This window comes from Peromyscus maniculatus, chromosome 14 (assembly GCF_049852395.1).
Source record: "Peromyscus maniculatus bairdii isolate BWxNUB_F1_BW_parent chromosome 14, HU_Pman_BW_mat_3.1, whole genome shotgun sequence".
Lineage (NCBI taxonomy): Eukaryota > Metazoa > Chordata > Mammalia > Rodentia > Cricetidae > Peromyscus > Peromyscus maniculatus.
In genome coordinates, this window is record NC_134865.1 from 79,793,849 (window position 1) to 80,037,641 (window position 243,793).

Genomic DNA, 243,793 nt, shown 5'->3' on the forward strand with positions numbered 1-243,793 from the left:
ACCTCATGCATACGGAGCAAGTAGTCCACCGCTGAGCTACAGCAGCAGCCCTGTTGCATTTGATGAACTGCAGTGTTTTTGCTGATTATACAGTTTTCAGCACGTAACTGTTGTGCCCAGATCACAGGGACTCCCAAAAGGCCACCATGGAGACCGAATCCCGCATGTAAAAGCAAAGAGCCTTTATTTCAAGCTCCAGAGCTTGGTCCCTCTGTCTGTCCAACACAGCGATGAGAGCAAAAAGCCCTGAGCCCAGGCAGGGTGGGATTTTTATCATAGCAGAGTTGGGGTGAGGGGATTTCCAGGGTCCAGGGCCCTGATTGGCTGACAATTGTCTAGGGGTATCTGTAAAACAAAAAAAAAAAAAATAGGTGTGTGCTAGACTCAAGGACATCTGGCCACAAAATGGTTGGAATGTTAGGTATTTCCTCATCCCTGGGTGGTATCAGTTTGAGGCTTTTCCTGAATCTGGGTGTTGCCTGCCAGTAAGCCTGTCTCAGAAGCCATGTCTAGGCCCCTAAGCCTGTCATGGCTGCTGTGTGGTCAAGCTATTTTGGGGCCCCTTCACAATTACATCATGGTTAATTACAGAAAACGGTGTTTCTCTGCTGTTGTTCCTTGACACGTAGTTATCCAATTATTACTTCTTTGCACTGGACTATATATAATGTCCATTGTTATAATGTTTGGTTTTAAAAATTACCATTTGAGGCCAGGAATGATAGTTCGCACCTTTGATCCTAGTACTTGGGAGGCAGAGGCAGACGGATCTCTGTGAGTTCAAGGCCAGCCTGTTCTATCTAGAGAGTTCCAGGGCAGCCAGGGTTATGTCAAGAGACCTTGTCTCAAAAAAACAACAAAAAACAAAAATGGCTGTTTGAGTTGCTGACTTGAGTTTCATTCAAAAATATATCATTAAACGAATTTTGGCTTAGGATTAGAATAGAATTCCCAACAACTTCTAAAATGGTCCTAAACATTCTTTTCCTGTTGTATACTGTATTAATTACTGTTCTGTTGCTATGATAAAATGCCAGGACCAAAGTAATTTATATAAGAAAGTCTATTTGGGCTACAGTTTCAGGAAGATAAGAATCTATCACATAGGGAAGTGTAGCAGCAGGCAGCCAGCCTGGGGCAGGAACAGGGGCAGAGAGCAAACTGGAAATAGGCAAGATTTTTACTCTCAAAGCCCACCCCCAGTGATGTACTTCCTCCGGCAAACAGTGCCACCTACTGGGGCCTGAGTATTCACATGCCCAAGACTATGGGGAACATTTCTCCTTCAAACTACCACATATGCTATGCATTTATTCAAAGCAGCATTCTCACCGTTAACAATTATGAAATCAAACTATCAATCAACTCTGAAGATACTGGAGATTCTCTGCATCCCGCAAATGTCAAATATTCATTCAAGATTTAGTTCTCCATGTTAAAAAAAAAAAAAAAAATTAACAAGCACACCCATCTAATTAATATGCAAATTTGCCCTGATTTTTAACTAATGATAAAATGATATGTGTACTATAGAACCGTTTTAAATTAAATTCCTTTGTGGCTTATTACTGATAAATGTTTGGCTGGTATACCTATTTTAAACACCTACACATAGGGATTCACAATTTTAGAACTTCTTGGGTGAGGGCCAGTGAAATAGTGCAGTGGTAAAGGTGCTTGCCACCAAGCCTGACGACCTGAGTTCAGTCCCAGGAACCCCCACGATAGAAAGCGAGTACTGACTCCTGCAGGTCATTCTCTGACCTCCTCACATTCAGTGTAACACGTGTGCCCCACCCAAATAAAATAAATGTATTTTTCTTAATTTCTTGGATGAAAAGGATCACTAGTAGAAAAAAAAATATTGAGCAAGCCGATCTCTCCTGTTTCCCGTTTGTACAATGGGAGCTTTGAAGCCCCCTACCCGGGGACTCTGAGAACTGAAGCAAGGGATATGTCAGTGGGGGGGGGTTGCTTTTGACCATGTATTTTGGCTATGGGAAAAGATGGTAGAGGGGAAGAGAGCTCTCCTGCTGCTTTTGCAACTTGTGCCTCAATAGTTGTTTTAAAAAAATTTTTTTTAATCGTAAGCACACAGACACAAAAATCCGTCAGAAATACAGTGGTCCCTGTGGCTGGGGCAGATACTCTGTAAAATGGCCTCCACTATTCACTCTTGAAAGACTGAGCTTGCCAACAGACCTGTGGCCAGATTGTTTATTGGGTCCATAAAGACCCACCTGGATTAACTCAAATTTGTTTTGAAATACGTTGATAACTATATTTCAGTGTCATTAGCTTCCTTTCAATCTTTGAGCTTTGTCTCAGGGCCCCAGGAAAGCATTATTCTGAGAAGAGGGCCCCCAGCTGCCCCAGGTCCAGGGCACAAAGCCTTCGTCGACACTGCCCTGGGGCCCAGACAGTCTGCAAGCCACCTGCTTGGGTGAGGAGCTGAGGTCCAGACGGGGGGTTTGGTGAGAGCATGAGACCTCTGATTCCCAGCCCACTTAGAAGGACGGTAGCTCTTTCAGGAGAAGGAACTTCTCATGTCCCCCTGGCCCACGGCCACCCCAAGTGTGTGTTTACTCTGCCAGGTGGAGTCCACACCAGGTCCACTCTGGGGCTGCACGGTGGCCTTTGAGACCGAGAACAATGACACATTGTGGCCCTGCTACAGATAAAAGAGAAACTTGGCCCAACTGCCAAGAAAAAAGTGACTGTCCTTCGATATTAATGCCCAAGGTGTGTCTGCCCACACCCTGGCACTTTCGCCTTTCTGGCCGCTGCGTAGAAGGTGCTCCTGCTGCTGCTAATGGGGGTGCAAAGGCCAGCATGCCGGGCGGTACTTTATTGTCAGCTGCTGCAATAATCTTTAACCTTCGATGGCCAAAGGGCTGAAACCCAGAAAGACTAAACAAACATGGGTTGGGCCCAGAGGAGGGTGACTCAAGAAAGCCGAGCTGGGGGAGCCAGTAGGCACCCCATCTTCCCCAAGACCTGTTGATGCCTCAAAGCCCATCAAGGGGGTCTGAACACTTTGGGCAAGGACCAAAGACCCACTGTCCAGATGCCATCAGCATCTCTCTATTGGGGGTGGTGAGGTGCAGAACTCCTGGGTAATGGCTACTACCTTTATGCTGCAGGTTCAGAATGAGAGAGCTGATGCCGCGCTGGCCATATCCAGTCTTGGTCTAGAGTTGAGACTGGGCCCACTATGGGAGCAGTCCATCAAGGAGAGAAAATGGATGAATGAGGCATCAGATAAGCCCCGGGGCTAAGGCTGGCCCAGCCCCCACCATGCATCAACTGCCCTCTTGTAGCCTCAGTTTCCTCGCCTGGGCAATGGGTACACGGGTGGTTCCTCTCAGCATCAGGGCCAGCTACTGCCACTTGGGGAGCATTTGTTGTTAGCAAGGACATCCCTTGCTTCAGGTCTCTTCATACCTGGGTAGGGGGCTTCCCGGGCCCCATTTTGCAAACAGGGAACTGAGACACAGAGAGACGGGTTTGCCCGATGGCGATACCGAGTTCTGCAACCACGTCTCCGTGAAGCCCAAACCGCACTCTTCCCCCTCCACTGCACATGGAAGTACAAAGCCTGGCCATGATGACTCCAACGCCACACTTGGTAGATGGGAGTTCATATCCTCTGAAACTGTGGGAGACGGTCATCCATCCACGGGTGATTATTCATGGGGAGGGGGCAAAAGGTCAGCACCATCTATTTCCTCAATCTTCAACCACTCTCCATCATATGCTTTTTTTTGAAACAGGATCTCTCGCTGAACCTGGAGATCGCTGATTCGGCTGGAGTGGCTGTCCATCGAGCCCCGGAGACCCTCCTGTCCCTGCCTGCCCCAGCTCTGAGATTGAAGGCGCTTGCCACTTTTCCGTGGAGGCTGGGGATCCTCACTCGGGTCCTCACGCTTTCAAAGCAAGTACTTCACCCACTGAGCCACCTCCCAGCCTGCAGTCTCCCCATCATAAGAAGGTTTGATTAACCCAGCACCGGGATCCGGATCCATTTTAAGACAGAGACAGAAATTCAAGAGTCTCTCCGAGTCCCTAGTCAGGTGGAAGCTCACGTTCCCATCTCATGTCCTAACAAGAGTAGGTAGGCACTGTGCACACGAAAGAGATGAAGAACTAATCCAATCCCATCCCACTCCCCAGGGAACAAGAGCCCGTTGAGAGGGGTGAGGGGCACCAGAGGTTGACAGGGACATTTTCAGCCGAGAAGGAGTCCTTATAACCCCTTGTTGTAGTGATGGGCTTCTCATGTCCTCAGCCTTGCTAACACGATGTCCCCTCTCTGACCACCCAGGGCTGGGCCTGCCAAGCCTTCCCACCCCCGCTGATAAGGTCTCCTTCCACACCTGGGGCAGAAGGTCACAGAAAAAAAAAAATCCAGCAGCAGCTGAAGAAGGCTTATGGTCCTGGGGATCTGCAGAGGGTGAGGCCTGGGGAGGGAGAGATAAGAGTGGACAATAAAAGACAGAAAAGGGGGGCAGGCAGAGAGCGTGGCCATGCGGTGCCATCGCTTTATGACCATAAGGGACACGCTAACAGCCAGCCACACAAGCCTTATCTTCCCATCCTGATCTGTAAATGATCACCCAGAGCCCACCACTGGCCTCCAGAACGACAGCTGTACTGGCCACACAATGGAACGGAGCCATAGGGCACTGGGACTCCTGGGTCAGGGAGGCAGTGAGCTTGGCTTTCCTGCCAACTTCCCCCCGGGGCCTCTGCTCACAGGCCGGGAGGCTGCAATGCCTGCATGCAGCTGCTTGGTAGCAGGACCCTGAAGAGTCTTTGGAAAGCCAGCTGCCCCTGACCAGGAGCTGAGAGAACCCATGGCTCACTCCAGAGGGGGTTCCAGGAATATCACATTGTTATTCTTTATAGTTACTCTTTGTAAGGTTAACCATGGTCGAACCAGACTCTGGGCATCTGTATGGTCTTGGCAGCATCCAAACCAGCACAAAGCATGAAGAAGGGGAAGAGTGATGGGGAATGAGCCATAGTGATCCCAGCCACAGGCTGCCGAGGTATGCCTCGTATCTTGGCACCATGGGAATGCACCTCCAATTCTGAAAGTGGACCTGTACTTCCTGACCCCTGGTGGGCTCTGAAATCTGTCCAGAGTTCTTGACAGTCAAAAGCTCAGCAGGACAGGGACCTTGCTGCCACCTTGAGCCCTTCTCCAGAGTCCTTCTGAAATGCATGGAGATGTCATAGACATGAAGAGAGGCCTCTCTTCTGTGTGCATGTGTTCTTGTGTGTTTGCATGGGGGGGGGACCTACATGTGCATGTGTATGCATGTGAATGCCAGAGATCACATCCTCAATCCCTCTCCATCTTAGTTTCTGAGGCAGAGTCTCTTACTCATTAGGCTGGACTGGCTGGCCAGCAAACTTCCTCCTCCATGCCCCAGGACCCTCTGGTCTCTGCCTCCCTAGTGTTAGCATTCCAAGCACACACCACTACACCGGGCTTTTAAATGGATTCTGAAGGGCCTCGTGCTGAGCCATCCCTCCAGACTCTTGACACCCTAGAATCAGCAGCCTTGGCCAGAGCTCCCTTCCTGGGGCAGCTTCCACAGCCCTTTCTGCCTTCTGGTCCCCTCTCCTCTGTGTGACTCTGGAATCCAGAAGCCAGCCAGGGCTATACTGACTTAGCAGCTTGGTCTTACCACTGAGCCACCGGCAGGTCCCTGCAGATGGGAACAGGGGAAGCATCTGGTATTTCTTCTCTGCGCTCTTACGTGACCACCAAGGTGCTGGCTGCAAGCCATGTCCTTCTGTAACAACAGCTTCAACCAGGAGACTTCCTCCTCGACCCCACCTCATGCCCCTCCACCGAGGGAGGGCTCATAGCTCCAGCCACTTGGTACCGTGGCTCCTGTCTACAGAAGTATTCCTGGTGGCTCCTTCAACCCCACTCACGCCTCTGTAAGAATGCTCCAAGGGAATGCCCACATGTTTTTTTGGTGGAAATAAATTAGCATAGCTATTATGGAAAACAGTGTGATAGGTTCTCACTGTCATATGATTAGCAATTCCACTCCTAGGGGTACATTCAAAGCAAACAAAATCAGAATGAAAAAAAAAAGTCATCTGCATCCAAACTCAACACATTATTTGGGGTCCCTAATAGAGAAGCAACCCAGGTAACCATTGATAGATGCAATGCAGAAAAAAAAAAAAAAAGGTGTATGTGTGCAATGGAATATTATTCAACCAGAAAAAAAAAAGAATGGAAGCCTGTCTTGCAGCTACTTGAATGAAAATGGAGAATACTGTGTTAAGAGAAATAAGCCAGATCGAGAAATGCAGGCATTGCATGCTCTCACCTGTAAGTGGAAGGGAAATTTGACCCATAGAAGCAGAGAACGGTATGGTGATTACCAGAGGCCAGCAGGAGCAGGGAGGAGGAAGAGGAAGAAGATATTAAAGGGTGCAGAACTTCTTTGCATCTGCAGCACAGTAGGGCAACTCTGTCTGACAACTGGTTGTTTGTTTCTAATTAGCTACCTCAGAGATTTTAAAACATATTCCCAACACAAATAAATAATAAGTGGTTGAGGCGATGAACGAAAAGTTGACCCTTTTCTCATCTTTGTGTGATGCATGCACAATTGAAATGCCACCCTGCAGGGCTGGAAGGTAGCTCAGCAATTAAGAACTCACACTGCTTTTGCAGAGGACCTGAGTTCTGCTCCTAACACGCACATTGGACGGCTTATAACTGCCTGTAATTTAACTTCGGCTCTCTAGGATCCAAGGCCCTCTTTTGACCTCTGGGAGCACCTGCACTCATGTGCACGTACACACCCACAGAGACATGCACACAGACACATAATTTAAAAGAAAAAAAAACTTAAGAAAAAGATGCAATAGTGCATTTACTTTCACCTACCCACCCCCCCACCCCCGCCTCTCTCTCTCTCCTCTCTCTCTCTCTCTCTCTCTCTCTCTCTCTCTCTCTCTCTCTCTCTCTCTCTGTTTTTCAACACAGGGTTTCTCTATATAGCCCTGGCTGTCCTGGAACTCACTCTGTAGACCAGGCTGGCCTTGAACTCACAGAGATCCACCTACCTCTACCTCCCAAGTGCTGAGATTAAAGGTGTGCACCACCACCACCATCTTGCTCTTTTTTTAATCAGTGTAATTTTTTTTATTTTTATTTTTGGGTTTTTGAGACAGTATTTCTCTGTGTAGCTCTGTCTGTCCTGGAACTCACTCTGTAGACCAGGCTGGCCAAGAACTCACAGAGATCCGCCTGCCTCTGCCTCCCGAGTGCTGGGATTAAAGGCCTGCGCCACCGCTGCCCCGGGCTCTTAGTCAGTGTATTTTTAAGTTAAGTTGTTGTACTCCGTGCTTGCTTGGAATATTGCTTTACTGGGTAGACCTGACTGCTAGAACCCCCTCAGGGAGGTGGAGAGCTGAGAGCCCAGCACCCCAGCCCCACCCTCTTGGCCAGCAACGACATCCTGTCCCAAGCCAGCTCACAGAGGCTGAGCTATCTATCCCTCTCTGGCGAGTTACCTCTGTGGGTTTTCAGATCTGTCCCGGTCAGGTCTCTCCAGAGAGAGGCAGGAGAGTGAGAGAGGGTTGCAGACAATGGCAAAGGAGCCGTGGTGCTGATGGTGCTGAGCTCTGGGACCTGAGCACTCTAACTACGTCACTACTGAAGCAGCTGCCTGGGAGAGGGGGGAGGTGGGCAGGAGCCCTCTGTCCCAGTCAGGAAGCTCTGCTGGGGGGGGGGGGCTGGCTCCTGTGCTCACACCCCTCCCCATGAGGGCCGCGGAGGATGCCTGCTGCTCAGAGGCACATGGAGTCCTTGGTGAGACGGAGGGAGGTCTGGGTATGAGGGCAGGTGGTTAGCTGCCCTGGATTTTGCCCAAGAGACTGAAAGAGTTTTATGACTCAGAGGAAAGGAGAGATGTGACCCAGGGAAGGTAGAGTCAAAGTCATTTGGGTTTGAGCCCAGCCCAGACACGAAGGGTCAGTGAACCTATCACAGCCTAGAAAGCCCAGGTCCAAGTGTCTAGAGCAAGGTTTGAAAATCTGCGGGCACACGAACAACAAGCGACCTAGACACACCGCGGTGACCCACGCTGCCTCCTTCTGTGCCCTCTTTGGAGACACATTTGCATCCATTGTCCTGTGCTAATTAATTAATATGCAGATTCTAGAGAACTACAGTTATTACCAGGGCAACTAGAACAGGAGCGTAGCAGAGCCACCAAGACAAAGGGAAGAGGATGCCAGGCAGAGGTGCCTTGAAGTCTAAAGACAGGGAATTCGGCAGCCTCAACCCCCATTTAAACATTCAGTGTGCACCTACTGTGCGCCAAGTCCTCACAACAACTCCCACTGTCTCTTCTTATCCTCATCTTGAACTCGCCTCCCGCAACTCTGCGTCTCTCTGAATCCCGGGTTTCTTCTAAAATCTCCAGACTGAGGACAGAGAGCATCAGTATTCGGGATAGAATGGGTCGTCAAATTTGTATCTGGAAGCTGAGTGTAGAAGCACACACCTTTAATCCCAGCACTTCGGAGGCAGAGGCAGGCAGATTTCTGAGTTCGAGGCCAGCCTGGTCTACAAAGAGACATCCAGGACAGCCAGGGTTATACAGAGAAACCCTGCCTCAGAAAACAAACAAACAAACAAACAAACAAACAAACAACAACAACAACAAAGTGTCTGGCCACGTGTCACACACCACAGGAAGGCCTGAGTTCCTTCCAGGCTTCACAGACCAAGTTTGGATTAAGAGGAACCCCTGGGAAAGAACATTTCCTTGGTAATAAAGTTGTTTGGGTCTGGTTTTATAGTGGGGGAGGCTGTTTTTCTTCCCTCCCTCCCCCCTCCCCCTCCCCCCCTTTTCCTTCCTTTCTTTTTTCAGCAAAAGGCCTAGGCAGCATGCTAGTAAGTCTCATTTTGTGGAAAGCCAGTCGATGGGGATTTGTTATGGCACCACACGACAGTGGAAGTGAAGCCACGGGTGAACCCCTGAAGTCTGAAATCAGATGAGGCAAGTTACCCTGCAGTACCCCCATTGCAAAGTTCATCAAGACCTTCCCTCATCCCTGAGTGGGTGGAGCAGAGCCCATCACTTGCAAGTGAGTTCTTGCCACAAGGGGGCGCCACTGAAGCTTGTAAACTCCGGTCCTGGGCTTTGGTGGCGCAGCAGCCTCTGGTGTCCCTGGGCACAGAGCCATGGTGAAGAGAGCGGGTGATTGTCACAAGAGGACTGGGCTGAGCATGTGGGCCCTGAGAAGGGCTTCAGGGGGGCTCACCTGGCCAGCTGAACAGGATGGGCAAAGATGGCAATCAGTTACCTCAGGGTTTTCTGTGGCTTTTGGGGGACACAGGGGGCCCAATGGTGAGACCTCAGGACAGCTGAAGTGTTGCCTGCAGAGCTGTGCACAGAGAAGCACCCCTCCCACCCCTCCCACCCCGGGCCTAGAGGCTGCAGAGAGGTCAGCGCCTGGGCCAGCTCGCTGACCACACAGGCCATGGTCAGGGGCAGGCTCTTGTAGAAGTGAGAAAACAGCCCTGAGCTAAGCACAGCTGAGTTCTCACCTCCTCCCACCTATGTGGCTCTGCTTCCGGACCTGTTCTGTCCTAAGTCCTCCAAACCCTGACCTGTCATGTCAGTGTCCAAAGGAGGACAGCCTTGGCCTCTGACAGCCAGATAGCTGGTAGGCGATCCCTTCCAGAGACTTCCTGGTGGCTTTGCAAGGGTTCCACCCTGCCAGGGTTCATCCAGGAGTCAAAGTACAGGAATGCAAGCCCCTAGCCAGCCCTCAGTGAAGGTCCTTGAACTCTCTAGGACCCTCCCCTGCCAGATGCCAGAAGCCAGGGCACTTGCTCAAGAGGTACACCGGCCTGACCTCCTCTTCTAGAGAAAAGAGCCAAGCCAGGCGTAGTGGTGAATATACCGTTAATACCAGCATTTGGGGGGCAGAGGCAGGAGGATTTCTGTGAGCCCGAGGCCAGCTTGGTCTACAGAGAAAAGAGCCAGTGGACACTATTGTCAGCAGGTCAAGGACATCTGACCTGCCCAGTCAGTGTGGCTTTGATGGCCTCCTGCCAATCTTGCCTGCTTCTGGGTGTTCAGTGGGTTACCAGGCTCAAGCCCACCACCAAGCCCTGGGAACAGGGCTGGAAGCAGAATGGCACCTGCTGATTTGATGCCAGAGTTTGGGTATTCGTCTCCAGGATAGGCTGTGTTTGCCTACCAGCAGTCTGTATGTGGACACATACACAAGCACACACACACCTTTGCACACATGCTCACACACACTCACAAGCATGCCGAGAGGCCGAGGAAGATGGTCTGTGATGCTGCTGTGGCGATGTCTGGAACATGCTTCTCTGTCTCTCTCTAGCCAGACCCTGTCCACAGCGGTCACTGTCTTCCTCCTCAGTCCAGGACCTCCTCCTCAAGTCGAACCCCAGGGTGAGTCAACTACACTTTTCCCAAGCATCTCCCTTTTGTCAGCCTGCACAGGTGACCGAGGAAGCCCCCTCAGGAATCAAAGTAGCTTTATTGAACCATAGACCTGGATCCAATGTCTTACCTCACCTATTGACCCCGAGAAATCTGAACAAAACACACCTTGTGCTTCTGAGCTCCAAGTTCCTCTGTGTGTGCACATCTTAGATGCGCACACATGAGTGGAAATCCACCTCTGTCAACTCACCAATCTAACCAGATTCCAGCTGACCTCATCTGCCACTGCCTCCGAGAAGCCCTCCTTGATCACTCCGGGAAGCCGACGCTCGCTCCGTCTGCCCACATCCCCCTGTCTACCCCTCCCATCTGTCTCTGCTTCATTCCCCTGCCTCCCTGAGGGCAGGAGCTGGTGTGGACCGGCTGTCCATCACTGAAGCCTACCCAGAGCTGCATGCTAGAGACAGGCAGGTGCGGATGGAAGGGGAAGGATGCAGGAAGGGCAAGCTGCCTCCGAGCTTCCGCAACAAGAGCTGCATCTCCCGGCAACGGGAGAAGGATGCTGACTTCCCCATATGTTTACCGTTCTCCTCTTCTCCCTAGCCTTAGCCTAAGGAGCAAACTTGGGGGGTTGGCAGCGACCCCAGGACTCCGTGCTTCTGTGATCCTTCCAAGGCACCAGGAGGCATCTTCTTTCTTGGGGGAGTTTGCAACCCGATTGGGGAGCTGGTGGGGGTGGGGGGAAGGCCTGGGGACTCTTGTGAAGAGACAGTCTCCTCTCTGCACAGCCCCTCCCTCCAGACACACCTTGTCCTGACTCCAGTCCCCTGGGGGGCTGCGGGGAGAAGACAGCATTGGAAAGCAAGTCTGTGAGGGACCCACCACCCTGAGCCAAGGGCTTGTTCCCCCATCCTGGCCCAGTGAGCTGGTTCATCAGGTGGCACAGCTCTCCCAGTTTCATCTGCATGTCTGGTGTCCCCAGTCCACTTCCTGTCCCTTACCCTGCACTTGACCCTGGCCTCCTGACCTCTCCTGTGGCTCCTACACTACCTGTAACCCTCCAAGCTTCCTCCTGCTGAGGCTCTGATCCCTCCCAGGTGCCCGTGGACATTACTGGAATCCACATGTGTGGGCTGGCCAGACCCATCATACCTGGTGCTTCTGCCAAACTGGACACATGTCTGTCCACCAACGCTGACAGGTCGTCTGTAAAACCGTCTAAGTCAAGGCTAATCTCCAACCTTCTTGGACCACATAAGGACAGGGAGGTCACAGCTAGGGTTCAATGTCCTTGTTGGCAGAACAGATTGGTAGCCCTCACCCAGCAAGGTCTGCATTAACTTGGAGGCCACACACCCATTCCCATCACCCTAGTGGCCCAGCCTGAGCTGGGGAGGAAGAGGCTATCTACTGTGTGGGCGGGGGAGGTCCCAGTGCATCCGCCTCCACTACATTCAGCCCTGTCTCCAAACTAACACATTTCCAGGGCTCATGTTTAAGAACCCAGGCTTAGCTGGGCAGTGGTGGCGCACGCCTTTAATACCAGCACTCGGGAGGCAGAGGCAGGCGGATCTCTGTGAGTTCGAGGCCAGCCTGGTCTCCAAAGCGAGTTCCAGGAAAGGTGCAAAGCTACACAGAGAAACCCTGTCTTGGGGGAAAAAAAAAAAAAAAAAAAAAGAACTCAGGCTTGACCAGACCTTAATTTGAGTCCAAGCTCCCCTCATACTGTCTGTGACAAGTGATTTTACTCCTGAGTCTCAGCTCCAAAACCTGGAAAATGGGGGAAACAGTCAAGACTTTTGTTTCTCCCCTTGTTTGGTTATTTGGGGGGAGTCAGTTCTCTCCTGCCATCATGCAGGTCCAAGGACTGAACTCGGGTCATCGGGCTTGGCAGCAGACACCTTTATCCACTGAGCAATCTAGCCAGCCTGTTTTTGTTTTGGAGGCATGAGCCTGTGCAGTCCAGGCTGGCCTTGAGCTTCCAACACAGCTGAGGATGATCATGGTTTTCTGATTCTCTTACCTCCATGCCCGCGCCCCCAGGCTCGGCCACTATACCCAGCTTTACGCAGTGATGGGGTTCGAACCCAGGACTCCACGTGTGCTAGGGAAGCACTCTGCACACTGAGCTACCTCACTGGATTAGAGAAAGTAAAACCCACAGAGTGACTATCAGAAATGGTCTTAGCTGCTATTGCTGTTCGTGTCTAACTGGAAGTGGCGGAGCTGAGGTCTCATTTGTCTGAGGAACAGCGATGCCTCCTGGACCCTCAGGAAAGGGTGATTCTCTCATGGGACTGAACACAAGGACTGCAGGTCCTGAGAAGCGAGGCTGACACAGGAGGGTGGTAGGTCCCCTAACTCCTACTCCTAGTAAGGTAGGCAGAGCGGGACCCAGCAAGCCTTTCCCAATACTGGGAGCAGGGGGTAGAGCAGCAACCATTCTCGGACCCAATGGCATGTGTGGCCCAGGCTCCAGCAGCTGTGGAAGGCAGGCTGGCCAGGGCCAGGGAGGAACAGGGATTCTAGGAACCCCTCAGGGTCCTCTTGGGAGTGGGAACAGATGCCGTTTTGCCCTAAGCCAGAAAAGGGCCCAGTGGAGGTCCTTCATTTTCTGGAATGGGAAAGAAATTTCTTTTTCCCTTACTGAAAAAAAAAAAAATTGGGAAATTTGTCCTTAACTCCAGTGAAACCCCTCCAGCCTCCTTGTGGCATCTGCCTTCCAAAGGACACCACTGTGCCCTCTTCTTCAGTGTAGACTTGTGGGGAAGGATGTTTGTCCAATCAGCAAGTATTGATAAATGTATCATTTTAAGCCAGGCATTGTGGCTCATGCCTTTATTCCCAGCATTCAGGAGACTGAGGCAGGGGGATGTCAGCAGTTTGAGACCAATCTGGGTTATACAATGAGTTCCAGGCCAGCAATAGGGTGAGATCTAGTATCAAAAAAAAAAAGGTTATTTTTAACTGACAAGTAAAAATTATATATGTTTATAGGGTAGAACATGGCATACACACATGTGCACACATGCACACACACATTTGTGCACACAGACACACACACAAATGTGGTTTGATTCCCTCAGTACATCTTTACTCAGCACTGTCTGCACCTTGGGCGTCTCCTTCTTGAATGGTGGCCACACCTTGTCCCACTGCAGCTGGCCCATACCGCTGCCCAGAAACTCACAGAATAAAACTCAGAAGAGCACACGCAGGGCCTCACAGCTCAAATCACCTGTTCTCTGTCCTGGCCTCCACACTTCCCTCTGCAGACAGACAGAGGGAAGACTGATCCGATTGGTTCCCGGGAAGGTGACAAGGCACTCAAAGAAACAACGACCCTTTTCTGATACCTGAGGTGGGGCCACCTGGGTAAGGAAGAGCAGATGCCCCAGGAGAAGGAAGTCGTCACCATCTTAGATCTGGTGTCAGGTTGGGCTTCAAAGAGTTACTGTATATTACATGGTGTACCCCAAGGCATCACGGGTAGAATATGAAATGGCCCCATGGGCTCTGATTGAAGGCTCATTGAAGGTCTCCATCTGGTGAGGCTATTCTGGCAGGTGGTGGAAACTTTGGAAGGCAGGATGTTGCTGAAGGAAGTTAGGCCTTTGAAGGGCACATCCTTGGCCCTGCCTCTTCCTGTCTCTCTACTCTCTGGCCACCATGAAGTGGAGAAGCTCTTTCCCCGTGCACTCCTGCAGCCAGAATGTAGTTCCACCCCACCACTGGACCACAGCATCTCTAAAATGGAGCTAAACACTCAGATATTTGTCTCATCTGTGAGAAAGTAATGAATACACAAGGTTAATCCTGGTCTACAATATTAATTGGAAAATTCCCGAAATAACTCAAAAGTTTTAAATTGGCTTTTATTGTGTCATATTACTATAACTATCCTATTTTATTAGTTACTGCTCATCTCTTACTGTGTGTGCCTGATACATAAAGTACACAGTGTTATTAGTATGCCCATACAAGAAAAACATGGTTTACACAAGGCCTGGTACTCTCCCTGGCTTTAGGCATCTGAGGAATACCTTGAGATACGTCTCCCTGCAGGCTGTGCATCCCGCTGTGGGCAAGAGAGGAGTGATCTCTATAAAGACGGTCTTATGAGAATTCAAGAACAAAGCAAAGGGGCCCAGAGGTGGGTTCACAGAAATCTTACCAATGGCTTCCCTACCTCCCTCACCAAGGACACATCCCTTGTTTTCAAAAATATCATTTGTGCCACCTGAGAAGAAACAAGGAGTACTTCTTTTTTGCAAGACTTATTTATTTTTATTTTATGAGTGTGTTTGCCTGTGTGTGTGTATGTACACCTTGTGTGCGCAATGCTCATGGAGGCCAGAAAGGGCATTGGATCATGGGTGATTGTGAGTCACCATGTGGGTGATAGGAAACAACCCCTGGTCCTCTGTAAGAGCTATAAATGTTCTTAACCTCTCAGCTTGAAACAAAGAATACTCCTCCCTCCAGGAAGCTCATCTGCTTCCATCTATCCCCAGCTCCAAGGACCCTCTCAGCATCAGCATAGGCCGGTGACCAGCTCCTGAGAGAGGCCTGAGCTGGATCCCACCAGAACCTCCCCTGTCCAAACTGCACTTGGGTACCAGCCACAGGGAACGGCTTATGGCTACTAGAGGTGATAGGGATGGGAACTTCGATTCTGTGATCATACCATGGTATCAGTCAGGGCTCCAGGTGAAAACAGAAGCCATGGGTCACTAGTGCTCACAGCAGAAAGAGCTGGGTGAATCCTAAGACCCTCAGCCAACAGATCAAGCTAGACACCCTGCTGCAACCAGTTTGGGCTTCCAAGCAGCTCCAGAGCCACAAAAGGCCAAAATGCAGTTCAAAGGTCATCAGGCAAGCATCCTTGACTCTTTTTCTAAGGAGTCTTTTTCACCTGTGCAGGCCCTTAATGGGTTGGAGAAGGCCCACATGTGTGGAGAAGAACCAAATGCCTATGAAATGTTATCCTCACCCAGAGACGCTTGGGCACCCTGGGACAACCCAGCATCCAAGCAGACCACTGACCCTGACCTGCCAACTTTTCCTCGATGAATTGCATTGTGCCCAGCCTGCATGAGGTCCTTGGTATGTTCTCTGTGTGTTGAGGATGCTGGCACCACACACTGCCATCCTCTGCAGGTAAGGTGCCGCCTGTAGCAAGCGTCCAGTTCAATCTCAATTCCATACGAATCATAAACAAGACGCCAGCTCAAAGTCGTCTGTGTAGTCGCTGCGTACATTTAACTCAGCCCACCAGTGGTTTGATCTCATCTTCTTATTGCTGCTTTCCCTTCCAATTCCCTGGATTCCTCCAGATCTGGAGGGATGGGAAGAGACTAGTAACGGGGTCTGGCTTCCTGACACACTTCCTCTCTGCACAAATCCCTTGCATGTGTTCCGCTGTGAGTGCCAGCCTCAGGGGGCTTCCCAGCAGAACCTTCCCAAGGCAGAATGTCTCCACTTCATCCTCTTCCCTGGACTCACTCCCTTCGCTGTTCTTCCTGCTCTTCAGACAGGCCGAGTTAACTGAGCACGATCCAGCCATATCTTAGCCTGATGTTGGCTGCGTGTTTCCCCGACAAGTCTGGGATGCCCTGCCTTTCTCCTCTGTGTTTTCCATGTATCTCCCAGAAAAATATCTTGATCCAGGAGCACATAAACCTTCAGAGGATATGCCAATGTCATAAGCACCCAATAGGAAATATAGTTCTGGTTGGGAGCTGACAAGCCCCGAAGCCACTCAAAGCTACACCAGCCTAACCTGTGCCCCGAGTAGCTGTGAGAGGCAAGTGTCCTGGACACAAAGCAGGGCATGCTGTGCCATTGCCCATCTGCAAAAGGTTACTGTGAGACTCATATGCCCACTTCACCTTCAGGCTTCTTTCCACAATGGCCAGGGGCCCACCTGTCAATCTGAAGTTTAGTTTCCTCCCAGAACTAAGCAGATAATCTGGCTGGTGCCGTAGTGAGCAGGAGGGGCCCAGCTAGGATCCAATCCACCCCAGAAGAAACATTTGTCCTTTTGTTCAACAACAGCCAAGGTTTGCTCATGGAGGGAGCTGCGAACGACATCACCCACGCACTTGAAGCACTCACAAAAGCTGGGTTTTCAGGGATGCCAATTTAGCGGTGATCATACTATAAAGAGAGATTTGGTCTTCAAAGAGCAACCAGACAAACATACGAGATGGAGGCAAGCAACCGACTGATGGCCTGTGCTGTACTGGATGCAAAGCCACCCTTGCCAGACCAGCAGAGCACGCGTGTGTCTTCTGTTCTTTGCACCGGCTGTGAGGGCCAATGTCACCTCGGTGCTGAGGTTCTCCAGACTATGACAGGTTCCCCATACAGAGTGTATAAACTCCTCAGACATTCCCCAGTAGCAAGGAAATTAAACGAAGCCCTAAACTTCAAGTCCAGAATCATCGTGACAGGTCATCTAAGCCTGATACCTTTGTCCACGTTAACGTTTGAGGAAACTGAGGTCCATCAAGGAAAAATGACTTGTCAGAGACAGAGCCATGCTTGAACAGTGGAATCAGCCGGAGAACTTTGTGGGCCTGTCATGGGACCCCCACCACCGCCACCTTGGAAAGCGGCCAACACACTGCTTACAACCACGTGCAAAATGGGGTGGCCCAGGCAAAAGGGACATGACTGCATGTCTGTAGCCCCAATGCCACTTCTGCCCTGCTCTGGATCATGTTGGAGCTCTACCCAGCCAGGGAGGGCAGTGACGCCACACCAGTAGCTGTTCACCGAATGGCCCCAGGAAAACGGACACCGATTTCAAAGGGACCGCCCTTCCATTGTTGAGACCAAAACAGGGGGGTGGAGGGATCGTACTATGCTGAAGTTGAACACACGCAGAGCTGGCCTGGGCAGTGTCTGGAATCCAGGCTGCCCAGTTAAGCCCTCCGACAAGCTGCAACACGCTGCCGGCACCTCCCGGGTCTTCAGGCTGATCGAGGGCTGGTCCAAGGAGACAGAGGAGGTGGATTCCAGAAATTTGATCTTTCAGCACTCAAGAGATAGAGCCTGGGGAGGTGGGAGGGAAATTCCTTCCTGTCTCTTTGAGTGGCTTCATTTCTTGAGCAGAGCTAAGCAGGCCACCTGAATACTCAGTCTGATCTCACTCGCTCGTCAGGCGGCAAACAGGCTGTGGACACCTATGGTGGGCAGGCCAGCAGCCATGGGGGCACAGAACTGGATGGACACAAGCATGCATGCGTCCTGGTCCCCTTCTCTGCCAGGGACACCCCCACCTCTCTCTCAGAGATACCTGCCTTTGCTGTGCCCCCCCCCAACACACACACCATCTGCTGAGTGCTTGCAGAGAACAAGCCAGCCAGACTAGGATTCTCGAACGTAAACAAGGGAAGATGAGGTCATCAGGTCTCCTTAGGGTGGGCCTCATCCAACGCGACACGGTCCTTCCAAATGGGGACGTCTAGACACAGGCGGCCTGCAGGGAAGATGCCATGTCAAGACGAAACTGGAATGGAGTGAGGCACCTGCAAGCTGAGCTCTGAAGACGGGTAGCCAGAAGCCTCGCGCCGGACAGAGGCCCAAGCAGATCCTCCCAGAGATGCCTGGGAACCAAGCTAACCCTCAGGTCCTGACCCCAGAACCGTGAGAGCGTCTCTTGTCTAAGCTGCCTGGCATGTGGCATGGTGATAGAGCAGTCTTAGCAAATGACTCTGAGCTGAGGTAAGAGACTGGCAGCGATCGTGGAATATACACACAGCAAGAGACACCAGAAACTCGTCCCTCAAGAAGGAGAGCTCTGGTGTCAAGCACACACAACAGCAGCAGCACTTACTGGACACTGGGCATCATCGAGGCTTACGTACCTCATTGATATGCAGAGACACAGTGGGGTCAGAGAGCTGGCTGGTGTGGCATGTGACCTGAGCCCAGGACCTGGAACCTGTGTACCTGAGCTGCCAAGATCCCAGCTCCGCCTCTTATTAAGAATACCATTTGTGCAAATACCCCACCTCTCTGGACCTCAGTTTCCTCATCTGAAGAATGGAGCTGTTGGCACCTTCCTCTAGAAGTAATGGAGAAGCTGGAGGGCTGGGGAGGTTTCTCTATAGCGCTGGGGCACTCCAGCCTCTGTCACTGCCTCGCCTTCCAGCCCCAGAACCCTCCTGAGCAAAACCCATCCCTGGCTCCTACTGTCTGTGAGGAGACTCCATCTCCTACCACTGGCTTACCAGGTGCTCCCCAGGCCCCACCTGCTCCTTGGGCCTGGGCACACCTGGGTTTAGATTATATTCCCACCAACCATTGGCATGCCACACTGGGTCACTGGCCATTTATTTCCCCACCTATTCACAGGAAGAGAGAGGTTCAAGGGTCGTGGAACACTAAAGAAAGTTCCTCATAACTTATGAACGGCTTGCCACAAGACCACCACAGTGCTTGAAGAAAGTATCAAGTCCCCGCCATTGCAGAAAGACTGTTGGGAGCTGGAGAGGGTAGGCGCACATGCCCGAGGGCTGACCTGTACAACTAACTCACAGGCTTTTAGGTCACCAAGAAGGTGAACATGGAAGGCATATCTCCTTCCATGCCAGTACACGGCTCTCATAGCTCACACAGCGCTTCAGTCCTGAGGTAAGGCCACCTCTCAGTCTTGAGCCTCGAATACTTCGGACGGGGTGGGTAGGTGGTGGCGCCAGCTGATGTCAAGGTGGCAAAGCTTTTTCCTGCCTCTGGAGCTCCTGCAAACAGGACATATAGCATACGAGCTGTCAGGTCAACGCCGAAAACTTAGAAAATCAAATTCAAGAGGAGATGGAGCTACCGGGTTTCCATAGCACCCTAAAGAGCAAGAGGGGATCTGAGTGGCTCCACCTTCAGGACGGGCCCTGGTGGCTACTTATGTACTGAGACAGAGATGGTTGCCAGAGGGCAGTGGAGACGGATACACAGGCGTGGCCTCGGCTCCATCAGGGGTGCAGGGCTCCTGGAAGCAGTATGTGCTCCCTGGACAAGGAGTGGAGGAGCCACTCCTGCACCAGCCCCCAGCAAGGTAGAGAGAGACGAGGACAGGCCATCTTCATGCTTGAAGAGCCGGTAGGCAGCAGCTGAGGGATGGCAGGCCACAGAAGAAGGGCAGGAGGCTACCAGGACGGTTATTGGAAGTGAGGTAAAAAGAACTTCAGGACCTGCACACAAGTGACTTGGCCAGGCGGGAGCTCTGCAGAGAGGCAGAGTGGGTTGCCTGGCACTCGGAGCAGCCTTGCTTGAGTCAGGTGGGCTCCTGGCATGGAAACCCTTTCTGCTGGAGCCCCTGGCTCAGAGCACCCAGACGAGGAACCTCCCTCGCTCCCATCTAACAGTTTGCTTTCTGGGCAACCTTTACCAGCTTCGAGTTCCAGGCTCACAGGAGACTCAGGGTGTCGTGCTGACATTTCATCTTCTCCAAGCTGCTTGTCACCTCCATGTTTTATTTCTACGCGGCATGTTAGAGGGTGGTATCTGGCCAGCCACAGAGCCCACTGAGCAGGTCTGGCCTTTTCTTGGGGAACATTTGAAAGGTTCTTGGCAGGACCCCGAATACAAAGCTGGAAACGCTCCAGAAGGGGAAGGAAGAGAGCTGCAGAGAACACGGAGACATTCGGAGGCTCCGATTTAGGAGATCACCTGCTGGCAGACGCCACCAGACGACCCCAGGTGCATAAAGGCAGTAGGGCAGACGTGCCAAGACAGCCCCATAGGAATTTCACGATCAGAAGGAAGTGGCAGGACCTGGCTCTGGAAGAGCCAAGCTCTGGTCTCACCTCTACTGTTTCCATCTCTGTGAGATGTATGCCTGATGCTAAGCTCCTGAGATCCCATCGTGTCCTCTCCTAAAGTTAGGTCACAGGGTTCTCTGCTTTGTAAAAGACCCATGCTTGGTAGGCTAGGAAAATGCCACCTGGACAGGAGGGATTAATGTTGTCATTAAAACCAGACACTAGTCACCAGAAGCAGGCTGCCCACTGAGTGAGATAGTGCCCTGGCTGAGGACGCAGGCAGAGGAGTACACAGGCCACCTTCACTGAATGTGTGTCTGGAGACATCTGAGTTAGCAAAGGTCAAGCTATCTGGAACTCACACACATGCCTGTGTTCTGCATGCTTTGGCCCCAGGGGAGGAGGCATCGTTTAGTGTGAGTTGAGACTCAAAAGTGACAAGTGAGTTGGACAAGAAGCAGGTCAGCACACTGGGCGGTGGTGGCGCACGCCTTTAATCCCAGCACTCGGGAGGCAGAGCCAGGCGGATCTCTGTGAGTTCGAGGTCAGTCTGGGCTACAGAGCGAGATCCAGCACAGGCACCAAAACTACACAGAGAAACACTGTCTCGAAAAACCAAACCAAACCAAAGCAAACAAACAAAAGAAACAGGTCGGCTTTAAGAGCCTGAAGAAGGGTAAAAACTCAAGTCCAGCTGTAAAAGTAGGAGAAAGATGGAGGTTCAGGATGGGGGACGTGGGAACCAAGGAGAGTTAAGTTCCTCAGATACTTAAATATTAGTGGGAAGGAGCCAGACAGGAGAGGACAGGAGAACGGGAGGAGGGAAGTAACCGATGGTTTGTGTAAGGTCCTAAGGACAGGACCTCGGATGCCGCCTATGGTGAAGGAACCAACCCAGTGTAGAAGACAGCGGTGTCTGTGCAGGGCTGTGTGCCGACACACATATGCTTGTGTCTGGCACAGGGTGGACGTGTATGAGGGCATGCGCAACCCAGCAGCTCCAGGGATCCTCTCTCTCTCTCTCTCTCTCTCTCTCTCTCTCTCTCTCTCTCTCTCTCTCTCTCTCTCTCTCTTTCTCTCTGTCATACACACACACACCAGCACCAGGATTACAGATAGGTGCTGCTGCACCCAGCTTTTACATGGGTGTTGGAGATCTGAACTCGGGTCACATGCTTGTGAAGCAAATGCCTTGCTCAGTGAGCCGTCTCCACAGCCTGTTTTTGAGTAGCTTTAGGTCCTTTCTTTATTTTGGGGTTTTTTTTTTCGGGGGGAGGGGATGTGAGACAGGGTTTCTTTGTGTAGCCTTGGCTGTCCTGGAACTCACTCTGTAGACCAGGCTGGCCTGGAACTCATATGGATCCACCTGGCTCTGCCTCCCAAGGGCTGGGATTAAAGTCGTGCGCCGCCGCCGCTGCCGCCGCCGCCGCCGCCGCCGCCGCCGCCGCCGCCGCCACCACCACCACCACCACCTGTCTGGGATCCTGTTTTCTTTTTCCTTCCTTCCTTCCTTCCTTCCTTCCTTCCTTCCTTCCTTCCTTCCTTCCTTCTTTATTTCTTTCTTTCCTTTCTTTTTTTTTTTTGCTTTAGGTCTTTTCAATGCCTGAAAGAGTTATAATTTATGCAACAACATGGAGCTGAAAATCATATAGGTGTCTGTGCATGCATGCATGTGTGCATGCATGCATGCCTGTATGCTCAAATACATGTGTGTGGGTGCAGTGCAGCAGAGGAGGTCAGAGGTTAACTTTTGGGAATCAGTTCTCTCCTTTACAATGTGGTTTCCGGCTCTTCAACTTTCATTTCAAGTACCTTCTTTACACATTAAACCATCTTGCCAGCCCTTGTGAAAGTTTGTGGGCTAAAATTTCAGTGTTTGTATACTTGTGTCAATGGTTTTTACCAGCTGGAAGTTAGGAATCACATTCCCTTTGTAGCACTGTTGATATTTCTGGATTTTTTTTTTTCTGAGACAGTGTATCTCTGTGTAGCCCTGGCTGTTCTAGATCTCACTCTGTAGACCAGGATGGCCTCAAATTCAGAGATTTTGCTGCCTCTGCCTCCCGATTTTAACTGAAGTCACAAGCCAGATGTGGTGACACAGGCCCATGACCCTAACTAACACTTAGGAGGTGGAGGCAAGAGGGCCAAGTGTTCAAAGCCAGCATCGGCTGTATGATACCCACTCTCAGGAAAATGAAAACAAATAAATGCATTAACTAGAGTCGAGCTATTGACATTTCTTTAGCATTTGAATCAGTTCATATTTGTCAGCTGTCATCTGTCATGTCCAATTAGGCTTCGTTTTGTTAGCACATTTTCTCCTCCTCTTCTAAATTATTGAGTCAACCACTTAACTAATGCATGTCTTAGCATTCTTTTAATATAGGTATTTAATACTATGACTGCCTTGAGGAATAGCTCTCTTCTTACAATACTTAGCATTTTTATTTTACTTTACAAATTCTCAGTAAACTGCATTCTGTTCTAGGTTCCAATAGTCATTAATGGGAGTTTTGTAATTTAGTTACTTGTGATTTAATTTAATGAGAAAGTGTGACCTGTGAAATGTGGAATTTTATATATATGTATCAGTAGGATTTTTGAGACCTAATATCTCCTTGGTCCTGGTCAGTATCACTGATACTTAAAGATAAAGTGTGTCGTATTGATTGTTATTGCAATGGCTGCTGCTTTCTTATCAGCTGACTTCCTTTCACTGATGATCATTATTTAAAATAATGGATCCAAACTCCCACAAACTGTTGTCACTCCAAATATGTAGTTTTTGCCTTAGAACGTCTGAGTTTGTAGAGTGTTCTATTATATTAGTCTTTTCTGCTTTGTATTGGAATCTAGTTAAAGTACACTCAAAATTTCTTTCATTTGAACTTGCCCAATATGATTTCTTTAAACTTACTTCTTTTTAATTATGTGAGTCTCTGTGTGCCTGAGTGTGGGTATGTGCATATGAGTGCAGTGCCCAGAGAGGCCAGAAGAGGGCGTCAGGTTCCGAATTACAGGTGGTTATGAGCTACCCCATCAATGTGGGTGCTAGGAACTAAACTTGGGTCTTCTATAAAAGCAATAAGTGCTATTAACCATTGAGCCATCTCTCCAGGCCTCAGTACATATTTCTATCACACACACACACACACACACACACACACACACACACACACACACACACTCAAGGGAACCTGAGCAACGCTTATCTCCAGAGTCAGTTGCTCCACTCAGCTTGCAGTTAGTGGCTAAGGGAAGGGCCATCTCCTCCAGAAAGTGCTGCCCACACACACACACACAGCTCCCTGGCACTCCTTGCACCCTCTACAGTGTGTGTTCTTTGGAGGAAGTTTTTTTGTTTTGTTTTGTTTTGTTTTGTTTTGGCGAGGGTGGGGTTGCGGGGGGGGGGGGGGGGGCGGGGGTTGAGACAGGATTTCTTCGTGTAGTTTTGGTACCTGTCCTGGATCTTACTCTGTAGATCGGGCTGGCCTGGAACTCAGAGAGATCCGCCTGTCTGGGCCTCCAGAGTGCTTGGGATTAAAGGCGTGCGCCGCTGCCGCTGCTGCCGCCACCAACAGCTGGGTTTTGTTTTCTTTTTTTAAAAAAACAGATATTTTCCCTGTGGCTAATACAGTTTCTGGATTTCATCTCAGCATACAGATCTGCCCATAGCAAAGGTGCTTGAGGAGGGAGGAAGGGTGTGATGACCTTGGACAATTAGGGTGGGGAGAGTCTTTGCTGTGTGGTTCACAAAAAGAAGCAAGGCAAGGCTAGGCAGACCTTCGTTGCTGGCTCCCTGGGCAAGCCATGCCCTGTCCAGGTCCTCATGCTTGTGGCGCTAGAGTCTCCTGTGCCCCATTGCACTGGGGGGGGGGGTGCTGTTCTCCCTGTCCTCTCAGAACCCCATGCCCCTGTCACTCTGGGAAAGGCCCCTTAATCCAGCTTTGAGTCTCTGCCACTGCCAGTAACCACTTCTCTCTCCTCTGGAAGGCAGATGGAATTAACAGATTGTAGCCACACAGGGATCTGCATGTGCCTCAGAGAAGACAGGTTCTCCAGCTGCCGCTGGGGAGGGAACTTTGAAGCCTGCAATGCCCGCCTTGTTTAGAAATCTGCTTGCTGGGGTCAGTGGGTAAAGACGCTTGCTGTCAAGCCTGATGACCAGAGTTCAGTCCCCAGAACCCCATATTAAAAGAAGGGAAAAACTCCCATAAGTTGTTGACCTTTGACTTCCACACGTGTGCGCGCGCGTGCGCGCACGCGCGCACACACACACACACACGCATGCACATGCATGCACATACACGCGCACACACACACACACAATAAATAGTTTTTAAAAAGTCCTTAATCAAGCAGCCTGCATGATGCATCAAGATAGGATGGAGACCAACTACACATGACTGAATTCCCAAAGTCACACGCCTCAGATCGGAAGGAAATACTTAACTCTTGCACAAGACATAGATAGGGAAGTATTAAACACAGGACTTCAATATGAAGGACATGGGGGCCCTTAAGAACGTGGGCTCTTTCTATCTTATTCAGCCACCATCGTAAAGGCATGGCTCTTGAGCCCTAAAAAGATTCTGCTTGAGTTCCAGCCGTCACATCCACCCTCCAAGAAGCAGAGAGAGAGAAGGTTAAAAGTGGCCCTGATTTTTTACAAAGGACTTCCTGGAAATACCACAGGACATTTCTGCCTATATTTCTTTGGCTGCAAAGGAAATATGTGTGATAGCTCCATGTGAGGTCAGTTGGCAAGAGATGTCCCCAGGGACTTCTAATGGGAGAACATGATGAAGAATAGCAGGTCTTGATTGGCCTGATTCAGCCACTCTGGTAAAAAGGGACATCTATGGCTAGAGACATGGCTTAGTGGTTAAGAGCACATACTGCTCTTCCAGAGGATCTAAGTTCGATTCCAGCACCCACATCAGGTGGCTCACAACCATCTGTAACTCCAGCTCCAGGGAATCCAATGCCTCTGGTCTCTGCAGGCACTGCACTCACATGCACAGATACACACATATCCATAATTAAAAAATAATTTTTAAAAATAAAACATTAAGAAAATAAAAATCTAGAAAGAAGTACCAGCGATTGAGCTATAGGACCATCTTTCTGAAATGGCTGCCACACAGACCTCAAATATCGGGGAATAGTATTTTAAGGTGTGTTACTTTTGTTTATGTTGCATTTGTTTAACTCTGTGAAGATGTGTGACTTTACCTGTGTAAAACACTTGATGGTCTAATAAAGAGCCGAACGACCAATAGCAGGGCAGGAGAAAGGATAGGCAGGGCTGACAGGCAGAGAGAATAAATAGAAGGAGAAATTTTGGAGGAGAGGTAGGAGGGAGAAGGAGCAAGAGAAGGAGGAGGACATCAGGGCCCAGCCACCCAGCCACCCAGCCACCCAGCCACCCAGCCACCCAGCCACCCAGCCACCAAGCCACCCAGCCACCCAGCCACCAAGCCACCCAGCCACCCAGCTACATAGCACAAGCCACAGAGCAAGAGTAAAAGTAAGGTTACAGAAGTAAGAAAAGGAAAAGCCCAGGGACAAAAGGCAGACGGGTTAACTTAAAGTAGAGAAAAGCTGACAAGAAACAAGCCAAGCTAAGGATGGGCATTTATAAGTAAGAATAAGCCTCCGTGTGTGATTTATTTGGGAGCTGGGTGGTGGGCCCCCCAAAGAGTAAAGAGCCAAAAAGCAACCCAACCTCGGGGAGCATGTCTGAGGCCCCTCCGGTGGGGATGAGAATCCAGGGCCTTGGTGGAGTCCACTCCTGAATAACAGAAACTTTAGGGAGGGAAGAACATGTTACTCTGGGAACCCCAGGAAAGAGGAAATTTGACCTTGATTGATTTAAACACTCAAAGAGATGTGTGTCCAGTATATGACCTGACTGGCTGGGAAAGAAAGCGACAGCTGTGTATGTGAATGTTGAACTCGGTCTGTGTGGCCTGAACTCCTTTCTGCTGGGGAATCCCAAGCAGAATGTGTAGAGCAGGAACAACAGCATGCCTGTGGCATGAATTCTTCCTCTCTGGCCTTACACATCTACCTGAGACACAGAAAGAGATAGTGCTCTAAGGTGGGGAGAGCCTAGGACCCTTCGAGGCCCATCGTGTGCACAAGGCACACACCCAGAGCCACCTTTCTTTGCAGAGGAGAGGTAAGGCCATAGGGCCTCCATGAAGGCAAACCCACCCTGAGTGACAGGTGGGGGGCAGACTTCCACTGTGGTTGACCAGGAAGACCCATCCCCAAGGAGGCAGGACCCACGAAGAGAACCTCAATGGCTGTCACCCCAGGCCTACCTAAACCTGGAGTTCCTCAAATTAGCCAAGGGGAAGTTGCAGGAATACAGGCAGGACCAGCCACTCCCCAAGCACGGGAATGGGATGAAATCTGACCTGGTGTGATTCAAGGTAACCCCATTTCTCAGAAAAGTATCCGTGTGTTCTGATGTCCTCCATGTCTGCTCAGGAGGCCAGTGATGGAGCTAGACACATGTGGATCCATGGGAGGAATCCAACAGTGGTACTCAAGGACTGGACCCTGGACCCCAGATAAGTTTTGGGCTATCTAGTGTCTGGAGAATCTATCCTCATCTACTTGTGGGCTAGCTGGTTCCTGGGAGTAGCCCCATGTAAATGTCCTGCTCTGACAAGCTAATGGGGACGTGGAAAGGGAGTGGGACAGAGATAGAGAAAGCATGTGAAATGTGTTATAATGTGTAAGCTGTGTCCCAGCCTCCAAGCAGCTGTCTCCTCCTGGACCTGTGTTTCCTCATCAGCAAAGTAAAGGCGTGGAAGCTGCCTTTGGCTTCCCTTGGTGTGACTTCAAGCTTCCAACCACAACACCCTGCAAAGTGCTGGACCCGGAACCCTGGGCACAAGTGGCCAATTGGTTGCATTGTTATTTTTAGGTAACTGCATAGCAGACTCCTGGGATCTGGGCTAGCCCACTGAAGGATGCTCCTTGCAGCTCAGGCATCCCTGTGAGCCTGTTGTGATGTCATAGAGGTTGGCAGAGCGGGAACCTGCATTCCAGAGTGCCTGATTGTGGAACCTGCCCTGGGCACAGGGACACAGAAGTCTCCAGCGCTTCCTCTCTAACTCCATGGTGGTACTAGGACTATGAGGAGGAGGAGATTGCAGCCTTGTGGTGTCTGGAGTAAAAGTAATTACTCCAGGGTTAGCGGCTGCATGTGTTTGATCTGACTCCGAGTCTAATGAAGGAATATCCCCAAGCAGGCATCTGCCCAGCTTGCCTTGGCTTTGGTGCATTTGTGTATAAAACTCAGCTTGCTTGAATTGCAACCCATTTTAGGTGGTGAGAAGAAGCCTTCTGCCCACTTTGACTCCATCACCCCCTTTAACTGGTGATTATACTTCAATTCACCCTGAGCATTGTTTTCTGGGGTGCGAGATGGAGCAAGACTCTGTAGAACTCAATGGAGTTTCATGGGGCCTTGCAACATTTGGGATGGTAGTGTGGCTTTCAGTGGGGACCACCATGGTTTCCTCATCATGGAATGGATATTCCATGTGACCAGGGTGGCTCTGTAGCTATGGAAGTGTGAGGTCACGCCTGGGAGCAGAGGGAAAGGGATGCTGGCACTCAGCTGGATTTCTCCTTTTCCCTTTTTATTTAGTCCAGGCCCCCAGCCCATGGGATAGCACTGGCCACATTCAGGGTGGGTCAGTTGATCCTTTCCACAAATGCCCTCGAAGACACCCCAAAGGTGTGCCTCATCAACGCTCCAGGTGTTTTGTAATCTAATCAAGCTGGCAATGGACATTTACCTAGACATTTGTGTCACCCAGCTATAGCTCAGCCCATAGCACAGCCGTCTACGGCATGCCTGGGAACACTTCTCTTTTGACCCAGGACTTTCTTTCTCTTTTATGCAAATGAGAAAGGCAGCCTTATGTTAGTTCACTCAGACAGAGGGACAGAGCCCGCCATACCCACTGAGGTAGCTGTGCTACAGTTGAAGCTTCCGTTGATAAACATTTCTTATCAAGTAAATATTTTTGGCTTTCTGGGTCTCAAGTCTCTGTCACAGCTACTCAACGCTGGCGTTGTAGTGTGACGGCAGCCGTGGACAACATGTGGGTACAGGGACATGTGCTCATTCCAGTAGAGCTTGATCTACAGAGGCATGAGTGGGCTGGGTGTGGCTCACTGACCCTTGGTTTAGGGTCACACCAGTTGTTGCTATAATCAAAATGGAATCTGTGTAGCTAGATGAGAAGACTGTGTGTGTGTGTGTGTGTGTGTGTGTGTGTGTGTGTGTGTGTGTGTGTGTGTGTACAGATATGGAAGCCAGAAGTTGATGTCAGATGTCTTCTCTTGCTCTCCATTTTGTTGTTTGGGGTTCATGTGTTTGTTTGTTGAGACAGACTCTCACTTAACCTGGAGCTCTACAATCCAGCTAGTCCAGCTGGCCAGCAAGCCCCAGGAACTGCCTGTCTCTGCCTCTCCAGCACATGTTTGGAGATGCCCACGGCTGCATGTGCTGGGGGATCCAAACTCAGATCCTCACCCTACACAGCCAACACTTTCCTTACTAAACCATCCCCTCACTCCTCAGCAGCTGTTTCTGGCCAGTGGAAGCTCTCCCCAAAGTTTGAATTCGGGCCCAAGACCCCTGCCACCCTAGGGCCCCAGACCACACAGGGAGGCTGCATTTGTTGCTATCTAGCACCCCCCCCCCAAAAAAAAGGGCAGAGAATCAGGAGCTGCCTTTTAGTTCTTTGCCTGGAAATGTCCTGGGTTTCTTCCTGGACCTCCCTGAGGAGAAGCAGTCATGGCCACACAGATGCAGACGGACCCAGGAGGACCTCTTTCCACCATAGCTTGGGTAGTCACCTGACTGCCAGCGGAAGGAAAATCATAGTCTCCTCCTCTTACCCGTAGGTGACAAATTCCCAGACATCCCGCCTCCCCCAACCAGGGAATACAGAGGTACCAAACACCATAAACACCAGGGTATCCCAATACACACCTATGGTAAAGGTGAACTCATAAATCAGGCACAATAATACATTAATACAGTAGCTACTAATAAAATAGATCAATACAATACCATATTACAATAAGAGTTAGGAGAATGTAGCCTTTCACTCTCCAGATAGCTAACTGTACTGCCATTCCTGCCGTGATGTGATGGACCTGTGCCTGCACCATGAGCTGAGGTGATGTGGATGATGCAGGCCTTACAAATAAGCATGGACCACCACAGACAACCTGAAAATACATCAGAGGAAGAGCATCTGCTCCCTGTCAGTCTATTGTAGGTGGAGTTTTTCTGCGTTTCAGCAGCCACTTCCCAAAAAACCAACACAGAGGCTTAATATTAATTATAAATGCTCAGTCGATAGCTCGGGGTTGTTACTACCTAAGTCATATTTAAATCAACCCATATTTCTTATCTATGCTTTGGCTCATGGCTTGTTACCTCATTTTCTACATGTCCTGCTTCCTCGGCAGCTGGCTGGCATCTCCTCTGAATCTGCCCTTCTTCTCATCATTCTCCTAGTTTGATTGTCCCGCCTACAATTCCTGCCTGGCTACCTGCCAATCAGCTTGTTATTAAACCAATTAGAGTGACAAATCTTCACAGTATACAAAAGGATTATTCTGCAGCAATCCATGTTCATTCAGGAGTGATGCTGTTGGGTAGGTAGTGTACACTGTATGGATACACTGAATTCAGTGTCCCAGGTGGCTGGAACAGGTCCACCCACGTGTGGTGGACTGTGTGTACAAATAAGGATACAAGTATGGAGGCCAGAAGTTGGCCCTTAGAACAGTGCACCACGTGCATTGCTTATTTCTTCAGTTTCCCATCATATATTTCTGGGTAGTCATTGGGTATCTGAAATTCCATAAATCAAAACCTGGAATAGGGGCGGGCTACTGTACCAGATACTCCGATCAGGCATGGAAAGAAATACTCCTGCCTGGGAGGGGTCGCTGAGGTCGCTGGACTCCAAGAGGGCAGGGAGAGTATTCTGAAGAGGAACGAGGAGAGAGGGGTTCCCTAGGTTAAGGAGCCAAGCAGGAAGCAGGCAGACAGCCCCCAGCCGGGAAGGTTCGGTGAACAGTCGCCAAGCAAAGCCTTCATCTCTAGGACAAAGGACAGCCAGAGGGAGACATTATTAAATTTGTGCCTCAGGAAGACGAGTCTCGTGGCCATCTGCAGCATGGGTGAGAGGAGGCTGGAGACAAGAGAATCAAAGAGTCCTTTCAAGATCTTGGCAAGCAGCGGTGGGGGCGGGGGCACACCAGAGGGAAGATTCTGGATCACTCCAGGAGGTAAAGGCAGGCAGTTCAGGGGGACTGGAGACGCACAGGCTCTGAGATGGACGACTGAGGTGGATACTGGGGACCATCTTAGGAAGCACAGAGGAGCAGGCGTAGGAATGGAAATAACTTTTCTGATGTGGTAAATCCGAGGTGTCTAGGAAACCCTGGGGTGGCAGAGGATGCCTGGAAGCCAGGGAGTGGGCAGCTGAGGTCACAGGACTCACTCGGCCCTCAGGACTTACATTCACCCCGTCCACTGCTCTGCTTGCACAGTGAGGCCGTCTGGAGGAAAGCCAGGTCATGGCACAGCAACAGGACCGGACGTGTCACAACTTATACCCAGGAATATTAATTTCCAACAGGTGGGAAGTACAGGCCAGGGAGAGTAGACAGGAAGAGACCTGGGCACCCATTTATCAGGGTTTCAGATCAACCAGACCAGATGTTCTACACACAAAAAAAGAAAAAAATGCAAAGAATTCCATAATTTATTCCGCAGACAAGGAGTAGAGAAGGTCAGGGCAGGCAGCCTGGGGTTTCAGGTCAGACAGGAACTCTGGGGCTACTTCCCCTAGCGGAGGACAGGCAGTGCCAGACACATCCCGCCATGCCTCTTTGGAGGGCAGGAGCAACATTGCCGTGGAAGAGCAATAGCACCTGTCTCCTAAGGTCCTCCATCTATCCTCAGGAGGGAGCCCGGTGACCCAGACACTCACCATCCCCTCTCTGGGGTGCTTATGACCTGGGAAACTGTGGGCCAAGACAGGCTAGCCCACATTCTCTGGCCAGCTCTGCCAGCCTCCTTGTGGACCTGGCCATGTGGTCTCGCTCTCCCAAGCTCAGGGAGAGAAGCCTGGGAAGAGGTGAAGAGTGGGCCAGACCCCAGGCTGTGTACAACAGAACCCAGAATGGCACCTCAACCCAAGCATTGGCTGAAGAACTGGCATTTAAAAAGCCATGGTGGGGCTGGAGAGGTGGCTCAGAGGTTAAGAGCACTGGCTGCTCTTCCAGGGGTCCAGAGTTCAATTCCCAGCAACCACATGGTGACCCACAACCATCTAGAATGAGACTAGTGCCCTCTTCTGGTGTGTAGGGATACATGCAGGCAGAACACTGTATACATAATAAATAAATAAATCTTTAAAAAGCCATGGTGAAGCCAGGTGGCTGTGGCGCACGCCTTTAATACCAGCACTTGGGAGGCAGAGCCAGGCAGATCTCTGTGAGTTCGAGGCCAGCCTGGTCTACAGAGCGAGATCCAGGACAGGCACCAAAACTACATGGAGAAACCCTGTCTCGAATTACCAAAATAAATAAATAAATAAAATAAATAAAAATAAAAGGCTATGGTGTCTGGCCAGTGAGATGGTAAAAACACTTGCCACACAGGCCCGATGGCCTAAGTCCTAATCCCCAGAATGGCGAGAATTGGTGCCATAAAGCTGTCCTCTAATCCACACTGTGAGGTTCCAACGTGGGTGCCGGTGATCAAACCTGAGTCTTTTGTAAGAACAGTGCATGCTCTTAACAGTTCAACTCTTTCTCCACCCCCAGCAAATAATTTTTAAATTTTAAATAAGTACATAGTAGTCCTGGTTTCTGTCTCTGTTTCATTTCTATTGCCATTGCTATAATAAAACACCCTGGCAAAATGCAACCCAGAGAGAAAGGTCTGATTTTATCTCACAGCTCCAGGCCATCGTCCACCAGAGCAAGGAAGTAAAGGCAGGAACTTGAAGCAGGTAGCCACACCACAGCCACAGTCAAGAGCAAAGAGAGGGATGTGTGCATGCTGCTACTCAGTTCACATCCTCCATGTTTATATAACCCCGGGACCCAAACCAAAGGAATGGTACTGCCCAATTTTAGACATCAATTAATGAAAACAAGATGATCCCTCACAGAGACACCACAGGCCAACCTCCAGTCCCTCATGAGACTCTCTTCCTGAGTGGCTCTAGAATGTGTCAAGTTAACAATTAAAATTGTCAACCATCAGCTTCCACACATCCATAAAGTACAAAAGTCTGATAAACTAGAGCCCAGGTGGGTCCTCGGAAGCTCACACTGACCTCCTCAGGCTGGACTGACCCCAGAGTCTGTGCCTCAGTTGGTGAGAGGGGCTGCCTGACTGACAGTATTTTATTCCATCAGACGGAAGCCAGGGTTAGGGCTTTTGTGGCTACAGGAGAGCCTTGTGTCCTGAAAAGATGGGACCACTCGGCTTATCAGGCATGAATTCAAACTGAACTTGGGACATATGTGAAGGGAGTCCGGGGAGCGTGGGTCGAAAATCTAAACAGTCCTCGTTACTCCTTTAAAAAAGGACATCTTTCAGGATGGGGAGATGGCCCAGTGCGCAAAACACTTCCCTCACAAGCATGAGGACCCCAGCTTGATCCACAAAACCCACATGAAAATGTCTATAGCAGTGGTACGTACTTGTAACCTCAGCATTGGGGAAGCTGAGACAGGGGGATTTCTGGATCTCACCAGCCAACCACTCTAACATAAATAGTGACCTTTAAGGCCCACCAGAGATGATGTTTCTAAAGAGTAATGCCCACCAAGGTTGTCTTTTGGCCTCCACACGTGTGCACACGTGTGTATGTACCTGTGCACGCTCACTATAAACACACACAGAAATAAAGGGACATCATTTAGAAATCGCCAGCCCACCATAGTGACTCCTCCCTCACCAACTGCATGCCCAGGGAACACTCGGGCATAGCCAGTACCTTAGAGTAGGCATCTGCCAGCCACAAGCCCAGCAGGGACAGACTGTAAGGTACAGGACATGACCACAGCACTGGGTCTATACCGTAGGCTCCAAGAGTAGCAATGTAGAGAGCCAGCAGGACCAGGCAGGGCACAAGTGACTGGCACAAGGTCACCACTGTTGGACTCCAGCTCCCGGAAGGAGCAGCTCAGCCTATCAGGGCTTGCCAGTTAGGGACCTACTAGGTGCATGCTAAAGGATGTGGGGGAGGATTGTTGGAAGCAGTGTGTAGAAGGAAGAGAGAAAGAGGTCTCACAGTAAGCCACTCAGCTTGTCTCAGGGGTCCCTAGAGGGGAAAAGCCCTAGCCTCCATTCTGTAGCGAGCCTGACCTTGCTCTCCTTAGGCCTCGAACCCCCTCATCGGTAACACTGACCTCATGGCACTACCTTCTTGCTAATTTGCAGACTCCCTGATCAGGCTCAGTCTCTGTGGCGAAAGTGTCGTCCCCAACCCAGGGCACACGGGGACTCTCAGGGACCATTTGTTGAGGGAAGAATAAAAAAAATGAGTAGGTTATTCAGGATTTCAGAACTGGCATGTTGGGGAGAGGGGGGGTGAGGCTGGATGGAGGGGGTAGAAGTGAAGCTTCCTCCTCCTCTGCTCCCCCCCCCCACGGGCCCCCTCGTCCTGAGTGGCTGGGCCCCAGTGAGGGAGCCAGCAGACCAGCAGCGTCCCGGCTGCCGGGAGCAGTGACTCAGCCGCCATCTGTTATCTAATGAGAAGATGACAAGCCAATTGGCGAGCGTCCCCCCCTTCTCTTTAATATGGCAAATCGAAAAATGTGACTTCTCTTGATCTGTATTTCTGACTTGCTCACTCTTACTTCTTTTCATTCCACAGTGAACAGAGCCCAGGGTTTGCCAGGCGGCCCTCCGGAGACTCCTCGGTGCGGAGCGTTATCTTTTGCTAAAGGTGAGGAGGGTCCTGCCCAAGTCCCAGCCTCCCCGGCACTGCCATGGAACTGGGTCAGCTCAAACCTGGTGTCCGTCGAGAACGTCAAATCCATAGCCCACTTCAGAGAGGCTACGCTGCCGTGGTCAGTGACAAGCTGGCCGTGCAGGACGGGCCAAGTTGGAGGCTGCACCTTGGGTAGGGGCAGAAGGTGGGAAGGACCTTCGCTCCAGGCCAGTCCCATAGCTGACCCTATGCGTGCTTTTGGAAGTCCGTGTCTCTATCTGCAGGGAGGCATGGCTAAGCCCCAGTGTTCTGAAGGTATCCCTGAAGGTGAGGTCCTTCCTTTGGGACAAGGGTTCCAAGGCCTGGTAGGGCTCTGTACCCCTCTGGGCAGACTGGACATCCTCGTTTAAGAGGGATATGGTCCACTGTAGTCAAGTTCCCTGTGTGTTGAGTAAGCCTTGGGTCTAGGCATGTATGTTAGAAGGAAGGCGGAACCCCACAGGGGCAAGAACTATCTACCACAGAGTCCCAAAAGTGCCAGCCTTGAGCAGTGAAGGCCACCTCTTCCTACTCAGAGGTCAACAGTAAGTCATGTGCAGCTTAGCCATAGAAGGTATTGACTGACCCTATTGTTAGGAGGGTCCACTCTCTGTCTCTCTGGAGTTTCTCTCTCTCTCTCTCTCTCTCTCTCTCTCTCTCTCTCTCTCTCTCTCTCTCTCTCTCTCTCATTGTTTTGTTGTGTTTGAAACAGGGTCTCATGCAAACTGATCTCAAGCTCACTGTGTAGACAAAGATGGATTTGAACTCCTAAGGGTCCTGTTGAAGCCTCCCCAATGCTGGGATTACAGGTGTGTGGCACTGTGTACCTCAACTGTGTCTTCCTTGATCCTTACAGGCTCCCAGGATACAGGAGCCCTCTGGCCCCACAGATTATTTATTTTTTTATGATCATAGCTTCTAGCTCATGGGGCCACACAGTATGCCCATAAGAACGTACATTTAGGAATTGAACAAACCAGGGTCTGGTTCTGCTTGAATGAAGGAACCCCTTTGAGATTCAGTTTCAGAGACAGGTGGATCTCTGTGAGTTTGAGGTCAGCCTGGTCTGCAGAGTGAGTTCCAGAATGGCCAGGGCTACACAGAGAAACCCTGTCTCAACAAACAAACAAACAAACAAAAACAACAACATTGAAAAGGACAAGGAGGCTCAGTTTCCCCACCTGTTCAACAGTCTCAAATGCTCACCCCCAATGACCCAGTGAGACTGAGCAAATGGAGGGGTCCGGGCTCACTGTCGGAGCGACCACTGCTTTTCATCCTTGTATCAAGTCTCTTCATCCCTAAATCTGGCCACCAGCTCTCCTTCCTGCCCGGACAGAGGACCTGGGGGGCAGGAGGGGCTGAGACATGGCCACGTGCTCTGCCTCAGTCCAAAAGCCCTGCTCACGTGACCATCGACAGTGGATTGATGAAATTAAGCACAGATGGCTACTTTGTTGTTGTTCTGTGAACTGACAGCTGCTGGTATAAAAATAAATTAAATTAAATTTCACATAAGTCAGACTTTTTTTTTGTATTTTTTTTTTTCAAAATGATCTAAGTTTCTCTGTGTTGTTGTGGTTAGATTGTTTTCTTTCTTTTTAACATACGGAGGCAGAGAAAACTCCAGGGCACCAGAAACACGAAGGAGAGGCTCATCCCTCCCCTGCACAGCCACCTCCTTGACTTTCTGAAAGGCCGTGGAGCTAACGGTTAAATCTCAGCTGGGCTGAATTCAGAGCTTCGGGCTGGGAGGCCACAGAGGCCTGGTGTGAATCTGGGGCGGGCCACCCACCAGTCACGTGAACTTGGGCTCTTTACCTTTGCCTTCTTTCCCCGCGCTCCGGTTTACTGTTCCGTACAGGAGGTGAGAATAACGGCCCCTCAGGATGAGGCGTGGGGAAGCAGGCCTGGCCCCCGGAGCTCCATGGCTCCCAGGTAGCTGTCAGTAGCTGGGAAGCTGTGAGTACAGCATCTTTATACACAGAAGCATCACCATGGGGTGCATGGGGAGACACCCCTCATGCCTGCCTATTATCCAGAAGACTCTCAGAACGTCCTCCCTAAAACCAGTCCTCGCCCATCCACACTCACCTCGGCCTCTCTGAGCCTCCCTTCCGCCCTCAGGACCCCTGGATAGGAATCCACATATGCCTGCAGAGGAAGTGAGGACTTGGCCTGCTATTCGCTGGCCATCCTGTGACTGAAGCCCTCACTCACCCGCCGTACCTAGAAACTCCCTTCTCCTCTCCACAGCCGGGCCTGGAGCCACTTGTTTCTTAAATACACTGCCTCTGGCCTCTGGTGACAGACTTAATGGGGAGCATCCAGCCCAGGTGGCAGATCAAAGCCCCTTAGGAGCTGCACATGCCACATTGGCTGACACATGAAGAAAGTGGTCTGGAATGAGACAAGATAGTCAGCCAAGGAGGGGGGCGGGGGGGAGACAAAGGTGGGAGAAATGTCCCAAGGCACTCTCAACTCTTCCCACAGTCCAGCTGTCCACCCAGGCGGTGCCCTTCCCTTCTGCCTACGCCACCCCACTCACTGCCTGCCGCCGCCGTGACCAGATTGCTCTGTGAGTGGCTAGCTGACCATCCAGGGAGACGATGTCACTGCAGACACAGTGGCAGGCTGAGAGAGGAGGAGGACGCACACCCTGAATTCCCTGAGAGAGTGACAGGAGCTGAGGCATGAGGAGGCTGTGTGTCTGCGGATGTGAGGAAGGGGAGGGTCTCTGCACAGGTGCGGATGAAGGGGTGTGTGTTCAAGTGTGTTGAGGGGGTGGGGACAGCGAGGGAAAGGCCGTGGAGGCCGCGAGCCAGGCTGTGGAAGCCCCAGGGTTCCGCAGAGGACCAAAGGCTCATCTGTGGTCAGGGGGAGCCGGAGCTATGCGTTTCATCAACCCACGTGGCATGTCCAGCCTTGAATTCACTCCTGAGGATGAACACTTAGGCCTCCTCCTGCTCCGCCGTCAGTCCCGCTGCCCCAGGGAGCTGAGGTCCTGTGTAGGTTACAGCAGAGACATTTCTGGCTTCTGGGAAGGGGACAGGGGATGCGCTGGAAGACCAGACAGACAGGACGCTACTGCAATAAGCCAAAGGCAACCTAGGAATGAAGAGAACAAGATGGAAGGTGGAGGCAGAAGAGAGAATTTGGCACCCGGAGCTGCAAGAGGAGTTGGTTCTGGGCAGTTACTCTACATACGTCCCTAGCCAGATGGAGCCCCAAACCTCTCAGAAACATATTCTCACACCCTTTCTCATCTCGGGGCCCAGCACAGCCTGAGGAGGAAAGGATAGCTCACAGAGGGTATTAAGGGTGAGAGGGAAAGAGAATTTCCTTAAAACACCTTTCTGAGACCCCAGGGTGGGAGTAGAATGCTTCTCTGACCTTGGACAAGGGCCTGGCCATCACTGGGCCCCCTGGTGACATCACCCTAGGGGGTTCAGGGTGCAGTCAAAACACCCTAGATCGGATGGCTTACCAAGGTGTTCAGGGTGCGGTCAAAACACCCTAGATTGGGTGCCTTACCAGGGGGTTCAGGGTGTGGTCAAAACACCCTAGATCGGGTGGCTTACCAACAACAGGCCCTGACCCGCCTCAGCGGCAAAAGCTAGAAGCAGCCCAGGACCCAGGAGCCTGCAAAGTCAGAGCCTGGGGTGGGAAGGCTCTTAGTCACTCTGGTCTATTCTGGAGACACCGGCCATCCTAACCTTTATATGTATAAATCCATCTTTACTAAGACAAACTCTAGGTTTACATCCTTCCAGTTTTTTCTTTTATTTACTGGTTTTCTTTATTAATACCATGAGACATAACAGCATTAATAAATGAATGTACTATTAGAAAGAAAAGAAGGGAGGGTGGGAAAGGGAGGGAGGGAAGAAGGGAAGGAGGGAGGGAGGAAGCCGGATGAACCCACACACACACACAAGGGTGTTAATCCACACATGAGGACTCTACTCTCAGAATGGGTCACCTACCAAAAACAGTGTCTGCACATCCTCACCTGGGAAGAGAGAAGTCTACATGCAGGTTTATAGGGGACATGGACATTCAATTTAAGGCAGCATCCACGACACAAATGATATGGACAAGAGCCATAGCTTCCCAGTTTGTTTCAGAAGCAGCTGAGCCTCGCTGCGAGTCTACTACACCCACTACGTGTGTGGAAATGACAGTCTGTCCTGCTCCCGTGAGAGAATCCAGAACTCCCTATCCTGAGGGGGCGGAGCTGAGTCTGGCCCTCCTCCCCCACCTAGGCAACGCCATGGTGAACATTGTCAGCCTGGCTGCCTCGAGAACCACCCAGAAGGCAAAGCTCTAGGCTTGTCTGTGAGGAACTTTCTAGATCATATTAACTGAGGAAGAGCGGTCCACCCTAAATGGCATCATTTGGTAGTCTGGGCTCCTGGGCTGCATGAAAAGAAAGCTAGACCGAGGTAGTGGAGTACACCTGTCGTCCTAGAATTTATGAGGCAGAAGTAAGGAGATCTCTATGAGTTTGAGGCCAGTTTGGTCTACACAGAGAGTTCCAGGCCGGCTGAGGACCCTGTCTCCAAAAATATAAATAAATAAGTGATTTAAAAAACAAATTCAAGTGAGCTGAGGAGTCCGTCTCTATCTGCTTCCTGTTGCTGGGTGCTGTAGAGTCAGCTGCCTCAAGCTGTGTGCCGGAAGAAACTCCTCCTTCCTTGCCTTGCTTCTTGACAGGCTTTTGGTCGCAGCCACCCTCAGAGAGGGCAAATATGGTACATCAGGACTGCTGATTCCCAAGGGAGGAGTGCTGTGGGATGTCCTTCTGCGTCCCGTGAATGTGTGTGGCTCCCATTGGATAATAGATGAAGCTATTTTGGCCTATAGCAAGAAAGTTTACAGCCAGGCAGGAAATCCAAGTAGAGATACAGAGAGAAGGGCAGAGTTGAGAGAGAGAGAGAGAGAGAGAGAGAGAGAGAGAGAGAGAGAGAGAGAGAATTAATTTAAGCCTCTGAGTAATTATTTTATAAGCAGCTGTGGGACTGTGGGTGGGGGAGATTTGTCCCGACCACAAGGCCGGCAGGGACACAGAGAAACTTTCCTCTACAGAGGAGGAGTCCTAAGGTGAAGTAGCCCCAAAGGACACAAGGCCAGCAGGTCCTAAGTGTCCTAAGTGAGCATCCAGGGCTGTAGGTTCCTTGGATGGGGACCAGTGTGGAACTGAAACGCTAAGACACAAATCCGAGGTTCAGGAACCAGAAAAAAGCTCACTATCAACCAAACTTGGCCTGGGGAAGAGGAGTACAGGCCTCCCTCCTCCCTTGGGGCACCTGGAGCCGTCCAGGAGACCTAGGAAAGTACCCTGGACCAGCAGTCAGAGAATTATGGCAGCCTTACTTCCCACAGCATCTCCTGGCACACCTGACTGCATGGTCAAAAATACCCCACACTGTTGCTGGCTAAAACAGAAGCCACCGGCCACTACTGCCCACAGAACTCTTGAAATTGTAGCTAATACAAGGGAGGGACTGGAAAAAGCCCAAACTCACATTTTATTTCATTTAAATTAGCATTCATTTAAATAACTCCATGTGGCTAATAGCTTCCACACTGACTGCACAGTCTCAGACCGAGAGCTTCCATTTTCTAATCTATAAACCAGGAATCCCGACCTCTCAGGAAGTTGAAGGATAACATAATAGTGATGATGATCATTGGCCATAAAGAAACATCATGAAACAAACACTGTCTTTTGAGAAACAGAGAGTCATCCTGTCTTTCGTCAGGTCCCCGGGAAGTCCTGGTCTTCAGGCACAGAGCAGGGAGAAGCAGACCTTGTGTTCATGGAATCCACTGAAGACTTGGTCACCCCACAAACTGGCAGTCACCATGAGCTCAGCGAAGACAAAGGACAGCCAGTAAAGTGAGAGGCCATGCCATCCTAGATGGACTTTGTGGTCCGAACCTTCTCTTGCCCAAGAGATCGACTCTAGCCGAGAGCCTCCTAGATGTAGAGCTTCTGGAAGCCAAGTTGGGGAGTCCCTGCTGCTGACCAGTCTAGGTAGCCTGGACGGGAGACCCAGAGGACAAGCCAGGACTCAGCACACTTCTGCCTCGTGAATCCTGCCTCAAACAGAGCTGTCTATCCAGCGATGCTCTGACGCTGTCCGTGAAGAATGTAGACAGTCTGTGGCCTCAAAACAACACGGCTGCCTGAACAAGACCAGCACAGTGACAACGGAAGCTGACGCATCACTGCGGACCGGGAAAATTGTAATGGTTCCACCCCTGACGAAGAACTGTAGGCGCTCAATGCCTGCTGAGAGAGGGGGCATCCATTTCCTCTAGGGCTGAGCTTCCACATACATTGTCTAATCCCAAGTGGTCAGCCTTGGACACATAAACACAGGAACAAAGCTAAACTAACTCAGTAGGTTGTATATACACATGTATGTATGCATTTACATGTATGTATAACAATAATTAAATTGTTATAAATAATAATTAAAGAAGAGATTATGAACTTGGAAGAAGAGTGATAAAGATGTAAGGCTAATAATATATGAAATTCTCTGAAACATTCTTTTGTTTTAGTTTTGGGGTTTTTTGTTGTTGTTTCTATTTTTTGTTTTGGGATCTTTTAAGATAGGGTTTCTCTTTGCAGCCCTGGCCATCCTCGAACTCACTCTATAGTCCAGGCTGGTCTCAAACTCACAGAGATACATCAATAATGCAGCACTTGGGGGTCTACGTTAGGAAGATCTGGAGCTCAAGGTCATCCTCAGCTACATACTGAGTTGAATGTCAGCTTAGGCTACAGAAGATCTGGTTGTCCCCCGCCCCCCAACAATCTGTAGGGCAGGGCACAGGATGGAGGAAAGACGTCAGCTCTGTGGATGAACTCTGTCTGGTCTAAGATGTCCTGCTTGGCTTCCTATTGCTGTGATAAGACATCATGACCAAAAGTAATTTGGGGAGAAGAGGGTTTATTTCACCTTACAGCTTACAGTCCACCATGAAGGGAAGTCAGGGCAGGAACTCACAGTAGGAACTCGGAGGCAGGAACTGAAGCAGAGGCCCTGGGGGAACCACTGCTTACTTACTGGCTTGCTCCCCATAACTTGCTCAGCCTGATTTCTTATAGACCACAGGACCATCTGCCTGGGTGGTACCACCCACAGCGGTCTGGGCCCTCCTACATCGATCATTCATCAAGGAGTGCTCTACAGACTTGCCTATACAACCAGTCGGCTGGAGGCATTTTCTCAGCTCATGTTTCCTCTTCCCAGATATTCCTAGCCCATGTCAAGTTCACAAAACTCCTAACCATCACAGAGGTGAGCCAGAGCCCTCCATCTTCTGACCTAGGTTTTCCAGTTCAGTAAAAAAGATGCTGAAGCCACTGAACTTTTTTGGTCAGTAAGAGCTGTGGCTTTCTCGAGCCCTACAATGTCTGTCGATGAACGGTAATGTCCGCTCATGGCCAGACATGAAGCTAAGGTTGACATTTTTGTTGTAGCCTCCATTAGTGAAGGAGACTGTATGGTGTGTGGACTCCTGAGACAGGACAGAGACTGAGGCCTGGGTGGGGGGGTGAGACAGAGCCAGCCCGACTGCTCTGTGACACGTTATTTTGTGCTTGCCAGGCTGGGGCTCTCAGCTTTCTACTTAATGGCTTCTACATCAGAATTTCCTGTCCCTGTTGTGACTACAGTCCCAAACATCAGGCTGTAGGCCCCACGAGTTTGCTCACCCTCAGACAGGAGGTGTGAAGTGGACCCCCGAGGAGTGAGGAAATCATTAAAGGCCTTTGGTATTTATTTAAGGACATTTGCTATTGCTATTACCACAATACCACAGGCTGAGTAAGTTATGAAGGAAAGAGGTCCCTTCTGATTCATGGTTGTGGTTCAAGGTCAAGAGGGACCTCTGGCGAGGGATGCTTGCTGGAGGCAGCACAGAGTGTCACACAGGATGAGATACAGAGATGCTCAACTGTCTCCCAGTCTCTCCCTTGTTTCCTATTTTGTTCTGTTTGAGCCTGTAGTCCAGGCTGATCTTGAACTTGTAGCAGTCCTCCTGCCTCGGCTTCCCAAATTCTGGGCTTGCTGGTGTGAGAGGCTAAGTATGACTTCTTCTCTTCTCCTTATCAAGCTTCAGATCCAATCATAGGGTCCACCCGGATGACTTCAATCCTTTGCATCTCCCAAAGGCCTCACGGCTGAATGCCCTGTAAGGCACGTCAACTTCATGTCAGGGACTAAACGCAGTGCGTGTTTCAGGAAGCACAAACAGACTTTTGGCTGGTGAGGACAGACTCATCTGATGCAGACCTTCTCAGAGAAGGGCTCTAAAGTGTTTGCTTTGCCTGACTTCAACCCTCAGCACCCACATAAAAGAGCTGGGTGTGGCAGCAAGTGCCCCCGTAATCCCGACGCCGGGGAGGCAGAGACCGGAGGATCTCTGGGGATTCCTGGCCCATCGTTCTAGCTGAATCCGTGAGCTTCAAGTACAGTGAGAAACCCCATCTCAAAAAATAAAGAGAGCTGGCAAGCTAGCTCAGCGGGTAAGGATGCATACCAACATACCTGACAACCTGAATTCGAGCCCTGGGTCCCACGTGGTAGGAAAGAGCCAGCTCCCCGAAAGTTTCCTCTGGCCTTTGACCACTGTGGAACACACACACACACACACACACACACACACCAAACAAGGTAGAGCAGTGATTCTCAACCTGGGGGTCAAACAACCCTTTCACAGGGGGTCGCATATCAGATATCCTGCATATCAGATATTTACATTATGATTCCTAACAGTAGCAAAATTACAGTTGTGAAATAGCAATGAAAATAATTTTATGGCAGGGGGTCACCACAACCTGAGGAACTGTGTTAAAGGGTCACAGTGTTAGGAAAGGTGAGAACCACTGAGGCAGAGAGTGACTGAGGAAGACACAAGTCAACCTCTGTCCTCCACATGTGGGTACACATGCACACCTGCGTACACACACAAAGAAGCAAGGTCAGAGTTCAGGATGAGCTTCTGCCACTTCTGATGGACTCCACACTAGCCCAGGTAGAAGGAGCCTTTGGACCAGACACATCAATACACAGACATACAGACACACAGGCACATGGACACACAGAGTATCGTACCTGTGGGAGCAGGGTTGGCCCACATGCCTCAGCTCTCTGACACTATTTTCCCTCCCGAAAATAGGCTTGACAACTGTTCCCTCCTCATACAGGGGGGAAGCAGAGGGCCGGCTGGTACAGCAGATCAGCTCCAGGCACCACGCAAAGTACACAATCAAAGACCTTCAGTGGGTGAAGACTCAAGACCATGTGCCTTGGAGCCTCAGAAGTCCTTGGCATCACAGAGTCACGCTACTACCAGGAAGTCGGTCCCTCGGGAACAATATAGCGGCTTGGACTGGGACAGAGTTCTCCTCTACAGGGCCAGTCCTCAGGGCTGAGACCCCAGCCACGTGGCCAGAAGAGCCTGGCAGCTGCCCGGCCCAGTAGCACCAAGAAAAAAGAGGATTCCAAGTAAATTAAAAACAAGCATGTGTGTTTCTCTTTGGCCCATCTGTGGCAGTTTCTCGAAGCACCAGCTCTCGTGGGGGAAGGGGGCAAAGCGGAAGTAGAACGGCTTTTGGAGAAGCTGGAAAAATTAGCAATTAGGAGGGGAAATTGTAATGAGAAAATGATCCTTAATAGGGCAAACACAATACTGCCGTGGCTTTCTTTTCTTGCTCTCTCGCCACAAACAAGTGATGACTTCATATCTGGGTTTCTCTGCTTCCCTGTGGCAGAGCCAACTGGGAAAGAGCTGGAGAAAAATGTCTCCATTGTCCCTAGACAGTATCCCTGGCGTCTGGGAAGAGAAGTCCCCCGTAACTGTGATGAGCTGGGACTCCTGCTGGCCCTCCCGGATGACACGCAGATAGCCTCAGTCAGGATGGGCTGCATCATGCCGCAGTAACACACCCAAGCCCTCCGAGAGCATCTTTCCTACACAGCTTGTTGACAGCAGTTCAGCTCATCCCTGTCCTTCAGGGACCTGGGATGGTGTGGTGGTCGGTTTGGGGTGTCAATCTGACTGAACCAAGAGACAACTGAAACTTGCGGGGGCATGTCCAGAGAGGATAGACAGTGGGACAGCGGAGGGAGGGCATGGTGGGGGCAAGGCACCCAAGTGAAGAAGAAAAAGGCAGCCTAGGAAAACGCAGTCTGTGTATGCCTGTCTCCCTCTTGTCTGAGCAAGGACTGTTGCTGCTGCCTTGGTCCCTCCCCTGATGCCAGACTCCAGCTTCTTGGGCTGTTCTCATCACTAGCAACTCTTCAAGGAGCTCCCATATTATTGTGCCAGATGAGGACTGCTGGCATTCCTGGGCTGAGTGAGGACCTAGTTCATTGCCTCTCCAACATTGTATATGCCACTGTTGGATTGATTACCCAGCACCTACAGTATAAGCCATCACACATCACACACACACACACACACACACACACACACACACGCACACGCACACGCACACGCACACGCACACGCACACGCACGCACGCACGCACGCACGCACTCACTCACTCACTCACTCACTCACGCACTGTTCTGTTCTTCTAGAGAACCCTGCATCACACAGAGTCCATGTTGATTCATACCTCCACCACGGTCATAAAGGGGACCATGACGCTGAATCTCTTGCTGCCCATTAAAGCTCTCATCTAGAAGGGACACTCATTGCATACACCCATGTCTCATTAAACAAAGAAGTCACTTCGGCCATACTTTCTTCAAGGATAGCAACTGAGTTCCAAAGGAAGCTGAGAGGCATGTGCCAGCCCTCATGACTTCGCTCCCTAAGCACGGAAGATGGTGGTGATGACCCACACTCTCCTCACAGACCGGAAGAGAGTCTCCAACTTGTCCGTGTACTCATTGAGGTCTTCGTTCAGCCTTGTTCCCCTACACTTTTCATTCAGCAGTTGATGATATCATCATGCCTGATCTGTAATTCATTTAGCAGGCAGCCAACACTCCTTGAGGCCCAGCACCATGGATGAACGCAAAGTCCCACCTGCAATAGACAGATAAGGAAGGGAGGTTTAGCAAATCGGGAAAGGATAACCAGCCGCTGCACTCATGGGACTCAAAGACACCAGCAGAGAGGAAGCACAGTGGAATGAAAGGGGGGACCCAGGGAGGGAAGCCTAGAGCACCCAGCCCTGCACCCACCATGTATGGTGAAGAGCGGCCCTTCTCACACCTGCTCCATGCCGCAGGCCTGTTGGTTTCCCATCTGTGTTTTCCGTGCTGGACCAGCTAGTGAGGCCCCACAGCCATACCTGCTGTGGACAGATCACTTCTCTGTGGCAGAGAGTGACAAGCGCTATGCATTAGAGAAGTGGAATGTTTCACAGTCCCCCCCATGGCTAAGCCTGTCCCTCCCTGCCTGCCCCAGGAGAGGCCAGAGCAGAAGAAACAGCTGGGCTGCCTGCACAGTGTCAGATAATGGTGGTTGTAACTCCTCCAGCGCCTCCACGGAGGAGGGATGAACGATGCATCATTTATGGGGGTCCGGATCTGTGCAGCTGGGCACCCACCAGCAGCTAGATGTGTATGAGATGATGGGAAAGTACCCAGGGGTGGCCTGCCCAGAGCTGCAGCTCTGTGCTTCTGAAAATTGAACATCACAGGCTGGGAGAGAGAGGCCAGGAGCTAACATTGCCCTGGACTGCACTTACTTCAAGTGACAAGGTGGAGAGAGACAAACTGATTTATTATTTATTTGTGTTGGTTTTGAGAGCTGAGTCACCAGCCCAGAAGAGAAGGAGGTCTCTGGGACAGCCCTGGGATCCTCTCATTGCCTCTAACCCTGATTTCCCACCTGCATGTTTGATTATTGACACACACACACACACACACACACACACACACACACACACACACACCACTCCCTCACTACTGGAATCTCAGCTCCACAGGAACAGAGACCCTTGGGTGTTTCGTTATTACTCTGTACATGTAGACGTAAGATCTGTATGTGGCGCACATGTACGCCTATGCATGGGTTAGGAGGGGGGGCCTGCCTGCTAAGCTCCCCGAGTGGAGACCAAATACAACCTTGTGTTGGCTCCTCAACTTTCATCTTGTTCAAGGCAGCATTCCTTGCTCGTTCTCTGCTGCCTATGCCGGCCTACCCGACACACAAACTTTGGGCTCTCTCCTGTTCCTACCTCCCATCTTTCTGAGGAAACACCGGGGTTACAGACACACAGCTTTACATGGGTTCTAGGGAGCCGAACTTTGGTCCTCACGATTCTATGGCAGATGCTTTATCCGTCTGCCCAGATGTTTTGTTGACTGCTGTTTCCTCAACATCTAAAACAGGGCAGGGTCTGCAGTAGCTAAATCAATTCTGCTATTTGTTGACTGGCAGCTGGAGTTCAGGAGCTTAGTGGACAAGGTGTGGGAGAGTCGAGAGAGATTTGAATCCTAATTCTCTCTCGGACTAGCAGTGTGACGGCCAACCAGTATGTTCTTTGTGAATGCTCCAGGCTGTGTTTCCTTCTCTGTGATGAAGAAAGTCAGGTTGTTCTTTAGAGACCCTAGTAGGGGCATCGCTAGATAGATGGAGAAAAGGGAAAAGACTCACAGCTGCCACAAGCCCATCTTGGGAAGCAACACAAGACACAGAAATACATTCTGCATACTAGTATCTCATAGATGGAGGAAAATGTGTCCCCTCTACCCAGGGAACGTGAGCAGAGACCTTGAAGAGAAGCCACGGATACTCCTGAGTGTCCTGTAGGGCACAGGATGGCCCCCAGCAAAGGACTGCCAAGCTCTCTATATAAATGGGCCTGGCGTGTGGAAACTTTGTCCTGGACCAGAGAGGGCACCCTGGCCTCAGCTTTCCCATTAGTGAAGAGGAAGGGCCATGGGGAAGTCCCTCACAGACTTGAAGGCAATCCACAGCTGCCATACCCCAACCTCCCAGAGCTCAGGAGACAGCTGAGGAGCAGAAGAGTGAGCAGCAGCTTTCCTGGGCACAAGGTGTTCTCCTGAGTTCCAAGGGCAGCAGGTGATGCCAAGGGGGGAATCAGCTATCTGCACCCAGGTCAGAAAGGCAGGAGCAGTGATGGCCCCTGAGGGCAACTCAGCTGGTCACATGGTACAAAGAACCTCCCACCCTTTCTTTATGATCTGAACCTTCAAGGCCCCTGACCTCACTCTTCCCATCAGGCACTCTGTCCATCAACTGTGCTCTCCTGAATGGGCTCTGTATTAGTGACATTATTCATGGCGGTCAAAATACCTGATGAAGGACAACATAAGAAGGAAAGGTTCACTTAAGCTTGTGGTTTGAAGGGACACAGTCCTCCATGGTGAAGAGGGCCCCGTGGCGGGAGGGTGCAGTGTCTGGTCACAGCGCGTTCACAGTCAGGAAGCAGAGAGATGAACATGGGTGCCCACCTTGCTCTCTCCTTTCTCCTTTTCATACTCTCTGGGTCCACTCCATGAGATGGTTCCACATATTCAAGATGGGTCTCCCCTCCTTAGTGAGACCTTTCTGGTCCTCACAGACCTGCCTGGAGGTGTGTTTCCATGGTGACCCCATATCCAGTCAAGCTGACAATGAAATGAATCATCACAGGCTGTGTCCCGAAGAGACAGAGTGAGTTTTGTATGAGGTGTGTCCACTTTCCAGACTGGGAGGGCCCAGTTCTAGAACCATCTCCCTGAACCCATCAGGGTCCTCAAGCTGATGATCCTGGAATTCTAGACTACTCTCCAGCATTCTGTCCCCTGAGAGCCATCTCCTAGGGATCCATAGGGCAAAGCTTTAAGGGAAACTCATCCCCTGTTTTTGGAATTGTGGAATTTAGTACTTGACATCTTGCAGAGAATCAGGAGATATTCACAACCACTGAGAACCAGGGCTGTCAACCTGATGGGTCTGACCTGTTTGCAGTCACTTGGGTAACAGTAGTGCTAAAATCAGGGTGTTCTAAATCCCAGGCTTTCCTCCTGGAAGTGATGTCCCTACAGGGGTTGTCCATGACTACAAAAAGTTTTCACAGTCCCAGTATGCTCAAAATCGATTTGCTGGCACTTGGGGCCCCTACCAGTGGGGACACAGCTGGGCTATTTTGTCCAAGAGTCTGGCTGGAAAGGGGCCTTGTACTCAATAATGCATTCTCTAAATGAAGACATCCATCAGGGGGTGGAGACAGTAGAGCCCCCTCTTGGGTCAGGACAGGATACCACATCTGTCCCAGCCTGAGGCACTGGCTGCCTTTTTGAGCCTGCGGCTTCCCCAGCCCATGGGGCCATTTTGGGAGGGAAGAGCTCGCCAGTGCTGACAGGCCTGTTCCTCTGCCCAGCCGCCTGAATATTCCATGGGCTTGAATAATGCAAGCCCAATGGTTTCCTATTGATCCAAACCAACCGAGGCTGCAGAAGAACTGCAGAGAAAGGGTGGCCAGCTCCACGGCTTTCTCCGCCTGTGACTCTTTGAAGGAGAGGGGCAGAGTCCATTCCAGCTGAGCCGGGAGGATGGTTGATGGCAGCAATGGTTATTCCATCCATCCTCGGTAACATGGATCTAGTAGGGTGGAGAGATGGTGTACTGGTTAGTTCTCGTCAACGTGGTACAAGCTAGGGCCACATGGGAAGGGGAAACCTCCACGGGGAAAATGCCTCCATCAGATTGGCGTGTGGGCAAGTCTGTAGAGCACTCTCTTATTGATGATTGGTGGGGGAGGGACCAGCCCACTGTGGGTGGAGCCATCCCTGGGCAGGCGGTCCTGGGTTATATTGGAAAGCAGACTCCGCAAGCCACGAGGAGTAAGCCAGTAAGCAGCATTACTCCGTATCTTCTGTTTCGGTTCCTGCCTCCAGGTTCCTGCCTCCAGGTTCCTGCTCTGATGTCCCTCCGTGACCAACTATGATTGGGATGAGTAAGCTAAAATAAGACCTTTCCTCCCCAAGCTGCTTTTGCTCATAGTGTTTATCACAGTAACAGAAAGCACACTAAGACAGATCATCACCACCCCTACACACAACCTCTGTGATATGGGACTCTCCTGTACTGGAGAGGAAAAGGCAGGGTTGGGACTCAGAGAAATCCAGGTTCCAGTGCTAACCCCACAGCTTGACGGCGGTGGCCCCACACGAGCTTGCTCAGCCCAAGTTCTGGAATCTGTAAACTGAAGACATTGTCTGTCAGTAATATTACAGGCTGAGAGGAGAGGAGACGCACAGACTGCAAACGTCAACATGCACTGACCCCTCCCTGCCATCCTCCTCCTCCTCCTCTTCTTCCTTCATCCCCCAGTCTCACTACAGTGCTCTCATGAAGTCTTCAGTGCCCAGGCCTGAGGAGCAAAAAGCACTTTCCACCCTTGCTTCCTGTGTGTGTTCCCTGTCTGATTTCTTATACCCACCATGAGCCATCATTCTGTCCATTGCTGATGGGAATCTGTGCTTAGGAAAAAAAAAAAAAAAAAAAGGCGTGTGCAGGCAGGTCTTTGTGAGTTCGAGGCCAGCCTGGTCTACAGAGCGAGATCCAGGAAAGGCGCAAAGCTACACAGAGGGGGGGGGGGGGAATCAATTGACGCCATGCACTGAACACCCAGGGCCAGAGGCAGCTTCCACTATGCAGAGAGCCACCTCGTGACTCAGCCAAGTTCCCTTACACATTCTCTGGGCCATGTCACCACGCTAAGATTAACATTTTAACCCCCAACAAGCCTGTAACTTCCACACAGGCCCAATCAAAGCCCAACGGAGATTTTAAAGGATTTGACAAGCTTTTTGCAACATCCAGAAGGAAGAGAAAACTTTCAAGGCTGGCCAAGACAGCTTGGAACAAGAAAAAAACCAAAGGGGGGAAATTTGCCCGACAAGATGTCAAAGCATATTATAAAGTAATTTTAATAAATATAATGTGATATTAGCACACGAATAGATAAATATATCTCAGAACAAAAACAGATGATTAAAATAAAAAACCAGACACATGTATACACTAGAATCTACTTCGTGAATAGAGATGGCGTTTCAAAGCAGCGAGGAGAAAAGCAGATTATTCAACAAGGGCTGGAACAATTTATTACCTGGAAAACAATAAATTAAAATTCCCCCTTTCACATCATTAACAAAAATTAATGAAGGACTTTTTCTTTAATTGAAGGAATAGAAGACAGACTTAGACAAATACATCCATGACCTTGAAGAGGTTGAAATAGATTTATTGAGAGGCAAAATTCATAAATTTAGCTCCAGAATAGAAAAGTCTGTATGGATCCAGATGTGGGAGCATACACCTGTCACCTTAGCCCTTGGAAGGCTATATTCAGGAAGGCAAATGGGTCATGAGTTCAAGGCCAGCCTGGGCTACTTAGTGAAACTTTGTATGAAAGGGAACAAAAAAAAAAGAAAGGAAGGAAGGAAGGAAGAAGGAAAGGAGAAGGAAGGAAGAAGGAAAGAAGAAGGAAGGAAGGGAAGGAGGGAGGGAGGGAGGGAGGGAGGGAGGGAGGGAGGAAGGAAGGAAGGAAGGGAGGAAAGAAGACAAAATACTCAAGAAAGCTAAAAGAGAAATGAAAGACAGAAAAAAATAGAATTTACACACACATTACAACATAGTAAACACACGCCAACAGTACCCATAGGAAAGGAAGAATTGATAGTCACAGGGTATAATTTCTTCAACCAGAAAACAAGAATAGGCTCAGAAGGGAACCAGGAAGGGTTAATTCACATACTAAAAGATCCTCAATTTATTAGTAGAAAAGAAAGAAAATGCAAATTAATTTGACATTTCTTTCCATCAGATTGGCAAAAAAAATTCAAATGTGCCAACATCAAGTATTGGAAAGCATACAGGGAAATGGGTTCTCCCCTCCACCGTGGTGGGTTTATCGACATCAGTGAGGGCCGGCATGTCGCCATCACGCCTTTAAGGATTTTATAAGGGGAGCTTGGGCACAGCCGAGCTCGGCAGCTCATTAGAGAAGCCTTGGCCCTGGGAGTGCGTGCATCCCTTGACTCCTCCAGCAACTGGTCGAGCTGTGAGCGGTCAAATCTAGCACCAGCCTCCACTTGACAAGAACAAAGCGAACAGGCTCCGTGGTCTGCCGGAGTTTAGTTCCTGCAGCCCTGCCCTGAACCCTAGCTCACATCCTTTCCTTCTGGAGAGTTAACAGTCCCAACCCTGCCTCCTGCTTCCCAGAGCCCTCTGGTGTGGACAGACATACAACAGCCACAATGTAGTGGCAGATATATATGCCTCAGGGATCCAAGAAAGAGGTGGGGGTGAGGCAATATGCAAGCGGGCGAACTTTGCTGGACTTGAGGGCCCCCAAACCATGAAACTGACTTGGAGACAGCTTGTCTCTGCGATGCTCTGGTGCTGAGCCCCAAGCCAGGCACGCAGGCCGTCGATGGTCATGAGGAAGGACTCCTCCAGCTGCAGTTGCTCCAGTCTCTCCTCTATTATGTACATCACAGAACTGCCTTGTGCAGTGGGCTTTCTCTCCACCCCATTTTCTGGATAAAGACATCGGGATACAGGGATGCCCGCCTTGGGATATAGGGATCCTCATTCTCTTGCTCCAGTAATGATGATTTCCCCTCAGCCTCATGCACTAACCCTGAGGCTTCCAGCCACCGATGCTACTTTTTGTCGGTTTATTTATTCGTGTGCATGTGTAGAGAGAGGTCAGTGTGGAGGTCAGAGGACAACGTTTTGTAGCTGGTTCTCTTCCACCTTTATGTCAGCTCTGGGGATTGAACTCGGATCACCAAGGTTGGCAGCAGTCACCTTAACTTGCTGAGCCTTCTCACTGGCCCCTGCATGTCTATCTGGGGCAGATGTTGGATTTTTAGAAGTTAAAGCCTGTGTGGAGGTAATGGGTCACTGTGGGAAAGTCTTTGCAGGTATCCCATGGCCTGGCCCCTTTCCTTCCTTTCCTCCACCCCCCCCCCACTCTGTTTCCTGTATATTAAGAAACAAAGAAAAGCCTCCTCCACAGGCTCCTGCCACCATGAGGGTCTGCTCAAGTGGGCACGGTGAACCCTCTGAGACCGTGAGCCAGAAGAAATCTTTCCTCGGGTTGCTTCAGTCAGGGCACAAGAGTAAAACAAATGCAACAGGTGGTATCTCTCCGTCATCTGTGTTGCTTTCCCAGCAGATGAATGAATGAATGAATGAATGAATGAATGAATGAATGAGCAAGCCAGCATACAAGCCATGCACGTCTTCACCCTAGCCTTTCCTGAATCTGTTCTGTACCTGGCCAGCCTCTGCCCACCACAGCCTCCTGTGTATCCAAGAAGGTGCTGATGGGTACCCAGAGACTCATGTTAGCTTGCGAGAATTTACATTTTTTTTTTTTATTAAAAATGTCACAGGAAGTCCACTAGGAGCACATGAAACCACTGCCAAGAGTGTACACGCTTGATATTAATTAAAGCAAAAGATGACAGCCCCCAGGAAAAGGAGTAATTTTCTTCTCTTGGATGAATGACCTTTCCAGCAGACTCTGCTCCACAGCTCTGCCTGGTCATTATCAGAGATCAGAGTGTTTCCGTGAGGTGGGGCTTGCCAGCTCTGCTCACCTCTTTCTGCCTCTCAGGAAGCATGAGGACTTCATTCCTTGGGGACCTCTCCCTGTGGGTGACTCCTGGCAAGCCCACAGTGACGTCCCTGGCAGTGATGAGAGTCCCCTTCAAAAAGAGCTTTGAATGCACTGAGCTCTGCTCCCCGCAGCCACGCCTACGACAAGTGACAAGCGTCCCGTCAGCATGTAACTCCTCCCTCCCAGACACAACTTGACTGTGCCCTTGTTCCTGCAGCATGCCTCTCGCTGGCCACCTCCTCCAGGCCCCAGCGTTTCCCATTTCCAGCACCCTCACCTGAGACCTGAGGCCTCATGAAGACTGAGGCCTTGTCTATCAGTCTCTCTCCCAGCTCACAGATCCTCAGTGCCTCCCCTCCATCTGAGAGCCCTGACACACAGGCCCCCCCACAAGAATCCAAACCCCAAGCAATTAAACCTTATCTCCCCCCCCTACACACACACACACACACTGTAATCTCAGCACTTGGAGGCTGAGGCAGGGGGATTGCCACGAGTTCGAGACCAGACGCTCACAGTGGTCATTTGGTGTCACTGTATGTTCATGGTCACCTGCAGCCCCTCCCTGTCGGTGCTGTCTCAGCAGCCAGCACCCCCTTCCCTCTTCAGGCCCCTCCTGCTCCTCACCACATAATGAGTTCATCTGGTTGGTCCTGGACAAGGATGAGAGCTCCTTTTCCCCCTCCTCAAGCCCACCCACCTTCAGGGAAGCGCCACCCTCCTTCCTCCTCAGATGGTCCTGCAAGGCAATCGCTCCCACAGCACTCTCTGTGGCATGGTCACCACAGCCCCTGTCATGGATAGTCACCCCATCCCTGCCAGCCACACTCCCTCCTGGGGCTCCTCCCCACTCAGCCCTGAATGACAAGCAGATCTCCAGAGTCCTCCGTCATCACTCCTGCGGGAGGGTGACCCCGTGACACCTCCTGCTCGGCAGTGCCCTCCCCCATCCTCCTCAGTGTCTGCCTTGGGTTCGGGTTGAGGGATGGACCAGTCTGACTCTCTCAAATGATCCTGAGCAGCGAGGTACGGAACTGACCTACAAGCAGCAAGCTCATTGCCCCGTACTTGGAATTCTAACCATGGCAATGACATGGGGTAAGGGTGTCACGTGGACACTCGGGCTCCGCACAGGTTCCCTATCTACACAGCCAGTCAGGCGTCAAGCTCCATATCCATGACCAACTAGGATGGCTACTGAGTCTCATTCGCCTGCCTCTGCCCAGCACCCCAAAGAAGCAAGGTCAAGCCAGGCCTGGTGGGTCAACCTTGTAACCCCAGCACTTGGAGTCTAAAGCAAGAGGATTGCCATGAGTTCATAGTCAGCCTGGGCTACAAAATAAGACTCTTTAAAAACAAAAAAAAAAAGAAAAAAAAAAGGTGGCAGAGAGAAAGAGAAAGAAAGACCATCATATCAGGGGCCCTCAGGATCTCCTTAGCTCATGCCACATGGACCAGGTACTACATTTGACCACACTGTAAAACCAGATGGAGGGGGGTGACCCAGCCCGGCCACCAGCTCTGTGCTACTCCCATACCCTGTGGTCTGGACATCCAGCCCCACCATCAGATTACTGACTGACAGCCCCCCCCCACAGCCCTCCTCCAGCCCCCCCACAGCCCTCCTCCAGCCCCCCCCACAGCCCTCCTCCAGCCCCCCCACAGCCCTCCTCCAGCCCCCCCACAGCCCTCCTCCAGCCCCCCCACAGCCCTCCTCCAGCCCCCCCCACAGCCCTCCTCCAGCCCTCCCCCAGCCCTCCTCCAGCCCTCCTCCAGCCCTCCACAGCCCTCCTCCAGCCCCCCCACAGCCCTCCTCCAGCCCCCCCACAGCCCTCCTCCAGCCCCCCCCACAGCCCTCCTCCAGCCCTCCCCCAGCCCTCCTCCAGCCCTCCTCCAGCCCCCCACAGCCCTCCTCCAGCCCTCCTCCAGCCCTCCTCCAGCCCCCCATAGCCCTCCTCCTGCCCTCCCACAGCCCTCCTCCAGCCCTCCCACAGCCCTCCTCCTGCCCTCCCACAGCCCTCCTCCTGCCCTCCCACAGCCCTCCTCCAGCCCTCCTCCAGCCCTCCTCCAGCCCCCCACAGCCCTCCCACAGCCCTCCCACAGTCCTCCCACAGCCCTCCCACAGTCCTCCCACAGTCCTCCTCCAGCCCCCCATAGCCCTCCTCCTGCCCTCCCACAGTCCTCCTCCAGCCCTCCCACAGTCCTCCCACAGCCCTCCTCCAGCCCTCCCACAGTCCTCCCACAGCCCTCCCACAGTCCTCTCCCAGCCCTGCAGCCCTCCTCCAGCCCTGTGTCCTCTGTGGGTGCCAGTTTCAACCCACTCACTACCACTGACCCTGATCCCCATTCCTCATCCTGGTCTTTTCTTTGCCCAGCTCCTGCCAGAGCGGCTTCTCTGTAACTGAACGCATGCCACATCCCACCCCAAGAACCTACCTCAGGCATTCCTATTAGAGCTCACAGCTCAGCCCATTCACCTCTTCAGGCCACCTGAACTACCTACCACAGGGTTCTTCTCTCTCCAGCCACCCAGAAGGTGGCTCCCATCACCTGACTCCTTTTCTCCTGCTCTTTCTTCTCTAGGCTTAGAACCCCTGGAACTGTCTTACTATGTTGATTCTCACCCCCAGAAGGAGAGCACCACCCTCCAATGTGGGGGTCTTTGTAGGAGCAAGGGCTGCAGAACCCAGGCCAGAAGAAGCACAGAGTCTTCTGTTCAGGACTTTGTCTGCATGGTCTCTGTGTATTAGTTTCCACATCCACACGAGGGTGGCGCCACAATTCTGCAGTCTAGGGGCCAGGCTGAAGAGTTTGGAGGTCTGTGAAGCCAGCTTCTCACACTGGCACCTACCTACCTTACTGAGCCACAAGCTGGCCCAATGCCCTTCCTCAGGGTCTGTTTCTTCTCTGGCTAAGTTCATTCCTCCCACTGCCTGAGGATCCTTCTCTGATCCTGGACTTTATGGGCACACTACGGATGCAATCCGAGTGATAGGCTGAGCATCCTTTCTGACCTGGGAGGGAGCCTTTTCAGGGTTACCCTTCCCTTTTGCAGGAAAAGCAGTTAGTAGAAAAGGAAGGTCACACACTAGTGAAGGGAAGGGGGGTGTTTTCATGGTCTGATGCTGGGTGCTTAGCTAGGGTTTCTATTGCTATGAAGAGATACCATGAGGTCTCGTCCATTATTGTCATGTCAGGAAGCATGAAGGCGTGCAGGCAGACATGGTGCTGGAGAGGTAACTGAGACTTCTACATCCCAACAGGCAGCAGGAAGAGAGAGAGAGAGAGAGAGAGAGAGAGAGAGAGAGAGAGAGAGAGAGAGAGAGAGAGAGACTGGACCTGACTTGAGCATTTGAAACCTCGAAGCCCATTTCCAGTGACACACTTCCTTGACAAGGCCACACCTACTCCAGCCAGGCCACACATCCTAATAAGGTCACTCCCTATGAGCCCATGTGGGCCTTTTTCATTCAAACCATTACACTGGGTGTGGATTTGAAGGGGTTGTTTCAGAGGTGAGTCCATGTGCAGGCTTCTCCCGGCTGGTGAGTGCCAAGAGGAGGATGTGGGGAGATGTAGGCCAGGCTCCGGTCACAGACAACTTAGTCCTTAAGGGTGAGCAAGTCACTGCTGTACCTCATTTACTCACGCCAGAGGAGGGTCGGCGCTCATGGGGTCCACACCACTGACCTTTTCTACGGGGTACTGACGTCATCACTGGGCAAGTTTGAACTTTGAACATAACAAAGGTGACACACTTGGAAGGAACAAATATGGCCTCTGTGGGCTGCCGTCTTCCTCCTCGAGAAAGTGGGGTGTAAGATTGCCTTTTCAGGGCCTCAAGTGAGGGAAAGCCTTGCCATCTGATGGAGAAATAAGAAATGCTGGAGTGTGAGCAGATGTGTAGGGCCTTGGCAGTGTCCAGTGTGTGTTGGATAAGCACTGTGTCCCTGGCTCCCTGGGCAGGGGCATGAATGTAAACACATCTGCCCTTGAGGCAGTTTGGGGACAGAATAAGCACAGGAACAAAACCACTTAAGAGCCACTGGAAAGGGCACCAGGAGAGACGGAGGAAGGAGGTGCCATCGAGTCACATGGAGAAGAGGATCCCCACTTTCTGAAAGCTGCTGTTTTTGACTTCCAATGGGAGGAATAAACATTGCTCAGAGCCATCCAAGACGGAGCAGGTGCATGGGTGGGAACCAGGCTGCCTAGAGCAAGGAATGTGGCCTCTGTGGCTGTGTGCTTTTGGCTGGCCACAAGCTTATCCTTCTTCCTCTAGCAATGGGAAATCATGGACCCTCCCCATGTTGCTGTGAGAGACACCTTGAAGGCCCCGTTATACCTTAACATGTAAGTGCTCTGTCTCACTTGCTTCTGTAGACACACCTGCATGCATAAGCACACAGCCATGTTCTCATGTGCATGTTTTTACACAAGTGTCCACACACACACACACACACACACACACACACACTTGCACAACCACATACTGACCTTACTGGGCCCTCAGTTTCTTCACCCACCCACCAGAGCCCTAATGGTGCCTCAGAAGAGAGGCGCTCAATGTGTGGTAAGGACCCAACACACACAGCAGCTCTGAGAAATCCATTCCATCCTTCTTCCCGTCTCTGCCCACCCCCAAGGGCAGCATCAGAGGCAGACAGCATCTGAGCCAGATCAGGGTTAGAGTGGAGGCACAGTAAGCCCACATGGGTAAGGGCTCGTGCCCATGGTGTGGAGATAGTGCGGTAGAGGAGAGGTTTCCTCAGTGTGGTAGCAAGCAGAGGCAGGTAGGGTAGGAGAATGAGCAAGGCATGCTGGGTCAGTGGGCTGAGCTGGTCAACAGTGGCCAGCAGTGGGGAGCCAAATCATGCACAGAGCTGTGTTCAGCTCAGCTCAAGAACCCACACACACACCCTGCACCCCTTGACGGAGTGGCAGTAGCAGCCTGTGTTGCTATTGGCTGGGTTTTGTCACTCGCCTGAGAAGCCCTGTCCTTTTTCTCTTGTGTGATCTACCAGTCTCTCAGTGTTTCATCTGATAAACAAAAGCAACGCTTGGACCCTTCTGTGCTGCTACAGTTGGTCTTCGGTTCTTCTTGCACTTTTCAAAAAGAAATTTAGAAACGCCCTGTGCAGCCTGGCAGCTGGCTCCCCTCGCTCCACAGCAGACAGCCCCACAGCCCTGGGCTATGTCCAGAGCTCTGGCATTAGCCCTGTCTTGTCTAGCAAGTGACGGGGGTGGGGAGAGGGATGGCAGGGCAGGAATTCAATCCCAGGCTGGCCTGGCCAGGATGCAAGGTGTTGTTGGGTGTTGATTTTGAGCAAAGTTGACAGAAACACAATGGGGTCTGGTTCCTGACCCAGCCTCTCCCAGGGCAATCCCTTCTGTCCCCAGGCCATCAGTACACACAGGTGGCAGGAGGTGAGACTGTTCCCTGAGCTACAGACCCCAATCCTATTCAGACTACACCAGATTGTCCGTTAACACCTTTCCCCATTCAGAGTCCCATCTAGGGGCTCACCTTGCTTTGATGTCCCATCTCCCCGGTCCTCCATCATCTGACAGTTTCTCGGTCTCTGCTTTGGCTCCCAGATGCTGACATTCAAGAGTTATTATGTCTAGTGTCCCCTTGTGTTAGGCTGGTCTGATATATCCTCAAGGCCGAGCCCAACTTGGCCATCTTTGGCCAGAATCCCCAGAGGCAACACCACGTCCTTGACATCTCATGTCACCTCAAGGGTATCAATACCTCGTCACTGGAGACACCGGCCTTGATTCCTGGTGTCTGCCTGGCTTCCCCATGGTGAAGTGACCATCTCTCTTTTGTAATTACTTCAGGGAGAGGTCCCTGAGACCTTATGAGTCCCGTTTCTTTAGACGTTTTCCCACAAATACTGACAGCCCTCAGTGCATCTTAAAGGCAGCAATTGTCACCATGGCAATTCCCTAGTGACTTTCCTCCTTTCTCCTCCCTTTGATGGAACAATTAGAACCCACGGCAAGGGGCAGCCATCTCTCCTCCTCACTTACCAAACCGGTCTTTGACTTGTCCTGCTTCAGACCTGCTTTTATTTTCTCCTGGACACCACAATTCAAACTCTATTTATCGTCTCGGCTGTTGTGACTGTCTTCTTCATCTCAGCCCCCGAGTCTCCCCAGCCAGCCCACCGCTTGCTCCAGCACCTCCCATGGCCAGTCACCCCCAGATGGACCGTGTACAGTGTCACCACCTGCGTCTTGCAACAGTCTCCTCAGAGCACCTGTGCTGGAGGGTGAAGTTCAGAGGACAAAGGGCACCCAGTGCCCTGGGTGTCACTGACCCATCAGAGTCGGGAAGCACAGGAGGAACGGAAATCCTGGGAGTCACTTCTTCGTTTATCTGGAGGTAAAAACTGTCTGTGGAGATGACGCAGCAGGTAAGGGTGCTTGCCATCAAGTCTGACTGAAGGCCAGCGTCCCATCCACAGCTGAACTCCAGAGTACCTGAGTGTCACCTGGCCTGCTTGGAAAACCACAGTCAGCTAGACCAGCTCTCCTGCCTCTGGCTCTGGTAGTTCCTCCCTGGGTGCCCAGGCTAGCCCTAATCCTATTAACTACAGGGAACTCGGTTCCACATGGGCTCAGGACAAACATGGAAGATGCATCTATCAGAAAAGGGAGCCAGGGCTGGGCCGGTGCAGAACAGCACTGTGGAGATGAGGAGAGGGGGGCGGCCGGGACTAGAGGGAGACTACTTTGTGGTCAAAGCCAGGGAGCTGGGCACTAGGAGGCAGCAGGGAGGCATACTTGCATAGTGTGGGTGAGATCCCAGGCTGGTGCTGAAGGGAAACACGTCAGTCACTTTTCCCACTGTTCCCAGGCCAGACAGCCTGCTTTAACAGTGCACCCCGCAGTGGGTCCCAAGTATCAGGTGTGCTCAGATTTAACAATGTCTGCAGCCTGTGGGGGCTATTTCCGGCCCAGCAGATGCTGCTCGCACCCCCTCGCTCTTGCTCTCCTAAGAGTCCTGTGCAGGTGGCTTTTGCAGCATGTGGCACAGGTTCCTGAGGATTTTCTAACAGGACTTCTGTCAATTGAATCACGTCAGAGTCATCTGACTTCATATCTTTGATAATTTATCCTTCATTTTGCATACGTGGACAAGTGTATATGCTTGTACAGGCACATGCGTGTATATGGATCTGTACAAATGTATATGCATACATGTGGAGACCAGAGAACAACCTTGAGTGCTGTTCCTCAGGAGCCTTCACCCTTATTTTGAGACAGGGTCTCTCAGAGGGTGGAGCTCACCAATTAGGCTAGGCTGGGTGGTCAGTGAGCCCCAGGCATCCACCTGTGCTGGGGTAACAAGCATGCACTACCACGCCTGGATTTTCCCCCTTTTACTTTACTTACATGGAGTCAGGAGCACATGCCAAGGCATGCATGTGGAGGTCAGAGGACAACTCTCAGGGCAAGGGATTGAACTCGGATCACCAGGCAAGAGCCTTTACCCAATAAGCCAACTTGCCAGCTTCATGCCTGGCTTTTGAACACGGGTTCTGGGGATCAAACTCAGGTCCTCTCACTTGCAAAGCAAGCGCTTTATCCACTAAGCCATCTTCCCGGCTCTATAATTTATAGATCTCAAAAGTATGTAGTCATTGTGCTTCCATCCACCATGGCATCCGCACTCAATCCCAGGCAGAAGTTGGCAGAATTGTTAGAAATTAAGCATTATAGTCAAAGTCACCATTCTAACAATTTCCCAAATTGCACATTTTTAAAGGCTATTTTTTAAAATTCAGTAGACTCAAGCTCTTTTGGCTGAGTTAAATGAGTTGGATGTCTTGCTCAGCGTTTTCCGGTCATCTATTGTGTGGACAGAACAGTGGGGCCTGGGCTAGGCTAGCCACAGCCTAGGAGAGGCAGACCTGGAGAAGCTGGTGGGAAAGCAGAGGGGGCCCAGCAGGCACATGTACGAGCTCCCAGCTTAGCTTTGGTACTGTGTGGGTAACAGCTGGGGCACAAACTATTGTCTACTCAGCACAGAACACAACACTAATTGTTTTCCCAAAGCAGCAGCAGCTATGGCCTCCGCTCTCCCAGGAGGAGCCAAAGGCCCTCTCCTTAGGATTCTGGATGGGTGAGCAAGGTAGGTCTCAGGAGGTAGGAGATAAGGTTTCTCCTGGGTTTTCATAGGGCAACATGGCAGCTGTCCTCTTCTCCCAGCCAGCATTGCCACCAGGGGGCGCAAACAGAGAAGGGGAAACTGTCCAAGACGGGTTCCCACAGGTCCAAAGGGAAGGTGGCTGGGGACTGATCAGGGAGGTTGATATTGTTCAGGTGCCAGGAGAGGGCTCTGTGAACTGCCTTTTCCCAGCCACAGATCTTTTTCCTTATCCCTTCCGAGGTCCAACATGGGTTGATCATAGTGGGTATGTGATAGGATAGCTGGCCAGAACTGTGGGGTACCTTTGTCCTTAGCCTTCGGTCACTGTGGCTTGCTGTAGATCCTTGTCCTCCAGGAATGACATGACTACTGTCCTCTTGAACTGTTAAATAAGATTGGGCTAGTTAACTTTCTGCCATGGACAGGAGTGGCTCCTGAAGTCCCACCGATACTCCAGGTTTATCAGCAATTAATGGTTGCTGGTGGTGGGGCTCACAAGTCCACACCCCTCCCCAAGGATATATAGACTGTTAATGGTTGCTGGGAGAGATAATGGCATAGCTACCCATAAGCTACCCATGCTCCTGTGATTCCAACTAAACTCATTGGTTAAACCAGGCTAGACCTGAATTGGACAGTTTCTTTGGTCTCTAGTTGGTGCCCTATGGGGTGGATGAACATTGGCTCATCGCCCCAGGAAAAGCTCACACAACCTGGCTGCACTGCTACCGGCCCATCTGTGGCTCTGTGTGAGGGCTGCAGCCTGGTGGTGACATTTTGGTTCTTAACCCAACTTGTACTTCGTTGCTAGTCTGTAGAAATGACTTCTTTTAAAATGTGCAGATTCGATAGCTGAAGGCTGAAGTCTGTGTAATTGAATGGCTGGAACCCTGAGATGAGTTAACAAGCGCACATACATTATCCTATTCACAGCACACATTATTTGGGCTTAATTTTTCTATTTCCCAGGCTTGTAATCTACTTTCCCTCCCATCAGATACACAGCAATTCTATTCTTCCAGGGTCAGCTGCTTCATAATCATCACCCTGACAGCAGGACTACATCCTTGTTCACTTAATAACTATTTATCATCCGCTATCTTCCCACTTTCAAAAGGGAATAAGTTAAATGCTCCAGAAATTGGAAAAAATTGAAATTTGACCTTTATTAACTGGGTTAATTGTCAAAATCTCTGCTTGTAAAAAAAAAATTAATGACCAAAAAGTGTAACTTTTAGAGTTTCAAAGATTAGGTTAATGTCCAAGGAAGTATAAACTTTGACCTTTGTGACACATGTCATGAGCAACAGCCATTCTAATAAATTGCTACCTGTGAGCAATTATAAAGCTCCCCCTGTATCCAATCGGGCCATTTAATTGCTGCAGGAACCCCCGGCTTCCTCCCAGACAGGCTCAGAGCCATCAGATGCCTGTGGGAACTGGTTTTTATGTTTGTTGTGGGGAGGTATACTTCCTTGTTCAGTTGGATTTCTAGACTGGGAAATGGTCACCGGCAGATTTGAGCTGCAACTGACACAGGAAGTCACGACCATAGGCTCAGGGAGGGTCAGTCACTCACATGGAACTTTCCACTTGCTGAATTGCTCATTCAAGGTGTGCTGGTGTGGGCTGTGGTTTGACCATGTGCTAAGCGCCTCCGAGTTGGGCTGAGAGTTACCACAGGATGGACATCTGTGAGCTGGTGCTAGGGAACAAGCTGGGTCCCACAGATCAGTGACATGGGTTGCTTCGGTGTAGGCAAAGGGAATGTGCTTATTGGGTCACATCAGGCAGCTCACAATTATCTGTAACTCTAGCTCCAGGGGATCTGGACACCCTCATCTGGACTTTGAGGGCATCTGCACACACATGGGACACATAAACTCACTCAGGCATACACTTATCCACACAAAAAATAGGTAGGTGTAGTGATGTGTGCCTTTAATCCCAGCAGCTGGGAAGCAAACTCTGGTGGATCTCTATGGGTTTGAGGCCAGCCTTGTCTACAGAGTTACAGGCTAGGCAGGGCTGAATGGTAAGACCTGTCCTCCTCCCCTCACAAGCATATTTTAAAAGTTGTAGACAATATGTTTGTATAGAGGAAGGTAAAGTTAGGTTGAGAAAGAATACACAGAGACATGAGTGCGGTCTGGCAAGTTTCCCATTAGTGACTGAGGACTGGAATGGCCCTTAAAACCTAGTGCAGGTGGACTATCTCTAGCCTGGGGATGGATGGGGGGGGGGGGCATCCTTTTCTATCATCTTCCCTGGTTACGAGAAGGTCACATTGGCCCAGCACATATCAGACACCCTGGTGACTGCAGGATGATATCAATGTCACTGACTAAAGTGTATGAAAAAAAGCCTGGAATGAGACTATATACACAAATGGTCATCTTTCCATCGGCCCGCAGTGACGGGGCCTATACTTGCCACCTGTGAGGCAATGCCTTGACTACCGGCTCTAACACCTGTGAGTGGCAGGTCCTGAGAGCCACCAGATGCCCACTGGGATGCTGAGGGAGAAACCCCTGGGGGTTGTGTCCTCCAATGTCTAACTTGTAGCAGGATGAATGTTTTCTTTGGAATGTTGCCCCTTGTTACTCCTTGGCCCCCAGAATCCGAGTGCCTCCACCCTTGCCAACTTCAGGTTAAAGGCATGGAGTCCCCAAAGGAGGAATCCTGTTGTCTGCCATAAAGCAATCATGGAGAACTCAAGTTTCCTGGCTTTGGGAAATTGAGAACTTGACTTAGGTGACTTCTGCAGAGAGCATGCTGTTCCATGCTAATTGCCAATGCTGTTAGTATTTGAGTCACCGGCTCCCACAGCACCCAACACCTGTGGAGACTCACGGGCCCAGGCTGGACCCCACGCTCCTTCCCCTTGGAGCCCAGTCCTGCACAAACAACACACGGTGGCCTTTCGGTGAAGCTCCACCCACCTCTGCTAGCAGGGGCAACAGCTGCAGGGTTCTGCTTCACATCTGGCTTAAAGTGTGTGCGTGTGTGCAATAGAGAGACAGAGAGAGAGAGAGAGAGAGAGAGAGAGAGAGAGAGAGAGAGAGAGAGAGAGAGAGAGAGAGAGAGAGAGAAGGAGGAGGAGGAGGAGGAAGAGGAAAGGAAGAGGAGGAGGAGGGAAAGACGGCAGCGGCATCAATTAGATCCAAGAGCAGACCAGGAAATAAAGTCCCATTTCTGTTTTTTTTTTGTTTGTTTGTTTTTTGTTTTTTCCTGAAAGAATCTTTTAAAGACACCAGTTCCAGTCCTTTGAAAGTCCAAGAAGTGTTAGGACCAAATCCCTGGCTTTAATTGTCTTCCTGGTATCAGCACTGAAATCAGTGGATAACACACGCCCAACACTGGTTATTGCAACAAATACCAATGACTAGAAAGGAACAAACTTCATGACTGGGGGAGGGGGGTAACAGGAAGTTTCCATCATTTGCCTTTTAGGACTTGCTCGACAGGATGCTCTGGTCCCAGCTGTGGTATTATTTCCAGAACTGTACAACTGAGGTGCATGCGGCTCTGACTGCCATCTCTTGCTGTGACTTGAGTCAGCTGTCATTTCCATCAACATTTGGAGCTTATTTTGAGCTATCTGTAAGATGTGAAAACTGAGTTCACAGTGACATTAATATGTATAAAATAACGTTTTCAATGTACATGGGGGACATGACAGCAGCCTCCTGAGCTAAGGCCATGTGTTAGAATCCCAGGGAATTCTCCCCCCACCAGAGAGCCCTGCCCTTTCCCAGGGATGTGATTAGTGTCTTCAGCCTATGCCATGATTCCTTCAAGAGCCCAGGGAGCTGGCTACTGAATCTTACTACATCCCTGGCATTCTCCCAACAACCTCCCATGTCTATTCCACTCTGTAGTCAAGAATTCCAAGCCTCTTACCAAGGAGTAGGTGCATGCCTGTAATCTTAGCAATAAGGAGGCTGAGGCAGGAGGATCATGGCCTGAACAAAACCTTTTTGAAAAAAAAAAAAAAAGAGGGGGGGAGGAGGAAAAAGGGGAGAGGAGGAAAGGAGGGAGAGAAAACTATAATCCCACCCTGGGCATCAGTACACTTGTTCTGGGGCCCAGGCAGTGGTAAAGGCAGTGTGTCAGGATTTATCAGGTCCACCTGACTTCCTAGGCTATGGCCCTGCTAACAGACTCAAATGCAGACAGTCGGAAAGGTCCTAGCAGTCACTGACACTGTAGTAACAGTTTGTTTAATGCCACCCTGGAGAAGGGACTTTGCATGAGTGCAAGGTGGAGAGGGTTCAAGGGCAGAAAGAACGCTGACATTTCATGGGGAGTAAGGTCATTAGAGAGGCAGCTACTCTGGGGTGTCCTCTGGGTGCTTTGTGGAGATTTTAAGCAGATCTCAAGACACACCTTTATATCCACCTTTTCACATTGGTTCTAGTGATCCAAATTCAGATCCATATACTTTACAACAAATACTATCCACCTGGTCACCTCACCAGCGCCCCTGGCATTTTTATTTATTTTTAATTGGAGACAGAGTCTTATGCAGGCCAGAGATCTTCCTTTCTCTACCCTCTCAGTGCTGGGATTACAGATGTGTGCCACCATACCCCATTATGCAGTGCAAAGGATTGGACCCAGGGTTTTGTGCACACTAGGCAAGCACTCTGCCTACTGAGCCACATCCCCAGCCCAGTTTTCTCATTTTAAGTAAGTATTTAATTCAGCAACACTATATATAATGGGAGCCTGGAGATATTATTAACATATTGACCCATCTCTCTTTAAAACATGAAGTGCACCTTAGTGAACCTGTTTAGAAACTACTGGGAGAAAACAATCGATTGGCAGTGTGTAGGGGAAAGTAGGTGTTTTTTAGGCCAGTGAACCTCATGCTCTTACAGGCCATGTGGTGGTGGCAGCACTTCTAAGACTGTCCTCGCAGCCTCTTGTGCAACAGCTCTAGGGAGAAAGAAAACTTCAACATGATGTGAGAGGAAGATCCATTTTCATGACATATGGCAATGAGGGTTGGTTCTTCAATACCCTCCATTTCTGAATGGGGACACTGTGGCTTCTGGGGTCCCATGCAGTAGCACTCTGCCTGTGAACAGGCAGGAAACTAGCTGTGCTCCCCTCAAGAGTCCCTGGAGGGAAGCCTCTGCCTCTGGAAAGCAGCGCTGCTCTATAGCCACTCTGTCTTCGGACATCACACTCGCAGTCACTTGGTGGTCCAACGGCTCACAGACTTTGTGATGGAGAAGTGATGGGCAGAACAGACTGTGGGGCCCCAGGAATGGGTGTCACCATGTCTGTCAAAGGTGTTCTGGGACTGGGGCTGGAATCCTTTCTCTCTTCCCCAGAAAACAGTTTACAATCTACCCCGCGCTACAATGCTCTTTTCCCCCAGGACTGTACACGAGTATGCACAAGACATTTTTAGCATGAGGCCTGAAAGCTTTTAGTCTAGTAAAACACTATCTACAAGCAAATTAATACACAACTTCCTGTTTCAGCAGCATTCACTAGAAGATGCAAGGACACAGAGATCAGTATGCAAACTCCCCGTGGACAGTAAAGTGTCCCCAGTATAAGGCTGACAAGAGACTTGGCATGACGTCTTCTCACAACAGCAGCAGGTAGTGACAGATGGGCCCTGCGTCACACAAGCCTGTACTAGCAACCAGTGCAGCAGGTGAGCCTGTCCAGCTGAGATCTAAGGTCCTGCCCAGTGTACTGCCCACCTGAACCCAGAGCAGAGAGCCAAGCAAATCGTATCCATGTCTCCTGGGAGCAGGAACACGGATGCTACACTACCACCTGTATCTCTACAGCTCTTATCAAACCACAGTGGACCATTTTCACGGTAGTTTTCAAAAGGAGCTATCTTTGTCAGCTCAGAAGTCACTGATGACGTAAAAATGCATGGTCAAGGAAAACTGGACATGAATCAGTAACCTGAAAACTAGATGCTTTTGGTGACAGATCCCATCCACTCCTCCAGAGGGACACTGCCCCACCCTCCACATCCCCTGAAAGCCAACCTTCTCTTCTCTCTCTTCTTTCTGTGGCCTGGGACCCCACCGGCAGCTTAAGAAGGGACAGGCTGCCGCAGGCCTCTGGGCGTCCAGGCATGCTCCCATCAAGTCTCTGTGTCTGGGATGAACACAGCCGTGGCATGGCAAAAGTCCACAAGTGGTCAGAGAATATGTGGCATGACGGTCTGCATAAAAGCTTGACTCAAAGGGCCTGCCTACTTCCAAAGAAAGGAACAAACAAACAAACAAAAACACCAGTCATGTCTGTCTTTTAATAAGGGGTTTTACTCAAAAGGGTAGCTTTGAAAATCTCTAGCCTGTGAAAACTGGAAAAGCCAGGGAGCCACCTCATCCTGAATCCACTACATGAAGCTGTGGCGGCTGTGTCTGCGAGAGTCCACTGCCATCACGGGAAGAAGTCAGTGCACCTCTGAAATCAGAGTCAGCATTTAAAATTAAGGAAGAGGACACAAGTCCTACTTTGATTTCAGGAAAAGGACAAGTTTTTAATACAGCAAAACAGAACACAAAATGAAAACAAATCCTTAGAAATCACTAGATATATGTGTGTATTTATATAATTAAGATCATCATCAACATTTTAAGCCATTAAAAATCAGGCTGCCACCTTACCTTGTCTTTTGGTACTGGGGATATTATTTTTAAGGAGGAAAAACAAAAGATTTTCCCAGACCTCCCTTGGCTCTCTTTCCACTGTGCCTCATCCCCACGGTCTGCTGAACACCTAGAGTCCGACCTTGGCTCCTCAGCAGGAGGCAGAGCCAGCTTTCATTCTGGAGTAAGGATGGCAGGCCTGCAGAGCACAGCTGATGGAGGACCTCAACTCTTCCCCAGGAAGAGACTCAAGTGTCTACAACTGGTCTGCACAGTCTCCCAAAGGCACCTCCTCCTCATCCTCCCTCTGTCGCTGTTGACTAGCTCAGCCCAGAAGCAAGATGGCAATCTTAATCAAAAAGGGAAGCTAGATCTTTAAAATAACTTAAAAATCACTTTTATATAAAGCAGCAAAAACATATTTCCTCTCTGCGAAAAGAAAAATGTTAACAAGGAACACGGCGACGTAGTGGGCTGTCCACAACTTCTGCTGACTGGATTCCCAACCAGTGCGTCTCAGAGCCGCTCCTTTGCGTCTTCGCCCATGCTGCCTGAAGACTCTTTGGTCCCATTAGGGATCACGCTTTCCCCATTGACGAGCCCGTTCTCAGGAGCCTTGGCTTTGCTGCTGACAGTCTCCGTGAGGCCCAGAGACTCCTGCACACCTGCCTCCTCCTCCAGCTTTCTCAGGACCAGAGGGAGCCTCGAGTCCCCCACACCGCCCTCCAAGAGTCCCAGGTCACTCTCCTCATATCTGGGCAGCGGAGCCCTCTCCTCCATGTGTTTTCGGTAGTACTCCCGGTTCATGGCTGCACTCTTCACTGCTTTTTCCAAAATTTCCTTTTCACCCAAGCGCAATTTGATGGCCATTGTGGCACGGACAGACAGGTCAGGGTTTTTCAAGACGATCTTATCTTCCTGGGGGAGAGGGGTAACACCAAATTAATGACAAGAACTATAATCAGCCAAGCTGCCAAGGGCAGTAGGTCAGCCTGAGGGGGTTAAGGGTGCTAGAAGCTATTCAGATCAGTGGTAACTGGATGTACCCATCAAAACTAATTTGACTTGCGACTCTTAGATAGTAAGCTGTATCTCTCAAAACAAAGGCCAAGTCAAATGGAGCCAACACAAAATGGAGGGCGTTACTCACTTTAATCACCTTGACTGGAGCCTTCATGTTGGGCCCAAGGTGAAGGACATGAATTAAAGACTAAGAGAAAAATGAGCCTTCTAGGCAGGCCTGGTACACAGCCTATCATCCTAGCTAGTCAGGAGGCTGAGACAGGATGGTTCAACATTTAGGACTGGGTGGGCTACACAGTTCAGGGCCAGTCTTCGTGAGGCTCTGCCTTGAAAGTAGAGAAGTACTGGGGGTTTTTGTTGACATGCAAGGCCCTAGGTTCAATCCCCAGTAATGTACCATGATGGATCAAAGAAAGAAAAAGAGAAGGTGAGAGAGGGGTGGGGGTAGGAGGGTAATAAAGTTCTTTAAGCTAAATACAAATTCATGTCTGTGGCATCATATGAATTAAAAGCAGTTTTTAAAAGTACTAAGTTTGAGCCAGACAATGGTGGCACATGCCATCCCAGCACACAGTAGGCAGAGGCAAGCAGATTTCTGAGTTCAAAGCCAGCCTGGTCTACAGAGTGAGTTCCAGGACATCCAGGGCTACACAGAGAAACTCTGTCTCGAAAAACCAAAAAAAGTACTAAATTTGTAAAATTTGTCAACAAATCAGCAATGCTATTAAGTATAAACATGATAAACAGAAAAACACTGATACCGAATAAAGAATGTCAAATATACATTTTGCAAAGAATCAGAATACATTAAGGACTAGAAATACAACAAAACATGATCTTCATTCATTGATCTAATTACCTCAATTGTCGTTTTATATGTTTTTAAAAGAAGTGAGGCTCTATCTTCCAGAAATGTCCAAAGTTTGATCTCATTGTCCCAGCTGACAGGAAACTCGGAGTTCCCCAGAGTGAAGATCCTGTCAATGGCACTGTCCCCTAGCAAGTGCTCTTTCAATTCCTCTACAAGAAAGACACACAGCAGCCAGTCAGGAAGCATCAGCTTAGCCCTCACTTGAACAGGCCACCCTCTTGCTCTCCCACAGCACCAGCATATTCCAGCCTCTTTCAGACTCTCCAAGCAGAACCAAGCTGAGCTCCAGGCCAGGAGGTAAACGAGGCCTCCCTGAAAGCAGTGTATAGACTCGGCTACAAACGTGCCCCACCCACCACTCTCTCAAGAGGGACACTGAAGGCCTTCGGATGGGTTCACTCTTTCGGAAGACATTGTACGGCCACATCCCTCACTATCGTAGAACTGTTCTTTCTAGACCCTAAGCGACGACCTCAGTCCTGCCAACTGGGTCAAAAAGACACTGAGATGGAGCTGAAGGAGTGGGTCAGGGTTAAGAGCACTGGCTGCCCTTCCAGTGGTCCCAGGTTCAAGTCATAGCACCCACATGGCAGCCTACAACCATTTATAACAACAGTCCCAGGGTATTCAATACTGCCTTCTAGCCTTTGTGGGCACTGCACACACACGATACATTGTCATACATGCAAACAATCCATATACATAAATAAATTAAGATGAAAAGAAAAATGTCTTAAAGACACTGAGGAGAGTCACTATCACCCTGGGACCCTCCAATTGGGAATTATGTGCCCCATCTTGTAACAAATAGGCCAAAGACAGGAAGGAACAAATACATGGACTACAGAAATCTTAGTCAAGGAAAAATGAGCCTCTCTCTCACTTATCAGGAATTTAAATTACACATAAACACAACCTCTCAACCAACTTCAAAAATATATGTAAGAAGAAAGAATTTAGCAACGGCTCTGAGCAGTTTATCTCCTGCCCATCCTATTCAGTTCAACAAACACACCCATGCTTCTTATGTAACTGCGAGACAGTATCTCTTTCAGAGCAAAATGCCCTACAGCTGTCACTATTTACAATTCAAATTGAGGAGCTGAGCTGCCAGCAAACCAAACTTTTATTAGTATTAGTTGGAGTAATTCAAAGAATACATCAATTGTCTTGACATGACAAATTGTCTTCTGATGACTGAAAAGAAACTAAAGAACAGCAATAGACATAAAATGATTTTTAAAAAAATGCGTGTTATCTGATGCTTAAAAAAAAAGACTATCCAGTTCTATGGTAAAATTCAGGGTTTTAGATACTTCACTCGTCAGTTTATAACCTTTGTTTAGAGATGAAGATTTAAAAAGAAAAGAGACAAACCCGCTTCCTTAGAAGCAGAAACTCTTCCCAGAACTCCCAGTGCTAGCTAAGGCACTGCTGTCACTCTTCCTAGCCCGAGCTCACTGCAGTGGGAGGCAGAGGCTACTCTTCCTCTCCAGCAGATGTGCAGAGAGCTAGACGCAGCTCACGTGACAGGGACAAAACATACAAACAGCTGCTGGCCTGACCCTAGACCAAACCAGGCATCCCTTCCTCCGAGGTTCCCAAGTCACTCTCCTTCCCAAAGTGGCCTGAGTCTGGCCATCCTGAGGACACTCTAGAGAGTAAGTATCACACTGCTCTACCTTTCTCCCCTCCTTCCCCACATGCAAAGACACTGCCTCCAGCAAGAACTGCTCCTTGAATTCTATTACCTACACGTTAGCAGGGACATGGGGATGCCTGGTGTGTGGACTCGGGAAGTAATGCAGTTGGTTCTGAGTCAAGGTTGTTCAAGTCAAGCCCTTGCCTAAGCTCCCATATGGACTCTTTGAACTGGAGACTGCATCAATGCCACAGGAAAGAGCTCACAAGGCAGAGGAGATGAAAATACAGGAAGCACCATGTTGAGCATGAGGCACTGCACAAGCTGCAGGGGCTGCCATGATCAGCGTCTCCCGCTCTCTTGCTAAATACGGAAGAAAACCCCACAGCTCATCCTAGCTTGTGCTCACAAAAGCTCCTGCGTGAGTGGTGGTGAATCTCTGGAAGGTGTCTGCTCTCCAGGGACAGTTACCCTGTCTCGCTCTGGGTCTGCAAAAGCATCTATATTGCCTACCTGTATTCTAGGACCAAGTTCTTGCACATCCAGCTCCCTGTCAGCCCTGAACCCACAAGAGATGGAGGCAAGACAGTAAGGAACAGCCACTTCTCTGTGGCCACAATGGACTGCTCTAGCCGCATGCACTTTCCCTAATGCTCAGGCAGCTTTGTTCTAGAAAACCACTTCTCTGTTCAGTCAGTCACTCACTTATTGTCTAGTCCAGCCATTCTGCACAGGTAGCTTAAGACAGCAGGCCCCATCCCTTACAAACGGAGCAGTCTAGGATGGAGAACAAAAGCACAGCGAGCTCTGGTGACTTGTTCTAAGGCACTATGAAAATGGGTGAGCAGTCCATGGGTTGAATCCTTCCTGGGTCTGAAATAAGCAGCTAGCTGTGTCCAGGAACACTGTCTAATACAGCTGCTGTCTGCAGAATTCTTGACTCTCTCAGGATATCTGGACTCTGCCATCCCTGTGCACAACAGATTAGTTCTTTCTCCAATATTGCCAACTTCCCTCTACCAAAAAGTTCTTCCCATTTCAAGATTTTTATCTCTAATCTGACCCCCCCACACACACACAATGTTTTACATTTTCACAATTTAATAAGAAAAAAATCTTTTTTTCATCTGAAATGATTTTTACCTTCAGTCATGCAGAATACTCGGAGAAAAGCCAGAAGCTGGGCAGAGATGGGTGGCTCAGTAAAATGCAATGCAAAAACACTGGATCTGAAAAAACCAGAATCTGAGGTCAGCCCCACAGCTCTTCCAGAGGAAGGTGCACAGGTCCACACACAGCAGTGGTCCTCAAGGAGAGCCGAGCTGAGCCCCACTAAACGAAGTCATGCATTTGGAAAGCATGAAGCTGGTGGGTGGGGAGGCCCTGCCAGGCACTGGCCACCCCTCCCAGCATGCCTGCTGCCTCTCAGGCCACATGCTCATGGTGAGAGAATTAAACACACCCACAGTTCCTTAAGACACATTAACAATAATTCATGTTGAGTTCACACTTTATCATTAATCAAATATTGACAAGTTCAATAAAAAAAGTCCAGATAATCCATTTTCATTAAGAATGGTTCCTCTACTCCCTGGAGGACTAATAAATCATAATTCTCATCTTCTTTACCATTTCACACCTCAAATGCAAGAAAATTTTAAAGAATCTAGCCAGAAATTCGTGGAATCACTGAGGATCATGACTTCATTACAGAAACTAATGGTGGCAAAGAATTAAATAAAACAAATTGATCCAGGTCATTAGCCTTTTCAAGGTGAAAGACATTAATGATACCAGAGCACTTATTTAACTTAACGAGGACTGCAGGCCATATTCCCCGGAACTGGCTGTGAACGCTGCTAGCGACACAATTATGTCTATCTGGAAGCGCTGGTAAATCACCACACAGCTCCAAGGTCTAAATTTGCTGTGTAATGGGGATAAAGGGATTAAGACACAGTACTGTGGAGAAGTTTTATTAACACACCAATTAAACACTATGCAATGGAAATACTGCACGGACCACAGGAAGAGCCAACTCATGGTTTTTTCTACTTACGTTGGGATGCCGGCACGAGCCAAGACCTCGGCCTTCATGGCGTAGAGCCTGTCACTTTTACTCACTCCAAGCTTTATTTTCACTCTGTCGTGTGAATTATTGTCAAAGAAAAAACCACTGTGGATCACAAACTCTGCATTTGACCGAGTGCCATAAAAAATGTAAATCTGAGTAAATGCAGTAAAGAAAAAAAAATAGGACATAAAACAAACTTAGTGTGTATTCTTCACAGAGCAGAGCAAAGGCTTAGTTCTATATAGCAATGCTATTTTCCATCAGTAAACAGACTTTTCACCACACATCCATTTCATAGAGCATGATGTGTGGAACGTGAAAATGTGTAACCCTTCTAACTTCCCAAACTATCTAAGGAGAGGCAAGCCAAACATATGTCTACTACTAGGCAGTGGAGAGGGAGCACATGGAGATGCTGACCCAGGACTGCTGAGCCTCTCATCCAACCCCAGCCAGCCCCCTCTTAAACTGTTCTTTAGAATGCGCCATGTCTTCCTTTCCTTCTGAAACAAAGGGACATTCTAGAAGAGGCATTTAAATTTACTCCTGTCAGAAACCCACTTCCACAGCCCATGCAAGTTCACACGAACAGAGGGGTCTGAACTTTTCTCAAGAGCAGATTAAGTAGGAGGCAGTGTCTGTTCCTATATTGGTTTTCCATTGTGTGCTGGTTTGTGCAAATGATAAATGCAGAGATTTATAGATGCATATTTCAAAATTATTGGGAAACTTACCTGTGCCTCCGTCCAAATTATTAGATGAGAAAATGTACATATCACAGTGAAAAGTACATGAGGTTTTAGCTACCTAAGTCCCACCTCTTTATAAAGGAATGCAGCTTATGAAACCAAACATTTGCTTCAGTATTGTAAAAGAATATCTATTTGGGCTAACAGTGTCACATATAGTGGTGCAAGTGTAGAGGGAGCTGCACTGTTTTCCTTGTGAACACAGCGTAACTCAAAGCATCCTTCCGTCTCAAGATTTGGTCAGAAAACAATCCTAAGATGAGTGTCCCAGCTCCTCCCTATGCCCAATACCTTTTTTTTTTTTTTTTTTTTTTAGTTTTTTGAGACAGGGTTTCTCACCCAATACCTCTTAAGATGACCAAAGCCACCATTCCGTGTCCACAGGTTGGCTCACAGCTAGTGACAGAATGCTGAAACCCACCTGATCTCCAGCTTGAAAGTCCTGCAGGGCCACACACTCACAGCGGTCATCTTCCAGGTTATAGCCAGTCGTGATCTAGGCAGGAGAGAAAGACAGGGTGAGAAGGAAAGCACCCCTCAGAACAAAGGGGTCTAGAGGTGCTTACAGGGACAGCAGAGACTTTCTTTTTTTTCATTGTTCTTTATTAAGAAATTTTCTACTCATTCTACATACCATCCACAGATCCCATCTCCTCTCTCCTCCCACCCCCCAGCCCTCCCTCCCAAGCCACCCCACACCCCCAAATCAAGGTCTCCATGGGGAGTCAGCAGAGCCCGGCACACTGAGCCTAGGCAGGTCCAAGCCCCTCCCCACCGCACCAAGGCAGCAGAGACTTTCAGGGGCCCAGCAAAGAGCTGGTGAGGATGTCTCACTTCCATGGACACTCTAGAGACTGTAGGTCTGGACCACTGTGCACCACTTCTAGGCCTCCACCAAACACATTACTATAAAACCGCTGCCTCTGAGCCCTGAGAAAGGTCTCCACAGATGACAAAAGTCACAGGCTCACACACAGAGTAGGGAGGGGAGGTGCTCTGGGGTATGTGTATTTACTTAGAAGTGTTACTTTTATATAACTTGTAGTGAGACATCAATGTGGGGGCAGTCTAGTTCAGTGGTGGAGCACTGCATAAGGCCCTGGACACTTTCACCTGCTAAGAATGAAGAGGACAAGAAAGGGGGCTGCTTCTACATTACAGACACATTTTCCTCTGTAATTACAAAGTCACCCAAGACTTTCAGGTAAGCAAAGGCAAAGTAAAAAGTTATTATTTCCTCTCTTTCCGCTAAGAGATACAAATGTGAGCGTTTCTAAGCCCATAGGGTACAGACAGTACAGAAAAGTCTCTTCCAGGTACACCTGTCTTGCACTCTTAACTGCCCAGGAACTCTTAATCACCTTTTGAATCTTTTATTCAGTTTCCCCTGGTGACTACAGCTCTTACCCTTGCTTTATCAGCATCTGCAAAGCCCTTCTGACTAGTACAAGCTCCTGTACCATAGTTCTTCTGCTGACCACATAGTGACACTGAACAATGCCAAGTTCCCAGGAGGCCTCAGAACACAGTGTTCTCTACCATGTAGGCCACTGTACTGTTCCCTCTTGCGAGAAGATGCCTTTAACTCCTGCTCTGCTTTGAGACTGTGAAACCTGTCTTCTCTCTGGGGCACCTTCCCCATTTCACCTCCCTTCATCTCCCCTCTCCAGCTGCCACCACATGTATTACATACTTGCCTCCTCAGTCCTCCAGGAGACCAGGAGTGTTCTTCAAATCAGAGTCCCCAGTGCTTGATGGATAGTCCCTAATGCCTGATACTGCCTTTGAAAAGACTGCCTTGAGGGACAAGGCAGGGGAGGGACAAGGCCCCCAGTGTGGTAAACAGTGAATTTTGATGCCCCATCCCTGAACACTGCCAACCTCCTAGACTGGGTAAACTTGTCTGGTTCCTTTTGGTCCCGTTCACTCATCCTGGAGAATCAAAGACTCACCTATGTAGCATCAAAGGAGGAGGACTGTGACACGATTACTCACTTAAGCATACTGAGGACATGACCAGTTCAATCTTTCCTCAATTTCCCCCTACTGTGTATCTATTACTTGCATTGTTTATGAAGAAAGAATGAAGTAATGCATACTTGTTGATTCAACTTGGAAAAGACAGTGAAAAATTCAAACAGATCACAGCTGTGTCCGTGTGTCCTGCTGTTTTGTCCTAGGCCAGAGTGTGTATGCTGGTGAGTTCAAAGAACCAAATACTAGAATATGACAGACCTCCCCTCCAAAAGATGAAGAAATGAAAAAAGAAAAAAACAAAAACAAAAACAAAAACAAAAAACCCTGCCTTAATGGATCCCCCAAAAAATGGGTGGAGGCGGCCATAGAGCACCTGTGATTCCCTCAGACAAAGGAGCACAAGGTCATGGCCACACAGCAAGTTCAAGACTAGTTCAGGCTACAAAAGACTTTGTTTAAAAAAAAAAAAAAAAAAAAAAAAAAGATGGGACCGTAGTGCATGAGCAATGCAGGGAATGCACAGAGGACAAGAAGGGGGCTTATGTGACAAAGGTGATGTGTAGCTTACAAAGAATACTCAGGGTGGCCTCACTTGACAATAACTTTGAGTCTCATTAGCATCTGAAGAATGTTCTGGGCAGGAGCAGCAGCAAGCACGAAGGTTCTGAGGTGGGTTGTAATGGTGTTAGGGAACAGCAAGAAGCCAGAGGTAGTACAGATGAGACCTGTACATGGTTATGAAAACTGGGCTTCTGCTCTAAGTTTGGAATCTAAACATCTTCAACAGCTAAACAGAAGGGCCCTGAAAGATTTTTACCACACTGACCGACAGTCATATATGTACACTCACACACACCATGCCCTGCAAACACCACTTAGCAGAATCCTTCTCAGGTAAAGAGAACGGCTTCAAGAAAGGAATTCTGTCAATTCTGTTCATTTTAGACAGATCAGGCAAGATTTACAGATACGCATTTCCAAGATGAAGGAAACGGCTCAGTAGTTCAAACACTTGCTGTGCAAGCATAAGAAACTGGATCAGATCTCTAGCATCCACATTAACTTAAACAAATGAGCCCAAGCAGAGTGGTGTGCCACTTTAACATCACCACAGTGGGTGGGGGGTCAGGCAACTTCCTAGACAGCCTAGCTAAGGCAGCAAGTCCCAGGCTTAATGTGGGAGACCTTGTCTCAAAAATAAAAGGTGGAAAACACTAGAGGAAGCCCTGCAACCTTGACTTTTGGCCTCCATCCCCACATAGGACTTATTTTCTATAACTTAGGGCTGGGCCTTGTGGCCTCTTAAAACCTGCTTCTCCAGGTGGCAAAGGACTTCCTTCGCTCGCATTCTCCAAAATCCTAGGCAGCACTGTTCCTGCCTTCCCTAGGGTTCGGGACGTGTTCCAAGCAGACAGCACTGGTCAGTACACCTTTCTTTCCCCTGTGAGGCTGGCGTCCTAACAATACAAGGAGAATCAGTACAAATACAGGGGAACACAAGCTTGAATTTAAGCTTTTCACTTTAAAGAGCAGCTAACTGGTCACAGATGATACACAGTTTTACAGTTTGAAAACCCCATTCCCTAAATCCAGCCGCACTCAATGTCCCATGAAACCTTATGACAAAGGAAACAAATCAACCAAGGTGTTGAGTTAGGTGTGTGGGGCAAGGAACAAACCTCCCGAGGGTCAGCAGAGTGCCACGGTCAGTCACAACCACACAGTCCATTAGAGAAGAGATGCCAAGAGCCCTCTGTTCTCAAGAGTGCACAGCTTTATCATGCTGACAGGGAAAGAACACCAGCGCCCAAGTCAGCGCACCTACAACATGTCAAAGGACAGAGAGCGGAGCCCTGAGCTGTAGCCCTTCTGTGTAGCTAGTAAACCAGAGGAGACTGGGACCTGGGGGAAGAATGGCTTCCTTTACCAAAAACCTCTGTGTTGGGTAATTCTTTTTGATTTTTTAACATTGGAAGTGAAAATAAACTTTAATGATCAACAGAGTTTGGGGAAACAGTGATCCAGTCCATATAAAGAGGGAGAAAGAAAATACAAAGGTCAGATACTTAAAGCTACTTAAAATTTTGCTTAATTCCAAGCTTATCATCCATTTAAAAATATCTCTAAAGGAGAAAAAAAAGGACAAAGAATGTAAAATTATATTCATTAATGAAAACTGTAAAACATGCTATTTCTTAGTCCTGCTAATTAAATTAAGCATATCTAAATTAAGACAAAAATGTAATTATAAAAGTGTAATTCTTCTTCCTTGCTACAATTTAAATATTAAGATTTGAAAGACTACCAGAATTAGCAGGACAGTCTGTCTTGAGTGCTTGGTGCAGAGCGCATGTGCTCTGGCCGCTGTATAGATGTGAAATAATCATTTTCAGCATTTCTCTAATCTATTTATAATATGGCTAATAATAACAAAGCAAGCTGGCACTGAGAAGCAGGAATCAAACCCAACTCACCCTGCAGACTAGCAGTGTTGAGGACTTCAGAATGATCTGGGTTTTGTCACCCCCCACCTGTAAGGACCAGGAAGTCCTCAGCACAGGGAAAGCTTCAGCCTCACACTGCCTAGAACCCAAGGACGCAGAGGAGCAGGACCTGCCCCCTCCTCCACAGAATCAGCACAGGAAGATGCGTCCTGTCTTCGCTCTTGCAGCCCTGCACACGTGCCCAGAACCTAGCACACAAACCTCCCCACACATGGGCTCCTGAACAAAGCAGGTCAATCAGAGGGTGAGGAACAGAGGGGGGCAAGGGGAGTCAGCAGAGAACAAAAAGAAAGGGCCATAAGAGAGAAAGCCCAAAAGACGAAGTCTCCTTCAATAAACCCATACTTGTAAGGGACTAAAATAGCAGAGTGGTGCGTCCGTTCAGTCCATGGTCCAGTAAGACAAGAGAGTGAGCTAGGGCTGTGCCTCGGAGCACACAAGTGCAGCTGCTGCTGCTTCTCCAAGGCCTAAGCCTGGCCTCTTCAGTTTTCAGTGTGAAGAGGACACCCAGCTGCACTAGAGGAAGGCAGGAAGCAGCAGGGTTTGCTTCTGCTTTTCCGCCTGGTGGGAGCTGGCAAGGGGAAACAGGCAGCTGAGTAGAACATCCACCCAGAAGCTCAGCGGCCTCTCTAGACTCAACCCCAGGAGATCTTTACCAGGCCGTTGGTGTGATTGCACATGTCCCATAAAGGAATCAGGGCCAAGGTCACCCGGGAGCCGTCCTCTGTGGGAATTTGGTTTTGTCTCGTCATAACTGAAGAGACTGCCCACCTGTAACAGAAAGAAAGTAAGAGAATTAAGAGTGAGCCAACTAAAGTCACCTGCACGAGAATGCACGCAACCAGATAGTTGGGGTTATGGAATGGTTCACAGTTTTCAGTCTTTTGTGTACCATTTAGAACTAAATCCAGGATTGAGGGAAGGAGGGGCAGGAAATGAAGTCTATGCAAGGAAGAGTGCTACAAGGAAGCAGAAGCAGCAGAGGTCTCAGCCCTTAGCAGCAAGGTGATGAAAGGTCCCCATAGGCAGCTCCCCTTCTCACCCAAATGCTGACTCTACCATGTTTTAAGCCTCACTGTCAAGTGGATACTGTCTCTCCTCTCTAAGGTGTGTATGAGATGTAGGACATGACACTTTTATTACATTGTGTAGTGCATTAACTTTTTGTGCAAAAAGAATCCCCACTTCCCACTAACATGATCTATTCAAAAAGAGAGAAAACTCCTTTAGCAATACTTAACACTAATGTTAAGTTCAAACGCCCTGTGGCTACTTCCACCAAGCTACTAGCATTACAGGGTCACAGCAGTTTCTAAGTGGCTGTCAAAATGCTAGTGCTTCTCAAAGCTGCTCACTGTGGCTTCTGGGACCGCCCTATTTCAGCAAGGCACAGTCATGGTCGCAGCAGGTTGCTGGCTGATTAGCTTCCCTCACCTCCAGATCCTGCATTTCTCAGAAACCACCCTCAACACAGTGCCCCTTACACCAACCTGTAGTCCTCGTAAGTGAAAGAATCCTTCAAGGGCAGTTTGTTGGCATGAGGATGGGTCTGGGAACGAGTGGTTTTAGGAAGCAGAGGTGAGAAGAGAAAAAGGGAAAACAGAAATCAGTCAACAGAATCTCATTATTTAGCTGCTAACAGACCCTAACAAGAGCCAAAGGAAGCAGGAGGCGTCCAGCAGCGTGACTGAGGGATCAGCGTGCTATTGTGCCCTCATACATCACTGTCAACTTAATTTGTTGTGCCCAGCGGCCGCCATAAATCTGCTCCTTCATACTTCGATCCGGAACCCACAGACACCACACAAAACAGTTTAAGGTGGACTGCCTTCACAAAGCAGACACACCCACTGCTATGAGCACCAGCTCTGGAACGCCAGAGCCTGCAAAGCCAGGAGTGAGGGCTTGTCTATCTTGGGGTCTCACGCCCTATGACTAGATTTTAATCTCTTTGTATGTCACAAAAAGCAACATTTATAGGCCCTATAGTGTGCTGGAGTTTCTTTCACACTCTCTAACTTATATCACTTGATGACAATCGACTTAAGTGCAAATGAATTATTTACACAGTAAATGTGGATCAAACATAGGAAATCAAGCCAAGTCTCATGAGAATGAAGTGAATCGTACAAGTAAGATAAAGGTAAAACAGACCAGCATTATTTTAAATTATTCTTTTTCTAGACAAAAGAACATTTAATAAAATATCCAAAATGTCATACACAGGAGAAAATCTTGTAGTTTCAAATTCCTTCTTCACAAGTCCCTCCTCTTTAGACCTTTGAGCACTTAAAACTTTGTCTCAATTAAGAAATTAGAAGCTGTAGCAGCGTGGTTTAATCTTTACTTTCAATTACAGTCGGACAGACAGACTGCAGCAGTGCTCAGATGAACAAATGGTGGCTTCTGAGCTAGAGACAAGATTCTGCCGGAGCCGATCCTTCCGCCTGTTGATGTGGCTCTGTGTGGCACAAACTCCGACTCCAGGTACTGGCACCACAATTGCACTGTAATTCATCACCGCTCTCTGTAATGTGCTTGCTGGCACCGTGTGTAGGGCAGTAGGGGATGAGGTAAAAGTGGCTCAAACCGTAAATCAATTAGAAAACAAAAGCTTGTGCTCAGTGCACAATCTTAGGCAAATTATATATTACAAAAGGCGGCCAATTGGGTGTTAGCTCCCAGGTGCCTGCTTCTTCCCTCTTTGGAAGAAAAGTCAAATGTAAAAACCACCTTTAAGATGCACATTGAGTCAGGTGTAGCAGTCCACACCTGTAAACACCAGCACTTGAGAGGCTAAGGTGGAGAATCAAGAATGCGAGAGCTGCCTGTGCTACAGCTAGAACTCAACACAAATAAAACGAGACACAATGAAGATCTGTACTATCAATGTGGAATCAAATGAGACTTTAAGACAACACACAAAACAGTCTATCACATGGCATTTCCAGTCTGACTCAGGAAATGCTGACCCTGGGAAGGTCAGTAATAGGGCACGTCTGTTCCAGAGACAAGTAAGTGTTTGCTGTGCTCTGAGGGCATGGGCTATGTATGTCTTCCTCTTAATCATAAAATTTAGCCAAGACAGAGCCCAGGTTTTCCTTTAAACATACAAATCAGCATAAAACCCCCTCTACTCCCAAAACTAACCTAGTAAGAATTAACAGAAAAACTTCAAAATAGTAAAGAAAATAGATCTTATTGATAAATTTTCCTTTCTCTTGTAATAAAATGAAATTTCACAGTATTACTGAGAACTCTGCAAAGTCTAAAAGATGGGGACATGTTATTTTTAAAAAAATATTTTAATTCACTTCAACTATGGCATTTACTACAGCCTTTTTGAAGTTGGTAAATTCCTTTGTGAAATCTCTTAATACTCAAATTTTAACACTCTCCTCCTCAAAAGTCTGATATTAAGTAGGAAAAAAGATGACAATTTTCAGTTTTCCAAAGGACTTGAAGACTCTACCAACAGTTGAGTATCTTCAGACAGGCTTGGATTCCTCAGGAACATGAATGACCACTCCAGGGCCAAGAGGTGGACGGTTAGTGCTAACATGCTCCTTCTAACAGTTTACATATATCCCACATGACCTAACAGTCCTAATAGAAATCAGTACAAATAAAACCTCAATAAAAATGTGTAAGTACACTTTCAGATAGAAGTTGACTGTTCTTTTTCTCTGTGGTTATATAATATTTTCAGAAGCCATTAGAAATAGTTGTTCTCAAAAACCAGGGTATGTTAGCACACAAGATTCTAGTATAAAAGCCAGTCTGCACTGACACACGAACCTAACAGTTAGAGTGAAGCAAAATATGGCACTGAGGTGGCCAGTGGCTCCCTCCTCTGCAGGGCTCTCACTACTGTGACGCCAGCGCCATCTATTGGCGGCATGGAAGAGTGCGTGCAATCCCTACCAGCAACACTACAGCAACACTGTGGTAGCCCACAGGGGTTTCAGGTCATTTGAATAAAATCATGTTTCTAAAAAACCAAAATCAAAAACAAAACCCATACCTAATCATCTAATCATGTTTATACAGTACTCCTCAAGGATCTTTGGGTATTCAATATAAAAATAATTCAACTATGATTTTTTAATTTAATGTTTAATATTTAATGTTGAAAATAGCTTCCCTTATTTTGAAAAAAATGAACAAAGACAAATGTTGATTCCAAAAAATTTTCATCTAATACCTAGATTGAAGGTTTTTTTTAATAAATCACTTTCACTGTTGTCTAAAATTAATCTGAAGTGAACTGAAAGCTTTTAAAATGTTGTCCCATGAAAATATTCAACCTCCTAGTACATGGCAAGAATCCTCGGCTCCCTTCTGGGAGTAAACTACCACAAGCCTATCTTCACCCTGACAGCTTTCCCAGCATTTTAAAGATCCTCCAGCCAGTTGAAAGAGGAACCTCACTCTTGGTGGCCAATTGATTTTAGTGGCTCTAGTTTCCCAGATAAAGATCCATGTGAGATGGGGTACAGAGTATCCTCAAATGAACACAAGAACCACCAGGCCTCCAAGGCAGGGGCCCAACAGGAACCACCTGGATCCCTAATGACTCACTCACTGCTCCACCCCACACCCTAGTAAACAGCTTCTGAAACTAGACGTAGGTTTTCTTTCAAATCATATGTAATCAACGGTTTTTCGTTCTTGAGCATAATGAATACTTGAGGTTTGAGGAAATAAACAACCGGCACTGCTGTGATCAGACAGGGAGCGCCAGGCTCACTTTCTAAAGCCAGGGTTGGTGGTACATCCCTGTCGTCCCAATTACTTGGGAAACAGAGGCCAACCTGGACTATATATGAAACTCTACCTCTACCAAAAAAAAAAAAAAAAAAAAAAAAAAAAAAAAAAAAAAAAAGAAACAGTGAAAAATAAAATAATTCTAGAATCTGAATGCAAAGCCTGGTAGGTGACCCTCTAAAGCACTCACTCAACTCCCTTTTCTATCCAAAGGAGGCATCCTCCTTGAGAAACAGCAATATTGTGCCTAGTACAAAATAATCACTATGTTTGGGGAAGATTAATATCTAAAATTGTTTGTTTGGCCTCAATAAAAAGGAGCAATATTGCTAAATATGTAAGTATGACATTTTGAAGAATTTACCATATTGCATGGGTCTGGTAGTGATGCTTAAGGAAATTAAAAACCACTACAGTCAGCATAGTTGATCCTTATTAAAGTTCTGTCATGAACTATCACTCACATAAAACAAAAATAAACCAAGAAGAAATTTAAATAAAATCTATGGATTATAAGTGTTTGAAGATGGAAAAATGAATGATATTCTGGCTTTTAAAATTGATTTAGCATGCAGCTTCTCTTTATAGTCCCTTGATAAAAATGAAATCTCCCTAACAAACACTTAATAAAACCTGTCAATATCTCTGAAAAGAAAAATGACACAAATGCATTAAGTATTAAATACCCTTGGAAAAAGTCACATATTCCATGAATTTTTGATGTACTATCTTGACATTAATGTAAAACCTTGATATTTATAATTGACAGATATTTAATAAAGTATAAAAGAAGATGGCTGCTATGCAGCATGCAAATTCCTCAGGCTGATCAGAGAGGAGAGATCCAGGGTGCACTTACATTAAATAAACAGTTATCGTGCGTCACACAAATCAGCTGCAGTCTTATTTTAAGCTCTTACAACAAAGCTCTGTGAAGAACCAAAACAAGCATGCTCCATTATTATGTGGACCCTAATCCAGAACATTTGGTATTCGAAGTAGCTTCGAAACATTAATAGTTGTGCACAGGAACAAAATGCATTTGAATTAAGGGTGGTTTTGTGTTTAATGCTGGGAAATAGGCAATTGTAAACATTTTAAAATGCACTTGCATGACTATGGCTAGGTATTTCCTAAACCAATTCTCAAATGAAACAAATTTAACCTAAAGAAAGGCTGGAAACGCTGAGGAAAAAAAGAAAGATTCCAACACTAAAAAGAACAGAGCATGAATCTTCCCAAAATCCATCATCCCTTCGCTGGAGTTTCTCTTATGCCTGAACTGCTACGTTTCTGGGGGTGAACCTGAATACAGTCATTTCAGAGAGACATTCAAATATGCTAAAAGGGAAGTTGATCAGTCTATAAAAATGACTCCTAAATACCACATTTTAAAGAATTTACAACTGTTGCAATGCATAATCAATCCCAAAATAATACACCTGGCAGTCCAGCAACTGCTCTTCTCAACAGCTACCGGAATATATTTTATAAGTTGCACATAAGCTTGTTCTGATGAAAAGCCATAGTATTATGTAATTAAATTGATATGATAAAAATACATATATTTTGCATGACTTAAACATATATTAAAAGGGACAGTTGGTTTCATCTGCCAAAGACAGACATACTTAACTCTCAAGATGGTCCCATTTCTCTTACTGCTACTAGGATGAAAGCAGACACAGAACTTCACATCTGACCTTGGGGTAGATACAGTCATGTATGCTTCTCCACTGGATGTTTTGCAGGGCTTTCAATAGAACACCATCTGATGTAACATTGATAGGTACCTCAGCAAATCAAGCAAAAGAAAAGAGAAGCAACGGACAACCCTGTAGGTCAGCTCCCGTGGGCCTGGATGGAGCCCTTTTCTCTTCAAGACAATACCAAAGAAGGAAAAGAGATTTCCCTGGAAAGAGGCAGAATAAAGGAGAGATGCAAGATGGGAACAAAAGGGAGGCCAGACACTGGACATCACGTGATCAAGGCCAGCTGCAGAGAGCACACAGGCAGGCAGCACGTTTCTAGCAGTCAGTGAACCTTCCTCTTGTACTTGATTTTCTAAGTGGATACAGCACAGTTTAACAGGAGGACAAATTATAAAATATCTATTGAATCTACAACTTAGTTTTGATGGTCATAAATCAGAATCAAAGCATGGTTCATATATTCAGCTCTTGAAGGAAAAATCAATTTTTAAGACCTTTATTTTTAAACACAGATTACATTCAATTCTTCGGGGAATTTTTTCATCATAAAGTTCTTCAAACTCACTCAATATAATCAAATAAAAATTTAACTACATCGATACACATCTAATCAGGACCTCCTGCTTTTCACTCCTATATAGTTTTTTTTCTAGCCAATATATATCATCTTAAAATGAAATTAGAATAACACCATTGCTTGTTACAATTAAAAAATACTTTTTAGATGACTGGATCTATAATTTACATGCAATTTAAATTTAATTGCAGTTTGCTAAAATATTACAAAAATACCTCTCTGCAGTGTATATTAGTTAACATGTGTATATACCGAAGGACAATCAATCTACACCGAACTGGGCCCAAATCGACCAAATATGGACTGTCAATCACTTATTTACTAAAATATTTACTGACTCAAAAAGAAAAAACTTGAAGGTAAGTAAACAGTAGACAATTATTCATCACAGGGAACAATCTTAAAAAAGAAAGAGATTGATCCATCAACAAATTTTGAGCACCTCTGATGGTAGAGGAAGACACAGAATTAACAACCTCAGAGGGTTACTATCCAGCAAAGCCAGAGGAAGGTCAAGTAGACAACAGATGGTATGAGAGGTCACAGTTCACCCCCACTGCAGGGCCACCTTCGCAACCTCCCAGGTTCCCAGAGCCCTGTCACTCCAAGGCAGCTCCTTTCCCTACTGGTAAGTTAGTGAGGCAGAGATAGGTTTCTAGCCACCAGCAGCGAGGCCCCAGGGCCTTCACAGAGCCTCAAAGACATCTTTCCCTCCAAGAAGGAAAGCCTTCTTCCAAGTAAGGACAGCTGTGACATGGACACCTGAGAAATGTCAACCTGCACAGGCCTAAAAAGCAGGCAAGAACATGCCAAGTGACAACATTCCAAAACAACACCACTTCAAGGACCCAGAGGAGCACTCCCAGGCAGCCTGCTTTTACACACACACAGACTGACATGCACATATATACACACACACAGACACACACACACACACAGCAGGGCCTAGTTGAATGGATGGAAGCTTCCAGAAACACACCTTTCCCTCTCTCCTCTGTTCTGCTTTTCATCTCAGCAGTCTGTTCCTGAGCAGCAGAGAACCTTGTCCATCTTTTTCAGCTGTCTCTGAACATATCTCTATCTTAAGAATCTAGCAAGGGGCAAGATAAGACAAGCTCTCACCCCACCCTGTGCACACACCACTGCTCCCTCCAATCATGCAGTGCTCACCCTGGGAAGATTAGCTTTGGGAACTGCTGTGCCATCTCAGAGCCTCCACTCAGCCATGGGAAATCTCCTTCTTTCCGCTTACTTTTACACCCAGACATCTTTGCTGACTGACAGGAGGCCTCAAGCACAGTCAAGCCAGGTTCCTTGGCCTCCATCAAGGGCCAATGTTTACTCAGAAGCAGCATAGATTTCCAATCCCTCATTCTCAACATAAAAAAAATAAAATAAAATAACAAAACCCCCAAACAAAAGAGGAAATCAACAGAATAGCAAAGCAATTGTTTTATATGAACATATTTTCATCAAAAAGCAGTCTAACAGTACATGGTGGCAAATTTCTTTAATCCCAGCACTCAGGAGGTAGAGGCAGGTGTATCTCTGTAAGTTCAAAGCCAGCCTGCTTTACAGAGTGAGTTCTAAACCAGCCAGGGCTACTAAGTGAGATCCTGCCTCAAATAACAACAAACAAAAATTTTTCATTGTCTAAGCTGGTGGAACAGCATATGAAGAGAGTTGGGAGTGTGCACTTTGAGCCACTTCCTTTGCAGGGTGGCTGACATCCAGGGTGCACCTATAACTCTTGCCCTGGGAAAGGAATGTGAACATAACTAGACATAGGAAAGCACTGTCTCCAGGAGAACAGGAGTATGACAATGACTGCCAGCTCTGTATTCTGTGCAGTTGATAACAAGAACTTAACCTGTGTATATTTAATCACCAAAATTCTTCCAAAATAGTTATCATCATCAGCCTCATTCTAATGTTCAGGAAACTGAGGAACAGAGAATTTAAAAGAAGGCTCAGGCTAACCACTTAATAATGATGAGGCTGGATAACAACCCAGATGTCCCTATTCAGGAGTTTAAGGAAAAGGCTAGATGTCCTGCTCCTGTGAGTGAATTGCTGGAGTTCTGACATAGTCAATGTACACTTGCTTCACCACCGTGAGCTACAAACTGATGTGCATGGCCAAGTGTCCAGCTGTAACAACAAGACTAACAGTGTAGCTATTCAACTGGAAGGAAAGGCACACATGCAATACACCTCCTAGCCATATGGGGTCTAATTCCCCTCACAGCACATTAAGAAAAAACACTGGTTCTGACTACAGCTCATAAGCATGAAAGAGCCCCTGGCCTTGATTCTTAGCATACACACAAACACACACACCATCACCATCAGCCTTACCTAGAAAACATAAAAATACGGCCAGGCGGTGGTGGCGCACTCCTTTAATCCCAGCACTCGGGAGGCAGAGGCAGGCGGATCTTTGTAAGTTCGAGGCCAGCCTGGTCTACAGAGCGAGATCCAGGAAAGCCGCAAAGCTACACAGAGAAACCCTGTCTTGAAAACCAAAACCAAAACCAAAACAAACAAACAAACAAACAAAAAACAAAAAACAAAAAACAAAAACAAAAAAAACTTGTTGCCGGGCGTTGGTGGCGCACGCCTTTAATCCCAGCACTCGGGAGGCAGAGCCAGGTGGATCTCTGTGAGTTCGAGGCCAGCCTAGGCTACCAAGTGAGATCCAGGAAAGGCGCAAAGCTACACAGAGAAACCCTGTCTCGAAAAAAACCAAAAAAAAAAAAAAAAAAAAAAAAAAAAAAAAAAAAAAAAAAAAGAAAACATAAAAATATGTGTGGGTGTGCATACACACACACACACACACACACAAACACACATACACACAAACACACATACACACACACACACACACACACACACACACACACACACACACGGTCCACTTTTTTTTACATTTTCAAAACATAGAGACCATATACACACTTCATTTTCTGGTACTTTCCTACAGAATTATGCCACACTGGCATTCCAGCCAGTTCCAATATTCCATTATCAGAAATTCCTATCAGTTTCATGATAAGTCTCAACAGCTCCATAGACACCCCACAGTTTCATTAAATACTGAACCTGTCTACTTTCAAGCTTTACAGTGATGGCATCTTTTGGCTACTTTCAACTCTCCTAGTCATGTGGATAGCAAAATGGACTATGGACTCTTAAATGTTCATTCAGCCAGCAGTGGTTTGAATAATGGCCCCTATAGGCTCATATATTTGAATTCGTGTTTCCCAATTGGTGGAACTGTTTGGGAAGGATTAGGTGTTGATGCGGGCCACAAAAAAATATTATAGAGATTCAGTTGTATATACTAAAGCTAAACCTAGAAGGATTGAGGAATATTTCTAGAGGGAAGCCATTTGTCAGGGAATATTTGGTGTTATTCAGCTTTTAATATGTATCAGCTGTCTTCTGCTATGAAATTCTTGTGTGCTCATATACTACTAGGCCATATGGCAAACAGAATAAGCTTCTCAGACCTACTGCTGATCCACTAGGTAACACTCCTATAAAGCCTAGGAGACAGGGGGACTGTAGATGCATAGCTTTGTTTCTTGTGCAAATGAAGCTCAGACCATCCCTTTCCTTCAGGCCTAGTAGCACTGCAGAGCAAGTGACTCAAGACAATAGGGCTCTTTGCATATCCAGGTGCAAGTGAAGGGGAGGCAGAATTCCTGGTCACAGTCAAGTAGCCAGAGAAGAGAACAAGGCAGAGTTTCTGCAGATGGTAGGGCAGAGTCACATGGCCGGAGAGAAAGGAACAAGGCATATCTTTTGTAGAGAATAAGGATTGGGAAAGGTCAAGAGAGTAGGAAGAGAAGAAATGAGCATGGATGGAGAAACTGAAGACAAAGATGAGATCAAAAGCATAGGAGCTTACTAAAACTATGAGAGAACAGAAAAAGAAGGGACAGAGAGGAACTGAATGTCAGGATGGAACTGCAGCTGTGTAGACAGAAGTTTGTTACAGGAAATAAAGTAAACGGATGTAAGACACTAGTGTACATAGATTCTTTTCCCACAGATAACCCCACACCGGGACACAGTGTCTTCCCCAGGACTCTGGGAGGAATCTTCTCAGGACAGGCCCCTGGGAAAATTCCAATAAGGTGTGGCCTTGTTGGAGGAGATGTGTCACTGGAGGCAGACTTTGAGGTTTCACAAGCCCACAACATTTCCCAGTTAGCTCTCTTTGCCTCATACTTGCAGATAAGGATGTGAGTTCTCAGCTACTGTTCTAGCACCTTGCTGCTTGCTGCCATGCTCCCTGCCATGATAGTAATGGATTCTAACCCTCTGCAACTATAAGCTCAAAGAAAGTCTTTCTTCTGTAAGTTGCCTTGGTCATGGTTTCCTCACAGCAACAGAAAATTAACTGAGACATAGCCTTTAAGCCTAAAGGAAGTTAAGAAGCTGGGCATGGTGGCCCACACTTGTAAATCCAGTACATGCCCCTACCACAATGTGCTACCTCATTAGCAACCTCATAGAAGCCCAAAACAATAGGGTCCCTGATCCTGGATCAGAACTGTTAAAACTATGAACCAAAATAATTTTTTTCTCAGTTAATTAACTTAGGTGTTTCATTATGTTGACACAAAACCATGACATAGGCCTGGGGGTCAGGACATAGCAATAATGCTTGCCAGGCAAGTGTGAGGACTTGAGTTGGACCCCTAGAGCCCACATTAAAAGAGCAGGACACAGCCCTGTTTGTAATCCAAGGGCTGGGGAGACAGAGACAAGTGAATCCCTAGAAGAACACTGATCAGCCAAACTAGACTACATGGTAATTTTAAGGCCAATGAAAACCCCTGTTGCAAAAAACAAGGTGAATAGCTTCTAAGGAGCAACAGCTGAGGCTGTCTGCCTCTGCCCTCACCCCCCAGGCCCATAAACACATATACATTTATGGAAGAAAGCTACCTTGACACACATGGGACATAAGTCCCTGTCCTGGGGAAAGCTCCTCAGGAGCAGAGCACTTGCATCTGATGTATATGATGCCCTAGGTTCAATTGCCAGAACTGGAAGAAAAAGAATTCTCTCTTGATTCAGTATGAATACAAAATAGGAAGAAGCAACCTGTCAAACATTGGTCTTCGAAGAAAGGGAAGGGAGGACAAGCACCAGGATATCTTTGGCACTCATTTTGGCTATCACTCCATTAACATAAAAATATCTTGGGGAAAAAAGTCATGAAGAAAAATTCTTCTGAAACATGAGACTTCATCTTTAAACTGAACAGAGCACAACAACCAAAAGACAAAAAGGAGCATGGGGCCAACTGCAGGGGGCACACCACGCTGTGGGAATATGAAAGCTGACTGCTTCTTTTTCCATAAAAAGTTCACTTTACCTCATATTTTCCTAATCAAATGCTTCACTGGTCAACAGCTTTGAAATGGTTTTACTCCCCGCCCCCCCCAGGAAATACTATCTCACATTCTAAGAGTAATCCAATTTTGTTGGAAAAGTCAATTTCTAGAAACAATTTTTCCATGAAAGAACAGTTTAATCAGTGCCTATCTTTTAAGTATGATGTAGAAAATGGATAATTGTTAATTGTTCACTTGGAACAGAATGCTGGGAAGCCAATATATTGATTTGAGCTATCTTTCAAATGAACATGATATTTGACCATAGTCACAGATGAGAAAGATTTCAGAACTGGGTTTTGAAAAGTGGTCCAGCTGGCTCCTAACTCAGAGTCCACGGACTCTGGGAACACTATGCAGTGCAGCAATGGTGGCATCAGAGAAACCGTGGGAAGAAGCAACTTGTTTGGCAGAGTAAAGATCCTGGGCAGTGAACAGGTGCCCCTTAGAGACCTCCTGGGGGATTTCCCTGGCTTCGAGCAGGAACAGACCAGGGTGCAGGAGCTGAAGAATAAATGTTATGATTAAAGATCAGCAGATCGTTATTTCAGAGACATGAGGGAACAAAGCAAGGACAGAGAACAAAATGAAGGCAGATGAAGAGACAGCAACAAGAGCAATGTCCAGGCCCCTCACCTAGACCATGGGTTCTGCCTTAGCTCCCAAGGGAGGGTTCTGCCTCAGCAGGAGGAAAGTAAGAATACAAAGACAATTGAGAGGAAGACGGGACTTCTTGTTACATGACCCTATCTTTCTCCAAAGAACAAGAATGAAGGAAGCCAGAGACAGGGCTATGTGACTATGCCAATCTAAGAAAACAGTAGACTCCATCAACTCAGGGCCCAAGAACAGGAGGAGGTGGAAAGGAGGAAATATATGGATATCTCAATGGTTACATATGCAGCAAAGTCTAATGTGAAGCACCTGGGCTGTCCCCATGGACACAGAAGGTGCATATCAGCCCATGGGTAGCTCAGGGACCCCATCACAGTAAGCATGTTTGTACTCTAAAAACTCCCTACTCTTTTCAATTATATGGCTCCAAACAAAGAGGCAAAGCTTGAAACTATTTCCATGTGGATGATTTCTGCCACACTACACTACACCAGGTTTGTGGAGCTAACAAGTCTGCTACAGAATGAAAAATCAGCAGACGGCCTTTCCAGGATAACCAGCAGCAAGTGGTGTGAACACCTTGGTGTTTAGCTCTGTTGGGGCAGGAGCCATGGGGACTGGTGCATTCGAGGATAAAAAGCATGCACACGGAAAAAGGAGCTCCTGTCCAGCCCAGCAGAGCCTGGGATTGAAGTGCATCCCCACATCCAATCATCTTCAGTACAAGGGGGACACCAGATCCACACACACGAGTGACCTGGAGAAAATGTCTAGGCCTGACGCACTAGGAGGAGGATTCGTAGCCAAGAGTGAAAGCTCAATAAGTGTGAGCTGCTTCCATTCTTCAATCTCTACCATACTTGCTCTATGCATGTCAATGCATCATCGTCATCCAACCCAGTACAGGGTGTGAGGCAGGTGCTGTGCCTTGCACCTGGTGATGACCTCAGCCTCATAGTGGCATAAAGCAATCCAGCACAATTGGAGTTTAGTCTCAGCCTCAAACTACTCAGGCTGTTGGAGATGGTGCAGAAGAGAATCTCTTCCTAAACACTTAATGAATCTACTGCAAAAAGAAAAAAATCTGTTTCCCCATCTGCACTTCCAGACGCATATAATAAAGTGACATTTTCCAACATAGGTTTTTAGATCACTGGCTGTGTCATTTAGACTCTGCTATGCAGAATGACCGTTATTCTTTCTATTCACCTTTTAACCCCTGAAAAAGTTGCAGAATCTGGAAGTCATCTTAAGCCATTTATCATTTATCCCTCAGAAACCTTGACGTGGGAAACAGTCTTCCTGCCCATTTTCACACTTTCCAGATTGGAATAATTTCCCCCTCCCACTGATTCATTTAGCCAAATCCTACAACAAAGTTTAAGATTCATCTTCCTTTAAACTTTCCTGTGCCCTCCCGTGACCTCTGAATTTTTAGCACATGCAGCCTACAGAACACTACTGGCCTCTGACTTCACACACAATGAACTGTTATTGGGTTGCTGTGTGGCATCCATTCATTTATTCCTTCACCTGGGACATATCCATGCAGTCTGTCCAGAATAAAAGAGAAAATGAGGGCACAAGATAGATCTGGTTTCCTTCCCCTACTAAGCTTCCTGTCTGTAGAAGGCAGATGCTGAGCAAGTCACACAGAGGATAAGAGCTTTGAAGGGAAACAGAGCAGGAGGGGTGGGAGAAGGACCTGAGATCTCCTGTTGGACTGTAAACAGTTCAGGTGCTGTACTACAGATGGACCCCGTGGTCATAGCTGCCACTGTCTGGCTTCTCCACAAGTCATAACACAGTCTGAACAAAAAGTCAATGTCTACTCATCTTGTCATGCACACAGCCAATGTATGGGTTCCTTTTCAGTCCTTTAAAGACTTCATCTTTGTGACAAAAGAGAAAAGAAAAAGAAAAGAAGGGCATCCTCAAAGGTTTAGGGTAATTTCAATGAACACCAGGAAACCAGGGCAGGACAGGAGAGAGCCCTGAAGCACCTGAAGTTCAGCAATGCCCTGACCTCCTGTGCCTGCTCAGAGCCCTGCTCAGCAAGGTGGGCAGAGGTGCCACTTTCCTGTTCCTGCACTTGGTCTCCTCTCTCCGACCAACACAGGATGCTATCTGCCTCCAACAATGAATTCCATAGGAGCAGCAGGCAGAAGCTGTGAGAGTGATGTCAGCTGGACTAGGCCACATGGTTCTGAGGGAACCTGGTGGGTGGCAGGGAATGCCTGCAGTATTTCTAGTCAGGCTCTTATTACAACCTACATCGACAAACCTCTGGTTACAGACCACACAGCTTCTCCATTTGTTTCAGTGGAAATTTTCAGTAAAAGGCATTTACTAGTCATGAGAATAACCGTATCTTTCTATCTGCTATCTGTCTAAAATATATTCCTATTAAAAAAAAAAAAAAAAGCAGAACCTATGCCACCAGGTGTGGTGTATACCCAAATAACAGCACAGGAGAAAGGAGGAAAGATGATCTCTTGATGTTTTGGTCATTCCTGGCTATATATCAAGTTCAAAGGTAGCCTGGGCTACATGAGACACTGTTTGTTTTTTCTTTTCTTTTTTTAAAGCAAGCACTAATGAAACAAACGTGTTATTTTCTGTGAGGACTGTAGGATGAACTATATCAGCAACAACCAAAAAAAAAAAAAAAAAAAAAAGGAGGAAAAGGAACAGGTGTAAAATCTTTAAGAAAGGTTTTTATCAACCTCAGAAAAATAACGAAGTTAAAGTAACTAAATATTACTGCACAGAAAATAATAAAGGCCGAAGTCAGGTCACAACAGTGGCACACAACTTTACGCACCTAACAGGCACGTGCTGGAATGAGTAAGCACAGGCCACAGGCACTGTCAGCAGAGGCTCATCTTGCAGGTGGCAGCGGTGGGGCTCGAGAGAAGAAGGGCAAGCCTGGCGTCTGGGGCAGTAAGCACATGGCACAGCAAGAGTCGGAAGTGCCTGCTCAAGGACTGTGTTCAGGAGAGTGGGGGTAAAGGGCAAAGCTGGTGGCATCCAAACACACAAGGTCCCACAGTGGAGAAGTAGCCCAGGGGAGGGGCCCTAGGGACAGCTCTATCTGTGGGGCCCTGAGCAGCTCCACCTGGCTGATCTTAGTTTCTCATTTAGAAAACAAAGACAACGCCTACCACCCATTTGTTCTGGTATCTGAGAAACACCAATGAATTTTATCTTTCCAGAAAAAAAAAAAAAAAAAGATGCAGTAAACACTGGTAAGTAGAAGGGAAATAAAGAGGTTCTCCTCCAAGGAAGGCAATCTACTAAAGGATGAATCTAACAGACAGAATGAGAGGAGAAAGGTTGCATTAGTTACTTTTCTATTGCTGTGATAAAATAAAACGCTAAGACTAAGGCAACTTATAGAAGAAAGGGAGTTGTTTGGCTTATGGTTCCAGAAGGGTAAAAGTTTTCATGGCAGGGAAGCAGCAAGTATGGTAGTTAGAGCAGCAAGATGAGAGCTTACATCTGTGTGTGTGTGTGGGGGGGGGGGGGGTGTTCAAGATGAGAGCTTACATCTGTGTGTGTGTGTGGGGGGGGGGTGTTCAAGATAGGGTTTCTCTGTATAACAGTCCTGGCTGTTCTAGAACTCATTTTTGTAGACTAGGCTGGCCTTGAACTCATAGAGATCCACCTGCCTCTGCCTCCCAAGTGCTGGGATTAAAGGCATGTGCCACCATGTCCAACTGAGAGCTTTCACCTAAAACTACAAGCAGGAAGTAGAGAGTGAACTGGAAATGATGCAAGGCTTTAAAACAACTGGGGCCCAAGTATTCAAGTGCTTGAAACTATGGGAACATCTCATTCAAACCACCATAGAGGGTAACAAGGTTTGAGAATGTTAAAAATAATAATAATAATAATAATAATGATGATAATGATAATAATAATGGGCCTAATCAGACCCAGTGACATAGGCTTATAGTCCCAGCTTCCAAGGATTGGCTGATGCAGAAGGATCTTAAAATTCAAAGCCTTCTTAAGCTACAGATTGATTTCAAAGCCAGGCTGGGGAACTTTTCCATCTCAAAGGGAAAAGCTGTGGGCATGGCTCAATGATGGAGTGCAGGTCTAAAGTGTGCAAGGCCTTGAGTTCAACTCCAGTACCACCAACACCAACACTGAAAAATAAGGGCCTAATATGGCAATGAACTGAGAGTGGCCCCCAGCCAGCAACAAGAAGCCAAGGCCCTGAGGAGGTACATTCTACAGTCAGTCGTGGAAACAAACTTAGCAGCGGAACCCTCAGACAGAACTACACGTGTCTATGCCCCTGTGAGAGCCATGGAAGCAGGCACCCAGTCAGGCCAGACCTGCACTCCTGGCCTAGAGAGAATACAAGATAATGTTGATTTAAACCTCTAGAAAACATGAGATAATAAATGTGTTGTTTTAAGTCTGTAGAAAACAAATTTTTAAAAATTGTTAACTTCCAAGTACACATACCAAAGAAAATTCACACAAGCACATCACACGTTCTCAGTAAAGATGGTCTAGAATTTGCCACAGTAAAGTGAAATCTCAGAGCTGCCCAACAAGCGCACGATTGTTCCCACTCCTGTGTGTCTGCTGCAGGCTGGTGATGCCTTGGCTCTCTCATTCCAACAAGGCACTCCTTAGTCTTTCTGCCTCTAAGAAAGAGAACTGAACATGTTCACAGGAAAAAGGAAGAAGTTGTAAAGACAAGGGCATGCTCTGCTACCAGGAGAACGGAGAAAGATGAGGACAGGCAGAGACCCTGCTTCTCTTCAGCTAGAGGCAAGAGTCCAACTGGGGAGCTGGAGAAGAGTTCCATCTATTAGAATTGCTCTTAGCATAGGGACAGCTTCTTGCCCCTCCTGGCCCCATTTATGCTCTACTTTGACCTCAGAACAAATTCTCTATTTTAGTTCCAAATGTATGGCCCTTGGCACATGTAAGTCTTTTCAAACACATACTACGTACTCTAGCCAGTTACAATGTATCACACCGATGCATCTCTGCTGGATCTTAACCAGAACCAAATCCAATACAGGAACCCATCTGAACTGCTTCTATCTCCTAAGTTACAGGTGAAAATCAGGTCATTTGAAGACCCCCATAAGGCCTACCATGTATACTTAGGGTTTATTTTGGTCTCATTGATGCCATACACCTGCTTTCATTCCCTGAATCAGATGAAAGCTGTGAAGCAGAAGGAAACAGCATGAAGTCCTAGAGGAGTTCCAATGGCCGCAAGCAGCTTTCCAGGTAGCGGCCCAGCACACTGGCCTTTGGGTAAGCCTTCTGTATACACACCCCAGACGCAGGAAGGGAAGCCAGGCCACCAATACTCGATTGTATAGAATCCAGGGGCTGTGCTAGTTGCACCAGGGAGAATGTTAGACTGTGGCTGCCCAGATGACCCCTTCCACTACAGTCCAAGGGCACATTCTGCACCAAGGCTAGAGGAAGGAACCCCATGCTAAGGTTCTGGGATCTGCTCTCTTGAGGTCCTGGCTCACCAAAACTCTGTCAAATAGAACAAAACTCTGATCCACCTCCAATTTTATTTATTTATTATTACATGTACATGTGACTTAACCTTTTTTTTTTTTTAAGTTCCATTTAGAAATGGAGCTGTAGTTTGGAGGCAAAACACTTGCCTACAGCACATGAAGCAAGACTCTGGGCTTGATCCTGAGCAGCCCCCTCTCCACAAAAAAGTTTGATCTAAGAAGGGGTAGGGGGATGGTAAGATGACTCAGTGGGTAAAACTGCTTGCTGCCAAGCCTGGCGACCTGAATTCTACCCCCAAGAACACACACGGTGGAGGAAGGAACCATCTCCCACAAGTTGTCCTATGACCTCTACATTCATGTCAGGCTACGCACCTGTGTGTGGGTACGCACACATGCGCATACACACAATCTCTCTCTCTCTCTCTCTCTCTCTCTCTCTCTCTCTCTCTCTCTCTCTCTCTCTCTCTCTCTCTCTCCCTCCCTCCCTCCCTCCCTCCCTCCCTATCTATATCTGTATCAGAAGAGTATCAGAGACAGCAGCAGTACCCCCAAACCACAGCTTGTGTCTGTAAGTTTTAAAACAAAACCTTGACTCTAATAAACCCACATCAACTGGTTTATTAATTATTAAATCAATCTCCCAGGGGTCACCACCAGCAGAACAGTTTCCATCCTATAATACACACTGGACATGATGATTCTCCTCATCTGACCACCCTACAGTATTGATTCTAGTTTTAAAGTAAGGAGATTTTAACATTAAGAATCTTATGTATCAGGGGCTAGAGAGATGGCTCAGCAGTAAAGAGCACTGGCTGCTCTTCTAGAGGACCCCAGTTCAATTCCCAGCACCCACATGGCAGCTCACAGCTGTCTGTAACTCCAGTTCCAGGGGATCTGACACCTTCACATCAATGCACATAAAATAAATTTGAATAAATTAAAAAAATAACCCTACATATCTACTCAGGCTGTGAATTGAAGAAAAGTGTCTCCACGCCACTCCCCCACCGCCTGCTGAGCACCAGCTGCAAGTTCAGTGTACTTCTCTTCCCAGCTCTCCTAAGCGATCACATGGGTGGGTTACCATAATCCGTACACCTAAACAGACAATTGTATAACATACCTGACAGGTGGAAACACAACTGATCTACAATGCTAAAAATGAAAGGACAAATTCCTCCCCATCCAGCAAGCATCCAGTTACTCATCAAACTTGTGTGTCAAGAACCAGATGGCAATTCTAATAAGAGCACACTTCACAGTCAAGTTGTTTCCTGAATTGACTCTTTTGTTCAGGAAAGCAGTCAGGATTTCAGTTTTCATTACAGTTGTACCCTTAAAGTTAAGCAACAAGAGAAATTCTGAGTTCTTAAAGATTTATTTTTTATGTGTATGAGAGCTTTGCCTGCATGAAATCTCCTCCATGGTCAGACTGGAAAGGATAAAGTCTCAAGCTTCTGCCAAAGCCAGGTCATTTACCTCATGCTCAGATACTGCCTTTAAACCAAACACCTTAGTGCTAGCTGTCAACATGACCCATACAAAGCTCCCCATCATAAATAAAATGTTGTTTTAAACAAAAGGCTAGGGGCACACATGTTAGAAAGACCAAGATTTCTTCCCAGAGAGTACAACACTTCCAGAAGCAAAGACATAAATAAACACAGTATCACATCTCCCAGTAGGCCTGAGCCCCAACTTCAGTCTGTTGATATCTAATGCTAGATCATTCTTTGTTGCACTGTAAGATGTTTATAGGATCCATGATCCAGTTTTGACAGCCAAAATGGTCTCCACCTCCCAAGGAACAAATCCTCACAGCTGAGAACTTCTGGGCTGGACAAAACATTCTTGAGAAGAACACAAAAAGCACTATCTTTAAAATGAGACTGGTAACACAGACATTCATTGAAAAAAATATCATTTGGAAAGTGACTCCACAAGCCACAAACTAAAAGACAGTCACAAAACCCACAATTTATGAAGGACACATATCCAGAAGACAGGGTTAAACTAAAAGCAGCCAATGGCAAGGAGGGAGTTACTTCATGTTGAGACTTTCTGTTCCAAGTGGTGGAAAAGCTTGGGAAATACTTAGAAAAAAGGACCACACAGCATTATGAAAGTAAGTATTTATTGGTTACATGTATTTTACTACAATCATAAAAACTGATGTTATATAACCCAAGAAACAGACACAGGATCTCAACATTTTTTAAATTATGCCAAGTATTTAATAATTTTATACTGATTATGTATTTATAGGATGAACTTCAGATCTATGGGGTTGAATAAAACATATTTTTAAATGAGCTGAAGATTTGCATAGCTCTTCTGACAGAGGATGTCCATGGAGCTGGTAAGCAAACAGAAACATGCTTTCCATTTTCAGTCCTCAGTGGAAATCAAAACCACAAAAAGCTAAAGTGTACACCAACCCCAATGTCCCGGAGGACGAAGTGTTGGTAAAGGAATAGAACAACTAGAAATGATTGCTGGTGAGAGGGTAAATTGGCTCAGGCATGAGAGTAATTGTTTAGCAATGTCCACTGAGACCAAATGAGCAAATATTCAATACTCCAGCAATCCCTCTTCCAAGAGATACCCAGAAGAAAGGAACATGTATGTCCAAAGGAAGACACATATAACTACTTATAACTATGCCAGCAAGACAGCCCAGTGGGTAAAGATGCTTCTATGCAAGTGTGATGACCTGAGTTTGACCCCTGGAACCCATGTAAAGGTAGAAGGAAAGAACTGACTCCACCAAGTTGTTCTCTGACCTCCACATGCCCATTTTGACACATGTGCATATGCATGGGTGCACATGTACATATGTACAGTCATTCACATTCTCATGCTCTCTCATTCTCTCTCTCATTCATATTCTCTCTCTCTCTCTCTCTCTCTCTCTCTCTCTCTCTCTCTGTCTTGCTCTCCCATACCTGCCCATGGTGGTTAATTTCTCTGTCAACTTGACTGACTGAGAATCCCTCAGAAGAATCCCAGGCGATGTGGGCTAGAACCCTGGACTGAATAAAGAGAGAAGCTGAGCATCAAGGCTCCTCTGTGTGTCTTGACTGTGAATGCAATGTGGCCAGCTGCAGGGTACAGTCCCTGAGGAGCTTCATCCCTTAAGTTGCTTTCTGACTGTTATTTGTCACAGCAACAAGAAAAGAAACTAGCACACAGCCCAAGCCAGCAAACAACCAGTCTCCATGAGCAGAAGAAGCCAGGCATCACCTGTAATCCAGCAGCTTGGACTATAGTGCCAAGAGAACTGGCACTATAGTCAAGTAATATCCACAGGAAGACAGCTCTAAGACCACATAACAGAGCTGCACTGAGAATTACAGGCTAGCTTAGGCTACAGGGTAAGACCCTATCTCAAAAATAAGAAGGGAAGGAAGAAGGAAGGAAGGGAGGGAGGGAGGGAGGGAGGGAGGGAGGGAGGGAGGGAGGGAGAGAGGGAGGGGAGGAGGGAAGGAAGGAAGGAAGGAAGGAAGGAAGGAAGGAAGGAAGGAAGGAAGGAAGGAAGGAAGGAAGGAAAGAGACAAGGTAAATGTATCTAAGAAAGCTTAGAGAACAATGAAAAGGGGCTAACCTGTTACCATACCCAACAACATGGACAAACCTCACAAACATTACATGGGGCAAGATCAATAGATGCAAAAGAGCCTATGGGCTCACCTCCACTCACAGGAGGTTTGTAAGTTTTGGTGTCAGTTAAGATACCTTGAAAAGGGTGGGTGACTACTGACTGGGAAAGGACACTGGAGAACTGCCATATCCTAACCTTGACTGTGGGTACTATATACAATGCATGACAACTTTATATGGTGTAGCTTAAATTTCATTTAAAAAAAAAAAAAAAAAAAAGCTAAAAGCCAACAGGCAATCTCCCCAAACTGTTCACCTTTGCTGTCAGGGGTTATTAACTGTCCCTACACCCCTTTAAGTTACATACTATACTAGCATTGCTACTCTTAGAGTCAGTGGATTCTGCGCATTATTGGTAGGCATTTAGCAGCTAGCGTGCCTTCCTCTTTTCTGTTATTTGCCATCTACACTGCCTGAATACACTGTAAACACTTCTTCAACAAGCTGACACTTTAGACTGTGAGTGCTCAGCTCTACCTGGGACAACAAGCAGAAGAGGGACAGGAAGAATGAACAAGCTGGAGGACGGAGAGGGGTGTGTGAAAGGCTGCCTCAGGACAGGACATGGCTTGGGCCTCACCCCTAGGTGAAAAACTATTGACAGTTGACTGCTAGAGGAGAAGGCGTCATTTTTCTTTGGGATTGTAGCAACTGGTAGTTGTCTCTGCTCCGGGGACAGCCCACACCATGTGCAAATGGGCAGCACTAACTGGGCACAGCAGGATGAACCAGCACCCCACAGTGCAAGACAAAGTGAGCTTGGCACCTTGACAGAGAAGGTAGTTAGAAATGCCACTAAATACAGACAAATCAATTAGTAGGAATCAAAGTCCTCAAAGAGAGGACACTTTCACTGCAAGTTCCTTCCTTGCCAAGTGGGAGGAGTCTGCTGTGCTCTCACAGCTATACACAATGCAGATCTTGACACCTAGGAAAGTGTATGACCTTGCTGTTCCCTCTCTTCTACGTCACTCCTTTACCTCCTCTGCCCACTTCCCATCACATGACACCCTGGGCTGACCTATAGCAAGGAGCCCTACCTCTGTGTCTGATTCTTTACCTCTGCTGCTCCTCTCCCTGACTGTAGAGGGATCCACTCCTGCTTTGTACCGCTGGACTGGATTTAACAGACAGCTCCTTGTGGACTAAAGTACAGGGCCTCTCTGCAGAGCTAGCACTTGGCAAACCTCTTCATGTTTGAGTGACACTTGCAATGTGGCTAGGTGGGATAGGCCAAATCACAAAGGCCACTAGAGGGCAACCCATTCTGGTGATCCCTTCTCTGCCACAGGAACAATCACTGTCGCTCTACTTCTCAATAAAATTTTGTTTGCCTTCCCTTCACAAAAAGGAAGACAGAGGGGTCGGAGTCACTAGACATACAGAACTTTTATGTGATGAGGCACCTGCATGAGACAGACAGACAGACCTCTTCTCTATAGATCTTTTTCAGTTTGAGCCCCGCTCCTGACATTCCAATACTGAAAACAACACTCTGCCACTGTAGAACGAACCCACACACAAGAACTGACCAAGGGTCCATCTTTGGGTGCCAGTAATCACATCATACAGGTCACAGGAGACGTGGCCATTAATACAAAGCCAATGTCCTTTTGGTTCAGGGGCCAGGGCCTCTAATTCACTTGAAACTTACAAAAAGACAACATAAGAGCAAGAATTTCAAGAATAAGAACATCATGTCTGAAATAAATACTAACAAATAAAAAATGGCATATTAATTTTAAATGCCTTCACAGCATTTAAGAAAAAAAAACACAAGACTGACACAAAAATGTTAGAACTCATTAGAGTTGATCCTGAAGTCACTGGCATATAGAAAGTGAAATCTGTTCATTCTGACAGCTTTTCCTTCAGATACACTTGTGTGTCACCACGGTAAAGGCTGGGTGAGCACTTCCATTAAACCCTCACTTTCACAAACTTACAATTTAACAATAAAAATTTGCTCCAGACTTGATTTTTGCATAAAAAGGGCATCTGCTTAAAACAATGCATTCTAAATCCAAATAAAATCCACAGGCAAAGCCCCATAGGCTATTCGTGGTGCATCTTAGGCTTTCACAAATTAGAGTAGTTTGGGAATTTAATACCAACAATTTCCACTCTAGGCCTAGAAAGAACAAGACGACGAAAAACTTGAAAACAGCACATCCAGAAGCCCTAAGATCCTCTTTGATTCTCCCAAACTCATCATATTCAGTTTGTTACAAGAAACTGTCAGTTCTAACTGTAAACACCTCTAAGATTTACCAGGCAAACCGGTCTCCTGGCTGGGCTGGGCTTCACTCTCTCTAACCAAGTGCTCTGTGTGCAGAAGCTTATTACCCAACAGGCCCTGGCCAATGTGACTGGCAGAATGTGACCAGAGGGCAATGACTTCTCTCACTCAGCCCCAGGGAGAGAGGCTCCTGTCCATGACGCTCACATGACAGAAGACACAGGTAACAAGAACAAAAGCAACTCCAGGCAGTGGTAGGGCTATAAAGACGTAAGCAGCACACGCCATGGATGACAGGGAAGCAGCCTGTCAAGAAAATACACACTGAGAAAGAGTCTAAGCTAAAACCATCAAGTGAAGGAGTTTCTTTGGAAATGTGGGGGAGGCTCTTTCCTGCAGGTAGAAGGCTCACCAAGTCCTAGGGGAAGGCCAGAAGAAGGGGAGTGGTGAGAGGGGAGGGACCAACAAGCAATACTGAGCAGCCTTGCCTTTCTGTTTACTCCAAGTGTAAGGGGAGGCAGGAGAAGGAAAGAATGTCATTTACATTCCAAAAAGATTCCCTTTAGCTGCAGACATGCCTAGGCTGTAAGCATATCTAAAGTAAGTGAATCTAAAGAAATGATTGCTGTAGGATGTTAATGTATGTCCTGTGGGAGCCCTTCTTGGGTTCCTTGTGGTGTTACCCAGCAGGTTTGCATAGAGGATGATTAGGACCATTGGCCTGAGTGCAGGTGTCTGAGATGGTCTGCACTTGGCTGTACTGGGGGATGGTCTGTATGTCAAGTTGCTCTGATTGGTCAATAAATAAAACCTGATTGGTCGTGGCTAGGCAGGAAGTATAGGCGGGACTAACAGAGGAGAAATAAAAGAACAGGAAGGCAGAAGGAGACACTGCCAGCCACTGCCAGGACAAGCAGCATGTGAAGATGCTGGTAAGCCACGAGCCACGTGGCAAGGTATAGATTTGTAGAAATGCGTTACTTTAAGATATAAGAACAGTTAACAAGAAGCCTGCCACGGCCATACAGTTTGTAAGCAATATAAGTTTCTGTGTTTACTTGGTTGGGTCTGAGCGGCTGTGGGACTGGCGGGTGACAGAGATTTGTCCTGACTGTGGGCAAGGCCGGAAAACTCTAGCTACAAATGATAGCATTTCACAATCTACGTATAAAAGCCTGACCATGAATCTTGAGAGAGCTCATCCATATCATCATGGAATCATTACTGAGGATCTTCGACAAATCCTGGAAACTCCAAAATGTGAACACAAGATACAGGCAAACATCCCCATTTAAAAAGAACAGAATTAACAAGGCATGTTGTCAACATACCTGTAATCCCAGCAGCTGGGTGGCTGAGGCAGGAAGATAACAAATTTGAAGCTAGGAAAGGCTACATGGAAAGTCTGGGCCAGCTTGCACTATATAACAATCCCCTGTCTCAGAATAGGGTTGAGGGCTGAGGGTGTAGCTCAGCGGAAGAACACTGGACTGGCAAGAACACCAGTCTGCCCCTGACCCTTCACAGTCTGAAAGAGCCCACCACACAGATAACGTGAACAGTGGCTGTGGGACTTCTGAACTGAATTGGGAGGCCAGCAGATGACTAGAGTGCTGGCTCTGAAACCTCCAAACTGACTTTACAGTCAGAACAGGGCTTGTCTAGGGCTGCAGCTCAGTGGACAATGCTTGTCCAGCATCACTAGGATCCATCCCAATACTCAGTTCCTCAAAAATGTCGATGTAATCACTGTTCCAGTGGGCTGCAGAATGCAGTGTCCACCAGAGTTTTGTTTTACTTTGAATAGTAGTTGTTTGCTATTTCAGCTATGACTTTACTCAATAAAAAATAACCAAGCACTATTTCTGTGTCATCTCTAGCTATCCTTCTGAGAATGAAACAAGGTCCCTCACTTCAGTGAGTAGTAGCCTAGTTGAGACAGAAAGTAAGGAAACATGATATGCTATCAGATATTGATCTTTAGGACAGAAATCAAGGTCAGAGGGCATGGAACACTGGGACACACTCTAGGACACTGGAGCAGCAGTTAAAACTGAAATGCCAATAAGCATTATATTATTTTCCTCCCTCTCTCCTTTTTTGGAGAGGTATCAGGCCTGAGTCCTATTACCAGGGATTTGCATATGTACTGCATCCATACAGGTGCTTCTCTAACAGGTGAACATCTGGTACTCGGGGACAATATATGTGCATTACTTTGTTGGGTGTCCACTTTTAAGCTGAGTGATAAACGTTTGAATTCTAACTGGCCAGGCAGTCAGGGGCTAAGGAAGGAGAGGAAGGCCAAGGTTCAGCATGAGGGACCAGAGGGTAGGAGTGCTGTGGTGACAGGGAAAGCCGCACATGCTGGAGTCTCAATCTGAGGAGCTTCCATAGCAGGACAGGAGAATGGGCTGCAATATTCCAGGCTCATATGGGCACATCACTAAGTGTTGTCCAGTGCCCACTCTTAGCACCAACATGATACAAGGTACGGCTTTCTCCCAGACAGAACCATGAACACAGGAAGAAAAGTCTCCCAGAGGTCACTGAAAGTAAAGGCAGGAAAAAAAAAAGAGAGAAAACAAAGGGCACTAAATTCCCCAAAGACTCTAACGAAGACTCTACTTGAATTGCAATGGCATTATACGAAACAAGCAGGCATAGTGAGAAACTCAAATTAGATTTTAAAATGACACCTCCACAGCCTTTATTTATGAAAATGATGAACATCAGATACATGTTTAAATGAGTAATACACAAATGTGAGACCCTCAAAAAAAACAAAGACACTCTTATACACTGAATTAGAAATGATGAGAATGCCTATCAGAACAAGCAAGGATACACAGTCCAAGACATTTCAAGTTAGCCAGCAGCTCCAACCAAGACAGCAGGGGCACTGACCGCTCTCCACAGGACACACCAGCCTGGGCTCCTTCTTTTGTTTTTTTTTTTTGTTTTGTTTTTTTTTGTTTTTTTTTTTTGTTTGTTTGTTTCTCTGTGTAGCTTTGCGCCTTTCTGGAACTCTCTTTGGAGACCAGGCTGGCCTCGAACTCACAGAGATCCGCCTACCTCTGCCTCCCGAGTGCTGGGATTAAAGGCATGCGCCACCACCGCCCGACTGGGCTCCTTCTTAACTTCTGATTTATTTGCACTGTTTTGTACCATGAAAAGCTAGCTAGGTAAGGATAAGAATGAGGAGGGAACCTAGGGATAAATGTGAAGAATTTATGCCCTCCAAGGATACTTATCATCCAATTCTGGCACAGAGGTGGCCTAAGGAACTGAACATTTCATTAAGTATTGGGGGCTATGGGGATCCAGCCCTTCGATAGTCCCCTCCCAGGGTCCTGGAAGAATCTATACCCAGCTGATAACTTAATCTTTGATGACAGGAAATGAATCTACGTACACGAAACTCCTTAGTCCATACACTTTATTATTCTGTGTCAGTTCTCTCTCTGCACAGCTTCTATTCTGCTCTCGTGCCTAGCTCCTTTCTTGCCTGATTTCTCTGGACATTTATCTGCGTCCCCTCTATGTTCTATGTAATTCTCTCATATTAGTTCTGCCCTATCTAGGTTCTCATCCATCTAGTTCTTTCCCATCTCCTTCTCTCTCATCCTGCTCTTCCTCATCTTGTTCTTCCCCATCTGTCTCCTCCTCAGCTTCCATCTCATTCCTCTGGTCCTCTCTTCTAGCCCTTCAGTCTAGTTCTTCCCCATCTGAGTTCGTTCCTCTCCAGTTTTACCCAACTAGTTCTTCCATTCTCTTTTCTCTTCTTCATCTCATCCTCAAGTTCTATATATCAAATCCTCCTCTAAGTCTCTGTTCTCCGTCTTCAAGTTCTCTGGGGTATTCAGTTATAAACGCCAGCAATAGCAATCCTCTGGCAAAGCAAGGTCATCAGGCTTGAATTCTACAGGGTCATAAAGGCGGGTAAGAGTTTTCCTCAGGCAGTGACCACCAGGCTTTCTTTTACCACCCCATAGGGGAGTGGTAAAGGAGGAAATCAACTGAGAACTAATGATTGGTTAGTATATCAAAAAGGGAATTTATGTGCTCAATCTACATTCCTAGAAGTGGTTGGGTAAGAAATTAGGAGTCTATAATGTTAGTAAGGCTGTATAAGGAGGGTCTCACCTTAAACTGCACAAGAAATAAAGCTATCTGCTTGACCTAGTAAACAGGTGTCATTTCCACAAAGGTATTACCTTAGTCCAGGAGATCGTTTGGCCTTGGATGTTTGATAGGTTATTTTAGATAAATACACTATTAGGAGCTCTTGAAAGCATATAAGAAGATAATTTTAGGAACCAGCTAATATATATACAAAAGCTAAAATATCACCAAGACTTCTTAAGCCATAGTTTGACCTTCAGAAAAGGCCTTGAACTTTTTACTAGTAGCTTTTGTGATAGTAGATGGGTTCCATTACATTTTCCTGCAGCTTGCAGCAATTAAGGCGTTAAAAGAAATGTCCAGCAAGCTCAAAGATGGCCCTATAAGGACATTACCCTTCCAGTCAATAGGGTACACCCAACTTCCTATACACATAGTGCCCTGAAGGATTTTTATACCAGACGGCTCGTCCTTAAACTTCAACTTCTTGATCCTAAAATTAAAACCACAAGTAAGCTTAAAAACAAAGACTGGCCCATTGAGCTGTGGTTAGCAGTTCAAGTCCTGGGTCCCATAGAACTGCCCTAAACCCAATTTAAAAAATACAGACATCACAACACCCAGGAAGCAGGTACCACATCTTCCATTCCTCATGTGCACAATGAAGACACATCCCTCCCTCTGGATCATTGGCTTGATTCCAAGATCAAAGCACTTGGAAGAGAGCCAAGGAGGTCTGAGGCTGTAGTTATTGTAGAATGTTTATACCACATGTACGAGGCACTAAGCTCCACCCTCAGTGCACTTCTGAAAAACAAGTAACAGTCCTCTTACTGGGCTTCTCCTGCTCTCAGCAGCCACCAAGGCATGGTCAAAGCTCTGTCCCACAGGGACTACCATTTGTAGCCATGAGCTCCTGGTGATGTGCACCAAAGTTCTTCCTACCCACCCTCACCCCTGTACTTCTTCAGGACAGCCCCACAAGCATTCTGTTGCTGACCTGAACAGAAAAAGCTCCCAGTAAAGTCACAGAACACCGTGAAAGCAGAAATTGTTACTGCCCTTCGACACCTCATAACTTCCACTTGAGGCTCCAATAGCTACTGAACACAAGAACCCAATACCCACTCATCGCAGCACCTTCAGTCCACTAAACTGGCTTCTGTCACTTCCCTATGACCTCTGACTTTGTCCCTTCACCCTCACTTCTGTTGCTCACAGCCTCATTTAGTAGCTGTGGCATCACTATGAAGTGAGCTAAGAATAAAGCATTCCATTTGCCTCCAGGGAAATGTTTAAGTAAGGACAGGACAGAGAGTGGCACCAGAAAGCACTACCCACAGGTACTTTCCACTCTGATGCCAAGGGAACTCTGTGATATATGATGCAAGAATCAGTTATCCCAATGGATTTTTACCTGACACACTTCCATTCATTTTTCTTATGGTGAATGCTGCATAGGATGTTCTCCAAACTGAAGAAGAAACCAACTGTCAGATGCACAGCCATTTACAACACTGTGCATCAAATCAATAGTGAGAGCACTGGATCATATAACCTAACAAATTAAACAAGTATCTAGGAATCCTTGTTGACATGAACCACTGAATAAATCGATACATAGAGAAGTAGGGCCAGCTATTCTTCAAAGTAAAATTCCAGTACCTATAGAAGAAAAACAACAGAACACTTCCAGTTGGCACACACCACATACCTACTGCAGAGGGCAGTGATGGGCACAAAAACTAGTAAATGCGAATAAGGTATTTGCTTGCTGTCAAAGCATCCACTTTATTGGAACAAACATTGATAAAGCACATTAATTTATGTGTTCCCTGAGGAGGACACAACTTGACTTCTATGGTACTCTTGCCAAAAACATAATCTCAGTTTAATGTGAAAAAACGTCAGATAATGCCAGGCAGTGGCGGCGCACACCTTTAATCCCAGCACTCGGGAGGCAGAGGCAGGCGGATCTCTGTAAGTTCAAGGCCAGCCTGGTCTCCAAAGCGAGTTCTAGGAAAGGCGCAAAGCTACACAGAGAAACCCTGTCTTGAAAAACCAAAAAAAAAAAAAAAAAAAAAAAAAAGTCAGGTAAGTATTAAATGAAAGATGTCTATAAAGTGGCTGCCAGTGTACTCTTCAAAACAGTGCTGGGGTCTGAAGGGAACTGAGAAGATAGAGAAACTGTCAGCAAAGAGGGAGAAGCACAGCTGTGGGGAGATCTGTGCCACCACTGACCTGGATCACCTCTTACACTGCAGTTGCATAAGGCATTATGAGTGTGAGCTCTATATCTTATTTTTATAACTTGCCTATAAGCATAAAAGTATATTTCACACTAAAAGCTAAACAACTGAGCAGAGTATAAGTTGACTTCTATGCATTATTATGCATTATATGCATATTATATGCATAATCTCAACCTAACTTGAGAAATTACCAGATAAGTACAAATGAGTGATTTCTACCAAATACTCTCCAAAAGAATGCAAGGTCACAGAAAACCTTTGTGAAGTTGGGGTGTGGCCCAATGGCACTGGATTCAATCCCTAGCAACAGAGTTGGATAATACACACACACACCACACACACACACACACACACACACACACACACACACACACACACACACACGTTGGATACCACCTGCAGTTTCTGACCTCTAATCCTGGAAGGCATCTACAGACAGGGACACTACAAGCTGGTGGTCAGTCTTCCACATAATTTAAGTGCATGTTCCTAAAAGGCTTGTGTGTTACAGGATTTTCACATGTGACAGCAAGTGCACATCCTGTGCTGCTATGTGACAGACACAAGTAAAACCAAAGCAAACAGGACAAATAACTGTCTGTATTTAGCCACAACAGCCACGGCACACCAAGAACCAAAAGTGGCATCCCCTTCTGCTTCTTGGCAGGGTCCCATGTTCAGAACAGGCTGTAGCAGGTGCAGCAGTAACTCTAACTATGGTTGCTCATCTCTTCTGCCACCACAGCCCTGGGTAGCTGGAAGCTGCCTGCCCAGGAAAGATACTCAATTCAAGACCGCCATCCTCCACTCTGCAGCAAGAGGCAGGAAAAGTGGGAACTCGTTGTGAATGAAGTCTCTCACATTGAAACAAGATGCACAACTAATACACAAATCATTTTCTCCACAAGAAGAAATCCAGGTAACATGCAACACGTCACCTAAACTGGGAAATGAATGAATTTTCAATCCTGTTAAACCTGTATCAGATTTTAAAGTCTCAACCGAGGGAAATGTGTGTCTCTATGAAAATTCTTAACCTCAGCACGAGCTGATGCCCCGTGTCACCATCTGCCATGTTCTATGATAACAGTTACAGTGTCCGACAGCTTACCTGTTTCTTTCCACTGATCATTCAACATAATAAGAAGCGTGAAATCTGACTGGAGTTGAGTCACTTTCACACAAGTACATGCTTTTAAGTCTGGGTTTAAGCCAGATCCTACTTTTCCATGGATTTCTGTCACCAAACTGGTCACATGTTGCCATGTGCAAGTCTCACATGGAGCTGACGTGCGGTTGTGTCCTGATTTGCTAGGATCATTTTCTTTTTTTATTACTATTAAGCAATTTTCTATTCATTTTACATACCAACCACAGATTCCCCCTCTCCTCCCATGCCCCCAGTCTTCCTCTCTAAGCCTTCTCCTTCCCCAAACCCCCACCCCAGTTAGGATCATTTTCATAGCTATAAACCGCACACTGTAAAAGCCAGGTTCTGCCTTCCACCACCCGTCCTCTCTTCTCTGGCTCCTGTGCACAAACTGATCTATTGCAGGCTCTCAACCCTCAGAAGCCTTTTCTAGCATGTGGCTCAGTCAGTTTCTAAACTTAGCTCTTGGAGTGCTAAAATCAAACTGCAGTACAATGCTCCACCAGTAGGTGGAGCATCAACACCAGGTGGGCTCAGTGCCTGCCTGAGGCGCCTGTCATATGCTTATATCCTTGTAGGATACTGTGATTACTAAGCACCTAAGAATATAATCTTAGGCAACCTATTTTCAGGTTCCCCCTGCTGCAAGAGTTGTTACTCTACTTCCCAATAAAGCCTTGTTTGCCTGCCCTTTGTCAAAAAAAAAAAGAAAAAAGGAAAGAAAAGAAAAGACTACAGTGCAGGATCTGGAAGGATGCCTGGAAGACCAGACACCCAAGCCTCCAGTACACAGGGAGGAGGAGCAAAGACCTGGCAAAACTTCATTTTAAAACAAACTCTATAAAGCAAGCTAAAATCAATTCACTTGAACTAACAAAAGTGCCCACAAGAAGCCCTTGACCAAAGAAATATGCTGGGAAAAGAAAACATAGGAAGCACTCTGTCTAGGTTTTAGACAATCAAGAGATAAGAGAGACAAAAAAATAAAATAAAAAAAAATAAAAAGCCCCATTAAAATAAAAAAGCAATACAAAGGAATCTAAATCCTAAAGAAATTTACAATTACTAGAAGTTAGTCATGATGCATTTAGAATAAAACTCCAAACACTGGGGCACAGACCTGTCAAGGACCAGGGTCCCACCACAGACACACAGAGGTATGGAGCTCTTACTCTCAAGCCAGCAGTCAGATGAGAACAGTCTTTAGTGCTGAAGAGCTAAATACAGACACTCACAAAGAGGAACCTATGTGGCAATCATAATAACTAGAAATGAAATATGGATACCCCTTCCCTGTGACCTGGAAAGGTCCGTGACAGAGCTCACAAATATTTCTCTGGGGGAAGAGTTCTCATGTTCCTGGAAAAGATGAAGATCCTCGATGAAAAAACAAACAAACAAACCCAGACACCCCTGAGGGCAGACCATTTGGTGAAAATGTTAATAATGCTGTAACACAACACAGTGGTGCTCTCTTCCAGAGTGCTAAGACACTGATAATGCACTGACCTTCCCTGCTCCAGAAAAGGGAAGACAAGGATACAAACAGTATTACAGCAGACAATAATGACGTCTGTATTGACTGATTTACCATCCTAACACTTTTAGAAGTGATGAGACTATTCTAGAACAAGAAAAACAGCTGGACTCAAAAGATCATTTTCAATGAGTGTGATAGTTAACCTTGGTTGTCAACTTGACTGCATCTGGAATTGACAGAGACCCACGCTGTTGGACACTCCTATAAGAGATTTCTCTTCATTAGATTGAGGAAAGACGTACCCTAACCTGGGTGGCACCTTCTGGTAATAGTCCACCTAAAAAGACATGGAAGAAGGAAACTGTTTTTTTTTCCTGCTTGTCTTCACTCTTGCTGGCAAATAAATTCACTATCCTGTTGCTGCAGTCAGTATTAAATCCAACTTCCTCAAGGATTCTAACACAGACTAAAGACAGCAGCTCTCCAGGAACCCTCTAGAACTTCAGCACCAGATCCTTGTCTTTTCTGCAGTGAATCATATGTTGAACTCCTTGGATCACAGCCTGTTCCTTCTATCAGTTCTGTGCCTCTGGCTAAGGCAGAACAGCTGCTGCTCAAATCCACCACACCTGAGCTGCTGGGTTGAGGATCAACTTATGCCCCTGGTTCTATGCTGCCTAGAGTGCTTCTTCCAACAGGCACTTAATTAGAATGCCTGGTTCAGAAACTTTCTACAGGCCAGACATTATAGAGCATATCTTTAATCCTAGCACTTAGGAGGTGAGGAAAGCAAATCTCTGTGAGTTTGAAACCAACCTGATCTACGTAGCAAATTCCAGGTCAGTCGGGGTTACATAATGAGACCCTGTTTTAAAAAAAAAGAAAAGAAAAGAAGGGAGGGAGGGGAGGAGGAAGGAAAGAGAGCAAGCAAGCAAGCTGAGTGGTGGTGGTGCACACATTAAATCCTAGTACTCAGGAGGCAGAGGCAGGCAGATCTCTGAGTTCTGAGTTTAAGTCCAGCCTGGTCTACAGAGCAAGTTGCAGGACAGCTAGAGCTACACAGAAAAACCCTATCTTGTGGGGAAAAAAAAACACACAGAAAAGAAAAAGAAACTTTCTACAGAAGCTCATTAGGCATTTTCAACTTGAATGGTCACTCTGCTCCTTATTCTCATCCCTGTTCGTGATGGTCACGTTTTTCTCTGGGAAAAGTACAGCAGTTAGCTAGGCATGGTGTGCATCATGCTTGTAAGGCCCGCAGAGGCGAGAAGGTGACCACACTCTCGGCCATCCAAGTCCCCACAACAAATTCCAGGCCAGCCAGGACTATGTAACAAAATCCTGTCTCAAAAACAAACAAACAAAGAATGAGGAGGAGGACAAGGAGGACCAGAAGAACCATGGTGACACACTGCACTGACAGGTTAACAAACAGCGTGACACCCTGAGTTCCTAAGAGGGGAGTTGTTTTTCCACTGTGCAAACCTCACTTAGGAATAAGCCATTTAACACTATTTTAAACTACAGAAAACATTAAAACCTGTATGAACTTTCAAACACAAGTTTCCAAACCAACAACAGGACTGTGAAGACTGGACAGTTTTGAATTTGTGCCCAAGCTGTGGCCTTGGTCTCTAGGCTTTCAGGAGGCTCCTCATATCCTTGCCCACCTAGAAAATGCTGTGGGATGTCTTTCTGTATGCTGTGAATATGTGTTGCTCTGATTGGCTGATAAATAAAATGCTGATTGGCCAGTAGCCAGGCAGGAAGTATAGGTGGGGCAAGCAGACTAGGAGAATGCTGGGAAGAGGAAGGGCAGAGTCAGGAGTCGCCAGCCAGACACAGAGGAAGCAAGATGACAAGGCAAAACTGAGAAAAGGTACCAAGCCATGTGGCTAAACATAGATAAGAATTATGGGTTAATTTAAGTGTAAGAGCTAGTCAATAATAAGCCTGAGCAAATGGCCAAGCAGTTATAATTAATAAAAGTTCTGAGTGATTATTTTATAAGAAGGCCATGGGACTGTGGGGGGCCTAGTGGGACCAGAGAAACATCCAACTACAAGAAAAGGTTAAAAAGATCGATGTATCCTAGAACCAGGAAGAAGCAAGTGAAAACCATAAAAAAACTGTAACAACCAAGCAACATGGGCTGAAGGACTCAAACAATGACAATTACATAAAAGGAGTGTTTCTGCAGCAAGCACAAGGGCTTCACACAGGTCACCTCCTTCTGTCCACTTTCCCCCTAGAAGTTAGGGCTGTATCTTCCCACCTCCAGTCAAGGGAAGCACAGACACTGTCCACTGTGGCACAGTACAGTGCTAAGCAGTGACAAGGTAGTTAGGTAAGCCCTCACAAGTCAGCGTCAGAGCCCACCCTGGTTACTACATGGCACCAGCTGAGGAAAGCAACCGGTTCCAAATTCTATCTCAACAGCAAGTGAGATGGACCAGAGATTGGACTTATTACAAAGCCTGTGCTCTTCCCACCTGGCCACTGGGCTTCTACCTGGACAGATTCCCCTCTACTGTGTTGTGTGATATATCTTGTTTGTGTTCTGACAAACAAAGCTTGCCTGGAGATCAGAGGGCAGAACTAGCCACTAGTTAACCATAGAGGCCAACTTAAAACCCAGCACTTGGGAAGCTCTTGTCTTTGATCCCAGCACAATCGGGAGGTGGAGACAGGAATACAAGGCAGGTGGAGACAGGATCTCGGCCCCTTTTTAGTTTGAGGATCTAGAGAGGTAAGAAGTCACTAATAGCTGCTTCTTTGCTTCTCTGATTTTTCAGGTTATTACCCCAATATTTGACTCCTGGTTTTTGCTGATAAGACTAATTAGGTTCATGTTTCACTACTGCTTTGTGCTGCCTATACCACATTCAGGGTTCTCTAGTTTAGGAACCATCACTCAAATGTTCTTGCTAATGAGGCCTCCCAGCTAACCCACATAAGTGACTACACCCCATAACCTAAATTTCAGACACACACATACACACACACACACACACACACACACACACACACACACACACAGATACACAGAGGCATACACAATGCCAAGGTGATCGAATGAGAACTAAGAATAAAAGCATAACACTTTCAAGTGACAAAAAGCCACACCAAATGTTAGGTGTAGGACTCAAGGACATTGTAAATAAAGAGACCAAGTTTTTATTGTTTTTTGGTTTTGTTTTTTTTTTTGAGACAGGGTTTCTCTGTGTAGCTTTGCACCTTTCCTGGATCTCGCTCTGTAGACCAGGCTGGCCTCGAACTCACAAAGATCCACCTGCCTCTGCCTCCCGAGTGCTGGGATTAAAGGTGTGCGCTACCGCCACCTGGCAAGAGACCAAGTTTTAATATGACTTGACCAACAGTTTTTTAAATTAGGCAAACCTGAAAGAAAAACTATGTTTTATCATTCTTCATAATGCCCTAACTTTGAGATTGGAAAGGCAAAGCAATTTCTATGAGGCAAGGATCATGTGACTTTTGAAATAGCTAAAATATGTGGTAGGAGGGGAGATGTATCTCTGAGAGGAATATTCCTATACAGTAAGCATGCTGTAAAGCTAAAACAATGAATGGACACAGGCCCTAAGTTCCATCCACAGTATGTGTACATGGGCGCACAAATAAAAGTCATCTTTAAAATAAGTAAATAAATAAAAATAAAGTTATAAGTAAAACTATTCCATAAAGCAACAAATGACATTACCACATCTTGAAAGCATAACAAAACACTATGGGACAGATGATTTCTAAAAGAACTACACTGGCCCAATTCAGACTCCCAAACTGCCCAATGAAAGGGAGAGACAAGCAGTTACCATTCCTGTTCTCCAGCCAGGTGCAGCAGGACAGAGGTAGACCCAAGTACTGCAAAAGAGTCCCAAGGAAACAACCCTGCTCAGCTCAGGGGGTCCTGCAGCACTGGCTCTGCCTCTTTCTGAGGTAGAGTGATGGAACCCCCAAACACAGAAGGTCAAAATTAACCCTCCAGAGATCTGTGTATGACACTTTCACTTAGAACTACCTCAAATATAACACAAAGTACACTTTGAAAACATTAGCTTGCAGTTTACATAAATGTCAATTTTTCCAACTAATGAATATAGTAGAAATTGATTTTTTAACTTTTACCAATTTGTTTCCTAATTTTTTAAGTTTTTAACTTTTACTAAATTTATCCACTTTAATTTATGACTGTTTTGCCTAAATGCATGTCTGTGTATTGTATGAATGCTTTCTGCACAAGGAAGTCAGAAAAGAACATCGGATCCCCTGAACTGGAGTTGCAGATAGCTGTAAACCATCATGTATGTGCTGGGAATTGAAACCCACTCATATACAAGAGCAACAACAGCTCTTAGCCTGCGCCATCTCTCCAGCCCCTAAAAATCAATTTTAATTTTTCTAGAAACATTACACACAGGGAACCTTTTTATATTCCATAAAGTTCACAGCTTGTAAAATCTCTTTATAATCTCACTTTCAAAAAGCTCAGTGACTTTAGTCAGTGAGAAACAACTGCTGGTTGTATTGATCCTGGATGCTGATGAAACCAGATACATTTAAAACTATGTGGTAGTAGTTCTGCGAAAATGAAAATGATGAAAGAAAGGTACCTGAATACCCTTTAACTTAAAAGCAAAGTGCTTAGCAACCTGTAAGAAGATGTCAAATGGACACACCTGCAGCAGGTCCGTTCTTCCCCAGCCTGCTCACCTGGATGACTTTATAGAAATAGGCATACTGGCGTGCTGTGTTTTTATACTGGCTGAAGACATCATGGATGGCTTGTGTCGACTGAAGACATCGCACTTCCTCTTCTTCAAAGTAGAGAGGGGTGTCATATTCACTGGGGAGGGTCTGGATGTATGGCTGCCAGAAAGAGTTGGGGCTGGCTCGCTCACACAGCAGATGAAAGGCCAGTGCAATGTTTCCCATGGCTTGGAGAATTCGGTCTTGAGAATACAGGGGCCCTGAATCAATCCAGAAGTTAGCAGTGTAAGTGCCATGGACTCCTTTAAAAAGCCACCACTCAAACATGCTAAAATCACAACACAAAACTCCAAGGTCTTATCTTCATGTCACATGCATCCTTTAGACATAAAATGGAAAACACTGAATATGGATTTAAGGGACTATGTCATTAGTTGAAAAACAACCAAGCATTATCTTTTATTGTCTGAAATGAGATTTTATAGACTTTTATAGACTTGTATAACTTGTACATTGCCTTATTCTTACCCAATACTGAATTCTTAGCAGATTCAACAGTCATTAGTAACTTTCGTGGAACCCATAAGAACAATTCTTCTGCCTAGAGAAAAAGTAAGAAAACAGTAGAATCTCACAGCATGCTATAATAATTTCAGCCATATCTGTGTCAGAAAGCCACCCACAAGGAAATACAACACAGCTGCATATCAGCACTTCTAACGATCAGGGGTGTTTTAAATATTCACATGTGTACTATAGTTAAGTAGAAGAAGCTAATATAAAATCCTATTTCTGTGAGGAAAACTGGCACTATCTAGTCTTTATGCTGATGAAGCAAAACAAGACTTCCAGCTTTAATCGGACGAAGGTAAACTTCTGGAATAGAGCACAAAGGTGGGCCTTACTGCTTGTTGTACTTTGACTTTCACATTCTAAAAATGAAATTATCCCTACCTCTAACCCAAACCCTCATGTGTAAAAAGTAAAGTGCTGCTTCTGCTGAGGTCATGAACCAGAGCAGAATCCCTTCTGCACAGGGATTTAAACCATAACACCAGCTAAAGAAAGCACCAGCCCCCAAACATCCTTGACCTCACTAATCTTTTCCCAATGTACTAGCACATCTTTAGAATGATGACTGTGTATGTCTGTGTCTGCCTCTACTGCCTATCCCAGCCTACAGCTCTGTCATGGAGGACTGGGCCAGGTGAGAACTAGGAAGCAGGGCCTCAGCAGAACCCAATGCACAGCACCTTAACCTTGCACCTTCCAGCCTCCAGACTATGAGGACAAATGTTCCCAGGAAAGGCGCCAGTACTGGTATGAATGAGGCTTCTCACCTGATACGCGAGAAAAGCCTGTGACATCTGGCCTCTGTCAGTGTCTACTATTTGAATGCTTTTCTGTTTTGTCCCCTACTGTAGATTATAACTATCATACAGGAAGGAACTCCAGTTTTTTCTGTAAATCTGGCATAATAACAAATGAATATCCCTCACACAGTAGGTATCAACAGATACCTATTATGCCAGAGTTGTGAGGACAAATGGTTAATGCCAAAAAGCTGCTGGAGGTATGAGGAGACCAAAATAATAACATCCATTTCCTCTACCCAAGTTCTTCACCAACTGAAAGATATGAGACCATAATAAAGGGTCATTCAAAATATAACCTGCTGCATTCAAGAAGCAGGCAGAGGCTAACACCAGGTCACAGGCACACTGGCTCGCCACAGGCCCCTTGTGTGAGCTTGCCCTGTAAGGCACGGGGTGGAGAGCACAAAGCAACATGAACACCCTGAGCAACCAGCACCCCCAGGCTAAGCCCAGCTCCTTTTCCCCAACTGGCAAACAGACTATCACCCCTCCTCTTGAGGACAACAGGACTGAGGAGCAGACAGGCTGTCCGAAAAGCACCTCTCCAGATGTCTAACTCTCCTCTCCTCTCCCTCCTGCTTATGGTGCTGCCATTTCCATGAGTGGCACTTTCAGTTATCCAAAACAAGGGCCCACCTTCCACGCTGCCTCCCCCACCTCCATCCATCACAGGATTCCATGTGCTCTCTCTCCCACTGTAACTCCAGATCCTTTTCCTTAGTTAAGTCTCAAAATCCTATCAGGCATGTTCTACGGGATCCTCAGAGAGGCTTGTAAATGCCTTGCTCTAAGGCAGGGTTAATGACACATCTCCCCAAGAGAATGAGCTGCCAGGACTCTTAGAATGCTGTCAGACTGAGGCTCTTCATGGCCCGTATGGTCAGATAAAGAACTGCAGCCCACAAGGATGGGGAATGCTACCTATGTACCACAAAGCTTTAGATAAGCCTCAGATGTCTCTGTCCCACATCGTGAGCTCAATCTCAATACCACACAATGGTTCAAACACACTTAAACCCCCTTAGACCAACAGATAATAAACTCACCTTGATGTCTCTTGTTGCTCTCAAACCAAAGCCCTCTTCTTTGAAGTTAACCATTTCAAAACCATCGACCGAAGCCCCATTTTCAGAGGCCCATTTCATTAGATCAGGGAAGTAATCTTCTCTTTTTCCATCAAAAGTAACAGAGAGACCTATAATCCACGTTGGAAACAAGAGCTACTTTAGGACACATGTCATCACACAGCTCTAGAGCATACAGGCAGAGCACAGCTCATACTGGCTCTTGTCTTAATACCCATACCTTGAAATAATCTAAATTAACCACCAGGTAGTCATGGTACATACCTGAGCAAGCTCCAGCAAAGGTGAATTAAAATCCCAAACTCTCTGCTAGTCACAGAGAAGTACTGACACTATGTGACAAGAGCATTGAAGGTAAGGTGCCTCTACTAGACAGTATTAATAGCAAAGGGAGAGAAGACTTAGTTACCACAACTGTGGCTGGGATCTGCCACATAGTAGCTCTCTCAAGTCTGACATGCCATCTTGTCACAATGTCCTTAACACAAAACCCAATCAAATAATATCAGCAGCTAGTCTCTGTGCACTGATGCTTGTAGAGAGATGAGAATGCTTTGCAGGCCTGACATTAAGAACACAGAGCTGCAGGGCCAACACCAGCAACTAGAGTGTGAGCTGTAGGTGTCCACAGATAAAATACCAAGTGATACTACCTTTTTAAAACTCAAGCATGTGGCTGCAGAGACGGCTCAGCAATTAAGTTCACTGGCTGCTCTCGAAAAGGATCCAGGTTCGATTCCCAGCACCCACATGGTGGCTCATAACTCCAGTCCCAGAGGATATGATACCCTCCTCTTCTGGCCCCCACAGGCACCAGACATGCACATGATGCACTTTTACATATATGTAAGCAAAACACTCATTCACACAAAATAATGAAATATAACTAGAGAAAAAAAGTTACACTCAAGCATGACAGTACTTATGTAAGTTTATATATAACTGTGCTTGTATTTATGGTATATGGCGTTGATGGGGAGTGGAAAGTGTTCATAGTAAAGACAAATACCTTTGAAAGTAAGAGCAGTGTGGAACCACAGCTCTGTCTGGAATATTTCATTTCTTAAACCAAATACAAAAATCAAAGAAAGGTGGAGGTTGGAAGGAAGAACGGAAGACATGAATGAAAGTAAGTTCAGCCAGTGTTCTATCTGTGTAGGAGACTCTCAGCCACCTTCTTTTCTGGACTTGCCATCAAGTTTAAACTACTCAGGAAGGTGAGAGGTCATCCACTGGAATGGCCATCACATTCTGATGAAGTGGGGAACAAGAGGCATGCTATCAGCATGAGCACAGGCATAGAACCCAGCCCACTTCACCACCTGTAAAGTTTCCTGATGCACTTCTATGCCATGCAGGTATCACAGAAACTACACAAGACAAATGACCTGGATGAAGTTGAAAATGGAATTGTGTTCTCCTCCTTCTATAAGTTTAGTACAGCCTAGTGACACTATCTACTGAGAGAGAGACTCAGAAATGCAAAGACTCTTTTGGCTACTTGATAGGAGATGATTAACACCATCAAGTCCAAATAAACCAACTAGAAAGGACCTGCTCTCCACCTGGGAATCCAAGACCATCTAAGCTATAGATATAGACCACACTGTCACATGTTCATAGACAGAACAACAGTTGGTTACTTCAGACAAGTGGGAAACAACCACTTAGTTTTCAGACTCCAAAGAAGGTTCTCATCTTTTGCAGTGTGTGCTCCTTGCTGTTTTCTCTGCTGCCTTCCATGTGGGTATGCATTCCAATCTTTTTATGATTTACAGGGCAAGAACAACAGTTCTACTGAAAGAGCTTTTTCAAACTGACAGTCCCTTCGCCAACTTGACTAGGAATAATTAAGATGGCTACCAAATATGCCCTGTAAAAACACAGCTTTTTACAGGGTAGGGTGCAGAGGCTAGAGAGACTCAGTGACTCAGCAGTTAGGGGCCAGAGAACCCAGGTTCAATTAATTCCCAGCACCCACATGTGGAGTACAACCATTTCTAAGTCCAGTTCCTTGGGATCTGGCACCCTCTTCTGGTTTCCACAGGCACTGCACTAGTACATATACATGCAGGCAAAATATACACATAAAGTAAAAGCAAATCTTAAAAGAAAAAGAGGTACAGTTCAGTGGTAGAGGGTTTGCCTAGAATGCACCCTGGGTTCAATTTCCAGCAGCATACCACCACGACCCCAAAAACACCACAAAGCCACACAGCTTAAGAAATGCAACTGTCTCTTCATCCAGGTGGACTGGGCTGGAGGTGATGGTTCATGCCTATAACCCCTGCAACTAGAAGGCTGGCACAGAAGGACTGCCACGAGGGCCAGGCTAGTCAGGGTCACACAGCAAGACTATCCCAAAGAAACAAAAGACGGGCTCGAGTCAGTCATAAACACTTGGTAAGATACTAATCAAATCAACACCACTTGACATGTCAAAAGAAACAGTTAAAACAAGGCTCATGCACATGTCAGAAAATAAAAAAGAATAAAAGTCATGCCTTTTAGCCCACAGTCACAAATGTTTCCTCCTATAACTCAGCACTTGTGACCTTTACTCTCAAGTGTACAATAGTCTCTGGGGGCCTCTCTGGGTGGCTGCCTCATCTCTCTATAGACAGACACAAGGACCTGAGGTCTTACCACTGTGAAACAACTAACCTATGCCCAGCTTCCCCTCAAGAGCATCATTCCAACAACTTTACCTTTTTGCTTCTTTCTTATTTTCTCAACCAGAGACCGGATCTGCGTGTACTCTTCCCATTCTTTTCCTGGGCCGGGTGCAGGACTGCTGCATTCTGTAATGTGAAAGGCACCGAGTAAGACATTCCTCCTCTAATTTAATTCCAGGTAGCCTGCAGAAGGAGGTTTTCTCTTGTTCTTGGCTTACGTTCAAGGACAGAGCTACTCCAGCCTGGGTAATGTACATGTGGCATAGAGAGGGTGGGTATACTCTGTACACTTTTCAAAGCATACAAACGCCCTAATACCCAAGGATGCCCATTGCTAAACTTCAGCCCAGCAGCCTCACGTGAGTTCCCACTTCTTCTAGTAACTCTCTTCAGAACACATCTACAAACAGGTAAAATCTGAAAGCAAAGCTAAAATGTAAAACTCTTTCCCCTGATCTCTTCTAGATGGTCAAGGCGCCTTTCTGGCTGAGTCCCAGAGCAATGGCTCTCTAAGGAAACCAGCTACATTGGACCTAAGGACAGGTAGTTGACAAACATTTCACATCCATGTGGTATGGGCTTCATCACGCACTCTGGGGGACTACGAAAGAGATGGCACAGTCAAGTTAAAAAGATCGAAGAGTCTTCTGAAGAGGCTGAACTGCAGAGCCAACCCCGGCCAGTCCTGGAACACACTGGCAGCCAGCCTCCTGGCAGCACCACCTTATTAAATATTACACCAGCTTAAAGACAGTCTCCTTCCCACGCTCCTGCCAAACCCACTGCCCCCATCTCACTAAGGAAAGGACCATGTGGCAAATAATTCACATGATCTGCTTATGTGCTGACGTCTAACTTTTCAGTTAACCAGTCTGACTTCATTCTTCCCCCACCAAGTGCTGACTGAGGCCCTGAAGTGTAACAGCAAAGCAGGAGTCAGGGCTGAGAGCCACCTGTGTTCCAATGGGGGCGAGGGGAACAATGATGAGATACAGTGGAGCTCAAAGCACCCAGGGAGGGACCTGACAGGAGCCTGGCTACTATTTTTGAGGAAAAGCTCTATTTTTGAGATTTAGCTGTCAAATAATATAAACATAAAGGGAAAAGGTCAACACAAATATAGGGGCAAAAGATCATGGCTATGTCTGAGGTATTAGCAGCACCAGTTTTAACTTACAACTCAAGAATTATCGAAGTATTTTAGCATAAAAAAGCAAGTGTAGGCACTGATGTCACTTCATCTCAAACTACAAAGTCTCAGGCTTCATGTGAAAACCAGAAACACACTTATATAATTACTGAAAATAATGGTGAGCCATTCTAGAAGAATGGCTCCCTTTAAGGCAAGCTGAGCTTGCCTAGGGCTGACAGTCATGACACATCTTCACAAACCAAATCTCATGTGGTCCTTGTCAAGTGGCTGGAGACAGTGATCTGTATTTGCTGACAGACACGAAGCCTAGCAGTTTGTACAGGGCCAGTCTGCTGAAGAGCAATGGACCCTGCTCTTGCTGATGGGACTCTGAAGAGGACCACATCCCATGGCTGGGGTATAGAAGCTTCACATCTGGCAGTTACATGCCCTAACAGGCGCCCACATCTCAGTCTTTGCAGAGGGACTGAGGGGAGGGAAGCTCTGCAATGCCCAGGTCCACGGCTAAGAGCAGAGCACAAGCTGCTCTGATGAGCTCCTGTCTCAGGCAGAGGAGTGAAAAGACACGGCCACGTGGGGCAAGCACAGCTGGGGAGGGGCGGGTGGGATGAGGGGCAAGCACAGCTGGGGAGGGGAGGGTGGGATGAGGGGCAAGCACAGCTGGGGAGGGGAGGGTGGGATGAGGGGCAAGCACAGCTGGTGAGGGGAGGGTGGGATGAGGGGCAAGCACAGTTGGGGAGGGTAGGGTGGGGTGGGGGGCAAGCACAGTTGGGGAGGGGAGGGTGGGATGAGGGGCAAGCACAGCTGGGGAGGGGAGGGTGGGATGAGGGGCAAGCACAGTTGGGGAGGGGAGGGTGGGGTGGGGGGCAAGCACAGCTGGGGAGGGGAGGGTGGGATGAGGGGCAAGCACAGCTGGGGAGGGGAGGGTGGGGTGGGGGGCAAGCACAGCTGGGGAGGGGAGGGTGGGGTGGAGAAAGGGACACTTACTCTGCAACAGCTCACTTGTCAGATTCAAGATTTCCTTTGGTGACACGGTGGCTGTGGCCCCAGTACCTGATTTCTGAGTTTTCACTCGACTCTTCTTACCCATTTTCTGACTATAAAGAGGAGAGAAAAGACAAAGAAATGGAAGTTACATCATCAAAGAATAAAATCAAGAAATCAGATTGGCAGGGAAGCATCTAAGATCTTACCTCAATACACAGCTTGAATTTTCTTAAGGGTAAAAAAATGTGTAAGTAACCTGAAGCCTCTCAAACAGGAAAGAGAGTCATACAAGGCAGTCTCAGGAGTCAAAGTACACTCCTTCTCACCTATGAAACCACAGCAGAGGCAGCTACTACTCTACAAATTTTAGCTATCCAGACCTTCACATTGTACCCTGAAGCATTACTGCAGGACACCAAGGGGATACTGCTGATGCATATACCAGACACACACACACACACACACACACACACACACACACACACACACACACACACACAGTATGGTAGGGTCAGAAATACTAGATCCTTGGTCACTCTCCCTTAAAACAACCACTTCCCACAGTGACAGTTTAACCTGTCCAGACAAACACTGAAAAGAAACATTTCAGATAGCTAGTCTAATGCCCACATTCTGCTCCATGGAAAATCCAAAATGCTTCAGAAAGCAAGTGCAGGACTTAGATGAGCTTCACACAGACCCTGGCCTTCGATGGGCTTCCTGTCCCTGTCCAGTCTTGCACTTTAGCCACATGAACTTTGTGCCAGCAGACACATGAGTAATGACTAGGATATTCCACAGACAAACGAGATACTGGGACAAAGGACATAACAATGACTTCTGGGTAAAGACCTCAAGGAGCTGACATTACGTCTAAAGAAAGTAGGGCTCAGGCCATTCACAGGTGGGGCTAGGTGAAGCAAGGCAGCAAAGAGAGGAGGGCAGTAAGTTAACCATTGAGATGCTGGGACTCCTGAAGGAAGTGTGGACCAATCCTCTGGAAAGGAGCTCATTATAGTAGCACAGGCCACCTCAGTGACACCCCCCATTCATGAAGCTCCTGGATGATGACTGACACCATCTCAAGGGAGAGACAAATGCCTTCTGTGGTCGCTTATTATAATAAAGAAATGAATGGGTCCGGGTAGGAATGGGCATAGAGTTTAGTGGTGGAAAATGAAACATTTAATATGAAACATCAAAAAAGGAAAGAAAGAACTGCCTGATAGGGAGCACTGTGGTAGGACAAAGTTTATAAACATGTAAAATAGTTAGGAAACAAAAGTAAGTAGCCAGTTTAACATCAAAAGTGAGGCAGGGTGCAGAAAGAGGAAGAGCTTAAGCACCTCTTCCTCTGAGTCTCAGAAAGGAGGCAGATACTCCCTCTCCATCATCACTGGCACCCAACTAAGAAAAAGGACATAGGTTGGACAGAGCATCAAGCCTTTCTCTGAGAATCAAGCCCACCCAGGTCTATGAAGGCACCTCTGTGGAGCCACAGAACTCGGCCTACAAGAAATGAAAGCCACTGAGGTGCCTGGTAGTAATAACATTTTAATCATACTTCCAAATATAGCAGAGATCTGCTAGCTGGCAAGAAGAACTGCAGAACCACACTGTTGGTGGCATACGACTAGGCTCTAGCTCCAGTCTTATTGTCAAGACCTGCTGTCCTGTGACTCTCTAAATGACTCAAGATCAGCACTATCAGGAAGAGCTAATAGACCCTTCTCCTGCTCTAATGGGAAAGGCCTACAAAGGCATGCTGCTCCTCCCCAAGTGGTGTGATGATGTCAGGACTGTAAACAGGCCTTACTTACTAGGTCCTCTGTCCCTCAACTCTCCAGTTGTCCCTGGTGTTAGTCTACCTCCAAGGGCTCATTCAAGCAGCCACAGCAAACTCCCTATATTGAGTACTTGCCCTCTATCAGGCACCAGGTTAAGATCAGTTCCTTGGGTGATCACATCCTTTCTGTTCAAGGTCACCTATCAGGTAAGAGGCGTAAGCTAGAATCTGAACTGAGCACCACTCCCATACTGCTTCCATTTATATACAGACAGGAAGCACATGGTATTTCAGGGTCAAAGAGCTTGAAAGGTCTTCCAGACTAACAGTTAAATACTTGATGTGGCCGGGCGGTGGTGGCGCACGCCTTTAATCCCAGCACTCGGGAGGCAGAGGCAGGCGGATCTTTGTGAGTTCGAGGCCAGCCTGGGCTACCAAGTGAGTTCCAGGAAAGGCGCAAAGCTACACAGAGAAACCCTGTCTCGAAAAACAAAAACAAAAACAAAAACAAAAAAAAAATACTTGATGTGGCACACCACATCCCCTGCCAATGACTGCCCTGTTCACACTTGAGTATCTGAAGCAATCTCATTCTACATATCTCCTGCTTAGGCTCTGACAACAGTATCTCTCTCCCTGACCAAGTTCCTCTTTTGCTACTGTTTTAGTTAGGGTTTCTACTGCTGCAATGAAACACCATAACAAAAAAGCCAAGTGTGAGAGGAAAGCTTACACTTCCACATCACTGTTCATCACCAAAGAAGTCAGGACAGGAACTCAAACAGGGCAGGAACTTGGAGGCAGAAGCCAATGCAGAGGCTATGGAGGGGAGCTGCTTACTGGCTTGCTTCACATGGCTTGCTCAGCCTGCTTTCTTCTAGAACCCAGGACCACTAGCCCAGGGGTGGCACCACCCACAATGGGCTGGACCTTCACACATCAATCACTACTTGAGAAAATGCCTTTACAGCTGGATCTCATGGAGGCATTTCCTCAACAGAGGCTCTGTCCTCTCTGATGACTCTAGCTTGTGCCAAGTTGTAATACAAAACCAGCCAGCACAGCTACAAAACCAACCTTCCCTGCTACTACCCTATTCCACAGTACCTTACAGACCAGCAATCCCAGAGGCTCCGAATCCTAGTGCAAATGACCTGTACCCTGAATACATCTCTCCATTTCGTCCCTTCCAGTCCTCGTCCAACAGCACTTCAGTCACTTGTTCATTAGCTGCTTTTTCTTAAACTCATATGCAGGCATCCCCTGAAAGCCTTTCCAGTGTTCCCAGTCATAGTCTTCTGCCCTTCACACTCCTGCAATTTCTTAAATGTCCCTCAATTACTGTGGTACATGACTAATGCAAAGCCCACTTCTTTCTGTCTTGCCCCAGACATGAGGCTCCTTAAGGGAACACTCTGTATCTTATTTATATTCCTAACCTCAAACCCACAGTCAGACCTCTACACATAGCAGTTGTTCCGCAGAGGATACTACACTGAGCTCTCAAGGAAAATTCTCCCCATAGTTGTAATGGGGCAAAACCCTGTGTTCCTAATGCTGCTGGCCAAGTGTCTATCCCCTGGTGATATACAGAAAATGTCAAATGCTTGTTCCATGTGAGAGACCATTAACTATGTCACAGTGATGTGAAAGCACCATAGAGTTCTTTGGCAGTAACTGTTGTACAGTTAAGTACAATACAAACTGTTAAGTTAAAAAATGGCCAGCTTCTAGAAACAGTAACAGGTACAGAGATATAGAAGATAAACTTGGAAACTCCATCAGTAATTTAGCCTCTGGAAGAGCCTGTGTGTGTGTGTGTGTGCATGCATGCATGTGTACATGCATTCGTATGTCATCTTCAAAGTCCCATGGCTGTTCAGCCTCTCGGCAGCCACTCCCAGGCCAGGTTCTACTCTTCTCTCTCTGACGCAGTTCTCCTCCACCATTGTACACAGCTGGCCTTGATAAACTGAAGCACAGTGCACAGCTTCCCTGGCTTACCCATATGCCTGCCACACAGCCACCACTTCCAGTAAAGTAACAAGAGCATCCAGTGTACCCCACCCACCCACCAGGCACTTTCAATCTAGAGGCATCTCGAGAAGCAGCCACTATCTTGACTTCTATTACCCTTGATCAGCTTCCTCTTCTTTCAACTTCAGGTAGCAAATTTATACTCCACATGGGCTTCTTTTGCTCAACTTAATGTCTGTCCACAGCTCCAAGTTGACAGCTGCCCTCCCCAGCAAGGTCTTGGAAGGATGAACTGCCTCACCTCACTCTACCTGCTTGGCTTCATTCTATCTATCCTTTACACTACTTAGCTCCATGGGTTTGTTTGTGTACTGGAACACAGCCATGCCTTGTCTAGGCCTCTGTCTTCTGGTATAGTTTCCCACATACTTTAAGGCCCTGCAAAATTGTCCTCAGTGACCTTAGGGAAATTCTAAGCTCTTCTTTGCAGCTGTCACTCCTATGAAAGTCAGTGAGGAAGGCTCAAAGGCAAGGTCATTAACAGATGATAAAGGCTTGGTTTGTCTTGGGATTTGTCTCTTGTAAGTCTCTTTGGACTGCTTCCCTCCCACAGTCCTGTAGAATCTAAGAGAGAGAGGAAGCAGCCAGCCCTAGTCCACACAGAATCTCCACTTACAGAAGGGAAGGAGTAACTAACTGTCTGTGTCCTCACAGAGCACACCTCCCTAAAGTACAGGATTCTAAGTTGGCCCACCTCTTAATCTGTTCCACCCAAAAGATAGTTTCCAGGGCTCTCAGCTGTGGGGCTCCCAGAGTTCTCAGCCTGCACACCAAATCCACTGCTGAGCCCAGAACCCTTAGGCTCCATCACCTCTTGACAAACCTTCAATACAAGAGTAGTTTGCACTTCATACACAAACCATACAAGCAGTCAGAAGGAAACAATGACTGCATGTTTAACAAGCTCTACTGAAGAACGAGGACAACTCTCAAAGTAAAAATATACACTTACGTGGTGTCGGGGGAGACACAGCTTGACCGTGGTACCTTAAGAGGTTTATTCAGAAAACCACCACTTCATATACAGAAAGACTTCAGGACATTAAATAACAGAACTTCTGGAAATATGTTCACACTTCTTGTATATTTTTAGTCTCTTTGAAGGCAGTAAAGCAAGAAATTAGTTGTTTCTGGTACCAAGGGAAGAGCTATGGCCAAGCACAACTGGAAGTTCAGTGGGCACTTGCTACAAAGGCCACATGCATCTGTCCATGTGGCCAGCACAACCCAGTAAGGCCAGTGCTGAAGACTCCAGTTGTTAGAAAGCCTAGCAAGGGCTGTTACTTAGCCAAGAGACCACAGCCACCAAGCAGCAGACTCGAGCTTGAAGCCATGAACCAGTTGCAGCATCCAGGCTGACTCTACAAGCATAAGGGCACTTGAGTAAACAAGTTCTCCCCATCTCCCTGCTTAGGCAATGCTGACCAATGTGAAGGACAACAAAATTAGAGAAGGCCAGGCCTGTAGTTCTCAGAGTTGAGACCAGAAACTAAGACACATCCAAAGTAAAGCAACACAGGGAATTCCCCAAATGTCCAAGTAACTAAAGACAGAAAGGTAAGAAGGGAAGTACAGTTTAAGAAGGATGACTGAATCAGTTGGAAAAGTGGTTTCCTAATCCAATTCTCCCTTGCCAGTTTTCACTAACAAAAATGATCTATGCAATGTGATTTCCCTAACCTTGTGGATTTGAATTGATTACCCACCATTTATGCTTATGACTCAAAACTTTCCTACACACAATGGTTCACTTTCTTTGTGTTTTGGCTCACTTGGGTGTTAGTTTCAAACTTTTAACGAAAAAAAGATGTCAAAGAGATACCATGCATATCTTTAACACTCTGTGTATGGGGTGTGTGTGGGGGGGGGTAACTATTCACTCATCAGCTTCCTATAAAGACCAAATATTTATTGCCAATATTTACTCTACATATTTATGTAAACATATGCTAAATTAAACATCTATGCTCTCACTCTTTCTCTGTTCCTCTCCCCCTTGCTCTCATTAGAAATGTTAGCTGTATGGCACAAGGCTAAGTGAAAGATACTCTCCCCTGAAGTTTACACTGAAATCAGGTATGAACTATCTTGGGAGAAGCAGAAGAGCAGAAGTCCCTGCAACAATAAGTAATACATCAGATGAAGGGAGGAAGGGAGGGAGGGAGGGAGGGAGGGAGGGAGGGAGGGAGGGAGGGAGGGAGGGAGGGAGGGCTGCTGGGTGAGAACGTCACTCTCAAGAGGCACCTACAGAAGCAGAGCTTGCTACAAGTGCTCCCCACTTGTCTCCATTCATTACCCAGAAGTTTGTAAAAGGAACGGGATCCTAAAGTCTAGCCCTTTAAAGTAGTACAAACTACTTGTAAGCCCATCAGCAATCTCCCTACCTAATGGACAGGAAACAAATATCATAACTGTTAAATGGCTGACTGGCAAGCAGGGGCAACTATAACTAATAAATTCTGACTATTTTCACCACTGAATTATTTCCCATTCTAGTCTGTACAGGGAAATAAATAGACCACATTGTGGGGACCATGGCTAAAGAGGAGGAGGCAACAGGGTGGAGGTATTAAATACTTAGCTCATTTTTACACAGTACAGCTCATATATACTGATAGATGACATTCAGTTGCAAAAAATTAAGATTACCATTCATAATTGAAATGGAAAGGATATAAACTTGTACTTTAAGTTCTTCCTGAAAATGCTGCTTTGAACTAAATACAACTAGAATAAACACTTTTGATGGTACTTATTTGGCAATTTGCCCAGGAAACCTAGCTCAGCATTATCTGCTTTTCAATTTAGTTTGCAATGGCCCATCTTCACAGCTGGGCCTTCTGAAGGAGGTTCTGGTCATGTGCTTCCTCCTGCTCCAAGTTCCCAGCTGTAAAAATCACTTGAGGGGGTGAAGCCTGCCCAATATGTAGGAAGAACAGGAAGCATGCCTTTCCTCATCTCCCTAAACACTCTATAGGCCTTGGCTTCACATGGTGCCAGGTGAACTAGAACTGACAGTTATCAGAAGCACACTCTGGCTTGGTCCAGCATGCCATGCCACCATAACTTACACAGTGTGGCTAGTACCCACCAACCAGCACAGGACTCTTGAATCAATGGAAGTGCTGTGTGCCATAGACTCAAAGGAATCAAGAAGCCAAAGCAAGCTGTTAAGAGAGCTGAGTTTGACTCAGTGGCTACTTAAGTGCCAACACAAACACAGATTTAAATTTTAATCTCTATGGAATAATTTGGACTGTCATATGTATGCATGGTAACTTGGGAACTCCAAAAAAAGTTGCTTTCCATAAAAATATTGAGTATTTTCCTACAAATCTAAACTAATTCTAGGTAATTTTAAACCACTCTGGTTGTTTCTCAGCACAAATGGTTTTGAGCTGCTGTTAAATTAACTCCCGGCTTCTTGACAATGAGTGGTTGAACCCTAAACTCAAGCCTCCCCAGAAAGCAGCAGAAGCAGCACGTTCAGTCACTATCAGTGATTACTGAATCCCTACTGCAAGTATCAGAGGAGTGTTAGAATAGCCATCAGGACTGTGAGGGGACAAACTACATCTGCAGACTATAGCTCTAGTCATTGCCTCTCCAGGTCTAATGACTTTCATTTCAATGAGGAGGAGCACACTGAGAAACTGAGCACCTGAAGAAACAGAAGGTGTCCACACCTTCCTGCAGGTGTGTAGCCCGACCATGACAACTGGGCAAGGAGGCTGAACACAATGGACTGTGTGTTATACTTGGGGAAAGGCTGAATCTGTCTCAGCCGAAATGATATAAACTGGTCATTGACAAAAATGACCCTGACTGGTAAGACTTCACTGAAATCCACTACCTGAACAAGCAGGTGACATCTATGAAAGAACTAGGTGACCAGGTGGCCAACTTGTGCAAAGTGGAAGCCCCTGAGCCCAGCCTGGCAGGGTATCTCTTCGACAACCAAGCACGTCCTCAGAAGCAGCAACCAGAGCTAAGCCTTGGGCTGACATCCACTCTGCTTCCCTGCCACTGGGACGGTACCTGCATGTTGAGATTAGCTTTACCTTTTCTATAAACTGCATGAAACACCTACGTTCTGTTATCTACATCAGTCCTCCAAATAGAGAAATCTATTCAGTCCCCATGAGGCTCCTATTTAAAACAATTATCCAAAAATAATAATAATAAAGTAAGGAGTCAGGTATCATGAACAATCGCTTCTATTATATTTCTCTAAAACAAAGACAACAGTGTTGAATAGTGACAGGACAGCTGTAACCTGCTAAATCACCTTCAAGCCACTTACACTCCAAACATGGGATTCTGGATTCTAAAATTACAGAGCATCAGGATTGGAAGATACCTTTGAGATGATTATGTAAACCCTCAGGCACAATATTATGTCACCATTGACTGTCAATGCATCGCTATCCACCATCTGAGTCTAGGCGGAAAACATGTGGAACATCCAGGTGAGTTATGCTTGGCTGACAAATGCACAACCTGAAGCTAATCCTGGGGATCAGAATGGAAGCATCCCACTCAGTCCTGGGGTCCTCTGCTCAGTGACAAGCCACCAGTCCTACCTGAAGCAGGACTCCTACTTGTGAGCCACTCCTCTGTGACATTGTCCAAATTCTGTAAAGATGGCTTCCATGCCCTCCTCAAACTCTTCCTGTTCCAGGTTTATAGCATGCCCCCTTACACTTTCCAAATATGAACAACTTTGTACACTGCCCTCCAGAGAGCAAGGCAGCAAAAGCTTTCTGATGCACTCTGAGGGAGTCACACTTCAGTAGGACTCCTGCTCCTTGGACTCAACAACTCAAGATCTTATTAATTTTTGTAAGGCTGTTCCAGGTTGTTTATAAGCCAAGAGAATTCATTCCCTTGTCCCATGTCCATTTCTTGAGTGAATCATCTGAAAGGCAGAGATAAATGGGATACAACCCTATAGCCTTTAACATGAAAGGAGATAAAATAAAGCTATCTGTAATATAAACTGATCTACAACAAGACAGATGCGCTACACCAAACAATGAGTGTTCAAGTGAATGCAGTAATTCTGCTGTTACATTGTTTCAGAGTAGCATTTCAGGCTGCTGAAACCATTATCATTCCTGCCATGTACCATGGCAGTTTCCAACAGGAGGACTGTCCTCATCCCAGGTGCATGGTTTGAGCACACTCACGAACTTGGGTGAACATCTCACACATATCATATGTCCCCTTTACAGATGAGAAAGCTGCTGCTTAGAAAAGTTAGTTTATACAAGGTGATAAGCTCAGCTGGTGCCAGAGCTTCATGAGTACATCTCAACCATGGATTTTATTGATAACCAATCGTATGTTGAGGACTGGGCTCAAAACCAGCCATGGTTCACTGCTATCTCTGATGTTCAAAATAACATATTAAAGCAGTAGCAAAATATATGGGCATAAGATTTTTCTCTCAAGCTTTTTCCAAAGATAAGACTATTTCACTTGCTTTGTCCAAGCATGCAGGAATGGCCTCAGTTAAATCTGGGACATGAGCAAAACTTGTAAAGGAGCCCCCCACCCTCATCAGACAAATCCTACTTGCATCTCTGCAATTCACATTCTTGTTACAGAGCAAAAAAATGCAGAAGCCAATTAGATGACCATGACAATGCTAATTAACAAACTAAGAACTTCTTTAGTCACTAGTAAATACTTAACAGTAAAAGAAACTTTAATGAGGATTTTTCATCTCTAATTCTTACTTTTTCTTAGTTTTACTTAATAAAGAACTGCTGATATTAAAGTCAGGCCTATTTTCTAAAATTGAAATTGTTAAAATCTCTTAGTTGTATATGCTTTTAAGACCACATGATGTCTTAATGAATTGTAATTTTAAAAAATATAAAGTGATAATTGGGAGACTGAGAGAAGACAACAGCAAGCTTGAGGGACAGTATATGGGGTGGGGAGAGAGCTGAGTATGGTGGCACATGCCTGTCATCAATCTCCTTGGGAAGCTGAAGCAAGAGGACCAAAAGTTTAACCACAGCCAGGCAATGGTTGATCATACCTTTAATCCCAGCACTGGGGAAACAGAGGCAAGCAGACCTCTGATTTAAAACCTGCCTATTCTACCGAGAGACCAAAGACAGCAAGGCTATACAGAGAAAGCCTGTTTTGAAAAACAAACAAACAAAAACTTCAAGGACAACACTAGTCAACCTATGAAGACCTTACCGCAAAATAAAAAAAAAAAAAGTTTGTTTGTCTGTTTAAAGGCCTAGAGATGTATACCACTTGCCTGGGAGGCACTGGGCTCAACCCCAGTACGTCAAAAAGGAAGTGAAACTCAGAATCACAGACAATGATAACCCTAGAACACCAAGTATTACTGAGTACTAGGTATGTGCAAATTTTACTTGCTGATTAAAAAAAAAAGGTGTAGGAAAGCATTATTGTAGCCATCCAATCACTTGCATTCTCTAGACAACCTTTAGGCCTCCTTAAAGACTATTAAAACATTTCTTCTGGCTCTATCCATCTGCCCTCCTGTCCCCCAACCCCAACCCCAACCCCATTACTGAGGTGAAACCTGCCAAAGGTTAAACATTCACTTTGGTCAGGTAATCAGAAATTACTCAGTTTCCTTTCAAAGGCCTAACTAACTTCAGCAAAAATCTTGTCTCCACTGACAGGAGACTACTGGGAAAGTATTTTAAATGAGAAAAGAAAGAATTTCAAGTCTTTGATATTGAATTTTATGTATAATTATTTTATTCCATTTTCTTCACTTGAAACTTGTTGATAACTATGTTTGTGCCCCTAGTCTTAGGATGTATTTATTTCCAAAACTTAGAGGAGACTCCCAAGTGGAAATGAGGTCTATGAGATTCATCTCTGGCTGAAGTTACCAAGCAAACTTCACACACACACACACACACACACACACACACACACACACACTCATACACACACCAAAACAAAAACAAAAACAAATTAAAAAAAAACAGGACTTCTATTATTGCATAGTCTTCTAATTGAAGGTTCTTTTTTCATATGGTTATTAATATACCTAACTTTTTTTTGAAGTCTCAACTTCTTTTTTTTTTATTTTTGGTTTTTCCAAGACAGGGTTTCTCTGTGTAGATTTGGTTCCTGTCCTGGATCTTGCTCTGTAACCCAGGCTGGCTTTGAACTCACAGAAATCCGCCTGGCTCTGCCTCCCCGAGTGCTGAGATTAAAGGCATGGGCCACTACTGCCCGGCTAAGTCTCAACTCCTTAATAATTGAAAAATACATTAAATGTATCAATAGAGGCTAGAGAGGCAGCTACTTATTTAAGAGCATGTCATGTTTTTTCAGAAAAGCTGCATTTGGTTCCTGATACCCACATCTGGCAGCTCAAAGCCTTGTGATAAATCCAATTCTAGATAATCCTTTTCTGACCTTCATGGGCCCAGGCATGGTACATATACATATACTTTGGCATGTGCTCGTGTGAGCATACACACACTAAAGAAAAAATAATAAGTAAGTTTTTGCAATGTTATTTATTTATTTTTTTTGTTTCTGTTTTTTTAGACAGGGTTTCTCTGTGTAAGCCCTAGCTATCCTAAAATCTCACTCTGTAGATCAGACTGGCCTCAAACACAGAGAGTCACCTGCCTCTGCCTCCTAAATGCTGGGATTAAAGGTGTGTACCACCATGTCCGGCTTAAAAATAAAGAATCAGAAGGTTGTTAGAAGGGTTTAACCAAGCAAGAAATTACTGCAGAATTAATGATATTTTCATTTAAAAATTACAACTCAACATTTAGAACAAAAATGAAACCAATGTACAGAAATTTTACCAAATAAGGCAACAAAGGTGCAAACTAGAAAACCTAAAACACAAGATTACTATAATTAATAATCTCAAGAGTCTAAATACAAAAAAGGGGAATGAACTGGTCTCACTATAGCAGAAGGAAAAAGACACACAGCAATCCCAACATTCTTCACTAACAGAAAGTGAGTACAGATATAATAGTGAAAATTGTAAGCTAATAGAGAAAGCAAATACCTGACCACAGCAACTCCTAAAGAACATCAGAATAGTATAATCACTGTTTGGTTAAAGTAATCTAATTGTAATAAATGGCTACTCTGCTTCTTTAGAGCAACACAGCTTGCCTCCATTTCCAGGACTTTCGTTCGTCCAAAAGGAAGAAATACACTAAAATCTGTCTGTTCCAGGAAAATCATCATGCTCTGTAGCTAAGAGCAGGAAACCACTTTCTAAAGACGAGAGCCTCTATCAAACTAGACACAACAAAGACACAGTTACATTTCTAACAACCACTTCTATGAGTAAAAGGGAGACAAACTTTGTAACTAAAACAGTTCAGAAACTTGGAAAGCCTCATACAGCTTGCAGAAGCCATAGTATGTTTCACTCACATTTTTATCAAAATTCCATACATCATCAATTAGCTACTTTCCCTTATCTGATGTTCTATTGCAAATTCAACTACAGATGGAAATCTGCAAAGGGAGGGAAGTTCAACCTTAGTGAACATATACAAACCTCTTTTGGTGACTACTCCCTGAAGGATACAGTGTAGCAGCTACTGGAATAGCAGGGACATTGTAATAGGTATTGGAAGTAATGTACTGACAACTCCAACTGAGAGAAGTTAGTGTATAGGTTAGAAGCAAACACTACCGGCTGTATATAAGGTGCTGGAGCAGTTGAAGATGGGGTGAGGCAAACCCCTGTGGACACCGGGAATCTACTAGTTTTCCTACAAGCAAGCCTCCCCTGTGCCCCTGCTGCTGCCACTTTGCTGAGAACAGTCATCTTTGCCATTCTCTCTTGGGTATGATCAAGATTTCAGGGGGTTGCTGACTGTTATCACAGAGCTAAACACAAAACCAGTTTTCTAGTGGCTGGCCTACAGAACCTTCTCACTGTGGTTTAATCATCTTTTAAATTTGGCCTAAATATGCATCACATAGAAAAGATAGTCAATAACCTTTTTTTAAATGTGTGTAATACTGAAGATGAAACCCAAGTCTTCTCACACAGTAAGCAAGCACTCTACCACTGAGCTATATCCTCAGCGAGACAAGGTCCAGGCTGGCTTTGAACTTATGATCCTCCTGCCTCAGGCTGGGACTATTGTTAGCTACACCACAAGGCCCAGCTAACAGCATTTCCTTCTTAGCGAGACTCTCACTGAACACTTATAAACAGAAGAGGAACAAAACTCTCATTGCTAGAGCCCACATCAGCACAAACTTCTGAGTCTTCAAGCCCAGCATCACTCTGCAGAGGTGTTCATACAGTGAAAGAGGGGGGGAAAGCAGCAATCACTTCCCTCCCAGTGGACCTGAGTTCCAGATCCAAGTATTGGTAAGATCTCAAGCAAGACAAAGAAGTACAAAGAAGAAATAGGATAGAGACCAAGGTTATTTAGAGTCCCAGAAAGTTTCTCTGTAGCTTTTTCAGAACCTGACTTTGCAAACTATTTTTGGCTTGAGACAAAGAAAAACTCATTTCCAAATGACTGGAATTTCACCAAAATATCCATCACAGCGCCCCAGGGTCCAATCTATAAAATGAGCCTCTCCAGGTAGTAGCCCATATGTACACTGTATAGGTAACGGCTCTGACTGCAAGAAGTGTCTTTTTATACTGCTGTATTCTTAAGGCACATTCACTTAGCACTCCCCAAGACTGTCACTGTTTAAAACTCATCTTTAAAATATCCTCAGCATCACCTCTGAAAGGAAAAATGAGGATGGTATCATTTTACATATGAAAACCCACACTTTTCAGTGTCCAATTCAGGTTTTGTGTTTTCCAAAGGGTCTCCCTACGTAGCTCTGGCAGGCCTGGAACTCAGGACCCCCTGCCTCAGCCTTCTGGCTGCAGTTCTGTTACAACGGATCCATCACTAAAAAGTCAACTCTTCAGAGGGTCTGCAAGGCAAAATGACTGTCAACATCCTGTTCGAGTGGTTTTGCTTTGGCAACAACATCCTGCTCATTTAGAAATGGAATACAGCATGCCCCCAAGTCATCCTCAAAGCGTGCACACTTCTGAAACGCTTCAACGTCCTCTCCTGACTCGACGGGCGCGGGGGGGGGGGGGGGAAGGCCCCCCGCAGCCAGTGGCGCACGTCACTAATCAGCTCCTTCTCCAAGAGCGGCAACCAGGGAGAAGAGGCAGAGTCGCGTCCCCAGGCTGGAGCCGCAAGAAGGCAGAGTTGGAAACCGGAATGGCAAACTCCTAGAGCACTGAACGCTTCTCCCTCGCAGCGCGCTCGTCGCGTGTGGACCTCGGCCAGGGGCGCGTGGGAAGAAACATGACCTATTTTCTACGCCTGCCTTTGCAAGCGGCCAGTGGAGGACAAGGCGCGGGGAGCGGGCTCCCGGTGGGCAAGAGGGCTGCAGGGAGAGGCGCCTCGGCCCCACGTCGCGTGCGGCCGCCACCGGAGGAAGGAAACCAAGGCTGCAGCCCGCCGCACGCAGTCCCAGCGCCCCGCGCGCGTTCCGGGCCCCGGCCGCACCCGAGGGCGGCGCCCAGGCCGCGCCCAGGCCGCGCCCTGCACCTGCCGCCTGCCCACGTCCCAGCGGCAGAGGAGAGCGGCGGGAGAGCGCGAGTCCCCTCAGGGCACAGGCCGGCCAGGCCTCGGCGACCGCAGCCGCCCGGGCCCGAAGAGCTCGGCCGCAGCGGTCCGCCGGACCTCGGCGCCCGGCCGGCCGGCCGGCCTCACGGCGTCGGGAGCGGCAGAACCCTGTGCCCTCAGCCCGCGGGCCGCACGCGGGAGACTGCCGCCCGCACTCACCTGCCGGCTTCGCCTACGCGCAGCGGCGGCGCCACACTCCGGCCGGGACCCCACCGTCCGCCTCAACCAACCCCCAGGCGGCGGCGGCGGCGGCGGCGGTGGCGGCGGCGGCGGCCGGACGGGAGGGGCGGGACGGCGGCCAGAGACAGCCCCGCCGCCCAGGCCCTACCCGGCTCCGCCCGCCTCTGGGCCCCGCCCACAGGCCGCCGCCGCCGCCGTTTATTGGCCCGCACCTCACACGCCTCGGCGCGGCCCCGCCCCGCTGCCCAGCCGCCCTTCTGCGAGGGTACTGCTCAGCCATTGGACAGTAGCAACGAGGGCGGGGCCAGATTCAAGGACACAATTGGTTAGAATTCGCCCCTGGTGGCGCTGTGATTGAACGACGGGCGCCCTGGCCCCGCCTCCAAACCCAAGTTCCGTTAACAGGTTCGGTTGCTCCCGAACTCCCTTTCGCCATTTGGGCGGGGCGGATGGGAGGGCCAATTCGAGCGGTTCCCTTCCCCTTACGGGCGGCCGGCCACAGGGCCACAGGGTAGGCGGAGACGTGACGAAAGACTTGTTACTCTTTTTTTTTTTTTTAAGCTTTACTCTTTTCTAATTGGTTGATGCGCACCTGACTTTCGCCGCCCCTTTCCAGACGCTTATAACGTCACGAGACGCAGGGTGATGACGTATTCCCCGACATTCCACATCCAAGATGGCTGCTGTCAGGAAGGAGAGACGTTGCTAAGGGGTTGGCCTGAGGCGAGGGGTGAGTATCTAGCTGACAGCGGGCAGCGCCGCTCACCTTCCGCGCACCTGGTGGTCCGAGTAGGGCTTGTCCAATTTCCTGGGCTCTCTGGGGGAGTTCCACTTCCCGGATTCCGCCGCCCTCGAACCCCGATACACGTTGAAATGATCAGGCGACGCTGAGTGGAGGCGAGGGAGCTTCGGGAGAGGGTCTGCGGCTTGGGGTGCGACACTAATGCCAAGAACTTAGGTAGCCGACCTCCCAGAGGAAGGTGGTTGCGATTTGCAGGGTGGGTTCTAGCAGGTGAGGAAAAGGGGAGGGAGGCTTTCGCTGCCGCAGACTGACCGGTCATCCCTACTTTCTCGCAGCATGTGGATCCCTCTGTTACTTAGGCTTGGGACTTTGGAGAGCGTTCCGTGACTCTCGGACCGTGGAACAAGAGTAGGTCGAGGAATGAAGGAAAGGGGACTTCCTCAGTTAGACTTGTTCTTATTCCAAACACCATCCTCTCCTGGGTGATTGGTTCAGCTTGTTGTTAGGGAAATTGATCTTTAGTAAGTGTCGAAATACATCTGTATGTTTATCTGAAAGTTTTTCCACAGTTTAACGTGCATAACGTACTTGGTGGTGTTCTTAACTTTGGACTGCCGATAAAACGGACCTTTCCATAAGTCATCTGATGTAAGAAACAGCCTGAGCAGTTACTACAGACTGGCTTTTTTTTTTTTTTTTTTTTTTTTTTTTTTTTTTTTTTAAGACAATGTCTCCCTGTATAATCCTGGCTGGTGTGGAGCTCTCTTTGTAAACCAGGCTGGCCTCTAGGTCAAAGAGTGCTCTGCCTTCAGAGTGCTGGAGTTAAAAAGACTTGTGCCACGAGTCTGGGCTAAAGACTGGCTTTTTATGTTTTACATACTTGACCTTGGTGATATCTTGATATATATTGTTTTTTACAGAATAATTGGCCAACACCTTGTTATTGTGGACATGCATTACACATTTCTATGAATGATTCCATGAAAGTGTAGAGATTTCAAGTCCCAGTACCTAGACCATTATATGACACTTAGTAAACTGTATTTGCTGAGTGAATTAGAATAGATGGGTGATGGCCTTAGAAATGTTGGGAAACATTTTGATTAAAGTTGTCTGTGTTGCCAAGATCCTTGTTTGCTAAAGAATCGCCTGTGATGAGTAGAATTGGTTTTAGTGGTTTTCTCCTTTTGTCTGGTATTCACATATTTTGCTGTATTATTCGGGCATATTATTAGTTGATCATGATTTTGACATAAAGTGAGTGAGCTTGTTTTAGGAGATGGTGCCTGAATGCAGCAAATTCACTGAGTATATAAAAAGAAGAAAAGAGTTCTCTGCTTGTGTTCTTTAAACTTGGGTAAGGATAGTCACAGGGAATTAAATTGAAGAATTTTTAAACAATACCTAGTTGAGTTAAATGTAATTCGTATTCTTTAGATCAGATAAATTAGATAGCATTTACATTACAGAGTAATTTCAATGTTGTAACATTGTTCAGAGCTTTTGAGAATATCTACAGATACAGTTAATGGTGGAGAACTACAGTAGAGGCTGGTACTTCCGGAATTTTCTTAGAGTAAGATCAGCTATCTCTTTGATGTAAGAACTGATGAATGGTCAGACATCAGAAAGAAAAAATAGCCGGGCGGTGGTGGCGCACGCCTTTAATCCCAGCACTCGGGAGGCAGAGCCAGGCGGATCTCTGCAAGTTCGAGGCCAGCCTGGGCTACCAAGTGAGCTCCAGGAAAGGCACAAAGCTACGCAGAAAAACCCTGTCTCGAAAAACCAAAAAAAAAGAAAAGAAAAAATAGAAGTGATGCAGATTACATTTCTTTTTTTGTTAAAGGATGGAACTCGGGCTAAAGAGATGTCTTAGCAGTTAAGAGTACTTGCTGTTCTTTCAGAAGACTTGAGCATAGTTCCCAAACACCCATGACAGGTGGTTCCTGACAGCCTAGAATCTCAGCCACAGGGAATCCAGTGCCCTCTACTGGAACCTACACAGGCACACATGTACACATAAATGAAAAAATAAATCTTTCTAAAAATACATACCAAAAAAATGGGACTGGAGAGATGGCTCTGAGGGTAAAGTGCTTTCCATACAAGCACGAAAACCAGAGTTCAGACCCCTGGCACCCTAGAAAGCTAGACATCATGGTACACCTGTAACTCCAGTGTTAGAAACAGACTGGATCCTTCGGCCTCACTGGCTGGCCAGCCCATCTAGCTGAAACTTCTCCAGATTCAGTGAGAAACCCTGTCTCAAAAGTAAGATTGAAGAATACATCCTTCTGTCATCCTCTGATCTCTACATATGCCCACACAGGAGATCACATCCTCACACACATGGATGCACCCAGAGTTGGTTACACTGTGGTAAATAGTGGGTTGCTGGACATAAGTACATTTAGGTTTCATCTGAGGATAAAATAGTCTATATCTTAGTTGGCACAAGAAATACATATATCTTTAAGAAGATATATATATATATATCTTTAGGTTGATTTGTGGTCCTGTTACTAAACTAGACTTGTTGATTGGCAGGTTGATGTCGGCCTGAAGAAAGATCCTCAGAGGTAAGCTATGGGGCTCTAGTCTTGTTCTTACACAGATTAATATTTGAATCACAAAGTGTCTAAGAACCATGGTTCTCCCTGCTACAGCAATGGCTCAGAAGTTAAGACTGCAACCAGCAGCTGGAGAGATGGCTCGGTAGTACTAGCTGCTCTTTCAAAGGACCCAGGGTCAATTTTTAACACACATATGGTGGCTTACTGATGTCTGTAACTCTAATCCCAGGGAATCTGACACTGTCTTCTGACCTCCAAAGATACCAAGCATGTACTTGGTGCAGACGCACATGCAGATAAAACACCCATACACATAAAATTAAAAAAAAACAACCTTTTTTGTATGGAATGTAGGTATTGAAAGGAAAGAAGAAGAAAATGCATACTGCTCTTATAGAGGATTCCAAGTTTGGTTCCCAGCACCCAAGTCAGATGGCTCACAATGTCCTGTAACTCCAGCCTCTGACCTGTGCTGGTACGTGTATATACTTACACACAGACACATGTGCATGCACATAATTTAAAATCTTTTTTAAAAGAATTGTGCTTCTCAAATTAATAAATGCACACACAGACAATGTAGTAAAAATAAGTAGCATGTTAGGTGACATTGAGATGTTCTTTTTCTTTGCAGTGCTAAGTTGAGCCTAGGTCCTCAGCACACTAGACAAACATTCTACCATGGAGCTACATCCTTAGCTCCACCGTTTGTAAAAGCAAAGATAATAGACTCAAACTGACAAAGTGTAACCTACTAAAAATGGTTTAGTTTACAGAATCTCACCTGCTGTAAGAGGAAGCCCTGTCTTCATAAAAGTGATCTACGATGCAGTGTTGCATTTATAGAAACAAAGTAATGTGCAGATTGAGGAAATGCCACTCTTAGAGTCAGCAAATCAGGGCCTGCCTAATTTACTTGCTAACTCTACAATGCTGTTTGCTGTCTTTTTGGCTCCATTAACTTCAAATTCTCAGTGATAAATTCTGAGACTAAGAAAACATTGTGTGACATGGTAACTGAAAAATTTTTGAGCCGTGACTTACAGAGTATCTGCATTATACTTCATAGCCAACCAACTCAAACTCTCTCTCTCTTTCTCTCTCTCTCTCTCTCTCTCTCTCTCTCTCTCTCTCTCTCTCTCTCTCTCTCTCCACACACACACACACATCTCACACATAAATTTTTGAGATTAAATGTACAATAAAGTAACATAAGAGATTAAAAACAGGGCTGGAGAGATGGCTCAGCAGTTAAGAGCACTGGCTGTTTTCCAGAGGTCCTGAGTTCAATTCCCAGCAGCCACATGGTGGCTCACAACCATCTGTAATGAGATCTGGCGCCCTCTTCTGGCTTGCAGGCATACATGCGGGCAGAACATTGTATACATAATAAATAAATCTTTTAAAGAGAGAGAGATTAAAAACAAACAAAAAGGTGTAGAGATGCACACCTTTAATCCCAACACTTAGTAGGCAGAGACAGAAGGATCTCTGTGAGTTGGAGGCCAGCCTGGTCTACATAGTGAGTTCCAGGACAACCAGGGCTATGTAGACAGAGACCCTATCTCAAAGAAAAGAGAATGAAAGGAGGTGGGAGGGATTATACGAGGTATGGTAGTGCACACTTGTAATCCCAGATTGTGAATTCTCGGCCAGCCTGGGCTACATAGCTAGCTCCAGGCCAGAAGACTGTAAGAATTATGTGAACACCAATTTTTGACGCTCAGTAGTCTATGAACTGCTTTCTAAACTAAAGTCTCATTAATGAATGAAGGCTAGTGAATGCCCAGTTGGTGCTGTTATGTGCACTATTGGTGTGAAATGTGACCAGTGACATCAAGGTACTATAGACCTGAACAAGTTTTTCCACATGTGTTCTGAGATCTTTCTAGCCTCATCTGCTCACTGGGTTATTTCCCCTACCCAACTCTGCTCCAGCCTCTGAGATCCTCTCTCAGGAGCTACTTCCTCCCCCTAACATATCACCTGTCACATCTTCCTCCAACTTTTGTTTCCTCCTCAGGAAAGGGCTTCCTTTCTGTGTTGATTTTTCTCCTTTTTTTTTTAAACTCCTCAGCCTAGGTCCTTGGTTTTGCTGGGAGGCAAGAGGAATTTGGCTTTCTAAGTATTAGGTTTAAAGAACCTGAGATATTCATGGAAACTTCTACCTGAAAGTCAGCCTGCAGAAATATGGAAAAACAGTATCTTTGTAAAAACTCACTTATGTATGAATTAGCTATAAAGCCGTGGTGACAGACAGAGGAGTGGAGAGCAAATCAGTCCTTCCTATGGGGCTTTCTCCTGATTGCAAATATTCCTTTTTATGCTGGGAAGAAAAAACAATAACAAGATGTTTATAGCCATTTCATAGTTGGTTCATTCCTCAGTGCCCGCTTTAGGTTTCTTTTCCATATTTCCACTTTGTGTGTTTGAATCTACTTTATTGAGATATAACTCATGTCAAACAAAATTAAATATTTAAAATGTTCAAATAGGTAGTTCTTACAATATTCAAAGATGTGAGACCATCACCACAGAGTCCCTTTTGGTGTTCTTAACTCGCTGCCCATTTGAATACCTTGACTCTTTTTTTTAATGTATATGAGTGCTCTGTCTTCATGTACACCTGCAGATAGAGAGAAGAGGGCACAGATCCCATTATAGGTGGTTGTGAGCCACCCTGTAGGTGCTGGGAATTGAACTCAGGACCTCTAGAAGAAAAGCCAGTGCTCTTAGCTGCTGAGCCATCTCTCCAGCCCCTTGAATGCCTTGACGACTTTTAATCCTTTAATTTTCCTTCAATGTCTGCCACTCTTGATTGCTACCTCTGTTTTCAGTTTGCTTCCCCTTCATTTCTTGTGGGGTTAAAGATGAAAACTCTTAATTCTGCACCACTCCATCCCTTTCTTGCTTTCAGAGACTCTTCCTAAAGTCTATCAGAGTTCTCCCCTGGACCGTTCAAACAGATGCATTCTCCACCTGCTTAGTTCTTCCTGCTGGAGGAAAGACTAGATTCCTTGTAGAACAGCCCAGGTGCCAGGAGCAGAGTGCTCTGCCCTGCTGCTGTCAGCTCTCCCACCAGAAATGATACAGGCCCTGAAGAAGGCAGGCCTCTAGACGCAATGATGGGTCTCTGGCCTGAGTCTGAAACTGGGTTTTTTCTCACTTGACTGTCTGACTCCACCCCCTCGTTTGGAACTCTTTTGCTGCCAGGGTGAAAATGTTGCTTTTGAGCCACTTTGCAAGGCACTGACTTGTGGTGACCTTGAGTAAGTTCTTTGTTTCCACCTGCTGTCAACCTAGAACCTTTGGAGGGTCTGAGGGGGGTAGAAACTAGAAGAATCTAAAGGAGATGCTTCCTCATGGACCACCTCCTGCCCTTTTCCCACAGTACTATGCTTGGCTTAGAGACTTTGTGTGAGTTAAACCAATCCTATGACATTCATAAGAGCAATCAAGTAAAAACCAGGAAATCTGACTAATAGGTGCTAATTGTAGAGATGGGTAATATGGGAACATGAGCATAGGATGTTAGACAGGCCCAGGTTGTACTGAAGAATGGAATCTAAACCAGCAACAGAGACTATATGTCAGTGAAAAAAAAGGCAGGGAGAAAGCAGGGCATCCAGACTTGTGTTCAGCTTTAGAATTCAGGGTATAGAATGCTGTCCTAAACCACCATCAGTGCTGGATTCAGTTAGGGTGTGTGTTGAATTGGCTTTGGAGAGAGTACCCTGAACTTTGAACTAGCAATCAGTAGCACGTTGGGGATTGAGGGGTCTTGCCTCGGTCGTGTTGTGTGGTTATGCTTCCATCTGTAGCTCCTGTTCGTTTAGTCAGATTTTCTATTTCCAGCATTCCCTCAGTTTGTGTCTTTGCTATTGTCTCGATTTCAATTTTCAAATCTTGAACTGTTTCCTTCATCTGTTTAATTACTTTTTCTTGGCTTTCTTTGATTTCTTCCAATTTTTTGTTTGTTTTTTCTTTCATTTCTTTAAGGGAAGTCTTTATTTCCTCTTTAAGAGAGTTTTTCATTTCCTCTTTAAGGGCCTCTATCATCTTCTTAAAGTCATTTTTAGGATTGATTTCTTCTGCTTCTTCTGTGTTGGTATGTTCAGGTCTTGCAGGTATAGAATCGCTAGGTTCTGATGTTGTCATATAAGTCTTTATGTTGTTGCCTGTATTTTTGCACTGGCGTCTACTCATCTCTTCCTCTGCTTGGTGTAGGCAGTGTCTGTGTCTGAAGGTCCCTCTCTTGTACTAATTGTTAGTCTTGGTCCACTAGGAGTTCTTGGTCGAATCGGTGCTGTTGGGCTCTGTTTCTCCAGGAACAGCTTAGTCCAATCAGTTAGTGGGTTCTGTCTCAGGGAGCAGTTGTTCCCAATTGGTGCAGGGTGGGCTTATGGTTCTAGTGGTTGTTGGTGTCGCATGGGATGGTTTTCTTGGTGAGGGAGCAGGGAAAGGTAGCTGCCTGGCCCCTGGGACTCCGATGGGTAGGGCCTAGGGGCTAGAGACCTGGTCTGCCAGTCTGGAGATGGGGCCTTACCTGTTCCCAGTCGATGTAGGGTGGGCTTATGACTCTGGTGATCTGGTTCAGTGGCTGGACGGCTCCTTCTCTTGCGTTCTCGGGTCGCGTTTTGCTCACTCACCAACTCCTCAGCTGATCTTGTTTCCTCCTCAGACTGCAGGCTTCAGAAACCTCTCCTGAATGGATCTCAGCTGAACAGGTTGATCAGCAGGGCAATCTCACCAACACCTCCAAGTTGTTGGGCTTTGCAGGATCAGCAGCTGGGCCCCAGGTTGGCCTCAGGCAGAATGTTCGGGTCTTTATGGTCTCGTCCCACAGAAATGGCTCCTTCCCCGAGTGCTGGGATTAAAAGCATGCAATCAGTCCAAGCTGCTCCTCACCTACAGTGTTCTCCAGCTCCTCAGCTGATCCTTTGTTTGCTACGTTGTGTGATTATGGATTATTTATGATTGAAATTATTAATAGTGTGACATCCTTTTTGCATCTTTCCTTTCTCTTAGGATTATAACATTCCAGAGGCCCTTTTGGGAAGAACAAGGCTACTTCAATAAATGAAGGAGAACAAAGAAAATTCAAGCCCTTCAGTCACATCAGCAAACCTGGACCACACAAAACCATGCTGGTACTGGGATAAGAAGGACTTGGCGCATACACCCTCACAACTTGAAGGACTTGATCCAGCCACTGAGGCCCGGTACCGCCGAGAGGGGGCTCGCTTCATCTTTGATGTGGGCACACGTTTGGGGCTGTATCCTGAGTCTCTGGGATTTGTTGAGAATAAGCTCTCCACCACTAAGAACTAGATTAGCTGCCATAGACAAGCGTGCAGTCCTTTGGTGCACTAGCATGAGTCTTCGGTACCTTTGATGTCGAAGTTGTCTGACTGGCTGTTCAGGGATTCTGTCTCTGTCTTATCATTTAAATATGTAGGCTTAGCTGTTGAGCAAATGGCTACTTAGGAGAAAACCAGCCTTAGTAAGATCACATCTCAAATATTTCTTGTGGCTTGCTAAATTACAAATCTTGGCAGTACTCATTCTGACACTAGAATTCTGATAGCCTCTAATTCCCACCCATTTACTTGATGGTTGACTTTGTTGATATGGGCTGTTCTTGTTGCTTCCCTTAGTAGCTAAGAACATAACTTGTAGCCATTCCTAGACAAAGCCTTAACCAGAACAACAGACACTATGACACCCTGGCAACTGGAATCATTTACTTTCATCGATTCTATATGTTTCATTCCTTCAAGCAATTCCCACGATACGTAAGTGTAACTCTCAAGTGCTGCTATGTCTACTTACTGGCTAATGGCTCTTTTCATCTTATTTTCCAGAAAATGGTTGTTTTTATGGGTACATGCTATATATAAACAAATTCCATTTTGAATTTTGTTTTTTTCCAATTAACATTGTTGAAATCTTTTTTTGTTTGGGTCAGTATGGACCACAGTCTTACTATAATTTATATAACAGTTTACTTATTTGTTATCTTTCACAAGGTAAACTTGGGTTTAAGTAAGACCATAACTTAAGTGTATTGACAGGATGGTATTATTCAGGGGGATATTATATCTAGGAAGTAGACTGTGCAAGGGAGAGAGTACCATGAGAAAGCTAAGTTTTGAATATACCAGGGCTGGTATGGGCTAAGACAGCAGTCTAAAAGAAACAGCTTGAGAAGATGCAGAAGGAGGCATACAGTATGATGACCAGTCGTCAGTCAGGAACTCTATTTGGCTGGCTGGGAGTACATGCTGCTCTTACAGAAGATCCCATTTCAATCCCCAGCACCTATAATTCCAGTTTCAGGGGATATGACTCCCTCACCAGCATGCATCTTTTGCACATACAGACATGCAGGTAAAATCCTGATATACATAAAGTAAAAATCATTTGGGGGAAAAAAAGTGAGGTTACCCTTAGATGGGAAGGTAAGCTGAGTCAGCTCATAATAAGCCTTTAATACCTGTTTTCCTTGTTGGCTTGTGAGGTTCTTAAAGGAGGTAGTGTCGATGTCAGCTTCATCCACTGGCAGTGTCTAACATCCAGTGCAGTAGAATTGTAGGACAAGAAGAAGGGGCCCAGAAGCAACTGCGAGGCCTCTGTCTTGGGCCTTTGGGTTGCTGTAACAGAATACTTTCGACTAAGTACTTTATATCAGAAACATAATTCCTCTCAGTCCCGACAGTCAGAAGTTCAAGATCAAGATGCTGACAAATGGAGTGTTTGGTAAGAACTCATTCTTCAAAGAAAGTGTGCCTTCTTGCTATATCCTCAGGTAGTGGTAGAGAGGAGCAGACTGCTTCAGACCTCTTTCAGGAAGGTAGCAGTCCTAAGTACTACCACTCTAGGGGTTAGTTTCAACATGTAAGTTGGGGAGCAGAGCAGGTGCACACGTTAGATCACAGCAGGGAGGAAAGCAAGTGTGGCCTTGGTCTTGACAGACTGAGCTTGCTGTTTCCAGAGCAGGCTCTGCTCACTGAGCTGTTGTCCTTCCATTTAGAATAGGAAAGGAATTACCCGGGACTTTGTTCCCTCACTTATTCTCTTTGTGTCATGACAGTTACCTTCAAAAAATCATGTTCGCCGGGCGGTGGTAGCACACGCCTTTAATCCCAGCACTCAGGAGGCAGAGGCAGGTGGATCTCTCTGAGTTCAAGGCCAGCCTGGTCTCCAAAGTGAGTTCCAGGAAAGGTGCAAAACTACACAGAGAAACTCTGTCTCAAAAAAACCAAAAAAAAAAAAAATCATGTTTCTTTTTGTTGCAGACTGAGGGCTCATACCCAAGGTGCCATGCATCTTGGATACACACACACACACACACACACACACACACACACACACACACACACACCACAACCTGAAGACTGTAGATTTCAATTGGTTTATAAAGCCATAAAGCCACTTATTTTTAGGGTTCTTTAGCTTGTCCTTCCAGCTTTCAGAGGGTTGGGATATTTGCAATGAGCTGTGGATAGGAGACTGAGGACTGACTAACTGTAAGGTCAGAACATTCTCACGTTGTCTCATGGGATCTCTGCTAACCAGTCAGAATGTCTTTTCCTCTTTTAGGTAACAGGAGCTTGTTGTCTCTTTCTGGCTGGGAAAGTAGAGGAAACGCCAAAAAAGTGTAAAGATATCATCAAAACAGCTCGTAGTTTATTAAATGATGTGCAGTTTGGCCAGTTTGGAGATGACCCAAAGGTAAGAACCCAGACTTCCTGCCTTCAAATCTTGCTACCTGGAGCATTGGCAAGGGCTCTAAGCTACTTACTGTGCCTGCTAGTTCTTGGGTTCGTAAGAGGACCTTATGAAAAAGCCTTCCTGGTTTTGCAAGGGGAGGTCATGTGGCCGAGGCTTGACCAAGTACTCCTGATGTGCGGGACAGCACTTGAGAACTCTGAGAATGGCAGCATGTCCAGTAGATTCAGCAGACTCCCATTCCCAGCTGACTTGCTTCTGACTCAAGAAGACATGCGCTATTGTGATTGTTTCTTTATCACAGTTGTGTTTGAATGCCTGTGTATGTGTGTAATGAGTCTTTCTCTGTCCCATCAACCAGCTCCTAAGCTCAGCCTTAGCTTGGGCTTGTTTCTAACTAGTTCTTAAATTAGCCCATTTCTATTAATCTACGCGTTGCCACATGGCTCGAGGCTTTTACCTCTCCTCCTGTATGTCCTGCTTCCTCTGTGTCTGCTGGCAACTCCCTCTTTCTTCTTCCCAGAGCGCTCTCTGTCCAGAAGTCCCGCCTACACCTCCTGCCTCTCTATCGGCCATTTAGCTTTTTATTAAACCAATCACAGTGACGTATCTTTACACAGTGTAATCAAGTATCTCACACCTAGATGTGTGTGCACACACCTCTCGAAGTCAGAAAACAACTTGAGGGAGTTGGTTCTCTCTATCCATACTGGAGTACTGGGCATCAAACCCAGGTGGTCGGGCTTGGAAGCAGGCACCTTTACCCACTGAGCTGTCTCATCCGCCCGGTCTTCTCTTTCTTAACTATCTTGTACTATCTCATAACAACTATCTTCTCTTTTTCCAAAGCAACATTTGTATGTGTGTATAAAACATGCAGTCATTTTCCTTACAGCTTTGCAGAACTAACAAGGGTCCAGAATACTCATCTATATATTGTGGTTATGACTAACACTAATGGGTTGTAAGGGTTGTGACTGTGGATCGTTCTGACCTGAATTTAATTATATATTACCCTGTTTATAACCATTTGAACCTACTCAGAACTTAGGTTAGCAGTAACCAGAAGTGCAATGCAATTTTATTTTTTTTAAAATGTGCCCTCCAAGAATGTTTTCTCTGTCCGTGGACATCTGATTTCTACAGAGCAGTGAGATCTTATGTCATTGATTTGACTAGTCATGCTAGTCATGTGCTTCAGCCAAGCCTTGCCGCAGGGCAAGTGATCTTTGTAGCTAAGATGGGTTAGGTAAGATGTCACAGATCTGGGAGCACTGTAGGCCTAAGGTACCTGACAGCAGTACTGTGTACTGGTGGGTACTTTGGAGGACCCTCCTTTAACCTTCAGTGCTTCCTATCTTCCATGCACAGTCTCCCAGACATGATGTGGGAGCTAAGAGGCACTGGGAAGCACCCAGATAAGAAGATAAAGATGTCAAGGGAGACATTTTTCCCTAGGCAGAGGTGAAACGATTGTTTTGGCAGTGTAAGTATTCAGGAAAAATAAAGTGGTTAGCTGGAGGATTTTTTGTACTAGCTTTGCTTTAACTGTTTTTCCCAGCAATACTAATTTTTTACATATTCATTACGTAATTTTTTCAACCTCTATCTTAAAACTAGACATAAAACACCTGTTGCAAAACAGGGTGTTGTCTTTGCTTTAGTAGATCTTTTTGTTTTGGTTTGGTTTTTGGTTTTTTGAGACAGGGTTTCTCTATGTAGCTTTGCGCCTTTCCTGGAATTCACTTGGTAGCCCAGGCTGGCCTCGAAATCACAGAGATCCGCCTGGCTCTGCCTCCGAGTGCTGGGATTAAAGGCATTCGCCACCACTGCCCGGCCTGCTTTAGTAGATCTTACAATGGACTGGCAGGATAGATTTTAATCCCATAATCATTTACCTGATCGTTAGCTGTGGTACATGCTTTAAAAGATCATTTGAAGATGCTGTGAGAGCAATCTACCCAAAGGCTCAGACAAGGTGAGGCTGAATAAAGCATCCTGGAGAATGGTGTTTGCAGGGAGACTTGTAATTACCCCCATTAACTGAGTATCTGAAACTCACAGGGAAACTAGACCTGGGGCTGTCTTCATTAGACCTAAGGGCCACAGCCTGGAAGTCATTGGCATATTCAGTAAAGATGATTTCTACACTTAGAGGAAATGCTGGTGCCACTGGGAAGCAGGCACTGATGATGATAATAGGCAAGAAAAGGTGGTTTTACTACAGTGTGCAAGTTCCTAAAATCTTAGAAAGCTTTTATGAGAGAACACTAAGAAACTAGGGTAGAAAACTTCAAACTTGCCATATGATGGGAAATACTGAATGTTAAAGAATCTTCTACATTCTATGACATAATGCTCCAGGGTAAGAAACTCTTACCCGTCTCCTCTTCCCAGAACTCTTTGAGCAAGAGTTAGTGATGAGAGATTTTCCACTCTCCACAAAACCCTTTCTTTAGCCAAACAAATTTCCTCTCTAATTCCACAGTATCTATGAGTGCTAGGCATCATCGGGCTGTGTGATAGGCGACTTCTACAAGTACCTGTTTAAGGGCACTAGCTAAAGTAAAGTATGAAGAACAGAGAATCAATAGATAGCAGTAAAACTCTAAAGAATAAGCCTTGTATAAAACAGAACACTCTGAAACTGTTCAAAGCTAAAAAGATTGTTAGCGGGATAGGCATAGCTGATTCTATAAAGTTTGGAAAGTCTCCATTTTCCAAGTCACTATAAACTCAGTAAGTTCCCAGTCTCAATAGCAGAGGTATGCATGGCAAGAGATGTACAGAAGTCTGTAAAGAGCAAGAGTGAGCTCTGGGTTTTATGTGGCTAAGATTTGAGGTGGCATTTCAGATAGAATGATCTCTCTTCAGCATCTTTTATGAATGAGTGAAGCTCAGAAATGATCAAGCTTGTGTACATACGCTCTCTCCCTGTGCACACAGCTTCTGAATTGTGAAGCCACTTGTTTCCTCTGTCATGTCAGCATCCAGTAGAAGGTCCTGAGAGATTACATTTTTTAATGATCTATAAATAAAAGGTCAGACTGGCAGAATGGATCACACCTATAATTCCTGCATGTGGGAGACTGACAGAGAAAGTCACTGTGAGTTTGAGGCCACCCTCGGCTACATAGTGAATTCCAGGTCAGCCTGGGCTGGAGTGAGACCCTGCCTCAAAATGTCCAAAAGTGGAACCACTGAGATGGCTCAGTTGGGACTGTGCAGCCCTATGGACCTAAATTCAACCTCAAAACCTACGTAAAGATAGGTGGAGAAAACCAGAGCTACATAGTTGTTTTTTGTCCTACACATGTACACCATGGCATACATACCCCTTGTATGAGCATAAAAATTAGGTTTGTTTTTTTCCTTTAAATGCTTTATGAATTGTTCAATTGCATGCATGTGTGTGATAGATTCTGGCTACACTCTCCTTCCCTCCTCTCACTCCCACCAGCCCTTCTTCTCTTGAGTTGCCTTTCCACCACTTTGATATGTTGTTTTGTTTTTGTTTTGACTTTGTGGTCCGTTGGCTTTAACTGGGCCTTATATTAAGTGAGATAACCCAGGTCCAGAAAATCAAACCTATTTTTTTTAGATTACTTTTAAACTTTAGCCAACAAAGTCATGGATTTTATCATGGCATCTTCCTGACTATGTGTCATTATACCTTTTCATTCATTCCCCTCCCGCACTACTCCCCATGACTCCTCCCCCATTTCAGCTGGTTCTCTTCCTTCCTCTTGGTATCCCCTTCTGCTAGGCCCCTGGTGGAGCGCTGGAAGTCTAATTAGTGAGAAAGAGGAGGGTTTATATAAGCAAGAATTGTTGAAACCAAGGTTGGATAAAGCACAGGGACAAATAACCAAACGAATGGAAACACATGAACTATGAACCAAAGGCTGAGGGGCCCCCAACTGGATCAGGCCTTCTGAATAGGTGGAACAGTTGATCGGCTTGATCTGTTTGGGAGGCATCTAGGCAGTGGTACCAGGTCCTGGGCTTGTTGCATGAGTTAGCTGTTTGAAACCTGGGACTTATGCAGGGACGCTTGGCTCAATCTGGGAGGAGGGGACTGGACCTGCCTGGACTGAGTCTATCAGGTCGATCCCAGTCCTCGGGGGAGACCTTGATCTGGAAGAGGTGGGAATAGGGGGTGGGCTGGGGGGAAGGGGAGGGGGCAGGAAGGGAGAGAACAAGGGAATCTGTGGCTATTATGTAGAACTGAATAGTATTGTAAAATAAAATTTTAAAAAAAAATCAGGTTTTAAAGGCCTAGTTTTCAAAGGTGGCTTGTGTATTTGCCATAATAATGCCTCTAAAAGCTTTTGCTTCTTGCTTTTTTTTTTTTAAGGTTGTCTCTGGTTTGTTCGCCTGTTTGAGTTTTTAGATTATCACTGTGCACCCATGTTAAAAGGCTGAGTAGAAGTAGGAAGGAGCAAAGAACATCTGCTAAGATAGAGCTAAGAGCGCAGGCAGAGACCTGAGGTCATAATCAACTCTTCCAACATTTGTGCCGTAGGAAGAAGTCATGGTGCTGGAAAGGATCTTACTGCAGACCATAAAGTTTGATTTACAAGTGGAACATCCATACCAGTTCCTACTCAAATACGCAAAGCAGCTCAAAGGTAAGGAGACCAGGGGGTTTCGCTCTGTTGTTGTTGAATTGTTGGTTTTTTATAGTGCTGGGGATGGAACTAGGACTTTTGCATTTGTTAGGCAAGTGCTCTACCTCGGAACCATATCCCCAATTGTTTTTTTAAGAACTTTTCATTCTGAAATCAAGTCTTTTTAATTTGACAGTACTTAGATTGTGTTTCTCAAAAGAGAAAAACAGAAAGTTCCCTGTCAAGTGTACCCAGACCATGGCTCACTCAGACAGTGCAATAATGGAGCTGTTAATGCTTTTCCTTTATGCAGAAACAGGTTCTGTCATCCTGTTGCCAAGTGATAGGAGACAGGGAAATGAGTCAGGATTTTAAATAGACTAATAAAATTAGCCTTGGAGCCACATTTCCCATAAATGGTGATTCAGCGCAGGTCATGTCGAGAATATCAAGAGGTAGGATGTCAACCCATGTCATTTGTCATCATTTCTGTACAAAAGCTCTTTGCTGCGCTGACACACAAGAGATTTTAAGTAAATACTTGTGACTTCCTGTGAATTATCGTTTCTACTATTCCTATTAATTTAACTATTTTTTTTTGTTTGCATTTCTAGGTGATAAAAACAAAATTCAAAAGTTGGTTCAAATGGCATGGACATTTGTAAATGACAGGTATGCGTGTTCAGATGTTGATTGAATTCTTTTTTGTTGTTGTTGTTTTTCGAGACAGGGTTTCTCTGTGTAGCTTTGGTGCCTGTCCTGGATCTCACTCTGTAGATCAGGCTGGCATTGAACTCACAGAGATCACCTGGCTCTGTCTCCTGAGTGCTGGGATTAAAGGTGTGCACCACCGCCGAATTCATGTTTTAAAAGATGCAGAGGTGTATGGGCCAGTTAGTGCAAACCCATTATCTCCAAGTAGAAGAAAATTGACTTGCCCAGAGCTGACTCCAGGTCATGTGCTTCTCCACGCAGATTTCTTTCATCCTATTGCATTAGTGTGGTGTGAGGGGAAAGTAAAGACTATGTAATGAGAGTGCATGCTGGACTGCTTAGGGCCCATTTGGTTTCTCGTGATGATTTCAGAACTTTAAATGTCCCCAATGAGCCAGTGACTATAATTGTTGGCAGTTGCACTCTGTGGCCTGCAGAGAAACATCTGGAATCTGACTTACAGACTGTTTGAACCATGAGAGTTCCTTTGCAGACAGTACACTGTCTGGATTTTCAGCAGCTAGAAAGAAGACACAGCCTGATCTCATCTGTTACATTGTGCAGCAGTCTCAGAAATGTGCTATGGTTCATGTCTTTAAAAAGCAAGTTGGTAACCATGGTTTACAGCAGCTTATTTTGGCACTTAAAGACTTGCTTTTTTAATGGATAATACTTTTGGCTCTTGTAGATAAGTAAGCAGTCTGACTAGTTGCTAAATATGAAACTAATTTCTGTGTGTTGGTTTGGTCATGAATGTTAGCTATCACAATGCAAACCATGGTTTTCTTTCCTGTTGATCTAGTCTCTGCACCACCCTGTCACTGCAGTGGGAGCCAGAGATCATAGCTGTAGCAGTAATGTATCTTGCGGGACGCTTATGCAAATTTGAAATACAAGAATGGACCTCCAAGCCCATGTACAGGAGATGGTGGGAACAGTTTGTTCAAGATGTCCCTGTTGATGTTCTGGAAGGTACCTGGCATGCCTAGCTTCCTTTTAAGAATGTTGATGAATCTTCCTTGTGGGCCCCAAGTCCTAAGAGTGGACTTTCCCAGATCAGTAGCTATCCTGGTTTTTCAGTAGCATCTTTATATTATCTAATATGATTTTCCTTTGAATGTGCACAGAGCTTAATGAACTAAAAATAGAGCCCAGTTTTGTGCACAACAAAGATGGGTTGAGTTTAAAATGTGATTGCTACTTAGTAGTTCTTATAAGAATCAGAGGTGATTTTTTTTTTCTCCGCTAGGTAAAATTTGGTTTAAAATGTTGGTTTGTGGTAAATGTAATTGTTGCTGTCATTTAGACATCTGCCACCAAATCCTGGATCTTTACTCACAAGGGAAACAACAGATGCCTCATCACACCCCTCATCAGCTGCAGCAGCCCCCATCTCTTCAACCTACACCACAAGTGCCACAAGTACCGCAGTCACAGCCGTCTCAAGGCTCCGAAGCAGCACAGCCGCCGCCGCCGAAGGACTCACAGCAGTCCGCCCAGCAGCAGCAGCAGCAACAGCAGCAGCAGCAGCAGCAGCAAGCACAGCAGCCCAAGAAGCCGTCCCCACAACCTAGTCCTCCCCGACAGGCGAAGCGCACAGTGGTGAGTGGGCTTGCGGCTGCTGGCATCACACTCTGATGCCGGTCCATTTTTTAAGGGGTCCCATGAACACCCAAGGCAAGAGGTGAACCCACCAACATTTAGTCAGATTGTGCATCCAGAAGTCAGGAAGTTAATGGCCTCAGAGAGCTAAGGAGGAGAAGCTTCATTGCTTCTCTTACCCCAGTGGGCTCTGAAAGCTGTTGGGACCTGGTTCCAGTGTGTGACATGGAATGTTTACAAAGTTTGCTGGTGATGGAGCACCGTCTTCCCCATGGCAGCAGTCTGACCAGGGAAGGAAGCCATTTGTTCGACAGCTCCCACCAGAAGCCCCTAGGCTTTACATGCACTGAGGGCCTGAAGGCTTTATGGGGACAGGAGGAAGCAGAAATGACCTCCTAGATGCCAACAGTGTGCCCTGCAAGTTCAGGTCACAAATAATGTTTTGCCAGAGGCCTTCACCCAAACTAGGCTCAGTTCACAGTTGTGCTTCTTTTCATAACAGGTGGTTTCTCCCAAGGAAGAGACTAAAGCCGCAGGTAAGCAGGCCTCCAGTTTCGCCTTTCCTGCTGACTTTCAGGTGTACAGCAGCTTTAAGCTTAGAGCCCATGGCTGCCTTTGTCTACCAGCAAGAGTGCTGTCATCTCTGCTCATCACCAGACTGTTTTTAGATTGCACTTTGACTAAAGGTGTCATTAAGTTGAGACAGTACTGTCAGTAAAAAATTGTGCTTAGAAATACATATGAAGGTGTAGTCATGAATGAGTGACTTTTGCAGTGGTGTTTATTGTGAGAGATGAGTCCATCCTAGAAGACAGTGGAGGGCCAGAGAGCCTGTGGGCAGCCAGAGGACACAGGTGATCCCTGGACATATCCTAGCAGCTTAAGAAAGCCAAAGCACTTTGTAATGCTGTGGTTTTTGTTGTCTTTTTCACAAGTTACTTAATATGCTTTAACATGGGATAAGCAGAATCGGAAGGATTCAAGAGCAAAAAATTAGAGTCATTTGCCTGTGTCAGTCTCATTGCACTCTAAAAAGTCACAGTGTTGTGAGGTCTTCAAGTTAAAGCTGTATTTTCTCACCTCTCTGGGAGAATGATGAGTTCAGTACAGGTGAATGAATTTTAGCTCCCGTGACAGGCATTGAGAGTAAGAAACAGTGTGGGCTGTGATCCGTGTCGTGTAGGATGTACAGTCAAGGTAAGCAACTGTGGTTCTGTTAGAGAAACTGGCCCACCATGACCCTGGAGGGAGGGCCTACCTCTGAGCAGCCAGAGCACTGAGATGAAAGGATGCAGGAAGCAAAGAATTGAGAGAGTGAGGCCAGACAGGAGGAGTCTGATTAGTGTGAAGAACCCTTTGATAGGATTGAAAGCCTGGCCTTTCATTCCCAAGTTGGGTCAGAGACCAGATCACAGAGGCCACATGGAGAATCAGACTTTATATAGTTGTTGGGAGCTTTTAAAGATTTTCATGCGGGAGAATGGCAGGGTCGGCTCCTTTGAGATCACGTTCCTGACAGCATTAGTAGGATAATGAATAAGATAAATGGTTAAGTGTGGAAAGATACTGGCCACACCTTGACATTGGCCCTCAGGCCAAGAAGAGGGGATCTGGGGTGCACTTTGACATGGGAGTTCCCCATGCTGTACAGATTGTCAGCCACTGAGGCCAGGCCAGCCCTTGAAACATGGCCACGTCCTAGGGACTGTCAGCACAAATCACCAAATTTCCAAGGCTTTTTTTTGTTACTTGTAGTTTGTTTTTTGTTGTTTTGTTTTGCGACAGGGTCTCACTAGATAGCTCTGGCTGGCCTGGAACTCATTATGTAGACCAGGCTGGCCTAGATTTCAGAGATCACTTGCCTCTACCTCCTGAGTACAGTGTTATTTCAAGGCTGTGTAGAAAAAGAGAACATAAAAGTTATGAATAGGATTTTATATTGAGTACATGTCGAAATAAAGTGTTAGTGTGTCACGTTAAATGAAGTAATACAGCCTGTACTTTTTCACTTGGCTGTTAGAAAGGTGTGTGGCTTTCACACAGCTGTGCGGCAGCTTTACTTGTCCTGGCTGTGGGGAGAGGAAGATGGGAATGGTACCAATTAATTACAGAGAGAGAGGAGGTCAAGAAAGGTACTGATTGGGGGTCCAGGGATGCAGAGTGGAGTCAGGGCTGTGAGTCTGGATGAGAGGCAGGGCCTGGAAGTTCAGTTATTTGTGCAAGCTGAGCCTGTTATCCCAGCCCTCGGGAGGTGGAGGCTGAAGGACTCTGAGCTCAAGGCCATCCTGGGACTAAAGCCAAGGAAAGGGAGGGAAATGCACCTGAATCCAGCCAGTGTTGGTGACCTGAAACCATGAGAAAGTGGTTAGCAGTGTGGGAGAGAAACCAGTAGAGGGGCCAGAACTAAGCTGCTCTGGAGTTCCAGGACAAAAGCCTCCACAGAAACAAGCAGGATGGAACTCAAGATCAACCACGAGCTTTGTGCCTGCTTAAGGTTTAGGCTTCTGTAGCACGTTCTGGTGACCTCACATTTCCTCTGGGGACTGGTGGTGTGTGGCACCTGCCCTGAGCTATGCTGTTGCCTCTACCTGGATTGGTGCTATTGAACATGCACATTCTCTCTCCATCTACTCATCTGCTTCCGGATCTCCACTTTCCACAATTAATGCACAGCTGACAGTCTCCCAGCTGGAAATCAATATGAGAGTGAGAAAGTAGACTTGAAGGAGTGTCTCGTAAGCACCCAGGGGGCTTGGTGACATGATACTGCTATGCAGGGCTTGTCTGTATTCTGAGTGCTCACTGCCCCTTCAAGTTGTTGAAGGACTTGTGACGGAGAGGCCAGTGTGCTGACAGGGAGCAGTCAGCCCGTCCTGATGGTGAGGAGGTGTCTGAGCTGTGCTGTTAATTTTTAGCAGGGTTGATGGGTTCATGGTGGCTCTGCTGCTCTTCCTGCTCCTGGGATGCCTTGCTCATGCCTGTTCTTTTTTTCCAAAGAACTCTCTGCTTATGTGATTTAGTGACGTGAGAGAGTATAAGTGACTTTTTTAATCCCCTTTTTCTTTTTAGAACCACCACCACCACCTAAAATTCCCAAACTTGAGATCACTCACCCACCATTGCCTCCAGCACACCCACCTCCAGGTATGTGCCTGCCAATACCACTTGCCCAGCATCTTTGGGACCACTGGAGGGATGACCTGGAGGGTCCAGCAAAGATAGATGTGCACCAGGAAGGAGCTTTCAAAACTGCTGGTTTCACAAATAGGTATTTGTAGATGTTGCAGACTTGACATGTCACTGACCAGCCACCCCCAGAAATACTGAACTACATGAGGTAAATGAATTTTCGAGCAAACCCTAACAGCTGAGAACTGTCTATCCAGATCTGAACAGAGTTGCTCTCAGGCTGCAGTCTCTCACCTGCTTCCTCTTGACAAGATGTCTTCCTGGTGGGTCGTGAAGAGTGAGCGATGGTTGAGAGTCACTGGAGAGTAGCACTACATGGGGCTGGGAGGCTTCCCAGACAGCTTTCTTTACTTGTACCCTTCTCAAAAATGGGTGCAGGAGAGCTGGTGTGTTCCGGGACCCTGCACCTGGCAGTCGGCTGTTGTGACGGGTGGGGAGTGTGCGTAACTAGCCCCAGCTGTGGATTTCCTGCCTGCAGCCAGCAGCTGCCAGGTGGCTCTCTGTGTCCACATGCAGTCACAGGCTTCAGTGCCGTGAGAACAGAGGTGATGTGTGCTCTGGGAGCACAATCCCGGTCCCCATTTGAAAAGGCAGAGCATCTCAATGAGTGCTCGGCAGCACCATGCTTAGCTTGGGTGAGATGTGGCACATGTAGGGAGCCCAAGGTAGTCCAGCAAGTTGTTCCTGCCCTGCTCAAGGCAAAGAAAACAGCTACTATAGATGCCTCAGATCCTACCTCCTTTCCTGCAGAACACAGAAATTCCCGTTAAGTTGACTGCAGACCAGCCCAGAACATAGTACCTGGGAGCCAGGTCAGCTCCAGAAGGGCCTAGTTGGAGAAAGTGTTATCTGGCAACCATTGCTCTTCTGCTGGGAGATGTGGCAGCAAAGATGGATGAGTGGGCTAGGCTACAGGCACTCCCTCAGACAAGGTCCCTGGGATCCTGTGGTAGCTGTCTATGAAGAAGGATGGGAGGAGAAAGGTAGAACTCTAAACTGAAGAAATGCTAAGGTCATCAGCCAGGCTTAGAGGACATTTGGGGGCCTGTGTGGCTGCAGCTTGTGACACAGAAGTGAGACCTCTACCCCAGCACAGTACAGGGGGCAAATACTCTGGGTACTAGACAAGCCAGAGGTAAAGATTGTAGTCGTCAGTTTCTTTTTTCAGTTTTGGGGTTTGGTTTGGGTTGGGTTCATTTTTTGAGACTGGGTTTCTCTGTATAACACCTGAACTCACTCTGTAGAGCAGGCTTGCCTTGAATTCACAGAGACCTGCTTGCTTCTGCCTCCTGAGTTTGCTGAGATTAAAGGTGTGCACCACCAATGCCCAGCTTTTTTTTTTTTTTTTCTTAAATAAATAGGGTCTTTGTGTGTAGCCCAGGCCAGTCTTGAATCCCAACCCTTCTGTGTCTAGCCTAGCCTATACCTGACCCCATAAGTCATTTATTAAAGCTAGATATGGCTGGGCGGTGGTGGCGCCCGCCTTTAATCCCAGCACTCAGGAGGCAGAGCCAGGCGGATATTTGTGAGTTCGAGGCCAGCCTGGTCTACAGAGCGAGATCCAGGAAAGGCGCAAAGCTACAGAGAAACCCTGTCTTGAAAAACCAAAAAAAAAAGGCTAGATATGCATGTTCACAACCCAGGTGGTCATGGAATGACATAGGAGGAATTAAAGGGGTTGTACTTCAATGTACACATCACTTAGCTTTGGAACCAAGGGGCATTTGTCTGCCCCAGACTTTAAGCAGAATTTTTTTTTAATGCTTTTCGAGACAGGGTTTCCCTGTAGCTTTGGAGCCTGTCCTGAACTAGCTCTGTAGACCAAGCTGGCCTTGAACTCACGGAGATCCACCTGACTCTGCCTCCCGAGTGCTGGGATTAAAGGCGTGCGCCACCACCGCCCAGCCTAAGCAGATTTTTTACAGATACATCTGGCCATTTGCTGAGGGAGGAGGGTGGCTGCTGATCATCCCAGTCAAGGCCCTCTGACCTATCTGTTGCCAAGCCAGACTTCTGCTTGCCTTCACTTGGTGAGAATAGGGTAAAGCAGGTACCAGTTCTGGGCCATGTGACAAGCAGTGGTGTGGCTGTGCCCCCCCTCCCCCCCCATGCTTGGGCAGGCACCTTCACTATCCCATGTCCGCCTGCCCTGTTAGGACCCAGCATCTTTCACACAGGGCTTCTTGAGGAGCTCTTCACCTCACTTCCCTCTAGGTGGTCTCTGTAGCCAGCAGGTTTGCTCCTGTGCTTGTGTTCCTGAACGGCCCTGTGAAGGGACAAGTGATGTGTGTGTGTGTGTGTGGGGGGTGCTTTGCTTATGTGTACGTCTGTGCAGTGTGTTCTTGCCTGATCCCCGTAGAGGTTAGAGGGCATTGGATCCACTGGAACTGGAGTTACAGATGGTTGTGAGCTTCTGTGTGGGTGCTGGGAACTGAACCTGGATCCTCTGTGAGAGCAGCAAGTGCTCTTCACCCCTCAGCCATTTCTGCATCCCCAGAACACAGTTTTTGAGTGCATATGTGGTAGTGATGGGGGATTCCTGGCATCATTTTCCAGAGGCCCAGCCATGACTCAGGATTACAGGCCAAGCCAAAGCCTGCTGTGAGGCTTTGGAGGAGCAGAGCCTGTGGCCCGTCAGCTGTGGACAGGTCTGTGGTCTGTTCTCAAGAGTGCTGCTGCTGCTGCACGCCTGTCCGCATACCCATCCTTTGGATCTGAAACGGCAGTCAGCTTGATCTTTCTCCTTCTAGTAAAACAGACAGAAAGGCCACTCTTGTGCAGTGCTGGTTCCTGTCTGACTTTGTCATCTCTGTCATTGACAGGCTCAGGCTTTGGGAACAGACGGGCGGAAAGCCCCCACTGTTTGTGCTAGGAGAGGTGAATTAGGCTGAGCTTGTTTATGCTTTCTGTGCCTAGTAATTGGGGGGGACCCAGCATCGTGGAGGATGTTGTAGAAGACCCTGTGCGAAGGTGCAGGACCTCTAGACTTGTTGAACCACAGAGGTGGTACCACCCCTCGCTCTTCTGTAACCTAGTCCTGGGGGATGGCAGCACCTTACCAGTGCCCATAAATAGTTAGTCGGCCGGGGGTCCCTAAAAGCTGCTTGGCCCTCTTGCCCCAGGGCTGGGCCTTCCTACTGACATGTCTCTCTTCTACAGACCGGAAGCCTCCCCTCGCTCCTGCCTTAGGTGAGGCTGAAGCAACTGGTCCAGTGGAAGCAAGTGACCTCCCCAAAGTCCAGATTCCTCCTCCAGCCCACCCAGCTCCTGTGCACCAGCCCCCACCATTGCCACACCGGCCTCCACCCCCGCCGCCCTCCAGCTACATGACTGGGATGTCTACCACCAGCTCCTACATGTCAGGAGAGGGCTTCCAGAGCCTGCAATCCATGATGAAGACCGAGGGCCCCTCCTATGGTGCCCTTCCCCCAGCCTATGGCCCACCTGCTCACCTTCCCTACCACCCCCATGTCTACCCTCCCAATCCACCCCCACCTCCTGTTCCCCCACCTCCAGCTTCCTTCCCCCCACCCGCCATTCCTCCCCCTACCCCAGGCTACCCTCCACCTCCCCCTACCTACAACCCCAATTTCCCACCCCCACCTCCACGCCTGCCCCCCGCTCATGCAGTCCCTCCTCACCCTCCTCCAGGTTTGGGTTTGCCACCAGCCAGCTACCCACCTCCAGCTGTTCCCCCTGGGGGGCAGCCCCCAGTTCCCCCACCCATCCCCCCACCTGGCATGCCGCCTGTCGGGGGGCTAGGGCGGGCAGCTTGGATGAGATAACATGATGCCTTTTCCCTTGGGTTTTTTTTTTTTTTGCTGTTGTTTTTTTAAAGCAAGAGTTTTCCAACCAACTTGAAGAGTAGATTGGGTGGGTAGCAGCAGGGTACCTTGTATATGCCACATAGTTACAGTATGGGAGGCTGGGCCTGGGATGAGAACCGTGCACCTGATAGTACCTGATGTGGAGAGACCACATCCCCTTTCAGCTGCCGTCTGTCCTGCATGGGGTTACTTACACCAGTGAAGACGCTAGTAGCCACATTGGCTCAGTAAAGAGCTTCAGAAAGGAGGGACTTTCCCTGTAGAAATCAGTGCCTATTTTTCCTGGGAACTCAACTTTTGGTAGCTGTGTCCTCCTGTCTGCTGTTGTCCTTCCATTCAGTGCTTCTTCCTGTGGCCCCAGCAGGTCAGGTGGTCCCGCTTAGCTTGTAACTCTGTCCTCTGTCCTCTGGAGGGGCTGCCTTGCTGGATGGATGTCTCCTTTCCTCCAGGGAGAAAGGAGGTGTGGACTTGGAAAATAATGTATGTTTACATCTCTTTGCAAAGTCTTGTACATAGAGATATATTTTTTAAGTGTGAATGTAACAACATACTGTGAATCCATCTTGGTTACAAATGAGAATCCTTCAGTCAGTTACCCAAATAAAATGGTTTTGAAACTACTGTTTGTCTGTGTGGGACCTGAGTAAAGGATATGCAGTCCACTGCAGAAGCAGCAGCCTGCTTTGGAGGAAAAGGGATTCTAGGCTACACAAGCTTCTAGAGGGATCAGGCTTGGATACCCTCCCATTCCAGGTTTGGGAATAACCATAAGTGGTCTTCAGTGTGCACTGTAGGCCAGCCATCGGCCACAACAGACAAGCACTACACACCCAGCTCGCAGGCTCACAAAGAGGCCTTTATTATCTAGTTCAAATAGACACTGTCACATCTTATTTGTTACTCCTTTTACTAAAATAGTTCAAATCAATGCTTTTACCACACTATCAAAAGTTCTATTTTTTTCTCTCCACAAATTAAAGTGGTTCAATAGAAGGTAGAAACGGCCAAAGTCCACAGGCTCCAGCTCTGTACACAGCCAGGCAGGAGGGGGCAGCTGCAGATCTTACCACCACCAATTCCTATAGAAGACTGGCCCAGGGCCAGGAACCAGGCGTTCCAGTCCCTCCCAAAAGCAGCACACTCTCCCCCACAGTATGAAAATATACACCTCTGCCACTCTGCAGCCATGCATTTAGTTTGTTTCTTTAAAAAAAAAAAAAAATCAGTAGTATGTATCTCCCTCTCAAGTTTCAAGAAAGAAAAATGAAAGGTCACTTTATCTTTAAACACTGGCTTGTGGCTGTTTAACGTGAATGAAAATGTGCTCAGCAGATTCTGACTCCAGGGTAGGCGAGGCCACCTGGATGGGGCTGGGTGACCTCCGTCACAGTGGGAGGTGGAGCCAGTGCAAGCATCTTGTGAGCTTGAGATGGAGAGTCGGGATTGCAAAGGCTAAGGCTCCAGAAACGGGGGGGTCCCAGAAGACCACCTGCCCTCCCCAGCCCAGGGCTCACCGGTTTGCTGCTAGCCCCTCCTGGCTGTTAGGTCTGAGATATGACACGGACAGTCCTAGAGAGCTAGGCCAGTGCTGAAAGCTGGGGCATAGCTTTCACCACCCTGCGGAAAGACAGAGGGGTTCTCCAAGAAATGTTCTTTGGATTCCCATGATGCCTCTGCAGCATTAGGGATGGGGTCACACCTCTCCAGAAAGGAAAGGCGGCTTCTAGGCTTTTCTTTCTTGACCAGTCTTCAGATCCCAGGAGTCCTTACTTATTGCTTGTGTCAGTGGTGGTGGCTAAGCCATCCTGATACAAATGTGACTGCCTGGGACTCCCAGATGAGGCTCCCACCTGTGTGGACCCATACACCTCAGCGTTATTCTGGGATTCCTTGGCCTCAGAAAACCAGGAAGGCTCTTTCCTGGCCAGCAGCCCACTTAGCAGAAGTCACTGAGTACCGGGGCCAGCGGGTGGGGCACCAGCAAGTTAATCACTTGACCATACATCAGCTCTTCCAGAAAGAGCTTCCCGGTGTCCCATAGCCAGAGTGGTAGACCTGTTCCCCCACAGCCCCTGCACAGCACTCCCTGGGCACACCAAGAGCCATGGGCCTTTCCCCTGAGAGTGTGGGACCCAGGGGTGCGAGGGTGCGGGCAGCAGAGGTGGTGGGATCAGCCCAAGGTCACGGGGCCTTGGCTGCGAGGGGAGCAAGGGTGCCACCCGCCGCCTTGGCCTGTCCCCTTTGCTCCGCAGGGTGTGGGCAGGGCCTGAAGGAGGCCTGCCTGTGGTGAGAACAAGCTCTTTGGCCTCGAGTGCTTGCTGCATGGGACTCAGAGTACCATTGAGTGAGGAAGTCAAGACGTGACTCGGGTGATACCAGCAACGTGGCCTGGTCCTCCCCCAGGTGGAGATGTCGTCTGCACATGTCACTCAAGCACCCACCTCCTCGTTTTCCTCACACCAGGTTAGAAGACAGCCCTGTCAGTCATGTGTCACCATTTGGGGCATGGTCGTGCACACGGAAGCACTTACTTGAACGCCCCGGTCCCTACATACAGGGAGGAGAGGAGGCTCAGAGAGGTGACCCGTGAGGAGACAGCATGGCCAACAGGCCAGCCACTGTTCTGCCCCGCTAACATGTTCCCAGGAGGTCACCGTATGAGCTCATCAGCTGCGAGAGAGGACAGAGGCCCACCAGGGCGGGGTGGTTTCTAGAGTGAGCAGAGCGAGAAGGAACCTCAGCCCATCTTTTTCCTAGGGGCCCAGAGAAGCTGAAGACTTGCTGAAGGCCACGCCGCAAATTAAAGCCAGAACCAGGTCATGCCCCTTCCTTCCCAAGGAAAACTCATCAGGGGCGACTCCTGCTGCTCCATCCATGGTGACCCAGGATGCACCTGGGTTGAGGCTACACCGACAGTGACCATGGCCCAGTTCTTCCTGCCCAGAGAGAACGCCGAGCCCAGCCCAGACACTCTCTAGGACTTCCTATGTTGCTGTAAACCAGAAAAGGAAACTCGCAGGGGAGACCTAAGAGACGGCTCAGCCTGGCATGGGCAGGGAGACGTTGCCAGAGGGGTGAACGCCAAGCAGCAGCAGCGGGCACCAGGGTGGCTAGGTGCTGACCCCCAGGTAGCAGAGAACCCTGAGCTCCCAGCCAGCCATGGACACGCGGGAGCCAGTGCTCCACAACCCGGGGTCCCGGCTATGGCAGGGTAGCAGCGAAGAGCCCCCTGTGTCACAGTTCAGGCTCTGGTGGCTTCTGTCCAGTGTGAGGGACAGCCAGGGTGGAAGGCGTGATGAGGGACTTCCACCAAGCACAGGACAGTCCCAGAGAGTCCCTGGGCCTGGAGGAGTCTCAGAAGCTTCTTGCTATAGTGGAACATGGAGCTCAAAGAGGGGGCCAGGCTGCCCCGCCCCCCCCCCCCCGCCCCCCGCCACTCTGCTGCAGCGCACAGCCCATTGTTGATCGTCTTCCCAAGGATTGCTGGTGAGGGAGGCAGGAGGTGGAGGAGGCCTGGCTGTCAGTGTCACACCAGGGCAGGCCATGTCCTATGTACAATTCACCACGGAGAAAGACGGTGCTGGGCCAGAGTTTCTGCCACGTCTAGGGCCTCAGGACTCCAAGCAGGGCCAGTCCACATCCATGGAGGAACGGCCCTACAAAGGCCCCTTGAACTGGTTACCAGACAGGTGCTGCCGGATGGAGGGCTTGGTGCTGGCTGCGTCTCCCAGTTTCCTCCAGACCACCTGTGAGGAGGCACACGGTGTTAGGTGGAGGGCTCACCCAGCCCTACCCACTGGCCTCACATACCTACTGCCTTACCACCCTGCAAAATCACCCACGTCTGCAGAGCCATGGAGCTGGGAGAGAAAGCTGAGGCCGCAGGAAGGTGGAGGTGCTGAAACTCGGCCTTTGCCCACTGTCACAGTTATGCCTGATCCCCAAGCAGGCCACTGCTAGGTGTCAGCTCATCTCTGTAGATGTCCACTGGGATCCACAGACTCGGGAAACAATATGAGGTGCACCTCAGGGCGTCCCACCCCACCTAGACCCCAGGTTCAGAGCCTGGGAAACCCCTTTCCTGCTGGCTTCTGTGAGGGTACAATGGGGATGCAAGCGGTAGTTGGGAGTCGAAGATGAGGCTCTCCCACCGGGCAGTGTTCCACGTGCATGGCCAGGTAGGTCTGAGCACTAACTGCAAGGCCACCAGGGGGCACCAGTTGCCAAAGAAACCCAGGGCCCTACACTTGGGATGAAGCCTAGAGCTCAAGCTCTGTCTAGAGCCCCAGGTATGGCACTCCTGGGAAGGGACAGATCTGGTGAGAGAGGTCAGGGGCCTCTCTCCAGGGGAAGGCATGGTAAGTGGTAATAAGCCAGGATTCCCAGAGCCGGTCCTCTTTCCCCCAGTCATAGCTGAGCAAGTGAAAAGCAGGTGACCACACCCCCAGGGCCCAGGCCAAGCCCCAGCCCCAGGGAGTGCCTCACATTGCACATCTCTCGAACGATGGCCTTCTCCTTCTCACTCAGGTCCTCTTCACAGCTGTCTTGAAGCTGCCGGTCGAGGTTCTCATGTACTTCCAGAACCTGAAGAAACAGGTGTCAGGTGGATGCCGCCAGCAAAGAGCCACTAAGGAACCCAGGGGGGTTGGACAGGGACTTGGGGTGGACTTGCTCCAAGAGCCACAAAAGGACGTGACGACAGCCTGTACCCCTCCATGTGGGACGTGGCAGCCTCTGCTAGCAGCCACAAAGACTGAGAGTCCACGCAGATGATATGCATATAAAGGAAGCCAGGAGAGCCCTGGAGTGCTACTGGGTTCAGGTAGGCAAGCCCGCTCTGGACGGCACTCTCCTGAAGCCCGTCTGCTTGGACCCAGAGGCACAAGGCTAGCCTGGACCTTCAAGTCTAGCCTCACTCCCACCCCGGCTGGCACTCTCTTTGGCCTCCCATACCATGTGAGTTTCCCCAGCGGCAACACCTCAGGCAGGTGAGCAGACAACTGACACACTCAGGACCACATCCTGCCCAGGTCCCATGGTGCTCCAGGCAAGCGTGTGCCCCCAACCACCGAGCGACAGTCCCCCACCCGCCACTGTTCAAGTGCCCTGAGCTTGGAGACAGAGCACCTGTGGGGGCCATGGTCCCATGGTCCTGTGGTCCCACTGTGTGCTCGAGCGCATTTTACCTTCATGGCGTGCACAACAGCCTCGGGCTTCTGTCCCGCGGAACTGTAGACGGCGGAAGGGGGTGAAGGCAGCTCGGGGACAGGGCAGGCTGGGCCCTGTGGAGAGAATGGCACGTGTGAGCCCCCTGGCTGGGTCCCAGATGCCGGTCACTGGGGGGACGCCAGCCTGGGTTACATGGAGCTAATATCCAGACAAGAGGAAATGGGGGGGGGGCGTTGAGGGAGTTGGAGAAGAAGCATGGGTGAGAGCTGGGCATCCTGGGGCTCTCTCCACCTGGCTAGTCCCCATGCTTCTTGGTCACACCACCTCTTCTGTAGACTGCCTGGTGGCTCGCAGAGCCAAAGGTATGTGGAGGGAGGGGCTCTGTATGTGTGTGGGGGACTCTGTGAGGGGAAAGACCCTGTATGTGTGGGGGGTAGAAGACCCTGTATGGGGGTGGGGGAAGAAGACCCTGTATGTGTGTAGGGGGAGAAGACCCTGTATGGGGGGTGGGGAACCCTGTATACTGTTCTTCAGATGAAGCATGGGCATCTCAAGAGAGCCAGAGATTCGTGTTACTCAGCAGGCTGACGAAGGAAGGGCTGGACTCAAACCCCCCTATCCAAGTCCAAAGCGCACTCAACCCTCCCAAGTCCTGCTCTCACCCTTGCCCTGGCCACCTGGGTAGTGACCCAGCCACCAGCCACATGTTCAAAGGAAGGAGTAGAAGACAGACCAGGCTGGGCCAGGAGGGGACCCTGCCTGTCAGAAGCTGAAGGTCTGCTAGAGGACGGGACCCAGCCTCCCTCTGGCTTCCCTCCCTCCTGCTGGCCACTAGCAAGGGGAGGGCTCCTGCCTTGGGCTATAATTATGGACCACAGGGCAATAAGAAAACTCCAAGAAGTGCCCCAGGAGCAAGTGGTGAGGGAGTGTGTCCTGCAACCCGAGCACTAGATGGCTATACCCTGGCACCTGGGGATCAGCCTGAGGACACAGATATGCCCTCTGCAAGACATGGACCCTGAAAGCTCCTCCCAGCAATCAGGGAAGCTGAGCCAAGAGAGTTGGCTCCTGTCCAGCCGTGGCCATTCTATTAGACCATCACATAATCCCAGGAGGGGCCTTGTGGTTTTCCTCTTGCCCAGAGCCTTCCACTGACAGCCTGTCTGTCCACCAAGTCCACGTCTCTCTGGCCACCTGGCATGGATGATCCCCAGGACCTCATAGGCTGACCTGCTCCTGTTTTCACCAACCAGTGCCAGCACGGGCATGGGACTCTGCCCCAACGGGGCTTAGGATCTAGGAAAGCCAACATTGGCCATGGTCCCTTTAACTGGCACTTGATTCATGCCTTAGCCTGCTATGAGCCTCAGTTTCCTTCCTTGGATAAGAGAAAGGGTCTTATGTCCTAGGAAGCATGCAAAACCCTGGAGAATGCCCAGTGGGTGTGTCTTTAACTCTACCCAGGCTGTCTAACTGGTAAATAGGAAAACCGGATAGGGAAAGGGAGCGAGTGAGTGGTCGGGGCTATATTAACCCACAGGGCTGCAGCCCAAGATAGGATGGACTGGAGCAGAGGTCACACTTCCCTCACTGGCCAGTAGAGGGTGCCAGTCAAATGAATAAAGAGGTCCTAGCACCTCATCCTGGGTGAGCGGTGCCCACACCCCTCCCTGTGGGTACTGCCACCCTGTCCCAGGGAAGACCTTATATCCCAGTTCGGCCCGATGCCACCGGCCTACTTTCTCATCTGTACTGGTTTTTCTCACTGACTGCTGCGGGCCCCTCCAGGAAGCAGCAGCAAATGAAATGCAGAGGACGGATGGACAGACTGCTGTGCCGTCCAGCCCTCCTGGCTCAAGTCACCCAAGCCGTGGGTGTCAGGAGGGCAGGACCCGGGGCTCTGAAAAGGGTAACGGCCACTGCCCCACAGTTAATGACTGATCGAGCGTGACTGACTGATGCACTGGGTTCGCATCACTCGGGCCCTCACCAAGCACCTGCCCTGGGCACATCAATCCAGCGTGATTACATAAACCCATCTCACAGACGAGGACTGTGAGCTTGCCCGAGTCAGCTGGGGTACATAGGTCTAAACCTGGAGCTCGGGTCTCTGCCACCCCAGAGTTGATACCCAGAGCGTAGAGACCAGCTTTTCCCAAGATGCCTGTCCAAGCCTGAGTGCTCCTGTCAGGATGCTGGGATTACAAACCACTTCCTCCCTAGGCTGGCGGCAGGGAAGGGGGGGAAAGTCCCTCCCTTTTTATCTGGGGACTTTCCACATTTGACCTTGTCCTGTTGAGCCCTGTGCATCTCCCTCCTCACCCCACCCCCCCCCACCCCACCCCCACCCCACCCCCACCCCCCGCCCAGAGCTGAGGACCAAACCTAGGGCCTTGCACTTGCTAGGCAAGCACTCTACCACTGAGCTAAATCCCCAACCCCAAGCCCTGTGCATCTTAAGGAGGCTGGCCCCAGTATGGAGGAGGCAGTGACCTACCTGGCAGTACCAGTGCTGAGGGCCAAGGTGACCAGTCAGGTCCATAGCCTTGACCTTTGAGCCTTTACCCCTTGCCTTCAGTAGCTTCAGTAACTGCTCTGGCTGGCATCCATGGGGCATTCCACCCCAAAAGCTGTCTGTCACCTCAGCTCCCCCTGGCCCTCTGCCCCTTGGCTTACTATCTTAAACAGGGAAGGTGATTTGAAGGTCTTCAGTTCACAGAACTGAACACGGAACAGAAATATCCCCTGATCCACAACCCACATTGACCCCCTGACCTCCAGGCCCATATGGACACCAGTATGCCCTTGCCCATGCGGCCCTGTAATCTACGACAGCCCTGGAAGGACCACTTCCTCCTCCCCCAAAGCAGTGTGACAGCCCCTCTTGTGGGGTGAGACACAGGATCCCCTCCATGGCTTCCACCACGAAGCCTTCCAGAACCTTCCCCTCACTCCGCTAGCCTTCGGTCAGCACCGTTGGAGCCTGGGGCGTGTCCTCTAGAGGCTGTGAGTGACGCGCTGGCACCTGGCAGGCTGACCCAGAGCCAGAGCCAGCGCTACACCTCACGGGTGCAGGTGACTTCAAAGTCCTCCGTTCACACCATTCAGCATGCTGTTCTCCGGCACGGGAATGGAGGAAAGCAGGATGCAGGAGGGCCACAAGGAGGAACGCCTGAGGAGCCGGCCCCAGGGTGGCATCACTTAGTGCTCTGAGCCCTTCATCATGAAGCAATTAGAGCATCATTCGGCCACGGGGCTCCTGGATAAATATTTGAATTATGTGCAGTCTGTGGGCTTGCCTACCTGCACAGTGTCAACAGGTGGAGAAGGCAGCCAGGCTTCAGAAGAGAAACCACAGAGGATAGTTATGGGGGGGACAGGAGGGGGGGGCGTAGCACGAGTCCTCTTGTGCCAGTGCTGTGACCCACCGAGGCCACAGAGAAGCCAAGGTCAACCTTGTTGGTCATCATGGGGGGAAGACAGAGCCGGAGCTGGACCCACACACTGTCCAGGAAGTCCCTCCAGATGCCCATACTGGAAGAGGCTAGTATACAGGTGTCAAGTGTGTGACCAGCCACAGGGACTCCCCCGGCCGGGGGTGCTCCCTCGCTGTCCCATGCAGAGGGGAGAATGGCAAACTGCAAGGCATCCCACAATTCTCTCTCGAGTTGCACAGAGGTGACAGACATGCCTGCCCAGGGTGTGACCCAGAAATGGATGGTCACTTCCTGAGAGCTGGCTCCAAGCAGTCACCTGCTCCCCATCCAAGGCAGGGCGGAGCCCAGGTGAGCACATAGCGGATAACCCTGGAGGCCTGTGGCGGTCCCAGTACAGAGCCCATTAACTTAAGAGGCTTCATCCCTCAGCTCCAAAGCCTAGATATGCACCCCACCCCTAAATATCAGGCCAGCAGGATTCCTCTTTCTGCTACAGACGCAAGAACACTGCAGAATACGGTGGTCAGGCTGACAGCCCCCTGCATGGCCATCAGACGCCGCCCTTAAAGTCTAGCAACGTCACCTACCCAAGGCTTCACTTCTCACCTCCTCATTGGGTCCCCATGAGGCTCCAAGGATGTAGAGGCCCAGGGTCCCTTCCCCAGGAGGGTAGAGAGTAAGAAGGTCACTCGGGGGCTGGCAGCCCAAGCCCAGGCTTTTGCCCACAGCTGCCCTAGACACAACTGTGCCCTAGACCACCCACATCCCCTGGGCTGTGACCAGCCTGTCTCGGCTCTGCCTCCTCTGGAGCCCAGAGCAACAATTCTAAAGGAACACTGGGGACCTTTGGTGGGGACACTTACGTTCTGCAGGACTTCCTGGTAGGAGGGCGGCAGGGACGCGAGCTGGGATTCCGAGTGGTATGGAGAGAAGCCTTTCCGCAGTGTCCGGAACTCTCCAGGGCCTGCCTGCTGCAAGGGAAAGGAAGACAGAGTTAGGTCCAGGGATGGCTGATGGATCGAGGCCCCTCACGCCGAGACCTTGCCCTAACCCAGGCACCACTCTTAATAAGCATGCCGCCCTCTGCGCAGCAGCCTGCCTGCTCAAGCACACCCTCCTGGATACCTTATCACAGTTCACAGGTTGCCTCTGCCACCAGTCAGAGGAGCCCCCCACCCCCCCCCCACCCCCCCCACCCCCCACCCCACCCCCACCCCCGCCCCCCCACCCCACCCCACCCCCGCAAAGCAGGTCTGGGTGTTGGCCCTCTGACTCCACCTCAAAGGGCAATGGGAATAAGGAGGGAGGATAGGCAACGCGTGTGCTGGCCTAAGGTAGCTCCCCTAAGAGTAAAAAGAAAAGAAAAAAAAAAAATCTCTGTCAACCAGGCTAGTGACCCAAGACCCGCAGCCAGAGTCCCCAAGGGCCAGGGAAACCTCATGGAGGACAAGGCTTGGTGCAGCCCCTCAGAAGACAGCCTTCCTTCCTAAGCCACCCAGACTTCAAAGGGAAGGAGGGAGCCCCGCGGTAGATAACAACTGCAGAGGAATGTCCATAAATCAGCAGGCTGCTGAGTTCCCTGAATAAACCGGAGGGGAGGGGGCCAGGCTGGCTGAGAGGGAGGGGCAGGCTGTGCAGCAGCCCAGATATAAGGGGTCCCTCCTCCCACCCAGCAGCCTGCTCATCCAGCCTGGGAGGGAGCCCCACATTCCACTGCTGGCCTTCTGCCAGTCAGAGGGCCTAGCCCCCATTTCTCAGGCCTCCCACCACCCAACTACCAGAAGTGTCCAGACCACCAGGCACAAAGCGGGGATGGCCACTCCCCCACCATGACACCCCCAACCTGGAGAGCCGAGAGTCAAGTCGGAAAAGAAGTCTGCCAACGGGGCAATGAGGGGTGCACACGGATCTGTTGAGGGGCATTTGTCCAAAGGCCAGGGGGCAGGTGCAGAGGGTTGGGGGCCGTTTCCTCAGCCTTGGGTATGACCCAAACTCATGTGGGTACCCAGAAGCCTCCTGAGGTAACACCACATGGCTCTTACACTAGGCACGGCCCCAGCAGCACCATCTGTAGAGAGTGAAAGGTCAAGCGGAACCGTGGTGGATACCCTGACCATGGATTTGTGTAGGCCGCCCCAAGGCACTAAAGACCACCGAAAAGCAATCCTCCCTGACACGAAGGCCAGATCTAGTGGAGTGCCCTAAGACCAGGTCTCAAGAAAAGAGACCGTCTCCAACTATACCCAGCACTCCTTAGCCCCACCATGAGTGGCCCTTCCAGGGCCATCATACCTCCCTGAGGGTTCACCCCAGCTCCACTCAACACCCTAAACTAAACCACAGTTAGCTCTTCTCTATGACCATAAAACACTCTCCAGCAGAGAATACCTTCTGAGAATACATTCCTGAGCTCAGAGTGCCCACACATCAACCCACCCACGGTCCTCACGGGACCTTGCCCGCCAATGCTGTTCTGTGGAGACATAAAGACAACCCTGGCACCTTGACATGACCAGTGGACAAAATAAAGATACCAAGGGCAGGTTACCAGCCCAACAGAGAGCACACAGTGACATCCCACTTGGCCACAGAACCAGGAATGTCAACAGATTGTAGCCTGGGCTCTTTCCCGGCAGCCCAGGGCCAGGATGGCAGAGCCCATCCTGTCCTGTCCTGTCCTGTCCTGACCCACATACAAGATGATGTTTGGGCTGGGCCTCCCCTCCCACAGCTTCTCTGGCCCGCGGTCAGGCTCCTGAGCAGTCAAGTACTGTAACTGAAAACACTGTAGTGTACTAAGGCCTCCTTCCCACCAACCCCCATGCCCCAAGCCCCACAGCTTCCTGAGTGATTTCCTTGGGTGGGGTGGGGGTTTCCAATTAGCAGCATACAGCTCCCCACGCTTACTTGGGTGAGAATCTATAAATATTTGCATGTGCTCAGGACTTCATTAGCAAGCCACAGAGCCGGGCAGGGGAAAACGCGCACACACACAATCTCTCACTAAGGGGCAATGTGACTAATGACGTATCAAATGAGTAACCACTGCCGCACTTAAGTCCAAATTAAAAACACTGCTAGTTGCCGCCAGATCCCTGGGCAGAACGCAATTCACGTTTTCATCTCGGAGGGGAGGCAGAGGCTGCAGACCCCTTGAGGTGCAGAACGTTTGCCACGGTTGAGCTAAGGGCCTTCCAGGAAGTCCGCCTGCTCTGACATCCCAGATGGGGAGGTTGAGTCTCCCCGAGTCCTCTCCCGGCTGGAGCAAAGCTCACAAGTCCCTGCAGTTGTAGTGGCTAACTGTGCGTTCCTCCCCGTTTTCCGAGCACACAAGGCCGTCACACCCCTTTCTGCCCATTCCTAACACTTCTGAGGGGCGGCGCGAGGATTCTGACCTAGGAGTGAGGAGACCCCGGAAGCTGCAGGCTCCCTTTGCAATGAGACCCCAGAGTCAAGGACCATCACCTAATGCCACCCCTTCAGGCTCTGGTAAAGCCTTGGCATGTGACCTTTGGCTATCCCACTGGGCCCAGCTGGGCCTTGATACCGCCAGACTCCATTGCCTTCCGATCCCCAGGAATAGGAGCCTTGGGGGAAGGAGCCTCACTGGAACCATGCTGGAGAAACCCTGGGGCGGCGGGGTGGGGGATGTGGGAGGGTGTCACTGAACAGAAAAGGGAGGACAGATGCAGAGGAAAGGAGGCTGCCAACCCCACGGCCCATCCACCCGAGATTCCGTGCTGGGGAAGGTGAGTGGCCAGAGGCTGTGCCAGGGACCCCCGCCTGGGCCTAGCATGCTAGAGCGAGCATGGCTCCTGACTCCCTACTCCAGACTTTCGTTCCCTGAAGTGTGCCATCTTCAGGCAGCGCTCATGCATTCACAAGTGGGATTCTGTGTGCTAATAACCCAGGGGCCTGCCTGCAGGGGTCACCCAGACCTGAAGGTCCAGAGAGCCTCACGCCGACTCAGGAACAACCAGGAAAAGACCTCTGGGGACCACCAAGGACCCTAGAGCCTGGACTTGCCCTGCAACTGGTGGGGGGGGGGCTGGGCTTTTCACAGGGGGTGGGGTCCCCTGCAGACTCCAGAACACTGAACACATCCAGGAGAAGTTGAGCTCCTGCGGGACCACACGGGGAAGCATGGCCAGAGCCCGGGGTAGCTCAGCCCCCAGAGCTCCCTTGAAGGGGCCACTTTTCACTGCAGCTGAGAAAGAGCCTGCTTCTAGCCTGGAGGTGGGAGAACCTCACTGCTGTGGGTGTTGTCACTGCCCCTGCCGTGGATGTGCGCAGGTCCTCCAGGCTGGGGGTGGGGGTCCACAGGGAGCTCAGGCACCACTTTCTACCTCCCCTATTCCCGCCCACGGGCCTGCCTCCCGGGGCTGATGGCCTTCCTCTGTTGTCTTTGGCCATAAGGAGGAAGGGCTGTGGGACTGGGTCACCAGAGCGTAATTAGTGGTCTGGGTTAGTCTGAATAATACACTTGGAGCTTCGGCAGCCTGAAAGCGTCACTCCGCCCAGGAAAACAAACAGCTCGCCAGCTCACTGGCCAGGCTGGAAACCCAGGGAGGGCTGCAGAGGGAGGACTGCAGAGGGAGGACGACTGCGGAGGGAGGACTGCAGGGCAGGCAGAACACGGGCCTCTAGGAAGCTGTTCTTCTACCAGGGGCAGGCAGGGCCACAGACTAACCTGAGCTCGGTGGGCCTAATCCAGAGCAGAGCCCACAAGAATCCAGACTGTCACTTGTGTCGGGTGGAATTCCCAAAGTGGGAGCTCACGGGCAGAGGAAGGAAACAAGAGCAGCAGTCTCCAAAGACGACTGGCCTCTGCCAGCGCCTGCGGGCACTTCAGGCCACCCATTGCACCAGTCGGTGCGTTCAGACCACACAGACAGAGCAGGAGGGCTTGGGGGCGGGATACGCACGGCACTCCATTGCGCTGTCAGCCGATGTGGAAGCTGGGCACTTTGTAAGGACCTGGCTGGCATGGCCAGGCAGCCCCAGGCAGGCCCAGGGCCCAGCATGCAGGCATGCCGCTATTGATCAATGGTTCTCAACTGGTATGACGCTACCCCTGGGGACACCTGGAGATGTCTGAGATATCTTTGGTTGTCACAACTGTTGTGGTGAGCACCAGCCAAGGAGACTTCCAAACATCCAGCAATGAGCAGGACCGTCCCGTCAACAAAAAGCCACCAGGCCGGTGTGTCTACAGAACGGGAGCTTGGACCAGGGTGGTGAAAGGCCTCCAGGACAGGGGTTCTGGGACAGGCAGCTCAGAACTGAGGGGAGGAGATGGGGGCAGAGTCACTGAAGGCCTGAAAGCTTGGGGGGGGGGCATCTTCCAGGGAGCCTCCCACACAGCTGCCACACAGGCCCAAAGGACCGAGCATTCTGTGCAGTCCCCGCCCCATGCCCAGGGGCTGAGATTTGACCCTGTGACTCCTGGAAGCCGCAGCTGTGTCGGCCCCTCCTTGGCTCCACCACTTACAGGTGTAGCCTCCTCCAACCCTGCACTTCAAGTGTCTCGATGCAGAACTGGGGTGGTGGGGGGTGTTGGAAGAAGGATGAGGGGGGCGTTGGAAGAAGGCTATGACATTCCCACCAACACACAGGCTCGCCCGGGACATCCAATGGCAGGCCAGTGAGAAAGGCTGGCCAAGGAATACCACTGCAGGGCTCGCTCGCTGTGAGACTGCAAAGCAGGAATTAACGCCAGCATGGAAGGGGCAGGTCTCAAAGGGCACCTAAAGGCAGGACTAGCACATTCTGGAGGCGGGCAGCTCCCAGGACGGGAGAGGAGGAGGAAGAGGAGGAAGAGGAGGCACAGCAGACACAGCACACAGAGCGTAGCAGCCCTCCTGCCCCTCGGCGCCACTGCACACCCCTCTCCCCCAGCAGCTCTACCTGGAGCCGGCTTCTCTGGCGGCCGTAGGGGCGGGGCAGCTGGAAGGAAAGAAGACAGCATCACCCTGACAGCCTGTGCCATCGGCCCAGTCCCTTTCCTGGGACAGGGACCGGCTCGAGCCATGAGATCTCAGATGTGCCGGGCAGTTTTACCACACTCGGGGCCAGGATGGAGGATGCTGGGAAGCCACTCAATGTTTGAGACGACAGGGGTGGACTGAACACAGGGCCTCAGCCCAACGCTCAAATACCTTTCTAGGGAAAACAGCCTCCTGAAGGGCCTAGGGGCACCCCCAAGGCCCCAGCCAACTCCGAGAGGCCTGGGAGACACCCAGACATGCCAACTGGATCTGCTTTCCTTCTCTCCAGTCTTCAGAGAACTCGTTTGCAGGCCGTCAGGAACAAAGGGGCAGCCGCTTCGGCCGGGGGCCCTGAGACTTCTTTCCCTTAGCACTAGATCAGGTAGAAAAGTCACCGCAACCCAGCTGGCACCACCTCCCCTAACCCCCAGCCAGTTTCATACTTCACATCCCGCTGTCAAAGCTGGCAGAGGGATCACCGGGACCACGAGGCCTGGGACAGACAGAGTGGCTTACTCACGGGACAGCCAGATCCCCCTCGACACCGGGACTATCACACCCTTTCAGGTGAAAGGTTCAGGTGAACCTTTCACCTCTATTGGTTCACTGAATAAGAGAGAGATAGGCCAGAGGGGAGCCATCTGGAGGGATGCAGACTTACAGTATGAAAAGTCCACTGTAGACGGATAAGTCCGAACAGCTTACCAACTCCCTGGGCCTCTGCTTGCTAGACATACCCTGTAGTCAGTAGAAGTGGCTCCCAACATGGCCCTCACTACCAGCTGGCCCACATCTGTGTTTTCCACAGCTGCCTTTTAACTCTCTGAGTGGCATGTATGGCAGGTAAATTAGTGGTCTTGTTTTACAGATAAGCAAACTGAGGCAAAGGGAGGTCACAGCAGCTGCCCAGCGTCCTCCCGCAGATAGGTGGCGCTGGTGAGCCATCTTCAGGCTCTGCTCAGCATGGACTCCTGGTAGATGTTCCCGAAGCCTTCACTGCTGAAGCAGAGAGCAAGATGCTTAGACCCCCACCCGGGCACCTGGATTCCCTGCCCTTCTGCTGAGGCTGGACAACGGGGTCCCTGGCAAGGAGCAGCCAGAAAGACTCAGGTCCTTGCCAAACAGCACTTCAAGCCCTCCAGAGCCATGGCACGGTACTGCTCAGGCAGGGGGGCAAGGTGCCAGCCCAGACCCCGAGCTAGATGAGAAGTCAGTGCACCATGGCAGACACCAACCAGCTGTCACCATAAAAAGGCAGTGAGAAGTTGGTTAAATGCCTTTAACCCCAGCACTTGAGAGGCAGATGCAAGTGGATTTCTGTGAGTTCGAGGCCAGCCTGGTCTACAAAGCATGTTCCAGGACAGCTAGGGCTGTTACACATAGAAACCCTGCCTTGAAAAAACAAAAAATAAGTAAATAAAAAAGAGGCAGTGGGAGCAATGAGTTTAGAGGGACGGACACACGGATGGGGGCAGCCCCACCCTGCTCAGGAGTGTGAGAAACAAAAAAGGAGGCTTCAACAAAGGAACTTGGATGGTGGTCGATGGTTCCTAGCCAAAGGCCTGTTCCAAAATCAGAGTAACACTTCATGCAGGGACAGGGGGGCGAGGCTATCGGCCAAGACAGCACAGTTGGGGCACTTGGGACAATGAAAGACAGACAGACAGACAAGGACTGCCCACCCAGGAGTGCTGCCGGGGCCACACCAGGCACTCTGCTTGGTGACACCGCCATTCCTGACTTACAGGGAGGAAACTAAGGCACGAAAGGCAAAGAGCTTGGCCTGAAGCCACAGGTTAACCAGGGGACAGAAATGGCTGGAACTCAGACCCGCCCAGTGCCCAAACCCACTTCCTGGGGGTTCACAGGAGGCCAGTGCCACACTTGTATGCCAAACTGCCCCTCCACTCATGGTTAAGTCCTAACCCCCAGTCCTAGCCTTAGGATGATGGAGGCCGTCAAAGAGGTGAGTAAGTTCAAGTATGCTCACGAGGGTGGGCCCTCATCCAAGGTGACTGGCGTCCTTGTGAAAGAGACAAATTAGGTCCAAGACAGAAAAGTAGGGGGGAACACAGGGATGTGCCATCAACAAGTCAGGGGAGGTCTCAGGATAACCAGGCCTGTTAGCACCCCGATCTTCAGCTTTCAGCCTCTTGGGCAGAGACTAAGTTTGGTAGCCTGTGCTCTCCCCCAGCACCGGCTCTGGTGTGTGGAACTCAGCAGTCCACGTAAATTAATAGGGCCTCCATGCCAGGAGGCACTCCCCCATCCTGGCTTCAATTTCTCTACCTGCTTGTCTGGTGTAAATCACCGTGGTACCCGGCACCGTGTGGGAGAGCATGGGGGTTTCGGAACAGAGGAGGGCAGGGGTGATTCCCAGCCCTGCGGCTAGACTACAGCCTCCCTCCAGGGCCCCAGCCGCAGCTGCAGCCACAGCGGGTCCCGCTGGCCTCAGTGAGAGAGCACCAGGGTCGCTTGCTCTTTTGTGAGGCCGGCTTCAGGGCGGTTCTGGAGGCTTCATTTATCAGCCCAGCAGGGGGCTAACTGGAGGCCCCAGCGTCGATTACAGCGCCCCCACCCCGGGTCCCGGCTGGGCACAGAGAATCTGCAGGAAAAATAATGTGCGTGGAGTCCTGGGATGAATCATCTCGGAGGAAGCAGCTGTGTTGATGAAATTTTAAAGCCAACACGAGAAAGAAAATATGAACTGCACTACGGCAATTTAGCCTGTGAACACCCTGGCACATTTTTAATTAAAGCTATTTCGGAGTTAAATAGAGGCCGTGGGGGAGGGGGAGAGGGAGAAGTTGGGGGTAGGAGTCGGTGGAGACTCTCTGGCCGCCCACTCGAACCCCAAGGACACATCACCTTACAATATTGCTGACAATATTCCTCATTCCTGCTTTTCGCCAGTGGGCAATTTCTCTGCTTTGTGAGGAGCTGGGGGTTTCGGTTGCATATGATTTCCTGACAGAATCATGAAAATCCACTCACCAGAGCCCAGAGGCTGAGGAGTGAGGACAGGAACTGTCCTGCCATCGCCGCCAAGCCACCTCCTTCCTCAAGATCCCCAAACGTTCTCTCCCCACAGCTCCCCTCCCCGCCCACCAGAGCCACAGCACGGTGGCCTGTACAGACAGTGCTCCTGCTACCTGTCCGAGCAACCGCAACCGTGCTTAGTTAAGGCAACCTTCCGGCAGCACCTGGGTGAGAATCAGCTCCCTTCTAGGAGACTGGGTGGGGAGCGGCTGGGGGCTGCCCTGGCTCATGCACCCAGCTCAATCACGCGAGGTGTCAGAGGCGTGCGGATGAGGCCACTGAGGCTCGGCCAGCCACCCATTCCTCAAGCAGCTGGCAGTCAGATGAGAGGAAGGACAGGAATCCACAGGAAGGAACATGACAGGAGAGTATTTGCCAAAGACAGATGACAGCCCAGGGCCAAGGAGACTCGGAGCAAGTGCAGACACACCTCAGGGTGTGCACATGGGAGGGTCAGAATGTAGATCGAATCCCTACGGAGAGACATAGGGCTGGCCACTGCCAGGGAGGGAGGGGCTGCTACTCCTCGGTAGCATTCACCTGTAGTACAGGTCCATGGCCTGGTCCAACACTTGAACCTGGGGCATAGGTTCCCAGAGACAAAAGTTCAAGCACAGCCCCAATCTCTGCAGAAACAGGAGCATGAGTTGTCCTCTGATTAGGCCGTGGAGCACACTTCCTGTGGAAATGACAGCGGGAGCAGCATCCTGAACTTGAAAAAAGCGCTCCTCGCCTGCCTCTCCACAGGAACAAAGGCCAGCCTGAGGCTGACGCTGCCCACAAAACACAGGTTCCCTCAGCAAAGCAGCGGCCTGACCCACAGGAGGGAACAACTCCCTTCCCTCCGGGCTGGACGTGAACCTTCAGCAGGTGCTGCCCTTCACCCAGTACGGCTGGCACCACTCACTGCTCCCCTGGCCCCACTAGCAACCACATGCAGGGCGGGCTCCCAGGGGGTGCTGGGGTCCAGGGACATCCGCCCCACCAGGTGAGACCAGTCCAGACCAGTCCAGCGGGGCGGCCTATGGCGGTTACACTGTGGGACTAAATTCACTCCTGGGATATGAGCCTCCCAACAGCCACCAGTGGGCAGAGGAGGTCACGGTCTTCCTATGCAGGGCAGTGGGCATCAAGCCCAGCAGGTCACCTGGCAACAGAGCCAGGCATCTGAGCTATTTCTAAGGCTGTTTCAGCCGAGGAGAGTCACTTATGGAGCAGCAGGTCTCAGTAAGAGAGGAGGGAGAGGCTAAGATTGAGCCAGGGGTGAGTGGCATCGGCTGGAGGGACTGGAGGGACTTGCCAAGCTCGCTGGGCCCAGGCACTCTAATCAGAGCATACCATAACCTCTCATCACCATCCCCACCAAAGCAGACATGTCTGGCTCCTCCACGTCCAGTCACAGTCCACAAGAGGCTCGACACCCTTTCATCAGACACCTTTCCGTGGTCACCAAGTCCTGCTCCCGCCATCCTAACATTCTCCTGCACAGATCCACGACCCCAGTTGTCCATGGGAGCAAGGCTAGGCCTGGGAGGCAGGAAGGTAGACCTAGTGAGGAACTGGCTAGCAGGGGACGGGGGTGCCATATGGGTCTGTCGGAGGGATAAAATGGACCATTTTCTTCACCCGTTATGTGACCCTCATCTCTGTGGGCCCAGTGCCAGCCACGGGATGCCCGCACGCACACACACTGGGGCAGCAAGCAGCAGTCAGCATGGCTGGCGAGCCCTGGCCACCCAAGAGCCTGGATCAGAGCGAGGATCGAGCCTGTGACCAGGCTTTCTGGGGATACAGCTGGAGAGACCGAAGGGGTAGGGTGGAAGCTACGGGAGCCCCAGAGAAGCTGGAGGTGGGACAGCTTCCAAAACAGTGGCCACTGGGGCCCAGGAGCCAGTACCCCCATAATCCACTTACCTGTGGGGGGAGCTTGTCACCCTCCAATAGCTTCACCTTGGTCTCCAGGGGCCTGATGTAGGTGGATGAGGGATCTGAGGGACAGAGAGGAAGAAGAGGGTATGTTAGCCACCAGCAGACTCACCCCATGGGCAGACCCCACCCTACCCTGGCACTCCCTCCATGTGGTCCCTGAAATCTGGTTTCCAGAAAGATGATGATGTGATGTGTTCCCCGGCCTACATGTCCCGGGGGTGATCCCTTCTGCTTCCAAGAAGTTTCAGGTTCAAAAGTAGTTGGCATAATATCTACAAGTAGAGTCAGCCCACCCCAGGCCCAAAGTCCAGGAGGCCCCTCTCTACTATGTAGTGGGGAAACTGAGGACAATTAGCGTGGCAAATGTGGTCCTAAATCTGGACAGTCAGCTTCACGGGAGGGAGAGATGCCTAGGAGATGGGGGCTTGTCAATGTGGATGTTTCCAGAGATGACTGATGTATAAACAGGAACCCACCCTGAATGTGGGCAGCAGCACTGTCCAATGAGTTAAGGGCTCAGGGCTTCAAGCGAAACAAAAGTAGAAAAAAGAAGCCCACTACCATGGGTCTGTTCTCTCTCTCTCTCTCTCTCTCTCTCTCTCTCTCTCTCTCTCTCTCTCTCTCTCTCTCCCTCCCTCCCTCCCTCCCTCCCTCCCTCTCTCTCTCTCTCTCTCTCTCTCTCTCTCTCTCTCTCTCTCTCTCTCTCTCTCTCTCTCCTCTTCCCCACCCCACCCCACCCACAAGGAGGACACTTGTGAGGTTGTGAGGACTTCCTCAATCATCAATCATGGGACCCAGACAACTTATAACACATCCCTTACCACACTGCCCCTGCTTTTTTTTATCCCATCAGAAAAACAGACACAAATCTCACTGCACCCCACCCCACGCCCATTCTGCTGTTCCCATCTCTGATGACCCCACAGCCCCGGGTCGGCTTCCCCAGGGGAGCAGAGTGGCAGACCCACGGTCACCAGCCTAGGCTGCAGAGGAGGGCACCTGGCTTGGTGGAGTCAGGGAACAGAGTTAGGAAAGGAAATAGACAAACAGGAAACGGGGGCCGCAGGGTCTGTCTCAAGCACCCCGTAAAGCTGACGGGATGGGACCCCTCACAGCCACAGAGTCACCCACAAGACAGACTTGGTACCTCTTGTTCAAGGCCACGAGGCTAAGTAGCCAGCTGAGACTCTGTCCATCTGCTCAGTGAGTCACCACCTGTATCCCCAAAAGACGCAGGATCCCCCAGGTACTTCACACTCTAACCCTTAACCTCAGAAGGCACAGGGCAGCAGAATCTCTGACCAAAGCCGGCTATTGAATCCACCTCAGGGGACTTGGAGCTGGGGAATAAACTCCATGGGCTTCTATAATTCCTAGGTGGACGGAAGGAGCTTAGGATCTGCTGTGGACAGGGCAGGACAGGCACACCACCACATCAACCATGGGAACAATGAGCCATCTGTCCACTCCAGCCCAAGGCCAGCACGATGAGCCCACCTCTGATGTCCTCGTGTCTCACGTTGGTATCTTGACCCTCTCCTCCACCCCGAGCCACGGGCTCTAATGAGGAACAGATGTGGAGCCGATTGCTGCCCATCAGGAACTTAAGTCCCCAGGATGCCTAAGCCCACACAGGTGAACCCTGACATGCCTGCTGAGGGACACTCTGTTCCCCGGCGGGGCCTAAAGGACCCTCAGGAGCCCCTACCCACTCGGCCTGGGTCCACGTAGCCCAGCAGAGCATCTGGTACCGTCCAGGGTAGGGAAAGATGTGCGGACAGGGGTGCAGGGAGCAAGGCCCAGCCCACTCAGGGCTGGGGAACAAAAACATCAAGGGCTTCCCTCCCCCTCGCTCCCAACAGTCACCTCTTAGGAATGCAGAGCCCTTTATAGAGGAGGAGAGGAGGGCAGCTCTCGGCTAAGGCCTGGCCAGCCCATCCTCGGGAATGGCAACGGTACCGGGCACAGGGTGGCTCCGAGGGGGTAATTGCTGCCGCGGGACCCAGCCTCGTTACGCAGCGCCACACGAAAGCTAGAGCTCTGAGTTTCTAAGAAGTTGAGGCCTAGGTCCCTCACACACAGGAGATGTGGTGCAAATAACCCAAGACACCGGACCACACCAGTCTCTCCACTCCCGCCCTGATGTTCGTTAAAGCCCCGATGGGGACCCTGGCCAGCCACAGAGGCGGCAGCTGAAGACGTCCCAGTGTTCTCACCAGTCACTCAATGCCCAAGAGCAACACCTGCATTGACGCCACACACGGGCTTGAGGGGAAAGGGCTCCACCGTCACGGAATGCTGGGTCTAAGAGTGGAAAGGGAAACGGGGTACAAATGCAACTCCCCGGATCTTTGTGTCCTACATCCTGTCAAGGAGCAGTCTTTCTGGGACACCAGCGGTGCAGCCGTCAGTCAGGTACATTCCAAAGACCCCCCCAGGAGGACTGGGGACATGACTCACTCGGTAGAGTGCTTGCCTACCATGCATGAGGCCCTGGGTTCGATCCCCAGCACCGCACAGACCGTGTGTGTGTGTGTGTGTGTGTGTGTGTGTGTGTGTGTGTGTGTGTGTGTGTGTGTGTGTGTGGTGGCACACGCCTGTCATCCCAACTGATGGTGGGAGATCAAGAGAGCAAGGTCATTCTTGAATACACAGGGAGCTTGAAGCCAGCCTAAACTACAAGAAACTCTGAGTTTAAAAAAAAAAAAAAAAAAAATCAGCCTTTGGGACCACCCCGGGCAGAGCTTTGGAGAGGAGCTTGCTTACTCACAGAGAGGGACGAGCATTCCTACATACCTCTCTTCTGGATTCCCTGCTGCATAAAATTCCCTGGCATGGCTGCAAACACACACATGCAATCTCTCTCTCTCTCTCTCTCTCTCTCTCTCTCTCTCTCTCTCTCTCTCTCTCTCTCTCACACACACACACACACACACACACACACACACAGCTCCTAGGCGTGGTCCGCAGCCCAGAGGAAGATCTATCAAACAGCACCAGGTGAAGGTGTTAACTGGTGCATCATCCTTTACAGCCGCAGAACCATTCGGAAAGTAAGCATGTTGCCCATCCAGCTCCCGCCGTGGATTCCTGATGGGCAGGCAAGAAGCCTCCAGCATTCAGCATTTACACCCTTTCAGGCAGTGGTGTGGCTGGCATGAGGAACATGTGACTCTTTTCTTTTTTTTTAACTTATGCTATTTCCGGTCAATTTTCAAATAATTCTAGAACAAAAAGAGAGCTTCCTTTTAAATTAGAAGAGTAGATTAAATTCCCGACTCTTAGCCCCACCCCCTCACCCCCCCCACACACACACCCCCACACACACACACCAGTCACTCAACTTTGAGTTCCCTGTGACCCTGTTCCCACCCATTCCCCAAACTAGATTCCCTACATGCCAGGCTGGGTCCCTCGTGGGTCGCGGCAGAGAGGAAGGAGGAAAGGGGGTCCTTCCAGGCTGGGGCTGGAGGGCTGGACACCAGGTCCCTGAGAAGAGGCTCCTGTTTCTCACTGGCCCTAAAACACACTCATGAGCTCATCAGGTGCCTCCCAGGCTCCAGGAGATGAGCAAGTAATTAAATTAATCCCAAGGCCTGCAGTAATGAAGGCCAGGCCACGAGGGAAAGAACACACCACTTCCCAGCTAAGCTGCGTGTAGGCAGGATGAAGGAAGTGATCCCAGGAGAGGCCTGTGATGAGCTGGCTAAGGTATGCTCTGGGACCCACCCAAGCCTCTTGGCACCCATCAGTCCAGTTCTGGGAGGGTCATGGTCCAGCTCCTGTACAGCTCGATTCCCGGAAGCAGACACCAGCCCCTGCTTCTCCCTCCTCTGGCATCCTCTGCTCCCTAGGGAGCCTGTGGGAAGAGCCCCTGGTGGGCACTGTTCTGGCCCGGTCTGAAGAGCCCTGGGCTTGTCCTGCGGATGACCTTCAGGCCACAAAGCCCATGAGGAGAGGCTAGGTCACATGGTCCACTCATCTCCCTACACCTCCTCTGCAGCCTTCTCCTCCTGGCCCTGAGGCCATGGGCTCCCGCTGGCAGCAGCGGCAGCGGTGGCCACAGAGGGCTTCTCAGGAGCACTGGCCTCCAGAGGACCCAGCAGCTGGCACCTAAGGAAGGAGGACCCACGGCAGTGACTCCACGGGGCAGCAAAGGCTTCCCGCTACTGTCTACTCAGCTGAGTCTCCAAAGGAGTCCTCAAGGGAAGGAATGGGGTCCAGGGGGTTCGCTAGGGTTATCTACCCCAGGAAGCCTGGGGAGGGAAGGAGAGAAGCAAGAGACAGAAGAAGAAGCCAGTTAAAGGGCAGTGAAGTCAGTCAGCCCATGCACCAAGGGCTCTGAGGGGAAGGGAAGGAGCATCCACTCAGAGAGTGGATTGGGGGGGGGGGGGGAGCTCAGAAGCTATGAGGGCCTGAGGAGGTGGGCAGAAAGCCAGCAGGGCCTGCTGCAGCTGAAGAGAGGGTGGGAAGGAGGCCTCTCCGGAGCAGGTTCATTCACCCTTCCTTTCTCCCTCCCAGCCCTGGACTTGCCTGCGTAGGGGAAAGAGTCAGTCTCCACATAAATCTGGCAGGTTAACAAGTGTGCAACGGAAAGCCTGAAAAAAACCTGACAAATCGTTGCACTGGGACAAACCCCCACAACACACAGCCAGAGGGGGTCATGGAAAGTAACCGGGGCAGGGGGCAGGTCTAGGGGGGTGAACATCCCTAACCTGTTACCACAGAGCGACCACAGCTTCCCACTTCCTTTACGGGATGCTTGCTTCCTAGCGAGTGCAAATCCACCCTTGTCACAGGTTCCCTCAGACCTTACACTGCATAGGGAGGCGCCATCCCCTTTACAGGGTACAGCAACCAGGCACAGAAATAACCAGTCATGCAGGCAAGACAGGGCCAGTGAGGACAGGCCCCAGACCCTCCTCCCTCTTGGGGACCCCCAGCTACAGAAGCTCCAAGCGCCAGGGTCACCATCAGACGTGACCTTTCAGGCAAGCACCAGCAATGACCACATGGGCTTATGGAGTGCCAGCTATGTGCCTCGTAGTCACCCAGTCCCCACTCCTCATTGTTACACACCCCCAGCTTACAGGTAAAGGAACTGGGGCCCCGGGAGGTAGAGAGGTGGCCACGGGGCCTGCAAACACCAGGGTACAGCTGCAGCCCCCTCTTCCCTGGGCAGCCCTTCCTCATCCCGGGCTCCATATGGCAGCAAAGGCCACCCTGACCACACTTCCTGCGGTACTCATCCTACTCAACAGCAGATGGTCCTGGGCTGGCATTCCGGGTAGCTGATGCCCACATGCCAGGTCTGGGAAGCTACCTGCTCCTGAGTGTCCTGCTCTTCCGCTGCCGGAGCCCCTGCACATCTCCCTCGCCAGCCCCAGGCTGCTCCGCTTATACAAGCCCACTTAGAAGAACTACCAAGTTTCACAACAACTCAGGCTACTAGAGAGGGGACGAGCCCCCCATCACTAGGGGAGAGCAAGCAAATGCCGAACAGACTCTGTGGGGCAGAAGTCTTTGGAATGCAAAGTCTGAGAGGGTACAGCCATCAGGATTGCATGGAAGGCGCCTCCCTTCCTCAATGCCAGATGGGTTCATTCTGGCACCTCTGTCCCTCAGCAACCTTCCAGGGAGGTGGCAGAAAAAAACCCTGTCGTCCAGGGCAGACTGACTGTCGGAGAGTGCAGAGCCAGACACCCAGGGAACCAGGAAAGCACTGGGTCCCTGAGAGAAGGCAAAGTGGAGCGTGCCTCCTGGGAAGCCAGAGACGCCTTCCTGGAGGAAGTGAGGCCTGAGCTGAGCAGGACCCTGACAGCCAGACAACAAAAGGTAGAGTGTGCAGGAGGCCGGTGTGTACCGACAACACAGCCTGAGCAAAGGCAGGGAGGTGAGACCTGACGGGTACGGGAGCACCTGTGCCCGTGCCCGTGGGCATCGAAGCCTGTCAGTCCCCATTGCTTTCCGGCTACCATTGCAGCCCTGAGAGGCTGGAGCATTATTTATGGATAAGGCAAGAAGTCTGGGAGAGGTGTAACAGGAAGCACCCGCCAGGCAGCTCGGGAGGCCAGGGCACCTTCCCCTAAGTGCCCACAGCCTGCCCCTGAGTGTGCAGGATGGTACAGGCCACCACGGCTGCTACCACGTTCTGGTCCCGAGGGGCACTGAGAAGAGAAGCACTTTTCCCACCCACACCCCCAAGTTTCGGTGAGCACCCACTGTGTCCCAAGCTCTTCTGGGCCATCCACTGGGGCGGGAGAAGGGGTTTCCCAAAGTCACGCCTCCTTCCTTTCCTCTCCTCCCGTCTCACAGCAAAACTATCTTCACAATACAAGGAGACTTCCAAACTCTCATGGGGCCCCAGGCTCTGGGTGCCCTACACTGGGTCACATTAACCTGGGTCCTTCTCTCCACAGAGCACCATGTAACCACCCCCTTGAGGGGTGCAAGCTGTTCGTGGGTCCAGTCTGTCCTCCACACAGCTTTGCTATTTTCTCCTGCAGCGCAGTCCACTCAGGGCCCTTCAGGGGACCCCAGAGCCCCGCCACCAAGTCTTACTGCCCGGTTGGGCATGTTCTTGTCCTCGCGGCCTCAGTGAAGTCCTGTCTGTCCGTCAGGATCAGCCCGGAGCCTCACTTTATCTTGCTGCAGGGCATCTGACCCCCACCACCGCTGCTGTCTCAGGGCACGAGGTTCGGGCTGCCCCCCACCTCCCCCACGCTGGTTCAGCCAGCTGCACCTCGGGTTTTCTTTTTGGGTTTTCTTTTCTGAGCCTCTGTACACACTTTCAGAGAGGAAAAGTATTTCTGAATGAAGAAAACAACAACAAAAAGCCACAGACTGCCCAACTAACTGAATGAAAGTTAAAAACATACTTCACTAAAGTCAGAGCCAAGCGACCACATGGCTAAGGCTAAGCCCACTTCAGAGTGACCAGTATACACAGAGTCCCTCGACACCACAAAAACAGGACAGAGAGTCACCAAAGAAAAAACCGAGAGGCCAATAAGGTGAGAAGATGCCCAGCTGCACATCCGTGGAGGAGTCAGCCCGTGCTAGGGAGGTCACCTGTCAATCACGGACAGAGGTGGAAAGGACGATGCCAGCCATGACCTACAGGGGGTGGCAGGAGGGCTGCTGGCTGTCCAGCAGGACAGGGTCCCTGGCTGGCTTTCTGTGGCTGAGAGACTCGGCCCTTCCAGAAACTGAGACACAGGCGGGCACAGACACAGGAGGTACAGGACCTCTGCCAGCATGGCCTCCCCAGGGGGGGCCAGGCAAATAGTGGTCAAACAATGATAAAAATAGGCACGTTTGAGTCGCACATCTAACAAGGAGCCGTCTCAGGAACAAGACGGTGGTGGGGAGCCGGTCCCGGAAGGACACCGTTTACATACGGCTTTGGAACCCTGCGGAGCACGGCAATATTCTGTTTACAGACAAGCTGCCAGACAGGAAGACTGAAAAACCATCGACAAGAAGAAGAGTGTCAGACAGTGCTTCTTTGGGGGAAGAGGAGAGGATGGAAGAAGAGACAGAGGATGGGGCGGGCAGAAGACGCATAGGCCGCCCTCCACTCTGCCTGTGGAGCCTGCTTCCTAAAAACAAAAGGTCTGAGGCTAGCATGCCTTGCTGCTGACAGTGTAACGGGCTAGGGGTGCCTTGGGGGCAAATGCCCATCTTGTCCTCCAAGCTTACTACTTCATGTATTTGTTGATAATTTTTTAAAGGTAAAGAGTCTTGGCACCCAATAGGCCTCCAAACAACGACACAGGAAACTCCTGGTGCCCTTGCATCACACTCTCAGAGCCCATGCCTCCAGAGAGCCCTGAAGAGGTCCCTAACAAGGGCCTCCACGGGTGCCTCTGATGCTGGAGGGAGCCTGCAGGAGCGGGGGAAGCAGGTCTGCGTGTGAGAACGGGCCGGCCTGGGGGTAGGAAGTCCTCCTGACAGGTAGGGAAGCCACCTGCCGCGGCAGCTCTCTCTCGGCTCCACCTGCTTTGTGAGCTTGAACAAGCCCCTTCCTCTTCCCAATCCTCCACCCACTCCAAGAGATGAGGGCACGAGGCCAAGACCATCCAGAGGGCACGGCGGGGCTGGAACTCAGTCTCCCTGGAGACGGCATCCCTGTAATTAATTAAGCAGGACAGCGAAGATCTGCCCAGGGAGGACAGACGCAAGCACCATAAAACAGTGTCTAACCAAGAGCACGGTGGTGGAAAAGATTAGGGACAAGCCCAGCCTGAAAGAGCGGCCCTGGCCAAGTTTCCTGGGTGGGTGGGGCATTCTCCAGCCACTGACTGGGGGGTGGGGGGGGCAGCGGCAATAAACAAGGGTTGAGTAGAGGCCAACGTGCAGGAGAGCTGGGTCAGAAGGCGCAGTGTGGGGGCTGAGGAGAAGGCTCACTGGGTAGAGTGGCTGGCTGCTGGACAAGCAGGAGGACCTCAGTTCAGATCCCCAGAACCCAGGAAACAAGTCGGTCACAGTAGTGCGTGCCTTGGGGAATACAGACCAATACTGAAACTCCCTGGCCAGCCCAAGGGAGCTGAATCCATAAGCCTCAAGTTGAGGGAGAGACCCTGCCTCAAAAAACTAAAGCTGGAGAGTGATCAATCAAGAAAGACACGTACATGTGCACACACTCACACTAGCAAGCATATACACCCCCCCACACACACAACACGAGGATGAACAGTGTGGCCGAGGCCAAGGGCCCCAGCACTATCCTCCACGCACCCTCATGCCTCAGTTTCCCCCAGTGACAATGCAAGGGCCTTGCTCTGTATAAGGTCCTCAGCCTGGGTGGTGGACGGAAGTCAGCAGAATAGCATTACTCCCAAAGAGGTTCACATCCTAGTCCTGAGAACATGGGAACGCGCCTCCCGTGGCAAGGGGACTCAGCTGAGAGTGAGGTGGCAGCGGGGAGGCTAGCCTGGGGTATCCGGGGAATCTAACACCCTGGCATGAGTGCTAAAGAGCAGGGCCATTCCAGTGTCCCAGCTTCAGTCGCAGAACTGAAACTTGTGGAGGCCAGGAGAGGTGGAGAAGGGGGCTCTCTCTCAAAGCACCCGGGCTGACCTGGTCAGCATGTCTGACCTCAAGAGAGTCAGTGAACTTGAGATTGTTGGGGCCTTCGGAGTTGCAGTTAGTGGAGGCAGCCATGGGGAAATCGACACATAACTCGGAGTCGAGGCTGTGTGTCTTAAGTTACTCTCGCACACTCTCTGAGCCCCAGCTTCACTGACAACTGAGATAAAACGTCCCCCCTGAAAGGTGCTGTGGGGACTGAGAGGCCTCTGAGTTCCCTAGCACAGTGCTCCTCTGTGGGGAGGCTATGCAGGGCTAACCTCAACTCACCCGAACATCTGCCGCCACAAGGTCACTGTGGGGGGTGGGGGGGTCTGCTGAACAGAGTCCGCATGCCTATGTGTGCTAGACGGGGGCATGTCTCCAATGCCTCTCAGCATTGACCTGCGGGGACCTGCACCAGGCTCCCCAGCCTCTCTGAGACACGGGGTGGCGGCTGTATAAGGCCCGTTCAGGGAAGGGTAGCAGCCACTGCAGGTGGTGGCGCTGAGATGCAAAGGTGCCACCCAGCTCACTCGGTGACCCTTTGGCCGGGGGCCTCCTTCACCCAGAAATGTAGCTGGAGCCTTTGGACCCAAGGTTCTCCCCACAACAAGGAGAGGGAGTCACAAGTTCCCAGGCCTCAAAGGTCACCTTCTGGCTTTGAGCATGGCCTGGAAAACCCTCAGCTTCCTGAATGGCTTCTGCTACACTCTAGTCTCCGAAAAGCTTGTCCTGCTTCATAGGTAAATGACCTTGTGCCAGTGACTAGTCATTTCAGAATCCCTCGGGGTCATCATCTGTAAACAAGAAGCTGGTCTCCCCACATGGGGCTGCGGGAGGGTTGGGGGACAGATTGGAATATGGGGGGCTAGAGTCCTTCAGGAAGGGGTTATAATCTTCTCCCAGCTCCTCCAAGTCTCCCCCAGCACAAGCTATGAGTCTGACTCCCAGATGGACCACTTATTCCCCATGTGGTACTGACCTCAGCATGGCCTCCATAGATAGAGAGGGCCCTTCACAGAGGAGAGGAGCAATGTCAATCTGGACACTGGAAGGGTGACCTTCACTGATGCCCCAGGCTGTATACCAGCCCTATGGGAATGGGCAGGAAGGGGCAGGCCGGGCTGCGTCCCTACAGACAAGGCAGGGTCCTGGTATAAGGGGTCAGGGTCCAGCCAGGAGCAGCTTCCCCGGGCTGTGCCCCCCAGCCCATCCTCTCCTGGAGGCTGGCCAGGCTGGTGGGGCAGTGGGACCACAGTTCTGGCCTCCTCTAGTTTGGCACTCTGGATGAGTGTGGCTGACCAGAGGGTCCGGGCAGGTTCTTCAGACGACACCAACACACCAGGTCTGCTGCATGCAGATGGCACCCCCATATCTACTCCTGCGGGACAGTTACCAAACCGCCTCCTGGGATCTGCTCACCGCTTCCCCAGCAGCCCGGGCCCCAGACGCCTAAACCCCACTCCCAGAAGCACTAGCTCTCGCCCTCCACCATCACTTCTGTTACCAGAGAGGACCGTTCATCTCAGGACACGAGCTCCCGCAGAGCGGGCCACCTCCAGCCACAGCCACCGAATCTAAGGAGCCCGACCACCATCCCCTGCCTGCCCCAAAGGTGGCAGCCTTCTCCTGCTGCTGGCCTAGCCCGGCATGGAGTGTTTCTGACCAGGGAATGAACGTGCCTCATGTCAGGCTCCCCAGGCTGTGTCCACAACCAAATCCGGGCATCTGTGACAGAGAGGACAGGCGCCCCACCCCCACACCGCCACCCCCGCCGCCGCCGCCGCCTCGCTGCCGCCTCATTTTTCTGTGCTGCAAGCTTCTCTCACCCCATGAGGCCCACACAGGAGCAGAATGGGAGCCAGGAGTGCCCTGCTACCTAGTGAAGACCCCCATCAGCAGAAGGGACCACCTACTCTGCCTAACACCACCCCAGACTCAAAGCTCCTTGTCTCAGGATTCCAGCCTTTCCTAGGATCCAACATCCTTCACCTCAGGCTCTCAGCAAGGTGAGGGATGCCCCCGGGGTTCCATTATAAGGGGGCACCCAAGTACTTGCAGTCACAGAACAGAGTCCCTGTGCTGGGGGCCTGTGCTCAAGGCCTGGCCAAGCCACCATCTTGCTGTGTGCTTCTGGGCCCTTCTCTGCATCCCAGGACAGCCCTCCATCAGCAAGGGAGCGGACAGCTTCCAAAAGCCTTCCAGCATGGGTGGCCATCCGTGGGTGGGTACAGGTGGGTATGGTTCACCCTGGAAGTGTGCCACAACACCTGCCCACAATGCTGTGCTTCTTTAAGGGAGATATGAACCAGAACAGACTCAAAGGTTAGACAAGAACCCGTGCCAGGGTGAGGTCAATATTTGGTTACTATGGAGAGCAAATAGGCCTTGGTCCTCCAGGAGGGCCTAGCAGGAGGGGCAGGGTACGAGGGATCCGCCCTCTGTGTCACCACTCAAGTGACAAGTAACAACCACCTCCTAGTCCCAGCAGGGAAAATGTCACAAGGCCCTAAGAGGGGGGTCCCTCAGAGCCTGGGAGCTCAAAACAAAGGGCCTGATTGGCAGCTGACCCCTGCCAAAGGCAGCCACCAACTTGTCCAAGGTCACGGGGGCAAGTGAACGCTACGGCCAGGACAAGAGCAAGCGCCCCAGCACCCAGGCCCCATAACTGCCTCTGAGAACACACACCTGGACCTTAAGTTCCTCCTCCTCCCTGGTACATGGCCAGCCATTTGTCCCCACCCAAGGGACATGATATTGATAACGAGGGACAGGAATTACAATCTCACTGGGGAAAATAAAATCTTTATTCATTAAGAGTCCACACTGGCCGGGCGGTGGTGGCGCACGCCTTTAATCCCAGCACTCGGGAGGCAGAGGCAGGCGGATCTCTGTGAGTTCAAGGCCAGCCTGGTCTCCAAAGTGAGTCCTGGTAAAGGCACAAAGCTACACAAGAGAAACCCTGTCTCGAAAAACCAAAAAAAAAGAGTCCACACTGAGGAAGAAAGAAATGGGGGAGGGAGGAAGGGGAAGGAGGAGGGAGAGGGATTCCATTAACGGTGTGCACACGGTAAGTCAACCCCCTCTAAAGGATCACGTGTTGAGGGCTTGACCTCCCACTGTAAGCTCCAGTCACTTCAAACGCAACTGGATTGTAAGGGCTCTGTCATAATCAATGGATGAATCCACTGACAGACTTGCTGTCACTATCAGGAGGTTGTAGAATCTTCTGGAAAGAGGGACGTCTAGTTGGAGGCACATCACTGGGGGTATGTCCTTGGGAGATGGGTCCTGTCCTGAACCTCCCCCCAGTGACTCTCTCTGCTTCCTAGTGCCATGATACACGCAGCCTCCTCTACTGCACAATCCCACCGCCATGATGTGCCCCCTGCTTCAGACCTAAGGGGCCAAAATAAGCCCTCGCTCCCTGAGCTTGTCCGGTATTCCTGCACAGTGGTGGGAGGCTTACTAACCTGGGAACGGGTCACCTACTCCTAGGAGAATGCCAACAACGAAGCATGCAATTAGAAACTCATCTCTGCCACCACCAACACCCGTCAGCAGACATCAAAGCGTTCACGAGTGTCTGGTGGAGGCTGAGGTCATGTACAGAGGCCAGGCCGGGGCTCCGTGGCAGGGTGCTCGCTGGCATCTGCTGTTCTGCAGGAAATAAAATGAGACCAGTGCCCCTCCCCACCCTCCCAAAAAGTGGCTGTGTCCAGCTCTCCGCCATGCCCCTCTGGGGCTCAGCAGAAAGGCGGGGCTGAGCTAGGAGGTGCTGGCTCAGCCAGCCTTTCGTGTCCACGCTGACCACACACCAGTCACCAGAAGCTGACACACCCTTGCACTAGAGGCAAATAACAATCCTGAGGGACTCTTTCCAACGCGCCTGGGCTGTGTGAGTTGCGCTTTTTTTTTTTTTTTTTTTTTAAACTTTTCCCAAGTTTCTCTCGTGAACAACCACCCACTTTGAAACTCTTAAAAACCAGCTCTCTGCCTGGCACCTCTCCACCACCGAACACTCCGCGTGCTTCACTCACTTAGCCAGCTGCTGCCTCGGCTCGTGAGTCCCAATCTCCGGGCACAAGCACCCAAGCCTTCTCAGCCTAGAGCAGGTACCCAAAGGGGACACACCAAGGCCTGCCCTCTTGCCTTATGGTCAAGGCACACATCTAAAGAGCCACACGAAGGGAAGAAGGAGATCAGTCCACTACCTTGTTTTTTTCCAGGCATGTGTGTGGGCACACATGTGTGCGGGTGTTCATGAGTATGGGCACGCAGAGGCCGCAGGTTCCTGTTAGACGTCTTCCCTGCTCACTCTCCGAAGCTTACCTATGGAAACAGAGTCTCTCCTTTGAACCCAGAGTTTGCAGATTCAGCTGATCTAGCCAGGCAGCCGGCTTGCTCCAGGGGATCTGTCTCTCCCTCTGGAGCACTGTGCCACCATGGCCACACGGCATTTATGTGGGTGCTGGGGATTTGAACTCTGGTTCTCATGCTTACTCGGCAAGCCCTTTACCCACTGAGCCACCCCCCTAATCCCCATGCCTGGGAAGTTTCTGCTTTCAATTTTCCTATCTGTAAAAGAGTCAGAACTAGTCTTGTGGCCAGGAAGATGTCAGGTGTCAGGAGGCTGAGGCAGGAGGATCGCCTCAAGTACCATGCCAGCCTAGTCAAACAAAACCATACAGAACAGAACAAAAAAGATGGCTGGATGGAAAAGTGGTGGCATGACCACCTAGACCAAAACCACAGGGCGGGAAGGATGATCAACACATCACCTCATATGACTCCGTGGTGCCAGGAGACAGACATGGCCCTGCTCTGCTGCCCATCTGGATGATGGGGACGCCACCCCCCTCCCACCCCCCGGGGAGCAAAGGAGCTGAGTTTCAGAGATGCTTGGCAGGTGACTCTAAGCCATCAGTGAAGACCAAGAGGGGAAGGGTGCCCTCAGGGGGTATCAGTGGAACTCGGTGCACTCAAAACGGCCCCTGTGTCCTGAGAGGTCTCGAGGACGGGAAGTGAGCTGAGAAAGTGGCCGGATGCCAATCACAAAACCCCACCGAGCTTGCGACTTGATGGATCAACAACCTCGAGGCAGCTCTGATGGGACACCCAGCCCATGGGATCCTGGGGTGGAAACCTAAGTCGGGAGAAGGAACAGGGCTCCCTGGTGGACACAGGCAACCCCTGGCCAGGGGGAGAAGCCAGGCCTCCTTCCAGGGATGCCTACTGCCTATCACTGTGCACTGGGAAGACAGCTGTACTGAAGAGGCCAACGGCTCCCCTGGGCCTGGGGCCAACGCACGTACAGGGAGAGGGGGCATGGCCAGCTTTAGTCTGTCTCTGCTTGGTCAGAGCCTATCCTGCCAAGATACCACAGCACAGAACCTGCCAAAGACAGCTCATCACATCAGCTGGCAAAGCATCTGAAGCCAGCTCCTAAAGGAGCGGCAGCCCCTCTAGGCTAGACCAGGTGAGCCTGGCTGTGAGGCTTCAACCTATATATATACCGTGAGTGGGACCAACAACATCTCTACCCTGAGGCTGGAACAAAGCCTTACCAGAGTGAGGCTGACTAGCGGGCCTGAAGCCTAGGCCTGAATAAGGGACGGCATCTCTGCCCCTCCCTTTTGACCCTGGAGGAGGGGGAGCATTCACACAGGTGGGTGGGCCTCCTCTTTTTGTTTTCTCTGTGTGTGTGTGTGTGTGTGTGTGTATGGTGGAGGGGTGTTTGAGACAAGGTTTCTTTGTGTATCCCTGGCTGTCCTGGAACTCACTTGGTAGCCCAGGCTGGCCTCGAACTCACAAAGATCCACCTGGCTCTGCCTCCCGAGTGCTGGGATTAAAGGCGTGCGCCACCACCGCCCAAAAGCCACAGACAGCCAACCTCTCCACTCGATGTACCAAACGACAACGGCAACCTCAATCAAGACCCCTGATATAAGTGATTGGAAACAAGCAATTGCCAGGCAGCTCCTCTGGGACCCCCAGTACACCCCACATCTTTGGTCCTCTTACACCTGAGGCTGAAGAGCCTCGGGAAGAGCGGTATAAAGATCCCAATCTCCAGGCCCACGGGCCTTAGGGGCACCAGCTGCCACCTCATCTGTCCTTCCGGCAAAGTTAGCCCTGTTGTTATTGAAAGCAGATGGACCCACGACCATCGGGTGTTTCCAGTGTGCTGGGGCAGCAGACAAGGCTCTACCACTGCCCAAGCACCTGCAGTGGCCACAGAACACTCAGCCCACACCTCATTTCCCTTCACAGTACACTGGCTGGGCAGCCCCTTGCTCTCCTCGGGAAACCAGGGCGTGGGGCGACGAGACAGGACACCGTAAGCATCTCCCCATGTGACATTCCAGAAGCTCCTCATAACCATATCCCCGACTTTCTAGTTTGTAGCCCAGGAGCCAGGCATAACCCCAAATCCCTTGGACTCGGCTGGCCTCCCTGGTCAGTTATGCACATGAGCATAGCCAGACCTCAGGTCCTGTCTCCTCAGCCTCAGGGGGGCCTGCGGGGCTTACTCAGCCCCTCCTGAAGACTATCAAGTCTGACCCCATTATGTCTTTCTCAATTGGTCACTGTAAGACTCGGCCTATCTCACACTGCACGGAAGCCAGCAGGCAGGCAACTGCACACGATGTTGGATTCCCGGGGCTCCTCTTTGATACTGAGTGGCACATGACTGGACTGGAGTCAAGGAAGCTCACAGAAGAGGCAGCTGGAGAAAGGGCGCAAAATCACTACCCACAGCCCTGTGGGCACCCCAGTCTCCCCTGCTCTGGAATCTACAGGCTCCTGAGAACCCACCCTCATCACACCAGACCCACACAGAGGCTCTGGGAGATCTCGATTCCATCCCAATCTGTGACCTTCTCCCCCATTAGCCTGAGCCCCAACCACGCGCACAGGAGAGCAGCCAAGGCAGGACCAGCCCCTTCTCCAGGATCCAAGGACAGTGTGAGAGGAAGACAGACATCAGGCCTCCCTCCCAGAAAGATGTGCTGCACCAAGCCCCTACTGCTACCTCCACCTCAGGAGAGCCACAGGATCCCACAGGATGGGCAGATCCTGGCTAGGTCAACCTTGGGCCCCCCTCTCTCCTAGACCTAGAGTGTTTCTCTTTCACCCGTAGGGGGCAGAAGTGAGGCCTAATGCTACACAGACAGAAGTGTACATGGATCAAGATGGGGACTGTGTCCCAGACCTGCCCAGTGACCAACTCCAAACCCTGAAGTCATTCAAAACACAGGACTGCCGAAGGACAACCTTCCCACGGTCATTGCTGTCGTGATGGGCAGAATTAAGTATGTCTGGATCTAAGAGCTGGAATGGTGCAAGCTTGGGCAAGTTACCCTGGCAACCAAATAACTCTGGCAGGACTCCATTTAGGCGGCTTAAAAATACGCAGACATGCAGGGCTGGCAGGGACAGCAAAGAGGGAGTTCAAATCACAGAGCTCAGAGACCCACACCCATCCTGCGCAGGTGGGCCCAGGTACCCACATCCTCAGGAGCCTCTGTGCTTGGCCTTACAGTCACAGACACCAGGACCAAGAGATGCCTCGGTGCTCCAGCAGCCAGGAGGCACTAAGGCCCCACAAGGGTGACACACCTTCTGAGGACCTGCCGTGCCAGGCTGGACAAGACGCTCAGCCTAGTCACTTGCTTGGCCATCCTCCCCAAGTCATGGAACAATGTGGCTAGGCACAATAAAGGCTTACAACACTACCTCAGACCTTCCCGATTTTCAGAAGAAATTGCTGTGGTCCAGGATGGGGAAGGTGCTTGGCTGGTCACATAGGCATGGCCAGACTACAACCATCAGCTAGGCCAGGCAGCAGCCACTCAAACTGAAACACACACACACACACACACACACACACACACACACACACACACACATACACCAGCTAGCTCCAGGCACCATGCACAGCCCACATAGGACCAGAGTGATGGTTTGAATCAGGACTGCCCCGGGGACAAACAATATCCTAAACCTCCTGGAAGTCAGCCCAGTCTCAGGAGTGGAAGGTAAGTTTACACACAGCAAGCCCCTCGGCCTGAGAGGCATGTGTTCTGGAGTTCTACTACAAGCAAGACGCAGCAGAGGCAGCTTTGGCTCTTTCTCCTTTACACACCTTACACACACATGTGTATATACTAGTACATATGCACACATACCCATATGTGCACAGACATGCTCCCACAGACACCCCTATGCACACACATGCATCCATACATGCATCCATATGTACACACACAGGGTATGTGCACATGTGTGCATGCACAGTCAGGTATGCACGATCATGCATATACATATGTGCACACACAGGTCTGTACACACTGCTGAACCAGGGTCTTAGCACTGATGGAAAACAGTATCGCGTTGGGAAGCTGTCAAGGGGTCATTTATTTCAATTATTAAAACAGCAGCCACTTACTCTCTGAGCCTTCTATAATGCCACTTAATTACCTAGTACATAAAACTGCCCTTGAATCTTAGCAGAGTAATAAATCAGGTCAGAACCAAGTGGTCTAAAGAATTCTAGACGGACATTCTGGGGAAGGCGAGTCACCCCTCACCTCCTCACCCTCAGTCAAGAAGTAATAAGACACATGGAAAGTCTCAACTGTGGCGGGACAAAGGGCTGGCTCTGGAGGCAGAGTGCACCGGGACACCAAGCATCCCTCCACCCCACTCCTCTGTCCACTCCTTTGGCCTGGGTCCCTGCCCCTGCCCTGCTCAGACTCATCCTTTGTGTGGTCAACAATGGCCCCGCCAGATGGCGTGGCGTGGTGGGCAACCTCTGCGAACCAATCGCTCATGCTGTCGGCCCCTGCAGGGCTTTGGGCAGTAGGCCTGGGAACTGGCCCAAACCACACACACACACACACACACATCCTGCCGCTGCTGCCCTGTGGCCTCGGGTTCCCTGAACTCATGAGCATGGGCAAGCTTTAAGCATGGTGGTCCAAATGGAATACCTGGGGTAGGTACAGCCCCCGGAACTACTCGGTGACTGCCTGCTCGGTGCATCTGAGACTCCAGGAGGAAAGGGGGAGGGCGAGAGAGTGGGTAGGAAGACGCCAGGCACCGCACTTCCCACAATGCTGGCAGAAGGCAGCAGTACAGAACTCACCAGCCGGCAGACATAAATCACCCTCGCCCGCCCGCCCGTGGGCCGCGCTCGTCTCCATGTGCCAGCAACCCCGGTAGGCTTCTCCATGGATAGGGGTACCTACGAAATGGCACACTCCAAGCAGGTGGACTGAACTGATCCTGGGCCCCTGCAAAACCCATGCAGGGTGGACACCAGTCGTCTGTCTCCCAGCTTGATCATTTCAAGCCCTGCTTCCCCAGTGCAGCCTATGTGGGCGGCCATTCTGCACGGATAACAGTTTGCTTGCAGGATAAAGTGATCTTGCTATACTAAAGGGTCCACAAGTCTGCGGTTGTTCTAGAAGTTACCAAAATGCCCTCGGCAGACACTGTTCCCATTGGCCATGGAAGACAGCCTCTGTCTTCCCATGGGAGACTTCTGTGGAAAGCCAGAGAAGCCAGCAGGTCACAGAAGAGCCAGGACATGGCCACCCCCAGGATAGTCCCTGTCGATGCCTCTCCAGGATTTTGACACTGCAGCTGGGCATGCACAAGCAGGTCTTGCACTTGCACTTTTCTGCAGGCCTCTCCTCTGCAGAGTCCTGCAAGGCTGCCCCTGTGGGCTGCATGGCCCAAGTCTTCCCTCTACCCCGGCACGCTTTGACCATCTCACTTCCCAATCTTAGTGTCCCCAGGGACCGTGTGGCCTGTGCATATCTTCAAGGGTCTAGCGCACAGGGTCTTGGTGGCAGAAAGGGTCTATTTGGATGGGAGGGGGGGCAGCTGAGGTGTAGCAGATATTCCAGGGTCCCATCTTTGAACCCTAGGAACAAAGTTTGATCCACTAAGCCCCCTTGGTGCCCATGCAAATTAGATTTTCCTTACAGAATACAGATTGACTTCCACTTAAGAGGGACACTGGGCAGGACCGGGAGGTGCTTAGGGCATGACAGGAAGGACCACTGCGGGGCGAACAGGCCCTTGTACACAGAACTCTCTAGACCACTGAGCAATCAGTGCGATGGCAGCTGCCACTGGGGGCTACCAGCCACCTTGCAGGGAGCTGGGGAGACCGGCCCTCTCTGGGTGGCCTCTGGCCTCAGATCATGCAGTCAACCGGCTGCGCTCACAGTTTAGTCACAGGCCACTGAGCGCACTGTTCACAGCCGATTTTGCCAACGACAGCCAGTTAGAAGTAAAGCACGGGCATCTGGAACAATGGGGTCTAATCCTGTCCTTGGGGATCCCTGGTGCTCATATCCCTACTCCAGGTTACACACACACACACACACACACATACACACACACACACACACACACACACACACACACACACACACACACACACACACACACACGCTCAGGGCACTAGAAAGCAGCTATGACCACACAGCTGCTGTGCCGGCCACTTGAGCCCTGTTGAAACACAGCCCCAAAATGTCCTGGGTGCTGATGACTGTGAGGCCGGACATGGAAGTGTCACAAAGGAGCTAAAGGGGGTTCCATGCTTGCCCAGCTCGCATCCCGAAAGACTCTTTAACGGGAAATGGGTCTCTCTTGAGTGCTGACTCCACAAACGTCCCCTGCCAGGACCTACTTAGTATTCACCTTGTGCCACCAAAGTGTGCCGCAACCTGGATCATCTCAGACCTAAGTAGTAAATGCCACTGTGGCACCATTTTATAGAGGGAGAAACCAAGGCTCTGGACAGAAATGTCCCCGGCAGCCTAAGATTTTTTTTTTTTTTTAAATCCAAAGATGATCCAAGACTCAACAGTTCACACCCGACTCCTGCCCCCTACCTCCACTGCTGGAAGACAGGCTTTCTTGTTCTCCTTGACATGGAGAGGGGGCAAGTGACCAGGTCCTTACACTTCAATGTCCCTTCTCTCCACCTGGCTCTGGGAACTCTGCTGTAGACAAGCTGAGGAACCACACAGACTCAGGGTGTGGCCTGAGGCTTACAGCCTGCTGGGTACCTCCTGCTCCCAAAGGCACTTTTTCAAACCTGGCCAAGAGGACAGGCACCTGCCCAGCACCGCCTAGCTCCCCCACTTCCATGGGGGGCGGGGGCTGCCTCCTGAATGCAGTAGTGGTTTCTCAGGGAGATCTGGTCTCTTCACTCAGCCTCCACCAAAAAAGGAAGGGGCCCACCCAGATAGCTCCGAGCCTTGAGGGGACAGCAGCAGATGGGAGCAGACCATCCCAGGATGATCTGCAATACTAAGGACTTTCAAGATTGGCAGGCAGCCTCCAAGGTCAGTTGTCGGAAGATCAATACGCCGAGGATACGAAGGGCACCCAGAGACCTTGAGCCTTTCAGTCCTTCGGGGGTCAGCCCGAGAGCTGCCTTTTGTCCCCAAGCTCAGCACACCCTGCTTCCCCATCCATGAAACAGAGAAGACAAACCCCCCCCATCTGGGTCTGCAGGTGAGGTGAAGGAGGGGTGAATGTGTCTACAGGGGTCCCCCACAGTGTGTCCTGGCCCAGCACTGGGAGACAGCCTGTTTGTGGTGACAAGCCCGTGAGATAATTTCTGAGACAGTCGCACGCAGATGGACTTACGGGAGCGGAGAGGGTGCCACCGTGGAGAACAGAAGGAAAGGTGGGAAGGTTTCAGGTGGATGACGGGGTGTGGGGGGAACCTGTGCTCCCCAACCCCTGGGCCTTTGCCGACGAACAAGGACCACTGGAGCAGTCCGGCTCAAACTTGGACAGCCGAGCCAATCTTAGCCCCTTCTTTGGTGCCTAAGACTGGGACTCGGCCCGAGACTGGAATCCATTATCTTCTGCTAGGGACAGGGTTTATACACTTGAAGGCAACCTTCTGTACTCAGCACACCACAGAAAAGGGGCTCTAGCTTCCCTTCCGGGCTGTGCCAGCCTTCAGATTTGGGTCCCCAGCCTTAAGTGTGGCAGGTGACAGACAGGATGGCATATTTCTGAAAGGCCGGAGAGGCTGGGCTGAGTCCAAGCCCTCAGGACACTGCCCACCTCAGAGGGCTCTGGGCAAGCCCTGGTCATCGTCTATGAGCCCCTTGAGTGCTCTTGACTGGCTGGCAGAGGAGCCTGGGTAAAGACCTGAGGAGCATGATTAGAAAGAAATGCTCACTTGTGCCAAGGCTAGGGTCTGCAGAGGAGCTTGCAGAGGACATTGGGGGAGGGGGACTCCCCTGGGAACACTGAAGCGGGGCCTTCCTCAAGGCAGAAGGACAGGGCAGACCAGGCCACACATCCCACAATGTAAGCATTACTCTGAGTTGCGTTATTATTAGTGGTTTGGCCGGAAGCCAGACACAGACTGGGAGAAAAGGGCAGATAAAATGTGACTCCCGACAGGCTGCCAGCCGGCCCTCTGATCTCAGCAGAACTCACACGGTGGGGGCAGGGACCCTAACAGTCCGCTCTGCAGGATCTACATCCTCACCTCACCTGGAACCTGGGTCCTAGAGGCAAGGAAGGCCTCTCTTTCCCAGAGAATCTACCACCACCCTGTACAGCCCCTACACGCATGAACCTCGGAAATGCAAGGGGGCTAACAGAGGGTCCTTAGGGATGCATGGACCTCGGAAATACAAGGGGGCTGACCGAGGGTCCCTGGGGCTGGGCAGGGTTGGAGATGTCTGAACAGAAAGAAGCTACTAGAATTAGGCAGGTGCCAAAGCGGTTAGACTCCAGCTTCGCTCTGACTCTGTCCTCACTGTCTGTCCAGTCCTTATGCCTGGTGCCTTCCTAGCCTCTGCTATTCCAGGTAGCTGGAACTCCAGATGTTCACCCCCATGCCCAGCAAAGTAGGCAAGTAGCAAGGAATGAGGCTCCCATCCGTCCCGGATCTTTTTGTTTTTTTGTTTTTTTTGTTTTTCGAGACAGGGTTTCTCTGTGTAGCTTTGCGCCTTTCCTGGAACTCGCTTGGTAGTCCAGGCTGGCCTCGAACTCACAGAGATCCGCCTGGCTCTGCCTCCCGAGTGCTGGGATTAAAGGCGTGCGCCACCACCGCCCGGCCCCGTCCCGGATCTTTACTCCTAAAGATCCAACCTGTTATTCCTTAGGTGGTGCCACTGTAAGTCATTTCTGGAGATGGCACTACCCACAAGAGGGTGAAAACCAGAGCTAGCATCCTAGGGTGATGCTCTAAAAGTTCTGATGTCCCTGACATCAGCCAGGGGAGCCAGCAGGTGTTTGCTCAGCTACACCGGAAAATTCTAACATGGTTCCCGGGACACCTGGGCCTGCGTCCCCAAATGCCATGAGGACAGTTCTGTCACACTGCCGGAGGGTCTAAGCAATTACAGTCTGACCCTGGCACTGGGACAAAACCCACAGCCATGAAAATCAACCCCTACCCACCCAGGGAGACTCCATGAAGATACGGGACAGTGACTCAACAGCCCTGAGCCACAGAGCGGGGACACTCCAGAGCCAAGAGGTGACCCAGTTCAAAGTGGAAACCCTGTCACAGAAAGTGGGGATGTGTTACCTCACTTCTGTTTCATGTGCCTGCGGTGTGGTGGGCAGCGTGCGCTGTGATGAGACGCGGGTGACTGCCGTGAGTACGGCTGACTCCCAGGAGTCAGCTCAGAGAGCACCTGACTCCGGACAACTACAAATAGGACCTGGGGTCAGGGAGCCATCAAACGTGTGTGTGTGTGTGTGTGTGTGTGTGTGTGTGTGTGTGTGTGTGTGTGTGTCTGTGTCTGTGTGTCTGTGCGCGTATGTGTGTGTTGTGTGAGTGCGTGCGGTGTGTGTGTGTGTGTGTTGTGTGAATGCGTGCGGTGTGTGTGTGTGTGTTGTGTGAATGCGTGCGGTGTGTGTGTGTGTGTGTGTGTGTTGTGTGAATGCGTGCGGGGTGTGTGTGTTTGTTGTGTGAATGCGTGCAGTGTGTGTGTGTGTGTGTGTTGTGTGAATGCGTGCGGGGTGTGTGTGTGTGTGTCTGTGCGTGTGTGTGCATGTGTGTGTGTGTGTGTGTGTGTGTGTGTGTGTGTGTGTGTGTTCTCTCCTTTCACCACGCAGGTCCCAGGATCAAACTCAGGTCATCGGGCTTGGCTGCAGCTGCCTTTACCTGCTGAGCCATTTCTACAGCCCCAAAGTGGGCGTTTTTGATTCAGGACTCATGAAAGGACCTTTCTGGGACCAAATCCCTCCCTTGGGACGGTACATCGCCGTGACAGGCAGTCTTCAGTCAGTTCTGAGCATCTGTCCGCTCACCCCACAATCGCCTGCTGTAAGGAAAATGCTGGCATTTCTGCACTGTGCTGCTAAGAGAAAAAGGTAACAAGCCCAAGGCTCCCCGAAGTGGTGTCCTTGCTGGGCTCAGGCTCGGGACAGTGGCAAGCATCCTAGAACCCTGCAGGCTGGGGACCCTTTGTGGTGGGTGACCCTCTCGCGCGGGCCCCCTGTCAACTATTATAGGGATAAAGAACTATAGCAGAGAGCAGGAACAGGCACCTCCCAGGAAGCCCAGAGCAGCAGACCACAGCCAGGCCTAGGAGCTCCTTGTTGTGGACTAATCCCCACAAATGCTTGTGAGACTGGGGCGGTAACAACCAACAGGACAGAGTCAGTCATGTGACCAAGGCTGTAATCCACCAAGCCAGACAGAAGAGGTGAAGATACCCCAGGACCCAGGAGACAGCCAGTGGAGTGAGTACCTCCGTCTTCCAGTTGCCAAGGTCACCCTATCTAGATGCTAAACTTTTCAGGCGCTAGCCAAAATAGAACACTTAGTCCCGGAATTTGGAGGAAAGGGCAGAAAGCCCCAGAGCCTGCCACAAACACAGGGGCAGCTGAGCCCCAGATGGACAGGCCCAGAGGACAGTAAAGACTCCTTACCTTCCTGGGAGTGAGTCGCCTACCTCTCCCCTCCCAGTCCAACTGGGGCCAACACAAAGCTAGGCCCCACCCACAGGGTACAGGGACCTGCCTCTGCCCCGTTTGTGCTTATGGGGCCCACCTGCCAGGCCTCTCCCTCTAGACAACCCAGCCACCCAGCCAGGAGGCAGGAATGACCAATGAGAAAGGGAAGACCAAAGAAGCCCCATCTAGACTTCCTCTCACCCACACAAGGGTCAGCAGAGACCTGGTCATAGTCGAAGGGCTGGTAGCCACGAAAGCTCTGACCCTGCCAGATCTCTTCCTGAGCCAGGTCGCCCAGGTCTGCCAGAAGGACAGTCACGTGAGGACAGCAGCAATAAGGCCTGTGAACGCCCAGCTCCAACTGCTACAATGGCTGAGTGCCAGAACTGCAGAGGTGTCCCAGGGGCCTCACGGGAAAAACTCTTGAGAAGCAGCAAGACACGGGCAGAGACGGTGGCGACCGGGCACAGCGACCAGGAGGCTGAGCCCCGGCCAGCAGGCAGGGGTGCATGCCAGGCCTCCCCCGGCAGGAAGACCACCTGTGGCCGCGGGGATTAAGTGAGCTTTGAGGCACCTCCAGATCTGGTCTCCCCACCCCTTGAACAATGATTTACGATGCGGGAAGTCCTCGGAGGAAAAGCTGGATGGAAATTGAATCACACACAGGCTAACTGGGTCTGGTGAGAGATGACAGGAATGTTTCAAGCAAGCAGATGCGATTTAAAGTCGTCCGACCACCTCCGGAGCGTGCCATGCAAGCAGTGCCCTGGCTGGCCCTGTAACCCCAACCCTAACTCCAGCACAGCCCTTGGGGGGCAGTGGCAGGGCTCAGGAGTCCCCCAGTGCCCTCATAACCACAAGGTCTCACATTCATGGGGTGGAGGTACCTCCAAGGTTTGTGACAGGCCAGGCTGTGGTCCTCTCACGAACTGCTCTATGCCCAGCACACCAGTCGAGGCGCCTTCAGAAATGAACTGTTAGGGGCTGGTAAGACGGATCTGCGGGTAAAAGACACTGGCTGCCAAGGCTGCCAAACCGGAGCTCAATTCCTGGGACCCACAGGGTGGAAGGAGAGAATCAGCTCCCGCAAGCTGTCCCCCGATACGCACATGTACACAGATGACAAACAGTAAGTGGAAAACAAGGTTTAGTGAACTGTTTCTCCCTGTAGCATGTGAGTCCGAGGGCCAGGAAGGGAAGCAGTGCCTGTTTGTCGCAGTCATCTCCTCTCCACTCTTAGAGAGACTATCCCTAGTCTTCCCAAGGGCACCTCTCTGTCCTGCTCTTGGTTTCCCAGGTGCCAGGACACTATAAGGCTCCTGACTCAGCCCACAGGTCAGCAGCAGTCACGTGCTAACCACATCCTCCGCAAGGAACCAGAGGGCCTAACAGGAGACGCACGATGGGGCAGTTCCACCCCCAGCAGCTTTGAGACGCTCTTGCCTGTGGGCTAGGAGGGCCTGCATCCCATTCCTGCAAAGCCCCACCCTCCCACACCCCACTGGAAAAGCTCCAAGGACAGCTTCAGGTCTCCTCAGCCCCGTTCGCCTGGCTCCTCTTCCAAGACCACACCTGCTGCCCTCTGTTTTGGTTCTTCTGAACAGAAGGAATTCTTATCCAGAGCTGGTTGGGTGGTTGGGTGGTTTTCTCTCCCTCGTCTTCCCAAGGACGCCTCTCTCTGTCCTGCTCACCAGCCTAGAAGCATGGCCTGGCGCACAACAGGCACTCAGCGAATGCACTCAATACTATGCACGATGAGAAGTGCCTGGCTGTTAGGTTCTAATTCCTCCTTTGATTTGGAGATGACTGGGTCGGGGCCACCTGACCCTGGGGCCTCACCTCTGCAGCATGTAAGATGAGATGGACATCGACGGCAGGGGCATCCTGAGGACCGTGAGACACACCACAAGTCAGGGCCCAGGACAGAGCTGGGTGCCCAGTAAGAGAAGTGACAAGCAAAGTATCCAGCATACCCGGAAGCATTCGGGGACCCACCACAAACACCACAGCTCATGCCGCTGATTTCTCCTGCGGCCACGGAGTCTCCAGCCAGCCCCGCTGCCACCCAGCATGCCCCGAGCACAGCTTTCATTTGCAGGGAGCTTTTGGAAAGCTCTTGGAACCACTACACCACTGGACGGCCCTGTCACACGCTTAGATTTCTGAAAACATGAATGCTAAGTGCAAGTCTGCTGTGTGACCCCGAGTCTCTCCGAGCACAAGAGCCCAGCTTCAACAAGGGGCAGTGCTGGGGACAGCGTCCAGGTCCCCTTCCTAGACTTCTCCACTATGTCATCCTGGGGTAGGACAGCTGGAAGCAGTGTGGAACTCATGACCAGACAGCCTCAGTGACAGAAGGGTGTCGGGTACATGCAGGAGGATGATGCTAAGACCTCAGTGCCTGCACCCTGCCCTATCCTCCCGCTTCTGCGGCACCCACACTGCCTCTGCAATCGGGAAACTGAGCTGCCACCTGCCCCGTCAAGGGCAAACTGAAATTTCCACATCTACAAAATGGGACTAGCCGAGGTTCTCATCCCAGGGATGTGCCTGGAAAGGCGGTCGGAAGGATGCTGACCATTTATCTCATAGTCATCCTCATTTTTACAAACAGGAACCCGGAGAAGCAGGGACTCTCCAGGGTGTCGTCATTGACTCTCACAGATGCCATCATGGAAAGGCAACACTTCCTGGAGAGCGAAGGTGGCCTTTCCAGCCTCTTTTGGGGACACCAGGGCTGTACCTTCCTGCTTAACCAGTTCCACTCTGGGATCCTGCTCATTCCTTCCCCCGCTTTCCACAGGGCTGGAGCACTTCCCACCCTAACTCAGCAGTAGCGGGTGTCTTCAGTCAGCAGGGAATGCCATAGGGGCGCGTGGAGACCACCAGAGACTTGAAGAGGCACCAGGACTCCTGAGCACAGGACCCGTGCCTCTCAGTCACCTGCAGCACAAACTCTCCCTGCAGGGCCAGCAGCCTCTGTGTGACATTCAGGGCTCGGCTGTCACCAACACCCAGACTCTATCTAAGTGCTAAGTGAGCCTCAGCCTCTCCTATAACATGCTTCCAAGGGTGACAGAGAGACCTCAAGCTCCAGGCTCTACAAAACGTATGTAAACTGCCAAGGGGCCGGTGAGGTGGCTCAGTGGGTAAAGTCCTTGGCCTTGCAAGCTTGAGGACCTAGTTCGATCCCCAGAACCCACATGGAAAGCTAGCCTGGTGGCACACCTGTAACCCCCGCATGGGGAGCCAGCCTAGCTAACCCAGCAAGCTCCAGGCCTATGAGAGAGAGAGAGAGAGAGAGAGAGAGAGAGAGAGAGAGAGAGAGAGAGAGAGAGAGAGAGAGAGAGAGAGAGATCCTTTCCCAAAACCAAGGTGGGAGACTGGAGATATTTACGGCTCAGTGGGTGAGAACCCATATTGCTCTTGCAGAGGACCTGAGTTCAATTCCTGGAAACTACACTGGGCAGCCAACAATTGCTTGTAAGTCCAGCTTTAAGGGGACCAATGTTTTGACCTCCAAGGGCACCGACATTCACAGGTGCACATGAGTGACCCCAAAGCACCTGTAGCACTGGACGTCTCACCCCAGCATGGATAAGGACTTGTCCACAGCTGTGTAGATGAAGCCTCCCCTTCAGCGGCTCTTCCACAGTCTAGACGCTCTAGAAGCTCCTGAGACAACACAGCCATGCGCAGTTAGGGCAGAATCACATTCATATGGCTGGAAGTGGGGGAAGGAGCAGCCGGAATCTCATGAGGGTCCAGTGATGCCTCTCACGCCCCACTTTTATGAGGGAGCATCAACACCCAGTCAGCCCATCCTTGCAAGCTGTCACCGCTGTCCCGATGCTAGGCTCAGGGGACAGCATTCTGCAACAGGCTCCCATTTGTTTGTCTTATTTGGCCTCTGACGGCCAATGACTGCCCAGGAACTCAGGGCAAGGTGGAAAAACCTGGAGCAGTGTGACCTCAAGGCCCAGGGTCACTAGGAGTTGGCTGTAGGGCCCCATGTACAAAGGCTTGTCCCGCAGGGGAAGAATTCAAAGGTCCTGTGGCAGGTGTGGAGGAGGGGCACCTGCCTCACTGCGGCTGGTGTAGTGATGAACAGTGTTCTGTCCACAGATGTCTGAACCATTTCCTCTAGGGTTGGCACTTTGCATTGTGTATGCATGTGCACATATACATTCGAGTGTGCGTGCGTGCGTGCGTGCCATCCGAGATTTATATATATATATATATATATATATATATATATATATATAATTACTTTTTGTTTGTTTAAGATAGAGTCTCACCATGTAACTCTGGCTGGCCTGGAACTCACAGCGTAGACCTCATTCACACTCTGTAAATTAGCCCAATAAACTCATAGGTTCCCAAGCTGGACTTTGGTAGAATGTACTTTGGTTTGTGGTTGAAGCACTATAAAGAGAGGGTAGGCATTTGTTTACATCTCCTCCCACGGAAGAGGCACCAACAGACTGACCTCATAAAATGATCTTCTTCAGGAATGCTGGCTGGGGAGGAGACAGCAGGACTCTGAGTCGCCTCCCAGGCCAAAGCAGGTACCTACAGAAAGTGTCCCCCCTCTCCTTTTCAGAGCTCAAGCTGTGCCCGAAGACCCTGAGGAGAAGGAATGAGCTGCACCCATTCCCGACCGTACATCTGCAACAGTGATCCACACTGACTTCACATCTCCCTCTGTCCCCACAGAGTAACCTTAGTCCCACAGAGAGGACTACCAAAAAAAAAGCAGGCCACCCGGCTCACGGCTTCCTGTGACGCTCAGAACTGAGCTGTCCCAGGACCACATCAGCAGTGACACACTGACCTGTCATCCATGAACTTCCCATAAGCCACACCCGTGGCCTGCCTGTCTGGACCAGCAGCCTCACTACTGAGAGTTTAACAGCAGACACCAGTGAGCATCAGTGTCCCGGAGACTGGTCCCCAACACGCATTCTTCCCTCCCTGATCGGCCCTGCAGTGGCCTAGAGGACTTGAAGGCCGGAGCTGAGCCAAGGCCTGGCTCTGCTGTCCTTTGGTCTTGAGCGTACACCCTTCTCCTCATACAAACCACCACCACCACCACCACCACCACCACCACCACCACCGAAGCACTGACCACAGCCTCTGGCGCACAGCTCTGGGGGAGGAGGGTCAGATGAGGAACCTGAGTGAGGCTCGGGGCAAACTGGGTCTCCCAGGGGCACCCCCAAACCTACACTTCCTCCTCTACCGGCTGAGCGGATTCAACAGGCACACCATGTTGTGGATGCTACTACCATGGGGAAGGCGGCGGCCTCTCCACCACTCTCCATGGCCGGGCACCAACGACAAGGAAGAACCTCAGGCCAAGGAGTGAGCGCTTAAGGATGTACACTCGGGAGTCTCAGGGGACTGTCTACCAGAGGGAGGCACCCCTGGGCTTAGGTAGGGCTGTTCCCTCAGGGCCCCACGCCTCCGTTTCTTCATCTACTACGAGAGTTTCATAAGTAATGGAGAAGGTCTGTGGGTTCTAAGCACGGACCCTTGCGGGATGCACTGCTGGGGCACCTGGCCAGAGAGCACCTTCTCCACATACTCAGAGGGGCTATGGGTTGATGGGAGAACTCACTGAAGGAGCTAATAAGCACCCACGGGGTCACACACTGTAGCACCTGCTACACCAAGCCTGTGGCCCGGACACACCTCCTAGCCCATTAGTAAATGCTAACCCTGGGAAATGCTTAGAGAAGTCATTCATCTTAAAGGAAATAGAGTTGTCTTCTCTCCCAATTACATGAGGTAAACTCCCCACCCTGCCAATAGCCCAGCAGTCACGAGCGTTTATCAAAAGGTCAACAACAAAAAATAGAAGCCATGGGGAGGAATGATTTAGCCACTGCACATGACAAAGAGAGAGGTGCGCGCACGCATGCACGCACGCACACGCACATGCACACACTATGATCAGGGCAGGTGAAGGCACAAATGTGAATAGACTTCATATATACTCACACAGCAACAGAGGCAGGTGGAGCTAACGATATGCAGCTCAAGGGATTTCTGTGCACACTCACGCAGAGTCAAGGTGGGTGGAGGTGTGAACTGTGTGGCTATCAAGACTCTAATCCACACAGCAATCAGGCAGTTACAGGCATCGCTGTGCTGTGTAGGTGTCAGAACTACAACACACACACACACACACACACACACACACACACACACACACACACACACACACACCTTGCCTCTCCTCACAATCAAGCCCTGCAGTCTCCTGGCAGCCCACAGCCATACTCTCCATACTCTTCACTCCTGTTTCTGCCTTGTACTGAGCCAAGAGAAGCCCCAGGTCCCTAGCCAAAGGGACCTGCTGAGGCAATGTGTATGTTCACCGTGTCTACATCTGCAGCAAGTACGCTAGCCCTGACCCCACAGTTAGAAACTGGGGCAGGAACAGGGCAAAGGGAATCCCAAGTCTCGGCTCAGCCTTAAGCCCAGAGCACCCACCCAGCTTCCTGGGCAATCCCACCCCTTCCCCTTCTCAGAAGCCAGCCTCAACACACCTAGACAAGCAGCCCAGAGAGAAAGGCTGGGTTGGAAGGGAAGAGTTCATGTGAGGCCTGCTGCAGGCAGACCAGGGGAACAGGCTGCCTAGGAAAGCATGGGATGGCCCCGCTAGTTGTCCGGCATGCTGGTAGGTCTTCACAGGTCTGGAGACCCCCACAGCTGAGTCCAGAGTGGCTGAAGAGAGATCCCACATACCTGCTCCTGCCTGCCTCATACCTTGCTTCTCTGACGAAGGAGGAAACAGAGGTGCACAGACCAGTTAGGCTACTGACCTGGGCTGCTCTGAGACTAGACACCACCACCACCACTTCCCCCGGCCACACCCACACCCACGGTCCATCTGACCCAGTCCCTCCACACTGGAGATTCAGAAGGGAAGAATACATAGTGACCCTGGCCTTGGACTCACCCGAGCCTAGAGTCCCTACTGGCGACATACACACACACACACACACACACACACACACACACACATTTAGGCAGGGCTTGGTCCGTTAGTCTCAGTTGCACATTCCTGCTGGAGAGCAGAGAACTTCCAGGAACTCAGTCAGCAAAGTGGTCACAGCCCTGGAACAGGAAGTGCTCAGCCTGTCTCAGGGACCCAGGCGGAAGGAAAGCAGGAACAGCTTGGATTCAGCATCAAAGCTCAGGAGCCCAGCCACTCTCAGGGTCACCCCTGAGGACAGGGTGACAGACCAATTACAGGCTACACTGCCACCCTAGAAGTTCAAGACAGGGGCTTATGAAAACACAGCACAGCGGACCCTTGTCTCAAAAGAGGTCTGTGACGGGCACTGAGAGAGAGCAGGGCTTTGGGGACCCTGGGGGGGGGGGGTGGCTGGACAAGTGACAAGAGGCAAGCATGTTGGCCAAGGCTTAAAATCAAATAATTTGAACATGTGGTGCTCAGTAATTGGGAGGCAGAAGCAGGTGGATCTCTGTGAGTTTGAGGCCAGCCTGGGCTACAGAGTGAGTTCCAGGACAGGCACCAAAGCTACACAGAGAAACCCTGTCTCGAAAAACCAAAATAAATAAATAAAACAAAGTGATAATCTCTATGGAGGAAAGAGAACCAGAGGTAGAGAGATGGGGGGGGGGGGGGAGACACAGCTAGATGGTACTTAGTTTGCTGGCCTGGGGCCAGAGAAGAGGGAGGGAGAACAGGGAAGGAGTTGGGGGGGCGGAAGATGGCTCCAACTTTCTTCCTGGGTCTCTGAACCTGATGCTGAGGGACCCTGGAAGGGCCCGGGGGGCAGAATGGGCCGCTGTTTCAGGAAGAACACTCTGGAAGCGTGAAATGAGGGCTGCAGGTAGCCACCCCAGAAAAACAGTGACCCACGTAGAGGGTAGACATGGGAGGGTGAAAACCCCGCTGCCAGCCTTGAAATAGGGATGCAGTCACACCCAGTGCCCCAAGGTCACAGGGGACCAAGCTGGCATGGACTCACCATGCGCTATCTGGCTTGAGGAGAGGGGAGGGGTAACAACCCTGGGCAAAGCATGGTAGTAGAGCTCAGTCACCCTGTAGCCCAGGGGCAGATCAACTGCACACTGGCAGGGACCTTGATGTCTGTACCTTCCTCCCGCATGGACGCAGCTCCAGAATATAAACGCTGAAGCTCTTCCTGCAGGAGAGGATGGGGGAAGGGGGACATGGGGGACAGAGCGGAGCCTTGGATCTGGGTCAGCTGTGCTCACTCCTCCCCCTCCCCCACAGGGCTCATGGCCAAGCCCTGGGAAGCAGAAATCCATGGCCTAGGCAGGGGTCTGACTGTCCTGGCTAGGCATCCGCTGACCCCAGCCTAGGCAGCCTCAACAATGGTGTCTTTTGTTCCCATGCTTCCCATTGTCTCCGATTCTCTCACCCGCCTGCGCCAGGGCCAAAGGAGGATTTCCAGGCAGGATTTCTCAATGGGCTCACAGAGAAGCATCCTGTCACTAGGACCTGTGGCTCATGGAAAGGCCATGGCGGGGAGTGGGGGGAAGGGGAGCCGGGACCCTCTGCCCCAGATAGGAGCAGCTATTTTAAACATGCCGGTCTTTGACCTGAGTGACTGAGCTGGTGAGACAAGGTGACTTGGAGGCTGGGCTGCAGCTAAGTCGTAAAGGGCACACTTAGCAGGCACCAAAAAATTCAGCCAAAAGGTTGTTCCGTCTTCATCTGGCTTTCTTCATCACTATCAATCAATGAAGATTCACAAATGGTCATGACCCCTCGCTATCCTGAACATCCTTGCTGGCTTCTCCTAACAAGCCCGAGGACATCTGAGGGTACACAACTTCTCCAGGGGGAAACTGAGGCTCCCAGAAGTGGTGGACCTAGATCCAGATTACAGCACACACACAGAGAGAGAGAGAGAGAGAGAGAGAGAGAGAGAGAGAGAGAGAGAGAGAGAGAGAGAGAGAGAGATGGCCTGCTGCTCTTTCCAGAGGCCAAGCTCTGTCTACCTGGGTCAGACCACTTCAGACAGGAACCTTACATTCACTCCAGTTTAGGCAGCTCAGGTAAGCACAGCCAATGACTAGACATCTGGGGAGGCTGGTGTGCCACATGACTGACCATACATGAAAGCAGGTACTATCAAGTTGACTACCTGTGACTTAAGTCCGGGTATTTATCACTACAACCTAGGTGCCACTTCCCTTCTGATCACCCCCAAGGTGCCCAGGACATGATCCATCCACATGATAGGACAAGAAGGCGGCCACTCAGCATGGTGTGTAAAAACAGCCATCCTAGCCAGGCGGTGGTGGCACTTTAATAGGCACTCACCCAGCATAGAAGGCAGAGGCAGGTGGATCTCTGTGAGTTTGAGGCCAACCTAGTCTACAGAATGAGTTCCAGGACAGCCAGGGCTACACAGAGAAACCCTGTCTCAAAAAACCAACCAAACAAACAAAAAACACCAAAACAGTCACCCTGACATGCTCACGTGAGAACAAATGGGGGTAAAAACCATAAGTAGCTCATGCAGCAAAATCTGTACATTTAAGTGTGTGTCTTGGATGAGCTCCAACAAGGCGGGGGGGGGGGGGGGGGGAGCATGAAGTAAAAACTAAGGAAATCTGACCAGAGCAGGGACCCCAGCTGATACGAACTGATCAGTGTTGACTCGTTCCCTGAAGCGAACCAACCACTCTGATGTGAAAGCTAATAATAACAGAAACGGGGGGGGGGGGGGGGGCCTGCTGGGGACACTTGGGACACTGCCCTCTCGTTTTTTCTATGGGTCTGAAAACTGCTCTGAGAAATAAAGCTTATTTTTAAGAAATACACATAATGGAGGCTGGAGAGACGGCTCAATGGTTAAGAATGCTTGCTGCACAAGCTTGAGGGCATGAGTTCAAATCTCCAGAACCCACAAAAGAAGCCGGGAGTGACTGAGTGCACCTGCAACCCCAGCACCGGGGGAGGCTGGGAGATGGCTGGGCCTTGCTCCAGGTTCAGTGGGAAACCTTGTCACAAGGGAATTAAAGTGCAGAGCTACAGAGCAGGACACCTACATCCTCCCCTGGCCTCTGTGCACACGCATGTGCACACACACACACACACACACACACACACATGGACACACGGACATACAGACATGCAGCACACACACACATCCAAAATTAATTAAAATAAAATAATTCGTATAACAAATCTATTACATATGATAAAATCTCATACAAGTCTAAGGTCGGGTTCTCTGCACTGTGCTAGGGTCCACAACTCTAGCTTGGATAATACACTATGCTTACAAGAGCTGTTGCCACTGGTTAGATGGGGGGGAGGGGGGGGGAGGGGTGGGAATCACACAATGGCACTTTTGAGGATGGGAAGGATTATCAATGATTTCTAATTTCCATTTATAAACATTTTCGTAGCTTCCAAGCTCTTCTACGGAAAACAATGGACTACAGAGGGGCAGGTGACCCCGTAGGCGATAAATCACAGGTGTGGGGGATGGTCGAGAGCCTGAGTCCTCATAGGACCAGGTGAGACAGCAGCTGGTCCTCCCGACCTGGGAGGCTTGTCCAGCAGAATGCCCTGAGCATCTGGTCATCAGACCACACCATCCTGCGTGCACCACTTCACACAGCCCAGACGAACATGGGAGGCATGACACTTGCCAGTCCACAACCCAGACTGTGGCCCATCCATCACACCAGCAGAGATTCCGGTAACCCTGAAGCACCTACTGGATAAGCAAAGCATGTGCTCATCATTATGGGGAGATGGGGGCTGCCCTTCCCAGATCCAAGCAAAGGCAGAGCCAACATCTGGGGCATATGGCATACCAGGATGTATGCACAGTGACATCAGCTAGATGGGTTTTGGAGTCAAGAAACTCCTGAGTTTTCTACTAGTGTCTCACCTGCCAAGTCCACACAACCGCCCACTGCTCACAGGGGAGATGAGGGCCAACCTCCAAAAAGAATGGCTACCTTATGCATCCAATTCAACAGCGGGCTTTCCTGGGGTAAGTGGAGACCCAGGCTTACCGACCGTCACCGGGTCACCACAACCACACCATGGTAGCACAGAGGCTGTCCGGGGACGGGCGCAGGAAACAGTTATTGCTCTCGTGTGCTGTGACAGACAGCTGTCGCTTAAGGACAAGCAAGTCGGGGCTGTGGAAAAGTAGCTTAACTGTGCACAGAAGCGGAACCGGTGGGCTCGGGGAGGGGACAATCACAACGTTTCTCAGCTTTGAAGAGGCTGGCGTCACTATGCACACACCTTGTTCATGGCCCTCATCAGCCCAACAACAGAACAATGTGCAGAGGTGGGAACTGAGGCACGTGGCTTTGTGTGACTCGTCTGGGGTCACAGCGGTGGACACACAACCCCAGCTCGGGTGCAAGGGCCCTTTCGACCTTGGTGGCAGCCTCAGGGTGTCAGCCAAGTCACCTCTCACCTGGGACCTGGCCAGCAAGTCAGCATGACAAAACCAAGCCAGCACTCCAGCCAGCACAGCAGGAAGCGACTGAGTCACAGACCCGGGGCCCCTTCTTCCCTGGACCACGGCCTGAAGGGAGGTGGAGAGGTGGAGACACTCAGGACAGAAGGTCCACCGGGATCGTGAGCAGCAGTTGGACAGAATATTGTTCCCAGCTCACTTTTCCCCACCTTGAATGACACCCACACCATGTGTCAATCAATGCTGACCCGTGTGATTTTGAAGCCCGGGAAGGGAACAGACTGGTCTGTGGGCAATGTCGGGGGGTCCTACAAAGGAACTTCAAAGAAGGGGTGCTAGGGTGAGTCCGCAGCCTACTGGAATAGACCAGGTCCCTGACTGCTCCAGGGCTCCGACAGAGAACTGTGCCCTGCTCTTCCTGCAGTGGAGACGGCCCTCCATCTGTCTCCCACACACAGCCAAGTGAGATGCAGCTTGGGGACTAGAGAACCAGACCACAGCAAGCACCCGAGGCACAGAGGCCCCATCTGCCATTCACGGCCTTCGCAGCAGGTGGGTACGGCCGCTGGAGCAAGCCTGACCCAGAATTTTGAAAGCCAGGGTACTGAACCACGGAAGCCCTCTCACACAGCGGGGACACTGAGGCACACGGAATGGGGACGCATGGTGAAGACCCACACCTGGGAACTCACCACAGCACACGGGGAGGGTAGCATGGGGAGTGAGATGAAAAACACGGCCCTAGTCCAGTTGGCGAGAAAGAGGAGGGTTTGTATGAGCGAGAATTGTCGAGACCAAGGTTGGATAAAGCACAGGGACAAATAGCCAAACGAATGGAAACACATGAACTATGAACCAAAGGCTGAGGGGCCCCCACTGGATCAGGCCCTCTGAATAGGTGAGACAGTGGATTGGCTTGATCTGTTTGGGAGGCCCCCAGGCAGTGGGACCGGGTCCTGGGCTCATTGCATGAGTTGGCTGTTTGAAACCTGGGACTTATGCAGGGACGCTTGGCTCAATCTGGGAGGAGGGGACTGGACCTGCCTGGACTGAGTCTAGCAGGTTGATCTCAGTCCTCAGGGGAGGCTTTGCCCTGGAGGAGGTGGGGATGGGGGGTGGGCTGGGGGAAAGGCAGGGGGAGCGGGAGGCGGGAGAACAAGGGAATCCGTGGCTGATATGTAAAATTAAATTATATTGTAAAATAAAATAAAATAAAGAAACACATGGCCCCTTGTAAGAACATTCCGGAGACCAAGGCAGGTGAGGGCCCCTCCTCCCAGAGCCCTTGGCCGACAACTGAGCACGCACGTTTGGAAAGAAGGCCCTCGCGCACATGGCCTCGGCCGTCTGTGCCACTGAGGCTATGCTGAGAGGAGCAGCTAGCACTGAGCAGGGCAGGTTGGGCAGGCTGCCACCGGCTGCTCTCCCCGCCCCCCATGATGCTGCCGTCAAGACCCTGTGACAAAGGGAAGCTGGACCTTTAGAAGGTACAGGTAGCCTCGGGCCTGCAGGGGGTCCCTACCTTTTTAAACCAGGGGCTCTGCCTGTTCCTATGGACAAGGGTACGGTGGGGTGATGCCAACACGAGAAAACCAGGCAGAGCAAGAACCGACGCCCACTCCCCCTTCCCCACCACCTCACCAGAGGCCTGCTACGGGCTGCGTGTCTCCCAGGCCTCTACATGGGTAAAACTGATGCGGAGAAGCAGTGGGTACTGGGATGCCTTACCTTACACAGTCCTGCCTCAGGACAGCCCGGGTTCCAGGCAGGACTCCCTGGGTGATGCTTCTCCAGGTCCCAGCAGCCTTCCCCCTCAAAGGCCCAGGCCCCCCATCCTTTGTAAGTTGAAAAGCACCTGCTACAGCCCACAGAGCCTGCTTCTGCACCCAAGGCTAACAAAGTCTCCCCCAAGACCTCGGACGGAGGTCTTGCTTGTCAATTACCTTATTAGTTTCTAAAAGGAAGGGGAAAAAAATCAAGGAACTGCACACATGTACTCCATGGCCTAGACCCTCGGAAATCTCTTAAGTCAAGAGCCCACTTCAATTCAGGAGTGGTGGCACACGCCTTTAGGCAGGAGGATCTGTGAGTTCGAGACCGGCCTACCTGGTCTACATAGTGAGTTCCAGGACAGCTGGAGCTACATAATGAGACCCTGTCTCAAAAAAGAATGAATAGATAAACAATAGAGGAAAAAAAAGAGTCCCCTTCAGAGGATGGAGAGACGACTCAGCAGTCAAGCGCAAAGACTGAGGCCAGGTGGCGGTGGCGCACGCCTTTAATCCCAGTACTCGGGAGGCAGAGGCAGGCGGATCTCTGTGAGTTCAAGGCCAGCCTGGTCTACAGAGTGAGATCCAGGACAGGCTCCAAAACTACACAGAGAAACCCTATCTCAAAAAAACCAAAAAAACAAAAAACAAAAAAAGAGCAAAGACTGCTCTTCCTGAGGACCTGAATTAGGTCCCCAGCACCCACGTGGAGCTTCTTCCTCTAACTCCAGCTTCAAGGGATCCTAAGACCTCTTCTGACTTCCACAGGCTCCTACACACACTTGGTATTCAGACACATACACATATATAAACACAATAAAAACGAATCTTAAGGGGGAAAAGTGAGTCCGCTCCACGGGCGACAGCTGAGTCAGGTACAGGAACAGAGCTCCCCGCTCCACACGGCCACGCTGCCTGACCCCTAACAGATCCCCAGTTTGCTTGTGAAACACTGCCTTCGAGGTTCCAGAGGAAAGGCTCTGGGGTGGGGAAGCCCACAGACTCCAGAGGCTGGACAGACAGACACCTCCAGGCAGCCATGCTTCTCAGAACAAGGTCAGAGGCTAACAGAGGCCCACAGGGCTTGAGGACCTCTCTGTCCATTCCGATTTCCCCAGAATGACAGAGGGTCCGCTTCCAGCTCTCCCACAGGCTCATCCAAGCACACAAAAGTAGGACAGTGTGGCGGGCGGCGGCCATTCCAGCCTAGAGTCCCTCACGCTCGGCAGTCTCGGACATGGCTGCTACGTGGATAACAGCGCCCACCGAGCCCCCTACCAGGCCCTGCCAGCGGCCTCGGCCTGCAAGGCTGCACACCCGCACCCACCTTCCCAAGGCAAGACCTGCCATTTGTACTCTGCTGGCTGCCAATCTGCAGCCCCTGAGGGGCAAATAAATGAAGAGTGCCTGTACTGAACACAGGAGGACAGACAGGACAAGACAGCCTTCCTCCTTCATGAGGAGGCCAAAAACGCATGTGGCCCCTGGGTACGAGCGTCCCGCTTATCCTCGGTCTTACTTTCCCCGGTTCTAATCATCCACAGTTGACCGGCGCCCAAGGACTTTAGGTGGAAAATCCCCAAAATAATTAGCAAGTTTTAAACTGTACTTGGCTCTGGGCGGTGTGATGAAATCTCATGCCGCCATGCTCTCTCCTGGGATTCGAGTCACACCTGGGAATCCACACTGTATACAGCACCCACCCACCCACCTGATCTCCCTGTTCCGTATGGTACATAGACAGTTAGTTCAGTACTAGCTGAGGCTTTAGGGACCTGGCTCCCGGTCCTGGAAGCCCCAGAGGAGACTGGCGTGCATTTCACCATTTGGAGTCAAAGGTGTCTAGGGGGATGCACAAATGACTTTCTCTTTGCCCCGAGGCCAGCCCTGACGCTGACTCCTAAACCTTTTTCACTGAGTTAAACAACAGCCAGGGCAGGTTCATATAGGGAGAGAGAAAGAGAGAGAGCCTATTAACACATTCGAGTCCCCAGAGGCCAGGTGCTCAGGAGCAAGGTCGACATTCAAAAGAAGGGGCCCATAAGATGGCTCAGCAGGCGGAGGGACTTGCCCCGGAAATCCTGATGACATGAGTTCAATCCTCAAATCCCACGGTGGCAGAAGAAAAGCCACTCCTGAAAGTTGTCCCCAACCTCCACAGGTGTGCCATGGTCCAGGCATCACACACACACACACACACACACACACACACACACACACACACACACACTGATGTGCACAAACAATCAATTTTTCTTAAAAAGAAGCAAGTGAGTCTCTCCGGTCTTTGGTCCCCCTGCCTCCCAGGGCTGTTTGGGGGCAGGGGTGGGGTATTGGCAGGTGATGCCAGTAGGGAGGGGAGGGCAGGAGAAATCAAATACCCCGTGGGGCCTGGTGAGGGCGCAGTGGCAACTGATCCTGTGGCTGCTACTTCTGATTCTGGGTCAGACCAGGCCCCCAACTGGCTAAGCACTTGGAAAGTGACAGCCTGAGGCCAGAAAGTCAGTCACAGTGAATCGTAGGTCCTAGGTCCGTAAAGCCCCAAACAACAGGAACGGGGACATAGGGATACAAAAGATGCTACTGGTCTGTCTGGGCAGGGAATGTGGCTTATCTGGGAGCAGCCACCTAAGTGAGGCTCACAACCAAGAAAGGCTTGGACTTCTAGATCTTTCTCAAGTTCCTCAAGGGTCTCTGGACACCAGAGACCTGACGCAACCACCTCAACCGACAGGTTAGTAAAGTGAGATGAGGGGAACTGGGAAGAGACCAAGGTAGAAATAAACTCATCATGAGAAAGAAACTCACGGGGAAGCTAGGATGTACATGAAAACAGCCTAAAGCTAAAGCCCTCACACACACACACCTACACACATATACACATACACACACACATACATACATACACACTCACACACACTCTCAAACACACACACATTTATACATACACACACCTACATACCATACATACACATATACACACTCTCTCTCTCTCTCTGTCACACACACACACCCCTATACACACCCTCAAGAAAGAGGCACAATGTCACCAGGGTAGCCTCCAAAGACAGAAATGATGAGGGGCACACAGAGTTTGTCAGTCGACGGCATACACGAGGATGCGGGACATCCAGGATGCTCAGCCAGCTCAGGACACCCGATGCTCCCCTCTTCCTCCCACTTCCCACCCTGTGTCCTGTGGGGTTTCCTCACTGTGAGTTGCTTTCTATTTTGTCCGGGCCTTGGGCTCACTAACCCAACAACTGGGGTTCTTCGTCTGTTCTGAGCCACGGGTGGTGAAGAAAGCTGTTGGTTTGCCGGGTGGTGGTGGCGCACGCCTTTAATCCCAGCACTCGGGAGGCAGAGCCAGGCGGATTGCTGTGAGTTCAAGGCCAGCCTGGGCTACCAAGTGAGTTCCAGGAAAGGTGCAAAACTACACAGAGAAACCCTGTCTCGAAAAACCAAAAAAAAAAAAAAAAAAAAGAAGGGGATCCCCGAAGCCTGCCATTCCCCCAACAAAGGGTCTTGAGGTTGCCCCAGCGACAAGCTACAGGGGCCACTGAGATTCGGTCAGTGCACACAGATCTAGACAAGGATGACGAGGAGCAGCAGGGGATCCCCAAAAGTTAAGAAAGATTCCAGCATCCCTGACTGCCACAGGAGTGCCAGGAATCCAAAGACCATTGGCAACCAGTGGGAGGTCGGCCTTCCCTTCCCCTCTCCCAACCCCACCCTTGCTTCTTCCTGTTCACAAAAAAACACGGGGGTTTTGTTTTGTCTTTGTTTTTTTCACACAGAAATCCTACATTGAGCTTCGCTCACTCTGCAGTTGGTCACAACGCACACAACCAGGCCAGCACCCACGGAACAAGCTCCTAACTAGGTGTGAAGGGGTGAGGGGGGTCTGCGGACCAAGAGGTGGTCAGCTTTGGAGACCACTTCCTAGGGTGGAGATACTGGTAGAGAGATCAGGGCATTCCAACCACGTTCCTGGAGTGGCTCCCCCAGACTGTCTCAGGAGAAATCCCCACACGTAGAGCCTGCAGCACGGGCCATTCTCGGGAAACTCTGCAGAGGGGGCTGGCTGAGCAGGACAAGGCTCTCAAGGAAAAGAGAAGGAGAATCAAGAGCCTGGGGGTGAGGGAGCGGAGAGGACGGGAGGCCTCCAGGGCCACTGGCACCAAGGACCCATGCCCCTGCTCCCATCAGGTCCCCCTCCACTTCAACAGTGCAGCTGTTATACAAAGTAAGACCAAAGCTAAGAAGGAACTTTCCTGTGACTCCCACAGGGCCAGGGACACCCCAGTGTCCTGCTCACCCCTACAGGCTGTAGGACCTCATGTCTAGTCTCTCTCTAGGCTACATCACTGAGATCAGATCAGTGTCACCCTGAAACACACACACACACACACACACACACACACACACACACACAGAGTAGGCTCAGCCCGAGGGGAGGGAGGTGCAGAGCCCCAGGTGTGGCATCTAATGGACTCATCACCAGAGACAGCTGGACCCTGGAAGCTCATTTAACCCCAAGAGGGGTATGCCCACTTGCCAGTCACAGTCTTGGTCACCACGGGTAATCAATGGCAGTGAAAGCAGCGGCAGTGTGTCCAGGGCAGGTCTTTGGCCTCTCTCTAAAAGGGAAAATGGGGTAGGCGGCATGCCACTGGCCTGTGTCCACCCCCTACTCCGTGACCCCTTCAGTTTACAAACCATTTTCTTTGTTTCCTGATCCTGCACCCTTCTTGGCCTCCTTTGAAAAATAAAAAGCTGGCAGCCGGGAATCAGTTGGCTGAGTTCTGGAGGGGACCCCAGGAGCCAGGGGATCCTCTCAGTGCTTGAGTTTTGTGCAGACATATGGCCCCCAGCCATGCCCTACACATGGGCAAGCCTGGCGCCCACTACCACAGGGCACCCGCCCTGACCCTGGCTCAGGACACAAAGGCTTCCCACAGGCACAGAATGGATGGGGGCCACATGTCACACATCCTGTGCCTGTCCGCCTCAGGGGCCAACCTAAGCCTCTCTGAAAAGCGTGCAGAAGCAGAAGGAAAGGGACGTCATAAGAAGGGCCTGAGGTGTACCTGAACAGTGAGCAGCGGGCTTAAGACCAGAACTCCAGGACCCAGGATGACAAGTCACTGAGATGGGTGGGGATGGGCTGCAGTCCCCAAGTCTAAGCTCAGATGTCCCAACTTGTGTGGGCAAGTGGGAGTCACCGACCCCAGGAGGAATGAGCTGCAGCAGCACTGCCCTGAGGAGCTGTCCAGGGCAGGCTCTTCTTGAGCGCCATGTAAGCGGTTTCCAAAGGCACAGGTGCCCCTGCATGGAGGAGCACTGCTCTACCCCGCCTCACTGTGACCAGCACTAGATTGAAGAGGCCACCTGGGGCAAGGGACAGGCAGCTCAGGGCCACAACGGAGAGACCTTGAAGTGAAACCAGGCGGACAGTATGGGGACACAGGTCGGAGGCAGGGGCCCAAATCCACAGGATACAGGTGGCCAGGATGGTGGCCAGCAGTCCCAGAATGGACAACCAGAGGCAAAAACTCAGACTGGAGAGAGAGAGAGAGAGAGAGAGAGAGAGAGAGAGAGAGAGAGAGAGAGAGAGAGAGAGAGAGAGAGAGAGAGAGAGAAACCGCCATTGCTGCTGGGAAGTCAGGGAAGGGGTAACTGGCACACCCGGGTCCCAGAGGACAACTGTCAGAGGGGCATCAGACGCTGCGAGAATGGAGGCTACTAACCTGAGCCCCCTTTCCCAGGGTCCGCTACGAGGAGCAGCAGAAATTCCAGTCCATGATGAGGCGAGCTTCCCCCCACCCTAGAGAGGAGGGCAGGACAGTAGAAGGGCGGGTTTTGTTTTATTGCTTTGGACAAGGAAACACTAGCCTGTTTGCAGAGAAGGAGCTGGGGAGAGACCCAAAGGGAACAAAAGAAAGGAGACAATGCGGGGGGAGGGGTGTCCCCACAGGAGGAGCTGACCTAAAGCCAGAGGAAGGGGGGCTTGCTCGGCCGGCTCGGACAGAGGAGCCGGAAAAAGTCAGACCCTCCTTATTTCCGAATGTGCACAAAGGTGGGGCGTGGACATTGCCGAAAATATGGGGCACAAAAAAGGACAGGCATGCGGAGCTGGCTTCCCATGGTCCCACCAGCTACGGAGAGGCATTAAGCAGCCCCGAGCGGCTGGGAAATGGAGCCTTGGCCCAGGCAGTGTGGCCGGAACCTGCCACAAAGGGCCACTCCCAGAGCGGGCTCATTAGGGAGGCCAGCCGGTGCCGCACATGGTGACAGGCGGGTGCATTCAGGGCCCGCGCACAATCGAGCCCTTGTGATGGGGAGGGGAGCAGGGTGCTCGCCGCTGCCTCTGATTCCTAGACAAGAGCGAGCCTCCTTCTTGCCTTACAACGTGGAAGCTGACGGGAAGACAGATTTGGGGAGACAAAGAGATGAATCCCCTGACAGTAGAGGTTCTATTTCTGGAAGTGGGTCGACTCCTCTCAATAGCTGCCATCTCCGTGCTACCGGCCCTGCCTGCATCTGTCCCCTTGAATACAGCCAAAAAGCCATTACCGCTCCCTTCGGGGCAGGCCTGTCCTGAGCATTAGAGGGGTGGAAGCATCTGTGCCCGGCTATAACTTAGAGGTGCTTTGGTGGGGGCGGGGGAGTGCACGCTGACCTATGAACAGCCTGAGGAGTGGTCCTGGCTTCCTGAGGCTGCTTTCGCCAGCCCTCAGTTGGGCCCATTAGAGCTGTGTCCTTGGGGACCCACACAGCACAGGTCAGTGAGGGGGCAACGCAAACCAGCTTACCTCCACCTTGAACTGACACTGGCCTCTGACACCCCCCCAGGGGGCACCCCCCTCCAAGGCCTGGGATGCCCCACCATGGGCCAGCATCCTCCACTGACTGATCAATAGATAGAACCCAGATCAGTGGCCCCTGTGTTTCCACAGGTTTCTCCAGAGCTTTCTGTAAGGACTCTGGCTCTCACTGCCCACAAGACCCAGAAGCCACTGCAGCAACTACCAGAGCCCTGGTACCTGCTCTGAGAATGGACCCAAACAAGAGGTTCTGTTTGTCTGTTTGTTTGTCTGTCTGTTTGTTTTTCACCCAGGTGTGGTGGCACATGCCTTTAACCCCAGCAGACACAGGCAGATTTCTGTGCATTCAAGGTAGCCTGGACTACATAGTGAGTTCCAGGCCAGCCAGAGCTACATAATGAGACCCTGTCTCAAAAAAAAAAAAAAAAAGTGGGGCAGGTGAGGAACCCCAGACAAGCAAAGAGACTGAGAAGGTACACACGCTTATACACACTCCGCCACCTTGGCGGGTTTCATTTTTTTGGAAGTAGATAAAGACCATTTGGTGCCAAGAATAGTAAATGCAGGGGGGGGGGAGGGAGGTGACCTAAGTGGCTTGGCCTCCATCCAGTTTAGAACATGAGAGGGTGCTCCCCAGCCTTGCTACGGGGGGCCCCTTTTCCCTGGCTCCGGTACTGAGTGCACACCTGTTTGGTACTCCAGAAGACCAGCCGATGGTGCCCACTGCCTGCACTCTACTCAGGAGGGTTCTAGACAGTGGGGAGGGGGTACAGGAGCAAAGGCGGGCAGCCTCAGCCGCAGCAAACAAACCTGCCCTGAAATGGAAGCTCAGGGTGGCCCTAAACTCCGCCCGCAACTTAAGCTCTAAGCAGAGTCCATCAGATAGCGGAGGTCAGAAATTCCATCAGACCCTCAGGAGGAGTGGTGTGACCTAAACAGAGTCCTGGCCTCATCAGCACAGGTCAGGTCATCATCTCAAGGCACTGGGGTGTGTGTGTGTGTGTGTGTGTGTGTGTGTGTGTGTGTGTGTGTGTGTGTGTCACAGGCAGCCCCAGGAGCCTGAGTGTTGTCCCAAACTGAGGACCCTGAGGGTCCAGCTGTTGTAAGGGGCAAATAAAACATCCGTTCTTTGCAACAGGGAGGCACTAATTTGTAGCCAAAAGACAATTTGAGAGCCAGCCCTCCTCCACACCCACACCCACACCCAGTGCTAAGTCTGGGAGTCAAGAGGACCGGGACCCCAGGCTCCCAAATGGACAGACCGGAATGACAGACCCAAGGGTGGGTCCCCTTCCCTCCCAGCTTCCTCCCTAGAGCCAGAGGATTCCACACAGCTTGCTCAGGGTTTCCGCTCTCGCTGGCCAGGCATTTCCTCAACTCCAAGACGCCAGCGCTCTGAGTGCCATCTACTCTAGGACAGCACTGATTGACAGGGAGGGCCGGGGGCGGCGGGGGGCGGGGGGGGGGGGGGACGACCAACAGCAAGGCACAGAGGGACTCCCAGACCTGCCCCCACAGTGCTAGGGAGAAGGGAATGAGCTGAGAAGACCGTAATGCCAGCCTGACAGGCCATCTGAGACCCAGAATGAAAGACCAGGAAGTAGAGCTGCCGGCCTCCAGGGTGCGGCCTGTACCTCAGTGAAACGGGGATACACAACATTTCCAGAGAATCTACTCAAAAATGGGCAGCACTCCAGGTCTTCCTGCCCTGCTTCCCAGAGAGCTGGAGACCAGTGGGGACTCTTTAAAACCAGGCGCCTAGCCCTGGGTGATGCAGCTCCCTATCTGTCCAGACCATACACCTATAGAGAGAGAGAATATAATAGGGACAAGTTTGGGGGACAGCGTGGAGGAAGCGGTGGGGCTATCCCTGACTTTAAGATCACAAGAACGAGCTGGAGAGCTGGCCTTATGGTTAAGAGAACTCACTGCTCTTGCAGAGGACTCTGGTTCGGTTCCCAGCACCCACATGATGGGTCACAACCATCAGTAACTGCAATTCAGGGGATCCTACACACCTTTTTTGACTTGCACCAGCACACTGCACACACAGTTCCACAAGCAGCCAAAACACACATAAAATAAAAATCTTTTTTAAGAGAGGGTTTCACTATGTAGCCCCAGCTGGCCTGAACCCACAGAGATCTGCCTGCATCTGCCTCCAGATGGCTGAGATTAAAGTCTTGCACCACCACATCTGTTGAAAATCTTTTAAAAAAAATTTAAAAGAAAAATTCCATCCCTTTAGAAGAGGATTTTGTTCCTGTTTCCAAGCCTTGTGGCTTCCACTGAGGTCCCCTTGTCCCCAAACCTCAGGAAAATGACAACTAGCTACCTGTATTCCTGAGACCCCCCAGGGCAGTCCCTGCACAGGTCACAGACCTTGATCCCAACAAAAGTTTGGTCATGCGTCCTCATTATTCTGTAATGAGGACAGAGCTCCGGTTGGGATGTAGACAAAACGTCTCCCACAAGTGTCTGTGATGTCCCTGGGGCCCAGGACCACCCAACACTAGAAGTCAGAGGTCCAAGGGGGCAGACGGGAGGCAGGGCTTGGAGCAGACTTTAGGTTCACCTAAAGCAAAGGGTCTTTCCTATGGCCACTGCTGGAGTCGTGGCCATCCTGCAGGCCCTAAGCTTCTTGTTCCTGCCCTTAGCCCAGCCTACAGGACATGCACCAGATAGACGCTCCTTAACTGCTACTCCCAAGCCAGATAGATGACATGAATCACTGTGGAGGCACTGAGAACTTCAGAGTATAGATGCTCATTAAACCTGCGCTAATGTTTCCCTTCCTGCTTAAAGGGCCAACTGTGAGGTCAGCTCCCACTCCCGGTTGCCTCCCACCCCTGACAGCTCTTCTGTGGCACAACCCAAGACTTGGGCATCTTCAAGTGCCACCCAAAGGAAAGCTCTTCACTAGTGTCCAGGCAGGCGATCACACACCTCCCCTGACGGGACAGCTCCTGGCTCTAGAGACCGCGGGATTCATTCGGACCATCGTCCTTTGCAGGCACTGAACTCTGGAGCCGCTGGAATTTTAGGGCGGCACATAGCACCAACCTCAGCCCCTCTGAGGTTATTTTCCCATGATGCTCCAGTCCCCACCTTCAGAACTTAGCCATTCTGCTCCTTCTTAACTACAAAGCCATTTTTCTTCTGTTCAACTGGACAAGAGCTCCCTGCCTCTGAGACGGGACTAGGCACAAAGGCTCCACTCACAAGCACGGGTTAGGGGGTTCCGTACCCACACCCCGCATGAGAAAGGGATCCAAACGAGAACAGAAGCCACAGACTCCTCCTTTAAAGGCTCAGTTATGGGAGCAGGATATTACAAATGAAGAAACTGAGACCTGGACGGTCAGCAAGCTGCCAAGGTCTCCGATCAGATAGGACAGAGCGCACTCAGGCTCTCTTGACCCTGAAGCTGGAGCCCTAGGCAGCAGGCCGCACAGCTAGGCCTTAGGCTTGGCACTGGGTGTTCCATCTCAGAAAGGGTACATTCAGGCTGTCATACAGAGACACCCTCCCTCCTCCCAAAGGTCCGTCATGTTTCCCTTTTGCAGATGAGTGGTTCAGGAACTTACCTGAGTTTCGAGGAACCGTAAAAATGATTGCAGCCACAGGCGTGGTGGTGTATGCAGAAAACAGGTGTGTGAGCCTGGGCAGAGGCACATGCCTTTAATCCCAGCTCTTGGGAGGCAGAGGCAAGTGAATCTCTTGAGTTTGAGGCCAGCCTGGTCTACAGAGTGAGTTCCAGGACAGCCAGAGCTAGAGAAACTCTGTCTTAGGAAAAGGGAGGGAGGGAGGGAGGGAGGGAGGGAGGGAGGGAGGGAGGGAGGGAGGGAGGGAGGGAAGGAAAACAGGTATGTGTAGAAGCTGGTTTCCTCATAAAATATTCTGGTCATGGACCAATATTCCACAAAGTTTGTGTCCCAGGAGCTCAGAGACCTAACATGGGACATAGTTGTGGCAGGATGACCACTGTGATGGGAAAGCCGACTGATGTAGAAAAGTGACAATGTAAGAGGGAGGTACGTGGAGGGACCCGTGTCCCTGCCGAGGAGGGAGCAGAAAGCTCCCCGGGAAGAACTGACTCTTTCCTTTCGAGTGCCCTCCCCCACGGAGCTCACATATGAGCTGGGCCAGCGAACACAGAAGACCTGAGACTCACTCCAGACCCCAGCCACCATGAGGGAGGGAACCAAAGCAATGTCCAACACCTCTTCAAGCCTCAGTTTGCCAAAGAAGCCTCCTGGAAGCACATGGTAGCCCTCAACAACTACCAAGTTCTTCGTGGGTCACCTGCCCGTGAATGCCTGGTGCCCTGAGGACCTAGCACCCAAGGCTGTGGACAATCTCACAAATCCCTCCACCAGAGGGAAGAAAAGGGAAGGCTTGCATAACCCGCCCATTATCTCCTCTGACCTTTGCTCCAGGCTGGCAGGCTTAGGAAAGGCAGCCTTATTAGTAGAGGCCTGAGGCCTCCTGAAGAAAAACAAGACCTATTCACTACCAGCTTGCTCTGTCTTTTTTTTAAAGGCCCAGACCACCCCCTACTCCACCCTCCCAAAACCAACAAAAACACAAACGGGAGATCAAACCCTGCTCATTCTGAGTGGCTCAAAATTTTAACCCAAACCCAGGAAGATAAATGGCACTCACTCACTCGCAGGCTTGCTGGAGGTTCTGAGTTAGCCACAGGGGAGCAGGGCATGGGGTGGGGGCAGGGAGAGGAGAGAGGGGCACATCAAGGGCAAGGGATGGGCGGTGGAGCTAGAAAGATGGGAGGGGGCAGGAGGAAAAAGAAAAACAGACTGAAAAGGCTCTCTTTTCTGCCGTGTGTGTGTGTGTGTGTGTGTGTGTGTGTGTGTGTGTGTGTGTTGCTGTCAATGGAGTCCCATACTGTGTTGAGTGAATACTCTACCCTGAGCTACCCCGCCCCCAGAGGGAAAATGTTTTTGTCTGAAAATCACCTCACATGGGGAAAAAAAGGGGGGCTGAATTTCTGACGTCTAAATTGTCTCAGCCTACAGGGCTGCATTAGAAAGCCAGCAAGGGCACCCTATACCTGACTTTAGCCAGCAAGGACCCAGTGCCTCTCAAAAGCATCCCAGCACAGGCCCAGTGCCTGTCCAAGAGACCTATTTGCATAATGCATTCAGAGGCTGGCCAAGCCCACCTCAGTCAGGACTGCCTCCAATACCAGGCCACCTCCACCACTGCTACGTACAGGCTGTGGGCACAGTAGCACTGGTCCTCAGAGAGGACCTGCAAGGCCCCATTTCCCTGCCTCAGCAGCAGCAGGTGCAGCCACACGCCACACGCCATACACGGAGCTCAGACGCGAATAAGCCCACAAGCAGCCTCAAAGGCAAGCAGAGTTCCGAAGAGAAGGCAAACTGTGCTGGCAAGCCTCCCACAGGCGACTCCTCCAACCACTGCTGGGACCACTGTGGGCAGGTGCCAACCTCACTGACCTTGCTGGAGTAAAGGGCTCTGGGGGCGGCCTTCCACCTTCCAGAAGGACAAAGAGGCAAAATCAACCAAGTTGCCCGAGACACATGAGGGAGTCAAGATGTCCAGACCCTGTGCATAATTGGGTTATCAATGAGCCACTCTGTGGCCACTGATAAGGAAGTAACGCTTCCCCGAATGGGAGAGTCGAAGAGGCGCAGCCAGGCCAGGAATCAAGAACAGGAGGCATCTCGGTTACTAACTAACAGGAAAGCAAAAATGACAACCACAAGGGCCTCAAGTCATTCTTGGCAGAAACACTGATGGCCCTGGTAGAGATCCCAGCAAGACAAGGCCGGGGTCCTCTCTGTGCCTCCCCTGGCACAGCTGTAAAACAGGGCTAATGCAAGCTGCCCAGGGCTCCTGGGACTGCAGGTCAAGACCAGGCACTAAGCCCAGTGTGACTCTGCTTTGGCCACCACCTGAACTCTCTTTATCTCAGCTCAGCCCTGCTCTTCAAAGCCAATGTGAGGCTGCAGGTCCCAGTGCAGAGAAGCCCGGTTTTCCTCGTTTCCTGGAATTCTGTACACATTAGAAAGGAGGATATCTCACGGCCACCCACTGACTTCAAGAGACAAAACTTAAAAAGAACAATCCGGTGTGTAACTGAAATTTGTAACAACAATGCTGAGTTTTCATTTCTGCGCCAAAGCAAAGCGTGGCTACTACAAAAATCTGCAGTAGTTTTGTTGCAAGGAGACTTGGGGGTGGGGGTGGAGGAATGGGGTCTGTAGGAAACAGGACACTTCAACCCCTACCCATCCCCAGTGGGGTGGAAAACCTCCAGCCTGGCCAGGTCCTTCACTTGCTGCATTATTCACTACTGCAACTGGAACTCTGGGCCAGATCCACATCTCCTTGCACAAAACATGACCATCTGCAAAGAGGTGGAGACACTCAAGCAAGGCAGTATCCTGCGGAGAATCACTCTGGCCAAGTGCTACTGACCGCATGGCCGGAAACCAGCAACACTGGATTGTTCCCTAACTGCAAAGACTCCCTTTATGATGCAGTTGGGGAAATCAAGACCCAGAACACTGACCCACCCAGAGCCCCCAGAAATGGGAAGCCAAAGAGATGCAAGCATTGTAAAGAGGGGTGCGCATCCCCAACAAATTATGCTGGAACTCTGCAGATGGAGCTTGACTGAGTAGCTGTAGGGGGAGGACCTGTGGATGCAGTGTTACAAAAAGAAACCTGAGTTGCAATGGTAGATTGCTAATCAGCAACAAAGTATCCCTCTAGCCTCAATCCTTTCCTGAACTCACAAACTCTGGACAGGAAATAAGGAGGAAGCCTCCCCCAGTCCTGCACCAGGACTGCAGCTCCTACCTGTCCCCACCCCAATATGCTGGCAGAGGGCTTGGCCAGGAAACCAAAGAAAAAGCTTGGCCCTCAGCTCTAGCTGTCAATTTGGGGAAGAGTTCTAAGCCTTGATAGTGTCTGGATAGAGAAAGGAGAACAGAAAGGGCCGGTTATTCTCTGCCACCAGGCAAACAGTTCAGGCAGAAGCAGGTGCCACCAACACTGGGAACCGGGCTTGTGAACGCTGTGGGGAAGCAGGGAAGTACGGCGCTCCTCAGCTTCGGGGCAGAGAGCCACTGAAGGGGCTATGGCAGGGACACCCTCGGCGCAGGCAGAGCTGACCTCCCACCCACACTCTAGCCACAGATGACCCCAGCACTTCCTGTAAGACGATCAAGCTTCCAAATCTCTTCAGGGGCATTATCTCTCTCCACCTCACACCCACCCTGGTGAGGCAGGGATCAGCCTCTCCGACTCCTAAGCAAGGAAGAAAGGAAACTGAGGCTCACTGAGAAGTCAGAATCCATTCCAACCATATCCTCTGGGGAATACTGTAGAGACCAAGTCGAGAACGGTGTGTGTCTCAACCAGTAGCGCAGAATTTAGGGGAAGCCCGGAAGCCTCTCATCTTAGCCCAGGGCTCTCTGGTCCAGCTGCCTCAAGGTCTCAACACCAGTGCCAGTGGACCAGCCCAGCCCAGGAGGAGACAGGGCTGCAAGGAAGGGGAGGAAACTGGACTGGAAGGAAGCACAAAACTACAGTGCAGTAGTGGGCGCCGGCTGCGTGTGGGGAACATCTACGGCTCCAACAAGAAGGGGAAATTCACTCAGGGCCCTTTCGTAGTCTTCCAAGAAAAACTTCCCTCTGCCCACAAGTGTTTTCAGGGTGGGATGGGAGACACCCCCTAGACAACACCAGAATGCCAGACACTAACACAAAAAAAACTGTGGGCGAGAAACTTTTCTACCGTATCAGCTGGACAGGGACACACCACCACGCCGGATGCTCCATTTGCTATGCCAGCCGCAGAGGCGTCTGGAGGTGCGACCCCCACCACCCCGAACCCGTGAGGTGTTCAGGAACTACCATTTCACAACACCCCCCTAGGCTTCCGATTCGGGCGCGGTGCTTACCGTGCAGGCCGTTAGGGATGCTTCGGTGGTGCGGCGGCGCCGACAGGTCATCCAGGGACCGGCGCGTGACTCCGGCCTTGCCGTCTGGACCCTTGTGCGGCCCGGGGGGCAGCAGCGCGGGTGGGACGTGGTGGTGGTGGTCGGGGCTGCCGCCGCTGCCCGCACTGGACGTACTGCTGCCGTCGCCAACATCGCGGGCCCCCGAGCCCGCCGCGCTGCCCGCCAGCGGCCCGCTCAGGCTAGCCTGGCTGTCTATGGAGCTGCGGGAGCCCGCGCCGCCGCCGCTGCCGCCAGCGCCCCCAGCCGCCGCCAGCGCCGCGCGCTCCTCGTCCAGCAACAGCACCAGCTCCTTCAGCTCCAGGTTCTCGCGAAGCAGGGCCTCCTGGCGCGCCTCGAGCTCTCGCAGCTTCTGCTGCGAGCGGGCCACCTCGTGCCACACAGCGCCGGCCGCGTGGCGCCCAAAGCGCTGCCACTCGCGCGCCAGCTTGCGCCCCTTCTGCCGGTCGTCGTCCAGGAAACAGCAGAGCTCGCGCAGCTCCTGATTGTCGTCCTGCAGCCGCTGGTTCACGTCCTTGAGGCCGCGGATCTCCAGCAGATGCTGCTGCAGCCGCCGGTTCACGTCGCGCATCAGGCCGCCGTGCTCCAGCATGAGGCCCACCTTCTCGCCCTCGGCGCGCCGCAGCCGCCGCGCCAGCTCCTCCTTGCTCCAGCGCAGCAGTTCTTCGTCCGGCACCTGGCTCAGCTCCTCCGACGCCGCCGCTGCAGCCGCCGCCGCCACCGCCGGGGGCTTCGCCATGGCGGGGCCGTCACCGCGGCATCGCCCTCGCCCGCGCCGGGCCGGCGCTCCCCGCGCCGGGGCTTCTCTGGGCCCGGCCACGCGCGCGCGGGGGGCGACCGGGGACGCGTGCGGCCCGCCCCGCACCGCCTCGCGCTCCCTCCCGCGGCCCCCTCTCGGGTCACCTAGGAGCCCGCGCGCGCCGCAGGGCTCGGGAACGGGGACGGTGGCTGCGTCGGTGGCCGCGGTGCCCGGGCTCTCCCGGCTCGGGCGCAGCAGGCGGAGGCCCGCCCCCGGCCCCGCTCCCGGAGCCCCAGCCGCCCCGCCCACCCCGGGCGGAGAGGGGGCGGGGCGCCGCAGTCGGGCCCCGCCTCCGAGAGGGAGGCAAGCGAAGGCACGGCCGGCCCCCGAGGTTCCCCTACGCGGTGCGCCGGCCCGCCGGGCGCCCTGCCAGAGGCGCGTTCGAGCCGTGGTCCCGCCTCCCCGCCGTTCTGATTGGGCCTGTCTGGGGGTGTGCGGGAGGGGCGGAGCGCGCGCGGGGGATACCGCAAAGATGGTTTCGTCCAACCGTGAGGCCAGGCACCCTCCTCCCCCCCCCGGTTCAAGTTTCTGCGCCCGGAGGACGCGGCCTGGGCCAATCCCAGGACTACAAGGCGGTTTTAAAATGCAGGTAGGGCTGGGGGGTGGCGGGGACCGGTGGGAAAGGTAGGGTAGGGCTTCCCTTAAAGGCGACGCGCGGAAATGCGCGTCCCCCTATCGGGCCCGCGTCGCTGACCCTCCCTTTCTCATTCTTAATAAACAAATGCCCACCGGGTGGGCGCAGTTCCCTTCCTCCCTCCTGGGAGCACCAGAGTTCGGTACAGTCCGTGAGAGGAGGAACAATAGGACCCTGACGTGGGGGGTCGGGCAGAGCTGCTCTTTGTCCCTTTCCGGGCCACCGACCTCCTCCGCCCCAGTTCCTGGGTCCCCTGCCTACACTCGCAGCGGGGCTGCCTTTCCACTCCTAGCTCAGGACTGTAGAGCCTTGCCAGCCTTATCTCAGGGACAGACAGATCTCTCCCCTCTTCCCCCTGGCCTGATGGGGCGAGGGGGCCTGGGACCTGCCCATTTCCTGGAGCGGCTCTCGGAGCCCTGCCCCTTCGCACACGCAACCGCTAAATCCCTGGGATTGGAGGAATATCTTTGGTTCGCTAGGTGGAAACCCCTGGGAAACGCGAGGGAAGGTCTTCCACCCCGGCCATAAAGCTGGGGTCCAGAGGCGCACAGCAACGGGAGAACCTTCCCCCGCCCCGCATCATTGCGGGGCATTCAGATCTTCCTACAGCCTCTAAGTCCGGTCCCCAAAGCGCATTTACGGCGCTTCTGCAGTCGGCAGGCTGAGGGAAGGGTGCGTTTTCCCTGGACCCGCAAGGAGATAACCCACCCCAGGCGCACGCACACCGGGGTAAGCTACCCAGGGCCTGGAGCGCGTGCCCGCGCAGTCGCTGACGTCCCCTTTTACAGTTACTCAGCCGTTTGCTGAACCACTGCGTGTGCCCTCTCACACCTTCCTCAGCGCGGGGCAGTTCTACCCGGACATGACCACAGAGGTGGTGCCACGGCCCTCTGAGGGTGCTTGGCATTCTTGGGAGGAGGGAGAGTATAACGTGAGAAGACACCGTGAGGCCGTCTGCAGCGCTATGCAGGGAAATCAGTTGCCTTAGATCTTGTTTTCTGGGAGGGACTAGGACGTAGGAGCTTGGATCCGAGCCTGAGCAACAAGGACAAAGGTAAGCGGGGGAGGCTGTTCGGGTGGAGGGAAGAGCTAGCAGAGTGCCCTTAGGGGTTAGCCTGTCAGTGGCCAGTTCTAAGGAGAGGAGGGACCGGTGAGACGGCTCAGCAGGTGAAAGAGCCCGGTACCCAGCCTGACAACCTGAATTGATTCCCAGGAACCACGTGATGAATGAAAGGAGAGACCCCACTCCCTCAAGTTGTCCTCTGACACCCATACGTGGGCCATGGCATGCATAAACCCTCACACACACAAATAAATGTGACAGGCATGTTGGCGGAAGCCCTTGATCCCAGCACTCGGGAGGCAGAGGCAGAGACAGGCGGATCTCTGTGAGTTCCAGGACAGCCTGGGTTGTTACACAGAGAAACCCTGTCTCAAAACTCGAAAAACCAAAAGCAAACAAACAAACGAATAAATAAATAAATAAATGTAATAAGAGAGAGCCGTGGGTGGTGCAAGTCACTAATCCTAGGCAGAGGCAGGGGGAAACTGTGAATTCCAGGCCATCCTGGGCTACAGAGTGAGATTCTGTCTCAAAAAAAAAAAAAAAAAAAAAAGGGAAAATGAACTATGAGGTCTGAGGTCAAAGGGCAAGCCCAGGTGTGACCTGAAGCAGGAAAGCAGTCTTGGATCACTTCTGGCTCTTGTGTCAAGGGTTGGGAACCACACTGGTTGGGCTAGATTCGGTCCTCTTTGCCCAGCCTCCCTCCCTCCTTGTAGATGAGCTGGAGAAAGGGGTGGGGAGGAGATGAGCCCCAGGGGTGCTGAGGCCAGCCGCATACTCTGTGTGGGTGAGTCAGCTGAGTCCAGTCTGGTGTTCCTGCAGGTCCAGCCCAGCACAGTTTGGGTTTAAAAAGGGGCTTTAAACAGCTTATGCCTCGGGAAGCTGGAGATCTGTTTTCACCCCAGGAAGCAAGATTTAGCAAGCCCCTGGAGGCTCCCCACAGAGCAAAGTGGGGAGTTGCTTCAGAGAGAGACTTGGGGGGGGGGGGCATGAGTGAGCAGAGCACACACCAAGAGGGACACTTCTGCTCACCAGGGAAATTGCTGAGACAATTCAATTTGCCCAGGGCTTAGTGGAAGCCATTATGTCTCCTTGTGGTGTCCCTGTGGCCTACAGTCTCTCTGTCTTCTGATTCTCCAGGGTGACAGCTTCGGTGGAAGAAAATGAAACCTTTATCCAAGCAGTGGTTCAAACCATCTCTACACACCACTGGCTGGGCAGCTTTTCTCCAGGACCATAACATCCTCCTGGGAGAGCTCGGGGGAGGGGGTAGCATTGGTGCTGCTGGGTGGTTTAAGAGTGGTTCCCTGCTTCCTCCCCCCCCCCCAGTCCCCCCCTCCCCACCCCTTGCTTCACATGCTTGCTGAGAAGAGGATCCCAGGACCGAACTAGCATCCCAGAGCAAGAGCTCTCCAGGACAAATGTGCTGTGTCCCCCGGGAACACTCAGAGTCCAGTATAGCCACATAGCAAGTCTGAGGCCACCGGGAGTGGGGGGGGGGGGGCAGTGAGATCCTGTCTGAAAAAAAGCAGTCCCCCACACACTGCTAGTTCAAGGGGCTCGTATTCCTCTCCTTGCCTGCAAGCCTAAGCTCAGACATGCTTTGGCAGCCCTAGGTGTTTGCTAAGTGAATGATTGACCCTTCCATGCATGACCCATTGAGTTTGAGGCCCTTGTTTTAAAGGGAGGAAAACCGAGTCCCAGAAAGGAAGTACAAGGTCATTTTCATTCCTTGGTTTACTAGCCACATATATACGCTCCAGTACGTAAGTACCACCAATGAGTGAAGCGAAAACACCACTCTTACAGCCTCTTGGGGCCTGAGAAAAGTTTTCCTGGGCCAGCTGAATCCTGAAAGCTGAGGGGGGTGATTGGCAGAGATGGGGCAGGGTGCCTCCAAGTGGATGGAGCAGCAGAAGCAGAGGCTGGGGCGAGCCATGGAACCATGGAAGAGCCGTTTCAAGGAGGCATGTGCCTGGGCATGGAGAGGTGGGAGGTGGGAGGCACAGGCAGTGGAGCTGAGTGGAGACCATCCATGTTAGCACCATCCTTTGCCGGGGTCTCCGAGAGGTGACAGTTAGCAGCAGCAATAATAACCAGCATGAATGACAAGTTCCCCATAGCTGAGTAGATAGATTCGCCTCCCTTCCCTAGCCTTCCACACTGTAGGTACTCTAGCACTAACTAACCAAGGCCAGGAGTAACTTGGACAGTTACCAATGGGAAAGAGGTGTAGGAGGGAGTGGCCGGAATCTCCGGTAGGAGGGGGGTTATCTAGTTACCCCCCCCCTCCTCTGAGGGAATGTCAACTGGCCCGGCCTTGAGGCTCACAGCTGCCGTGAAGAACATAGCAGTGGCTGTTAGACTCAGGGTAGTGTCCAGTTCCAGGCTCCACGTGCAGCCTTTTGAGTCCTGCTATGTATGTGTCTGTGACAGCTGGCAGCTGCTTCTAGCACCCAGCCCTGCAGCTTCCAGATGCTCTGCATGCCAGGCCTCAGGTGCTACCTCAAGCCCCAAATCTACAACTAGCAGTCACACACACAAGAGAGATCTGAGACCCAGCTCCTCTGGTGTCTGAATATTTCATGCCGTGAGGATGGAATGAAAGTGGCACAGACCTTAATTGTTAATGTGGCTTCTGCTGGCTCCAGGCCCAGCCCTCCCAGCCCCTCCTATTTGAAATAGCAACAGTGGATCGTGATAACTTCTCCAGCACCCCAGGTCTTCTACCCTGCCCTGTGTGAGGCTGGGCTGGGAAGAAGTTGACCCCTGACCCCCAGCTGGCCAGAGAAGTCCATAACGTCCAGTGTTTGCTTACCATTTGTTCCCCAGTTCTCAACATAGAACCTTCGAAACAGGTGGAAAAAAAAAAATTTTAAGGAAAGCAGAATGGCCTGGCCTTAGAGTCTGTATATCTGGCCTCACACCACAGAATGGCCCTAGGTAGTCACGGACACACCTTGTCCTCTGTGCTTCTAGATCTGTACCTAAGCTTTGGACCATAAGAAGGGAAACTCCAACCCTAGCCCATACTGTGAGAAGAGAAGGAGCATCTTGGGCATTTTGCAAAATTTCAGAGTGTCGGGGGTGAGAAGATCCTGGAAATGGGACAGAGGGGTGGGAGATGAGAGACACAAAGATCAAGAGTCAGAATGACAAGACTCTCCAGCCAGCTCCAAGAACTACAAGACACCAGGGTAATGGGATCCTCAGCTGCAGGAACCTGTTGGGTACCCATGTGATCAAAGGTGTGAGGGAGAGGAAGATATTTGCACACATGTTTAATGCCTTTAAAATGACTTTGATCAAGTGCACACCTGTGTGGAGGTCAGAGGCAGGACTAGGATCCTCCCACAACGTGGGTCCAGGGGATCGAGGTCCAGGGGATTGAATTTCGGTGGTCAGGCTTGGTGGCAAGTAACGTTACCCTCTGAGCTCTCCCACTAGCCTCGTTCTCACATACGCCAAGCTGGAGACGAGGTTCAGTTAAGTAGAGCACAAAGTAGATACACAAAACCCCTGGCTTCAGTCCCCAGCACCACATATATTGACATGGTATTGCATACTTACCATCCCAGTACTCTGGAGGTGGAGACTGAAGAATCTGAAGTGCAAGGTCATTCTGGGCTACACAGAGAAGCCCTGGCTTGTTGGGGAGGGGTGGGCAGCAAGTCAGGAGTATACTGTTTATTTACAAATACTCCCAAGGAGAGCACTGAAGAATCCAGGGATCAGAAAAACAGCTCTGGCCCAGAGGCAGGATACCAGGAGAGGAGGGGTTTGTTTAGAACATGCTCTGTAAACCAGGCTGTCCTCAAACTCAGAGATCTGCTTGCCTCTGTCTCCAGAATGCTGGGACTAAAGACATTCACCACCACCACCACCACCACCACCACCACGCCGGTTGTATAATTTCCTTTTTTTTTTTTTTTTTTTTTTTTTTTTTTTTTTTTTGGTTTTTCAAGACAGGGTTTCTCTGTGTAGCTTTGCGCCTTTCCTGGAACTCACTTGGTAGCCCAGGCTGGCCTCGAACTCACAGAGATCCGCCTGGCTCTGCCTCCCGAGAGCTGGGATTAAAGGTGTGCGCCACCACCGCCCGGCTGTATAATTTCATTCTTGAAACACTGAAAATTATTTAAAATCAAATGTATAAAGCCTGGCATTGTTTCAAGGACACTGGAAGCTGAGTGACCACAGATCAGTCAGCTGCCTTGAAAATGTGAGAAAAAGATTTCCTGCCTGAATTTGGCTCCTGGAAAGGGTCTGCCTAGTAGAAGACAGATCATAAGCATTTCCAGTGATGCAAGGTCCCAGAAAAATAAAAAGCAATTCTTCCAGGAAGCTTTTGGAGTGTGCGTTCCTCTAGGAGTTGAAAGTCATGGGCAGGGGGAGCCCCTACCTGAGGCAGCAAAGGAACCCCAGAGGGTTGGAACATGGCTTAGAGGGGCCCAGGGTGTCAGAGTAGGGCAGTTGGCAGTACCATCATGGGGCTTAGATTAAATAAAAAATTTAAAAAAATAAAAAGCCTAAATACCGTTCAAGGGTAAGTGAATGCATTAGCCTCTGAGCAGAAACAGAATTGTCTAAGAAACTGTCCCTAGCCATTTCGTGACTGTCATGAATATCTTTCCCCAATCGTAACCCCCTGGCCAGCTGCTCACTGACACATGGAGAAAATCCTCTGGAGAGGAATGGGGCAGGAGAGGTGAGAGGGGCCAGGAATGGGGACACCATGGATTGTAGAGAATAGAAAGGCAGGAAAAAAAAATGTTAGTACATTATATACAAAAGTCCTTATGCCCATGGATAAGCACTAGGGAAACCAGGAATGCTAAACACGCAGGGTTGTCTTCTTCAAAGAGATGTATAACCTGTTTTCCACCCAGAAGGCTGGGAATGGAGGTGGCTAATAGCCTAGGTGACCCTTGGGCTAGCTGTAGGGCTAAGCCAGACCTGGCTCCCACAGGCAGAAGCAAAAGTAGCTAATAGTCCAGACCTCTGCAGATCCTCCCCTAGGCCCTTATATGTTTATCTATAGAACCCATCTTCAGGGAAGAAGTGGCTTGTACTTTGAGAAGGATTTCAATGTATTTATGCCTCATTGTGCACACGGGATTGTGTTACACCAGGAAACAAATTGTACAGTGCTTAAACATGCCAAAATAAACTGCCTGTGTCAGATCGGAACGTTTGAACCAATGCCGGCTACTGAGTCGTGTTGAATTTCTTCTTCCCTCAGATGGTTTCTCTACTGGCTCTGGTGTTTGCAGAGACTTCCACATTTTACACACACACACACACACACACACACACACACACACACACACACACACACACACTGGGAATTGATCCCAAGACTTTGATCCTATGCTAGGAAGTGGTCTGCTACTGAGCTGTATCCATTGCCTTTTTTTTTTTGGTTTTTTTTTTTGGTTTTTTGAGACAGGGTTTCTCTGTGTAGCTTTGCGCCTTTCCTGGGTCTCGCTCTGTAGACCAGGCTGGCCTCGAACTCACAGAGATCCACCTGGCTCTGCCTCCTGAGTGCTGGGATTAAAGGCGTGTGCCACCACCGCCCGGCAACCATTGCCATTTTTTAAATGTTGTTCTGAGACAGTCTTATTCTGTAGCCCAGTCCAGTCTTGTGAGTTGCCTGCCTCAGCCCGCTGAGTGTTAGATCACAATCTTGCAAGAATATGTCCAGCTAAATAACAGGTTTTATTTTGTTTTTTTGGGTGCTGGGACTTGAACATGTGGCTTTGGGCCAGTTAGGAAAATGTTATGTCAAGCTACACCTGCATCCTTGTATATACATAATTTATACTATATATATATATATATATATATATATATATATATATATGTATGTATGTTGTATGTATTTGTTGTACATATAAATCATGCATATATAAAAACATATAACTTAATAAAAACCT

At 49.9% G+C, this 243,793-nt stretch overlaps 3 protein-coding genes across 5 annotated transcripts; 1 reads left to right on the forward strand and 2 right to left on the reverse strand.

The window, feature by feature from the left end:
- Window positions 1–67,349: 67,349 nt before the first annotated feature.
- Window positions 67,350–138,830, reverse strand: Setd3 (SET domain containing 3, actin N3(tau)-histidine methyltransferase). Its single transcript, XM_076551345.1, has 13 exons — window positions 138,689–138,830; window positions 124,055–124,164; window positions 121,948–122,040; window positions 119,201–119,349; window positions 117,307–117,379; window positions 116,782–117,038; window positions 80,037–80,095; window positions 79,203–79,317; window positions 74,487–74,561; window positions 73,302–73,468; window positions 72,386–72,471; window positions 69,589–69,749; window positions 67,350–68,624 (listed from the first exon to the last, which is right to left on the reverse strand). The coding sequence occupies exons 2-13, from the start codon at window positions 124,155–124,157 to the stop codon at window positions 68,223–68,225; spliced, it is 1,740 nt and encodes a 579-aa protein (XP_076407460.1). The 5' UTR covers window positions 124,158–124,164; window positions 138,689–138,830; the 3' UTR covers window positions 67,350–68,222.
- A 488-nt stretch (window positions 138,831–139,318) lies between these two features.
- On the forward strand, window positions 139,319–164,318 carry Ccnk (cyclin K). 2 transcript variants are annotated; one of them, XM_006971694.4, is made up of 12 exons: window positions 139,334–139,439; window positions 141,999–142,030; window positions 147,053–147,300; window positions 147,738–147,819; window positions 149,627–149,758; window positions 154,281–154,386; window positions 154,980–155,037; window positions 155,882–156,051; window positions 156,386–156,681; window positions 157,184–157,217; window positions 159,751–159,825; window positions 163,030–164,318. In XM_006971694.4, the coding sequence occupies exons 3-12, from the start codon at window positions 147,104–147,106 to the stop codon at window positions 163,653–163,655; spliced, it is 1,776 nt and encodes a 591-aa protein (XP_006971756.3). In that variant the 5' UTR covers window positions 139,334–139,439; window positions 141,999–142,030; window positions 147,053–147,103; the 3' UTR covers window positions 163,656–164,318. The 2 variants fall into 2 exon arrangements, with proteins under 2 accessions (XP_042117083.2, XP_006971756.3); XM_042261149.2 differs by lacking the exon at window positions 141,999–142,030 and having other exon boundaries at window positions 139,319–139,439.
- A 214-nt stretch (window positions 164,319–164,532) lies between these two features.
- Ccdc85c (coiled-coil domain containing 85C) lies at window positions 164,533–236,399 on the reverse strand. Of its 2 annotated transcripts, XM_016006041.3 has the most exons (7): window positions 235,308–236,399; window positions 183,244–183,317; window positions 178,211–178,249; window positions 173,167–173,274; window positions 168,884–168,979; window positions 168,183–168,281; window positions 164,533–167,443 (listed from the first exon to the last, which is right to left on the reverse strand). In XM_016006041.3, the coding sequence occupies exons 1-7, from the start codon at window positions 236,101–236,103 to the stop codon at window positions 167,354–167,356; spliced, it is 1,302 nt and encodes a 433-aa protein (XP_015861527.2). In that variant the 5' UTR covers window positions 236,104–236,399; the 3' UTR covers window positions 164,533–167,353. The 2 variants fall into 2 exon arrangements, with proteins under 2 accessions (XP_015861527.2, XP_076407461.1); XM_076551346.1 differs by lacking the exon at window positions 178,211–178,249 and having other exon boundaries at window positions 235,308–236,395.
- Window positions 236,400–243,793: the final 7,394 nt, after the last annotated feature.

Excerpts from the sequence above, each read along its gene's own strand:
- Ccnk (XM_042261149.2), top strand. The coding sequence starts at position 147,104 with ATGAAGGAGAACAAAGAAAATTCAAGCCCTTCAGTCACATCAGCAAAC. Across the intron at positions 154,387-154,979 it reads ATACGCAAAGCAGCTCAAAG|GTGATAAAAACAAAATTCAA; the intron begins GTAAGGAGACCA and ends TTGCATTTCTAG. Across the intron at positions 157,218-159,750 it reads GGAAGAGACTAAAGCCGCAG|AACCACCACCACCACCTAAA; the intron begins GTAAGCAGGCCT and ends TTTTCTTTTTAG.
- Ccdc85c (XM_016006041.3), bottom strand. The coding sequence starts at position 236,103 with ATGGCGAAGCCCCCGGCGGTGGCGGCGGCGGCTGCAGCGGCGGCGTCG. Across the intron at positions 168,980-173,166 it reads ACCAGGAAGTCCTGCAGAAC|GGCCCAGCCTGCCCTGTCCC; the intron begins GTAAGTGTCCCC and ends TTCTCTCCACAG. Across the intron at positions 167,444-168,182 it reads TCGTTCGAGAGATGTGCAAT|GTGGTCTGGAGGAAACTGGG; the intron begins GTGAGGCACTCC and ends GCCTCCTCACAG.
- Setd3 (XM_076551345.1), bottom strand. The coding sequence starts at position 124,157 with ATGGGTAAGAAGAGTCGAGTGAAAACTCAGAAATCAGGTACTGGGGCC. Across the intron at positions 119,350-121,947 it reads AATAAGAAAGAAGCAAAAAG|GTCTCTCTGTTACTTTTGAT; the intron begins GTAAAGTTGTTG and ends CGTGGATTATAG. Across the intron at positions 73,469-74,486 it reads ACTTTCAAGCTGGAGATCAG|ATTTACATTTTTTATGGCAC; the intron begins GTGGGTTTCAGC and ends GCATTTACTCAG.